General features: G+C 38.2%; 1 long non-coding RNA gene and 1 pseudogene across 1 annotated transcript; both read left to right on the forward strand.

Moving 5' to 3' along the window:
• The first annotated feature begins 33,206 nt into the window (after positions 1-33,206).
• On the forward strand, positions 33,207-33,630 carry LOC115898182 (annotated as a pseudogene).
• Positions 33,631-89,004: 55,374 nt separating this feature from the next.
• LOC104665041 lies at positions 89,005-234,630 on the forward strand. Its single transcript, XR_748353.1, has 4 exons — positions 89,005-89,083; positions 233,357-233,492; positions 234,336-234,384; positions 234,534-234,630. It is a non-coding gene; the product is annotated as an uncharacterized LOC104665041 (long non-coding RNA).
• Positions 234,631-288,358: the final 53,728 nt, after the last annotated feature.

Consider the following 288,358-nt stretch of genomic DNA (forward strand, 5'->3'; position numbering starts at 1 on the left):
GACATACTTACCAAATGAAACTCTAAGAGGTGTGTAGCAAATTAATACGAGCCATAGTCAAACCAAAAGAAGGATTTTTTTTTTTAATAAAAGAAACCTGCACTGCTGATTTTATTGACTGACTCGATTTCAGTGTTTTAATCAATTTTAACAAAGTTAACTGAAGACAGGTTAATTGATATATAGTATTTAAAACTTCAAAAATAAGCCGCAGATGTTCACAAATATTTTTTATTAGGTGATTTGCTGTTGATTTACCATTTAAGTAAAAACATCTATTCTTTTTTTCTAACTTAAGCTACGGGGATCTGAATTTCCTTCCCTTTAGCTTTCTCAGTCAAGATTTGGGAACAGAAATTCCAAAATGCTTAGAAATGGGTGGGAAGATGGTAGGTTTAGAAGTCTGAGGAAGGAAATTACAAGCCGATGCTGATTGACTTTTAAAAGGCCTGGCACGTCCCAGTTTATATAATTACTCAGAGGAAGAACCTTTAGGACCGGGTGTCTCCAGATCACTTAAAGCATCGGCACCCACCACGCTCGGCTCATGGGCAGGGCCCCCGAGGCTGCCACCAACCCACGGAGCCTTGAGGAGCCGTGCTTTCCCGCTGTGGTCCAAGGAACTTCGGAAGTGCTCCCGCTTCCGGTTTCACGTATACCCGGGGTGCGTTGCCATACAGGTTTGTCCCGTTTTAATGCTTTGACCCATCTAAGATACGAGGACAGGAGACTGGAGAAGTAAAGGAAAGGCAATGGCCGAGGGGTAGGGCGGGGAACACAGTAGGAAGAGGACAGGCTCCCCCTTCACCTTCACCCCCAGTGTTGGCAACGGCTCAGGAATTCTCGGAGCTGAAGCTTCTTCAGAAAACAGTCAGCTTAATTAACATCCTGCCCTCGGGGAATCTAGAATAAACGGCGAGTAGTGGTTAGCTTTCCCCACCAGATGCAGGATCTAAAAGCAATGAGTGACGGTTGTCTGTGCAGCAGTCAGAGGAAAGAGTGACAGTTCCAGACGAGGGGCAGTCGGACTTCTCCGCAGTCTACCGCCAGCTTGGAGTGCAGATCTCCACCGACTGCGCCACAGACAGTCTCCGTGCCCAGCAGTCACAATATTTGCACTCCCCTTTCTTTCTGGCTTGCCAACCCCTCCCTTTCCTTCCTCCTCAACCCTCCCACCCCGCACCCGAGGGAGAGCCTGCCGTCCCGGGTCCAGCCCGCACCTCCGCGCATCTTCCGGTCCCCGGCGCAGGCCGCCCGCCGGGGCGCACACGCGTCCCCGCCTGCTCGCCCGCCCGCAAGGCCCGGGTTGCTGCGGCCGCGGGCGCAGGAGGCGGAGGCGCCGGCGCCGGGCTCCGCCGCAGCCCAGCCCAGCCCAGCCCCGCCCCGCCCCACCCTCTGGCCCTCCCCTCCGCTTAGCCGCGCTCTCCCGCCGAGCTCCGCCGCTGGCTCCGCGCTCTACCCGGCCCGCAAACCGCTGGTCACCGCGGCTCCCCGGCTGGGAAGGCTGCGCCGGCTCCCGCCAAAGGGGAGGCGCCACCCCGCCCCGGGGCGGTTGTCTTGCTGGGACTCCTGGGCTGGTCACAAAGCCCCTCTCCGTTGACCCGGCGGGCCTGGAGTCGGGTGTGCGGCGGCTCCCCACCCCTGCACTCAGCCGCCCGCCCCGCTCCTCCTCCTTCCCTCCCCGTCCCTCCTCCTCTCCCACCCCCCGAGGGCTCGCACACCCAGCGGGCGGGAAGGTGCCGCCCTCGGGGCGGACAAAGGGGCAGGCCGGGCAGGAGGGGCTGTAGCCGGCACGCGCGGCCGCGGGAGGGGCCCGCCTCGCCCCTGGCCGCCGACCTGACACCTGCTGGGCAGCCTGCGCGGCCTGGGGCGGAGGCCAGCGGGCGGCGGGATGGGAAGTGCCAGCGCTGGGGCGTGTGTTCGGGAGGGGGTCGCTGACAGGTCAGGCGGCTTGGGACCCACCCCACCAGGGCAATAGTGACCTGCTGCTTCGCTAGCGTCCCCTTTCAGGTCTTGACTGGACTTTAAAGATCCTTTAGAAAATTTATATTCTAGTTTTTATGTCAACGACTATACATCAGAATCACCCAAAGGGCTAGTTAAAACGCAGATGGCTGGACTCGTCCGCAGTTTCTGCTTCAATAGGCCAGGGGTGGGGCCCAGTCATTTGTATTTCTAACTTCTCAGGTGATGCTGCTGCTGAACCGGGTACCATACTAGGAGAATCACTGCTATGCCATTCATTCCCCACTGCCCGCTAACTGTAGAAGTGGAGAGAGGATCTCCCGCAGGGATCCCAAAGACACTGCTAGTGCTCTCGTTGCCAAAGTAGTTTTATCTCTTTTGAAGGTAAGCTCTGCGTTGAATACGGACTGGATCTTCTCGATGGAAGTTTGACCAGATGCTAGAGTGGAACCCTCACGCTGCTGGTGCTGGAGAAAGCAAATCTGTTTAGATAGATACCAGGCAGAGAAAACCACAGTCCAGTTTCCATTTCCCCTAAGGAGCGGGAACCAGGGCGATGGGTCTCACCACCCCAGCACAAATTCAAAAGAGAACCAAACAATTTCATTCCGACATAATGACAACTTCCCACCTTCTCTATATTTCGATCGAAATATTCTATCCTATGTTCTACATATTTCCGTTGTTTTATATTTTACTGAAGGACCTAAACTTTTAAAGCAGAGCAAAATAGCTAAATGATAGGCAGAGAGGAGATTTAAATAAAAGTTTAAAAAGCCACAAATTTACAATTGTTTTTAAAAAAGCATATCTATGTATTTAAAGGGAATATAAGGAATTGAATCATTGAAAATGCACTTGTCCTTTCAAATCTGTTTTTTTCAAAATTTTTTTGAAAATCTAATGTGAAATATATTTTGACATTCCAATCCAGTGAATTAGTTAAGGGAAAACTACCCAAAAAGAGGCACACTAAACTTTTCTTATCCCCAGTGGGCGGTGTTAATCATCTAGTTTGAGGCTTGTAGTCTTCATTGTTGAATACTTGGGTTCTCTCAAAGGGAAGAACGTTGGGGACTTGCATTCACTGTTTTTCAAGAGGAGATTAAACACAAAATCGATTTAATGGAGCATCTGTAATCTTAAATACGAGAAGTCAAGAGCTAAAGCTATAATAGAAAGGTTAGCTTTCCTCCATTGTTCACACAATCTAACTCATATTTTTGGAACTTAATTATCAATGAAAGCTACCACATCAATGCAATACAGTATAGGCAAATTACAAGAACCTTTTACTTCTCCCAACTGGGTTTAAATTGCAAATCTTAACACTGAACAGTGTGCTTTTGGCATTGAATATTCAATACAGGGAAATGTGTTTTAAGTGAACCACCCAAGGGCCCAGGAACATTTGCTTAATAATGATACTTTGCAATTCTATAGGGCCTTTCAGGCAAGGATCTCAAGTGGAATGCTCTTTAACTATACCCTGCATGGGAAACCTTGGGAATATTTTAAAGTGCTCACTTAAGGCCTATTGGAAGGAATCTTTTAGTATAGATTTCACAGTATGATTTTAAGAAATGAGGTACTGCAGAATTTTCAGTCTCGGGGGTATCATATTCATGGGGATTTGGTGGTTACTGAACATTTATTAGTTATTTTATGTGAAGGTTAAAATGTACATTTTCTCCAACTTTTTATTTTCAAAAAATTTAAACCTACAGAAAAGTTGAAATAATGGTACAATGTAACATTTAATTTCAAAGAACACCCATATTCCCTTCACTTAGGTTCATCAGCTTTTAACATTTTGTGACAATTGCTTAGATTTTCTCTCTAAGTAGATGGGTAGCTAGACAGACAGACATATACGGATCTACTATATCTGAATAGATAGGTAGATGTAGGATGTGATTGTTTGTTCATACACATATATAAACTTACTTATCTATTTCAAGTAAGTTATAAACATCACTGAACTTTATTCCTAAGTACTAAAGCATGCTTCTCCTGATAAAAGAGTATTCTACATAACCGTAAAGAATACATTCTTGTTGTTGAGTTTTTAAATGCATTCCAATGGTTTTATTTTATTTTTGTATTCAGAATATCCATAAATTTTATCAATGTTGTCTACAAACTTAGGAAATGAGATTTAAGCCAGAACTGGTATACAAAATTCTAAAATACTGTTGTGTTACCTAGGCATCTTGGGAATTTTAGAACCTGAGATTCTAATTAAGAAATTGCTGTATAACCGATTTCAAAAACAACTGAAGAAACAAAACCATTTGCACATGCTTACAGAACACAAACAGAATATTTACATTTCAATCCAAACAAAAAATTCTATTTTTACCTTAATATTTGATCTAAGTTATCCGAATAACGGTCTTAATTATCCACTTCATTTTGCTAGCTAGTGTAGACTTGACCAAAGTGAAAATAGCATTGGCAGTTATGTACTCTGAGAAGTGTGTGTTTACAATTTATATAATTTCGCCAAAACGGCCAATTAATTGGTATAATTATGAATGTCTAGACTTAGCTTTTATGGGTAGGTTAAAAAAGTAAAACCTCTCGTCTTTCCAATGGTGGCTTTCTGCTAGCTTTAATGATCCATATTTTTCCTTGATTGAATATTTTTGCATGCTTAATTTTAAAATATTCTCATATGTTTCAATAATATAGACATATTAATTAAAAGTAATTAGCCAAAGACTATCAAGTACATCTGCTTATCTCTTACAAGTCCTTGAATTATTACATAACTTAATGTGTGATTTGTCCCACTTTTGGAAATGTATATAATTATATATTTACCTCTGCAGTGTTAGTGTCTTATACTTAATATTCACTAATTAGCATTATTCTGTCTTCTTTAGAAAGCCAACTTCTAACCTCATGAAATTCCTGTAGCTTAAAATCATCTTACAAATAAATGTAGATGAATTTTGCAGTTTGTTAGGTGTGAAATTTATACAGCTTTATATAAAAATTAGTGGGAATATTAAATTTTATATATGTAATTACCTCCTTCGGTCAGAGTCACTGTTATTTTTATTCTTTTAAATGTAATTTAGGCCAGGCACAGTGCTTACGCCAGTAATTCCAACACTTTGGGAGGCTGAGGCGGGCGGATCATGAGGTCAAGAGATCGAGACCATTCTGGCCAACATGGTGAAACCCCGTCTCTACTAAAAATACAAAAATTAGCTGGGTGTGGTGGCATGAACCTGTAGTCCCAGCTATTCAGGAGGCTGAGGCAGGAGAATCACTTGAACTCGGAAGGTGGAGGTTGCAGTGAGCCAAGATCACGCCACTGCACTCCAGCCTAGGAGACAGAGCAAGACTCGGTCTCAAAAAAAGAAAATAAAAAATAAATAAATAAATGTAATTTAATGTTTTCTTTTATTCTTATGTAGTTCACTTTTTTTTTTTTTTTTTTGAGACAAGGTCTTGTTCTGTCACCCAGGCTGGAGTCCAGTGGTGTGAACACGGCTCACTGAAGGCTTGGACCTCCTGGCTCAAGCCACCCTCTCACCCCAGCCTCCCAAGTAGCTGAGATTACAGGTGTATGCCACCACACCTCACTAACTTTTGTGGTTTTTTGGGTAGAGACGGAATTTTGCCATGTTGCCCAGGCTGGTCTTGAACTCTTGGGCTCAAGCAATTCTCCTTCCTTGGCCTCTTAAAGTGCTGGGTGTGAGCCATTGTACTTGGCCTCATTAATCTTATTAAATAAGAACTGCAATATGAATTGATTTAATCAGAATTTAAGCATCAGAGATATATAATCTAAATTGTAATACATGGTTTTTGACAACTGCTAATGGTTATTGTCTATGTCCCTGAGAAATTTGTTATTACTGATCAACTGAAAGAAATTAAGAACGACAATATTTCTTTTTTTCTTTTTGCGATGGAGTCTCTGTCATTCAGGCTGGATTGCAGTGGCGCGACTCAGCTCACTGTAACCTCTGCCTCCCAAGTTCAAGTGATTCTCCTGCCTCAGCCTCCCGAGTAGCTGGGATTACAGGTGTGTGCCACCATGCCAAGCTCATTTTTGTGTATTTAGTAGAGACGGGGTTTCACCATGTTGGCCAGGCTGGTCTCAAACTCCTGACCTCATGATCTGCCCGCCTCAGCCTCCCAAAGTGCTGGGATTACAGGCATGAGCCACTGCGCCTGGCCGAGAACGAATTTTTTTTTTTTTTTATGAGACGGAGTCTTGCTCTGTCACCCAGGCTGGAGTGCAGTGGTATGACCTTGGCTCACTGCAAGGTCCGCCTCCCTGGTTCAGGCCATTCTCCTGCCTCAGCCTCCCGAGTAGCTGGGACTGCAGGTGCCCACCACCCCACCCAGCTAATTTTTTGTATTTTTAGTAGAGACGGGGGTTCACCATGATAGCCAGGATGGTCTCAATCTCCTGACCTCGTGATCTGCCCTCCTCACCTCCCAAAGTGCTGGGATTACAGGCGTGAGCCGCCACACCCGGCCTGAAAATATTTCTAAATAAAATTGCTGTATTTTTTCATACTTTAGGAGAAGCTATATGATATGAAATGACCACCAAATTATAAATTGGGAAAACTAGTTTCTACTTTTGATTCCTTAAATTTTCTGTATTAGGTTAGATGATATAACACTTAGTCTGGCTAAGTCTCAGTTTGCTTATTTATAAAATAGGGATATTACCACGCAGTCAACTCCAAAAGAGGACTCTGAGGACTCAATTAGATAATATATGTGACTTGTCCTATTTATGGAGCACCTCCTTTAGAGAAATGTAAGCAACAGATACCTGATTTCTAGACATTTACAGTTCCTGGGTAGGAGAACAAAAATGTAGGAAGGTATCACATATGGTAGAGAAGAGAATATGTATTACTAAACATATTTGTTACTTTGGGTCAATAGGGAGTTAAAACTAGGGGTCTTTGGTTTATTATGAAAATATACATGTAACAGATATTACATATTTTGGAGGCTAAAATTCTAACTTTTCAGATTTTTTGTTGAGTAAATCTAAGACAGACTTACAGCAGCCCTTATTATTTGAGATATGTACTAAAGCAATAGCATACAGTATATACCTAGTATGGCTAGAATAAAAAGGTAATACTAATAAGTCAGGGAAAAGCTGTTTGTTGGCATTTTGCATGGATTATCATGCAAGACGGTGTTCTGAGACCTAATCAGTTACTATGGCCTTGTATCAGTATCTTATGTACAAAAAAAGACAGCTGGCTTTTAAAAAATTTCTTTTTATTGAAGTAAATGGGACTCTGAGACTGTCACCCTCTTTTGTCTGTTGGGGATCAGGTCCTGCTCACTTTGGGGCACTGGCTCTACATCTGTCACTCCATTCACCAGTGAGTCTCAAAGTCAGGACACTACAGCTGTCCTGTTCTTTTCAACCTTTTCTGGGATGGAAGAGATGGGGTGACTTGCCAGCTGGTCAAGGCTTCATCACATATTCGGCAAGTCTGTACAAGCACTATCATGTAATTGTATTGTTCTCTCTTTTGTTTGTAAAGCAGAACTTTTCAGTTTAAAAGGTCACTGGAATGTTTATTTTACTATGTGTCCCTATTTAATTATTCTACTTTGAATTGTATTTGATAATAAAACAATAGTGACAAATTGTTAGCCATAATTTATGTTGGCCATGCACATGCGTGCATTTGCATAGCCCAAAGCAGTTAGTAAATGGAAGAGGACTGGAGGATCTAGTCAGGAGGTTCTGGTCAGATTTCCTTCCAAACAAGGAATTACTGTTAGCTTCCCAAATAGGGTGTGGACATAGGCAAAGAATCTTTTGTGTTTGAAAGTAGAACATTCTACTAATTCAGTATTAATAGCTTGAATCTTTCACAGAAACTTGAATGTACAGCAATCAAATGGTTTTTCAGTTGGTTGGTGACTGGGCTGATTCTGTCCAAACTCTGCATCTTTGAGTTGGAATTCGTGGAGATCAAAGTTCACCTGGGCTTTATCTTTTCTGGCTATTATGTTGAGAGTGTGTGTGTGTGTGTGTGTGTTTGTTTGAAAGACAAAAAAAAAAAAAAAAAAAAAAAAAAAATTGTCTTTAATCATTTCGATAGTCTTGGTGAAGAAGTACTAATTATAATTTCTAGCTCCAGAAATTGAGATCACTCCACAGGTGGATTTGGTGCAGTTTTCAATGAAACACACTTTAGAGCCACCAACCTGCAAACCAGATTCCTAGGAAGACCCCAAAACACGAATTATATTGGAGAAACATAACAATTTCAAAGATATTTTCCATTTGGAAATTCAAATTTATTTTCTACATTTAGACTATTTTTTCCAAAAGCCTGCTTAATTCAGGGTACTTCATAAAGAATGAAGAATATATGATTTCTACACACACACACACACACACAGAAAGTTAAGCAATTTAGCTGTAACTAATACCAAATAAAGCAGTGAGACTGGGCATGGTGACTCATGCCTGTAATCCCAGCACTTTGGGAGGCCAAGGCAGGCGGATCACAAGGTCAGGAGACTGACACCATCCTGGCTAACATGGTGAAACCCAGTCTCTACTAAAAATACAAAAAAAGTAGCCGGACGTGGTGGCATGTGACTCAGGAATACCTGAGACTGGGTAATTTATAAAGAAAAGAGGTTTAATTGGCTCACAGTTCTGCAGGCTGTATGGAATGTGTCACACTGTCATCTGTCTGCCTTCTGGGGAGGCTTCAAGGAGCTTTACTCATGGCAGGAGGTGAAGCAGGAACAGGCATGTCACATGGTCAGAGCAGGAGCAAGGGAGAGTTGGGGATGTGCTGCACACTTTAAACAACCAGATCTCATGAGAACTCACTCACCAAGAGTACCAGGCCGTGAGGAATTCGCCTCCATGACCCAAATGCCTCACAACAGGCCACACTTCCAATATTGGGGATTACATTTCAACATGAGATTTGGGGTGAGGACAAACCCAAACTGTATCACTACCCATATGGAGGCCACCACCTGCAAAGAGTTTGTCTTTCTGTGGACTCTAGTTCATCAAGGCTCCCTTGGACTCCTACCTTGCACTAGTGCCATAAAAAATAGGATTTTTATATTTCCATTTTTTATGTTTTTTGTTTCATTCGCTACTGGAATAAAGGTTTATTGGTTTTCTATTGTTGAGCAATAATTATCACAAATTTAAAAGATTAAAACAACCCACACTTATTATCTCAGTTTCTTTTTTTTTTTTTTTTTTTTGAGACATAGTCTTGCTCAGTTGCCCAGGCTGGAGTGCGGTGGCGTGATCTTGGCTCACTGCAAGCTCTGTCTCCTGGGTTCATGCCATTCTCCTGCCTCAGCCTCCTGAGTAGCTGGGACTACAGGCGCCCGCCACTACACCTGGCTAATATTTTTTGTATTTTTAGTAGAGACGGAGTTTCACCTTGTTAGCCAGGATGGTCTCAATCTCGGCCTCCGAAAGTGCTGGGATTACAGGTGTGAGCCACCACGCCCGGACTATTATCTCAGTTTCTATTCCAGCATGGCTTAGTTGCTGGAATGAACTCAACACATTGGCTGGGCTGGATGTGATTTCATACTGGATTGCACAGGATGAAATCAGCACATTGGCTGGGCTGCAACCTTATCTGGAGGTTTGATTGGGGAAGAATTCACTTCTAAGATCATCGCTCAGGTTGTTAGTAGAATTCATTTCCTTGCAACTGTAAGCTGAAGGCTCTGTATTTTTGCTCTCTGACAGCTAGAGGCTTCCCTCAGTTTCCAGAGGCTGCCAACAGTGCTGTGCCATGTGCTTGCTTACTTCATCAAGCCAATAAGAGAAGTATCTAGAGTGGGTTACCAAGATGGAATCTCATGTAATGCACTATAACTTCAGGAGTGAATCTCATCACCCTTGCCATATGCTCTAAGTTAGAAGCAATTGACAGATTATGCTCACACTTAAGACAAGATTATACAGGGACATACATATTAGGAGGAAGAAGTCATAGGGGCTACCCTAAATTCTGTCCACCACAGAAGGTCTTTTGTGCCCTTACACATTTTAACTGAACGTAGAAGTCCACAATAAAACTCTAAAAAGTCCAGTGTCTTTATGTGGTGGATATTACACCTTCCTATTGGATATACATATTAGGAACCTAGGAAAAAGGTAAAGACTCTTCAACAACACTAGATGACAGACCCAATTCAGCACTAAGAACTATCAGGGTTGAGCATTGCTTATAATACACCCAAAATAGGGTAGAAGAAGCATGGTCAAAACTTATGATAAGGCTGGCAAGAAGACATTCTAAGTGGTCATTCAGACAGAGAATAGATTGTGCATCTTTTATTAAGTTATGGATTTCAGTAATTTAAAACCCACAATGCTGATCTCACAATTAGATCATTCTAGTCAACAAAATAAAGGCAAAACAACTCCCAAAACTTTGTTGGTGCAGTCATTTCAAACAACAGAAAATGGACAAAAGAGACACCCTGACAAGAAAGACAATAAACACAGTCATAATCTGGTTCACTGGACAACTGTGATTATGGTTATTTGACTCAACAATTGTAATTATGGCTAGCTACAGTGATTACTGAACACACATTACTTGGTGGCAAGTTTGTGGTCTCTTCCCTTTGTATCAAAGGAAATACTCTACCACTGCAAAATTTTAGCTAAAGAAGAATTAATGATTTATCTCATACTGGATCGTAAAGAATGAAAAGAAGAAAAGAAAACCTTATTACATATCATAGAGCTAAGAAGGTTTTCCCTCCTCAGACTTCTATGCATTACATTTTTTCAAAATAGATATTATTTTTTTACCTTCTCTCCTTTTCATAACTACTAAAATCTGTATCTTTTTCATTGGTTACTTTAAAATTAAATGGTAAACTAACCTTACTAATTAAAATTACATATCAGCTGTCAAAGGGATACCATGTTATGGGATTGGATTTTTCATGTGTAATGTAATGGATAATGTAATTAAAAAAAAATGATTTTAGCCAGGCACAGTGGCTCACGCCTGTAATCCCAGCACTTTGAGAGGCCATGGCAGGTGAATCACCTGAGGTCAGAAGTTTGAGACCAGTTTGGCCAAACATGGTGAAACCCTGTCTCTACTAAAAACACAAAAAATTAGCTGGGAGTGGTGGTGGCTGCCTGTAATCCCAGCTACTCGGGAGGCTGAGGCAAAAGAATCACTTGAACCCAGGAGGTGGAGGTTGCAGTGAGTCTAGATCATGTCATTGCACTCCAGCCTGGGCGACAAGAGCAAAACTCTGTCTCAAAAAATAAAAATAACATAAAAAATAAAAACTTGGTTTTAATAAATTGTTATAAAAATTCAGAATGAGGCCAAAGTAAACAGGATTAAAAGCCCTGTAGTGTAAATGTCTTTTCTCATTTAATGACCTCAATATGCTGTCTTAGATTGTCAACTCTTAAAACAATCTACATTATTTCTTTGTATAATTCTATGTACCTATGAGAACTTGGTAGATTTATTTAGCAAGTAGTTTTTTCAGCATCCTTCCTTCATACCCTGCTCCATATACAGTAGACTCACTCTAATGTTATTTTTGGTGGTAAAATACTTAAATTGAATTTTTTCCCACTGTTCATCATAGGGAGAATAATTCTCTCCCAAACTTTTACTTCTAGAAACTAAAAGCCTTTTCTTACACTGAAGGTTCTTTCTTTTTTTTTTTTTTTTTTTTTTGAGACGGAGTCTTGCTCTGTCACCCAGGCTGGAGCGCAGTGGCCGAATCTCAGCTCACTGCAACCTCCGCCTCCAGGGTTCACGCCATTCTCCTGCCTCAGCCTCCCGAGTAGCTGGGACTACAGGCGCCCGCCACCACGCCCGGCTAGTTTTTTGTATTTTTTAGTAGAGACGGGGTTTCACCGTGTTAGCCAGGATAGTCTTGATCTCCTGACCTCGTGAGCCACCCGTCTCGGCCTCCCAAAGTGCTGGGATTACAGGCTTGAGCCACCGTGCCCGGCCTGAAGGTTCTTATATTTTGCTTTATCTTGATATGTCTAGGGTTTTTTTCTCTTTATATTCTTATTTCATATCTGAATCCCTACTTAAGTTTTTGATCAAAAATTATAACTATTTTGTAAGTATATATGGCACTATATTTTTAATGAGAAAATTGATTCTGCTATGTATCTTTAATGATGAAAACAGTCACTGATTGCAACAAAAACTTGATGCATTGAAGGAAAAAAAATCTATCAGAAAGAAAAAAATTAGCTAGAGCTTGTTTTTACCCAAACATATTTAGATTGTCTATATAGACTCTGAAAAATAGCCTGAAATGCTTTGTCTTCACTGCCAACTGGAGGCCACTGGGACAATATACCACTGTATAGCAAGTAGCCATAATGATCAAATTATATACATAATCTATCCAGTTAGATGTTAACTGCTGGTGGTAATAATTTTAAATTGCAGTTATAGTCACTATGCCTTTTTTTTTTATCAATGAAGACAAGTCTACTCCCATTAAGAAAACCTACCTCAATATAAACAGATTGAAGAAAATGTGAGTTAGGGATTTTTTGTTTCTCCCTCCACAGAAGGGAGAACTTCAAGAAAAAAGTACAAAGTAATAGATTATTTGATGTGCATAAATCTTTAGAAAAATTGAGAGGCATTTGCCAAATGTGTTATGCCATTTGGGGAAAAAGTAGCTATCAGTACATAGAAAACTAAACCAATGTAATATCAAGGAAATGAACAATTCCAGGAAAAACAAAAAGAAAAGTGAGAGAGAAAACATAATCAAAATATACCACTTGGCTCAGTAGTAAACAATTATTGTGTAGTCATAATGCAGTAAATACCAATTATTGATTTAAGTGAAAATTTTGATATACCTATATTGGATGAATGGGGAGATAAATGTGCTTTTTTTTTTGTAAGGTATAAGAAAGCTCAATCATTATCCATAACAGAAAACCAATGGGTTATACATATATATATATAGAGAGAGAGGGAGACTACCATATATAAATATATATGTACATATATAGTGCATGTATATATATACTTAATATATATTTATATATTGCATATACATATAACATTTATGTGTTAGTAATTAAGTACATATTTTTATATATAACATTTATATACTATATATATACAATAAACAAATATATATATATAAAATATTTACTTAATTACTAAAAGAAAGAACTAAAAGTGGTTGCCTTGGGCTGTGAGGTTTGGTGAGAGGTTGGGGGTTAAGAGAATTGGGAGTGGGATAGGGAGAACTTTTAATAGTACTTGATTTTTATACCATGTAGATGTATTACATAAGTAAAAATTAAAATTAAAACAATATCTTCCTTAGTAAACAAATATGTGGTTTGAGGAAACACTTTCAAATTATATTCGTTCACTCCCAGAAGCAATTAACACATACATGTATGATTTCTTTTTTGTTTTGGAATGAAATTTCGCTCTTGATGCCCAGGCTGGAGCTCAATGGCACGATCTCGGCTCACTGCAACCTCTGTCTCACAGGTTCAAGCGATTCTCCTGCCTCAGCCTCCTGAGTAGTTGGGATTACAGGTGCCTGCCATCATGCCCGGCTAATTTTTATATGTTTAGTAGAGATGGGGTTTCATCATATTCAGCAGGCTGGTCTTGAACTTCTGACCTAAGGTGATCCACCTACCTCGGCCTCCCAAAGTATTGGGATTATAGGTGTGAGCCACCATGCCTGGCGTATATGTATGATTTCTTAAAGACCATTTCTAATCAAAAATTTAAAAAACTTGTTCCTTTTCTTTTTTTTTAGACAGAGTCTCATTCTGTCACCAGGCTGGAGTGCAGTGGGGTGATCTCAGCTCACTGCAACTTCCGCCTTCCGGGTTCAAGTGATTCTCTTGCCTCAGCCTCCTGAGTAGCTGGGCCTACAGGCACTTTCCACCATGCCCAGCTAATTTTTGTATTTTTAGTAGTGACAGTGTTTCATCATGTTGGCCAGGATGGTCTCAATTTCTTGACCTCGTGATCCACCTGCCTCGGCCTCCCAAAGTGCTAGGATTACAGGCATGAGCCACCGGGCCTGGACAAAAATTGTTACTTTTGAGAATGTTAAAGTTCAGAAACCCAGTAAAATGGGCTCAGAGTTCCAATCAAACTATTTTTAAAAATCACCAAATAAACCCCAGGTTATAACAATGAAGGAAATAGTTTACATGTTTTGGTTTTTATTCCGTCTCTTTGATTTCTTAGTTGCAAAGTGCAATGCAGTCCACATTCTTAGGTTTGAATAAGTCTTATCGATCGTGTGATCTTGGGCCAGTAGCTTAACTTCTCTAAGCATCAATTTCTTCTCTAAAATTAATGATAAGGTAGTGTAGTTGTGAGAGTTAAATGAAATATATCAGCAAAATGTTAAGTACATCACAGGCTTTTCCTAAATGCTAACAACCATTACTCCTTCTTTCCTTTTTCCTTACTTTTTTTTCTTTCTAGAAAGCGAGTGTTGTCTTGCAACTTTATTAATATGCATTGTCTTCTACCACTGTGTAACTAGGTGCTCTTTAACAAGCCTCTTAGTTATCTCTAGCTACATCTATTTTTATAAACAAATAAATTATGAGCCATTATGCTGTTCAGCATAATGACAGAACTAAATTTATCAGAACAGAACTAAATTCTTAATAAGTATCCTAATTATATATTATGCAAGAATAGGTAACTAGTTTCTGATGTTCTGAGGAGGTAAATTGAATATTAATTAAATTATATAGCACTTTCATTTGTCAAGCTTAAATTGTGTGTGTGTGTGTGTGTATGTGTGTATAATTTGATAAAACCTTTGATGAAGATGGTATGTTATTATCATTTCCATTTGGCAGATTAAAAGACTGAGGTTTGAAGAAGGTGTATAATTTGTTATAGTCTATATAATTTGTCCTTAAAAAACATTTCATTCTGTTCTAGCATAGTGCATTCTTTGTCTCAATTCATTTTAACTTCATCATTTTGGCACTATCATAAATGCAGCTGAATAATCATAAAACATTGTTTCAAAACTTAAATACAGCCAGGTGTGGTGACTCATGCCTGTAATCCCAGCACTTTGGAAGGCTGAGGCAGGTGGATCACCTGAGGTCGAGAGTTCAAGACCAGCCTGGCCAACATGGAGACACCCCGTTTCTACTAAAAATTCAAAATCAGCCGGCCATGGTGGTGCATGCCTGTAATCCCAACAACTTGGGAGGATGAGGCAGGATAATTGCTTGAATCTGGGAGGTGGAGATTGTGGTGAGCCGAGATCGCACCACTGTACTCCAGTCTGGGCAACAAGAGTGAAACTCCATCTCAAAAAAAAAAAAAAAAAAAAAAAAAGGTTTTTTTTTTTTGGGACGGAGTCTTGCTCCAGACTGGAGTGCAGTGGCCGGCTCTCAGCTCACTGCAAGCTCCGCCTCTCGGGTTCACACCATTCTCCTGTCTCAGCCTCCCGAGTAGCTGGGACTACAGGCGCCCGCCTCATCGCCCGGCTAGTTTTTTGTATTTTTTAGTAGAGACGGGGTTTCACCGTATTAGCCAGGATGGTCTCGATCTCCTGACCTCATGATCCGCCCGTCTCGGCCTCCCAAAGTGCTGGGATTACAGGCTTGAGCCACCGCGCCCGGCCAAAAAAACACTTTAATATGTAGTCATTGATAACTTTTGCCCAAATGAGTCATATTTTTGAATCCTAAACAGTTGCAGTTTCGATTGCCTTGGTTGCTACAGGGTCACTATGACTTTCATTCATTGATTTGCTTTGATTGGTTTATTTGTTCATTTATTCAACAACAGACTGTTCATCATGCGATAGGCACACCGCCTGGTACTGAGTATCCAAACTTGAAAGGATACAGTCCTTGCCCTCAAGCAGTCCAGTGACGAGATCTATCCTTGTGCGTTAGTAACACCATGTGATTAAGGGCATAATATGTTAACAAGGCTCTCAGAAGAAAAGTTCCTGGGTGAGTTCAGGGAGAGTCAGGCCTGGTTTAAGCCATTACATCCTAGACTATCAAGGAGCGAAGGACCTCTCCTCTTAGGACTTGCCCTTCTCTCTCTGAGACCTGGCTGGAGGCAGATTGCATTGGCATGACTCTTTCTTTTTTGAGACTATGTTTTGCTCTGTTGCCCAGACTGTAGTGCAGTGGCGCGATCTTGGCTCACTGCAACTTCCGCCTCCCGGGTTCAAGCAATTCTCCTGCCTCAGCTTCCTGAGTAGCTGGTATTATAGGTGCTCGCCACCATGCCCGGCTAGTTTTTGTATTTTTTGTAGAGACGAGGTTTCCTCATTTTGGCCAGGCTAGTCAGGAACTCCTGACCTCAGGTGATCCACTCGCCTCAGCCTCCCAAAGTGCTAGGATCACAGGCATGAGCCACCGCATCCGGTTGGCATGACCCTTTTTTTTGAGACGGAGTCTCGCTCTGTCACCCAGGCTGGAGTGCAGTGGCCGGATCTCAGCTCACTGCAAGCTCCGCCTCCCGGGTTTACGCCATTCTCCTGCCTCAGCCTCCCCTGTAGCTGGGACTACAGGCGCCCGCCACCTCGCCCGGCTAGTTTTTTGTATTTTTTAGTAGAGACGGGGTTTCACTGTGTTAGCCAGGATGGTCTCGATCTCCTGACCTCGTGATCCGCCCATCTCGGCCTCCCAAAGTGCTGAGATTACAGGCTTGAGCCACCGCGCCTGGCCGGCATGACCCTTTTTTAAAAAACTTCTCCCGGAAAAGGGCAATATGTTTCCATGCAGTAGGCCTCTTGGAACCCGTCCTTGTTTTCAGGCTCTAGGGACAATATTCCAATCTCAATCTTAATAATTGGAGTTCCTAGTTGCTAGGGCAATTGCCTTGTTGGCTTTGGATGCCAGTTTTCAAGTGAGAAGCACCCCGGGGTTAATTTTCTGGAGTCCATTTCCTGGAGGCACTTGGCTAACATGACTGCAAATTCCATGCCCCATCTGCGACACCACACTACCTCTGGCCCCAGTTTCTTCACACTTGTATAAACAGGAGGAATATGGGATCTCCTTACTGATCCCATAATGGCTCTTCGTCAGCTTGTGTGTGCTGCCCCAGTCTGTCCACTATCCTTGTGAATTCCAGATACTAGAATGCCATGAAAAGTTATGGTGTGACCACATGGCTGATGATGTCCCTGACACGAAAAGTTTAAAGTGTAGTGTGCTGGCTGAGAGTGCAGCGGTTTGAGTGTTGGCTCTTGTTTGTAGTCATCTCTGACAAGTTATTTAACTGTAGTGTTCAGTTTCCTCATCTGTAAAAGAAAGATAAAATATAGTGGTAATCAATTTCATATAGTTGTTGTGATGATTAAGTAACAGAAACCATTATAAGTATCCAAAGCAGAATGTTTGGCATCTAAGTGCTCTGTACATGTTGGTCATTAATTTATGCAGAGAAGATAGCAGGCAGTGCACACCAGCACTTTTTCCACATCTTCTCTCTAGAGTGGTGTCCCTGAGGATTATGCTGTTTTTCCTCATGGCACGTCTCGCTTTGGTAGTCCTCTCACTTTCAGAAACTGCATCTGGAGATGGTGACTTACCTACTGTCTTTCCATTCTTGAAGCTACTGTGAGGTTTTCTAGGGAAGTCTAGAGAAGGTATTAACTGGGACATTGGGAACTTGTTAGATTTCACCCATCTGGTTTTGAACTGTCTAAAACTCCTTTCTTTTCTTTTTTTTTTTTTTTCAATTTGTACCTAGAAATTTGTTGTAGCACCAAAGGAAAATATACACAGAGAGCCGGGCATAGTGACTCATGCCTGTAATCCCAGCACTTTAGGAGGCTGAGGAGGGCAGATCACACGAGGCCAGGAGCTCTAGACCAGTCTGGCCAACACGGCAAAACCCCATCTCTACTAAAAATATACAAATTAGCCAGAGGCGGTGGTGCGCACCTGAAATCCCAGCTACTTGAGAGGTTGAGTCACAAGAATCACTTGAACCTGGCAGGCAGAGGTTGCAGTGAGCTGGGATTGCATCACTATACTCCAGCCTGGGTGACAGAAGGGGAAAAAAAAGGAAAAAAAAAGAAAATGTATACAGAGTCTCAAAAATTGTGAATAAGTTAGTAACATCATTTCCAAAAGTGTTCATTAAATGTTATTTTTAAGTAGTATGAAATACCTAATAATTAAGTGTGATAAATATTATTTTTCCACTAGGCACAGTGGATCATTCCTATAATCCCAGCACTTTGGGAGGTTGAGGCAGGCAGATCACTTGAGGCCAGCCTGGCCAACATGGTGAAACCCCGTCTCTACCAAAAATACAAAAATTAGCTGGGTCCACACCCAGGTGTCTTCCTGTAGTCCCAACTACTCGGTTAGTCTGAGGTGGGAGAATCCCTTGAGTCCAGGAGGCTGAGGTTACAGTGAGCTGAGATCACTACTGCATTCCAGCCTAGGGACAGAGCAAGACCGTGTCTCAAAAAAAAAAAAAGAAAAAAAAAATTATGTGTTTATATATATATACACACACACACACATAGTGATATATATATAAAATGATATATATGTTTTCTCTATTATGTAAACAAAGTAAGGGTTATTGAGACCCTAAAAGTACAAAAAGGAACTTATTAGTAAGAAAATACAATGTAGAATATTTTCGTTGAATAATGATGCATATCTTAGTCATAGACTCCATTAGAATCCCAATATTTTAACTCTAAAATTTCAGCTACAAATGATCATTTGATTACTTATGTTTTGACACTAGATACTTTATATTGTTCTAAGAATTTTTAAAACAAAGTTTGTCATGAGTGGTTAAAATAACTCTTGAAGAAAAAATATTTGATAGAAATTTGAAATATTTGTTTCCCGTGAAAGTACATCTGAGGTCTAAAGGATGTGTGTAAGGATGAGCCAAAGATGGTGTTTGGAGAATTACATAGAGGCTAAAACTATTCACCTTCTAGAACTCACTTGTTTGTGTTCTCCACTGGTTTGAAAGTTCTTTGAGGGTATGACAGTGTCTTATGCTTTTTTATTTTCTTCCTACCATACATTATCTTGCCTTGGACATGGAAAATACTAATTGAATATTCAAATGAATTGAATGAACATGATGAACTTGAGATCTGTAATGGCCTATAATTTAATTTTTAAATCAGAGTCTGAAAATTCTTATCCATATCACTTGTAACTTCTATCACTTCTGGTTAGGTTGTTGGATGAGGCTTTGAGCTAATTTGCAAAATTAGACGAGGTTTATCATGTTGTTTTAGAAAAATAACCTAATTAAACACTGGGATTGTCAACAAGATATGCTTGGTGAAATATTTTTATGGAGATATTTCTCTTTAAATAATAATTGTAAAATAGCAGTTTGGATGCACATATGGAATCATTTATGTAATGTAGACTGCTTCTAATTCTTTTGTTCCTTTCCAAACACTAACTATGGGACATAAAATAAAAAGACATTAATATTCCAAATACATAGTGTTTTTGGTTCTTTTTAAACCATGATTTTTTTTTTTTTTTTTTTTTAGTGGCTAGTGTAGCACTTGGAAAATCATATACACTTCAATCCCAGGAATAGTGGTATTGCCAAAGCAAAACATCTTCTATTTACATATAAATGTCCTCATTCAGCATGACTGAATACCTTTCTCATTTATAATGAAGTGGCAACAACCACAGCAATCAAATTCTAAGACATAGAGCCTAGATTAAAGTGACGGAGCATATCTCAGGATCGAAAAACAATCTTTCAAAAAATTTAGCCTGATCCCAACGTATAATCCTTCGTAAAGCTATTTTGAATTATTGCCAGATCCCTGGCCATGATTTTGCAATTCCAACCAAATACTTCATAAGACCTTTGGAGGAGAATCTTAGAAGTTCCTGCGTCAGTCAGTGACACAGAGGAAGTGTTGATCTATTTTCACTGTACCATCTATGTTTTGCTGAGAGACCAGTAGTTTTTATTTGTAAAGTGACCTGTTGAAGCCAATGAACATTGTGGTTTTGTATTAACCACAATATTGTCATTTCAAATGGAATGTACAAGTTTATCAAAATCTACTTTAAACTTTTTATGTTCTCAAAGCCACAGGAAGCCAATTTATGTGGCCAATTAAATAGCTGTTGACTTTGATTTTGATATTTTGTGCCATGCTCTTACCATTTAATTTGAAATATATATATTTTAATCAAAACATTAAAAAATGAGTAAAATTTATTCTGCAATTGCTCCTTTTAAAATTTAAAATAAGCATATTAATTTATTATTTAGTATTTGAATAAATATCATTTGAACATCAATCTCACTACCAGTTTAGAACAATCTTCTAAGTTATTTTGCTCATTTTAAATGTATTGTAAGAGATTAGAGCAAACTAGATTTCCGAGAGTTTGTAAAATAAAGGAAAACAAATTAGGCATTTCTTCAGAAATGTGACCTAAAGGACAGCTAAAGAAAAATTTTTAAAAAGGATTGTTTTGACTTCTATCCTTTCCTTGGACTTTCCTAATCAATTCTTTTGTGCATGTAATAGCTTTTTTGAACTCTAACTCATATACCATAATATTCACCAATTTAAAGTATACAATTCAGGCCAAACACTGGTGGCTCACACCTGTAATCCCAGCACTTTGGGAGGCTGAGGCGGGAGGATTGCTTAAGGCCAGGAGTTCAAGACTAGCCTGGGCAACATGGCGAAACCCTGTTTCTACGACAAATACAAAAATTAGCCAGGTGTGGTGGTACATGCCTGTAGTCCCAGCTATTTGGAAAGTTGAAGTGGGAGGAAGAATCACCTGAGCCCAGAGGTCAAGGCTGCAGTGAGCCATGATCACTCCACTGCACTCTAGCCTAGGTAACAGAGTGAGACCCTATCTCAGAATAAACAAATAAATAAATAAATAATATAAAGCATACAATTTGAAGGAAATAATGTATACAGTGGTCCATTTTCAAGACAAAGTGCCTTAAATCGGCTTAGGTCAGCAAACTACAGAAGAAACAAGATATACTAGGCCCCTGCTTAGATAACTAACTCCTGCTTGTTATCCCCATACCCCACAACCCATTAGTTGCCCTCACCCAAACCAAAGAAGTTTAGTCTAAGATGAAAGTTTACTAGCCTGCAAAATAGCTCAGTTTGTCTGTTCTTATCAGCCTGCCTAGCTACTTAGGTTGTAAGTCAAATACTTAAGAGCCCCTGAGCTGACTAGAATTGCAATGTATTGTGGGCTGCAACAAAATGCATCAGGACAACCTTAAAGAAAACACCTGGCCGGGTGCGGTGGCTCAAGCCTCTAATCCCAGCACTTTGGGAGGCCGAGACGGGCGGATCACGAGGTCAGGAGATCGAGACCATCCTGGCGAACACAGTGAAACCCTGTCTCTACTAAAAAATACAAAAAAACTAGCCGGGCGAGGTGGCGGGCGCCTGTAGTCCCAGCTACTCGGGAGGCTGAGGCAGGAGAATGGCGTGAACCCGGGAGGTGGAGCTTGCAGTGAGCTGAGATCCGGCCACTGCACTCCAGCCTGGGCAACAGAGCGAGACTCCGTCTCAAAAAAAAAGAAAAAAACACCTAAAGCCCCTACGCAACAACCAGTCGGCGACATCCGGGAAGATTGTAACCCCATATACTCAGTCTATGAGGAACTAGGGGAGGGACGTGTGTACTAGGGGATACGTTGCTTGTTGAAACTGTGCAGGGTGTGCCTGCCCATCAGACACCTGATCTGGCAAGACTGTCATTATAAGTATCACTTTCGCTGTTCTCTGGTTCTCTGAGTCTATTCTTTGGGTTTGGACAGATGAGTTTGTTCTCACACAATTCAGTGTTTGTAAATGTATCACAGGGTTGTACTACCATTATCACAATCAATTTTAGAACATTTTAAAATCTCCCTCAAAAAACCCATACTCTTTAGCTACCACCATGCAAACTCCTCATCTTCCCATCTCCACCAGCCCAAAGCAATCAATACATAAGTCTTTTTTTTTTTTTTTTTTTTTTGAGACGGAGTCTCACTCTGTCGCCCAGGCTGGAGTGCAGTGGCTGGATCTCAGCTCACTGCAAGCTCCGCCTCCCGGGTTCTCGCCATTCTCCTGCCTCAGCTTCCCGAGTAGCTGGGACTACAGGCGCCCGCCACCTCGCCCGGCTAGATTTTTGTATTTTTTAGTAGAGACGGGGTTTCACCGGGTTAGCCAGGATGGTCTCGATCTCCTGACCTCGTGATCCGCCCGTCTCGGCCTCCCAAAGTTCTGGGATTAGAGGCTTGAGCCACCGCGCCCGGCCATAAGTCTTTTTTAAAAAATGTCTTGCCGTGTCACAAAATCAAGCCTGTCATTTGTTGCAGAGCCAACAATAAATGAATGGAACTGAATACAACCTCCTAATAAGTGCATGCATGTCAGACATGAGATATAAAATATGCTTTATATCCTATGCCCTAAGCTACTAGATTTGCCTTTTCTGGACATTTCAAATAAATGGAATCATATAATATGTGGCATTTGTGACAGGCTCCTTTCACTTAGTATAACATTTCAAAGTTTATCTATGTTGTATAATGTATCAGTACTTTGTCTCCTTTAATGAATGAATAATATTGTTAATATTACTTCCATTAATAATATTAATATGGATATATGAAAGTTTGCTTATCCATGCATCAGTTGATGGGCATTTGGGTTGTTTACACCTCTTTTTTTTTTTTAATTTTATTAAAAAAATTTTTAAGGCTAGTTAAGTGATGCAGTGGGAGTGGAGAAGGAACAAAGAAATCTGTGACTGGGGCCAGGTGCAGTGGCTCAGGCCTGTAATCCCAACACTTTGGAAGGCTGAAGCAGGTGGATCACAAGGCCAGGAGTTCGAGACCAGCCTGGCCAACATGGTGAAACATTGTATCTACTAAAAATACAAAAATTAGCCGGGTGTGGTGGTGCACACCTGTAATCCCAGCTACTCAGGAGGCTGAGGCAGAATAAGCACTTGAACCCAGGAGAAGGAGGTTGCAGTGAGCAGAGATCCTGCACCACTGCACTCCAGCCTGGGCAACAGAGTGAGACTCCGTCTAAGAAAAAAAAAAAAACAGAAATCTGTGACTGGTTGTAATCAATTTGTTATAAAACCACTGCACTCAGACCAAAACTTTTGGTTATTTTAACCAAAAAGAATGACATACGAAGAGCATTGAATCGGAACCTAAGTTTTCTAACCCAAGTCCATCTTCTTTCATTTCAACAAGTTATCAGAATTTTATTTGTCCAAAATGTAATGTTTGAAAATTATTATTTTTCTTTTTGTTGTTTCTTGTGCATATAGCATAATGCCTGGCACATCGGTGAGAATCAGCTATTTTATTTCGGTGTGTCATTCGTAATTCTGCTATGAACATTTAGATACAAGGTTTTTTGAGGACAAATGTTTTCATTTCATTTGAGTATATCCCAAGGCCTCTTTTCCAGATGCTGAACAAACAGCTTCCACAAACGCAGACTAACACACTTGTGTAAGTTCTGAGAACTATCCCCTTTAGCCCATGCCTCCAAACTTAGGCAAGTTAAGTCAAAATTCTACTCAACCTTCCAGGCCCAAGTCATTCATTCATGCATTCACTCCATAAATATTTTATTTATTTATTTATTTATTTATTTATTTATTTATTTGATAGGGTCTGCCTCTTTCATCACGTCTGGAGTGCAGTGGTGCCAACAGAGCTCACTGTAGCCTTGACCTTCTGGGCTCAAGCAAACCTCTCTTCTCAGCCTGTTGCATAGATAGGACTCCAGGTGTGTGCCACCATGCCTGGCTAATTTTTTAAAAAATTTTTGTAGAGGCAGGTCTCACCATGTTGCCCAGGCTGGTCTAACACTTCTAGGCTTGCCAGGTGCGGTGGCTCATGCCTGTAATCCCAGCACTTTGGGAGGCCGAGGCAGACAGATCGCCTGAGAGGTTGGGAGTTCAAGACCAGTCTGACCAACATGGAGAAACCCTGTCTCTCTTTAAAAAATACAAAATTAGCCAGGCAAGGTGGTGCATGCCTGTAATCCCAGCTACTCAGGAGGCTGAGGCAGGAGAATCGCTTGAACCCAGGAGGCGGAGGTTGCAGTGACTCGAGATTGTGCCATTGCACTCCAGCCTGGGTAACAAGAGAGAAACTCTATTTCAAAAATAAATAAATAAATAAATAAATAAATAAACTCCTGACCGGGCGCGGTGGCTCATGCCTGTAATCCCAGCACTTTGGGAGGCCGAGGCAGGTTGATCACGATGTCAAGAGATCGAGACCATCTTGGCCAACGTGGTGAAACCCCGTCTCTACTAAAAATACAAAAAATTAGCCGGTGTGGTGGTGGGCGCCTGTCCTCCCAGCTACTCGGGAGGCTGAGGCAGGAAAATCACTTGAACCAGGCACGTGGAGGTTGCAGTGAGCCAAGACTATGCCACTGCACCCCAGCATGGTGACAGAACGAGACTCCGTCTCAAAAAAAAAAAAAAAAAAAAACTCCTGGGCTCAAGCGTCCTCCCACCTTGGCCTCTTAAAGGTGTGAGCCACCATGCCCGGCCTCAACAAATATGTATTGATTCTCACCTACGTGCCAGGAACTATGTTATGTGCACAGGGAACAACAACAAAAAGAAAAATATTAATTACCAGATGGTACATTTTGGGCAAATAAAATTCTGACAACTTGGCCGGGTGCGGTGGCTCAAGCCTGTAATCCCAGCACTTTGGGAGGCCGAGACGGGCGGATCATGAGGTCAGGAGATCAAGACCATCCTGGCTAACCCGGTGAAACCCCATCTCTACTAAAAAATACAAAAAAACTAGCCGGGCGAAGTGGCGGGCGCCTGTAGGCCCAGCTACTCAGGAGGCTGAGGCAGGAGAATGGCGTAAACCCGGGAGGTGGAGCTTGCAGTGAGCTGAGATCCGGCCACTGCACTCCAGCCTGGGCGACAGAGCGAGACTCCGTCTCAAAAAAAAAAAAAAAAAAATTCTGACAACTTGTTGAAATGAAAGAGGATGGAGTTGGATTAGAAAATTTAGGTTCCAATTCTATGCTGTCAGTGTGTCACACTTTTGTTATATAACATTGGGCAACTGACGGAATTCTTCAAATGTTTTCTAATCTGTGAAATATATATAATATTTTCTACCTAATGAAGCTGTGAGAATTCAGCTTAATATGAGATCTGAAAACATTCTGCAGTGTATAACAAGGTATAATTATTACTCTTTTAAATATTTTAATATATTTTAACAATATATTAATATTATTCTTTTAAATATTCTATTCCCTATAATACAGAATAGGGTTGTGGTTAAGAAGATCTGACTATCTGGACTGGGTCTTGGCTCTTCCACTTACTGACAAAGATGTTATGAGAATAACATGAATTAATACACGTAAAATATTTCGAATAATGCCTGGCAGTTAATAATCACCCAGTATTTAATATTAATTATATTATTGTTATTATAATTAACATAATTAAGTGTTATTATTTATGAGGTAGGTTTATACAGAATAATCTCTTTAAAAATTTTTTTGAAATTTGTTTTTGTTTTGTTTGTTTGTTTTTTTAGACGGAGTTTCACTCTTGTTGCTCAGGCTGGAGTGAAATGGTGCAATCTTGGCTCGCCACAACCTCCACCTCCCGGGTTCAAGCAATTCTCCTGCCTCAGCCTCCCAACTAGCTGGGATTATAGGCATGTGCCACCATGCCCAGCTTATTTTGTATTTTTAATAGAGACAGGGTTTCTCCATGTTGTTCAGGCTGGTCTTGAACTCCATGTTGTTCAGGCTGGTCTTGACCTCAGGTGATCCACCTGCCTCAGCCTCCCAAAGTGCTGGGATTACAGACGTGAGCCACCATGCCCTGCCCCAGCTCTCTAAATTAAGTGATAAAGTAGATACTGTGTATGAATTGTGCACTTACAGGATCTTAGAAATATTTCATACTTCCAAGGATTTTTTATTATACTTTAAGTTCTAGGGTACATGTGCACAACGTGCAGGTTTGTTATATAGGTACACATGTGCCATGTTAGTTTGCTGCACCCATTCACTCGTCATTTCCATTGAGTATTTCTCCTAATGCCATCCCTCCCCCAGGCTCCCACCCCACGACAGGCCCCAGCGTGTGACGTTCCCCTCCCTGTGTCCAAGTGTTCACATTGTTCAATTCCCACCTATGAGTGAGAACATGCAGTATTTGGTTTTCTGTCCTTGTGATAGTTTCCTCAAACTGATGGTTTCCATCTTCATCCATGTTCCTGCAAAGGACATGAACTCATCCTTTTTTATGGCTGCATAGTATTCCATGGCATATACGTGCCATATTTTCTTTCTTTTATTTTTCTTTTTTTGTTGTTTGAGGCAGAGTTTTGCTCTTGTTGCCCAGGCTGGAGTGCAATGGTGCAATCTCTGCTCACTGCAACCTCTGCCTCCCAGGGTCAAGCAATTCTCCTGCCTCAGCCTCCTCAGTAGTGGGGATTACAGGCATGCACCACCACGCCCAACTAATTTTTGTGTTTTCAGTAGAGATGGAGTTTCTCCATGTTGGTCAGGCTGGCCTTGAACTCCCGACCTCAGGTGATCTGCCTCTCTCGGCCTCCCAGAGTGCTGGGATTACAGGCGTGAGCTACTGCACCTGGTCCATGTGCCACATTTTCTTAATCCAGTCTATCATTGATGGACATTTGGGTTGGTTCCAAGTCTTTGCTGTTGTGAATAGTGCTGCAATAAACATACGTGTGCATGTGTCTTTATAGTAGAATGATTTATAATCCTTTGGGTATATACCCAGTAATGGGATCCCTGGGTCAAATGTTATTTCCAGTTCTAGATCCTTGAGGAATTGCCACACTGTCTTCCACAGTGATTGAACTAATTTACACTCCCACCAACAGTGTAAAAGTGTTCCTATTTCTCCACCTCCTCTCCAGCACCTGTTGTTTCCTAACATTTTAATGATTGCCATTCTAACTGGTGGGAGCTAGTATCTCATTGTGGTTTTGATTTGCATTTTTCTGATGACCAGTGATGATGAACATTTTTTCATGTGTCCGTTGGCTGCATAAATGTCTTCTTTTGAGAATTGTCTGTTCATATCCTTTGCCCACTTTTTGATGGGGTTGTTTGTTTTTTTTCTTGAAAATTTGTTTAAGTTCTTTATAGATTCTGGATATTAGCCCTTTGTCAGATGGGTAGATTTCTAAATTTTTCTCCCATTCTGTAGGTTGCCTGTTTACTCTGATGGTAGTTTCTTTTGCTGGCCAGTAGCGGCTTTAGTTTAACTAGATCCCATTTGTCTATTTTGGCTTTTGTTGCCATTGCTTTTGGTGTTTTAGTCATGAAGTCCTTGCCTATGCCTATGTCCTGAATGGCATTGCCTAGGTTTTCTTCTAGGGTTTTTATGGTTTTAGGTCTAACATTTAAGTCTTTAACCATCTTGAATTAATTTTTGTATAACATGTAAGGAAGGGATCCAGCTTCAGCTTTCTACATGTGGCTAGTGAGCTTTCCCAACACCATTTATTAAATAGGGAATCCTTTCCCCATTTCTTGTTTTTGTCAGGTTTGTCAAAGATCAGATGGTTATAGATGTTTGGTGTTATTTCTGAGGCCTCTCTTCTGTTCCATTGCTCTATAAATATTTTTGATACCAGTACCATGCTGTTTTGGTTACTGTAGCCTTGTAGTATAGTTTGAAGTCAGGTAGCATGATGCCTCCAGCTTTGTTCTTTTGGTTTAGGATTGTCTTGGCAATGCGGGCTCTTTTTTGGCTCCATATGAACTTCAAAGTATTTTTTTCCAATTCTGTGAAGAAAGTATTTGGTAGCTTGATGGGGGTGGCATTGAATCTATAAATTACCTTGGGCAGTATAAGTATTATTTATGAGGTAGGCTTATACAGAATAATCTCTTTTACATTTCTATTTTTTTTCACAAACCCCTCTCTGCTTAAAAAATTCATAGTATGCTTCTTCTCAGTAACTAGAAGCAGATTTCATAAGTAAATAAATTCTATACACATACAAAAATTTCTAGTTGATAAGAGGGCTCAAAGACTTGCCATGTCACAAAATCAAGGCTGTCATTTGTTGTAAAGCCAACAAGTGAGTGGGGCTGAATATAACCTATTAATCAGTGCATGCATGTCAAACATAAGATATAAAATATGCTTTACATCTTCACAAACTACTTTCTGGAAAAATGTGGAGGTCATTGTAAAAATCCTAAGATTGACTATTTAACTCTGTCAACTTACCAAATGTTAGGAATTTTCAGATGAAATTCAAATCTCTTCAATATGTGAGACATTGATAACATGTTATTCCCTTTGTTTCTTGGTTTCATTTAATAAACTGTGTATTTAATTGCTCATTTAATAAACTGTGTATTTAATTGCTCAAGATGACACAAATTCACTTATTACTATTACTGAAACTTATAAGCATTCATGGATGGCTAACTGAATTGTTTTTTATTAAGCATGGTTTGGATACCACCACGGATGTGTGAACTTTGCTCCATTTGACAAGGATGAGCTGTATCCCTTATCTTTTTATCTATATCTTCACAGATACATGACATTCATTCTCATGATAAAAATCTTTCTGTTTAAGGAATATATATTAAAGATAAGCTGATATAGCAAACAGATGTTAAATATAATTGCTTAAATAAAGCAAAAGTTTCTTTTTCTCATTGTATCCGGAGAATGGTCCAGGGCAGCTTGACTCCCTGATATCAAAGACTCAGGTACCTTCCATCAGCTTGCACAACCATCCCCTAGGGCACTGTTGCCATATGCATGGCAAAGTGAGATTGCCAACTCATTTCCTTCAAGTGAAAAAGGAAGAAAGAACAGGAGGAAACATACCCTGTGTCCTCAACTCAGGCCAAGTAGTAGAATTGATTACTTCTCATGTTCTATAGCAACAAGTAACCACAAAGGATGCTGGGAAATGTGATCTACCCTGGTAGTCATATGCCCAGGACAAGAAGGAAAATAGATTTTGGTAGAAAGCCAGCAGTTTCCATCAAATATATTATTTTGTTGATTTGGAGAATTATGTCTCCAAGATAAATAATTTGTGATTTCAATAAGGGTTTTCTTTCACTGATTCATAGCAATTTAAACCTGCTTTCATATTGTGTTCGTATTCCTATTACATTGTGCTATGAGGAAAACAAAATTCATGCTTGGGAGGGAAGTACTCACTGATTTGCACTGTTTTCTTGCACAAAGCAAGATAGCCCAAGAATCTTTTGAATGAAGAATACATTTTTCTCAGGGTCCAAAGATGAATACTCATGATTTGGGGATATCAAATAAGCTAAAATAAATGCACTTGAAAAGTGTAAAGCTTTCTATAAATGCAAGATTTTTATTTTTATGTATTTATGTTTTTTTTTGAGACGGAGTCTCACTCTGTCCCCCAGCCTGGAGTGCAGTGGCAGGATCTCGGCTCACTGCAAGCTCCACCTCCCAGGCTCACGCTATTCTCCTGCCTCAGCCTCCTGAGTAGCTGAGACTACAGGCGCCTGCCACCACGCCCGGCTAATTTTTTGTAATTTTAGTAGAGATGGGGTTTCACCGTGTTAGCCAGGATGGTCTCGATCTCCTGACCTCGTGATCCGCCCACCTCGGCTTCCCAAAGTACTGGGATTACAGGCATGAGCCACTGCACCCGGCCTAAATGCAAGATTTTAATTGTTACAGTATTATTATCACTTAAGTGTTAGCAGTCCATTCTTTATAGGATATTATGTGTATTGGCTCAACAAGGAATTGGCCTTTTACAGACTCTTTGTTCTCTACTTTCCAGTTTACGTTTTCAGCCTATCCTAGAGAGTTCAAAGTGTGATCTGCTAAGCTGACTAAAATATGATGATAATTATTACATACTTTGTCACAGAAATGAATAATATAGTAAAACTGTATGTTTTCATTATCATGATCTACACAGTTATACATTTTAAGCTTCTTGTCTGGAACTTACCAGATTTCCTGTCTTGCTAACATACTAGTTTCCCACAAGTTAAGTTAATTTCTTAGAATTTATTCTTACTCTTTTAGAAAAAGCTACATTAATCCCAGGCGTGGTGGCTCATGCCTGTAATCTCAGCACTTTGGGAGGCCGCCTTGGGTGGATTGCTTGAGGCCAGGAATTGGAGCTGGCTAACATGGCAAAACGTTGTCTCTACTAAAAATACAAAAATTAGCCAGGCATGGTGGTGCATGCTGTAATCCCAGCTACTCAGGAGGCTGAGGAAGAAGAATGGCTTGAACCCAAGTGGTGGAGGTTGCAGTGAACTGAGATCGAACCACTGCATTCCAGCCTGGGCAACAGAGTAACACTGTCTCAAAAAAAAAAAAAAAAAAAAAAAAAAAAAAAAGAAGAAGAAGAAGAAGAAAAACTACATTAAAATTTACATTTGTTTATTGTGGTACTGGCTTTTCCATCCAAGATTCTCAAAAATGTTCGAAATATTCTTTGGAGAAATTACCCTTATTTATTTAGTTTTTCAAGGATTCTATAAATAAGTGTCTTGACAAAATGAGCTTGTTTGTCCCATAGAGGTGTGCCTGCTTTGGTTGGTGAGAAGACACCTGCAAATATATTATCTCTTCTCAGGAAAAGAAAAAAAAAAAAGAACCAACTTATTTTTTTCTCATAATATGCTCTGTTATTATCGTTAAATTGGTGTGATTGTTGTCAAACAATAATTATTTCTTATAGCTGCCTATGATTTTTATTTTTGCACCATTTATGTGGAATTTTCCACCCATCTTCAGGGGGAAAAAACGAGCGGAAGAAGAGCTTTACAGTAATAATAATACTATAAGGATGTCCAAAAAAATAAGATAATATGCCGGGCGAGGTGGCTCACGCCTGTAATCCCAGCACTGTGGGAGGCCGAGGCGGGCGGATCACAAGATCAGGAGATTGAGACCATCCTGGCTAACACGGTGAAACCCCGTCTCTATAAAGATACAAAAAATTAGCCTGTAGTCCCAGCTACTCAGGAGGCTGAGGCAGGAGAATGGCGTGAACCCGGGAGGCGGAGCTTACAGTGAGCGGAGATCTCGCCACTGCATTCAAGCCTGTGAGACCAGCGAGACTCCGTCTCAAAAAAAAAAAAAAAAAAAAGATATTACGAGAGTGGACTAATTTTTTAAAATTAGATAATCCTTGTGTACCAGAAGCTATAAAGCATAAAGAAGAAATTCTTGCCTTCAAAGAGCTACAGTCTAATTTTAGAAAAATTAGACCATACTGAAGAGATGCATAGAGTTAGTCTTGTGCAGAACACATGACTTGTAGAAAGTACTTACTCTGATTCACCCAAACATTAGCCTAGATCTTACTTTGGTTAATTTTATACACCACTCCTATTGTTTTAAGAATGTTTGTCCTCTACACATGTCTCTTCTTCCAAAAACAAACCCATTTGGGGATTATGGCAATCTTTGTTCCTGATTAAAATTTCTCTGTCCTGTTGCTTTGTATTTTACCTTTCACAGTAGCTTAATCCATATTCTATGGTTTTGTGATTAACCCTGGGTATGGAATCTTAGTGTCGGTTTCATATGAGCCTCATTGGAACATAACACATGTCTCTTTGTTTCATTTACAATTTCTGCAATAGCATTGATTTACCTTGCCTTTAATTTTGTTCACTGAGCAAAGAATTTTCTTTTGAGTTTTTGCTTTCTTTCTTTCTTTAATTGGTTAGCTCTGGTAGGTGATTTTGTAGATTTTTTGAGGGGGGGTATTCAAAGCACTGATCAGTAATTCATAAAGCTGATTTCTTTTTTCTACAGTTGAAGTAAGCAGTGACATTTGGCAATCCACAAATGCTAGCCCTACTGTCCGCAGTGTTAAGATAACTGATTAGTTCCGCAGCCCTGCTCAACACCTCCCAGCATGCACCTATAATGGGCCATAAACTTGAAAGCCCCCAGGCCTCTTTCCTTGCTTCTGGGTGAGGTTTGCAGTGTGGAGGAGGGGCGCCAAGCCCAGTAAGAATGAGTGGGAAACACTGACAGAATCACAGGGCGAATGGGAAAAAAAGAACTTAAGAGGATTATAACAAGAAAGGAAGCATTTGGAGTCCTGGGAGGTGATGCCAGTCAGGATCTCTGAATTGCTAAGAAAAGAGAAATTTTCCCCTTCCTTATGTAGGCCTGGGGAAGGGAATTTCTTTTTCCCTCTCCTATCCCTTTCCATCTTTCTTCACAGGTGGTGATAGTCCTACCTTTAGGGAGGAAAGGGACCAGGCCAACCTTCCCAGAGAAGGAAGCTCTGTTGAAAGAGTGGCTTTAACTTTACATGTTCATGGAGTAGGAAGGAGCAATCCAAAGACACATGTTTCTGCTGGACAAGCTGATGACATCTGAAAACCTCAGGCCAACCTGACTCTGAGTGGAATGTAGAAAATGGCTATTCAACGGTGACTATTCAATTTAGGGAGTTCTAAGAAGGGCTTTTCCACAAAAAGCCTTAGACCTTCCGAAGGAAGGTCAGGCAATATGAACCATTTAAATGAATATTTTAATCTTGAAGTGTGTTTTAATCATATTAGAGTATATAAGTCTTTTTTTCATGAACATGTTGCAAATATTCAGTACTAGAGATTACTGTAGTTCTGAATTTTTAAAGAATATTACTAGATCCGTTACTAGCCACATAATTTTTTTCGCATGAGCCTATTTCTGGTGCTTATACTTTAACAGATTTGCAAAGATATTCAAAGTTCTGAATATACGGAATTGCTGATTGCAGAGGTGAGAACTCTGTTCTTTTTTTTTTTTTTTTTTTGAGATGGAGTCTCGCTCTGTTGCCCAGACTGGAGTGCAGTGGCATGATCTTGGCTCACTGCGATCTCTGAAGCCCGAGTTCAAGCAATTCTCCTGCCTCACCCTTCTGAGTAGCTGGGATTACAGGCGCCTGCCACTGCACCCAGCTAATTTTTGTATTTTTAGTAGAGATGGGGTTTCGCCATCTTGGCTAGGCTACTTTTGAACTTCTGACCTTGTGATCCACCTGCCTCGGCCTCCCAAAGTGCTGGGATGACGGGCGTGAGCCAGCGCGTCCAGCCTATTCTTTATCTTTTTTTTTTTAAACAGGATAAATTTGCCTATAATTTGTTTAAGAATAGTGTCAAAATCTACTTCCTTTTTCCTTCTTTTCGGGTTCAAGATGTGGAAGTGAGGATGTGGTGGGCCCTCTGGTGTGAAATTCCGGATTTCTGTGGGTCTTCCAGTAGGAGCTGTGATCAACTGGGCTGACAACACAGGAGCCAAAAACCTGTATATCATCTCCGTGAAGAGGATCAAGGGATGGCTGAACAGACTTCCCGCTGCTAGTGTGGGTGACATGGGGATGGCTACAGTCAAGAAAGGCAAACCAGAGCTCAGATAAAAGGTGCATCCAGCAGTAGTCATTTGACAATGAAAGCCCTACCGGAGAAAAGATGGTGTGTTTCTTTCTTTTGAAGATAATGCAGGGGTCATAGTGAGCAATAAAGGCCAGATGAAAGGTTCTGCCATTACAGGACCAGTAGCAAAGGAGTGTGCAGACTTGTGGTCCCTGGACTATGTCCAATGCTGGCAGCATTGTGTGATTCTCCAGTATATTTGTAAAAACAAAACAAACAAGCAAAAAAAACTTTAAACCCATTAAAAAGTATTTGTTCACAGAAAAAAAAAAAAAGAGTAGTGTCAAAACACTTTAACAGAAGCCAATTTGTAAATACTTATGGTATTTTAATGTCCTACAAAATTATTTTTGAGGGACTGAGGCAACAGTGAACAGGTAATTGTTAAAACTTCACTATTCATTCAAAAGCAGGAGATCTCTGGGGCCAGAATGGAGGGGAATCCATGAGAAGCCTATAGCTAAAATAATCCACAGGGAAAAAAACCTTATCTGGAGTCCTAACACCAACAGACATGTTTGTCTATGTGGCATGACCATTTCTCTGAGTTTTTTAGCCAAAAGAAGAGTATGTATTTAAGAAAGTGCTCTAGGTGATGATTAAATGATTGTGAGTCCGGTGACTACTTTAAGCAGTAAAAGTGGCCAAGGAAGACATATTTCTTCCTTCATATTCTGTTTCTTTTCAGTGCTCAGGAACCCTGGTCAAAGGAACACCACTAGAGAACACTGAAGGAGGTATGTCAGGTGGTTCTGCTTTTCCATAGGGACCCTACGATGAATGCCTAGAGAGGGTATTGACATGGCAACCTGATGCCAGCACATCTGTCCACAACTGGTGAGTCTCACACCCTTCAGTTACAGTGAGAGATGTACGATCTGGTAAAAACCAAGTCTTCAAGTTAAATCTCTCTCTCTCTCTGTCTCTTTCTCTCTTTTTGGAGATGGAGTCATGCTCTGTCACCCAGGCTGGAGTGCAGTGGCCCTATCTCGGCTCACTGCAAGCTCCACCTCTCAGGTTCATGCCATTCTCCTTCCTCAGCCTCCTGAGTAGCTGGGACTACAGGCACCGGCCACCATGCCCAGAGAATTTTTTGTGTTTTTAGTGGAGACGGGGTTTCACCGTGTTAGCCAGGATGGTCTTGATCTCCTGACCTCGTGATCCGCCTGCCTTGGCCTCCCAAAGTGCTGGGATTACAGGCGTGAGCCACCACACCCGGCCTCTCTCTCTCTTTTTTTTTTTTTTTTTTGAGATGAAGTCTCATTCTGTTGTCCAGGCTGGAGTGCAATGGTGCAATCTTGGCTCACTGCAACCTCCGTCTCCTGGGTTCAAGTGATTCTCCTGCCTCAGCCTCCCAAGTAGCTGGGATTTCAGGCACCTGCCACCATGCCTGGCTAATTTTTGTATTTTTAGTAGAGAAGGGGTTTCACCATGTTGGCCAGGCTGGTCTCCAACTACTGACCTCAAGTGATCCACCTGCCTTGGCCTCACAAAGTGCTGAGACTACAGGCATAAGCCACCGTGCCCGACCTGGTTAATTCTCTTAAGAGCAGCATTCAAAGTGCATTCTTATTGTGTCCTGGCTCTGAATCGACATGGTCAGGATGGAGGCAAACCTTGATGCAGAGCCCGCAGAATTATTAAACAGGACAGACTCCTATGGGTGAACATACAGGAAGCGTATCCACAGAAGGGCTAATGAAATCTTATTGAACAGTCACCTAGCAAACTGCTGGCTCATTTTTAATGGTCTGTTCTATCCCTTTATGCTGATTTGCTTGGAGGTAATAAGGCATAATAGTGTTGATTTAGAGAGGCTCTTGACTACAAATTCATCAGCTTACTGGAGGTAATTGTCAGAGGCAACATGGCATTGTTCAATGAATTACACCTGGTCAGCACCTAAGGCTGAATGTTGTAGCTAAGGTTTGAGATCAAACTAGGAGTTTCAGTTTTTCTAGGCTAAAATCTGGTGCCAGCCTCCTCCCTTTTTCTCATTTTATCTTAAATGATTTCCTCCTGGCTTATTCTGTTCTGGCCTCTTCCACCTTCTTTCTGTTACTTAAATAGGCCAAAATCCTTCGTCGCAAGTCCTTTGCTCCAGCTGTTTGCATTTCTCCTAGATTTTCCTGTGAGGGGCTTGCTCCCTCCGTCAATAAGCCTCAACTCTAATGTCACCTTCTCAGAGACATCTTAACGAAATTAGAGTACCATTTCTCCCATCTCTCACTTCAGCTATTATCAAATGCCCTTTTTTGTTTTCTTCATAGCATTTATCACTCTTTAGAGATTATTATCTTTCTTTTCTCTTTCTCTTTGAAGGCTTTTTTTTTTTTTTTTTTTTTTTTTTTTCTCAGACAGAATGCTCTGTTGCCTGGACTGGAGAGCAGTGACAAAATCTTGGCTCACTGCAACCTTTGTGTTAGGTCCAAATGCCAGAGTCTGGGTTCAGCCCATGCTGAAGTCAGATGGGAGTGGGTGGATGGGCAGAAAGAATACTTGGGGGGCCGTAGGCAGGTGAAATGTAGTTTCATTCAGCAGCTTTCTCATCAGTAGCTTACTCACATTAGCTCTCTTACACTGTCCACCTTTATCTCAGCTATTTGCTCCGGCTCTGCGGCTCCTGCCACCCCCATGCCTGCAGCTGCATGGCGGGCTTTCCCTTGCCTTTGGGATCAGCAGCTTAACTCTTTCTCTCCCTGGGTACCAGTGCAAACTGTGCTGTGGCTCCCCTCTGTCTGCAAGTTGGACATCTTTGGCTCTCTCTCTCTCTCTTTCTCTGGTTGCCAGCGCGCCTGCCATGTCAAGCCATGTTGAGCTGAGCTGAGCCCCAGGAGCCAAGCCAAGAGCCGCTGTAGAGCGTCAGCAGGACAGTTATACCTTTTACAGACAATAGTGGCTTAGAGCCAAGTATGAACTTACACAGACAGGTTACATAACAAGTGGAGGTGTGCACCTGTGCACCAGACTGACTGAGTCATGCAGGCCTGACGCCTGCCTTGGCCTATCCTTGACCAAAGCACATCCATGTACCTTACACTCCACCTCTTGGGTTCAAGCAATTCTGCTGCCTCAGCCTTCCGAGTAGCTGGTATTACAGGTACACACCACCATGCTCTGGCTAATTTTTGTGTTTTTAGTAGAGACAGAGTTTTGTCATGTTGGCCAGGCTCGTCTCAAACTACCGGGCTCACGTGATCCATCCACCTCGGCCTCCCAAAGTATTGGGATTACAGGTGTGAGATATGGTTTATGGTATAAATATTTAGAAGCAAACAGAGGAGAAAATCTTCAGAACCCCGGACTATGTGAAGAATTCTTAGACATGACACCAATATTATAATTCTATAAAAGAAAATAAATAAATTGGGCTTCTTTAATACTAAAAACTTTTGCTCAATGGAAGATCCTGTTAAGAAGATGAAAATACAAGCTACAGATTGAAGGAAAACATTTGTCAACCACTTCCAAACCATATATGTGATAAAGAACTCTCAAAACTCAGCAGTAGTCCGGGCATGGTGGCTCACGCCTGTAATCCCAGCACTTTGGGAGGCCTGATGGCATTTTCTATTTGAATTTTAAGTTCCATTTTAAGGTTAAGAGAACTGGACTTTACTTAACACTGTGTCCCATGGACTCAACACGGGACCTGGCTCTTAGAACAAACTTGATAAATATTTGTTCACTGAATGAATAAAAAACATTCCTGGGCACGGTTGCTCACGCCTGTAATCCCAGCACTTTGGGAGGCAGAGGTGGGTGGATCACCTGAGGTCAGGAGTTTGAGACCAGCCTGGCCAACATGATGAAACCCTGTCTTTACTAAAAATACAAAAATTAGATGGGAGTGGTGGCGCATGCCTGTAGTCCCAGCTACTCAGGAGGCTGAGGCAGGAGAATCACTTGAGCCCAGGAGGCAGAGGTTGCAGTGAGCTCAGATCGTGCCACTGCACTACAGCCTTGCCAACAGAGTGAGACTCCATCTCCAAAACAACAGCAACAACAACAACAACAACAACATTCCCATCCATAGTAACCTTTTAAAGCTCTGGGCCAGCAGCCCATCTTTGCTTTCGTCAGTTGCCACACGGAATCGTGTATGTTCAAGCCACCCATTTTCCTGACCAACCTAAACTTAATCAAATATGTTAACAGCTTCAGATGTCCCTTCAGATGGCGGTCACAAGCCCAGCCCTGAGTTCTGCAGGTCCCCATGCAAATCAGGAGAGACAGCCTTGCAGCCGGCCCTGAAATCTGGGATCTGGAATCTTTTGCTCCCAAATGACCTTGAGACTCTGCACAGATCTCAGGTTACCATTTTGCTCTCCCCTATTAGTCCTAGTTTTTAGGACTATGCCACTGCTTGTTTTCTAACACCCTCCTTCTCTCCAGTCTGGGAACTGAAGGCCTGCCCTTGGCAAGGATCCTGTTCCACATGGACAAAAATGTCTAAATGACAACCATCTGCCATCTACTGGCTCTCTTTCCTTTCCAGCTTTCTCTGCCTACCCCCCCACCCCCAACCAAGTTAATTACTGCTTGACAATCCAGAAAGTCCTGGAAGGCTGGGGAAGGCAATGCCATTACACCTCCCTGATCAGGATCGCTTGCCTTTGGAAGAAAGAAAAAACATAGTGGATAGTTAGTACCTTCAGCAAGGCTTGAAATTCTTGCTTTGCTGTTAGAGTAAGCATTTTTGCATTTTACGTGTTTTATTTCAAATGCAGCATTGGTATGATCAGATAAGTTGACACTGGCATTTCTGATTTTCCATTTTCCTCTTTCTCTCTCTCTCTCTCTTTTTTTTTTTTTTTTGCTTTTTATTGATATTTGTACTTTAAGAATCTAAATATAGGGATTCTGGTACCCTTCTTAAAATCCAACTTTTCTTGATACCATGTCTTGTTTCAAGTATGTAAACAAGCTATTGTGTTCTCCGGTGCCAACTGGTAAGAAGGAAGAGAGGGAAGTTTAGCTTTGTATTCTCCTGGCTCCTCCCCAGTGGGTTGCTAGGCAGGCCACAGCTCTTGCTGTGAGGACTTCCGCAGCTACAGCTCCCTGGTATCTCCTCTCCCTCTCGCCCAGTCAGGCCTAGGAGTGGTAATAGTACCCCACTGTTGCTACCCCTAGGGTGCTTCACCTTTCTTGGTTTCTCTTTTCTCTTCCTGCACCTTTGTAAATGGTCCCTTTATTAAGCTTTATCCAATTATCTGTTGGAGGGTGTCATTTGTTTCTAATGAGACCTTAAGTATATGGGATATGAATTAGGGTAAAAGCATTAGTCCATGAGATATGGTATATGGTATAAATGTTTAGAAGAAAACATAGGAGAAAATCTTCAGAACCCCGGACTATGTGAAGAATTCTTAGACATGACACCAATATTATAATTCTATAAAAGAAAATAAATAAATTGGGCTTCTTCAATACTAAAAACTTTTGCTCAATGAAAGATCCTGTTAAGAAGATGAAAATACAAGCTACAGATTGAAGGAAAACATTTGTCAACCACTTCCAAACCATATATGTGATAAAGAACTCTCAAAACTCAGTAGTAGTCCGGGCACGGTGACTCACACCTGTAATCCCAACACTTTGGGAGGCTGAGGCAGGTGGATCATGAGGTCAGGAGATTGAGACCATCCTGGCTAACACGGTGAAACTCTGTCTCTACTAAAAATACAAAAAATTAGCCGGTCGCAGTGGTGGGCACCTGTAGTCCCAGCTACTCGGGAGGCTGAGGCAGGAGAATGGCATGAACTCGGGAGGTGGAGCTTGCAGTGAGCCAAGATAGCACCACTGCACTCCAGCCTGGGTGACAGAGCGAGACTGCATCTCACAAAAAAAAAAAAAAAAAAAAAAAAAAATTCTTAAAAAGAAGTGATAACACCAAATGCTGGCAAGAATGCAGAGAAATTGGATCCCTTATACATTACTGGTGGGAATGCAAAATGGTACAACCACTTGAAAATAGTTTGGCCATCTCTTAAAAATTTAATCACATTTTACCATACAACTCAGCAATGATACTCCTGAGCATTCAACCCAAAGAAAAGAAAACTTATAGACACCAAAATGTATACGCAAATGTTTATAGCAGCTTTATTTGTAATAGCCAAAGATTAGAAACAACCCAGATCCCCTTCCATGGGTGAATGAATGATCAAACTGTGTGGCATCCATACCATGAAATACTACTCAGCAACAAAAAGGAATCAACTATTATTACACATGTAACAAGGTGGATGCATCTCAAGGCAATTATGCTGAGTGAAAAAAAGGTTATAAACAGAAGGTAACATACTGTATTATTCTATTTGTATTACATTCTCCAAATGACAAATTTATAGAGATGGAGAACAGAGTAGTGGTTGCCAGAGGATAGAGATGGTCTCTGGGAGGCAGATGGATGAGTATAACTATAAAATGGAACCATTAGGGATCTTCACAGTAATGAAACAGATCTGTACCCTTATCACATCTACATGTAATAAAAGTGTCTGAATCACACACATATGCACATACACACAAGTGCCTGTCAACATTGGTGAAATCTGAGTAAGACTGTACTTGTACCAACATCATTTTCTTGGTCTTGATAATGTATTAGTTATGTAAGATGTTATTTTTGAAGGTGAAAACGGGTGAAATATACATGGGACTTCTTTGTATTATTTTGGCAACTTCTTGTGATTCTGTAATTATTTGAAAATAAAATTGGCCCCACATTGGGACCATTAACTTGGGAAATATGTTGTTTTATTCTTTAGCATGGGAGAAGGGGGAAGATGAGGGTACTGCCACAAGAATTTTGCTGTTAGCTATATGTCATTGCTAAGCTCTGTCATTAATTGTTAAATTGACAAACGGCCTAAAATCATGATCCCATTATTCCAACAGGAATATTTTATTTTCAATTGTTGTTTAATGTAAAAACATAAACTTTCCTTAAAAATGGGTTTTCCATATACTGTTTTCTTGTGGAAGTATTTCCAGGAAAGAATATCAAATCCATAGAAAGTTTTCTCATTGTACAAATATAAAAATACAAAATGCTAGCAATTTGCTCCTTAAGAATGCTCAAACTTGTGCAGAGACTTTACACATCTTCAGGGAGCCCTGGGTACACTTACAGAGACTTTCTAAAGAGGTATCATCATTCAGTGATGACCAAAAACTGCAGTAACTCCAAACACACTCTGCACGAAGAGAACACAAGAAGAAACACTGATGGAGGCAGTGTGGCATTTCAGGAGGCTGTGGCAGCTGTGAACTTTGCCTAACCAGGGTGATGAGCTTTTCTCTTTGGTTACAGACACAGAGAACTTGGCTTTCAAGTCAGAGCACTGACTAGGGTTTGGACAACAAGGGAGAAGGTGGACAACATCAAACATCTCATTAATTCAAATAAACATGGAGACAGCCTGATTTTATTCAATCTCAAAATTATATACTTCCTGAAAGGCTGACATAATATTTCCAAATAGATCTACATCAAAAACTAGATTTAAAATATGTGATAGTGTTCCAGACATTTGTATATGTTGCTGTCATTATGTTAACAGTTCCTTGACAATTTTTATAAAGACCTCAAAAATTTTTCTAAAAATTGTTCCCAAAGCTTGAAGTGCATGCTTTGCCTGTACTACCACCTTCAGGAAGACTTCTGTAGTGCCTGGCACTAATGTACTTTCAAAAGGACACTAAATATTTCCCTTGCAATCTCTTCTTTTTCTTCTAGAGACACGTAAATTCCTCTTTTTTTATATACCCACGTTTTGACCCACTCAAGTTATAAACATTTTTTTAAAAAATAAATAAATGAAATTCGAGACTCAATAAAGACTTGCTATATTCTAATTTTACAGATTAAAGACATTTTATGGCATAATAGTGTTGTGGGACTTTTTCCTTAGTTCAGCTAAAGACAGGGTTCCTTATCACATGGCCACGAAAAATTAGGCTCACAGACAATTTGAAGCATGAGGAAGGCAGGGTTTATTGGGTGAAATGGAAGAAAAGGTGAAACAGAGACTCTTAGCAAAGCGAGAGAGTGTGTTTCCTGCCAGTGGGCTTCCCGCCTCACAGATTGAATCCTAGGTTCCACCCAGGAAGAGGAGGGGCCAAGCTCCTCCCGCTGCAAACGCGCGGGAACTTCTGTGGCTCCATCCCAGTGCGCACTCCTCCCAGTGCACTGGCCGTTTGGAGTTTTGCCAGGGAGCGCTTTCCACCTGCCTGTCTCAATACAAAGAATATGTGGATTTGGATTCAGGGACACCGTTATCACCTATGTGACTTTAGGTAAGTTACAAACACAGCGAGCCTCAGTTTTTGTACTAGTAAAACCTATTATGGCACAGGTTTGCTGGACGGATGAATGAGGTCGTGACCGTTGAAGTGATTTGTAATGTACTTACATTAGGACTGGAGTTAGTAGGCTAACTCAGAGGCCACAGTTAGTGGTACTGACAGAGATTGCATTTAGGTCTTCCCAAAGGTGGTTCCGTTCTTTATTCTTTGATGTTTTCCATATTTAATGTTGTTACTCATCTTTTAGCATGTTCTAAAGTGGGTCTGAGGACAGTGAGTAACATGACACAAAGAGTACCAGGGCGAGATTATGTCTGTCACAGATGAAAATACTCTATTTATGTATCATAGTAATCTATTCATTGGTTTATGGACCCAAAATTCTCCAGGGGGACTCACAAATCCCCATAATGTTTCTATGTGCCAGATTTTTCATTTCGAACTCTGATTTAGTTGACAGATGTGTAAAAATCACATGTAGCCAAATGACTCTTCAGTCAGCACTAAGCTCATAATGCTGAAGACTGGTTATTCCTGCTAAGATTCACTGGACCCTCTGCTCAGACTATGTTTTTCAAATCTCATATTAGAGCTTAATGTTATTTTATTTTAATGCCAATGCTCTGCTCCCCAATGCCATATCTTTAAAATATTGTGCCCCATTCTAATACAAACACTGACTTACATGGAGAGCTCTCTTTTGAGGAAGTCGAAGTAGATCAGTAACTAAATTCAGTTCCTTAAAGGTGTTATAGTAAAACTCAGAGAGTCACACAGAAGTCAGATTGGGAGAAAGTTTCTTTCTTTCTTTTTTTTTTTTTTTTGAGACGGAGTCTCGCTCTGTTGCCCAGGCTGGAGTGCAGTGGCGTGAACTCAGCTCACTGCAAACTCTGCCTCCTGGGTTCACGCCATTCTCCTGCCTCAGCCTCCTGAGTAGCTGGGACTACAGGGGCCCGCCACCATGCTGGGCTAATTTTTTGTTATTTTTAGTAGAGACGGGGTTTCACTGAGTTGGCCAGGATGGTCTTGATCTCCTGACCTTGTGATCTGCCTGCCTCGGTCTCCCAAAGTGCTGGGATTACAGGCATGAGCCACTGCGCCTGGCCTGAAAGTTTCTTAGAATAATAAATTTTAAAATCTTAAAAGATAATAATTAGTTGGATGGTAAATATTGAGTCTCAACTTCATCATGTCTCTAATAAAGAAGCTGGTATATGGAGGTAAGTTGACTTGCCCCAAATCTGCTGAGAGTAACTGGTAGAGCTAGAATTTGCATCCACGTGTCTTCTGGTTACTCCAGTTTGAGTGCTCTTTTGGCACTTTTACTATCCTTTACATAAAACTATTAATTGTGTATTGGTAGGACAGTTTCAGTAAGCACAGAAAGGATATTAATGGCAGTGCTATATCAAGAAGTGGACAAATTCCTGTGTTTTGTTTTAGATTTTGTGATGATGATAGTAGTCCTTAAGTAGGATAGCTATGTGATAGAAAAAAACTTTACAAATTTTGCTGCATCTTTTTTTTTTTTTTTTTGCTCTTTGTGTTATTTCAGAGTATTTTCCCCACCCTCTTTTTCTCTTCAACTGGGGAAAACAAACCCAAAATATGATTCTACATGAAAAATTTCATTAGTTTGATTTTTTTCTTAGAAATTCTGTTATACTTCTTAATATATGACAGCTTTTAAAAATGACTTTATTTCTTTAAAAAGAAAAAAATGGGTTTCAATTTGCAGTGCAGGCAAGGTATATCAAAATATGTGCTAGGATATGTATCAGGAAAGTCTAGCCTGAAATAGAGTAGACCTGTGATATTTATAAATATTTACAAATGAATCTTTTAGTCACTCCCTGAATTTCTAAATAGTGCTTTGGCTGCCAAAAAAAAAATAAAAATAAAAATAAAGATCTAGTACTTCCAAACGTCATGTAGAGAATGTAAATGGTGTAATTCTAGAGGAAGACAACAGAGAAGAGTGGGGACTATGGTTCACTGGAAAGTGCATGACCTATCTTAAGGGACCATTCATAATCAACTTTAGTCCTGTGATGTCATAGGAGAATGCAATTTCAGTATTAAGTGTTCCTGATTTTGTTTTTTGAGAAATTTGAAGTATTGCTTTTTTTTTCTTTAATGGTGACAACTAATTTCAATTAAAAAACATCCAGGCCAAATTAAATACATCTGTCATTGTATCTGGCCTGTGGGTCTTTAGCTTTTGACCTCTGATCTAAAGCATTTAATTCCTTCCTATAAAATTTAGTTGTGACAAGTAGAGTGCAGCAAAGCTGAATTAAAAGCAGATGCTGGACGGTCAGCCACACTCAGCCCTTAACACTGCTCTTTATAACTACATGATTCAAATTCAGGATTTAGAAAAATAATACGTTCCTTTAAGCTATGGTCTCAAGATCTCTGATGGAAACTGCATGATATCCTTACAGCCAATATTTCCTGTATTTGAAAGCTCATTGATTTGGAAAGTTCTCTGTGGTCCTTTTTGTTCTTGTTCTAAAAAACCCAAAAAACCAAAACAAACTAACCCAGGGGATTAATCATGATAGGTAGAAGGCCTTAAATGATAAGGTCTTACACTGAGAGCAGTTCCTGCCAACTTCCTCAATACACGTGGCTGGTTTGATCAAGATAAAACCATGATATTGAAAGAGTTTTGATATTTTCTTTCATTAACACTTTTTAAATCCAAATACTCTATTTACAATTTTGTATTTTGCAAAGATGAAACCAATGTCTCAAGAATGAATGATTAAAAAATGAAAAAGGCAATTACTATAATACAATTTAGCATTAAGAGAAAGAAACCACTCTTCTAGAGTATTCTGCATTGTGTGTGTATATATATATATATTTCAGTCTAGGGTTGTTGCTCTTATTAGTAACAGTTTGATGCAAAAACTCATTAAGGATACTAAAAACTGCTCTTATGTTAAATTCAACCGTCTTTATTGGATTTATCACTTTAAAATAGCTGTTCTCAAATTTTATCATCTATGTAGTACTAGTCTTCAATGATGACTACCAACAACTCTTCCTAACCCTGTACATTCATGGTGCCCCTTCCATCAAAAAGTAGAGTCTTGTTTCCCTTTCCTTGAATCTGGTCAGGTCACATGACTTGCTTTGATCAACAGAAAGCAGCAGAAGAGTCCCTGAGTCAGTTCTGGGACTAGCCGTGAAGAGACCTGGCAATTTTCATGTCTATGATCTTGGAAATTGGCTTCCATGTGAAGAAGCACAGAGTAGACTACTGAATGGGGAGGGACCAGAGGAGAGAGAGAGTTTCCCCATGGAAGAGGACTTTGGTGCCCCATTGATGGTCAGCACCAAGTGCCAGACCATGAGTGAGACCCTCTTGGATAATTCAGTCCAGTAGAGCTCCCAGCTGAATGCAGCCATTTAAGTGAAGTCAGCTGATATCACAGTGGAGCACAAGTCCAGCCAATCCACAGAATTGCAAGAAAAAAAAAACAGTCATTATTTTGAGCCATTACATTTTGGAATGGTTGTTTATGCAGTGGTAAATAACTGACATGACCTGCTTGTTACTAATGCTGAGATCTTGGCATCTCTTGCAGAGATTCTGACTCAATAGGTTTGGATGAGGCTTGGGAATCTGCTAGTTTAACAAGGTCCTGGAATAATTCAATGCCAGGTAGTATTTTCAGAACCATACTCAGGACCATTACTCTGAAGTACTCCCAGGGATTATTCAAGAAATTTATTGTCAAGTATGAAGAAAATACTAGAATTTCTGTTTCTATATTTCTTTGGTCTAAAAAAATGTAAATAAATTGTGCTTGACTGTGATTGACATCCTGTATATTAGGTGCTCATGTGATTTTTTTGGGCATGTTATCCTTGAAATAGAAGGGACCATCTAATGTAAAGAGGAGTGGACATTCTCTCCTTTCATTCCTTTCGGAACCACCTAGCTTACATGTGTCTATCCTAAGTGAATCTATGGATTATACTATAGAATATATTATATTATAGAATCTTCCCAGTGTTTAGTAATAAGATGGGGGGTTGACCATGAAAATCTCTTATGCCTTACTTACAGTTCAGTGGTCACTTTGAGACAAAACATTTGGAATTGTCAAATTTAAAGACACATAGTTCACATTGCTTTCACAAAATACAAGTTTCTAAGTAGGCTGACCTTTCTGTGATAAGTAACTGTGAGTAGAATGCTACCTAGTAGAAAATTAACATAGGCACGTACACACACATACTTGCTCATTTCCTTTGTACCCACAAAATAGCATCAGTTTTCACAGTAAGTGAGAATGTTTCTTTTCTTTTCTTTTTTTGTTGAGGAGCGTTTAAAAATAAATGATGGGAAATGTTTCCATTGTTATATGATTTTGCAGAAAATGATGTGTTACATAAGAAATTGCTTATTTTGGCACACTTCAAAAATTTGGAAACAGAACTTAAAAATCTTTTTTCATATCTTCCAAGTTAAGAATTTTTATGTGTTTGAACACATTTATGATTAGTTTTTCAACAATGATTGGACATTAGAAAAAATGGAAATTTATTGGCTGAATTTTACCAAAAATCATATTTGGTTGAGGGATTAAAATATGAGCATAATGGTCAGGCAGGTGGCCCCCACCTGTAATCTCAACACTTTGGGAGGCTGAAGTGGGAGGATCCCATGAGCCCACGAGTTTGAGACCAGCCTGAGCAATATAGGGAGATCCTGTCTCTCTGAAAAATTTTAAAAATTAGCCCCACATCAGGGCATACACCTGTGGTCTGAGCTACTTGGGAGGCTGAGGTAGCAGGATGGCTTGAGCCTGGAGGTCGAGGCTGTAGTGAGCAGTGATTGCGCCACTGCACTACAGTCTGGGCGAGACCCTGTCTCAAAAAAAAAAAAAAAAAAAAAAGTGCATCGTGAGAAAGAACAGTCAAATGATGCAGTTCTTCCGTTTGGGATTTATATATATTTATGAGAAATCGTTTTCACCTATCTTTAAAAAGTCATAGCAAAAGAAACTGAACTTAGAAGCAGACCTTCAAATCCTTCAGATTATGAGACTGATGCGCTGCCCACTGCGCTAAGAGGGCCTCTGCAGACCTTCAAATCCTGTCACACGGTGTTAAACCAAAATTTGTGAAACTATTCAAACATATTATTGTATTAATTTAATTAATATTGTATTTTTAATGAGAGTTCTTTTTATTTTTTATTTTTTGAGACAAAGTCTTCCTCTGTCACCCAGACTGGAGTGCAGTGGTGTGATCTCGGCTCACTGCAACCTCCGCCTCCTTGGATCAAGTGATTCTCCTGCCTCGGCCTCCCAAGCAGCGGGGATTACAGGTGCCTGTCACCACACCTGGCAAATTTTTGTGTTTTTAGTAGAGATGAGGTTTCATCATGTTGGCCAGGCTGGTCTTGAACTTCTAACCTCAGGCAATCTGCCCACCCCAGCCTCCCAAAGTGCTGGGATTATAGGTGTGTGGCAGCGTGCCTGGCTGAGAGTTGTGTTTTTAAAAATACTATCACCTAATAAAATTCTGTATGCTTTATTATTTTATTTGGTAAATTTTCTTTTTTATTTTAGATATACCTAATATGACAGCACATATATATAATTTTATTATTTATTTATTTATTTTTGAGACAGAGTTTTACTCTTGTTGCCCAGGCTGGAGTGCAATGGCACTATCTTGGCTCACTGCAACCTCCGCCTCCCGGGTTCAAGCAATTCTCCTGTCTCAGCCTCCCGAGTAGCTGGAATTACAGGCATGCGGCACCATGCCTGGCTAATTTTTGTATTCTTGATAGAGATGGGATTTCTCCATGTCAGTCAGGCTGGTCTCGAACTCCTGACCTCAGGTGATCCACCTGCCTTGGCCTCCCAAGTTGCTGGGATTACAGGTGTGAGCCACCATGCCCAGCCTATGATTTTAAAATGAATAAATATACAACTACTTGCAGTTCATACTTGGACATTTTTTACTGATGGAGTGTATTATCTAAAAACTTGGGAGACCAAAATTCTAGAATATCAAGAATTTTTTTTTTTTTTTTTTTTTTTTGAGACAGGGTCTCACTCTGTTGCCCAGTCCTGAGTGGAGTGGTGCAATCACAGCTCACTGCAGCCTCAACGTCCCAAGCTCAAGTGGTCTTCTTGCCTCAGCCACCTGAGTAGCTGGAACTACTACAGGCATGCACCATGACACCAGGCTGATTTTTAATTTTTTGGTAGAGACAGTTTCACCATGTTGCCCAAGCTGGTTTTGAACTCTGAAGTTCAGGCCTTCCTCCCGCCTTGGTCTCCTAAAGTGCTGAGATTACAGGCGTGAACTACTGTGCCTGTCTCAAGGACCTTTTAGAGTATCTTCCATGTTTGTCACTCTGTGGGAAATAATGTATTTCTGATTGCCCATTGGTGACCCGGCTTTAGAGCAGGAACATAGTGTTTCAGGCCTTTTTTGGATGAGAGAATGGGGTCCTGGCTTAGATCCATCTTTTGGCAGATCACTTGCAGTTGGTGTTGTTAGAGTCTACTCTAAAATAACATAATTATACATATATGGTGCCTTATGAGAATTCTATTTAGCATATACTACAAAGGACAGCACATTTCTGAATAGATTATCTTTTTCTTATATATTCTAGAATTGACATTTAGCTCTCTATCTTGAAAATAAACCATCCTGACAAAATTACTTTTTTAAAAATTCTACTTTTTAATTTTTTTTTTTTTTTTTTTTTGGCCTGATGCTGTGAGAAACATTAGCAAGGAGAAACTAAACTTCATTCAGCAGAGGTTCCTGGTCATTTTAGCCCTCAGGAGGGGAACCCACTATTTTTCTCATTCTTGCTCTCTGGGAAAGCAGACGGATCATTTTAGTGCAGGCACTTCTCAGCTGTATGGTGTGTGGTGAGTGCATCATTAAACAGGGGCACATGCTTGTAGGCAAAAGTACATTTCAGTAAGTGGATTGAAACCTCGCTGGATTGTGCTGCAGCAATTTAAACCTCTTATTCCATTTTACTATTGGAGAATTCACGATAAGCAACTTGTATAAAGAAGAATACTACAGAAAAACATGCTCTGTGGTAAGCACTTGAGGTGGCGACGTAGTCTCAAAGCGCAAACCTTCTTTCTTTTAATTTATCAGGTTCCCTTGATATTATAGATGTTATAAGATTGGACGCCACAAATGCTAAACCAACATGGATGAAATATGTGTTATCTTCATAGTAGAAGGTGTAATATAAATAAAAGGAAACACCTTTAGGAAATACTTTCCATTCACACTTTAGTCCTTTGGTGATTGTCTATAATATATTTAAATGAGTGCTGTAGTTCACCCAGTATATATCTGACAATGTAGTTGCTCACATTTTTATCATTTTATCAACTGGATGTGTTAAATTATTATTCATTACTTAAAAACACCCTCCCTCCACCTCTGGCCTTTTAAGACTCTCTAAGAATGGCATATAATCCTGGGAACATTTTTATTACATTTGTTTGTGGAGGGGCCTAGTGGGTGAAGGTAAAAATTTGGGACATTTCTTCAAAGAAGAAAGGGACAGAGACACTAAGGGGGTGATCAGAGTTTGAGGAGAAAAAAGGAAAAAGATTCATGTGACAGGATAAGGGAAGAGAACCTGAGGGATTTCAGAAAAGGAGAAAGGAGATGAGGGATAGAGGAGAAAGGGTTTTTTAAAAGATTCCCTCCCTCAGGTCCTCGCTTCCAAGACAACAAAGAAAAGAAGGAACAATGGTGGTGCGCAAAAAGGCCATGACCATATGTAGCCTATTTGCTGCACAAATTGAGCCCAATGCATGACCAGCGACAAGGCTATTAACAAGTTCGTCATTCGAAACATAGTAGAGGTTACAGCTGTCAGGGACATTTCTAAAGTGAGCATCTGCCGGGCGCGGTGGCTCACGCCTGTGATCCCAGCACTTTGGGAGGCTGAGGCGGGCAGATCACGAGGACCGGAGATTGAGACCATCCTCGCTAACACGGTGAAACCCCGTCTCTACTAAAAATACAAAAAAATTGGCCGGGCGTGGTGGTGGGCTCCTGTAGTCCCAGCTACTCGGGAGGCTGAGGTAGGAGAATGGCCTGAACCCGGGAGGCGGAGCTTGCAGTGAGCAAAGATCGCGCCACTGCACTCCAGCCTGGGCGACAGAGTGAGATTCCGTCTCAAAAATAAATAAATAAAAATAAATAAATAAACAAATAAAGTGAGCATCTTTGACAGCAAAGTGCTTCCCAAGCTGTGTGGGAAGTTACTTTGTCCTGTGAGTTGTGCCATTCACAGCAAGGTAGTCAGGAATCGATCTTGTGAAGCCTGCAAGGACCGAACACCTTCACCCCAGTTTAGACCTGCGAGTGCTGCCCCATGACCCCCACCAAAGCCCACGTAAGGAGCTGAGTCCTTAAGGACTGAAGAAAAATTATCCTCTGGAGAAAAAGAAAATGGGAATTGTACCTAAAAGAAAAAAAAATTGGTTACGTTGTCCATTATGTAACTCCTCTTTTAGCCTTCCAACAAAGCCTCATGTAGAATTCAGTTGTTCAATGCTTTTGGAGTGTTTATATTTGTTTCTGATTCTGAATGTATGTGTGAGGCTAGTTTTAAAGTGTCAAGGGGTTTGAAAGAGCAGAAATCTTTTAGAGTTTTGGTTAACATAAGCAGTGGAGTACTAAGAAGCAGAATGTGGTTGGGTTGGGTGAGTTGCTTTGGTAGAAAGGAATATCTTATGATGGATAACATTTAGAGCTTTTCATGCATGGTGGTAATAAAGAACAGACTGATTTTTACATACTTCTATTGTTTTAAAATTTGCGACTCATGTGTCTCCTTGTTGCAGGTGCCCAGGCTGAGTGCTTCCACTATCCACCTTGATCTGTCATTGGAAAACAGCCAACAGTTTTAATTTAAAATAAGCCAGGCACGGTGGCTCATGCCTATAATCCCAGCACTTTGGGAGGCTGAGATAGGAGAATCACTTGAATCTGCGAGTTCGATAGCAGCCTAGGCAACATAGTGAGACCCAGTATCTCCAAAAAAAAAAAAAAAAAAAATAATACATCTGGGTGCAGTGGTGTGCACCTGTAGTCCCAGCTATGCAGGAGGCTGAGGCAGGAAGATGCTTGAGCCCAGGATATCGAGGCTGCAGTGAGCCATGATCATGCCACTGTGCTCCAGCCTGGGTGGCAGAGTGAGACTCTGTCTCAAAAAATAATCTCAAAATAAAAATAAATAAATAAATAAATAAAAATAAAATAAGGCATATGTGTGGCAACTTCCATCAGAAGCTTGTCACTCTCTTTTTCCAGCTGTTCTCTACCAACTTAGAAGACATTGCAGGTATGTAAGTGTACGATGAACTTGAAAATTCCTGGTGACTTTGGTCTTAATTTGTAGCCATCCTTTCTGTACTCAAATCTGAGGCATCCTCTAAAACTGGGAATATAGAGAATGACATTTCTGTCTTCCTTTTTTTTTTTTTTTGCAGATGGAGTCTCACTCTGTCACCCAGACTGGAGTGCAATGGTGCAATCTCAGCTCACTACAACCTCCACCTCCCTGGTTCAAGTGATTCTCCTGCCTCAGCCTTCCGAGTACTTGGGACTACAGGCACGCGCCACCATGCCTGGCTAATTTTTTGTGTTTTTATTAGAGACAGGATTTCACCATGTTGGCCAGGCTGGTCTGACCTCAGGGGATCCTCCTGCCTCAGCCTCTCAAAGTGCTGGGATTACAGGTGTGAGCCACCACGTCCCACCTTCTGTCCTCCTTTTGGTAGCTGAAATTCCTCTGTACTATTTCTGATCCTGTGTAAATAGGTTGGAATAGGATTCTGCTTTTTCAGTTTTCATCCTTTCTTTCTCATCGTCCTCCTCTTTTTTCTTTCTCTCATTTTGTGTCTACCTGTCCTTTTTGCTGGCTCTTATTTCCATATCCATAACAGTGAATTGTTAGAGAATAGGGTGAATACAATGGGACATACAGCACCTGGTGGTAAATATCCTGCTGCCTTTCTTCTTCACAGCTAGTCAAACTCAAGTTTAATAAGTTTCTATCAGTTATGTTTTCTCAGGGCAATCAAAAGGGAGAGTTAGAGAAAAGGGAGAACACATAGGAAAATGCATAAGCAAAGACACTACTATGAAAATAACGAGGCTGAGCGTGGTGAGTCACACCTGTAATACCAGCATTTTGGGAGGCCGAGGCGGGTGGATCACAAGGTCATGAGATTGAGAACACCCTGATAAACATGGTGAAACCCTGTCTCTACTAAAAATACAAAAATTAGCCAGGCATGGTGGCATGTGCCTGTAGTCTCAGCTACAAGGGAGGCTGAGGCAGGAAAATTACTTGAACCCATGAGGCGGAGGTTGCAGTGAGCCGAGATTGCACCTATTGTACTCCAGCCTGGGCAACAAGAGCAAAACTCCGTCTCAAACAACAACAACAACAACAACAAAAAAATAAAATGAAGGCCTTAAAAGTTGTCAGTCATTTGTTTCTAGTTGGCTGTCTTCTCTTTGTGCCTATGCTTGTGGAATACTTACAATGGGATTAGAAGCCTTAGTTGTTTGCTTGTTTTGATGGAACTTAGACTTCCACCCTGTAGTAGGTAACTGTTGAATTGCTAAAGCTGGAGTTCTGCTAATACTTGTGTTGCTACATCTACAATATTTTAAGGAGGGGGAGAGAGCTAGTGACAGCACAAACACAAATTCCTTACACGGACTCTTAGGTCATTTGTGCCTTGCTTCCTTCTCCATACCTTTTTGGTCACTGCTGGAGAGTCCTTGGTCATTGGTTGTACACCTTTGCTCTTCTGATAAAATTTCAGAGTTAGTATATGGGCAGTTTCAGGGGGGTATGGATGGTGGCCTGAAGCTGGTGCCCAGGCTGCCAAGACATGGCACACCCTCTTTCCTTCTTCCTCCAAACTTTGGCTGTGCTGTTTTTGACCACATGTGAACTACTGAACCACAGCTGGAACAGAGATCATCAAACTCTTTCTGTAAAGGACCAGATAGTAAATGTATCAGGTTTTGTAGGCAAGATACTCCTTTTGCAATTATCCAGCTTTGCTGTTGAAGTGCAAAAGCAGCCATAGATGTAAACCAATGGGTGTGGCTATGTTCAAATGACATTTATTTATGAACACTGAAATCTGAATTTCATATACGTTTTATATATCACAAAATATTATTCCTCTTGATTTTTTCCTCAACTGTTTACAAATACAGAAACTGTTTATAGCTTGTAGGCTGTACAAAAGCAAGAGTGTAGACTGGATTTAGTCTGAGAGCTGTGGTTTGCTGATCAGGAATGAGAACATTGTCCTTTGTTATGTTACCGTGCACTACAAGTTTAGTGGCTTAACACGACAGCCATTTACTTATTTAGCTTGCTATTTGCTTGTTGGCAATTTGGGTGGGCTCAACTGGGTGGGTTTTGACTAGGTTCAGTCATGTAACTGTGGTCAGCTGTTGGTCAGCTAGTTGACTCTGTTTCTGTTGGTTAGGGCAACAAAGGTGACTGGGCCATGTGTCTCTCATCATTCAGCAGGCTAACCTGTGCTCGTTCACATGCTGGTTCTAGGATTAGCCAACACAGCAAACTCCCATGTATGAGCACTTTTTGAGGTTCTGCTGGTGTCATTTTGCAATTGTCTCATTGTTTGAAGCAAGTCACCTGGTCTAGTCCAGAGTGTGGGGAAGAACTAAGCTTATGGATACAGGCAGGCATGAATGATTACGGTCTCTTACTGCCATGTCTTATCTTAGAAGGCCTCTAGTGTTGATGATTTATATCCTTTCTGCATTCATAATGTATTTCCTCCCAAGACCCCCTAAATCTCACCCAATCACAGCATCATATTCAATGTCCAGGATCTCTTGTTTGATAATTATGTTTGGGAGTGACTTTTTGGATGTAGATCCTCTTGATCCAGCTGCATTAAAAAGACAAGTTATGCAGTGAGAAGACAAACACATGATAACTGCAGTAGACACTGCTATTGGAAGGAGGGAAAATGGGAAACACATAGCAATCACTATGAAATTCTGAAACCCAGCCAGGCATAGATTTTCAGATCCTTATATTTCAAGGATCTGAAAATTTTCCTTGGAGAAAATTTTTGGAGAAAATTTTGGAAAAAATTCCAAGGAGAAAGTTTTCCTTGATTGGGATAAGATTCCACTTCTGGCAACTGCTTCTCCAGTGTCTTATTTTCTACTGCTCTCTGGAAGTAGTACTGTGTAGTCCATTGGGCATCACCGTTTTTGACTCTGTCCTCTGAAATGTCATTCCTTTTTAATAAGAAATGGCCTCTGTATGCAGCTGAATACCTTCCTCAACCTTCATTCCTGTAGAATGCTGGGAGCCCAGAAGCCTCTTTTTGTTTCAAGCTGATGTGAATATTTCAGTCCAAGCTGGTGGTGCTTTTGTTGGCACAATTGACTTCAGTGTTTTCAGAACTTCCTACAAGGCAGATTCAGGTTCACACCATACCCCAGAAGCCACATCTATAATTTTTATTGAGAGAGACTTTTTGAGACTTTTTACTTTGGTGTGTCAGCCTGCTGGGGTAAACAGTCTTTAAAAATCTTAAAAGCCATTTTTGTCTGAGTGTCTACTATGTGTAATCTTAAATTTTTCAGAGTTTTTAACAAAGGGACTTACAGTCACACTATGATTTGATCTTTACCCTGAAGCCATTTCTTATTTTGACAATTTTTTACTGACAGGGAAGATTGGAGATAAGGAACAATTTATTTTTTTACCAGCATGTTCCAGCCCCTCTTTATTTCTCCTAAGTTCTGCTTATAAACAGAATTTTTTAAAGCTCATCTCTCCTTTCTAGTACTTTATCATAGGCAGCTAAAAGAAGCCAATTAACAAGTTTAACTTTCTGTGAGGCTGTCGCCATTAATTAAATCCAAAAGTTCATTAGTTACCATAGGTAACATTTTACCAATTGTTCCACAACTACCAATCTCAAATAACTATTTTTCTAGGCTGTCATAGTAGTTTCTTTGCTACTTTTGCAGCCTCTGCTAACAGTGTGCTTACCATTTTTCAAGGCTTCATAGTTGCTTTGTTGCTTTTCCAGCTTCTACCAGCCACATCATTCCAAAGCCAAAATGTAACGTTTTTGGTTTCTGTTGCAGAAATGCCCCACTTCTAGGTACCAATGTCTTTCTGAATTATCTATGTCGCAAACAAGGCATTCCCAAATTTAGTGGCTTAAAACAATCATTTGTGTACGTGGGTTGGAAAATTTGGGCTGGGCTAATTACGGAGGAACTTTTGCTGGTCTTAACGTGGAGACCAGGCCACATATCTTTCATTATTAAGCCAGCTAGTCTGGGCTTGTTTCCACAATGGGAGTGGCAGGGATTCCAAGATCAGTCAGAGAAGAGAAACTCCAAAGAACAAATACTTCTCAAGTCTCTACTTGTGTTACATTTACTTTTGTCACATTGGCCAAAGCAGGTTACATGGCTAAGTCTAGATCAGCGTGAGTGTGGGAGGGAGTTACTCCCAGGCTTACATTGAAGGAGGTAATGGGTTCAGAGAAGGGTGAACAAAGTTGGCACCATTATTGCAACAATCTACTGGGCTTATGTTAAATAGAATAGACTACTATCTGACACATAGAAAGCCTATCAAACTTGCAGAGGAATTGCATCAGCAAAAGGGCTGCCAGCTTGCAGAAAAAACAAACAAAAAACAAACAAAAAACATGAAGTTTGCTCAAATTGCAAATTTTTTTTTTTTTTTTTTTTTTTTTTTTTTTTTTTTTGAGACGGAGTCTCGCTCTGCCGCCCAGGCTGGAGTGCAGTGGCCGGATCTCAGCTCACTGCAAGCTCCGCCTCCCGGGTCTACGCCATTCTCCTGCCTCAGCCTCCCGAGTAGCTGGGACTACAGGCGCCCGCCACCTCGCCCGGCTAGTTTTTTTTTTTTTTTTTTTTTTTAGTAGAGACGGGGTTTCACCGTGTTATCCGGGATGGTCTCGATCTTCTGACCTCGTGATCCGCCCGTCTCGGCCTCCCAAAGTGCTGGGATTACAGGCTTGAGCCACCGCGCCCGGCCCAAATTGCAAATTTAAAGTGATTGATTATGCAGCTAGCTGATGCAAACATCACAAATTCAAGTAATGACTTAAAATTTGGTAAATAGGATTTACCAAGTATCAGTACTACATACGTTTGTGCATGTGATTTTTGGAGGCTGAGCTATCAAAAATGCAAGCGGATGGATGGAAAGAAAAATACTTCTGAGATTAGGCAAACACAGTGAAAAATAACAATGGATACTATCTAACATTTATGGTGTATTGATCATGTGACAGACACTATGCTAGTAGCTTTTCATGGATTACGACATTATCTCTTTTAAAAATAGAAAAATTAGTATTAACTAAGATGATTAAAAATAATATTTTTGCTTTTTACATCTAGGAAACATGACCTGCTTAGTATAATGTAAAAACTTTTTACATTGTAATGCTGCTAAGGATTAGTGAAAGCATTGCTGGTTTAAAGTTGGAGTTTAATAGAAAAATGTAGGCATCTAGTCATGCCTGTAATCCCAGCACTTTGGGAGGTTGAGGCAGGAGTATTACTTGAGGCCAGGAGTTGAAGACCAGCCTGGGCACCATAATGAGACCCCATGTCTAGAAAAATAATAATAAAAAAATTATCTGGGCATGGTGGCATTCAACTGTAGTCCTAGCTACTCAGGAGACTGAGGCAGGAGAATGGCTTAAGCCCAGGAGTTTAAGGCTATAGTGAGCTATGATCATGCTGCTGCACTCCAGCCTTGGTGAGAGAGTGAAGCCCTAAGTCTGAACAAAAAAGTATAGGGTATTTTGAGGTTTATTGGTCATTTGCCCACTTTCCCAGTTGAATAAACACTACTGTTTAGGGCAGCTTTCATCTTTGTAATGAAGCCAACTCAAACTGAAGCTTCTTCCTTTACTAAGTAAAACATTTTAGTATAATAATTGGCTCTTGTGAAGAGAGAGCGTATTATGATTCCTTTTGTATATTTCTCATCCATTCTTTATTGATTCCAAACAAAAGAAAAAAAGTGAAATTTTTCTAGGACAAAATATTTACTTCTCATAATTAAGGCAAATTATAAGGATTCACAGGAAATTAGCAAAGAAATGACAGTAGTTAGACTTGAGGAGAAGAGTGGTTAAAGGTGTTTTTCTTTGGAGTCTTAGGTTAAAGTGAAGAGTAAACATGAAAGAATGAACCAAACCTAGGGGTACATCAATATTTTCTCCAGATGGATAGAAAGTAATCATGTTAAAGCTTTCTGAAACACACACACACACACACTCACAAACAGAATTAAGAATGACAAATGGATGGATGGAGGTGAAAAAAGATTCTGTAAAGACATAAAATGTTAACCAAACTTTATTTTTATATTGAAATTCACTATTTTGGAAGAGATACCTTCCTCCATGAAAGAAACAGGATTTGAGAAAACACATTTACAAAGTACCTCAGATGTTTAAGTTTGTGACTGTAAAGTATAATTTTAAATTGGCAAAAGTAAATTAGGAACTTTGGCAGTTAAGACAGTACCTTAATTTAGACTGACAGATATACATGCCAGGCTGAACAAACGGAAAGTTCTTGAACCCTTACAGAAAAAGTAAATATATTAAAAATATTTAGTATTGACAATGTATTTTAATGTAGTGGAAAGATTAATAAATTCACTAAATTATATAATGCTTAATTTTTTAACCTTGATTTTTCTCCTTTTCTGTAAGAATATTTGTTCCTGTTACATGATTTGCAGAAATTTGTCTATTTTTTACTTTTTATCTTGAAAAATTTCAAATCTACAAAAAAGTAATAGAAGACTTTACAGTGTAGGGTAATGAACACCTGTGTACACTTCACCACGTTCCCCAATTGTTAATATTTTCTCACATTTGCTTTATCTCTCCATGAGTATGTACACATCATCTATCTAACTAATCTATTTATCGTGATGAATTATTTGAGAATAAATTGCCCCTAAATACATATATGTTTCCTTATAGTCTTTCCTGGAGCAACAGTCTCATGATCAAATTCAGGAAATTTAGCATTATTAGTACAACACAAATTACATAATATATAGTTCATATTTTTTTCAATTGTCCCAAGAATGCCCTTTAGAGAAAAACAAACAAAACAAAAGAAAACCTTTTCCAATCCCAGAATTGATTCAGTATTCCATATTGTGCTTAGTCTCTTTAGTCTTAAATCTGAACCAGCTCATCAGTCCTTTTGTTGTTCACGACATTTTGAAAATAACAAGCCAATTGTTTTGTGTTTGATCGTTTGTGTTTGATTGTGTCTTCGTGATTAGAATCAGGGTGTGCATTTTTGTTAGAGTACTATATATGTAGTGGTGCGTTCATTTCCGATTATCCTATCAAGTGCCATGCGATGCCAGTTTATCCCGTTACGGGTGATGCTAACTTCCTTAAGGAGGTGTTTGCTATTGTCTCTACTTTAAAGATATTATTCCCTTTGGTAGTTAATACATAAACCAAGAGGAGGTACTTGGATCCTGTTCCCAACTAACTTTTACTCAGAGATTATGGCATTTATTGATGATTTTAGCCTAAATCAGCGATCACTGTGTTAGCTGCCAAATGTTGATTCTTAAAAATTAGATCAAGCAGAAATTCTTACCAGTGATTATTTTTAAAAGCATATAAGAGGCTATTGTTGTAGGGAATTAATACATCTGTAGACAACCAGAAGGGCAAAATGTTATTACAGGTAATTAATCTGGAAAAGCAAAAGAAAAGAATAACCCCACTGAAGAACAAAGCTATTGCAAAGAATACTCTGAATTTTTCATCAAGCGGCAAGATGGTAATAAGTTAGGTCTATGAAGTGAAATGTGTGCATCAACCATTTTCCCCTGCATAATCGCCACCTGCTTTGCATTTATACACAATCATGCACCGTAATAATCAGGAAAATGTTTGGACTGTACAAAAAAATCCAGCTTGGTACCAAATATAATAGAAGAGAAAAATGAAAACAAGGAAACTAGGTAAGACCTTTAAGATTAGAAAATGTTTATGTAAAATTTCTAAAGCAATTGATAAAATTATACTACTTATATTAGTTTTCTCTCTCCATTTCTGGCTAATTTTATTAATATACTATAGCTTCAGATTATTCTCAGTTGCATCTAGTGAATTTAAAAAAGAACAACCTGCAATAAAGCATTTATCATGTCTTGCTGAATAAAATGTATATTTTGTGCAACTTGAGATTGAAAGCTTTCTAAACCTCTCAGAGTTTTAAATCAGACAACCCCCCACTTCTTGCAGGCACAGTTGCTTATTTGTCACTTTGAGTTTGATTTATCTCAAGTAGGAGCTAAAACCGTATTAAAATCTTCTGTTAAGCATGTAAAACTCTACATATATACAGCCAGTCAGTTAAACATCTCTAATGAAAGACAGCTGAATTCTTATTGCAAACAAAAATAGGTTAGAAAGAGATTTGTTTCTGTGAAGGATGCTATGAAAAGTATGAGAACCAGGTGTCTTCTCTTTACAAAATGGTGCTGATATATAAGGCAATGAAAATATTTTTAATGATTTTTTTTAAAAAAGCACATAAAGTAACCAGTGAATCTGTGTATTCAGCTATTGATCAATTTAGTGATGGGCTGAAAAGTCAGTGAATTAACTAGTGTCCTCTGCCTTATTCATTATATCATTATGTCATATTTTTCCTTTTTGTTTGCATTTAAATGAGAACAACTCAGAATATAAAGTTGTATAATATTGATAGTTTTATAAGAATTGTTTCTCATAGAGTATTTTTTCCTCAGATTAATTAGAATCTATTAATAGAATAATTGTTCCTAGGATAGAACAATAGAATAACTATGTATTCTGTTAATAGAATAAATTATTGATAGAATAATTGTTCCTCATAGATTAATTTTTGAGACTTTGTGGCCTCGTGACATTTTTGGTTTGTTCATCTATATTTTTAATTTAAAAACTAAATTGTATTGATAACTTTAAAATATTATGACTATGAAGTTTTAGCTCTAAAAATATGTAACCAAAGACAATGGCCCATATACACTAAAGTCAATGTAAGATATCTAGCTAGAGATCTTGTAAATTTTTGTTCATATATATACCGTAATGTACATGAAAGGAAACAAAGGTAATAATTGATGACTTTGTGTTAAGAAACTTAAGCCTAAATTAAGGCAATGTTTGATTATAGTTTCGTCTTCAGAATTCTGTCTGGTTTACCTGATTATGGTGATATACTGAAATTCATGAATTCATTAATTTATGCAGAACATTTATTTAGTGCCTGACACATAGAAAGTGTTCAATGAATGCTCATTACAGTGTTTTATTTATACACGGACATCCACACATGCATACTGCTGATATGGATTCCTCATAGAATAAGAGATTTGAACTTTGCTTTTAGAATATGTGCTGTGTGATTTCAAATTTGTCTCATTCATTTAATAAAGAATTGAGGGTCTTTCATGAGCCAGGCAGTGTCAGACTCCAGCAATATATCTGTGGAGAAGATAGGTGGATTCTCTGCCTTCAGGGAGCTTATATTTTTTGTAGAAGAGACAGAAAAAAAATGAGTGAACAGGTAAAGAAAACAGCTATATATTTCGATAAGTGCCATGAAGGATAAGTGCCCAGGCCTTAAAAATTAAGTGTGTGTGTGCATGCCTGTGTATGTCTGTGTATGAATGCATGTTTTCTATATGTGGCAAAGGAGGGCTGAGGGATGGGTATTTGTGTATATGATATTGTAAATTGGGTGGTAAAGGATGTCCTCTCCTAGAGACAATAATGTATACCTGAAGAATGAGAAGAAACTAACCATGTAAAAAGGTATGGAATGTCATGCCAAAATAATGATCAGGATTTAATATGACTCTTATGATACTTTCAGATTTGAAAGCAACCAAATAACTCATCCCCTTCTTCTGAAGCCCCAAAGCTTAAATTACTTGGCAACGTTGCACTAGCCAGGACCAGACCAAGGCATGACTGTCACTCCTTAAAACACAGTAAATTAAATATGTAGAGCATCAAAGCAGAAAATTATCATGTGGTGGCATTAAAGGAATGGAGTCGGAGGCTTAGAAATACAGATCTCTTGCGTCTTCACATTTTCTATTTCATCTAAACTCAGTGAAGAGTTTAAAATTGAATACAGGTAAGTTGGATAAAAAACTGTAATTCTGAGTCATCAACAACATATCTGAAAGGAACAACACAGCTAACTCTGGCAGCTCCTATTTTGCAGATTAGAAATTAACTGTTATGTTGTCAGGATGAAATGGTACGTTTTATTATTGAAAAGGCAGCTCTATTAGCTTCTTTGGGCCACAAGGGCCCATTTATTTAATTACTTCTTCCAGGACACTAAGTGGATCCCTAGTGACCAGGCCAAATTATTGTGACTTCAAAAGTGAGTGATGTATGCAATTTGACTGGTAGTAGGTTTCCTTTACTTTTCTTTCGTTTATTTATTAATAAATTTAAAAAAATGAAATTGGGGAATCTGGTGTCTTCACCTCTGATGAAAATGACAGAAGCTGGTTTGATTCATTTTAATAATATCATAGATACAGAAGGGAAAAGTAAGATAATGCCCGTAAATAAGAAACACAAGACTTGTTTTAGATTTTTTTTTTTTAAAGCTTAAAACCTAATAAAGATTTTCAATGAGAAGGTTTAAGATCAGAAAAGGAAAAGTAGGCTAAAATTATTGCTTTTTATAATAAAACATGAAGAATAAATGAATTCTTAAATTAACCATGTGAGAATGTAAATGTAAGTATTGTTTTATAAAAATGTTTTATTTAATATATTAACAAAGTTAAGGTAATGCTAAAATCTCAATAGAATCAATAATAAGAAAGGACAAAATAAAAGTTAGACATCTCACAATATAAATATAGGTCATGGGTAAATGTCAAAGCAGAAAAATATCTATATCTTGATGATATTTAATTGGACCATCAGATAGCCTTTCAAGCCAACATTCTTTCAGATTCTTTATGGGTGTGGTTGGTATTTAAGTTTGCTAACGTACCATCGAGCAGTTCTTACTGATGGGTTATGAATTTCATCCTTTAATTTTCCATTCTTAATTTAGCATACTATAAAGCAGTGACAATTCTAAACCTTTAAAATGAGTTTTTGTTGCTACTCACTTTTGTTGCTTGGGATAAAAATATACAGTATTATATAATTTCTTTTTTCAGAGAAATGAAATCCTTTTCAGACATTATTAATTTTCAGAACTTTCCTGTAAGGTAGTGGAAAGATATTTATCACTACTGTTACTGAATGAATGGAAAAACCTTTGTATAATCTGAGAACCAATCTCTTTAAGATGAATTAATAAGTCAGTAGGCATAAGGGAATAAGGGAGAACAGAATTTGTGTTTTTTTTTTTTTTTTTTTGAGACGTGTCTCCCTCTGTCGCCCAGGCTGGAGTGCAGTGGCCGGATCTCAGCTCACTGCAAGCTCCGCCTCCCAGGTTTACACCATTCTCCTGCCTCAGCCTCCCGAGTAGCTGGGACTACAGGCGCCTGCCACCTCGCCTAGCTAGTTTTTTGTATTTTTTTAGTAGAGACGGGGTTTCACCGTGTTAGCCAGGATGGTCTCGATCTCCTGACCTTGTGATCCGCCTGTCTTGGCCTCCCAAAGTGCTGGGATTACAGGCTTGAGCCACAGCGCCCGGCCTATGTTTTTTAACTTTTAATTTTTGAGACAGGATCTCAGTTTGTGGCCCAGGCTGGAGTGCAGTGAGTTGAGTATAATGGCTATTAACAGGTATGATCATGGTTCACTGTGGCCTCAACCTCATGGTCTCAAGTGATCCTTCTGCTTCAGCCTCCTGAGCAGTGGGACTACAGGCACATCTTGCACTTGGCTAGAAATTCCATGTATTGACTCTTGGGATCTGGTGTTTTCCTTTGAAACCTTGCCTTGTTGATTTTAGTTATGTGGCAAATTGGCATGATTTGTCCTTCATTAAATCATAATATATGATAATTTAGGTAGCCATCTGAATTCTGTTGGATTTTCTTTTTTCTAGCCCTCTTTCTCAATAATGGAAGGAAGGTAATAGGCAGTATTGCTTATGATTAAGAGCCCTTGTTTTGGAAACAGGCTCTGGCTGAAAATTTGATTCTGCAACTTATTAACAACATGATTTTAGGAAGAATACTTAATCTGCCTAATCGGTAAAAAAAGAAGAGAGATATGCATTCACATCATATCTATATCATCATTTTTATGTAGATAAAACCAAACATTGACTATAATGTACCTACAGTACAGTGCCTAACACATTGAAAATGTCCAGTAAATATCAATTTGTATTATACAGAGAAGGTAGAAAATTGTTTGTGTTATTGTTTTATAGATTATAATTTCCTCCAGCAATATAATTTAAATGTTAAATTATTTAAGTATGTGTTTTACTGTTACTTTCAGATTTAAAGAAATTTTTCTGTTTCTCTTTTTACTTAGTGCAGATCTGGAGGGTTTCATCTGTGTGAAAAAAACCTTTGGGCTCCTATTACTATATTCAAAGAATCTAAGCTTTGGTATTGGAACTAGTGTTTGTTTTTTCATTATCATAACATAATTAATATTTTAACTACTTAGTATTTGTGAAAGTATCCAAATTTTATTTTTATTTATTTATTTGTGATAAAGTCTTACTCTGTCACCCAGGCTGTAGTGCAGTGGCATGAAAATGGCTGACTGCAGCCTCGACCTCCTGAGCTCAAGCAATCCCCTGCTTCAGCCTCCCAAGTGGCTGAAACTACAGGTTCACGCCACTGCTAATTTTTAAATTTTTTGTAGAGACAGCATCTCACTCTGCTGCCCATGTTGGTCTTGAACTCCTGAGCTCAAGAGATTCTCCCACCTTGGCATCCCAAAGAGCTAGGGTTACAGGCATAAGCCACTGTGCCCAGCCAGTATCCACATTTTAGAATGATGTATTCTAACTGCTACTTGATAGGCCTCAACTAAAAAATAAAATTATGATTTAAATAAAATGTGTTGCAACTTTGATTAAGTATTTTAAATATTGAAGTCAAACAGAAAGCTCTAGTCTAAGTGACTAAAATTGATATGTCATCTCGAATACCCATATTTGAGGAGATTTTTTTTGTTTTGTTTTATGTTGTGTGCAAAATACAATCCTGTCCCCAAAATATATTAATATTCTACTTATAATAATAAATGTAACCGAAAAGCAGAACCAATTTTCACCTTCCACTGACTATTGACTACAAACTCAGTATGTATTTGTTGAGTTGATTTAATATCATGCCTTTGTAAATGAATGCCCTTATTTTATGGATACTAGTCTTTAGTGCCCTGTTCAAATCATTATATGGATTCCAGCAAGACACTTCACTGATTTGTTTCTTTAAAATACATCTTATTTATCTTGTAAATAATTTAGATTTGATTGGTGGTTGGGTGTGTGGGAGTGTGACTGTCAGGAGGCGACCTCTTTGGGGACATAACATTGAAGCTGAGCTCTGAAAATTGAGAAGGAATTAATTAGCCCAAGAAGGAGGAAAAGAGCAATTCAGGCAGAGAGAATAGCATGTGCAATGACTCCAGTGCAGGAAAAGCTTGGCATATTCAAGGATATGGATGAAGGCCAGGAGTGTTGGAGTCCTTGACCAGGCTAACTCGTGAACCTGGCTGGTCAATGACAAGCTATTTGCCTGTGCTTTGAAAAGCCATGATTTGGCTTATGTGCAGTTCTGCTTGGCTTCCAAGTATACAACCCTTCCCCTGCCAATTTGCATAGGCCCTATTTCACAACATTGGACTCAGGAATTTCTGCTCTTAAGAGATTTCTTATTAGAATCTGACTGGCGCATGAGCCACAGCAGAATAACTTTGTCTCCCTAATGAAAACTTCCACTACTGCTACATTTTCTATTTAGCAGTAGAAGAATTTGAGCACAGAATAAAAAGTAACCAGAACTATGAAGAAGCCATTGATCCTGGTCTAGGCTTCCTTTCTTTTGCATAGAGAAGGACAAAAATAATTTCTCTTCAGGACAGCAGCTCAGCTTTAGAGGCAATAGATGTTAAATTCCGTTTTTTGCTGTTTTCTAAAATATTGACAACCAACCAGCCACAGCCTTAAACAGAGGCACAAATGGTCTAGGGTCTGAGCATATGCGTGAAATAAAATGCTGAACGGTGGAAGTCACACATGTCCCCAATGGGAAGTTAGAACTATTATAGAACATTCATCTCCTTCATGATAAAGAAATGCAGCTCCAGCCGGGCGCAGTGGCTCACGCCTGTAATCCCAGCACTTTGGGAGGCCGAGGCAGGCAGATCACGAGGTCAGGAATCGAGACCATCCTGGCTAACATGGTGAAACCCCGTCTCTATTAAAAATACAAAAATTAGCCGGGCGCAGTGGCGGGCGCCTGTAGTCCCAGCTACTCGGGAGGTTGAGGCAGGAGAATGGCGTGAACCCGGGAGGTGGAGCTTGCAGTGAGCCGAGATCGCGCCACTGCACTGCAGCCTGGGCGACAGAGCGGGACTCCGTCAAAAAGAGAGAGAGAGAAAGAAAAAAGAGAGAAAGAAAGAAAAAAATGCAACTCCAAACCAAAACCCAAGGACTTTCACGGGAGTTAGTCATAGATCATAGAATAAGAATTCCAGAAAAAGCTCAAAGATAATGAAATCAAATCCTCTCATTTTATGGATAGGCAGTCCCAAACAGGTTAAATGACTCTATCTATGGATGGAGATTAAATGACTTGCCTAGTGTCACACACCTAGTCAGAGGTAAGCTGGGCTCAGAACCAAGTACCCTAACTTCCAATTCAGTGTCTTTTCCATTAAGCCTTACTGGCCCCTAAATAACCAGATTTTTATACCAATAGTAAAAAGAAAAAAAATTATTGAAAACAAAATGATTCATAAGGTTATATCTAATCTGGGATACTTCATAAAAAACTGCTCATTTTGAATACCTGAAATGCAATTTATAGACACAGGTGTCAGTTTTTAAATTGTGAAAATACTGGCACAGGCTAATATAAGTATTTTCTCATAAAATAGAGAAATATGTATATTCTGTGACCATATCTATTTCTTTCTTACTCTCTTTTGCCCTCTGCCCCCACCCTGTTCCTTCTATGCATCTTTCAACTCATTAATTTTCTCTTTCCTTATAGAGGGAATCAAATTCTGGCATAGCTTATCCTGTGGTGGATCTTAACCTCTTTCCTTTTTTTTTTTTTTTTTTTTTTTTTTTTTAAGACAGAGTCTCGCTCTGTTGCCCAGGCTCGAGTGCAGTGGCGCAATCTGGACTCACTGCAAGCTCCACCTCCCGGGTTCATGCCATTCTCCTGCCTCAGCCTCCTGAGTAACTGGGACTACAGGCGCCCACCACCACGCCCGGCTAATTTTTTGTATTTTTAGTAGAGACAGGGCTTCACCATGTTAGCCAGGATGGTCTCGATTCCTGACCTCGTGATCCGCCCGCCTCGGCCTCCCAAAGTGCTAGGATTACGTGCGTGAGCCACCACGCCCAGCCGCCATTAGGTAAGTTTAGCAAACAAACATAAATTTGAGATCAAGGAAGGAAATTGAAACTGGAGATCTTTGTTTTATTTGACAATCCATCTTTAGTCAGATTTATTTGTATGGTGTGGCCATTACGTGTGCAGTTTAAAGGAAGGGAAGGCATTATTCACTTCCCAATTGAATTTGATAGGAAGATCTACCCGTTTGTCTCCAACTACCTGGAAGATATGTCTTGGGCACAGTAGAACAGTTGAGGGAATTTGCTTCAAAGTTAACTTTGAATTTCTTCATTCTGTTGCTTCCGTCCAGGGCAGATTGTTTAAAAGAAGTGAAACAAACACACCAGGAAAATGCTCATGAATATAATATTAATTATATTTTATAATATGGCATGGAAAATTTAGACTTCAGATAAATGCAAATCTTTACACATCTCAGTGTCTTCAGCATATTTTATGCAAATAGTTGTTAAGAATAAAAATTCTAATTTCAAATGAAGAAAATTCATGACATGCATCTTGGGTTGCGGTTTAATCACTGTATACCCAGGAAGGTATCGACAGTTGTCCCGTGGAAGCTATTAAAGTTGCTGTCCAAGGTTAAATGAAATTGCAGTTTATCAGAGCAGCATTGAGAAAATAAGGGAATCTGTTCATGGCTCTTGATTAATGCCAAGCGTGATCAACACAAGGGGGTTCATTAAGCTATACATCATGTGGGTAATTTAACATGTCATTGTGCCTGCTGTCTGCTTTGACTGTGCACAGCCCGGAGTCTCAAAGTTGTATCTCTTATGCCACTAAGTTCTACATAGAAGCATCCCTCTTACTCCTTTTGCTATATATTTTCCATTATGCTGACGTACTTTTTTCAGACACATTAGGCATTTCATATAAATTATTTAATGTTTGGGGGCAAAAAATGTATCTTGACTCTTTAGTGGGTTTTCCCCCACACTATATAAAATAAAACTTATCAGGAAACTCTTCCCCTTTTGAATTATTCTTTTCCCCTAATTTTATATATATATGTGTCTTAATCTAACATGACATGGACAAAAAATATCAAAATTCTTAATCCATGTTAATTTTTAATACTCTTAGTTATTAATACTCTTATTAAACTATAACTTTCACAGTACATATTCATAAGAAATGTTTTCTCATCGTTCTCTCTTCAGTGGTTTTCTCATTACTATCTGCTTCTATAGTATCCATTTTTAAAGTTGATAGGGTTTGGGCAAATATTAATTGCAAAACTGGGACTTGAAGTAGATTATTCATCATTTTATCATGTATTGGAATGCCATTTAAACATAATTGTTATTGCAAACATTTCCATGTCATTTGGAAAAATATACCAGACATAATAAATGATGAAATGCTTGGTGTTTCTGCTTCATTTATTTATTTTTCTATTACTTTGATTTTTCTGGGCATAATCAAGCCTTTTTCTTAAAACATAAGAGCTATGATTTTGACTTCTAGTTTTATTTAATTTTTTAATTAATTTGCTTCACAAAATTAAATTTGCTAATATTATTACTATTGAATAAAATTTGACAACTTATTAAGAAAATAAAATATTTCTATGTATAAGACTAAAGAGCTATAATTTATCATTTCATGTTATTTATTTATTTGTTATCTAATACATGGAATTCAATATAATCATGCTTTATCACTCTCGCTTAAAAGTAGGCTCTCCTAGTCACAGAAGATTTATGAGATGCAATGAACTAGAGGCCAAGATCTCAGCCATAAAGTCAGTGGTTGTTGCAAGGGAGGACATGACAAGAAAAATACGACCACGTTGCATGCAACTTTAAAATAAAAATTTTGGCTACAGGAATCTAGTGAGTAGGTTCCATGTTGTGCTTCTTTTAGATTCTTGAGAGTACACGTGCCAATCAGTAATCTGGCCAGAGCTCTAAATCTTCCTTAAATGTCCCACTATGACAGCTATATATTGTTGACCATGGCTTGGAATATTCCAGTATTGGAATTTATATGTCTAATGTCTTATTACATTGGAAGCATTAAGTATTCTCTTAAAAATGAACTCCCATATGATATTGTAATGTTTTAAAGAAGAACAACAACAAAAAACTCAGGGTAATATTTTACAGAATCGGAATACACATGTGAAAGAAACGACCATCACTGATGTACAAAATACTGTGCTATGTTGTTGGGAGTGATAACCTGATTGGCATCTACCATTCTTGGGAGGAGATTAGAATGCCATTTAAGAGCTGATGATACCAGGTGCCAGCTTTTAGAGGCACACCTGAATAATGGAATGCTATTTTAATTTCAGTCTTTTTGTTTTGTGGGTTGTGAATGCACTATCTACAAGACTCTCAAAATAAATTGTTTAATGATTTAAACTGGGTGTTTAAAATGTATTTTAATTAGGTCCAAGATCAAATTAGAATGATGTCTAGTGAACAACAAACATTTTCAAAAGTGACACAACATAAAGCGTTTTCTTTGCTGGTATGTAAAGTAGGAAGGATGCATTTTACTTGTCAGCTTTCTGTTATAACTCCCAACCATTTATTCTAACTATATGATAGGTCTCCCCTGAAAAATACTGCAAAGGTTATTCACTTGGTCAAGGTCCTCTCCTTGAATACATTTTTTAAAAAAGGTACTATATTGTTTTCTGTCACCATTAATTACTAAGGGTTTATTTACAAGACAATAATTAATTATTCCTCTGGGAAACTCAAGAGTCAACATGAATCAAAGCAGGCTTGATAAGGAACATAGAAGTCTCAGATAATTAAGCAGGGCACTGGAGACCAATTGTTTATAGAATGATTTTGCTGCAGCTAATTGACACTAATTATTTAATCTGATTTTCTTCTTCCTAGTTATTCTTCTACAGTCACTGCTTTCTGCTAACGATGCACAGGAAAGGTGCTCTGTGCTTTTCATTCAGTGTGGCCAGCCTTCCCTATAGAAAATCGATATTGATATTGATAATTGACATTTTCCAACATGTTACAGAGTGTTATAGAAAACAAACCACAGAAGACATCCACAAATTATCAATAGTAAAATACATATCCAGCAATAACTTGTATCTTAAACTATTTTTTTTTTTTTGAGAAGGAATCTTGCAGTCACCCAGGCTGGAATGCAGTGGCATGATCTTAGCTCACTGCAACTTCGAACTCCTGGGCTCAGGCAGTCCAGGCAGTCCTCCCACCTCAGCCTCCCAAGTAGCTGGGATTACAGGCGCAAGGCACCATGCCTGGCAGTAAATTGTGTTGATGGTCATCGTCTCCAGTTTTCACTCTGAATTAAGTTTAATTCATTTTAAAAGTGTGTATGAATGAATGTGTACAATGTGTCAAAATGCAATGAACTCAGAGTTTCCATAGTATTTTTTATGCATGAGATGAGGTAAGGACTGTAGCATTGTTAACAGGAGAAATGCAAGTTTATGCAGCTGCCTGCATAAAAAGAAATATTCCGATGAAGCATATGGTAAAACTTAGGGGAAAAAAAAATCACATGCAATCATGCTACTCTCCATATAGGATCTATGGTGATGGTTAAATGAAAACTTGGGAAATATGCTCATTAATTAAAAAGTATGCAGTCTGATTTGTACTTTATGGTACCAAGTGTCTCTGTGGTTTCTGCTTGTGAGCTGCTCCCTCCTCTGAATATATCTGTTCTGTGACAACATTCACTGTTAAGATAATTGAAGATGGGTATTAATTTATTGGTGTGTTGTTTTGATTTATTAGCTTTTTAACCCTCCATCATATTCAAGCTAGCTATGCAAGATTCGGGCTCTAAGTAAACTTTTAACTAAAACATTAGTAAAAATAGAATCTCTGCACCCTTTGTAGTACTGTGAAGAATAATAGGTTTACCTTTTTGTCCCTGTCATCGACCTCACTCTTTCTGTGAACATACTCCTCTCCTTGGCAATGTCCTAAACTAGCCTGTGTTAGTAGTCTCTTTTCTAAATTGCTGTCTCCTCTTTCTTTTCTTTCTCTGCCATTAAAAGTTATTTTTATAATTAATTCCTCAATCTCTCATTCTCTATTTTCTGTAGGGACAGATAACTAAGGGGTCACTTGATTGATTTTTATGTATTCATTTCCCTACATTATTGCCAATTCTAGATTTTATTAACATTTTGTTCACCGTAGAGTGCCCCAAAGAACTTAGTGTAGTGAGATGATTTAGACATGAAAAGAAGTATTTCAGAATATTGTAAGAAATACAAATGGCAAATTGCAGAGTTCAGAATGGAAGGACATTCACCCAGCCTGGGAGATGGAGGGGATCAGTTAAAGCATCCTAGAAAGTCGAGGAGTAGTTAGTCTCCTCTGCTTGCATCAGAGTATTTAATGTCCATGATTAAAATCCATCCCCAAGCTAAGTAGCTAATAAGCTAAAGAGATGTAAGTGGTTCTCTTTTAGAGACACTGCGAGATATAATAATTGCCCTTATTTTATACCAGCCATTGTTCTAAATGCTTTAAGTGCTTAAATAATCTTAACAATCACATGAACACAAAATGTTGTGTATTTGCTTATTGATCCCCTTTTTACACATGAGGAAGCTGAGGCACCAAGATGAAATAACCTGTCCAAGATCACGTAACTGTTTAATACGATGAAACTGGTATTCAAGCTCAGGTGGTCTGGCCCAAAAGCTGATTTCTTAAACCTGGCATCTGAAGGAGACTTGGTGACATTTTTATTCCAATATCTTTGATATTATAGCTCTAAATTCTGGCTTCTCATTAGAATCACTTGGCGGGATTTTAAAAATAAAACGTGATCTCTGGGGAAATGCCTGTGGCCAAGGCATGGGTACTTTCAAAGGCGCTCCTGGTGACGTTAAAGTGCAGTCAAGGCTGCTAAGGCTTACTCTAACCCTTCAAACAGGAGGTCCCCTCTACCTGGCTCCTCTCCATACCCTTCACCCATAGTTTCTAAAGGTTGTAAAAGCAGGTCAAGAATACTGCCAAAAGCAGTTTCTTAGGTGCTGATTCCCCGCGTCACCCTTAGTGAGCCAAACGCTGCACATTCCAGTCTTGATATTTGTGAATAGATCAAAACTGGCATGAAGGTTGTCCTGGGACCGACTCAGGTTGGAGTCTTCCTGGATGATTAGTCCAATTTAGCATTGGTGGAATTTTATTTTATTTATTCATTTTTTTTGAGACAGAGTCTCACTCTGTCATCTTTACTGGAGTGCAGTGACGCAATATCAGCTCATTGCAACCTCTGCCTCTTGTGTTCAAGCAATTATCGTGCCTCAGCCTCCTGAGGTAGCTGGGCTTACAGACGTGTGCCACCATGCCCGGCTAATTTCTGTAATTTTAGTAGAGATGGGGTTTTGCCATGTTGGCCAGGCTGGTCTCGAACTCCCAGCCTCAAGCGATCCACCTGCTTCGGCCTCCCAAAGTGCTGGGATTACAGGCATGAGCCATCGCACCCTGCCTCATGGGTGTAATATTAACAACCTGATGTCCTGGGATCCCTGGGCCTTTCTCTTTTCATACCCCTCCATTCTCCAGTGCATCCCAACCTTTTAATGTGCAAAAGTACTTTGCGAGTCTTTGGAGAAACCTTGAAATAAGAAGACCTTTCTAGGTAGATAAATTTAAGCATAATCTTACAACTTGATTATTAATTGTAAAGGGCTTTTTAAAAAACAAAACCACAAACCATTATCACACCTAATACAATTTTTAAAATTATTAATATGATTATCAAATTGTATAAAAAATATCTTAGAGTTAGCTTATTAGAATCAGGATCCAAATAAGGTTTATGCATTGCATTTGGTCCATGTGGTTCTGATGTCTCTTTTGATACATATCAGCCCCCTCCCTCTTATCATGCTATTTATTTGTTGACGAAACTGTGGGGCTATTTCTCCTATAGAATTACCCATGTTTTATATTTGGCTGCTTATAATCTCCTGACATTTAGCATATTCTCTATTCTCTGTATTTTCTGTAACTTGCCAATGAGATCTAGGCCCTTGGTTACTATGGATTTTGATTTTTTGCAAGCATTCTTTGTAAGTGTGTGTATTTTCTACTGTATCACAGCAAGAGGTACATAATGCCTGGTTATCTTGCTTTTAGTGAATAAGATTTATCAGTGAGTTCAAGTTTTGCCAGTCTGAAACCTCCATTGTCAAGTTCCCCATCAACCTTTTACCTGATGGCTTCAGCTGCCATTGGACAGTTGCAAGATCAATTATTTCATCCAGGATTATAAAATGGTTATATTCTAATTCAGTCATTCCTTCTGCACTTATTAGCTAGATTTCTTTTATAAAGGAGAGCTTTTACTCATCAACTATTTAATTGATCTGAATCAGTTTGTTAAGAAAATGTTTAAAATGGTGGATTTTTTGCCTACCAATTTTCAGAGTAATGAATTTGATGTTCTGTTAACTTTTAAAGATAACTCAAATTCTTTTGGTAGCATTTTTACAGCTTTTGGTGCATTGCAGCCATTATTGTTTTCCATATTGACATTGGCCCATTTTCAGCTGGGGGATCATTTTCAAGTTGACTGCTATGTGTTTTTGATATAACTCTAGTAGACTTCGAGAGTATCCTTGCTTTCAGTCACAACAAGATATCATAGGCACATACTGTGTAATACCAGCCCTGGAATCAGCCCTAGTTCCTTTTTATTGGGAAGTGGTGTTTAAAGATCACAGTCTGGGCCTTAGGGGTGCTCATTGCTACTGGTTGTATATCATTGCTTCTAATCTTTTTAATAGACAGATATGATATGTTTTTAGGAAAGAGAGAAATAAATTACAAATGTTTATTATTTTCAATCCAAATATAAAATTGAAGTTTTTAAACCGATTTTTAAAAAAAATGTATGATTGTATTTTTTCTTGTAACAGAAAATGTTTCCTAATAACATTGACATAACCCAAAATCACTTATTTGCTTTATTCTTTTTTCTCTCTCCTTCCATATGTATATATGTGTGTGTGTATATATACATACCTACCTATAATATTTCTTACTGGTTTTTTTTTTTTGAGACAGAGTTTCGCTCTTTTTGCCCAGGCTGGAGTGCAATGGCGAGATCTCAGCTCACCGCAACCTCCGCCTCCCAGGTTCAAGCGATTCTCCTGCCTCAGCCTCCCTAATAGTTGGGATTACAGGCATGTGCCACTACGCCCGGCTAATTTTGTATTTTTAGTAGAAACGGGGTTTTTCCATGTTGGTCAGGCTGATCTTGAACTCCTGACCTCAGATGATCTGCCCGCCTCGGCCTCCCAAAGTGCTGGGATTACAGACATGAGCCACTGCTCCTGGCCACCTATAATATTTCTAGCAGCTCTTAGTAAGGAGCTCTTCAACTGAATGCAGTTCAATATTTTATTGTGGTTCCTTTTGTCTTTTTGATATATACTACTAGAAATGTGTCATCATTTACTTTGTTTTAAAGTCACTTGAAATAATTAATATGACTATGTTATCATAATAATGTATAGCTAGATTCATTTGTTTCAGTATGTTTTTGATTTTAAATGACTCCCTTTTCAAAAAGTTTATTTTAAATTCTGTAAAAGAATTACGTATTTCCCAAGTCAAAACCATAAAAATAATTTAGAGAGCTCTAACTTCCACTTTAGTGCTCTTCTTTTCTTTCTATTCTCATGTAGGTAACCATTTTTATTAGTTTCTTGGGTTATCCTTCCACAGTTGCAGCAAGCACAAATACACATACATATACGTGCACACACACACACAGCCACCCAAGTGCGTGAATGTCTTTTCCTTTTCTTACATAAAGGTAGTCAGTAATACATACACTCTTCTGTCCCTTGTTTATTTCACCTAATGATATACCCTGGAAGCTCCCTCCACCACAGAATTTAGAAGCCTTCCTTGTCACTTTTCATAGCCACAAAGCACCCCATAGTACGGGTGGCCACAATAGGCTGCTGTGTTTCCTTCTAGTTCTTTGCAATTCCAACATGATCGTTTAAGTTCAGTTATTTTAGTTTCAGAAGAATCCTACCTACTATTTCCTGTCCAAACTTCCCCCCACCACACACACATAAAGCTTCAGCATTTGGCAGTGCTTAGAGTAGGCATTTAATAAATTTTGAGTAAGTGGAATACATACAGCAATGAAGTTTCCTTCATTTCACTCAAAGAGAGTCCCTGAAGTTAAGACTCACATTTTTTCTTCCTTGAGCAGTCCCTGATTTTTCAGTCTTGATGATCTTACATTAATTATATCTTTACCTGCTTTTAATCTGGCTTCATTCTGAATCTAACTTCTCTCTGAGCACCCTTCCCTACTAGGATTACCCATATGATCCCACCCCACCCCACCAGATGCCTGGATGATAACAGATTTCAGGATACAGAGATATTTCTTTTTTTTTCTTTTTTCTCCCTTAGTCTAGTGATTTTCATTTATGATGATATAATTGTTAGAGATATTTCTAATCTGAACTTCCTTTTTATTTATTTATTTTTATTTATTTATTTTTTCAATTTAATTTTACAAGTTTATTACAGCTCATATCTGGAGCTGATTAAAGTGTCAACATTTTAAAATTACTCAAGATAATTAACCAGAAAAGATGATTATGGTCTCTAAAACTATTGAACAAACTGATGCTATTTAACATTGTTCACAGCCATTTAATTTGAATTACAAATTTTAGATTCTGGTAAGTAGGCCATAACTTCTTTGAACTTTCTTTTTTTTTTTTTTTTTTTTTTTTTTTTTTTTTTTTTTTTTTTTTGAGACGGAGTCTTGCTCTGTCGCCCGGGCTGGAGTGCAGTGGCCGGATGCCAGCTCACCGCAAGCTCCGCCTCCCGGGTTCACGCCATTCTCCTGCCTCAGCCTCCGGAGTAGCTGGGACTACAGGCGCCCGCCACCTCGCCCGGCTAGTTTTTTTTTTTTGTATTTTTTTAGTAGAGACGGGGTTTCACCATGTTAGCCAGGTCTCGATCTGCTGACCTCGTGATCCGCCCGTCTCGGCCTCCCAAAGTGCTGGGATTACAGGCTTGAGCCACCGCGCCCGGCTGAACTTTCTTTTACTTCTTTAGAATTGCCTCTCTCAGGAACTAATTTCTTCTCAGTTATAGCATGGGACTATCTAAAAAAACAAAACAAAACAAAACAACCCTATAGTTTGTTATTTAATTATACTCTACTTTATTCCAGAGAAGATTCTAGACACTTAACTGTGACTACATTATAATTCTTTAGTGGCCAGCCAAAATATTGGAGGAGGGTTTTAAATTATGGGCACACAAACTCATACATATACAACTGGTAAACCTATCAGAAACGTTTTTATATTGAAACAATTGCTGAAGTACTGTATGTGTGTCATTACTTAATTAAAAAATTGTATTCAGTAGTATAAACAATCACGTGTGTGACTTCTGAAATTTTATATGTCTCTAATTTAAGGCATGTAATTCCTAAGGCTAATGAGAAGCTCCTGCAGGCCGTCTTTGTCTTATCATAATGAGTCATACACTTAAATTTTGGAATTTGATTTATCTCGGAAGACTAAACTTTAAATTCTTCAGTGGACTTTTAAAAGGCACTTTTGAGAGTAATTTAAGCTTATTTATTTATTTATTTATTTATTTATTTATTTTTGTTTTAAAAAAGCTGCTTTGTGGTAGACACATCGACGTTTAAGTTGAAGATACATTTATTTTCCTGTAAGGGAATTAAGAGAACACCAATGGCTGGGCGCAGTGGCTCACGCATGTAATCCCAGCACTTTGGGAAGCTGAGGTGGGTGGATTACTTGAGGCCAGTTCAAGACCATCATAGCCAACACAGCAAAACCCATCTCTACTAAAAATATAAAAATTAGCCAGGCGTGGTGGCACACACCTGTAATCCCAGCTACTGAGGCAGGAGAATCACTTGAACCTGGAAGGGAGAGGCTGCAGTCAGTTGAGATGATGCCACTGCATTCCAGCCTGGGCGACAGAGCAAGACTCCATTTCCCAAAAAACAAAAAAAAAGAAAAAAAAGGAAGAGAAAAAAACACCAATGTGAGAATAATTACTCACACTTTCTTCCTCCTAAGATTTTTATTATAAATATAAATGTAATAAATGTTAAGATTATAAAATGTAGATCATACATGAAGTAAAAAGAAAATCTCTAAACAACTGTGATAAACACTATTAATATTTTTATGTATTTCTAGGATTTTTCTAAATATAAATTATAAATTTATATAATTCAAAATATGGTGGAAATTGTATTACATATAGTTTTTTATATCTTATTTTTCTTTACTTGTCATTATGCTTAAACATTTTTAAACCATATCATCAAAAATTCCTTAGAATGCTAATATAGCATTCTATTACACAGAAGTTGTAAAATTTCTGTAATCATTCAGTTGTCTCACAATTATAATATTTTCCACGTGTAAAGATATAAATCACTGTTCACATTTAGAAAAATTTTCTCAGATTCTATTCTAAGAAGAGAAATTACTAAGCAGCAATTGACTCAGTGTTTTGTCTGTCAACCTCATGCTTACAAAGATGGTCAAGTAAATCAGGAAATATAGGAGATATAACTTTTGCCTTAATTTCAATCATGACACATAGGCTGCCTGTCAAGAACAGTTGATGTCAGGCTGGGTGCGGTGGCTCACATCTGTAATCTCAGCACTTTGGGAGGCTGAGACGGGCAGATGACTTAAGGTCAGGAATTCCAGACCAGCTTGGCCGGCATGATGAAACCCCATCTCTGTTAAAAATACAAAAAAAAAAGTTGGATGACAACAGATTTGTCGTGGTGGTACATGCTTGTAATCCCAGCTGCTCGTGAGGCTGAGGCACGAGAATTGCTTGAACCTGGGAGGCAGAGGTTGCAGTGAGCTGAGATTGCACCATTGCACCCCAGCCTGGGTAATAGACCAAGATTCTGTCTCAAAAAAGAAACAGTTGATGTCAGGATGTCAGTTAATAAGAGCATTCCCTCAGCATAAGCAGATTTGCGTCCTGGCTGGTCTCAGATGGCTCAGCATGGAGTAGTGCTAAGACAATGGGTAGAAGACAGAATTCTAGTTCTAGTCTTGGCTTGTTAATTATCTATTTGCATGATCTCAGCAACACTAACATCTCTGCTTCTTGGTTGCCAGGCCTATAAAATGAAGGCAGTGCATTACATTTACTAAAATTACTGTTTTTTTTTTTTTTTTTTTTTTTTTTTTTTTTTTTTTTGTAAAGACAAGGTTTCACCATGTTGCCCAGGCTTGTCTCAAACTCCTAGACTCAAACGATCCACCTGCCTTGGCCTCCCAAAATGTTAGGATTACAGGCATGAGCCACCACACCCAGCCTAAGATTCCTTGTAGTCCCCAAATCCTCTGATTTTATGTTTAGAAGTTTAAGGTGACCCATGCAGTTTCAAAGGCTATTGCCTAAAGATGTGGCTGATTGGATTCTTGCCATCAACATTCCATGAAAGTCATGCTTTATTTGTAAATGAGGTGAGCACAGTTTTACTTGTTCTAGGTGAGTGCTGAGATTACAGATATGAACCACCGCACCCAGCCTGACATCAACTGTTCTTGACAGGCAGCCTATGTGTCATGATTGAAATTAAGGCACAAGTTATATCTCCTATATTTCCTGATTTACTTGACCATATTTGTAAGCATGAGGGTGACATGATAGTCCTAGCTGTTCTAGTTCACACAGTTTATATTGAGGAAGTACCATGTTACCTGGAAGACTTGTCTGGCAGCTGCCTCCCATTCTATGGCAAGCTCTTTCAATTCTGTATATTGCAGTCTTCAAGAGAAGTTCTAGAGACAATTATCTGGAAGCTTTTGCTCACTAATAACCTAACCCTTCCATCTGCTATACAAGGAGATATGCAAATCATGCAATGTTAGTTCTCCACTAATGCCCACTCATCAACCATTTGTCACCCATCCAATAGATAAAGACAAATCTATAAATCAAAATGGGCCAGGTGCTGTGGCTCATGCCTGTAATCCCAACACTTTGGGAAGTAGAAGCAGGAGGAGGATTTCTTGAGCTCAGGAGTTCGAGACCAGCCTGGTCAACATAGTGAGACTCTGTCTTTACAAAAAAAAAAAAAAAAAAAAATTTAGCTGTGCATAGTGGTGTACACCTGTCGTCCCAGCTACTTGGGAGAGTGAGGTGGGAGGATTGCTTGAGCCTGGGAGATGGAGGCTGTAGTGAGCCATGCTCATACCACTACACTCCAGCCTGAGCAACAGAGGGAGACCCTATGTTGAAAAGAGAAAAAATGAATAGTAAAAGAAGGTCAAAATGTCTTTTGGAGCACAAGATGCAGGAATGTATTATTAATTTTCCATTGATCTTCAGCCTAAAGTAAAGGTAGGTTTACAGAACAGCAGTTGTAGCCAATCTATCATGTGACTATAATATGGGGGAACTGCCAAAATCTCATGTGACATCAAGAGGAGTATTCACGGGGATATATGCACTCACCCTCAAATGGAAAGAGATGGCCACTCACAGAAAGATCTCATAGAAAAGTTTGTTATATTGCTGTGGTTCTAAAATTTTAGCATGCATCAGAACCAACTGTTAAAACACAGATTGCAAGCCGGGTCACTTGAGCCCAGGAGTTCAAGACCAGGTTGGGCCAATATGACAAAACCCCATCTTTACCAAAAAAATATAAAAATGAACTACAAGCACGTGCTTGTAGTCCCAGCTGTGGGGTGGGGAGCTGAGGCAGGAGGATCGCTTGAGCTTGGAAGGCAAAGATTGCAGTGAGTCGAGATTGCACCACTACACTCCAGCCTGGGCAACAGTGAGACTCCGTTTTACACACACACACACACACACACACACACACACACACACACACACACACAGAGAGAGAGAGAGAGAGAGCCAGAGCCAGACAGACAGAGAGAGAGAGAGAGAGAGAGAGAGAGAGAGAGAAATTGCGGAGCCCCTATCCCCAGAGTTTTTTGTGTCAGTAGATCTAAGCTTGACCAGAAGAATTTGCATTTCTATCAAGTTCCCAGATGATGCAGGGATGACAATAGATATTCTAGAGAGATTAACCCGGGGACAGTCAAAGTAGTGAAACCAAGAATGTGGATGCTAGAGCATAAGAATTGAAGGTAGTCCTCCCAGAATTTGGCTGTCAGAGATGAAGTAGCTAAGCCTAAGAAGCCACCTGGATAAGAGGCTAAACTGACAACAGCAACAAGCTCTTTACAGAACAACAATCTACAGGTCAGTGATACGTTAAACTAGTCAAACATCAGATCTTTTAATTGACACCTCTCTTAGCTAGTAATGTTATCTCTGGTTTTCTCTTACCGTATAAATAATAGTGATAGATTACTAATAAAGTAGAATATTGTTGAATATTGGCTCACAGGAACCATCTCTTTTTCTTGCATTTTTTCCAGATAAGGATTTTTTTCACATTTAAATGATCTGCATCTTGAAGTATCTGCCATTTATAAAGGGAGTTCAATATACCACAGCATCCAGGAATATGAGTGGGAGGAACTCTATTTCATAGTTACTTTCTCCTGGAGGCACTCCCTTTTGTCCAAGTTTCAGCCAGGGAATTAATGGGGAGCAAACCAAGATCGATTTTAATTGATTGTTCAGGTTTTTAAATAATTTGCATTATTCCCTAATACTTGACAGAATAACCACAGTACTTGAGTCTTATACCCTGTAATTTTAACTCTAATTCTTAAACCTTTTTACTGTACGGCAACTTTTGCATCTACAAACAGCACACCACCCTCATAGTGTGTCAGAGGAAATAGGGGAGCAGAATAAAGGGGGAAATGTGACAAAAACATACTTATATTTGTGTACTCACACACACAGACATACACACACAAACACACACACACTCTAGCTGCCATGGTTCCCATTACTGGTATTAGAATGTTGTGTAGGGAATAAAATTTTGCAAATATTAAATTGATGCACTTTAATTTCTTCTTAAATCGTGTTTGCAGACTTCTACCTCCAAAATTATGTCATAAGGTTAGTTGACCCAAAGCAGGAGAGAGCAGCATTGGCAATGGTCTTTAAAATCAGGTTTGGATGCTAGAGTACACTGGTAATCGCTTTAGCAAATGGTTAGCAAATGTGGCAGATGCCATTGGTTGTCTACCCAACAGTAATTCTCTGCTTCTAATCTTGCTAACAGAATCCAGACTGTGGGGCATTCATTGTGCCCAGCCTTTTGAGTGGCTAAGTAATTCAAATGACTAAAAATGCTTATAGAGACTGTATAAATTAGTGGTTCTCCATTTTGATGATATATTACATTCAACTGAGGAGCCTAAAAATACTGAAATCAGGGATCTGCTCCCATAAATTCTGAGTTAATTAATCTAGAGTGAGACAACGCATTGATATTTGTAAAAGCTCAAAACTAGCTATGATGCGAATCATTGGTTTTAATTCTTGAAATCATCACATTTTAAAACAAATTGGTCTATTCTCAGTTCTCTCTTCACTTCCAGTTATGAGAATATTTAAAGACAAAATAATGAACAATATGGCTACGACATTGGAAAACTGCCAACATCTCATTTAATACCAAGAGCAGTAATTACATGGCCAACTACGTTGCATTAGTGAAACTAAATTTCCTCTGTACCTCTGAGTCATAGTCTGAGAAAACATGTGGACTGCCTAAATAATATCCATTTTTGAGTCCTGTCATTGGTAAGATATTTTTCATACGCACTCATTAAATACTTATAACATTACAAAAATGTGGAATTAGTATCCATTCCCATTTTGTAGATGAGAATATTGAGGCATGACAGGAATATAGTTAGTGGGATCAACTCAGATTTCTTGGGCTCCAGAGTTCATAATCTTTCCACTTTACTGTTACTGCTTTTCAAAAGCTGCCTCTTTTCACCCCTTTCCCAGTATCAGATCCTCTGCTTATATAGGGCAAAGCCAGAGTTGGAATTTGGCATTTCTGTCTAATGCTTCAGCTCTTAAATTTAAGATTCAGTATAGTCATGAGACAGTTCTATTGGATTACTTTTTGGGACCGAGACTGTGTCTATCAGTCCAAGTCCTCAGGGCCAAACCCTTCAGCTCCTGGGAGCATTCCAGTGCCTCCAATCCTAGGGGAATGATAGCAATTCCCGTGAGCTTCTTGGTGTTCATTTTTAGAAACTGTTTTTCTTTTCTGGAAGTACTTGCCGTGAATCATCAAGAATCAAATTCATCAGTACATTGTGTCTCAGTCACTTTGGGATGTAAATGATCAGGATTGGCCATCACGTCCAGCAGGCTGACTGGATAAAAATCAGATTTTTTTTTTTTTTTTTGAGACGGGATTTCGCTCTTGTTGCCCATGCTGGAGTGCAATGGCGTGACCTTGGCTCACCGCAACCTCTGCCTCCTGGGTTCAAGCTATTCTCCTGCCTCAGCCTCCTGAGCAGCTGGGATTATGGGCATGTGCCACCACGCCCAGCTAATTTTGTATTTTTAGTAGAAACGGGGTTTCTCCATGTTGGTCAGGCTGGTGTTGAACTCCTGACCTCAGGCGATCCACCTCCCAAAGTGCTGGGATTATAGGCGTGAGCCACTGCTCCCGGCCCAGATTTCAATTTTAACAAAACATTTCTAACGGTTAATGTGCCTTAGAAGAGGGACTGTGATGTTCCAGAACAAAATTTAGTTTCATGTCTGAATTTTCTCTTTTGACCTACTAGTGACTGAAAATGCCCTAGACGATTTGTTATTGTTAGTATTTTGCTTAGCTGTCAACAAAATCTTCTTTACCTGTAATCAGTGGGTATTTCTTGGGGAAAAAAATCTCAAGCCAATATTAACTGACTTGATTTATTCTGTTTCTGATGTTTCTCTTACTTTACTCATTTTTCAGTTCATTGCATCTAAGCTGTTGAATTCTATTAAGAAGGCCTATTTTCCAAATGACCAAAGCAGTTGTAAAAAAATATTACTGTTAACTTTCTGAATAATATAGTACCTCAATTCATGTCCATTTGCACTCACTGAACATGCTGGGGTTTTTTTTTTTGGGTAAATATGACAGAGGTATATTGATCTCTTAAGTGCCTAATCAAACTCTGTTAATACTGCTAGCCATAAACTACCTAGCAGAATGGCATAGCTTGGAAATGTTTGCATGTATGAGTCAAACTTAAATAAAATAATTTATCACAAGACTACTTCTCTGGACTTACTGGGAGTGCATACTAGATTTTTTTGTACAGTGTTATTAATCTACATGTTGGCTTTGTCTAATTCTATGTAAAGTATGCTGATTTATTAGAATGCTCACTCTACAGTAAACTGATAATTGGATGCTCTTGAAAGAATGAGTTTCATTGATCTAGTCAATGACCACAGATATTACTGAAGTAAACCTCTTAACAGTGTTTGGGCGTATTTTGGCCATGATCAATGTTTCTGAATCTTCCCTTGTATTTTTTTGTTTTCTTTTGTTTTATTTGGCACTATCTGCATTGATTTAAATCTGCAGCAAATTTAATGTGCTAAATTCATCTTGACACAAAGTTTCATTACTTTTCTGGAGATGTGAACTTTTCTTTGTTTATTATAGATTAAAAATCTTCCCTGACAGTCTTTGAAAATAATCTGTTTGTACTTATGTCAATATGCATCAGCGGTTGACAGTAAGTAAAGTGAAAAATTAAAGATATTGCCTTTAAAATAATAGAATTACATTTCTTTTCCTTTTGTTTTTAAAGCCATTGCAAGGATCTACCTTGGTGCCCTCTAAAGAAATTCTGAATTTTCTGAGAACAAGAGGTCAGGTCCAATATGTGGAAGTCTTTTCTGTATGTCTGTGAGTGGAAAGTGAGAACTGATATGCCAAGGGATGAGTAATGAGCCTCATCTTGACGCAGAATCCCCAAAAACCAACTTTTACTGAAGAGCGTGCAGGCAGCTTTATAACCCATTTGACAACATTAAACCCAAAAGAAGAAAATCCACTGGTTCTAAACTATGTGCAGATTGCTTATCAGTCCTCTGACATATACATAATGAAAAGATGTAAAATATACAGGTTCATGACATTTTGTTAGAATTACAAGACAAAGAGGGAAAACCCTCACAGTATGAATATGCATGCCATACTTTCTGGTTAGAGTAGAAGCCATTTGAGAATGTTTGATTTTTTGTTCCCCATTTTAATGTTTAGGAAGTTACAATTTTCTCTAGATATAAAGCAAATAAGGGTCACCATGTTTATTTGATTGATTTTCTTTGAAAAAATAATATAAAAAGCTATATACATGCATATGGTAATAAGTTCAAAAGGTAGCAAAGGGATTTGAGGCAAAAAGTAAGCCTCCTCCCTCCTAAAAATATTAGGTAATAGGCTACCTAAGATCTTCCTGAAGACAGCCAGCTACCTGTTTCTTGCATATCCTGCCAGAGACACGTTCAATGCATTCACAAATATATATGTATGTAAATATGTGTGTGTGTGTATATATATATATTACACACCTGCATTCAACACATACACATACACAAATGATAGCATGTTGCACAGTGTCTTCTACTTTGATGTTTTCATTTAATAATGCTTTTTGAAGAGTTTTTTTATATCGTTGCACACAGAGTTTTTCCATGCCTTTTTTTTTCCTTGAGACGGAATTTCGCTCTTGTTGCCCAGGCTGGAGTGCAATGGTGCAATCTTGGCTCACCACAACCTCCGTCTCCCGGGTTCAAGCGGTTCTCCTGCCTCAGCCTCCTGAGTAGCTGGGATTACAGGCATACACCACCACACCCAGCTAATTTTGTATTTTTAGTAGAGATGGGGTTTCTCCATGTTGGTCAGGCTGGACTCGAACTCCCTGACCTCAGGTGATCCACCCACCTTGGCCTCCCAAAGTTCTGAGATTACAGGCATGAGCCACCATGCCCGGCCTGTTCCACGCTTTTAAAAAACTGCATAATATTTTATCAATGTAGCATAATCTATTTAAGCAGTCCTCCGTTGATGGACATTTAGGTCATTTCCAATTCCTTGTTATATTGAATACTGTTTTAGTGAATATCAGTTTACATAGATTATTTCTTACATATGCAAGGATATCTTTAGGATATACACATATGTGGAATTGTTGGGTTTAAGAATATGTTTAATTAAAATTTTGACAAGCTTTGCCAGTGTGATATTTGGGCATTTAACAATCAGTGTGGCACAGGCTCCAGTCCATCAGAATGGATGCTGACTGTAGACAGCTGGTAAAGGCTGCATGTCAGATGAGAATATTGTCAAACTGCCCTTCAAAGATGTAACTGATTGTTCTCCTTTAAATAAGTGATGAGGACAGGTACTATAGTTTTCCATTACTATTCCTATTTATAGAATTAGCTAACTCTCAATGGTTTTTAAATAGTCATTATTACCAATAAAATGTTACCTGAGACCACTGGTGAATTGTAGTCATAAAGGTGCTATATTTAGACTGCCTGTTAAATATATTAAATATGTTATTCATTACAAAGAAAAATTAAATATTGTCTATCAACATTAACATCACATAGAGCTCCTTCCTGATGTAGCTGAAAAAGTGACCAGAGCAGGGGGCTTATCTGCCTCTTTTTTTGGAAGGTAAACTTCATAGGGGCAGAAACTTGTTTTGTTCTTTTTCCCCGCAATAATATCTTCAACATCTAGAAAAATGGCTGGTAGTGGTTTAACCAAATATTTCCTTGCTGAATACATATATAAATATTGAACTGAAATATAAAGTCTTCTCTACAAGGACAAGGAAAATTGTAAATATTTATATAGCCACACTTACTTTTCTTGTTACATCTATTTTCTGTTTCCTAACATTTGGAGATTGGCCACTTGTTTATTATTATTATTAGAGATGGAGGTCTTGGTCTGTTAAACAGGTTGGAGTATAGCAACACAATCACGGCTCTCTGCAGTGTCAGTCACCTGGGCTCAAGGAATCCTCCTGCCTCAGCCTCTCAAATAGCTGGGGCTACAGGCATGCACCACCCTGCCTGGCTAATTTTAAATTTTTATTTGCAGAGATGGGATCTCACGATGTTGCCCAGGCTGGTCTTGAACACCTGAGCTCAAGAAATTCTCCCACCTTGGTTTTCCAAAGTGCTGGGATTACAGATGTGAGTCACTGTGCCCAGCCATGGAGACTGGCCACTTATTAAAGATGTATCCTGAAGTCAAAATTGTTAAAACAAAGCCTAGATTTCATTAGGAAGAAATCCTTGAGGAAGAGTGTCTATGTTTGAATATTCTTAAGCCATGGTTATTGCTGAAATTTGTACATTTTATAATATGGTAATTGTATTTAGCTAGCTGATGTCTTTTGTTTTGGAGGGCTGGGGTGTAGATACTTGTGAATGTAGAATTTAGCACCTGAAGTAGTAATTATGTGTACTTAGAAATTACAGGGTAGGAACTGGAAATTGGAATGGAAAAAGCAGGTTATGGAAAATAATATGCAATATATAGATTTATGTGTTAAGTACTGTGGGGACACATAGCAAAAAATGCTTGTGATACCTTAAAACAAAGTTGCTAACTTTCTTAATTCTCTCCCGCCTCCCTGCCACCTCCAATTCATGAGAAACAATGAGGCAAAGTCATGAAACAAGATGATGGTTCAAAAACACCACAATATCAACACTGAATTCAATGCAGTCTCATAAATTGAGACTGTCTGGGAAATGCTTGATGTAGGAATATGGTTTCACGTCTAATGCAAAGTCTTCACAACAAACTGCATTATTTGGACTATTTTTAAAACTTTTCTCCCATGGAAATATAATTCTATATTATAAACACGGGAACTTGAGATGACTGAAAAAACAACACAGAATTTCAGATAAACAAGGACTAGCTAAATGTACTAGGTGAGACTATATAGGAACCTTAAAAGGGTATGAATGCTACATTTTTTTTTTTTTTTGAAATGGAGTCTTGCTCTATCACCCAGGCTGTAGTGCAGTGGCACCATCTCTGGTCACTGCAAGCTCCGCCTCCCGGGTTCACGCCATTCTCCTGCCTCAGCCTCCTGAGTAGCTGTGACTATGGGCACCCGCCACCGTGCCCGGCAAATTTTTTTGTATTTTTAATAGAGACGGGGTTTCACCATGTTGGCCAGGCTGGTCTCGAACTCCTGGCCTCAAGTGATCTTCACACCTTGGCCTCCCAAAGTGCTGGGATTATGAGGCATGAGCCACCACACCTGGCCTTGCATGCTACATAATTGTTAGGAAAGGCTCTCACTGTAAGCTTCATGAGGAGTGGGTTTCTTTGGTTCACCATCATATTCTTGCACCTAGCACCCTGTGCACAGTAGGTACTAACCAAATATTTGTTGAATGAATTCGTGAATGAAAAGGAAGAATGTTCTTTGTCAGGCTATCATAGGGGAATCTCAGCAAAAGCAACAAGTGGTCAGCATTTGTTAAAATGTTGAACTTCATAAAGGAAAGGGATAAAGTGTGATTTATTAAATAATGCCCGTGATATCCAGCCCGTATTCCATTAAGCCCCAGGCTAAAGGGTGAACAGTTAATTTCATAGCTGTACTAAATAGTTATATCGCATATCAGTCAAGGTGATATATGCCTCTAAATCCCTCGGAAAGCACCCAAGGGCAAAGGCCAGAAATCATTATAAGCTTGACTAGGAAAACCACTAATAAAGTGGGTCATGGAACTTTTTTTTTTAATGCCAAGAAAATAATGTAATAATGGGATTGTGTCTTTCCTCATTTCCTTTGAAAATGCTTTTAGTATTAGGATCTATTCAATCAAAGGATTTAGGAATATTCTAACAATGAAAGGTTCTGCGTTTTACATTCAGTACTTATTAAAGTGGATACCTGCTGAGTTGTATTATCAGATTAACATCTCTATGAATCAAAAATAGAGAGAGGGAAGTTTATTGGACTTTGTAAAGATATTTACGTTAGGAAGACTGACAATTACTAAAGTTTTATTTGAGGGTAGTAAATGGGAAGATTTTCTATGTGAAAATTGAATGTAGATAATAATAATGGAAGAATGTTTAATAGATAAGGCTTTAGAATTTTACAAAGAGCTTTCAGTTATAATATGCAATTAAGCATATTGGAAAAGCTATTGAAAATAAAGCATAGTTCCACATTGTTAAAGAAATGAGGCCTGGAAGCAATATTCACAATTAACATCGGGTTAGTTCATCATCCTCTGATTTATAGTGATTTAACAATGTAGCATGGCACACATTTTTCAAAATCCAATTGCTAATCTATTTCAGGTCAAAATGAATTGGAACACGATTAGAACTTCATCTTGGTGTTCTGACCTGAAATGAAAATGCATGTACCAGTGCTGTCAAGTTTGCATTACTTCTGGGTACTACATCATGTTTCTAGGATGGTTTTTCATCATCACAGCAACTGCACGTCGCTGTCTTATCCCTTTTCATTCCTGGAAGAGGTGGAATTCCCTTTGAAATAAAAGGAAGTTCTGCATGTGAGACAAATGTGGAGGCTCATTGTGGAGGTGGTAGAATAAACAGTGGTTGGGATGAACATAGACACTATTTCAATCCTTTGTATGTTTCTTTTCTTCTATCCCAAAACTTCCTAGTGAAGTACTTTTCTGTAACTCTCCCTCACTCACCTACAAAGTGATGTGGTAAAACAAACTTTCACCTTTTAATCAAGAAAGATATCAGTTAAGAGGTGATTTAGCAATTTCCAAGGAATCTCTGATTTTTGCAAAACGTGTTGGGGAAGGGATTGAATTCTTCAATGTTTCCTTTGGGACCACGCAATAAAGATGCAGCCGTGTTAATTGGTGAACAAAGCTGATTGACTGGGATTGCCTTGGATTACTGCATTCAAATTTGGCTTAATTCTCCCCAACTTAAGGTTACTGGCTTATGCAATGTTAAATTGTGAAGACTAAACGAATAGAGACAGACTTAACAATTCATCCCCAAATGCTTTTCTACATATTTTTAATGATATCCATGTGTACTCCCTTAATAAGCAAGATAGACACTCAAATATTTCTTCTCAGAGCTTCTGGGCAAATGCAACCTGCTTTAAGAAAACTCTGTTTGTGAAAATCCAAATTTAACCTTTTTTTAAAAAAAACAAAATAATCATCCCCTTGAAAGCCTGTGAGAAACCGAAGGGTAGTTATATCCATTTGCTTAGTTCTGAAGGAGTTTCTATATATTAAATGTTTAATGGTCCTCTGAAGGGGGAGCAGTTTGTTTTAGCTAAGGGCCTGTAGCCACAAACAGATATGTGAATTTTCTACATAACTGTGGAATCTAGCACTTCTTGTAGAGCAGCATTGGTAGTTTTGGGGGAATGATGGTTATAAGAATTTGAGAATGAGCTAGAAATAGATTTGCTGGGAAAATATGGGCCAAAAGGGATTCTCCAGACCTTGATACTACATAACAACAGACTCATAGTAGTACTTCTTCGATGAAATGAGACAAATCTTAAGAGCACTGGAGGCTGAAAAGGTGACTCTCTGTGGACCATTTTACTTTTCTCTTACAGGAGTCAGTGAAGCAAGTTCATGAGACTCGGAGGCAAGGACACCAAACCAGGAGTTTTAGCTCCTACCCATGGTACTCGTAAGTGATTAAAGAGCTGCAGCTTCACAAGAGACAGCAAGGGCAAGGGTAGGGCCATAAGATTTCATAAGTCTTGAAAGCAGGGAAAAGGCAGCTTGCCCCTGCTTTTACTGGAAACAGCAAGATTCCAAGTCAGGAATTCCAAACTGTCAGAGGAAGGAGTGGGTCATAGTTTTGTGGGGCCTGAAACTTATACAACTTTCAGAATACAAAATAAGGTGTAGTGTAGGGCCCTCCAAGAAATCTGTGTTAAAGAAAGGTCCTGAATCTTATGATATGATCTATAACAGATCTTTATCCCTTGCTGTGTAAAGCAAAACATACATCACTCTTTTTTTCTATTGACACCTTGATATAACATCACTCTTGAGTAGTAGTAATAATAATAGTTTATTGAGCTCTTATTATGTGCTGAGCTCTATGTTAGAACCTTCCTGCATTAGTTTGCTAGGACTGTTGTAACCCAATGCCACAAATTGGGTGGCTTAAAACAACCAAAATTTATTTTCTGAGCTCTGGAGGCTTAAAGACCAAAACGAGCGCATCAACAGAGCCAATTTCCTTCCAAAATCTCTAGGGGAGGATGCTTCTTTGCCTCTTTGGTTTTCTGGTAGCCCCTGGCATTCCTTGGCTTGTGGCACCATCATTTCAATCTTTGCCTCCATCTTCACATGATGTTTGTCCCTGTGTGTGTTTTCTTTTATTATAAGGACACCAGTCATTTTGGATTAGGGCCTACTCTAATTCAGAATGATCTCATCTTATTTTGTTTACATCTGCAAAGATTCTATGTTCCCAAATCAGGTCACATTCACAGGGACTAGGAGTTAGGACCTCAACATACATTTTGGGAAGAGGGGACCACAATTGAACCTATTGCACTTACAGATGACTCCTTTAGTCTTCACACTAATCCTGAGAGGAAGTTGCTATTATTACTCCTTTTTACAGTTGAAGAAACTGAGAGAAATGCCTGAGGTCACTAAGTTAGATGCTTTAGTGCTGAGATTCCATAGTTCCAACCTAAGCCTGATGCCTCCTGTGCCCACATATTTAATTCTGATAGAAGTGAATTAATCAATTTCTGTCTGAAAAAAGACCGTAATTATAGCTAGAGTTTTCTTTTTTATTTTATTTTATTTTTTTATGTGTTTGTTTTTTATTTTTTATTTTATTTATTTATTTATTTATTTTTATTTATTTTTTATTATACTTTAAGTTCTAGGGTACATGTGCATAACATGCAGGTTTGTTACATATGTATACTTGTGCCATGTTGGTGTGCTGCACCCATCAACTCGTCAGCACCCATCAATTCATCATTCATATCATGTATAACTCCCAATACAATCCCTCCCCCCTCCCCCCTCCCCATGATAGGCCCCAGTGTGTGATGTTCCCCTTCCCAAGTCCAAGTGATCTCATTGTTCAGTTCCCACCTATGAGTGAGAACATGCGGTGTTTGGTTTTCTCTTCTTGTGATAGTTTGCTAAGAATGATGGTTTCTAGCTGCATCCATGTCCCTACAAAGGACGCAAACTCATCCTTTTTTATGGCTGCGTAGTATTCCATGGTGTATGTGTGCCACATTTTCTTAATCCAGTCTGTCACAGATGGACATTTGGGTTGGTTCCAAGTCTTTGCTATTGTGAATAGTGCCGCAATAAACATACGTGTGCATGTGTCTTTATAGCAGCATGTTTTATAATCCTTTGGGTATGTACCCAGTAATACCCTTTATTACTCTCTCTTGCCCAATTGCCCTGGCCAGAACTTCCAATACTATGTTGAATAGGAGTGGTGAGAGAGGGCATCCTTGTCTTGTGCCTGTTTTCAAAGGGAATTTTTCCAGTTTTTGCCCATTCAGTATGATATTAGCTGTGGGTTTGTCATAAATAGCTCTTATTATTTTGAGATACAGTCCATCAATACCGAATTTATTGAGCGTTTTTAGCATGAAGGGGTGTTGAATTTTGTCAAAAGCCTTTTCTGCATCTATTGAGATAATCATGTGATTTTTGTTGTTGGTTCTGTTTATGTGATGGATTATGTTTATTGATTTTCATATGTTGAACCTGCCTTGCATCCCAGGCATGAAGCCCACTTGATCATGGTGGATAAGCTTTTTGATGTGCTGCTAGATTCAGTTTGCTAGTACTTTCTCGAGGATTTTTGCATTGATGTTTATCAGGGATATTGGTCTAAAATTATCTTTTTTTGTTGTGTCTCTGTCAGACTTTGGTATCAGGATGATGTTGGCCTCATAAAATGAGTTAGAGAGGATTCCCTCTTTTTCTATTGATTGGAATAGTTTCAGAAGGAATGGTACCAGCTCCTCCTTGTACCTCTGGTAGAATTCAGCTGTGAATCCATCTGGTCCTGGACTTTTTTTGATTGGTAGGCTATTGATTATTGCCTCAATTTCAGAGCCTGCTATTGGTCTATTCAGGGATTCAACTTCTTCCTGGTTTAGTCTTGGAAGAGTGTAAATGTCCAGGAAATTATCCATTTCTTCTAGATTTTCTAGTTGATTTGCATAGAGGTGTTTATAGTATTCTCTGAGGGTAGTTTGTATTTCTGTGGGGTCGGTGGTGATATCCCCTTTATCATTTTTTATTGCATCTATTTGATTCCTCTCTCTTTTCTTCTTTATTAGTCTTGTTAGCGGTCTGTCAATTTTGTTGATCTTTTCAAAAAACCAATTCCTGGATTCATTGATTTTTTGGAGGGTTTTTTGTGTCTCTATCTCCTTCAGTTCTGCTCTGATCTTAGTTATTTCTTGCCTTCTGCTAGCTTTTGAATGTGTTTGCTCTTGCTTCTCCAGTTCTTTTAATTGTGATGTTAGAGTGTCAATTTTAGATCTTTCCTGCTTTCTCTTGTGGGCATTTAGTGCTATACATTTCCCTCTACACACTGCTTTAAATGTGTCCCAGAGATTCTGGTATGTTGTATCTTTGTTCTCATTGGTTTCAAAGAACATCTTTATTTCTGCCTTCATTTCGTTATGTACCCAGTAGTCATTCAGGAGCAGGTTGTTCAGTTTCCATGTAGTTGAGCGGTTTTGATTGAGTTTCTTGGTCCTGAGTTCTAGTTTGATTGCACTGTGGTCTGAGAGACAGTTTTTTTGTGATTTCTGTTCTTTTACATTTGCTAAGGAGTGCTTTACTTCCAATTATGTGGTCAATTTTGGAATAAGTGCGATGTGGTGCTGAGAGGAATGTATATTCTGTTGATTTGGGTTGGAGAGTTCTATAAATGTCTATTAGGTCCGCTTGGTGCAGAGATGAGTTCAATTCCTGGATATCCTTGTTAACTTTCTGTCTCATTGATCTGTCTAATGTTGACAGTGGAGTGTTGAAGTCTCCCATTATTATTGTATGGGAGTCTAAGTCTCTTTGTAAGTCTCTAAGGACTTGCTTTATGAATCTGGGTGCTCCTGTATTGGGTGCATATATATTTAGGATAGTTAGCTCTTCCTGTTGAATTGATCCCTTTACCATTATGTAATGTCCTTCTTTGTCTCTTTTGATCTTTGATGGTTTAAAGTCTGTTTTATCAGAGACTAGGATTGCAACCCCTGCTTTTTTTTGTTCTCCATTTGCTTGGTAGATCTTCCTCCATCCCTTTATTTTGAGCCTATGTATGTCTCTGCATGTGAAATGGATCTCCTGAATATAGCAGACTGATGGGTCTTGACTCTTTATCCAGTTTGCCAGTCTGTGTCTTTTAATTGGAGCATTTCGTCCATTTAAATTTAAGGTTATTTTGCTCGTTAGTTGATGCAGTGTCTTCCTAGCCTCGATGGTCTTTACATTTTGGCATGTTTTTGCAATGGCTGGTACCGGTTGTTCCTTTCCATGTTTAGGGCTTCCTTCAGGGTCTCTTGTAAGGCAGGCCTGGTGGTGACAAAATCTCTAAGCATTTGCTTATCTGTAAAGGATTTTATTTCTCCTTCACTTATGAAACTTAGTTTGGCTGGATATGAAATTCTGGGTTTAAAATTCTTTTCTTTAAGAATGTTGAATATTGGCCCCCACTCTCTTCTGGCTTGTAGAGTTTCTGCCGAGAGATCTGCTGTTAGTCTGATGGCTTCCCTTTGTGGTAACCCGACCTTTCTCTCTGGCTGCCCTTAAGATTTTTTCCTTCATTTCAACTTTGGTGAATCTGGCAATTATGTGTCTTGGAGTTGCCCTCTTCTGGAGGAGTATCTTTGTGGCATTCTCTGTATTTCCTGAATTTGAATGTTGGCCTGCCCTACTAGGTTGGGGAAGTTCTCCTGGATGATATCCTGAAGAGTGTTTTCCAACTTGGTTCCATTTTCCCCCTCACTTTCAGGCACCCCAATCAGATGTAGATTTGGTCTTTTTACATAATCCCATACTTCTTGCAGGCTTTGTTCATTTCTTTTTCTTCTTTTTTCTTTTGGTTTCTCTTCTCGCTTCATTTCATTCATTTGATCCTCAATCGCTGATACTCTTTCTTTCTTTCTTTTTTTTTTTTTTTTTTTTTTTTTTGAGACGGAGTCTCGCTCTGCCGCCCAGGCTGGAGTGCAGTGGCCGGATCTCAGCTCACTGCAAGTTCCGCCTCCTGGGTTTAAGCCATTCTCCTGCCTCAGCCTCCCGAGTAGCTGGGACTACAGGCGCCCGCCACGTCGCCCGGCTAGTTTTTTGTATTTTTTTAGTAGAGACGGGGTTTCACCGTGTTAGCCAGGATGGTCTCGATCTCCTGATCCGCCCGTCTCGGCCTCCCAAAGTGCTGGGATTACAGGCTTGAGCCACCGCGCCCGGCCGCTGATACTCTTTCTTCCAGTTGATCAAGTCGGTTACTGAAGCTTGTGCATTTGTCACGTATTTCTCGTGTCATGGTTTTCATCTCTGTCATTTCGTTTATGACCTTCTCTGCATTAATTAGTCTAGCTGTCAATTCTTCCACTCTTTTTTCAAGATTTTTAGTTTCTTTGCGCTGGGTCCGTAATTCCTCCTTTAGCTCTGAGAAGTTTGATGGACTGAAGCCTTCTTCTCTCATCTCGTCAAAGTCATTCTCTGACCAGCTTTGATCTGTTGGTGGCTATGAGCTGCGCTCCTTTGCAGGGGGAGACGCACTCTTATTTTTTGAATTTCCAGCTTTTCTGCCCTGCTTTTTCCCCATCTTTGTGGTTTTATCTGTCTCTGGTCTTTGATGATGGTGACGTACTGATGGGGTTTTGGTATAGGTGTCCTTCCTGTTTGATAGTTTTCCTTCTGACAGTCAGGACCCTCAGCTGTAGGTCTGTTGTAGATTGCTTGAGGTCCACTCCAGACCCTGTTTGCCTGGGTATCAGCAGCAGAGGTTGCAGAAGATAGAATATTGCTGAACAGCAAGTGTAACTGTCTGATTCTTACTTTGGAAGGTTCCTCTCAGGGGTGTACTCCACCCTGTGAGGTGTGGGGTGTCAGACTGCCCCTAGTGGGGGATGTCTCCCAGTTAGGCTACTCAGGGGTCAGGGACCCACTTGAGCAGGCAGTCTGTCCCTTCTCAGATCTCAACCTCCGTGTTGGGAGATCCACTGCTCTCTTCAAAGCTGTCAGAGTTGTTTGCGTCTGCAGAGGTTCTGCTGCTTTTTTGTTGTTGTTGTTTAGCTGTGCCCTGTCCCCAGAGGTGGAGTCTACAGAGACAGGCAGGTTTCCTTGAGCTGCTGTGAGCTCCACCCCGTTCGAGTTTCCCAGCGGCTTTGTTTACCTACTTAAGCCTCAGCAATGGCGGGCGCCCCTCCCCCAGCCTCGCTGCTGCCTTGCGGTTAGATCGCCGCAGACTGCTGTGTTAGCAATGAGGGAGGCTCCGTGGGTGTGGGACCCTCCCGGTCAGGTGTGGGATATATTCTTCTGGTGTGCCCGTTTGCTTAAAGCACAGTATTGGGGTGGGAGTTACCCGATTTTCCAGGTGTTGTGTGTCTCAGTTCCCCTGGCTAGGAAAAGGGATTCCCTTCCCCCTTGCGCTTCCCAGGTGAGGCGATGCCTCGCCCTGCTTCAGCTCTCGCTGGTCCAGCTGCAGCAGCTGACCAGCACTGATTGTCCGGCACTCCCTAGTCAGATGACCCCAGTACCTCAGTTGAAAATGCAGAAATCACCGGTCTTCTGTGTTGCTCCCGCTGGGAGTTGGAGACTGGAGCTCTTCCTATTTGGCCATCTTGCTCCGCCCCCCTAGAGTTGTCTTTAATGGGAATCTAGACAAGGAATTCACCCATTTCTTAATTCTTTGAGATGTTCATGAATGACTTTAAGGACATCATTCCTTAAAACTTGTTTGGCAGTGATATTTAAAGATGCTATTCTAGAGTGTTTGGGGACATACTCAGGTCATTCTAAGAATCTTTTTCATCTCCTATTTAAAGCTACCAAAAATTTTCCTGGCTTAGATTTCTTATATGCAAAGACTTTTAAAAAACTGTGTATAATTGGAATCAGAACAACACAGCTAGAATTTTAAAAAATGCCCAATGGTCATGAGTTGGTACCTTGCATTTTGGGAGTAGAGGAGTAATTGCTTTATTTATTATAGAAATATCTCTCATGATTTATCTATGTTATAAAAAAACAGAGATGGTTTGATGAGTTCAGAATTAAAATGTCTCACTGCCAGAAATTGTTGAGATCTTTGGAGGATTATACACCTTTATATGCTGGGCAATAAAGGAATTCCTTGCAAGAGAAATGTCAAGTATATAGTGAAAGGGAAAATTTAGTTCTTGACCAAACCACAAGTTACTTAACACCCTGTAGACCTTAGTTTCTTTCTTTCTTTCTTTCTTTCTTTCTTTCTTTCTTTCTTTCTTTCTTTCTTTCTTTCTTTCTTTCTTTCTTTCTTTCTTTCTTTCTTTCTTTCTTTCTTTCTTTCTTTCTTTCTTTTTTTTTTTTATCATACTTTAAGTTCTAGGGTACATGTGCACAATGTGCAGGTTTGTTACAGAGGTATACATATGCTATCTTGGTTTGCTGCACCCATCAACTCATCATTTACATTAGGCATTTCTTCTAATGCTATTCCTCCCCCGGCTCCCTAGCCCCCCGACAGGCCCCGGTGTGTGATGTTCCTTGCCCTGTGTCCAAGTGATCTCATTGTTCAATTCCCACCTATGAGTGAGAACATGCAGTGTTTGGTTTTCTGTCCTTGTGATAGTTTGCTGAGAATGATGGTTTCCAGCTTCATCCGTGTCCATACAAAGGACATGAACTCATCCTTTCTTATGGCTGCATAGTATTCCATGGTGCATATGTGCTACATTTTCTTAATCCATTCTATCATTGATGGACATTTGGATAGTTAGCTCTTCCTGTTGAATTGATCCCTTTACCATTATGTAATGGCCTTCTTTGTCTCTTTTGGTCTTTGTTGGTTTAAAGTCTGTTTTATCAGAGACTAGGATTGCGACCCCTGCTTTTTTTTGTTTTCCATTTGCTTGGTAGATCTTCCTCCATGCCTTTATTTTGAGCCCTATGTGCCTCTTTCACGTGAGATGGGTCTCCTGAATATAGCACATTGATGGGTCTTGACTGTATCAAATTTGCCAGTCTGTATCTTTTAATTGGGGCATTTAGCCCATTTACATTTAAGGTTAATATTGTTATGTGTGAATTTGATCCCATCATTATGATGTTAGCTGGTTATTTTGCCTATTAATTGATGCAGTTTCTTCCTAGCATTGATGGTCTTTACAATTTGGCGTGTTTTTGCAGTGGCTGGTACCAGTTGTTTCTTTTCATGTTTAGTGCTTCCTTCAGGAGCCCTTGTAAGGCAGGCCTGGTGGTGACAAAATCTCTAAGCATTTGCTTGTCTGTAAAGGATTTTATTTCTCCGTCACTTAGGAAGCTTAGTTTGGCTGGATATGAAACTCTGGGTTGAAAATTCTTTTCTTTAAGAATATTGAATGTTGGCCCCCACTCTCCTCTGGCTTGTAGGGTTTCTGCTGAGAGATGTGCTCGCTGTTAGTCTGATGGGCTTCCCTTTGTGGGTAACTCAACCTTTCTCTCTGGCTGTCTTTAACACTTTTTCCTTCATTTCTTCCTTGGTGAATCTGACAATTATGTGTCTTGGGGTTGCTCTTCTCGAGGAGTATCTTTGTGGCGTTCTCTGTGTTTCCTGAATTTGAATGTTGGCCTGCCTTGCTATGTTGGGGAAGTTCTCCTGGATAATATCCTGAAGAGTGTTTTCCAACTTGGTTACATTCTTCCCATCACTTTCAGGTACACCAATCAAACGTAGATTTGGTCTTTTCACATAGTCCCATATTTCTTGGAGGTTCTGTTCATTTCTTTTTAATTTCTTTTCTCTAACCTTGTTTTCTTGCTTTATTTCATTAATTTGGTCAGACCTTAGTTTCTTGTTTATAAAATATGGAAATGGGCAGGGTTCTTAAGGTATTTTTCTATGTCAAGTTATTACTCTAAAATTTTCCCACACAATGTTGGGATTTAAAAAATATTGACTACAATTAGCCATAAAAGCAAATAAAAAATTTAGAATAAACACCCACCATCATTCTATTTTGCAAATTGTTTTTTCGTGATAGAAATTTTTGCTTAATAATATATTTTATGTCAGTCCATGATGAATGGACGTGTCAGGTTTCTATGGCTTTGTTTCCTTTCTCTTCCAAACATGTAGTATAGATCAGGGGTCCCCAACCCCTGGCACTGGCACCAGTCTGTGGTTAGGAACCGAGACACACAACAGGAGGTGAGTGGTGGTGAGTGAGCATTACCGCTTGAGCTCCATCTCCTGTCAGATCAGCAGTGGCATTAGATTCTCATAAGGGCACAAACTCTATTGTGAACTGCACATGTGAGGGATCTAGGTTGTGCACTCCTTATGAGAATCTAATTAATGCCTGATGACTTGAGGTGGAAGAGTTTCATTCCCAATCATCCCTCCTCTACCCACATCTGTGGAAAAATTGTCCATGAAACCATTCCCTGAAGCCAGGAAAGTTGGGGGCCACTGGTATAGATTATTTGTTGCAGTATTTCAGATCTAGAAACTCTAATGGAATTGAAGTCGGTTCTCTGATCTACTGGTCCCACCCAGTACCTGGCCTGTGGGCTTTAACCATCACACTATCATGTCCTACCCTCTTAGGGAGGTACTTGCTGGTGGTATTCTGTGTAGTTAGTATAGAACTCAGCAAAATGTCAGAGAAGGGGTGCAAATCCTTTGGTTCACAATGCATGAAGATGAAGGTGGAAAACTAGGAAAGCAGGTTCTCACCCCATAGTAGTGAGAACTTCTGATGAAGACACGCCCACTGGCAGGCACTGCATGGTACTGAGAGCACTCATCAATGCCACCACAGTGACAGAACTTAGTCCTGTGTAGACCTCCCAGGTAAGCTCTCCCAGGAAGGCCCTCTCAGTAGCCTCTTATCCTCCAAAATCATATACTACCTTCTAGCTTCTCCCTATATCAGACTGTGGGAGGACAGAGGATCTGACCATTTAAAAACAGACAAACCAACAAAACAACATCTAAAACATTCCTAAGACTGCATTATGGTACCTATTCTCATCTCCCTTATGTAAGTAAATGAACAGATGTAAAACTCAATCTCTTAACCTCTGTAAACTGACATTAATAATTCAGCCTTTTATTGACTATTTTTTTCTGCTGGCCAAGAAGCTGCCTAGGGCCCTAAAAGGCAATGAATTAAAATATAAAAGATATTGTTGCCCATTCATTTAATAAAGTCTATCCATTCATTCATTTTCCCAATCAATGAATATTTATTGAATGACCATTTTATGTGAGTCATAATTCTAAGCCCTGGGTATATGATGCAGAGGAGCAAATCTAAAAGAAATATCCCTTGCCTTCAGGGGGCTTATAGTCTCATTTGTTAAAAACAAGTCTAATTTGACAATGTGTAATGGAAAGTTAAATTATAATTAATATTTTCCAGCATTTATTTTTATTTGTAGTTTTAGCATTCATTAGATTTTGAAGGTATATCACATATTTGTCTTTCTGTCTATTTTATCTTTAATTTTGTATTTGTGACTGATGGGCATTTTTTAGATTGCTGGCTCCTTGAGAACAGGAAGTTTTTTCTATCTTTTCTACAGGTCTTATTACAACAAATGCATCTTAATCAGCACTTGTTAATTATTTTGTCATTAAAATTCACACAATTTTAACCTTGGAAGAGGCTTTAGAGATCATCTAATTTAATCTTTGAATTATATAGGTGAGACAATGGAGGCTCTAAGGGGAATAAAGCTTTTTTTATAAATTACTAGAAAGACCTATAATTATTAACATTGTCGCCAGGTTCATGTAGTTAGTTTGGTCAAAACAGGCTAGAATCTAATTCTTCTGAATTATTTAATAAAATATTTCACTCAGTAACTATTTATTGAATAAAATGCAGTTTAAAGAGCTTTGATCTCAGACAAATGTCTCAAATTTAATGTTATATCCTTCCTGCACAATCTTTGCCAATTTCTTCATTTCTCTGAGCCTTAGTTATGTCACAGGTGAACTGGGGATAAAAATAATACATTCCTTTGACAATTATTTGAGGATTAAATAAGATAAGATATGTAAAATACATATGGATGGCCTGTTTGCACCATGGCTGCCAAATATGTATGGAAGTCAGGAAAAGGTGAACAGGGCCTGAGGTAAACTCAGCATATTCTCCAGCTCTCTTCGAGACACAGCTGGAAATAGTACTTCCATCTTCAAACTCAGAAGACTCATCTGGTTCTTGCACAATTCACAGGGAGGAGGCAGTCTAACTTGATACTATAGGAACTGAAGTGGCTAATTTGAACATTAAAAATAAGTATTTAACTTTTTGTTGTTGCTGTTCTCCAGGAGGGTGAGTTGAGTCCTGCTGATTACAGTATGATTATTCCTTAATCTTGTATTGGTGATTTATTCAAGTGCTTTCCGCCATATGTGAAAGATCATATTCCTATCCTCCATCTGAGCAAAAAGTAAATGTAAAGAGCATTACTTAAAACTATGATGGCTGGGTGTGGTGACTCACACCTGTAATCCCAGCACTTTGGGAGGCTGAGGCAGGCGGATCACAAGGTCGGGAGATTGAGGCCATCCTGGCCAACATAGTGAAACCTCATATCTACTAAAAATACAAAAAATTAGCTGGGCGTGGTGCCACATGCCCTGTAATCTCAGCTACTTGGAAGGCTGAGGCAGGAGAATAGCTTGAACCCAGGAGGTGGAGGTTGCAGTGAGCCGAGATGATGCCATTGCACTCCAGCCTGGGCAATAGAACGAGACTCCTTCTCAAAAAACAAAAACAAAAACAAAACCATGACAAGATAACATTATCAATTTTTTCTTTTCACTGAAAGCTGTAATTATCTTATACCTTTAATCTCTGTAATTGTTTACTGTCTTTGAAATAAACAGTATTTGGGGAAGAGAAACATAGAAGCCTTTATGTTTAACAGCACCTGATTACCTAGGCCTTTTGGTAGTGGCGTTTTGGCTGTGAGGAATAGGAGAGAGAAGTAGCTACTTGCCAAATGAAATAATGATTTTTATTTCATCATCCTTTTCTATACTGATCACCTAACCACAACAATGACTATTTGTGAGAGGGATGATATTATAAAAATATAAATAAAATCATATATGCCTAAATAAATAGGGTATATTCATGTAATGGGATACAAAATGATTTGAGACCTACCTACCTATCTGAAATACTAAACAAACTATTAACTTGCATAAATTTCTAAATCAAAATGTTGAATAAAAAATTTAAGTGAGATTATTATTAATATAAAGGTTTAAGTGCTACTATTCCTTAATGAATATACTTTAGGAAAAATATCTATTTTAAAAATATGGGTGGGAAAGATGTTCAACTTCATGACAGCAATTCCCATGGGGAATGAATGAAATTGTGTTAAACAGAGGGACAAAGGAGGCTTCAATAGACTTTTTTTTGGCATTAAAAAATGCAACAAAAGTACTTTAACATGCAATTGAAAGTAGAACTTCCTGTGATAATGAAAATATTCTGTCTCTATGTTGTCCATTCAGGTAGCACTAGGCCACAAATAGCTACTGAGCACTTCAAACATGGCTGGTGTGACTGAGAAACTGAATTTTAAATTGTATTTCATTTTAATTAATTTGCATTTTAAATTAATTTAAATTTTAATGTGACTAGTGGCTACCACATTGGGCAGTCCAGCGTTAGACTACAGAGAACATTTTAAACCTTCCATTTGACTTCACTTAGGGAAGATCCCATCACATTGTTCTTTCATTATGAATGTGACTATAAATATTTAAAGAAAACTAAACAATCTCTTGATAACATCCTTTAGTATGGCAAAGGGCAACTGAAAGTTATTGGGGTATTGGGGGAGGGTGGAAAAAGAATTACATTTGTGAAGTGGAATGAGTAGAAAGGTCACCATCCAGTTCCATTGGGTGTCTATAGAAAAGAAAGAATCAAAAGCACTTCAGGTACTCATGGGGGGTACTTCGGATTTGGTAACAGATTTGATAACTGAAGACTTAATTTCCCTAGTGACTCAGCTGATACAGGAGGTTTTATCTTTTTCAGAAAATTAAGAGTAAATTGACTGGCTCAATAGACTTACTGACTCCAGTTAGATAAGTATTTGCTGTGTTTATTAAGTTGTTTATGTAGTATAATAATACAAGTGATTTAATAAAGATAAGACTTCAGATAAATGTCAACACACTTCCCACTCTGCAGCTGGTCCATTTTAAGCAGTTAAAATAAATTAAAAGATAAAACACCACTCACAAAAAAATTGATCATTGTCCAAGGGAAACATTTAAAATTGAAAGAAATCTTTCACTTTCAGTACACAAAGGCATATGCATATGTGTGGGAAATGAACCTCTCTGTAATCCAGCGATTCTTTACCTAGAAGGAAAGGACAAGGAGTTATGTGTTGTAGGTGTTTGCTGTAATGAGATTCAATTTAAAAGTACTTACGGTTTGTAGACAAGTATTAATGACCAGTGTTATTTATAGCACAAGTAATGGAGATCGTTGAATGAGACAAAATAATTACTATTAATTTTGTTATTTATCTGTCTTTATGTACATCAAGACATAGCTAGTGAAAGCTTACTAAAAGCTGTAAAATGGAGATGCTGTTGCTGAAATTTAAATAACATAAAGTGGATCTGAATTTTGCCCGACCTTCTCTGTTTACATCATTTTGGGAAAAGAAGTTTTGTTTTTACTTGTAGTTTCTCTAGAACATCATCTAAAATTTAAAAATACAGTAAAAAGCGTGATAATAGAGAAAGAAGATATATCTTCATGGTGGTTAAATCATTGTTTCAGTGGAGTTATCTTCCAGATTAGGGGTGATGAGGCTTCTTTCCTCTGTTCTCACAAAGCACTCAGGGAAAATTTTTACCATTTCATTATGCCCCTCATATATTTTTTCCATCTAAGGAAAAAACTTCTATCACAGTTGTTGGCATATGGAACTTGCTTAAAAGAATATTTACAGCGCTGTTCAGTTTAGAAGTGATAGCCCAGAGGGCCCATGGTGAGCTCTTGGTGAATTCGGAGTAACTGCACTTCCTTACAGGACACGAAGGCTGCTTTCACATAATAGGAAATATTGTATGAGCACATAAAGCATGATGCTAATGATTCTAAGTTTTTGGTTTGATCAAAAAACATTATTTACCATACATGGTTCTGGATTAGTCTTCTGTCTTTTTGAAAATTGTGTGGAATATTGGTAAGTGTTGTACAAGCTGTTTTTCAAATGCTTGACACACACTGACATTGGACATTTGTCATTTCAAGGGCCTGGGATGAGATGTCGACCTGTTCTGTGAACTGAAAAGTTGGCCTTTGTAACTAGGTATGGTAGACTATTTAATGGGCACACATTTCTCCAATCATTGTATGCAGGCCCCTGTGCAATATGACTTTGCTGTTCCTTCCATCCAGAAGTGGAGTCTATTTCTTTAGACCTAGACGCTGGGCTAATCATGTGACTTGTTTGACAAAGAGCATGTGCCAGATGTGATGTTGTGTGAGTTCTGGAGGCTGGGACTTAACAAAATTTTCACTACGAATGCCTTTGCATTCGTAGAATGCTACCCTGAGACCTCCATGTGACGAAACTTGTGCTTACTGGAGGATGAAAAGCCATTAGGTGAACTGAGGCTTCCCAACTGACAGCCAACACCAAGTATCAGACAAGTGAGTGAGACTACCTTGGACCCTGCAGCCCATCTGATCCTCCAGCTGAGTGTAACCACATGAGTGAGCTCCAGCAAAGCCCAGAGAAGACTTTTTGTTTTAATCCACCAAATTTTGTAGTAGTTTGTTATGCAGCAAAGGGTAACTGAGACACTGAGGGTACAACTTTTGTTCTGATTCTTAAGTGAGAGTTTAGTGATGGCCTATAGAAAAATAAAGAAAAAGGATGCATTGTTAATTTCTAGATTCTTTTGGGTTTTGGAAGGATCTTAATTCCCTGATTTTAAGAGTGACATGTAACTTAGTAGGTAGGGAATGACAGATGTTTTCATTAGTACAGTGTTTAAATGTAAAAGGTAAATTACATGATTAATGTTCATACATTATTACTAACTTGTCCATTCTGTTCATGCACGTTCATTTTGTACAACATATTTTTCATGGTAGAAATTAAAATTATTTTCTTCAGGAGTTATAAGAATTAAATCAGTTGATGATTGACAAGAACAGTGGTTGAGATTTCCAGAGATTCTATATATGGGAATGACTCATCCAAATTTACAACGTATTGTTCATTGTGTATATTTGTTAACCTCAGGAAAGTAAGTGTTTATGAAATGCTTGAAATAAATATATACCCACACATACTTATTATTTTACTGTGGTTGTTTTGGTTGTGGTGGTTGTTCAGATTGCTCTGGGTCTCTAAGCAAAATTTAAAGGTTTTTCTTTTTTTTTTTTTTAAGTAAAAAAATTTAGAAAAAAAAAAAGCTGGAGGAAAGAGGAGAAGTAGTAGCAAAAATCATTCCTTAGTGCATGTTGCTACGGGACTGCAACCTAAAGAAAGGTTAAAAGTTGACTGGTGAACCTTAAGCAGTTTTAAAATATGCTCATATTAATCAATGCTTCTCCAAATATCATATCAGTACAAAATTTCAACAGCAAGAGTAAGCACCTTTTTACCAAGTTGTAGGCAACTGAAAATGCTTCTCAATAAAACATTTTCCAATCTCAGCTCAGAGAAATAATAATCTTATAAAAATATAGTGCTTAGAAGGTTGGAAGAAAGAGCAGAAGATTGCAAAACTAGGCACAAGAAGTCCACCAGCTGTTAGAAAGTTCAAAAAGTCAATAAATGAAGCTAAATACTAGTCTTCTAAAGTCATTTTTCAGGTAAGATAAATAGGGTCTTTTTCACCTTAAATTCTCATTTGACAGTATCCCAGCACATGTCTTGGCTATTAATACACTTGGGTAGCCTCAGGGAGACTTTCAAAAAGTGGTTCTTAAGACAGTGATATTGTTGTCTCCAGACTCATGAGTCATTTGGACACAAACATTGAATTTAAGAAGTAGTCACTTCCTCACCGTTGAGGAGCTGGTAGAAAACACATGATTATTGTATTGAAGATTCAATAAACATTCTTTCATTTTCAAAGTAGATTCTCACAACACTGTTCTGAAACCTTTCATGACTGGGTCTTTGGTGAGAAACGAATAACATGTCTTAAATTTGTCCCTAGACTCATGGCTCTGACCATCTCTAAATACCCCTCCCCAAATAAAGACAGTGAGTTACAATAGGGAGCGGCCACGGATGCTTGTCATGAATTTCTTCCAGCTAATAGGAAATAGACCTTGTTAACTTTTTTTTTTTCCACATAAAGTTTTCTGTGGCATTGGAGCTATTTTAATGGGAATTTGTTGCTAGGAGAATTCTAGGATCACTTTTTAAAAGATGGATGTCTGATGTTTGCATTTTTAAAAATGACTGAAATGTTCTTCAGTCTTGGTTTAGTTACAGAAGGTTAGTTTAGATTGAGGTAGACGGCATATTTTTAAAACACGGAAACCTAATCCTGTGTGTCTGTGCGTGCGTGTGTGCGTGCGTGCGTGTGTGTGTGTGTGTGTGTATGTGTATGAATACACAGAGTAAGCTTTAAAGAACTGGCTCCTCCGTATTAAACATTAAGTTTGTTACAATGATATGCACTATGTATCAACTATATGTAAGGTACTATGCCGAAGGTAGCCAAGGGAGAATAGTCTTGACTCCTAAGGATCTTTTGATGTAGTGAATTTATGTTATATGTTCTTGTCTTCTACATTAAGTTATTTGGATCCTAACAATAATGCCCCTTATTTGGAGATATATATACTTTTTGAATAGTCACTAACTATAGAAGCGACCTGGAAACATGGAAATGCTTATATCTGTAACCAGTTCACAGGCAGTTGATGCTTAGCTTCTTTTGGCACAAAAAAAGAAGTTAGTGTACAAATCAATATTTAATGAAGGAACAAAAAAAATACAATATCCTGTTAAAATAGTATGTAATTTCTGCATGTTGCTTATAAATGATTTTTCATTTATGGCAGTGTAAGTAAGAGGAGAGCCGTTTTTAAAAATCTTTTGAAACAAATAGGAGAAAACTATGTCAGATCTCTAATACTGCCATTAAGAAAAAAAAAAAAAAACATTTTGGCACAGAACTCTGGCATTTTAATCAGTTTTTTATTTCCTATTGTAATGACTCCTGTGTCAATGAGTTTTGTGGTAGCTGGTTAAGTGACTCAAGAAATAGTTTTGTGGTAATATAACAGTTTTGTTCAAACTATAATATGCAAAATGTGCTAGGCAATGTCCAATTAAATGAAATATACTTTACGGGTGAAAAGACTCGTGTAATATCCTAAGGTGCCTTAGACAGATTTATGACAGTCAATTTATAGGCAGGCACAATATTATCCAATTAGCAACCTTGGCTTTATGAATCAATTGCATTATGTATTTTTAGATTTCAACATCTCTTGTGGTCAATCATCTTTCAACATTGAGTACTCAAATGCAATTTCAAAATGAGGGAGCCAGAATCATTGAATGACATAGATGCTTGGCCAGTTGTTTTATGATGCTGGTTATTGAGAAAGCTAATAGTTCTCTGTTGATAGCAATCATGTATCTCTAACAATACTATCATCAAATTAAATGCTGCAGAAGTTAGCTGGTATGTTTAAAATATTATTAGGGAATATATATTATCAGTGAATATATATAATACATATATACAACAAATATGTATTATGTATACTAGCTATATAAAAGTAAAATAAAATAAAATTTAATTTTTTATTAATCATCTCATAGTAGGGTTTTCCAAGTATTTATTGTATTTGGTGAAGGAAAGAATGGATTTATTTAATAGAATGGTGGGGCAGGCCCACATGTCATTCAGTCCAAAATAATTGTGCACATTTCTTTTTTAAAAAATAAACTACTAAGAAGAAAGTTAATATAGAGGGAAGATGCAACAAAGACCTCTATAGAGAACAGCCCACTGTCACTTCACCAACAACTGTTAACATTCACTTACTGAATATTCAGCTTGTCTGTTGACTAGTATGTTTAGAACTCAATCCCTTGTTGAATGGCTTTGCAATTGTTTGAGTTCTCTCTCTCCCTCTCTCTCTTACTGGCTCTTTCTCTCTGCCTCACACTCCCTCTTTATAAATTCTTAGAATTAACCAGTAAAACACTTAGCTTGTTGTTTTAGGCAATACTGCTTAATGTTATGCCCTTCATAATTGATAGAACTGTTTTGTACACTTTTATTTTATATCTACATCTATATCTACATATTTATATCTGTATAGTACCTATATCTACATAGATATACATTTTCAACATTTCAAGCACTTTTTAAAATCTAAAGACTTATTCTTTTATGTTTGGTTTTAAGGGATTTAACTTAAGGTGGGCTAAAGATTTGGAGACACTTTCCTAGTAGAGAGCTTATAAGAATGCTGGATAAATTTTTTAAAATAATAATTTAAGTGCATGGCTTGATTCAGTGGAAAGTAAAAGTCCTTGGAAGCCAGGAAGAAAGATAAGTTAAGGATGCTAAAAATGGAGCCAGCATTGAAACCAGTCTGCCCTGACATATCAGTCGATCTCTGCAGGCATGGGAGCTGGGACTACATTTGTAGGAAGACAAGAGGCAACATCTGAGGACAGAACAATGAGAGTTTGGTTGCAGACTGGTGAAGGAACACCAAAAAGGTGTTCAGAGAGTAACCTGTAACTGTTTCTCCCAGGGGGAGAACATAGAGACACTTGCCTATATTGATCCTGGCCTTAGGTAAAGAGTTAAAAAGAAAGTCTCCTTTTAGAATTGATTCTCACAAGCCCATCCTCCTAAGACTTTAGGGTCAGAGTTTATACTATTACACTACTGTAGGGGGAAAAAAGATAAAAACTCAGGCTTTATTTGTAGTTTGAAGGGATCCAGGCTGAGAGGGCCTGTTTCTCCTGGAAGAGACAAATACGAATACATTTTGGAGCTGCACAATTTAAATCCAAACCATAATATTTCCCATAAATAAAGTTCCAGGAAATATGAGCTCATAATCACAAGCATGTAACAAAACAAACCACTATGCACGAGAGTCTGCATTAAAAAATAATAAATAGGCCAGGTGTGGTGGCTCACACCTGTAATCCCAGCACTTTGGGAGGCCAAGGCAGGAAGATCACCTGAGGTCAGGAGTTCCAGACCAGCCTGGCCAATATGGTGAAACCTTGTCTCTACTAAAAAAAAATACAAAAATTATCCAGGCATGGTGGCGGCCACCTGTAGTTCCAGCTACTCAGGAGGCTGAGGCAGGAGAGTCACTTGAACCCAAGTGACAGAGGTTGCAGTGAGCCGAGATCTCACTGTGGCACTCTAGCACGGGCAACAGAGTGAGACTCTGTCTAAAATAATAATAATAATAATAATAATGATGATAAATAAAAACTACAGAATGAGACCCATAGGAAGTGTAGATTTTGGAATTAGCAGAAACAAAAGATTAGTACATTAAAAATAATAAAAGACTCTCAAGGTATGATGAAGAAATAAAAGAAAAATAATCAGACACTTTTGAAAAAGAGCACAGTAGAACTTCTAAAAATAAAAACTAAAAATTGAGACTAGAAAAGTACAGTTGTGTTAAACATCAGATTAGACACAGCAGAAGATAACATTATTGAACTGAAATCTCAATCTTAATAAATTACCAAGAGTGATGGGCAAACGAGAGGTTAAGAGACATAGAGGGAGTGGAAGGCTTAATCTAGATCTAATCAGAGGTCTATGAGAGAGGAGAGGAAAATGAGGAATAAACAATATTCCAAGAGATAATGGCTATGACAATAAGACACATCAATCTTTAAATTTAGGAAGTCCAAACATATCCCAGAAAGATACATAATAAGAAATCTAACCCTAGGCACTATAAACCCTGATAAAAAACAAAGAATAATATATAAAGTACATAAAGAACACTCACAAATTGATCAGAAAAATACAAATTACAAAAGGAAAGTGGCAAAAGAAATACGTTTTTTATGGAATAGAAAGAGGATTAGCTAATAAACATATAAAAACATGCTTAATATTATCAGAAACCAGGAAAATACAAATAAAAGCAACAATGACATCATTTAACACTCACCAGATTGGAAACATACTGAACATCATTTTATTTTATTTTATTGGTTTGTTTTTTTAAGACAGTGTCTTGCTCTGTCACCCAGGCTGGAGTGCAGTGGCACTATCTGGGCTTATTGCAGCCTCTGCCTCACAGGTTCAAGTGAGTCTCCTGCCTCAGCGTCCCGAGTAGCTGGGACTACAGGCACCACCATGCCTGGCTCATTTTTGTATTTTTTAAGTAGAGTCAGGGTTTCAGCATGTTGACCAGGCTGGTCTTGAACTCCTGACCTCAAGTGATCTGCCTGCCTTGACCTCCCTAAGTGCTGGGATTACAGGTGTGAGCCACTGTGACTGGTCTTTTTTAAATTTATTTTTATTTTTTTGAGACAGGATCTTGCTCTGTCTCCCAGGCTGGAGCACAGTGGCATGATCATGCTCACTGCAGCCTCAGCTAATTATTTTTAATTATTTGTGGAGACAGGGTCTCCCGAAGTCGCCCAGGATGACCTCAAACTCCTGGGCTCAAGCAGTCCTCCTGTCTTGGCCTCAAAAAGTGTTGAGATTATAGACATGAGCCATTGTGCCTACCGCCAAATATTTTTTAATATTAAATGCTGGCAGGTATGTATATGTCTTAGACTGCTTGTGTTGCCATAACAAAATATCTCTATGGCTGCAAGGCTTAAACAGCAGAATTTTTTTTTTCCTCACAGTTCTGAAGGCTAGAAATCCAAGATCGAGGTGCCAGCATGGACAGTCACTGGTAAGGCCTCTCTTTCCGGCTTGCAGACAACCACCTTCTTGCTGTGTCCTCACATGGCTCTCTTCTCATAAGGGCACTAACCCCACAATAAGGTCCCCATCCTCATAAACTCATTTAAACCTAATTACCCCACAAAGTCTCCATCTCCAAATACCATTGCATTAGGGGCTAGGGCTTCAACACTTGAATTCGGGGTCGGGGGGCACACAATTCAGTCCATAGCAGTGTAGTAGTGGGAACTATCACACAATGCTGGTGGAAGTATAAATTGGTATAATCATTTTGGAAAGCTATTTGGCTCCTGTGCCAGTTACTCTCTATTTACACCTAATCTCTACCTGTCAGATTCATTCTCTGACCTGCTTTTTCCTGCTGTAGGCTCTGGGAGGTGGATGCTGAGGACTGCCATCAGCTGGACTGCTTTGCTTCTGGTTGGTCTTGGCTAATGGAACGCAATGGCAGGAGACCAGAGGACAGAAGAGAGTGTGAAGTATGTTTTCCTTCATCTGACCATGTCTGTCTTTCTTCACTTACATCTTTTGCTAATGGCCCCTTTCTTCAAAGGTCCAGCTCTCACTGAGTTTCAGCAACAATCTTTCTTTTCTTTGGAATTACTGCCACTAGACCTGAATTACCACCACTAGACCTGAATTACCACCTTCAGGCCTAGCGGTGATAATGCCTTCCCATATTTTCCCATTAGGTTTATCGACATCTCTCGTAGTAATTTAACCCTGCCTATGCCTCTGTTTCCTACCAAGAACCTGCCTGATTATCCTAGTAAAGGTGAGGTATTATGACCCGGCATCCTAGGCGTCTACCCTAGAGAAAGTCTTGCAGATATGTTTAGGAGTCCTACAGAAATATGTCCTTGGCAACACAATCCATGATCACAAAAAAAGGGGAACTGCCTGAATGTACATTCATAATAGGATGGGACAAGTCATTATCATAAAATAACACAATGGAACATTGGAAAGTGGTAAAAGAATGGGTGAGCTGATAAGGATATATTTAATATATCCAGAGTGACAAGGATATATTTAATAAAATGTCAAGTGAAAAAAAGCGTAAGTGAAAAAAATCATACATAGCATGATTCTAAAACTAAACATTATACTGTTAAGGATTATACACAAGGGTAAGAAGCATGTAAGAAAGAGCAAAGGCAGGATAGAGGTTGCCTCTGGTTTGAGAGGAAGAAGGCTGAGATCCAGGACATCACAGAGGTGTCTTCAAGCATCCTGGTAATGCTCTTTGTTTGGCTGGTGGTAGGAACATGGCTGCTCTATTGTTCTTAACTGAACATATACGTAATGTATGTTCTTTTTTGGTGTGTGATTTTTTTTCTTAAAATGTAAATTAAAATTTAGTAGCTGAAGAATACTCAAAAAGGGGTGGCATTTTAAGTAAAATTTTATGTGGTAGGCTAAAGAATAACCCGTCAAAGATATCCAGGCCCTAATTCTCCAAAACCTGTGACTGTGTTGCCTTACATGACAAAAGGGACTTGGCTGATGACATGGTTTGGCTGTGTCCCCATCCAAATCTCATCTTGAATTCCCATGTGTTGTGGGAGGGACCTGGCAGGAGGTAATTAAATCATGGGGACAGATCTTTCCCATGCTGTTCTCATGGTAGTGAGTAAGTCTCATGAGATATAATGGTATTATAAGGTGGAGTTTCTCTGCCCAAGCTCACTTTTTGCCTGCTGTCATCCATGTTAGATGTGACTTGCTCCTCCTTGCCTTTCACCATGATTGTGAGGCCTCCCTAGCCATATGGAACTGTAAGTTCATTAAACCTCCTTTTCTTCCTAGTCTCAGATCTGTCTTTATCAGCAGCATGAAAACAGACTAATACAGCTGGTTTGATTAAGTTAAAGATTTTGCAATGGGGAGATTATCCTGGATTATCTGGGTGGGTAATCACAAGCGTCCTTATAAATGGGAAGCAGGGGATTAAAGGCAGAAGGAGATTGGATGATGGGTGCAGAGGCTGAAGTGCTAAGTGTTCAAGAAGGTAGAAGAGGCCATGAGCCAAGGAATGTAGGCAGCCTTTAGCTGGAAAAGCTAAGGAAATAAATTCTCCCCTGGAAACTCCATAAAGAATGCAGCACTACTGATACTTTGAATTTAACCCTCATTTCAGATTTCTGACTTCCAGAACAGTAAGATAATACATTTGTATTATTGAAACCACTAAGGGTTTGGAAATTTATTACAGCAGCAATAGAAAACTAAGACATGGTGGTTTGATGAGTTGGTTTCAGGAAATTTTGTTTTTTAATGGATCTTAGGGGATAGTAAAAAAGAAATGATTTTAAGTGGAGGTCTGTCACTAGTCTGAACCATCAGAAAACAGGGAAAGAAATGTGCACTTGGATTGAAAATTGAACTCTGTTTAGAATGTTGCATTTACAAAGTATAACTGATTCCTCTAACTCATTTGCAGACCAAAGTCTTTCTATCTTGTGCATTCAGAATACATAGCTTGAATTTTAGGACTGTGCCATTGTGATATACACTTAGGTTGACAATCCCAGAGTTAGAATCTAGAACTTACTGCTTAATGACAGTGTGTGATGTTTTTTCTGAAAATCAAAATGTACTAAATTGTTGACCATAACTGCAGGCTTAGGTACTTTGGTGCTTAAAATACCTGCCCAAAGTAATTGTAGCAAGGGCTAATTGGGAAAGCTAAGCTGACAATTATGGTTTTGCACCTGATTTTTAAAAGTATATTCCTATGAGACAGAATATGACAAAAATGCAAAAATGAATAAAAGGGAAAGAGTTGAAAATACAAGGACTTGTGGTTCAGTCTCTGACCCGGGATGCTGTCACCCAACAGTTTTAGTAAGTGTTCCCTGATTTAATCCCTTATGCATCTTATGTCTTTTCTATAAGATATAAGAGGATGGACCACACTAGGACACCTGTCTGGAAAATTCTATACGTTGATGTAGAAACATATGTTACACTGTTTTTACCAGCTGCTGCTCAGGGGGAGGTCACAATATGTGAACTCGACTGCTGGCTTCACACATCCTCAATTAAGATTCTCAGTGGTGAAGGTTGGTGAGTAAAAAGAAATATCTTTCCCAATAAATGTAATTCCAGAATTTGATATTGTGAGAAAAATACCATGTAGCCTTATTTGCTCATAGTATTTTCTAAATATTTATTGTTCATATAGGTTTTGAACTGGGAATACTTTATATGAAAATCTGAGTGTTAAGAGAATTAGGTTATCTCAAGATACAAATAATTTGTACTCTCAAATGTAAGTTATTATAAGCATGAAAAATGTGGTTGAAAATAAAATGTTCTATTCTTGCTAACACGGTGAAACCCCGTCTCTACTAAAAATACAGAAAATTAGCCAGGTGTGGTGGCGGGCGCCCATAGTCCCAGCTACTCTGGAGGCTGAGGCAGGAGAATGGCATGAGCCCAGGAAGCGGAGCTTACAGTGAGTGGAGATCACGCCACTCCACTCCAGCCTTGATGACAGAGCAAGACTCCATCTAAAAAAATAAATAAATAAAAAAAAAAGCTAATTTTGATTTTTTTTTTTTAGAGATGGGGTCTTGCTCTGTCGCCCAGGCTGGAGTGCAGTGGCATGATCATGGCTCACTGCAGCCTCATGCTCCCGGGCTCAAGTTATTCTCCTGCCTCAGCCTCCAGAGTAGCTGGGACTACAGGTGGGCACAACTTGGCCCAGGTAATTTTTTTAATTAAAAAAATGTTTTTTTTTTTGAAGAGACGTTGTCTCACTGTGGTGCCCAGGCTAGTCTCAGACACCTGGGCTCAAGTAATCCTCCCACCTCATTCTTCCGAAGTGCTGGGATGACAGGTGTGAGCCACCACGCTTGGCTTAAACACTAATTTTGAAAATCAGTATTTCAAATACCAGAATTTGGATTGTTCAGGTAGAATTATTTTTGCATCTTCACAGGGTGTCAAATACAATGTCTGAACCGTCGTCGTAAGCATTCAGTACTTGCTGAGTGCAGGTAGTCACTATGACCACAGTTACTTGTTTTAATTCTGAGTTCTCTTTAATACTCAGCAGTAGCTGGCATATGGGAGTTGCCAGGATGTTTCTTTAGGAAGCCCTGGGAAAACAAGAGTGGAAATATAAATGGGAGAATAGCAGGATATTTCTTACTGCTCCACTTCTTCACATGTAACTATTCTATATCAAGCCACGATAGGTTAGAAAGGGAATGTTACTTAGACCATCAAATGAGTATGTGTGAGATTACTGCAAGAACAGACCTTATGTGCCAAAATAACAAGTGTGTGCTAAAATAGTAATGCAGATAAAATTTGAGCTAATTCCTAGCTCATTTTATCTAAGACTAGGCACAATTCTCAAATACCGAAGAACTTGTAATGTGAAGTAGTACATTCTAGTTAAAACCTGTTAGGGTTCTAGCAAGTAGCTATATGCACAGTCATTGGTACAATCCTCTGTAGCAAAATAACATTATCTATCACCTTAAAAATATGATCCAGGCTGTGGAGTCTACCATTCCTTGTATGAGTATCTTAATGTTCACATGAATATAATATTAATGTGTAAAAGTTAGGCAATTTCAAGAACAAGAGAAAAATAAAATAGAAGATGAAGGTGCTATTATTTTCTTTTTGATATTTAAAGATGTTCTTAAGATGAGAACACGTGGACACACGTGGGGGAACAAAACACACTGGGGCCTGTCAGAGGGTGGAGGGGGAGGAGGAAGAATAGCTAATGGATGCTGGGCTTAACATGTAGGCGATGGGTTGATCTGTGTAGCCAACCACCATGACACACATTTACCTATGTCACAAACCTGCACATCCTGTACATGGACCCCTGAACTTAAAATAAAAGTTGAAGAAAAGAAAAACATAATGAGAAACCACTACACACCTACCAGATTGTCTAAAATAAAGAGTACAGTAATGAATGCTAAAATAAATAATAAAAATTAAAAAAAAAGATCTCTGAGGGACTCCTGAAGAGAAAAGCTGTGGCCACATCATAGCAGACCACCTTCTTGCTGCCCTATTTAATGTGGTCTTAGCGTCTATGAAATTATAAAATTGAGCCATAAAAAAGTAATTTTCCAGAAGGTTAGTCAATTTATGAGCATGATTTTTCTATTATGCAATAACAAAAATGTGCATGCCACAAATTAACATTGATCACACATAATTTCCTTGACCAATGGCAAATTTGCCAGATGATCTAGAACATAGTTAGATCTAGTTCTTATGCTATTATTGTATGGCTGGGTGCCCGAGTCAGGAACAGAAGTGGGGAATTTGGGAATATGTAGGTGTCCACGGGAGAGGGGCATGGCCTGCTTTTGTATTAGTGATGTGTGTTTGTTGAGAAATAGCAGTAGAATATATTCCAGCTCTTCCCAGCTTGCCCTTGATCTACTGGACTCCAGGCACCTCATAATAAAGTTTCATTTAACATGCAGATGTGTGAGTCTTATAGTCTGTGCAGTTTTATAATATGGTTTAACAAAACTATAAGGGGTCACCTAACCTTCATGTGAATAATTAACTCATAAAGATTAGCATTAAAACATCTTAAATTCAAAAAATTAAGAGACTACCCAGCAATCTTTTTCTTGGAGGCAATCTCTACTTATCTTTTTCATTGTCCTGTTGTCCAGATATGAGTTTCTTTTTGTCTAGCAGCAATTTCTCTATGGTTCATTTTAGAATAATAATTTCTTTACTTATTTGAATGACTATCATCAGAATCCCTGGCCAGAATGATCCTCAAAAACTCTAGATATTCAAAAACAGCCTTCAAGTCACCCTGGAGCCACTTCTTAAAAGTGCTTAACCTCACCTTGCCCGACTCCTTTTTCATCGTTTTAGCTAGTCTGCTGTCTCTTCTTTGAATGCGGTTGGTTTCTGCAGTTTTTTCAGTGTGCTATCCAAAACAGGATACTTTCTTCCCTTTGACTAATGGGGAGGAGAGAAGAAGAATTATGTTTCAGCCTTGTCTACTTTTCTCGTATTGATTTGTGCTGGTATCATATCGACTTTTATCACAATAGCACTGAATTGCTGATTCATATTCGGTGTGGCCAACCACTAGTTCTCTCTGTTTTTTTTGTTCATACTTGCTGTTCCCCATCACGTATTCATGGTGCCTGATAATTTTTTCAGAGTATATTGCTTTGTATTTATCTCATTAAATATTTTATAGCTGTTCCTAATAAGTGTTAATGTCTTCTTACAGCAAAATATGAACATGTTGTATAAAGCACTATTATCTCTTTGAGTCTTTAGCATACTGATTTGAACACATAGCTGATTTTGCATAGCTCTTCTCCAAAGCCACATATTATCTGATTATATGTATAAGTAAGCTATCACTATTCATTTCATAGCATGTTATGTACATGTAGAGATTGCATAGTAGATGCTGAGTAAATATTTATTGATAGTTAATGACCACAGGCTGTTGTACATAGAAACCATTCCAAGTTCTTGCAGGAAACACTGATTTTTTAAAAAGCATGCTTTGGCCTGTCTTTCCTGTTTACATTTAAACAATAAGGATGAAAAACTACAAGCCAGAGGGCTTCTGTTGTTCTCAGTGAATAACTGAGATGGTGTTTTGGTGGCATGCTCACAAGGTTTGTGGAAATTAACTTCACACCAGGAACTCTGTATTGAAATAGATTGTTTAAGAATAATTCTTCTCTTTGAGAAGGGTGAGGGATTAATCTGCAGAAATGTTCATGCTAGAGCTGTGCATGTGTTGAAATTTGTCAGGGAGAAGATAAATGGGCCCTCCTTGAAAAGTAAATCGCACCATGGCTAATCCCTTGGGAAAGCTGGAGAATTGTTATGGTAGCAAAAGCAACCTCGAAAAAGGAGGCACCATCACTGTTTACTTAGAAAGGAGAAAGATGGGGAGAAAACTTGATGGTTAAAGGAAATGAAGGTGTGCATAACTTTGAAAATATGTTTATTCAAATATATATATGAGATGTAAGTATGACTGCACTGGGATTTTTATTTTTGGGAAATCATTTATGTGCTTTAAATTAAGTGCTGCACTTAGTATGGATAGGAACAATATGTAACAGTAGTGTGTCTGGGCACTGACCAATCAGAAGAGACATCAGGAGAGGTGCCTGAGCCGGGTCTTGAAGATGCCCTGCCCAGTGCCAGGTGTTAACCTTTTAGTGCTGACACAAAAGAAGCAGTTGAAAGGCCGCTTACAAAACTCAAAGTAGTGTCTATCCCTAAAATGTATGGGAGATATTAATATTTTAACAAATAGTATGGCTATTCTGGAGTATAACATCTAAATATCAGCTATCTTCCTAATATAAAAATATTTACTAATTTCACTGAAAAAATAACATAAAATTTTTCAAAGAGATGATATATACTAAAGAAGAAGTCATATCTTTAGTGTTGCCAGATTTAGCATAACAAAACAAATAAAACAAAAAAGCTAAAAAGACCAAAAAAGCAAAATGCCCAGTTAAATTTGGATATCAGAGAAACAATGAACAGCTGTGATGTTTAAAAAGTATTAATATGTCCCAAGAAATATTTGGGACATACTTATACTAAAATATTATTCATTATTTATATGATATTCAGGTTTAATTGGGAATTTTGTACTTTATCTGGCAACCCTAAATAGAATGCATTTAGCAGGAAGTGTATCAATAGTCTCCTGAAAGTGCTAAACGAAAGGGAAGAGAAAGCTATGTTCAGGGAACCCAGCACACTGAGATCACCTGAGCATACTTGACAGGCAGCTGCTCTGGAATTCCAATGTTGTGGCAAGAAATGTTAACTGCAGAATTATAGAACCCTGGCATAGAAAGGTTGCATATAATGAGATGTTTTTGAAATTACACTAAGAGGATCTAAGGTGCCACTGGCATTTAAAAGAGTTGCATTTTCCAACTAGGAAATGCCAATCCAGTAATTATCGAATAGCATCCATCAAGTGCCTGTCTACATGGGCCACTGTGTAAGGTGTTTTACAAAGTGAGAAAAGAGACATGGCAGATAGCCCTTGTCAGCCTGTAGTCTAGGCATCTGCACTGAAATGGAATCATGAAGGGGATAACCAAAAAAAATGTTGATTAAAGATTCATAATCTCTTTCATTTCCCTAAACAGAGAAAACTTAGCTTGATTTATAGGATAGGGTTTTGTAAATCGTTTTAAAACGCAGTTTTAGTACATCCAAGTGTTGATACAATTATTTAGTAGGCTCAGAAATATATGCCATAAAACAGAATTTCTCAACCCAAGCACTGTTGACGTGTTGTACTGGATAATTCTCCCTTGTGCAGAAGGCTATCCTGTGTGTTGCAGTATTGCAGCAGCATTCCTGGTCTCTTCCTGGTGTGTGCCAGTTGCACACTCTCTGCCAGTCATCCTAATCAAAACTGCCTTTGGATATTGCCAAATGTATCCTGGGGATGGGGGGCAAAATTGCCCAGAGTTGAGAACTACTCATTTAAGCAACTGCTGGAGAGAGATTCCTAGTAACGCAGGTGGGGGAAAGGTTTCTTCAGACTCACAAATGTGCCCATAATTCAGCTAGTTTCAAATATCTGCTATTTCCAGAAAACCTTCATATTTAATCACCACCTGGTCCCATCCCAGAGATTCTGATTTAATTCATCTGGAATAGGGCATAGGCAACTGGATGTTTTAAAAGGCTCCAAGTAATTCACTCTTTAGAGTGGTGGTTCTCAAACCTTAGGAAGCATCAGAATCACCTGGATGGCTTGTAAACACAGACCTCTGGTTCTTGATTCCTGGAGTGGGGCCTGAGAATTTGCATTTCTCATAAGTGCACAGCTACTGCTTACGTTGCTGGTCTTTGGATCACACTTTGAGAACCACTAGTTTAGAGACACACTCCTGACCTCTCTCTGCCCCTTCATTTCCATTTTTTCCAAGAAAGGAGATATGGCTGACAGGGACACATGGAATTGATGAACTATAGATGCATACCTATATGGTTTCCTCCCTGCCAAGCACCCATTTTTGAATATTCCCTTCTACAGGCTGAGCACATTCACCTGTTATCTGCAGTGCAGTAAAGTCGTCTGCCCCTGTGCTAGTACCTGGTAACGGGCCTGGCCAAATTCTAGACTGCAATATAGGAATCCAGCTGTGCTCATACATCTTAGCACTGTTCCTCAGTGATGGATCAGTAATGAAGCTGACAGTTTGAAAAGAGATTCTCCATCTGCCTGTCTCCTTTTTTGTCTTTTAATTTGTTCTGACCTTGGATGGGAAATGGGAATAACTGATTGGAGCCCTTGTCCTACTAGTCATATTTTAATTCAGTGACTTGGGCTGCTATTTTCTCCAGAATTGGAGAGGAAAGGTGAGGACGAGGGGGCACACATATAACCCTTTCTCTGATGTCTACACATAACTCTTGATAAATACATATAATTGTTGGAAACAAAATTAAAGTGCCTAAAATGTGGGGAAGCAAAAATCTTGGGCTTTCATCTCGTGGCAATATTAAGTTTTTAAATGTTCATTAAGATAGAAAGTAAAAACAAAGAATACCTTTAAGAATTTCCTAGAATAATCCACCAGTATTAAGGCTGACTTTTCTTTATCTTACCCTCCGCTGAACCACATCCGTGAAACTCACTTTCTTAGTTAAGGCAGCTGGAATTCTGAGGCTCACACTTGTGTCCATAACTCACTGTCTTGGTACTGTGCCTCATATTTTTGTTTCTCCACTATACTTTGCCTTGTGATAGTATAATTCCAATTAATCAGGTTAAAAGTTGGCCTAGAAGAGGGTCATAGGAGCCCACTGATATTTGTTCATAGAACACTGCAGCAGTCTTTAAGGGAATTGCCTGCTAAAGTGCTATAGATATTAGACCGACACATAAATATTCATATATTCATTGATGATGGATTGCATGAATAGAATAATGGACAAAGGTGGTTAGGAGAGCTAGTCTATTAGAAAAATTTAAAATACAACCCTTCTGTCCTACAAGTAGAACATGAAAATTGCTGTGCTAAGGCTGTTTCTCATTCTCTACCTTGTCATTCTATGCAAATTCTAGAAGACCCAAGGGGATACCAACTCTTCCTCTCCACAAGGGCCACCAATTCTGTTTAAATTCTCTTCCTCCAGGAGAGATCCCTTACAGTGACTCCTAAGGTACGAACAGCAGAGTTTGAAAAATGTTTGAGTATATGTAAAGCATTCTGTGATTGAATTGTAGCTCCCATAAAATGAACTCTCTGAGCTGTGCTTTCCCCTAGTCTGAGTGATGTATACATTTATTTATAAATACAGAATAATCATGGCCAGTGATAGCAAATTGTCTAACTCCTGGATTTTTATTTATATGAGTATTTCCTTCTTTTGCCTGTATTTAATCATACCACTTAAGTCTTTCTAGAAGTTTCCCTGGACTTCCAAATGGCTAAATAAACCTATCTTACTATCAGAAGGAAACTCAAGAAGTGATTCAACCCAAATTCTACTTCTAGGCAAGATCCTCCTTCAATTTTCAACAAAAAATGGTCTGTTCTCCAAGTTCTGCCAGATCCCGTATCCCCTGACAAGCTAACTTTTATTAGTTGAATGTAGCACTGAATCACCCTTGTTGTCAGGTCTCTTTCTTCTGGCTAGTTTGTGGTGTTTAAACCCATTTCCTCCGACTCATGGTGCTCAACTGCTTGGCTGCTCCAGTACAGATGCCTTCCACTTTTTGTGCCTCACTGGCAAAGCCACCTGTTGCTTGTTTCCTGGAATATGTAATCTGCCATTTTTCACAGTTGACTGTACTAGTCTGGGTTCTCTAGAGAAACAGAAGCAATAGGAGATACACACGCACACACACACGCACACCCCAGTTGAGAGAGAGAGATTGATTTATTGTAAAGAATTGGCTTGATGGGAGGCCGAGACGGGCGGATCACGAGGTCAGGAGATCGAGACCATCCTGGCTAACACAGTGAAACCCCGTCTCTACTAAGAAATGCAAAAAAACTAGCCGGGCGAGGTGGCGGGCGCCTGTAGTCCCAGCTACTCGGGAGGCTGAGGCAGGAGAATGGCGTAAACCCGGGAGGCGGAGCTTGCAGTGAGCTGAGATCCGGCCACTGCACTCCAGCCTGGGCGACAGAGCGAGACTCCGTCTCAAAAAAAAAAAAAAAAAAAAAAAAAAGAATTGGCTTGGCAGGGCACAATGACTCAGCACTTTTGGAGGCCGAGGTGGGCGGATCGCTTGAGCTCAGGTGCTTGAGACCAGCCTGGGCAACATGGCAAAACCCCATCTTAACAAAAAATACGAAAATCAGCCAGGCATGATGGAGTGCACCTGTAGTCTTAGCTACTCAGGAGGCTGAAGTGGGAGGATCACTTGAGTGTGGGAGGTCGAAGGTTCAATGAGCCTTGATCACACCTCTGCACTCCAGCCTGGGCAACAGAGTGAGACACTGTCTCCATAACCAAACAAACAAAAAAGAATTGGCTTGTGTGAGGAGGCTGAGAAGTCCCTAGATCTGCAGTCAGCAAGCTGGAGACCCAGGAGAGCCCATAGTATAATTCCAGTTCAAGTCCAAAGGCCTAAGAAGCAGGAGATACAATAATAGAAGTTTCAGTCAAGTCTGAGTCTGAAGGCTGGAAGACAGGTGGAGAGAAAGAATTCTTTAGTACTCAGGCTCTTATTCTATTCAGTCCCCTAAGGGACTGAATGAGGCCCACCCACACTGGGGAGGGCAATCTGCTTTACTTAGTCTACCAATTCACATGTAAATGGCATCCTGAAACACCTTCACAGACTCACCCAGAAATAATGTTTCACCAAATATGTGGGCATCCCATAGTCTAGTCAAGTTGACACATTAAAATTAACTATCACCATGACACATTTTAATCCTTAAATCAGCATGCTCTTCTCTAAAACCTTTCTAATAATCTCCATGATCCTTGTAAGATATTAAAACTAACACTGGCCACAGCATGTAATGACAGCTGGACCTGGCTCAGAAGTAGGAAAGATTGCTTTCCAGCCTTGAAAAGGTAGCAAGATCCCTATTAACACAACCTGCCAGCAGAGTGTGATGAAGTTGTGAACATGGAGAGAAAAACAGTCCTTGCTCCCTGTCCCAGCCTACCATAGAAATTGTCCATTAGTCTTCTTTCAAATCTCTACAAACATGAGTATTTCCCTTTAAATCTAGAGGGCCCCAAGAGACCTCTATGTTTCAGAACTGGACCTAGGATTTGATTTGGGTGTTATTGATGATAACAGCAGTGATACCACAGCTGGTCTTTATTAAATGCCTCCTGAATGCTAGGCATTCTACAGAACTATCTCAGGGCCTCTGTCATGCTGCATAGTTGATATTTAATATGCCACTCTCATAGATGAGAAAAGGGACTCAGACAGGTAAGTAACTTACCTTGGGCAAATGATGGTTCTAGGGTTCACATCCAGTTCACCTTCGAAGTCTGTTCTATTTTTCCTGCTTGCACAGTCCCAGACTTGGCCAAGTAGGGGCAAATTCATTAAGTGATCTAGGTTTAGCTGGTACTGTCAAAACAATCTGGATTACATGGGTTATGATGACGGGTCATATTAGATTTTGGGGAGCTACTCCAAACTCCAGCCTAGCATCCTAACTGAAGATTTAGTTTCCAGGGCTAAAAATGTCAAATTGATCTTGGCATCATCTGTACCATCTGACAAAGTGTCTTACACATAATAGGCAATCAAAAGATATTACCTGATTGGTTGACAGATTCATTGAGAGGCTGGTGCAAGCCTGATGTAATGATACTAACTTAACTCCTCTGATTCTGCTGAGAATCAGAAACATCTCCTGATGTTTCATCATCTCTGGGAATTTGCATGATATTGGGGATATTTAGATTTTGGTTCTGACACTGCTAACCTTAGGCTAGTTATTTAACTCTAAACCTTGATTCCCTCCATTTTAAAGAAACAGCTGGAACTGTATGTGTCTCTTTCACCACAAACACTCTCCTGTTAGATGACATAGTGAGGCTCTAACAATTGATTTAGAGTTTGTAAGTTACATGGTGACCATGGTGAAGAAGACAAAGCCAGCATCTCCAGCCACCCACTCCTGGCAGGAGCTTATGTCATTTTAAAATTGGGTTAAGACAGGCTGGGCACAGTGGCTCACACCTGTAATCCCAGCACTTTGGGAGGCCAAGGCAGGAGGATCATTTGAGATCAGGAGTTTGAGACTAGCATGGCCAACATGAGATCCATCTGTACCAAAAATACAAAAAATTAACTGGTCATGGTGGCACATGCCTGTGGTCCCAGCTACTCAGGAGGCTAAGGTGGGAGGATCACTTGAGCTCGGGAGGTGGAGGTTGCAGTGAGCCAGGATTGTGCTGCTGCACTCCAGCCTGGGTGACAGAGCCAGACCTTGTCTCAAAAAATAAAATAAAATAAATAAAATCTGGTTAAGACTGGTCATAGACCATCAACATGCTGGCAGATGAGGATTTAAAGAGGATGTTGTTAGGCCAGAGCTGGAAGTAAAGGTGACAGCAGATCAACTCGGGACTGTGCTCCATCGGGCAGACGAGAAGGGCATTGTTTCTGCTTCAAAGAATCCAGTTGCTATCTCCACAGATTCCTGCCTTGCGGATTCCACGAGGCCTCTGTTAACTGCTATGGCAGCTTCTTCAAGAAGGGTCTTGACATAGCTCTTCAAGTCCCATCTGGGTCCATTTTCATGCAGTAGGCGGCGTGCCCACTGGGCGGGAGCACAGGCAAACAGACCTGTGTTTACCCTCTGCCTCCAGTGCTCTCTAGCACTGAGATCCAGTTCTTTATTGGAATAATGAGAACAATAATAATAATAGTTTCTTCCACCTAGAGTTATTTTGAGGATAAAATGAGATGATAAATTGTATGTAGATGATAAATCATATGCTTGGCTTAACAGCAAGCCTATAATAATGGGTAGCTATTATTATTCAGTGCTGTGGGATATTCACTACTGGTGCTGCTACCAGAAACAGAGGTTGCACTGAGTGAGGACTCATGACATGGATTCTTCCTTGTCCCTCCAGCCCTTCGGTGCATTGACCTATTTGAAAACTGATGCTGAATTCATGAAGTGGGAGGCATCCTATGAGATTAGAGTTTAGGATCTCAACATCAGAGTTATTTTTTTTCCCATTTTCAATGCAGTCAGTAAAGTTTTATATACCTACTTTATGCAAACTACTATATTGGGCATAAAAAATCAAAGAGGAAGATACAGACTGTGCCATTAAAGAGGTTATGGATTATTTAGTTAGTGAATTACTTCTTAAATGAGCACTTGAGTCTAGATGCGGTGGGTTAAATTGTGTCCCTCCCTAAAAAAATGCATTCTAGCCTCAGGATGTGACTTTATTTGGCAATAACATCTTTGCAAATTTAACCAGATTATGATGACATTATTAAGATGGTACCTAATCCAATAAGACTGGTGTCCTGATTAAAGGGGGGAAATTTGAACAGACACTCACATAGGAAGAATGCCATGTAAAGATGAAGGATTGGAGTGATGCATGTTAGAAGCCACGGAAAACCAAAGCTTACCAGCAAACCACCTGAAACCAGGAAGAGGCAAGTGGCAGGGTTTAGATGGAGAATGGCCCTGCCAACACCTTGATTTCAGACTTCCAGTCTCTAAACTGGGAGGCAATAACATTCTGTTTTTTAGGCCACCTGGTATGTGGTACTTTGTTATGGCAGCCCTAGGAATTTAATACTCTAGGCTGAGGGATAGATATGACTAGTGAAAATAAAATTATATGTGTGCATTGATTATGATATACACAAAGGGAGAGAGAGAGATACCCGCAATGGAGCATTACTGAGATCTGGTGAATGAGGAGAGAAAAGAACTTATACGTGATGTGACATATAAGCTTGGTCTTCTAGTGGCCTTTGCATTAAACCTAAAATGAATGTTGATTTACCATTTCACCTCTGTTTTAGGGTCCCCAAAATGCTCTGGCCAAGAATAGTGTGGTAAGGTGCACAATGAAAATCAGAAGTGACACTTGAGCCACTTAAAAACATTCAAAGCATGAATACATTTTCTATTGTTTTATACACATTTAAGATTTTCAAGTTGTCTGATATTCTCCATTTAGTAAGCTCTGAAGTTGGTCTAAGTTTGGTCGGAACACTTGCATATTTATATTTTCTGGATTTACGTGTCAGGTGACAAAAGGAAGACCACATGAAATCCCTGGACTCCTGCGCCCACCCAGAGATTAACCTGGAGAGGTCAGGAGCTATTTTCTCTCCATAGACTTCAGTGGCCTTGATGTCTGAGTTTTCAGAGACAGGATAAGCCCACATATTATTTTTAAACAAATTTCTTACAACTCAGAAGCTTTCATATCTTACTTTCTTGGTAAGAGTCAAGTTTATTATCCACGTCCATGCAGACACAGCTGACTACACAAACTGATCTAGGACAAAAAGTAAGAAACATGGGGCCATAGGATTCTGGGTAAATGTGCTTTCTAACAAAAACTATCATATTTACAGAAAAGTATACAACGTGATGAGAGTCTTCTGCCTTTAGGATTAGTTGACTTTAAAAATTAATTTAACTATGACATGTGACAAGAATTTTATACATCATTGCAAAATTCAAAAAGGCACTTTGGAGTGGAAATATTGATTACAGCATATTTTTGATAGAGATAATGGACTTTATTTAAAACACATTCTACCATTTTCTCCTGTGTTTTTCTTTGAGTCCACAGAGGAAAGTTACTACACAAATTCAGGTTATTTTTATTGACGGTTATGTTATAGTGAAGCTAGATGAATAGAGTTTAAAGTTAAGTATTGTTGGGTATTTCCAGGCCACTTGGCACCTCAAACAGGTAAGCACTTTTTCTCAAAGAAAAGCATGTTGTATTGATCTTGCTTTGCTCCAGCATTTGACAATTATATGCAATTTTAAGCGTCTCTTTAGAATTCTCAGTTTTTTGAGGCCAATTTCTATTCAGGTTTTTATGGCTAATCTCTTAGTCATTCCAAGTATTTCAACTCTCATATGTTTCTTTGGTGTGCATTTTTTCATTTGTTTCTTTAAGCTCATTTCTTAGATCACTGAGGGTGTGTGTTATTTCTTTTATATCACAAGGCTTTGTCCACAGGGTAGACTCAACTCATGTTACTATGATGGAAATAAAACCTGGAAACTTCATAGTGTGGCTCTCTCTGCCAAGGGGAAAGGGTCTTTCCTTCCTTTCTTTGTCTGACACTGCTACAAAAATCCTTGATCTTCATTCTCATGAGATCTATAAATGGCTTACTTTCTATTTTACCCTCTCTTCTCTCCTAAGAAATATGTTTTTCACCATTTTTATTTCTTGCCTTATCATAGAAGTAGAGAAGTGCTTGACTCTTTGTGGAGCCCCATCCAGCCTGCCATGCTAATGAGGTCATTTTCCCTTATTAGCATGTGGGCAGGGAACTAAGGAGGAGAGGATAGAAAGGAGGACTAAAAGAAGAAGTTGTATATGTAGTCTGCTCAGTATTTTGAATGTTCAAATAATATTTTCCAAGGAAACAGACAATGAGACTGACAGAACGGGATCCTAGTCTCGGCTATGCCATTTCCTCACTGGTAACCGTAAGTTAGTTGCTTAACATTTTGGAGCTTTAGCGTCCTCATGTGTAAAATGGGAATAATAGAACACCCTGCTTACCTTGTTGGGTATGCTAATACAAATGCAAGGTAGAATTAATTTTAGGCCAGTAAAGCTATCACGAACCAGGCTTCAAGAAGGTCAACATATATATATATTTGTAAGTTCATTTCATTTTGCTTTGTTTATTCCTTCAAACTTCTGCCCGAGGTCAGCATCACTCACCCTTCATTGAGGCTTCCTGAACTATGGAAGGGTCTGTTCCTCCCGGGAGAAGAAAGACAATGCAGGATTAAACAGATACCTACTTTAACAGCAAGTCTATACTCATGAAATGATTTGGTAGAATATACTGAAACTATTTAAATTAATTGTATTATGAAGTTTCACCAAATGTAGAAAATATTTCCTGGCGGGGAGGGGTGGTACCTCTGTAGTTTCCTGAGGAAGTCTATGCTGTGGAGTGTCCTCTGAGGAGAGGGCACATATGTAGCAACTATTAGGTTGAGCCATATGAAATCATACCATTTGCCACTTTTGACTCCTGAAATGACAATTTTACATAGCTCAATCTCATACATCTTCTAATGCTACCACAGTCTTCTGTGGGTTATAGAGTCATAGCATGGCCCCAGAGCTCTGCAGTCATAATGAGAGTAAAATTCTGCTGAAAACTTGTAGCTGTTAACAAAAAATTTTTTCTTCTTTCTCATTTGCAAAGCTGCCATATGTCTTTCTTTAATTTAAAAACAAAGAACATGAAGCGTAGCTGCCACATGTCTGGCAGAAATCTGTTTATGCCTGGAATCTGCAAATATCAAGATGCCTCTTTACACTGACTGGCAAAAACTGCAAAAGTAAAATATGTAAACAAAAAAGAACTCCATGCCTAGGCGAGTGCACACTCCAAAGAGTATTAATTTGCATAATAAATAGTTCAATATTCAGGAGATTATAAAATAGCAATTACTACGGAGTTGCTATATTAAGGCTTCTAACAAATAAAGACATTCAAAATGCAATAGTTTGCCTTTACAAAGAACTTCTCCTAACATCTGTATTTTGAAGCAAAATCTTATTTATTTTTTAAAGGGGTTTTAAATACTTTGCACATTTCTTTAGAAAAGAAGCAGAAATATCATAGCCAAAAAAATAATAGTGATAAATAATCTATGGTTAAAAAAAGAAAATAAGCCATTAATGGATTTTTTTTTTCCAGTTAAAAAATGTTATTGCAGGGGAGAGTGTGTTTCACCATCTGACAAGAGATTAGGAGACCAGTGGAGAGGTGTAGAATCAGGCTGTGTCAGTAGCGGGTGGTACACTGGCAGGGGTAGGCACAGAAGTCATTGCATGTGAATAAACCATCGTCTACTTATGCTAATGGTAAAGCAGATTTTCAAAAACACCATCTGTGGCTTTTAAAATGAATCAGGTGTTTCAGGTATTGTATATGCAAGCGCAGTTTCTACTTTCTTGACATGCTGTAAGCATTTAACATTGGAAAAGAAATAGAGCTTTTGACGGTAGTGTATTTTTGCAATGAATATCATAATTTAAATGCTCTTACATGGAACTTCTTGATTTCTCAGTAACATTGGACTTAGAAATTTTTATGTATATGTTGCATTAACCACTTAACTAAATGTGCATCGATACTCTAAGCCTTTTAAAAAAACCTTTGTTTCCTGCCAGAAAGAAAATGCTGTGATATGCAGAGAAGTTTCTATGTATACCTGTTTATCTCAGAAAACCTATTAAAATTAAGCCTTTGGAAATGGAATAATTGTTAGGCTAGTGGTTTCCCCAACAAGGATGGGAACTGGAAGGATGAGAAACAAGAAGACCGAGAAAGCTAACAGTGGAAGACCCAGAAAACCAACATTCAATGAGCACCTTTAGGGCACTGGAAACTGTGCTGGAAAGTGGGACATTCAGTAACACAGTGCTGGGCTTACATTACACCAAAGAATTGTAGACATCACAATAGCTCCAGGATTTAAAACGCCCAGGGTACCTACCATCCAAAGGGACAATTTATCTATTGGTGTGTGGAAGAAGCCTGCTCTGATTAAGACTCCATAATTATCAACTCCTTCTTATAAGGAGAGGCAATTCCAATAAAATTTTATTTTTTATATTTAATAATCTCTAACAATATTTTTGAAGTATTTAAATTGTTTTGTTAAATTGAATATTGCTAATACTTTCAATAAAAACTATCCAGATGGCTCTAATGCTTAGAGCCTCATAATGGCAGGCCATTTTTTAAGTTAAAAATGTCAGTGTATATTTTCATTGTTGCAGAGACATATAATATAATCAATGAATGAAAGACTTTCAAATATTAAACACTTATTACGGTAAGATAAAATTGTATGCAAAAAGAGGAGTGGAAACACAATTTCAACAGGAAGAAAGAATCATGTAAAATTGGGAACTGTTTAAAATAATTAGTTGAATCTGGTTTTCAGTGATCCATTGGTAGATGTGAAATCACTATGGCATTTATGTTCCACTGAATTCATTGAAAAGAGTGATAATGTTGTATTTTAAAATGCCAATATTACATTCTTTACAACTATTCTCACTTATGATTAATTTAATATGTCAGCTTGAAATGTATGAGAGGGTACCTAGTTTTTCAAATTCATAGTCATTTTTGTCCCTCCTCCTTTTATGAGTAGCCTCAGAAAAGATGCCTCTTGAAGGCTAAGATTTCAAAGAAGTTTAAACTTCAGGTTATCTTCTTTTGACTACTCAAAAAGATTTTTTTTAATTTTTAGTACATTGCAAGGTGGATAAAGATATACATGATGTCTTTACCCATTTCCATCACCGACCTCTATGCTTGTTCTGCATTTGCTTATTGTACTTCAAGTCAAAGAGAGTGTCTAGCTCTATAATGGCATTTTCCAAGGATTTGATAATGATTTTTCAAAATTAGGCTGAACTATTCATCTGTTTATAGCCTGAAAAACCTTTTTGTTCCTTATGAAAACTTGCCTGCTTGGAAGCTCAGCTCATGGCATTAAATCTTTCTTTTAGATGTTTATGAATGAAATTCCAGGCTTGTGGTACATTGTGTCCTTCTGCTGTCATGTGTCCTGGCTTCCTCTTGGTGACTGGGTGTCTCCTATTCTTTTTTTAAACTAGACTAGGCTTTTCCTCCATTGTCACATGGGAAAAAACTCAGAGATGTCACTGCTGTTGTTATAGTTTCCTTATCCTTCCAGGCATCTCTTAAGGTCTTAGCCACTGTCAGTAGAATCATCTTGAAGTGATCACGTTTACTCCATATTACAAGATAACCAACACTTGGCCTTTATGTCCCTTGCAACTCTTTTTTTTTATCTTAAAAAAAAATAGAGACAGTGTCTCACTATGTTGGGCAGGCTGGTCTCAAACTCCTGACCTCAAATGATCCTCTTGTCTCAGCTTCCCAAAGAGCTATGAAGGGCATGTTAGGTCGGGCATGAGCCACCACGGCTGACCCCTCACAAGTCTTGATATTTCCAAATCTTCATGCTATATCCCATTTGCCAACATTTCCCACTTTGTCCCTTAAAATTACCATAGTTACTAGATCGATAAAAATGAAATAAAAATGTAAAGCTGTCAACTCCATAAATGTTGTTAGATCTGATCTAACCTAGTCAGAATTATAATTCTGCTTTATTGCTAAGAGAAGTATAAGATGCCCTCACAAAAAAGTCTTTTGATCTCCTTGAATCATCATATAATCAGATTCTTACTCTGTGAAATAAACTTCATTAATTATGTTAGCAAGTTTAGCACATCTCCTGCCTTGTTTAGAAACTCCTGGGTTATGAATATGAGGATGATGTGATAGCATAATGCCAAAGAACGTGAAACATGAAGAAGGCAATGATATATCAAACACAAGTTTTCAATTAGCCCTGCTAAGAAGCTATGCTTCCCTTGCTTTCCACCACAAAGTAATGTCTGAGTAGATGTGGTGTAGACAGAACCGGAAGTGAGAATAGTGGCTGATGTTCCACTGGAATGCACTGGTATCCTGTACTAGGAATTAAAATAATGAAATAATTTTGCAGCCATTGGTGAGCAACCACTAGCTCAGCACCAAGTGCACTCACCACCACCTCTTTGCCTGAGCTGCCTCAGCATCTCCCGGAACCCCTAAAACAAGCCTAGATCTGGGAATTAACAAAGTGATCCCAGGCAAGGCTGTAGGTCTCATGGATCCTGCTCTAGCATCTCAACCAGCACGTGTTCTGATCCGTCAGTACCTAGACCATCTAGTTGCCCAATATTTTAAATATATCCCTGGTTAAGAGTATCGTTTTAGACTCTCAAACTTAATTTTTGGCCCTTTGCCTTGTCCTTTCTTTGCAGAACTGTTGGGCCCAATTTTTCACAGTTTGAGAATAGAAATAAACCCAGGGTTGATAGCATCTATTTGATTTATGCACATTTTAGTGCATTTGTTACTTGTTTCTTGGTTCTGTGTTTTATGATGGTGGTGTCACTGTTTCCCTACACCATAATTTCCTGGTGCACTTCACTGCTCCTTCATCACACAAGAAACTGTAAGGGTCAGTGATCTTCGGCGCCACCACTTCCATTTCCTCATTACAAAAATTGACCTCCTTTCTGTTGTTTGAAAGGGCTCAGGCCACTGTCATTCAGATTTCAGGACTGTTGAACAGTAATAACAGTATAGGAGGAACAGGCAACCAGCGCAGCAGCTGGGCATTGTGCTCTCTTCCTGGAATCCATTTTGGATCTCTTAGTGTAGCCAGCAGGCACTGCTTGCAGCCTTTCCCCAGCGTTATGTTTTGTAGTAATTCCCTACTTGTCATTAAATCATTTAGCTGCATTAAAGCATTGTACTCTACTCTGAATATTCGCCAAGGTTCTTGTGCTTTCTAGGCAATTTTGTGTTTATAACTCACGTCACTCAACTCAGTATGTACAACTAGCATCACAGAAAAATAAACTGGTCAGTAATTCCTGTTAAACTACCCACAGCCTTCTCATCATCTATGAATTTGGTGAGTGTGTGTGTGTGTGTGTGTGGAAGGAGGACAAGTGTGAAAACAGTTCAAACATGAAAAATAAAAGTACTATGAAAAAGAAAAATCAGACCTCTCATCTTTTCCTATACGGTGATTCCCCTATTCGTTCTTTTATTTCACATCTACGGTAATCCCACAAAATACTGTACTGTTTTCTGAGTGCCTGGTTGTTCTTTGAATAGGAATTTTATACGTTGAAGTAGGATGTTGGAATACAAAATTATCACTATTAACTTAATAACAATAAGCTCCACGTGTTAAGCAAAAATTTCTTTTTTAAATAAGTTAATTTAAAGTTCTGGATACATGTGCAGGATGTGCAGGTTTGTTCCACAGGTAAACATGTGCCATGGTGGTTTGCTGCACCTATCAACCCATCACCTAGGTATTAAGCCACACATGCCTTAGCTATTTATACTGATGCTCTTCCTCCCCCTGCCCCTTTTTCAGGCCCCAGTGTGTGTTGTTCTCCTCCCGTTCTCATTGTTCAGCTCCCACTTATAAGTGAGAACATGCAGTGTTTAGTTTTCTGTTCCTGTGTTAGTGTGCTGAGGATGATGGTTTTCAGTTCCATCCATGTCCCTGCAAAGGACGTGATCTCATTCCTTTTAATGGATGCATAGTATTCCACAGTGTATATGTATGATATTTTCTTTATCCAGTGTATCATTGATAGGCATTTGGGTTGATTCCATGTCTTTGCTGTTGTGAATAGTGCTGCAATAAACATGTGCATGCACGTATCTTTATAGTAGAATGATTTGTATTCCTTTGGGCATATACCCAGTAATGGGATTGCTGGGTCAAATGGTATTTCTGGTTCTAGGTCTTTGAGGAATCACCACATTGTCTTCCTCAATGGTTGAACTAATTTACATTCTCACCAACAGTGTGAAAGTGTTCCTATTTCTCCACAGCTTTGCCAGCATCTGTTGTTTCTTGACTTTTTAAAAATTTCCGTTGTGACTGGCATGAGATGGTATCTCATTGTGGCTTTGATTTGCATTTCTGTAATGATCAGTGGAATTGAGCTTTTTTTCTTGTTTGTTGGCTGCATAAATACCTTCTTTTGAGAACTATCTGTTCATATTCCTTGCCCATTTTTTGATGGGGTTGTTTGTTTTCTTGTAAATTTGTTTAAACTTCTTGTAGATTCTGGATATTAGCCCTTTGTGAGATGGATAGATTGCAAAAATTTTCTCCCATTCTGTAGGTTGCCTGTTCACTCTGATGATAGTTTCTTTTGCTGTGCAGAAGCTCTTTAGTATAATTAGATCCCATTTGTCAATTTTGGCTTTTGTTGCCATTGCTTTTGGTGTTTTAGTCATGAAGTCTTTACTCATACCTATGTCCTGAATGGTATTGCCTGGGTTTTCTTCTAGGGTTTTTATGGGTTTAGGTCTTAGGTTTAAGTCTTTAATCCATCTTGAGTTAATTTTTGTATAAGGTGTAAGGAAGTGGTCCAGTTTCAGTTTTCTGCATATGGCTAGCCAGTTTTCCCAACACCATTTATTAAATAAGGAATCCTTTCCCCATTTCTTGTTTTTGTCAGGTTTGTCAAAGATCAGATGGTTGTCAATGTATGGTGTTATTTCTGAGGCATCTGTTCTGTTCCATTGGTCTATATACCTGTTTTGGTACCAGTACCATGCTGTTTTGGTTACTGTAGCCTTATAGTATAGTTTGAAGTCAGGTAGCATGATGCCTACAGCTTTGTTCTTTTGCTTAGGATTGTCTTGGCTATACGGGCTCTTTTTTTGGTTCTATATGAAATTTAAAGTTGTTTTTTCTAATTCTGTGAAGAAAGTCAGTGGTAGCTTGATGGGGACAGTATTAATTCTATAATTACTTTGGGCAGTATGGCCATACTCATGATATTGATTCTTTCTATCCATGATCATGGAATGTTTTTCTATTTGTTTGTGTCCTCTCTTATTTTCTTGAGCAGTAGTTTATAGTTGTCCTTGAAGAGGTCCTTCACATCCTTGTAAGTTGTATTTCTAGGTATTTTATTTTCGTTGTAGCAATTGTGAATGGGAGTTTACTCATGATTTGGCTCTCTGTTTCTCTATTATTGGTGTATAGGAATGCTTGTCATTTTTGCACTTGATTTTGTATCCTGAGATTTTGCTGAAGTTGCTTATCAGCTTAAGGAGATTTTGGGCTGAGACGATGGGGTTTTCTAAATATACAATCATGTCTTCTGCAAACAGAGACAATTTGATTTCCTCTCTTGCTATTTGAATACCCTTTCTTTCTTTCTCTTGACTGATTCCCCTGGCCAGAACTTCTAATACTGTGTTGAATAGGAGTGGTGAGAGAGGGCATCCTTGTCTTGTGCCGGTTTTCAAAGGGAATCCTTCCAGATTTGCCCATGCAGTATGATAATGACTGTGTTTATCAAAAATAGCTCTTATTACTTTGAGATACGTTCCATCAATACCTAGTTTATTGAGAGTTTTTAGCATGAAGGGGTGTTGAATTTTATCGAAGGCCTTTTCTGCATCTGTTGAGATAATCATGTGGTTTTTGTTGTTGGTTCTGTTTATGTGATGCATTACGTTTATTGATTTGCGTATGTTGAACCACCCTTGCATCCCGGGGATGAAGCTGACTTGATCGTAGCGGATAAGCTTTTTGGTGTGCTGCTGGATTTGGTTTGCCAGTATTTTATTAAGGATTTTCACATTGATGTCCATCAGGGATATTGGCCTGAAATTCTCTTTTTTGATGTGTCTCTGCCTGGTTTTGATATCAGGAAGATGCTGGCCTCATAAAATGAGTTAGGGACAAGTCCCCCTTTTTCTATTGTTTGGAATAGTTTTAGAAGGAATGGCGCCAGCTCCTCTTTGTACCTTTGCTAGAATTCAGCTGTGAATCTGTCTGGTCCTGGGCTTTTTTTGGTTGGTAGGCTATTAATTACTGCCTCAGTTTCAGAACTTGTTATCAGTTTATTAAGGTACTCAACTTCTTCCAGGTTAATCTTGGGAGGGTGTATGAGTCCAGGAATTCATCCATTTCTTCTAGATTTTCTAGTTTACTTGCATAGCGGTGTTTATAGTATTCTCTGATGGTAGTTTGTGTTTCTGTGGGATCAGCGGTGATAGCCAATTTATCATTTTTTACTGTGTCTATTTGATTCTTCTCTCTTTTCTTCTTTATTAGTCTGGCTAGTGGTCTATTTTGTTAATCTTTTCAAAGAAAAAAAAAAACCAGCTCCTGGATTCATTGTTTTTTTGAAGGGTTTTTCATGTCTCTATCTCCAGTTCTGCCCTGATCTTAGTTACTTCTTGTCTTCTGTTAGCTTTTGAATTTGTTTGCTTTTGTTTCTCTAGTTCTTTTAATTATGATGTTAGGGTATTGATTTTAGATCTTTCCTGCTTTCTCTCATGGGCATTTAGTGCTATAAATTTCCCTCTAAGCACTGCTGTAGCTGTGTCCCAGAGATTCTGGTACATTGTCTCTTTGTTCTCATTGGTTTCAAATAACTTCTTAATTTCTGTCTTAATTTCGTTATTTACCCAAGAGTCATTCAGCAGCAAGTTGTTCAGTTTCCACATAGTCGTGTGGTTTTGAGTGAGTTTCTTAATCCTGAGTTCTAATTTGATTGCACTGTGGCCTGAGAGACAGTTTATGATTCCAGTTATTTTGCATATGCTGAGGAGTGTTTTATTTCCAATCATGTAACCAGTTTTAGAGTGAGTGCCATGTGGCACCAAGAAGAATGTATATTTTGTTGATTTGGGGTAGAGAGTTCTTGTAGATATCTATCAGGTCCACTTGGTCCAGAGCTGAGTTCAAGTCCTGAATATCCTTGTTAATTTTCTGTCTCTTTGATCTGTCTAATATTGACAGTGTGGTGTTAAATTCTCCCACTATTATTGTGTGGGCATCTAAGTCTCTTTTTAGGTCTCCAAGAGCTTGCTTTATGAATCTGGGTGCTCCTGTATTGGGTGTATGTATATTTAGGATAGTTAGTTCTTCTTGTTGAATTGATCCCTTTACCATCATGCAATGGCCCTCTTTGTCTTTTTTTTTTTTTTTTTTTTTAATCTTTGTTGGTTTAAAGTCTGATTTATCAGAAACTAGGATTGCAACCCCTGCTTTTTTTGACTTTCCATTTGCTTGGTAAATATTCCTCCATCCGTTTATTTTGAGCCCATGTGTGTCTTTGCATATAAGATGGGTCTTAATGATTTTATTTCTCCTTTGCTTATGAAACTTAGTTTGGCTGGATATGAAATTCTGGGTTGAAAATTCTTTTCTTTAAGAATGTTGAATATTGGCCCCCACTCTCTTGTGGCTTGTAGGGTTTCTGCCAAGAGATATGCTGTTAGTCTAATGGGCTTCCCTTTGTGGGTAACCCAACCTTTCTCTCTGGCTGCCCTTAACATTTTTTCCTTCATTTCAACCTTGGTGAATCTGATGATTATGTGCTTTGGGCCGCTCTTCTTGAGGAGTATCTTTGTGATGTTCACTGTATTTGCTGAATTTGAATGTTGGCCTGTCTTGCTAGTTTCTCAAAAGAAGACATTTATGGGGCCAACACACGTATGAAAAAAAGCTCATCATCACTGGTCATTAGAGAAATGCAAATCAAAACCACAATGAGATACCATCTCATGCCAGTTAGAATGGCAATCATTAAAAAGTTAGGAAACAACAAATGCTGGAGAGGAGAAATAGGAACACTTTTGTGCTGTTGATGGGAGTGTACATTAGTTCAACCGTTGTGGAAGACAGTGTGGTGATACGTCAAGGATCTAGAACCAGAAATACCATTTGACTCAGCAACCTCATTACTGGATATATACCCAAAGGTTTATAAATCATTATACTGTAAAGACACATGCACACGTATGTTTATTGCAACACTGTTCACAATAGCAAAGACTTGAAACCAAAACAAATGCCCACCAATGATAAACTGGATAAAGGAAATGTGGCACATATATACCTTGGAATACTATGCAGTCATAAAAAAGGATGGGTTCATGTCCTTTGCAGGGACATGGATGACACTGGAAACCATCGTTCTCAGCAAGCTAACACAGGAACAGCAAACCAAACACTGCATGTTCTCACTCATAAGTGGGAGCTGAACAATAAGAACACATGGACACAGGGAGGGGAATATCACACACTGGGGCCTGTTGTGGGTGGGGGCCTAGGGGAGGGATAGCATTAGGAGAAATACATAATGTAGATGACAGGTTGATGGGTGCAGCAAACCACCATGGCATGTGTATACCTATGTAACAAACCTGCACATACTGTATATGTATCCCAGAACTTAAAGTATTAAAAAAAAAAAAAAAAACTGCTTGTGTTAAAGTGCATGAGAGCTCAGCTTAGGCAATTCTGAGCACCATTAGCATCTCTTATTTGAAATGGGACTTTAGAATAACAAAAATATAATAATTTTGCTAAATAAAAAAGTTAATTATGCAACCTGAGGAGAGAAATAAGGAGCAAGCAGGTATAACGCAGGCCCAGGAGGAGACAGGCACATGTGCAAATTCAACACAAGCCTCTAGGTGATTAAGGAAGAAAAATAGTGGTCACACATTTCATATTTCTAGGAGGGCAATTTCTTTTATTAAGAGAATTCAGTACTTCTTTATATCCAGATTTTGTACTTGGCCTAACTCTAGCCAAGGATTTAGAAATAGCTTATTCTGTCGTCAGAATCATGTAAGTTTTCACCACCTGATGTGTGCAGTTGGTGGAATTTCCTGAGGAAGGCTTTTTAACTGAAGGTAAGTGAGGCAGGTCAACCTCCACATTTTAGTCATAGATGTTATCATTACCAGTGGCAGCAAACAAAGCTACATTGAGCTCCGGCCATGCCAGTCAGAAGCTGATGGAAGCAGAAAAAGGAACTCCCCGTAGATCTTGCTCCTGTAATGCCATTCCTTAAAAGATAAGAGAATTCTCTGAGAGAAGGGAGTCTTACTGATTTTTAGGGGAGGTGTTGTTCCGACTCAATCTGAACATTTTGATTGCTTGGTCTTTTGGATTAGACATATCCACCATAATTTATTTATAATAAAAACTTGTACATTAATGTGAATTCATTTTAGATAAAATTTTCTGCCATGGTTTTGGCCCTAAAACTTGTTACTGGGTGTTAACCAATTACACGACTTTGTAAAAAAATTACGAAGATCAAAGTTGTTGTAAATTTATATTTTTCATTGTGTCCTAAATGACTTGTAGGAGGAGCAGTGGAAGGGAATTGCCTGAACAAAGATGGAAATATTGAGGTTCCAAAAATGAAGAAAAGAACTGCATTAAACTAAAGGTATTTTACAAGCGGAAAAACAGATTTATTTATTTTGTTCCTGCTGGGCATTCCCAAAAATCTGAAGCAATACAAAGAAATACCTTGGGTTATGTTATCAATTATCTTGACATAGCAACTTTCATCTAGAGCTTAAAATGCAATACAGAGAATATACTTTTACTTTCTAATTCCATCAGATGGAAAGAGTACCCCACCCCAAAGCCACAGAAAAGAGAAAACTGTCTTGTTTTTGATGTGCCACTATAAAAAGAATAATCCATCCCCCTACCTTGTTTTATGACTGCTAACATCTTCCTTGCCCAAGGAGGATGCTGTTCACAGGAGAGAAGTTAGTCAGTTTGCTTTCCTACTTACATAATGACAGAAGTTCTTCATTTTTGCTAGTTCTGTCCGAAGTGTAATTATTGTTGTAAAACAATGATTCCCAAGGCTTTGTTAATCTGTAAATTAATTTGACAGGACAAAAGGCCTTATGCCACCCCATTCTTAGTTACCAACATTAAAATAGAATGAGGGGAACAATAATACCATCTCTGATGACTCTTACTCATAAATGAGATGATTTCTATTTTTTGCCCATCATTATGCCAAAATTAATAGTACAATGACTATTATAAAAGACTGCCTAGAGCCAAATCAGACTATAAGCACCATTGTTCCAAAATAAATATTTCCCATTTGTAGGTTCAACCTCCACGTCTCTGGCACTCTATAACTTTTGTAAGAAAGCAATGCTACTTTTTTTTTTTTTTTTTTTTTAATTTGAAACGGAGTCTCACTCTGTCGCCAGGTTGAAGTGCAGTGACTTGATCTCGGCTCACTACATCCTCCGCCTCCCGGGTTCAAGCAATTCTCCTGCCTCAGCCTTGAAAGTAGGACTAGGACTACAGGCGCCTGCCACCATGCCCAGCTAGTTTTTGTATTTTTAGTAGAGACAGGATTTCACCATGTTGACCAGGATGATCTTGATCTCTTGACCTTGTGATCCACCTGCATTGGCCTCCAAAAGTGCTGGGATTACAGGTGCAAGCCACCGCGCCTGGTGGTAATGCCACTTTAAATAAATGAAAGCATTCCCTCCTCCTTCCCCCCACAGACAAACAAGCAAAAACCAAATGGATTGATCCAAGCATAAATACAATTAGAGGGTCTTTGGGGAAAAAAATGAAACAGTGATATTTACATAGAGAAGGGAAAATGAGCAAATGAAGGGACTATTCATAAGTGATTTTTTGGGTGTGCCTGCCTTGTATTATCTCATTTAATTATCCCACCAAACTTAAGTTTCAAACAAGAAACCAAAGGTTAGCACTATTAAGAACATTGCCTAACAAAGTGGCACTTAAGCCCAGTTTTATCTAAACATAATTGCTGTCTTCCTTTCACTCTTGTGTAGTATCTCTGGGATAAGGAGGCTGGAAATAGGCAGAAAATACAAGATTATCACAAAAAAGATATTTTTAAAATGATGATGGGAAACGAAAACAAAACAAACAAACAAAAAAATCCTTCTTTTCCCACCTTTCTGGAGAAAAATGGGCAAGAATCCCAAGAGTTTATCCTTATGGAGACGATGAGCAGTTTATCCAATAATTTTCAAATTTGTTAATTTGCTTCCTTCATCATGCAAAAACAGACAAAACCAAACTTAGCCTGTCTAATGGTGAGCTGGAGAAAATAAGTAAAATCGGTTCTTTTCTTAGCCTAATTGAGGTCATGATGCACAGGCAGGAGTCATGATAAGAAGGACTTCGAGGAATGTTGAAATCAGATAGCCACACACTTTGGGAACACCCACACGGCCCAGCCACAGTGGATGGAGGCTCCGTGACCTGGCAGGTACCCTATCTTGATATAGCTTCATCTGGTAACTTGGTCAACATCCGCTGTCCCTATACCTCATTTTTTTTCAACTTTATTCTTCCTCACTGATTTGTTAGTCACAGAAATGTTGCACAAATTTATGAGATGTCTGTAAGTGCTTTGAGCTTCTTAGAAGAAGTAAATTTAAAAAGTGGCATCTTATGATAGAACTCTACTTTGGGAAAATGTGAGCAAGAAAAATGAATGTGTAAAGATGATAACTATGAGGTCTTGGGAAGTCCCTACCTTGCTTTTATATTTGAATAATAATTAGAGCAATTTCACTATTCAAGAGAATACAGCAAAACATATCTGGGGTTTGGATTCAAAGTGTCATGAAAAATGCAAATAAGAAATCTATTACACAAACAGGTCAAAAACAACCAACGGTTTTTCTCTTGTGAAACCACCATTTAGAATATGTCTGTTTTAATGTTTTGTCCTGAAGGAACGAAGTATTTTGGGGACACGTTGGAAGATTCAAAAAGTGGGAAAGGTCTTCTAGGAATTACTTCTATTAGAGGAGAAATGATTTCAAGGTTAATGGCTTCTCAACATATTACTGGGAGCTAAGAACGATCACAGCTGACATTTACTGCAGGCCTACACGTTGTTCCAGGTATTTTGTTAAACATTTTAAATACAATATGTAATTCAATCTTCATAACAGCTCTACAAGTTAGATTCTGTTATTATCTCCATTTTGGAAAGGAAGAATTGAGGCGTGGGTAGCTCACTAATTTGTCGAAGCCATACAGTAGGTAGTGAAGGTGGTGGTCGTATTTAACCTGAGATCTGCCTACGTCTGGCCGCTCTTAAACACTATGCTACAATTTTCATTCTTCGGGTAGCTTAATGGTAAATGGGAAAGGCTGGGCTTTGCGTGTCTTTTGCTTCACGTGCCTCCCTTTGTTTCTTCTTTCCCCAGAAATATTTCTCTAGGGTGAAGGGGAATAATAATACTGCCTCTGATGGGTCATTTTCATGAATGAGGTGGTTTTAATATTTTGTCAATCATTAATCTATGGTACATCATTTATCAATAGCACAATGACTGTTACACAAAACTGCCAAGAGCTGAGCCAGACTTAAAGCACCACTGTTCCAAAATAAAATTTTTCCATTAATAGATTCAACTTCCACTCCATCAACTCACTCTCATAGGCCACTGGGAAAATGTCCAGTTGATATCTGGGCAAGTCTGAGCTACTGGGCAATTCAGTGATACTGCTTTCCACTCTAAGATTTGAGAGGAGAAATATGGACATCACGTAGTTTTACTGCTGATAAAACTGGATTGGGGAATTTGGCTTGGACTAAGTCAAAATAGGCTTCCTAATACTCTCCTTTTATCACCACCCAAAACAAACTGACCAGCAAATCAATAAACAAACAAAGGCACTGGGAAATGTAGGGCTTTGGTGCACAAAATTCAAATGTCCATTCTTTCAGAATATACTGTCTTTATTTTTATACGCTGTCCTCCTTTTCATCCTATCCCAAAGGAGAGACTGGTTACTCGATTGGGACAGTTGAAAAGAGGCTCAGTTGCATGCAGGTGGTCTACACTCTTTTTGCCTCCTTTATTTAGGGCTTGCCAGCTTGTAGACTGGCCCCATTCTCTTGTCTTTTGCTTGGTAAACCTACTGAGGCAGGTGAGTCCAACCCTTGTTCTCCAATCTCACTTTAATGCTAATATAGCTGATATTTTTACCCCTGACTGTTTTGTTTATTTTCCAAATGACTCACAACTTGAAGAGAAGAAACCAACAGAGTGAGTACTTGGCTCTGTCTTCAAAAACTTCAGTAACCTCTAGAATACACCAAGTCTGTGTTCCATTGGATAGAAGAGAAGCCAGAGTTATCAGTAATGGGAATGTTTCATGTTTCACAGAGTTGGCCTTATATCAGACTGTATAACCCAAGACCAGTCAAAACTAATATTTACTCCACATGTTGGTTCCCTCTTGAAAATACTCTCTCCTGATATCCCAGGAGAATTATAGATAAGGCCCATCACCTCAATCCGATGGCTTTCAATCTCCAAAGAAAAACAGATTGATTTTGTTAAGCGCTAATTTCCAAGCACCTCACAAAATCTGTTTTACTATATCTTTTACTTCTCTAACCCTTTATCTTTTCTTTCATCATTACTTGCATGTGTATTTTGAGTGTGGTAACCAGATAGATTTAGAAAAAAAAATCTTGGTCTGGAAGCTGTGACAGGCCACACTGTAATACAGCTGGCAGCATGGTGTTCCCAATTCACCACAAAGAATATATGAACTCTTTGTACCTGACACTTTACACAATATGCTCCCTGGCTTTAAGAAAACATTATTTCATGTTCTTACTCTAATCAGTCTTGTCTGCCAGCCTCGAGAACTGAGAGGTTCATTGTTATATGCAGCTGTCATTTGTTCCATCTCCAGGCTCTCTCTGCCTTCAATATCTTTGTGGTATTTAGTGAAAGTAATTTTCAGTTGGAAATCTTCTGCCCTTTCAGTAAGTGCAAGTATAGTACTTCATCAATGGCCAAAGAATCCCGAGCTATCTGGGATGTATCAGGACAGCTGATAAAACCTCACGGAGCAACCTATGATAGTACATCCCATCATAAATTTTTTAAAAAAGGCAGAAAGGGCCTTTGTCAGTGTTTATCTGAAGCGCTTTTATTCTTTGCCCTTGATTTCCTCTTCAGAAAATTGATGCGCCCTTAAATTGAAGCAAGAGGCTTGACAGGTGATGGTTAGTGTGATAACTGCTCAGATTTCATCAGCCAGTGTTTTTCTGGTGGTGCAATTGTCGGAACTTTCAGCTAGATTACCTGTCATCCACTACATCAGATAAAAGAGGTAGGGTTGAAAGATGCAGTTTTGCCACTGCACCTTATAGCAAATGAAAAGTGCAGGTGTGGTAACAGTAGTGAGGAAGAAGCACAATTATTTTCTAATCAGGCTATTTCTTTAAGAAAGTTGGTGCCCAAATTGGGAACTACTGGGCAAAACTATTGCTAAATTTGCATTGTTTAATTTATGAGGAATACATGAAAAGAATAGTCACACAGTAGTGCTATGAGCTCCCCTTCCAAATCCATTTTATTTGTTCCACATATTGAAACAGTAGCAGTTTATTTTTAGACACAAAAAAAGTGTTCCTATTTTGGATACATCTCAATATGCTGATGTTGAGCCTGTATTTTGATCTGCTATTAAACTGTTTGAAACCATGAAGGGAGGCGTTATTCTAGAGAAAGTTTTACAGACAAACTTTTTAGTTAAAAAATTGAAAATAGCACATTTTGGAAGAATTGTACTTTGTAAGAGTAATTGTGTAACTTTTTTTCTTTTAAACGCAACATGGGGTGATAAATCAGGTCAGAAAAACTCTAACAATAAAAATGTGGGGTTTTTTTATTTTGGTTTGGTTTGGTTTTTGTAGAGACAGGGTCTTGCTATGTTGCCCAGGTTAGTCTCAAACTCCTGGGCCCAAGTCATCCTCTTGCCTTGGCCTTCCAAAGTTTTGGGGTTATAGGCATAAGCCGCCACACTCAGCCTAAAAATGTGTTTTTATTTGTGAGGTTATACTGTGCACTATTCCCTAAACTTCAGATTTAAAAATGATCAAATTTCATCATCTTCAATCTGTCACTTGCTCAGAATAGAAAAAGGTATTTGAATGTAGCTGTCACATGACAATTGGAAATTGGTTTCCTCTGAAAAAGAAAGAGTACTTTTCTTCTTGATAGGATAGAAGAGAGTTATATACTTTGTTACCACATTAGATAAAGCCCTTTAGAATTTTCACTAGAAAATACTTATTTTCAGAGTTTTCTACAATTACCCAGGATCATTTATTTTCCAGGGTGAAATATAGCATTCAAATCTGGCTGTCATATAAGGAACAATTGTTCCTTATTGAGGCAAAAAAATGATTTTTCATAGCACAGTCACACACACGTTTAGATCTTCTCATTTTAATTAAATATACATACTCAGGGTAAATCTCAATAACAAATTGTCAACTTAATATGAGCAGTTGATGCTTAGTTACTAAGCCATTTCTAAAACTTTTCCCTTTCCTTTGTCTTTTTCATTTGGAGATAGTTTGCTATAGCAGAAAGAAGGCTAAGCTAGGGAGGCAGCATAAGCATAATGGTCAAGGATTTGGGTGTTACTGAGAGAAGAATCTAAGATCATGTGCATCAAATTGGACATATTGTTTACCCCAAGGAGAGTGCTTTGGGGAAGGAGAGAGGGAGATTATTAACTTTTTCATTATACACTTCTGTACTGTTAGACTTGAATTACTTTTGTAACTAAACGCAGTATAATCAAATTTAAAAGTTTAAAAATATATATAGTCTTAGGAATTGATATCCTAGGGTTTAAATCTTGGCTCCTCTACTCATTCATTGTGCCATTTGGGTCTCGTAATTTTTCTTCTTTGAGCCTCGGTTTTCTCATCTGCAAAATGGGAGTAATAATACCCAGGTTATGAAATTGTTAGGAGGATTAAGTTGCATAATCCATTTTAAATACTCTGAACATAGAAAGTACCCAATAAATACTAGCTTTTTGGAATAAGGAGACCTGTGTATCTGTCACAAACTAGATACAAGATGCATTCCTTGGGTAAAAAATTTTGAACTTTTATGAGCCGACTTTCTTCTCCCCATAAAATGGATAAATTAGAAGTGATGGCATCTGAGGCGCATTCTATTTCAAACATTTTGTATTCCACATAAAATTTAATTGGAGAGGTGCATGTGTGTTGATTTCATAGAAAGAGACTTATGTTGTGATCTTGGTCTACCATGTATCTATTTCTTCACTTAGCAAAGATCCCTACCTTCATGTTTTCAAAGTGTGAAGCCTTTAACTATTTAAAAAACTTAAAGTGCACCCTCCACACTGTGAAATCTTGCCTGACTTCTCCAGCATATAAGAAAACCCTCCTCTTTCAAACTGAAGCATTTCTAATTCTGCCTTTGGCCTTGTGAGGTCATCTGGGTCAACCTATCATTACAGCTCATACAATTATATTGATGGAGAGTGGACTATATTTTGAGCTAGAGCATTCCATGATCTATTAGCAAAACATATTAGAGAGATTTTTCTTACATTGAGTTGAAATCCAGCTTTCTGTAACTTTTACTGACTTGTCCTAGATTGTATAACAGCATTCAAATCTAGCTGTCATACAGATTGGTGTCCCCAAAGCTGTACAGAATCCATCCTTTCTTTCTTCCATGAGATAGCCTGCCAAATATTTTAAATTTGCTTCATGTCCTCTTTATGCTTATTGTTTCCCAGGTTCCACTGAGACTGAAATAAGTAATACGTGGCTCTTCAACATTCCTCCAAAGTCACAACTGCAGACATTTGGTCTTTCTTCTTTACACACCTTGAGGTAGTCTTAAAATATATCATCCACAATCACAGTTCTGCTCCAGAGAGTCTGTGACAAGTGTCGAATACATTGAGACTATTATATCTCACTCCCTGAGCACCATATTTCCATCTAAGAGTATTGTGTGTTAAGTTTGTTTGATTTTGCTAGCATTCTCTGGATCTCCCAGCATATAAATCTTATTTTTAAAAAAAGAAGAAAAGAAGATGCTTTGGCCTAACTTGGTTTTAGTAAGCTTATTCTGGCTCTTGTTAATCATCATTTTGTGTGTCTGTGGTTGGGGGATGGGGGACAACCATCTCTTTAACAATTCCTTTTAAAATATTTCCATGCTGGAGAATTTGGACATTAATAGGCAAAAATAAATAAACCTTGACCTAATAGATCATGGACTTAAATGTAAGATGCAAAACAATAAAGCTCTAAAAAAAAAAAAAAGGACAAAATCTTTGAGACCTAGGTCTAGACTAAGAGTACTTAGATTTGACCCCAGAAGTGTAGTCCATAAGAGGAAAAAATGCCAAATTGGACCTTATCCAAATTAAAGACTTTTGCTCTGTGGCAGTCCCTATGAGGAGAATGAAAAGACAAGCCACAGACTGAGAGAAAACATTTGCCACACATTTGACAAAGGGCTTCTGTCTAAAATATATAAAGAACTCTCTAAATTCAACAGCAGAAAAAGACACAAGGCAATTAGAAAATGGACAAAAGACATGAAGAGGCATTTCACTGAAGTGGATATAGAGATGAAAAATAAGCAAATTGAAAGGTTTTCAAAATATTTAGTTATTAAGGAAATGCAAAGTAAAATGATCACAATGAAATGTTCCCATACCACTATGAGAATAACTAATATAAAATACAGTGACAACCCCAAAAGCTGGCAGTGATGTGGGGAACCAGATCACTCATACATTGCTAGTGGAAATGTAAAATGATAGTTACTTTAGAAAAAGAGTATGGCAGTTTTGTTAAAAAAAAAAAAAAAAAAAAAAAAAAAAACTAAAAAACACGAAAGAAGTGCTTATCATATGATCCAGCAATTGCACTTTGGTGTATTTATCCCAGAAAAAGGAAAGCTTATGTTCACATTAAAACCTATATGTGAATATTTATAGCAGTTTTATTTGTTATTTAGCTAAAATCTAGAGGCAACCTAAATATCCTTCAAAGGATGAATAGTTAAACAATGTGTGGTATATAAATACCATGAAATACTACTCGGTAATGAAAAGGAATGAACTATTGATGCAGCTTCCCTTGAAGTGTGATATAGCTATGTCACTGTGTTTGGACCAATGGGATAAAAACATATATGTTTTCAAAGGCCTTTTGGTCATCCTGCTGGCTGGAATGTGAATGTTATGGATGGAGCGCCAGCCAACTTCTTGGACCACATAGTATAGGCCATGTGTAGAGAATGGTGGAGCTACAAATAGGAGAAGCCTGGTACCCTGATGATTGTGGAAATATCATACCAGCCCTAGACTAGTTACCCCTGGATCTCTTTTAATTAAAAGTGAAATAAGCAATAAGTGAAAGTCATCTTTATTTGGAGTTTTCTGTCACATGTAGGTGAATCCAAACCTAGAAAATGCAAGATGCACATCCAAGCAGTGGAAGGAAAGACAGTGTGACTGGGGAATAGTGGCAATGAGAGAGAGAGAGAGTTGTATAGAATGAAGTCAAAGAGACGGCTGAACCAGGGTAGAGAGTAGGGTTGTATTCAACATGTAAGGGAAAGCTGTCTTAGTCTGTTCAGTCTGCTATAACAAAACTCCATAAACTGGGTAGCTTGTAAACAACAGAAATTTGCTTCTCACAGTTTTGCAGGCTGAATTGTACGAGATCAAGTACTCACGGATTGAGCAAGAGCCTATTTCTTGGTTCACAGAAGACATCTTCTGGTTGAGTCCTCACATGGCAGAAGGGGCAAATAAGCTCCTGAGATCTATTTTAAAAGGTCAATAATCCCATTCACTTAACCTCCCAGGAGGCCCTACCTCCTAATACCATCACCTTGAAAGCTAGGATTTTAACATATGAATTTTGTGGGAATACAAACATTCAGACTATAACAAAAGCTACTGGGACATTTTGAGTGGGAGAGTACACAGTCTGATTTACATTTTAAACGTTTGCTTTGTTTGCTGCAATGTGGCAAGAGTGAACCATGGACCCTAGTTCTAAGGCTGTTGAAGTATTCTAGGGAAGATACAGTGAAGTGCATAGAGTTCATAATTTTTACAGGCAGTGTTGGCAGGACTGTTTCAGGGTTAGATTAGAGTGATATAGTACTAAAGAAGAAGAAGAACTAAAATAACTCTTGGACGTGGGATTTGGCAAGTGAATGGATAATGATGGGCAAAAATTCTGTTTTGTCTGGGTTAAGTTTGAATGAAGTCTTTTGGCCTCCTTTTAGAGAGGTTAAGTTGGCAGTCACATATATAAAGCTGGAGCTCAGGGAGAGGTCAGCCTGAACCTAGAGATTAGGAGCCATGGGACATAACACTGGACGAACCCGCTATGGGATCACAGGCAAGGAGAAGGAAAAAGGACCCAGAGCACAACCTGGAGGCACAGAAGCAAAATGGTGAGTCCCTTAGAGGTAGGGGTATAAGAGGATCAGGGAAACCTTCCTGCAGAAAGGTCTATCAGAGACGTGAAGAGTGGGTGTGACTGTGTCAGGCAAATGGGGATGGGGTGTTAATAAAATGTTCCAGGCAGAAAGAACAGCACAGACAAGAGCTCAAAAGCATTCAAGGAACTGAAAGAAGTTCATTCATGATGAGGAAGACGGTTAAGAAGTGTGGGAGTTTTGGTCAGAGTGGCGGCTGTTGAAGTCAAAGAAAAAGATGAAGGGATGAGCAGGAGTCAGATTTTGGAGAGGATAGTAAAGAAGTTGAATATCATCCTGAGGGTAAAGGGGAGCCATTAAATGTTTAGGCAGTGGTGTGACTTAATCCTAAGAAGCTAAGGTAATAGACATGGGCTCTGGAGGCAGACTGCATGGGTTGAAATTTGAGATCCATCACTTTCTGTGCTGGAAACTCGAGAAGTTGCAAAGATACTTGGTGCCTTAGTTTCCTTATTTGTGAAATGGGAGTCATAACAGGATCTATTTTATAGGATTGTTGTGGAGTTTAAGTGGATGTAAAGTGCTTGGAACAGGCCCAGTAAAGTTATTTACTATTTTCAGATTTGAGTAGCTAGAGGGAAAAGTGAGGCAGCTGTCATATGAAAAATTTAAGATCTCAATACAAGTAAATAAACACATGGGCAATTATAAAGATTAGTATTCTTGTGACAACAGTTTGAACCTCTGATTTTTGCTTTCTTCATTATTTAAGAAATGAATACATTAAAAAAATTATCAATCTAAAGCTAGTATTGTTACAAACTGCTTTGTAGCTCTTTGTTTTGTTTTCTACGTAATTTAGGAGACTAATGCATTTAAAAGAATTATTAGTTTGTGTTTTGAGGTATGCAATGTTTAAAGACATAATTTTATGACAGTAACCCAAAGGGGTGGTGACAGAGCTGTCAATAAAACAGAGTTTTTATATGTTATTGAAGTTAAGCTGCACAAATTCAAATTGGAGTGTTATAACATTAGGATGTTAAATGTAATCCCCATGGCAACCATAAAGAAAAAATAGTTTATCGTATACATGAAGGGAAATGAGAAAAGGAATCTAAACATTTCACTATAAAAAGCCAACTAAACACAAAAGACAGTAATGCAGCAAATGAGGGACCAAGAAAAACTGAAGGCCATATGGCATATAGAAAACAGATATCAAAATGACAGAAATAAGTCCTTCCTTACCAGTAATTACTTTAAATGTGAACAGATGAAACTCTCCAACCAAAAGATAAAGATTGGCAGAACGTAAAAACACACAATCTAACTATAAGCTCTCTATAAGAAACACACTTTAGGTCCAAAGATACAAATCGATTGAAAGTGAATGTACGGAAAAAGATACCCCATCAAATAATAGCCAAAAGACAACAGATATGGCTATATTAATATAAGACAAAATAAATTTTAAGTCAAATAAAGGTTGCAAAAGACAAAGAAAAATGTTGTATATTAATGAGAGGAGATACAGCAAGAAGATATAACAATTATAAACATTTGCTCCTAATGTCATGCTCCTAATGACAGACTATCAAAATATATGAAGTAAAAACTAACATAATTGAAGTAAAAAATGGGCAACTGTACAATAATAATTGGAGACTTCAATATGTCCTTTCAATAATAGATAGAACAACCAGATAGAAGATAAGTAAGAAAATAGAGGACTTAATGAAATAAACCAACTAGATTTAACAGACATGAACAGAACACTGTCTCCAACAACAGCATACACATTCACCTCAAATGAACATGGGACATTTTTCAGGATAGACCATATGCTAGGTAACAAATAAAGTCTTAATGGATTTTAAAAGATAGAGATCATGCAAAATATCTTCTCCAACCCCAATGAGATGAAATTAGAAATCAGTAAGAGAAATAAAACTAGAAAATTCACAAATTTGTGGAAATTAAACAACACACTCAAACAACCGTTGGGTCAAAGAAGAACACAGAAGGAAATTAGCCTGTAATCCCAGCACTTTGGGAGGTTGAGACGGGCGGATCACGAGGTCAGGAGATCGAGACCATCCTGGCTAACCCGGTGAAACCCCGTCTCTACTAAAAAATACAAAAAATTAGCCGGGCGAGGTGGCGGGTGCCTGTAGTCCCAGCTACTCGGGAGGCTGAGGCAGGAGAATGGCGTGAAACCATGAGGCGGAGCTTGCAGTGAGCCGAGATCCGGCCACTGCACTCCAGCCTGGGCAACAGAGCGAGACTCCACCTCAAAAAAAAAAAAAAAAAAAAAAAGAAAAGAATTAGAGATAAATGAAAAGGAAATCACAACATATCAATATTTATGGGACTCAACAAAAGCAATGCTAAGGGGGAACCTTCTGACTATAAGCACTTACATTAAATGCACACACACACACACACACACACACACACAATATTTCAAATCAGCAACCTAACTTTATAACTTAAGGAACTAGGAAAAGAACAACAAACTAAACACAAAGCTAGCAGAAAGCAGGATATAATAAAGATTAGAACAGAAATAAATGAAACAGTCAATAGAAACACAATAGAGAAAATCGGTGAAACCAAAAGTTGTTTTTCTGAAAAAGTTAACACAATTTACAAACCTTTTGCTAGATGGATGAAAAAAAGTTAGAAGACACAAGCTATTAAAATCAGAAGTGAAAATGCAGACTTTGCTAACAATTCTAGAGAAGTAAAAAGGATTATAAGAGAGTATTATAAATAATTGCACACCGACAAATTGGATAACCTACATGAGATGGTACATTTCTAGAAACACAAAGTCTACCAACTTTAAATAGGAAGAGTTAGAAAATCTGAATAGACCTATAACTGGTAAGATGATTGAATCAGTAATCAAAAATCTCCCAAAAAAGAAAAGCCTTGTACCCGATGGTTTAATGAGGAAATTCTACCAAACATTTGAATAACTAGTATTAATCCTTCTCAAACTTTTCCAAAAAAATGGAAGGGGGACACTTTCTAACTAATTCTATGAGGTCTGCATTACTCTGATACCAAAGACAGACAAGAACACTATAAGAAAAAAGAACCACGGACGAATATCCCTTAGGAACATTGATCTAAAAAGCCTCAACAATATACTGGCAAGCCAAATTTAGCAGCATATTAAAATGATTATGCACCATGACCAAGTAGAATTTATTCCAGAAATGCGAGGATGGTTCACGAAAACCAAGCAGTGTAGTACACCACATTGATTAAATGAAGAAACAAAATCACATGATCTTTTTAAAGGCAAAAATCAACACCCTTTTATGATAAAAATGCTCAACAAACTGGGAATAGAAATAAACTACCTCAACATGATAAAAGCTATGTGTAAAAAACCCACAGCAAACATTACTCTCAATGGTGAAAGACCGAAAGCTTTTCCTCTAAAATTAGGACCAAGACAACGATGCCCATGTTGATCACTCTATGCCGCATAGTGCTGGATGTTCTAGCCAGAACCGTCAGGCAAGAAAAAGAATAAAAGACATCAAAAATGGAAAGGAAATGCAAATCATAACTGCAATGAGATACCATCTCACACCCATTAAGATGGCTACTAGAAAAAAAACCATAATGTGTTGGAAAGGATGTGGAGAAACTGAAATCTGTGTGCACCATAGGTCAGAATGTAAAATGGTACAGCTGTTGAGGAAAACAGGATGGCAATTTTTCAAAAAATAAAAATAGAATTACCATATGATAAAGCAATTCTACTTCTGTGTATATATTCAAAAGAAATGAAAGCAATATCTTAAAGATATTTGTGCAGCCATGTTCATTGAAAGCAATATCTTAAAGATGTTTGTGCAGCCATGTTCATAACAGCATTATTAACATAGCTAAAACATGGAAGCAACCAAAATGTCCATCAATGGATGAATGAATAAGAAAAATGTGATATATACAAACAATGGAATATTATTTAGCCTTAAAAAGGAAGGAAATTCTGCAATATGCTACCACATGGATAAACTTTTAGGACATTATGCTAATGAAATAAGCCAGTCACAAGAAGACAAATACTGTATGATTTCACTTATATGAGATAAGGTTATACTCAAGTTCATAGAGACAGAGAGTACAAAGGTGGTTTCCAGGGGCTTGGGGGAGGAAGGAATGGGGAGTTATTATTTAATGGGTATAGAGCTTAAATTTTACAAGAAAAAATGGTTATGGAGATGGATGGTGTTGATGGTTGCACAACATTATGAATGTGTTTAGTATCACTGAACTGGACACACATGAAAATGATTAACTTTGTTCAGTTTTCTGTTATGTTAATTTTATCACAATTTTTTAAAATGGGGGTAAAAGTGAGGCAGCTGTTATAAGATCCAAATGAGCCAGAATAATGGTCTAATTGGAGATGGTAACAGTAGGTACTAGTAAAAGTGAATGGTTCAGGGTGCAGTGGCTCATGCCTGTAAACCCAACACCTAGGGAGGCACAGGCAAGAGGATAGCTTGAGCCCAGGAGTTCAAGGCCAGCCTAGGCAACAAAGCAAGACCCTGTTTTCCACAAAAAGGAAAAAAGTGAATGGTTTCCAGAGATGTTTAGAAATGAATATTGGTAGCCCTTTGTGATTGGATAAGCATGGATTAGAAAGAGAAGTTGAAGATTGGGCGCAGTGGCTCATGCCTGTAATCCCACCACTTTAGGAGGCCGAGCGGGTGAATCACATGAAGTCAGGAGTTTGAGACCAGCCTGACCAACATGGAGAAACCCCGTCTCTACTAAAAAAAAAAAATACAAAATTAGCCGGGCGTGGTGGCGCATGCCTGTAATCTGAGCTACTCAGGAGGCTGAGGCAGGAGAATTGCTTGAACCTGGGAGGTGGAGGTTGCGGTGAGCTGAGATTGTGCCATTGCACTCCAGCCTGGGCAACGAGAGCGAAACTCCGTCTCAAAAAAAAAAAAAAAAGAAAAGAAAAAGAAAGAGAAGTTGAGGGTGACACCCAGATTTATGGCTGGGGCAACTGGCAAGAGTAACTTATCAGTTTCTGAGAAAGGAAACTAGAGGAGGAGGTTTAGAGGATAAGTTCAGATTTGGAGTTGAAGTGCCTTTAAATCATCAGAGTGGAAATATCTGAAGGTAGATATACAGGTCTGGAGTCCAGGAGACAGCTCTGGGGTAGAGTTTTACTTGTGAACCATTTGGATAGGGGCTTCGTATTATGGGTGGAAAATGAATTCACAACAGTGGACAAGGCTGTCCAAGAAGAATGAGAGAAGAAAAGTGGCCCAAACCCACTTGATCTCAGGCCAAGTTCTTTCATGCTAGATGTTGGTGTGCTGGCAGTTTGCAGAACACAGGGTAAATCTAGTGTTGCTCCTTGCAAGATCAGCTTTACTTGATGGAAGAACTTAAAATATTTTTGGTTCTATCATTCAACAAGTATTTACTGGGTACCTAATTTGTACCAGGCAACTCTTTCCTTCGTAAGTTTACATTCTAGTAGGGATAAACAAAATAATTTGGTATACTATACAGTATATTACAAGGTGAAATGTGCCTTGAGAAAAGATAAAGCAAAGAAAATGGATGAAGGATGCCAGATCAAGGCGTGAGGGCAGCCTGTGATTTTAAATGAGAGCAGGAAAGTGCTCTTTGTAGCTTGAAGGGGTAAGGCAGTCACAGAGCTATTGGCAGAAAGGACGTTCTAGGCAGAAGGAACAACAAATGCAAATGTTCTACAACAGCAGTCTGTCCAGAGTGTTGGAGGAACAGCCAGAAAGCCAGTGTGGGTGGGAAAAACAGTATTTAGGAGGAAGAATAGTAAAAGAGGTCAGAAAAGTGATAAGAAGCCAGTCCATGCAGAGCCACGTTGACTATTACAAGAATACTTACAGTCTGTAAAAATTGGGTGCCATTGTAAGGCAGAGAGTGGTGGAGGGATGGGGATTAACCAGAGAAGAAACGTGAGCTGACATCCTTTATAACAAGATTAATCTAGCTGTATATGTACACCATTGCCTACACCACTCTGGCTAACTGGGTAGTCCTGAGTCAGTCAACATGACCAGTTCATTACTACTACAAACAGCATTTGAGAAATCCAACACACTAAGGCTTTTATAACCAAGGAATCTCACAGAATGTATGTCACTCCCCTGTCATCCCCATCAGAACTGGTGCTGGCACCCACTACTGGGGAGACTTGAGGACAGAACACATCACTAGATCCCTTGCAGACTTTCCCCAGCACCAGCATGGAGTATGGCAGCCCCACTGGGTGGCTAGACTTAGAGGAGCAGCAGCATTTACAGTAATCAGCTCTCAGAGACTCCTAATCCTAGGAGAAGGGGGAGTGTACCACATCAATGGAACACCCCATGGGACAAAAAGATCTGGATGGCAGACCTTGAGTCCCAGATATTTCTGCTGGTGGGAAGTTTCTTTTAGCAGAGGCACAGTTGCAGTGTTGGACTCAGTGGGAAAACTCTGCAGCTTTACCCCAATAGTCAGGCAGCCCTTGTGCTCACGAAGGGTCTTGGAGAAGAGGACTTCTTTTCCCCATTGTTCACCACTGCAGACACAGCTGGGGCTTCTTCCATGGGAGCTCAGCATAGGTGCACATACACACAGCCTTTCTGGAACACTGCAGGATTTCAGATTGCATCCCCACAGGAGGAACACCCTCCAGGTTCAGACTTGCACAAGAGATAGAGTCACGATTCCTCTCTATTTGGAACATCAACATTCCTGCAGTTGAAAAGAGGTGCTCGTCTGATCTGAATAACCGGAACACTGGGTCAGGAGTGTGTCTGGAAGGTGGATCACTTTCCTGCTGGACTGATGGGAGAGCTGATGTGGCTACCACCCTTCCCTTCTGATAAGACCTCAATGTGTTTCACTGAGAGCCCCCCAGCCATCTCTGTCAAAGCTGAGACCTCAGCTCACCATTGTGTACTGCATTTACCCACTTGCTTTAGACACAACGGATTTCTATCCAGGGACACCTCTCCTACTGGCCTGAAGCCTGAACTACTCAACCCAGCAAACAAAATACTGGGGAAAAAAATCTAAAAAGTACACATCATAGGGGAACAAGGTAAGCTTCTAGAGACTTCTGCTATTCCAACCCCACAGAAGTCAGTGAACTTTCTCACAAACTGAGGACATTGCTACTACAACCAGCATCTGAGAAAGCCGTCATACAATGACTTGCTATAGTCAAGGAACTTATACAGAGTCTTCACCCCTGAAAGCACCAAGAATTAAATTAGATTACAATAACCTATGAGTATTAGTAAAGTCATATTGTTAAGGGGGGAAAAGGCAATTAAATAAACACAGTCAAATAAAAAATAAATTCAAGAATAATTAGAAGAAATAGTCTACCCAAATGAGAAGGAACCAGAAAACATGAATAATTCTGGTAATATGACAAAAAGGGTTATATAACATTCCTAAAAGATCACCCTTGCTCTCCAGCAATGAATCCTGGCACAAGACAAGGATGCCCCTTCTCACCACTTCTATTCAACATAGTATCAGAAATTCTGTCCAGGGCAATCAGGCAAGGAGGAGAGGAAGTCAAATTGTCTCTGTTTGCAGATGACTTGATTCTATATTTATAAAACCCCATCATCTCAGCCCCAAACCCCTTAAGCTGATAAGTAACTTCAGCAAAGTCTCTGGATACAAAATCAACATGCAAAAATCACAAGCATTCCTATACACCAACAACAGAGGAGCAGAGAGCTAAATCATGAATGAATTCCCATTCACAATTGCTGCAAAGAGAATAAAATACCTAGGAATACAGCTACAAGGGATGTGAAGGACCTCTTCAAGGAGAACTACAAACCACTACTCAAGGAAATAAGAGAAGACACAAACAAATGGAAAAACACCCCATGCTCATGGATAGGAAGAATCAATAATGTGTAAATAGCCATTCTGCCTAAAGTAGTTAGTAGATTCAACGCTATTCCCATCAAATTTCCATTGGCATTCTTCACAGAATTAAAAAAATATACTTAAAATTTCATGTGGAGCCAGAAAAGAGGCCGAAGGGCCAAGACGATCTAAGCAAAAAGAACAAAGCTGGAGGCATCAAGCTACCTGACTTCATACTATACTATAAGGCTATGGCAACCAAAACAACATGGCACTGGTACCAAAACAGACATATAGACCAATGGAACAGAACAGAGATCTCAGAAATAACACCACACATCTACAACCATCTGATCTTTGACAAACCCTACAAAAACAAGCAATGGGGAAAGGATTCCCTATTTAATAAATGGTGCTGGGAAAACTGGCTAGCCATATGCAGAAAACTGAAACTGAACCCCTTCCTTACACTTTATGCAAAAATTAACTCAAGATGGATTAAAGACTTAAATGTAAAACCGAAAACCATAAAAAGCCTAGAAGGAAACCTAGGCAATACCATTAAGGACATAGGCATGGGTAAAGACTTCATGACAAAAATGCCAAAAGCAATTGCAACAAAAGCCAAAATTGACACATGGGATTCAATTAAACCAAAGAGTTTCTGCTCAGCAAAAGAAACAATCATCAGAGTGAACAGGCAACCTACGGAATGGGAGAAGATTTTTCAATCTACCCATCTGACAAAGGGCTAATATCCAGAATCTACAAGGAACTTAAACAAATTTGCAAGAAAAAAACAACCCCATCAAAAGGTGGGCAAAGGATATGAACAGATACTTCTCAAAAGAAGACACTTATGTGCCCAATAAACATATGAAAAAGAGCTTAACATCACTGGTCATTAGAGAAATGCAAATCAAAATCACAATGAGATAGCATCTCACACCAGTCAGAGAGACAATTATTAAAAAACCAAGAAACAATAGATGCTGGCGTGGCTGTGGAGAAATAGAAATGCTTTTACACTGTTGGTAGGAATGTAAATTATTTCAACCATTGTGAAAGGCAGTGTGGTGATTCCTCAAGGATCTAGAATCAGAAATACCATTTGACCCAGCAATCCCATTACTGGGCATATACCCAAAGGAATATAAATCATTCTACTATAAAGACACATGTACAAGTATGTTTATTGCAGCACTATTTACAATACCAAAGACATGGAACCAACCCAAATCCATGAATGATAGGCTGGATAAAGAAAATATACATATACACCATGGAATACTATGCAGCCATAAAAAGGAATGAGATCATGTCCTTTGCAAGGACATGGATAAAGCTGGAAGCCATCATCCTCAGCAAACTAACACAGGGACAGAAAACCAAACACCGCATGTTGTCACTCATAAATGGGAGTTGAACAATGAGAACACATGGGCACAAGGAGGGGAACAACACACACCTGGGCCAGTCGGGGGGTGGGGGGCAAGGGGAGGGAGAGCATTAGGGCAAATACCTAATGTATGCAGGGCTTAAAACCTAGATGACGGGTTGATAGATGCAGCAAACCACCATGGCACACATATACCTATGTAACAAACCTACATGTTCTGCACTTGTATCCTGGAACTTAAAGTAAAATAAATAAATAAATAAATAAATAAATAAATAAATCAGTAAAGAAATAAAATTTAAAATACATGAAAAATGCTCATCATCACTAATCATGTGAGAAATGCAAATTAAAACTGATGAAATACCAAAAAAAAAAAAAAAAAAAAATTACTCCTAGACCTAAGAAATGAGATAGACAGGAACAACACAATAATAGTGGGGGACTTCAACACCCCACTGACAGCACTAGACTGATCATCTAGAAAGAAAGTCAACAACAACAACAAAAATGGACTTGAACTACATTCTAGAACAAATGGACCTAACAGATATTTACAGAACATTTCACCTGAGAACTGCAAATATACATTCTTCTCATCAACACATGGAATGTGCTCCAAGACAGACCATATGATAGGCCATAAAACCAGTCTCAGTAAATTTTTAAAAAATCAAAATTATATCAAGTATTTTCTCAGACCACAATGAAATAAAACTAAAAATCAACTTCAAAAGGAATCCCTAAAACTATACAAATACATGGAAATTAACTAATCTGCTCCTGAATGATTTTGGGGTTAACAATTAAATCAAGATGGAAATTTAAAAATTATTTGGAATGCATAATAGTGAAAGAAATTATCAAAATCTCTGTGATAAAGCAAAAGCACTGCTAAGAGGAAACTTTATAGCACTTATGCCTCTATCAAAAAGTCTGAAAGATCATAAACTGACAACCTTATGTCACACCTCAAAGTACGAGGGAAACAAAAAGAAACTACACCTAAAGCTAGCAGAAGAAAGTAACAGATCAGAGCAGAACTGGATGAATTTGAAACAAAAATTACAAAAGATTAATAAAACAAAAAGTTGGTTCTTTGAAAAGATAAGCAAAAATTTTAGCCCATTAGCTAGATTAACCAAGAAAAAAAAGAGAGGAGGCCGGGTGTGGTGGCTCACACCTGTAATGCCAGCACTTTGGGAGGCGAGGTGGGCGGATCACAAGGTCAGGAGATGGAGACCATCCTGGCTAACATAGTGAAGCCCTGTCTCTACTAAAAATACAAAAAATTACCCAGGCGTGGTAGTGGGCATCTGTAGTCACAGTTACTCAGGAGGCTGAGACAGGAAAATGGTATGAACTCAGGAGGTAGAGCTTGCAGTGAGCCAAGATCGTGCCACTGCACTCTAGCCTGGGTGACAGAGCGAGACTCCATCTCAAAAAAAAAAAAAAAAAAAAAGAAAGAAAAGAAAAAAAGAGAGGTGATTTCAGCAAGCTCAATTAGAAATGAAACTCAAGACATTACAACTGACACCACAGAAATACAAAAGATCACTGGAAATTACTATGATTATCTCTATGTACACAGACTAGAGAATCTAGAGGAAACGGATAAATTCCTGGAAAATACAACCTTCCTAGATTAAATCAGGAAGAAATAGAAACCCTGAACAGACCAATAACAAGCAGTAAGATTGAATTTGTAATTTAAAAAATTGCCATCAAGGAAAAAAAATCCCAAGGCCAGAGGGACTCACAGCTGCATTCTACCAGACATTCAAAGAAGAATTGATACTAATCCTACTGAAACTATTCCAAAAGATTGAGACAGAGGGAATCCTCCCTAACTCACTCTGTGAAGCCAGTATCACCCTAATACCAAAACCAGGAAAGGACATAATAAAAAAAGAACACTACAGATCAATATACCTGATGAACATAGATGTAAAAATCCTCAACAAAATACTAGCTAACCAAATCCAACAGTATATCAAAAAGTTAATACACTATGATCAAGTTGATTTCATTCAGGAATGCAGGGATGGTTTAACATACGCAAGACAATAAATGTGATATATGACGTAAACAGAATTAAAAACAAAAACCATATGATCACCTCAAAAGATGAAGAAAATGCATTTAATAAGCATCTAACATCCCTTTATGATAAAAGCCCTCAACAAATTAGGCATTAAAGGGACTTATGTCAAAATAATAAAAGCCATATATGACAAACCCACAGCCAACATAGTACTGAATGGGGAAAATTAAAAGCTGTCCCCTTGAGAACTAGAACAAGACAAGAATGCCAACTTTCACCACTTCTATTCAACATAGCGTTGGAAGTCCTAGCCAGAGCAATCAGGCAAGAGGAGAAAATAAAGGGCATCCAGATTGAAGATGGGGAAGTCAAACTGTCACTGTTCATTGATGACATGATTGTATACCTAGAAAATCCTAAAGGCTCCCCCAAAAACTCCTAGTTTTGAAAAACAAATTCAGTAAAGTCTTTGGTTACAAAATCAGTGTACACAAATTAGTAGTACTGCTAGACACTAACAACGACCAAACTGAGAAACAAATCAAGCATTCAATCCCTTTTACAACAGCTGCAAAAAAAACAAAACCAAACAAAACAAAAAACCTGGGAATATACCTAACCAAGGAGGTGAAAGATCTCTACAAGTTTAACTACAAAACACTGATGAAAGAAATCATAGATGACACAAGCAAATCAAAAATCAAAATACATCCCACGTTCATGGATTAGAAGAATCAATATCATGAAAATGATCAGAGTGCTCCAAAACAATCTACAGAGTCAATGCAATTCCTATCAAAATACCAACATAAATTTTCACAGAATTAAAAAAAATCCTAAAATTCTTATGGAACCAAAAAAGAGCCTGAAGAGACAAAGCAATCTTAAGCAAAAAGAACAAATCTGAAGACATCACATTTCCAGACTTCAAATTATATTACAAGGCTATAGTTACTGAAACAGTATGATACTGGTATAAAAGTAGACATAGACCAATGGAACAGAATATAGAAACCAGAAATAAAGTCAAATACTTACAACCAAAGACTTACAATCTTTCTGACAAAGCATACGAAAACATATATTGGGGACACCTATCTAATAAATGGTGCTGGGAAAACTGGATAGCCACATGTAGCAGAATAAAACTGGATCCCTATCTTTCACCTTATACAAAAATCAACTCAAGAGGGATCAAAGACTTAAATCTGAGGCCTGAAATCATAAAAATTCTAAAAGATAACCTAGGAAAAAACCTTCTAGACATTGGCTTGGCCAAAGAATCCATGATTAAAACCCCAAAAGCAAATATAACTAAAACAAACAAATAAATGGAACCTGATTAAATTTAAAAGTTTCTATACTGCAAAAGAAATAATCATCAGAATAAGCAGACAACCCACAGAATGGGAGAAAATATTTGTAAACTATGCATCCAAGAAAGGACTAATATTCAGAATCTACAAGAAACTCACATAAATCAGCAAGAAAAAAATTCAATAATCACATCAAAAAGCGGGCAAGTGACGTTAATAGACAGTTTTCCAAAGAAAATATACAAATCGGCCAACAAACATAGGAAAAAATGCTCAACATCACTAATCATCCTTATCTTTCACCTTATACAAAATTCAAGAACATGCGAATTAAAACCACTTTACTCCTGCAAGAATGGCCATTACTAAAAAGTCAAAAAACAATAGATGTTGGCATGGGTGGGATGACAAGGGAAAACTTATACATTGCTGGTGGGAATGTAAGTTGTTAGTACAAACCATATGGAAAACAGCATGGAGATTTTTTAAAGAACTAAAAGTAGATTTATCATTTGATTCAGCAATCCCACTACTGGTTATCTATCCAAAGAAAAAGAAGTCATTATATGAAAAGGACACCTGCATGCCTTTGTTTATTGCAGAACAGTTCACATTTGCAAAGATATGGAACCAACCTAACTGCTTGTCAACCAATGAGTGGATAAAGACAATGTGGTATGCATACACTATGGAATACTACTCAGTCATAAAAAAGAAGAAAAGAATCTCTTTTGCAGCAACTTGGATGGAGCTGGAGGCTATTGTTCCTTTTCTTTTTCTTTTTTCTTTCTTTTTTTTTTTTTTTTTTTCTTTTTTGAGATGGGATTTCACTCTCTTTGCCCAGGCTAAAGTACATAACCTCACTGCAACTGAGTTCAAGTGATTCTCCTGCCTCAGCCTTTCAAGTAGCTGGGATTACAGGCGCATGCCACCATACCTGGCTAATTTTGTATTTTTTAGTAGAGACAGGGTTTCATCATGTTGGCCAGGCTGGTCTCGAACTCCTGACCTCAGGTGATCCACTGGCCTTGGTCTCCCAAAGTGCTGGGATAACAGGCATGAGCCATTACACTCGGCCTGGAGGCTACTGTTCTGTGGTCTATGCAAAGTAACACAGGAATGAAAAACCAAATACTATATGTTCTCATATAAGTGGGAGCTAAGCTACGGGTGCACAAAGGCATACAGAACGATATAATGGACTTTGGAGACTCAGAAGGTGGAGGGTGAGAGGGAAGTAAGGGATAAAAACTACGTATTGGGTACAATGTACACTACTCGGCTGAAAGGTGCACCAAAATCTCAGACTTCACTACTATATAATTCATCCATATAACCAAAAGCCAAAAGCCACGTGTACCCCTAAAGCTATTGAAAATAAATAATAACAATCCTTCCAAATACTATTACATTGACTTGAGAATAGCTCCATAAAAAGTGCATACTTTAGGAAAAAAATACTATGTATTTTAAAAAGTAATACATTCATGTAGTAAAGATTTTGATAATACAAAAGGAACACAGCAAAAGCATATCTCCTTTCCATTCCCATCTTCCAGTTCCTCTTCCCAGAGATAACACTCTCATCACTTTCGCATTTCCATCTACATATAATATCCTCTCCCCAACCTTTAAATTATAATTAGCACATTATTCTGTACCTCATTTCTTTGGAAGCGTTACAGTTTATGCGGGTCTTAACAGACAAATCAAGATTTGCTGGATGAGATAGGCAGGCAGAGCAAGGAGCATGTGCAAAGGTGTGGAGGGAACAGCAATGCTCCCGTATTAAAGACGGGGTAGTTCTGAGTGGCTGGAGCATGGGGTGATTAAAGAAAAGGCAGGAAAGTTCTGTCTAGTTACCTCCAAAGTGAATGTATAAACCAATGAAGCAGAAAGTCTGCAGACCCACACCATGTAAGAAATTGCTCATTTGTTAAAGGTGAGGCTTCAAATTCGTGTCAGGGAAAAGATGGATTATTCAGTAAGTAATGTTAGGGCAATGTTAAGGCTCTCTGAAAAGAAGTTTAATCCTTTCTCCACATCACACATCAAAAAGTTCAAAGATTTCAAAATGAAGCCATAACAATAGAGAGTACAACATGGGAGAATCCCTTTATAACTTTCGAGTAAAAAGGCTTTTTAAATTATGACTGAAGTCCAAACATTATAATAGGAAATTAAGGTAAATGTATGGAAAAATAACTTTTAAAACTTCTGAGTTGAAACAAAATCAACACACAAATTCAGAGAAAAACAAAAAACTAGGAAAATTATTTCATGTCAACCAAATAGCTAATTGCTCTAATGTGTAAAGAAATTCTACAACATAGTTTAAAACTAAAATAAAAAAGAATTTGAATAGAGTTTATAGAAATAAACTCTTAAACATATGAAAAAGTACATAACCTCACTCAATATAAAAGTAAATTAAAACCACATCAAGATACCATCATTTTAAAAAGTTTGTAATCAAAATTCCAGATTTTCCCAAACAGAAATTTATTAGCATTTTGTTTCCAAGATGGTGGGAGGCCAGGTGCCCTGGCTCATGCCTGCGATCTCTGCTCTTTGGGAGGCTGAGGTGGAAGGATTACTTGAGCCCAGACTCATCTCTACAAAAAAAATAGAAATAAATTAGCCAGGCGTAGTGGTGCACACCTGTATTCCCAGCTACTCTGGAGGTTGAGGTGGGAGGATTGCTTAAGCTCAGGAGGTGGAGGCTTCAGTGAGGTCGTGTTCATGCCGCTTCAGTCCAGCCTGGGCAACAAAGCTGGACCTTGTCTCAAAAAAAAAAAAAAAAAAAAAAAAAAAGGCCAGGCACGGTGGCTCACGCCTGTAATCCCAGCACTTTGGGAGGCCGAGGTTGGTGAATCACGAGGTCAGGAGATGGAGACCATCCTGGTTAACACAGTGAAACTGCGTCTCTACCAAAAATACAAAAAATCAGCCAGGCGTGGTGGCGGGCGCCTGTAAGTCCCAGCTACTCAGGAGGCTGAGGCAGGAGAATGGCGTGAATCTGGGAGGCGGAGCTTGCAGTGAGCCGCAGAGATAGCGCCACTGCACTCCAGCCCGGGCGACAGAGCGAGACTCCGACTCAAAAAAAAAAAAAAAAAAAAAAAAAAGAAAAGAAAAGAAAAAGAAAAGACTGGAAAACAGGTAATTTAATATATTGCTGATAGTAGTGTAAATTAATGCATCTATGGAAGAAAGTTTAACATTATCTTTCAAAATGACTAATGCCTATGTTCTTTGACCGAGCAATCCCACTTACGGAGATTTTTTCTACAGATAAATTTGCACATATGTAAAGTAACATATGTTCATGGTTATCGACTGTAGCATTATTTTTTGTAGGAAAAGATTGGCATCAACCCAAATGTCCACCAACAGTGGTGTATCTATGTGATGGAATAACATGTAATAGAATTTTAAAAAATGAAATGAACTCTCCGTGTATCAACATGGCTAAAGTTCTAAGGTACATGCCATGAAAAAAAGCAATGTACTGAACAGTGTGCATAATGCACTGTCGCTTCAAGGGAGAAAATAGAAGTGCATATTCTGTCTTGCACAAGGAAACTGGAATTATACAAAGAAACTAATAAAAATTGTACTGTGAAAGGCTGTGGGAACTGACAAATGGGAACAGTAGTAGAAGCAAGTGCTCTCACCATACCTGTTTTAATGTTTGATGTTTGAATTATGAAGATGTATTAACTATCTAATAATTTTTTTAAAAGTATTTGCCTGTATCTTTGCACTACTTCAGTGATTAGCCATTCATTAATTGCAAGCAGTGGGGTTTGCACTGGCTTATTTTTCCTCTTGCCTGTGGCTTTTGTTTGTAAGATTTGATCCATGAGTAAAATCACTACGCAAGCCTTGCCCGTAGCATTCACCATGTGTTGAAATACGGGGGAGAACTGACAATCACAGGGGAATGGTATTTTTTATGTATTCTCTACCCTGTGGTCAAAGAGGTGGCCTGATACCTGCTAGGAGTGGAGGGAAAGTCCAGAACATAGAAATACTTCAGTTCTCATTCAAGGTCAGAATGCATTTGCTTTAAAGATGGAGCTAAGTATTCCTGGAACAAACACAGGGAAATAACATGGGAAGAGGATTAAAACGGAAAAAGAAGTGACTTGAAGGAAATGAGATGGGAGAATGAGATGCCAAAATTAGCACCTACGTGCAAAGGGGCAGGTAGACAGGATCCAGTGTTGTACAAGGAAACTCCTCTACTGAAGGATAACCAGGAAGGGAAGGGAGGAGACTCATTATCAGGGAAATGTGAATAACAAGAGACTGTTCAAACTGATTTAACTAAGGGTCATAACTAAGAAATATCCCAAAGATCCTCAAGAGTAAAACTAAAACATTAGAGTTGCATATTGAGATCTCTTTGATAGTCAAGGAAGCCAAACCTGAAGTTGTGAAGAGAACAATCTAGGGTCACACAGAAACCGTGTCTGACACTTCTAGCCTGGCATTTTTTTTTTTCTTGCTTGTTTATTTTCATGCAGCATCTCTTGTTAATGCTCAATTTGATTTAGTTTCAAGACTCTCATTTTAACATGAATAATCACTGTTGACTCTTGCCAGAAAACAGGAGAGTGGGAAAGAAAGCGAGTGACAGAAAAAGATATATAGAGAGATGTTAAATCTTATAAATGAAAGTACATTGATAACAGCAACTAGCAGACATACATATGAACCAAACAAGCAAAAAATGTCATTCCTGCTGTAAGTGGGCCCAACCAAGCTGTTCTGAGCAGTGAAGGTCAAAAGTTCCATGACCACAGCTCTGCATCTCTCTCAGTACAAGGCTTTTTGTTAAATGGTGGCAAAGCATTTTTAAAAATCATCCTTTCTTAACCATCTATAAACCATAAAAAAAGAAATTTTTCCCCTTAGGGCCTTTAGCCATATTATGTTTTCTTGCAGATATCTCATAAAAAACTCCCCCAGAATAGCCCTCAGTATGTTCTTTTTAAGGCACAGTTCTTCCCCTAAATTGTTATTTAATCAGTAAACATTCTTATTCTTCACATAAGTTTTTCTCTGTGGTGGGCTAGGAAGTGCTTGAATTTTTACTCTAGAAAATTGTTTTCTCAGTTAGTATAAAAATATGTTCTTTATTTCAGTTCCTGGACCCACATCACATAAATGTTCACATAAAAAAATTCACAGCTTTTAAATGTGACTTAGTAATAAAGTTGAGTCTCTGTTAACACTGACCAATTCCAAAGAGTTGTAACACAGATCATTCTGCTCATTTTTGCCTTAGTCTCAAGGAGGGAGAAAAAAAAGCAAAAAAGGAGGCTACTCTCCATAGGAAGAAAGGGAATCCTAATTTTCTATTCAATAAAATATGTAACATTCCATATTTTTTAACTTCCAAGTACCTCCAGTAATCAAGGGTGTTTACAGGTGATGATCAGGGCGTTAAGGCAGAATTTTGCTCTTCCTGGCCTGGAAGAAGATGAAGCTCTAAGGTAACACAGAAATTCAAAAGAAAAAACAGAAAACAACTCTCTACTCTTTTGGAAATGTAGATGATCAGATAAATACATTAATAACTAAAGCTCTAATTTTTTACTCATATTCTGATTTAAAATTTAGTCCTTTCCAAGTTTGTGCTGTCTCTCGATTTTGTTTTGTTTTCACAGGCTTACCAAAAAAATTGGTTGTGATCACTGTAGACCGACCCTCCATAAACCATTTTTCTATGGGAAACTGTAATAAGGGTTGTGGACTTTCACTGTCTCTGATGACACAAAATTACCTTTTAAAAAATTACCAGAAGAAAACATACAACTAAGACTTTCTCCCTGTTGATCTGTTAGGATTTATCTTTTCTGCTTCCTAAGCTTGATGGTAGCTGCCTAGTTCTCTAAATTAAGTGATAACGTAGATACCATGTGTGAATCGTGCACTTACGGAATCTTAGAAATGTTTCATACTTCCAAGGATTTTGGTTTTTAAAAAATTTAAAACATGAGACAGTCTGTGCCAGGAGCTATTGGGTAAATAGCTCTTTCTGTGTTTGGCTTGATCCTCTCTGCCCACGACATTCCTCCACACCCTTCGCCCTTTACATCCTCACATTCCCATGGTGTGTGTCTATGACAAGCCTCTGAGAGTCTGGGAATCACGGTGTTTACGGGTAGAGCAAGAAGGCCAGGGAAGGAGTAATAATTTGAAATAGATCAGGATTTCAGAGATCTACTTACCAGAGCCAGGTGTGGTAGTGCACAGCTATGTTATCCCAGTTACGTGGGAGGCCAAAGTAGGAGGGTCCCTTTAGTCCAGGAATTTGAGGCAGCAGTGTGCTGTGTTCATGCCTGTGAATAGCCACTGCACTCCAGCCTGGGCAACATAGCAAGACCTCACCTCTTAAAAGAGTCTATTTGCTAACATGCCACTAATTCTGCAAGATTTATAATAATAGCTACCATTTATTATGAGTCTATGACAAGTCAAATATTCACAAGACATTTAATCCTCAGAATAACCCTGTGAAGTTGGTACTCCTTTTCTATTTTACACATGTGGGAAATGGGGTTCATATTGCCTAGGAAAACTCTCCAAACAAAAACAAACAAACAAAAAGCAAGCTAGTTGGAATCAGAGTTAGGATTTCAGCCTGTGTTTACCAGAGTCGAAACTCCTGCTCTTTCTGCTGTTAGCCTACTTATGATCTAAAGCCTAACTAAGGTTTCTTGAATTCTAAAGAGATTCTCATGGTCCCATGCTTCTATTTCAGGTTAACATGGAAATCTCTTCCTTGAGTGCTTTCAAAAAAGGTTAAATTTTACAAGATACACTTTAGTGCTGTATATGCTTTACCTTATCCTATTAAAATAATTAATATTAGGAATAGGAGGTTGAATAGAAACCAGAGTATTCCATTAGCTGGAATATCATACTTCTCAATAACTATGTATAAATGAAAGTTCATTCTTCCATTCATTATCACTCGTCCACCATCCATCTATGTGTCCATCCATCTATGTGTCCATCCATGTATCCATCCATCCATCCATCTATCCATCCATCCATCCATTCATCCATCCATCCATCCATCCATCCATCCATCCATCCATCCATTTAACAAATTGAGAACTACTGTGGACCAGTTGCTATTCTAGGCCCATAGAAATGGAGGTAAAAAGAGGCTGGGTGTGGTGGCTCATGCCTGTAATCCCAGCACTTTGGGAGGCTGAGGCAGGTGGATCACTTGAGGTCAGGAGTTTGAGACCAGCCTGGTCAACATGGTGAAACCCCGTCTCTATTAAAAATACAAAAATTAGCTAGGCGTGGTGGCACATGCCTTTAATCACAGCTACTTGAGAAGCTGAGGCAGGAGAATTGCTTAAAACTGAGAGACGGAGGTTGCAGTGAGTCGACACTACTCTACTGCACTCTAGCCTGGGTGACAAAGTGAGACTCCATCTAAAAAAAATAAAAAATAATAATAAAAAAGAAATGGAGGTAAAAAGTCAGAGCTTTCTTTTGCTCTCAAAGATTATATTCTGGATCAGCACTGTTCAGCAGAACTTTCTGTGAGACAAAAGTGTTTTATATCTGTGCTATTGAGAAAAACTGGGTAATGGAATTTGTAATTGTAGTTAATTTTTGTTTTAATTAATTTAAACTTAAGTAACAACATGTCATTACTGTACTGGACATCACAGTTCTAGAAGATTTAAGGAGCCGAGAAGATAGATAATAAACAAATTAAATGTTTAGTTTTAATTTTATGGACATATATTATTTTACATATTTATGGGGTACATGTGAGGATTTTCTTCATGCATAGACTGTGTAATGATCAAATCAGGCTATTTGCAGTATCTATCACCTCAAGTATCTATCATTTCTATGGACTGATAACATTTTAAGTCCTTGAAATACACAATATATTGTTGCTAACTGTGGTCACTCTATTCTTCTGTGGAACATTAGAACTTATTTCTTCTCTAACTGTAAGTTTGTATGCTAACTCTTGAGTGAAAATAAGGAGTTAGACATGCCAAGAGCAAAGGAAGAACATTCTAGGCCTAGAGAAGTATGTCAAAAGCTCTAAGAAGAGAAAGACTTTGGTGTGTTCACGTTTCAGAGAGTGAATCAATGTTGGTTAGATTGCAGTGAGCAGGGAGGTAATGGTCATACAATGCTGTTGGAAGGTAGGAGAGGCCAGATAATGCGGAGTTCTTTCGGTTGTAGTAAAGGGTCTGGATTTAATTATAATTGAAATCTCAATCTATAGATAACCTTTTAAGAATTGCATTGTCCTATAAAATACTGGTATCCAAAGTTGAATTAGTTAATGATGAAGTGGGTGATAATATGGAGCTTTACTCTTTTTAAAAGCTTTATCTACAATTTAGTTCAGAACATGCCCTATATTAAAGAACTAGTGGTGGTTGTGATATTGTCTTGAAGATTCAAAGATATGTATTTTCGAGATATTAGCATTGAAGATGGCAAACAACCTACTAACATAGAATATCCAAAGAGAGAGTGAGCAAATCAGGGCATTTCATTTTAAGCCTTCTGTGAAAATAATTTTTACTATCTCTCAGGGCTGATTTGCTTTGGAATACAGATGGGAAAACTCTTTTCTAGATGTGGCATGGTTTGTTATCCTCTGAAAATATGACTATACAATTGGTCTACAGCCAGTTTTTAGTGGAAAAGTCATGACATCAGAATGCTCATGAGTCACAGCCGAGAGTCCTAGACTTCCTTATTAATTCTGAAATGGTTCTTTAATGAGACTGGGTTTAAAATATATTACTGTTTTTGAATTTACCAGAGGATCTGAGCTACTGGTGCAAATCAATTCAACATAGTACCTCTTGGGGTCACAAATCACTTGGGCCAGCTCATGAAAAGGAGGGTCATGGTAACCTAGTCTCCAGAGAAACTACATTACCTACCATCACTCTTGCCGGAAAAAGCATAATTTATACTTTTAACATAATTGGTTGAAAAATAATGCAAACAAATTATGTAGCATAAAATGGTGGGAAAAAAATTGATAGTTACCAGAATAAGCAAATTGCTAAATTATGTAGACAATCTAGATTACTAAAGCCCCACAACCTGCTTTATTGTAGAATTTGAAGTCATCAGCTTATAATATTGAACATCTACTTCAAACACAGAGTTTTAAGACTTACAAATTTCTATTTTTAAATGATGTAAACTTTTCAATATTCATAAGGTAGTAATTATTGTTTTGTGTTACTATTTTAAAAATACAAGTAACAAAAATGCAAGACTAAACTATCAAAAAATACTTAAAGTTTCAAGTTTGTATTTAGCAAAATTCTTTTCTTATAATAGAGGGTCATTTTGTACATGAAGTGCAAGGGAGAATGAAAAGATACAGAAAGAGAGAAAGGCAGAAAGAGAGAGAGAGAGAGAGAGAGAGAGAGAGAAATCCTTTTTCACCCTTACCAAATTAGCTTGTGTTTATAAAGATGTCAAACTTCCATTTTACCCAATAAAACATTTTTGATGTGGTAATGATGTTTCCCTGGTGAATTTGCATAAAACTAAAATGATTTTTAAAATCCAGCTTTGTAAACTAATGTGGAACTAGGATTGTTTTAAACCTTTAAACCAAAAGCAGGGCATGGTTTTTGTCTTAAATTTAGAATAAATTGAAAGCATACATTGATGTTCTTTGTTTCAAATACATTTTGGAACCCAGCAGACCACATTCAACCTAGTTAAATTATCTGAATGGATTTGGGGAAAAGAGAAAGGAGCCTGTTCATTTTAATATACCTTCAGAAATATTTTACTTCTTGATGATGACAGCAGCTCTTGCTGACAACTATTAATACATTATAAACACCCCATCAGAGTTATATAAAAACATGTCAGTTTTAAAGAGAACATCTTTGACAGCAAATTTTCTGATTGTGAAACAGCTGTGCCTTCAGTACAATGCATTAAGTAGTTTATTCCTTTTAGATAGTTAAATTGTGCATGAAATGTTGCTGGCGCAAGGGCTCCAAATCTGGCCTGATTAGCGAACATCTGTTACATTGGAAAAATTCATGTCTACCCTAATTAGCTGTCAGGCTGATGTACATCAGGCCTGATGGTGAGGGATCCTGTGCTGTTTAAGTCAAACAGGTTCCTCTCCTCTCCTGTCACCTGCCCTTTCAAATCTCTTCCTTTCATGGGTTGCTGTAATTAGAGATGGTTGGACACACAATGGAGCAGGCTACGGTCAGTTATAGTCCCATCTGTGCAATATTTTTATTCCCACCAAACTTGGGAACCGATATATGAAGTAGCTCAACAGCAGCAAGGCTGTTAGACCTGTTAGGACTATGACATTTCTTAATCTTGGCTCAAGATCTTTCTCTGAGTCTTAGGATCCTGGAGTCGTCATCTTGTGGTGACTGAAGGGTAATCTATAGCTTCTGAGGAATTGATCTTTATTTCATTTGTTTTAAATAGGGATAGCACTCAGCTGATTTCGAAATGTTGCAGTGTTCTCTAGAATGACATGTTACTGTAAGATCAGGTATTCAAAAGAAAAAGAAGTTCAGTGTTCTGCAGTGTCCAGGCAACTGACTATAGACAGCTATAGGAGGCAGTTGACACCAAAAGATCTGATTTTATTGGGTTTATTAGTCCTGTGCACACAAGGTTTTCCAATGTAGATAAAAACTTTCTTTGACTTGTGGATGGGTACCTATCATAACTTTTTACCTTTTCAGCAAACTGGAATGTGCAGTTTGATGCTTGAGGTGGTTAAATCTTCATTTGTTCAGTAACAGCCTTTCATGAAAGAGCTAGAGGGCCTGGGGCCAAATTCAGACTCAACCTGAAAGATTAAGAATATGTAAGATTACAACATTAGGTTTTATTAGAGTGTGATTTGACCAAGGAAGAATGAAAAATCAGCCTTTTTCTGACTTTGTATCATCATTTCAAGATAATTCAAGTACAGGATTATTATTCCCAAGCATACATGAGGTATAATTACAATGTACGCAAAATTTAGTAATTGAGGACATGCTTTATGAAATGCTTGATGCATGAAGTTATAAACAAGGAAACTCATTTACCCAGAGCATTCAGGATTTTTAGGTGAACTCAAGCAGGATCGCGTTTGGAATTTTGAATGCTCTTGTTACAGCACTCCAGTGAAACTGGACTTGAGCTTTCTAACCTAAGCGAGGTTCTTTCCTCCCTCCTGTTTCTTCCTTCCTTCTTATGCTTTTCCTTTCACCTCGAAGTACTTTCTCTATCTATCCAAAGCTTACCTAATGAAACATTTAAGTAGGATCTCAAACATCAAATATTCCATACCACTATCAACTTGATTTAAAGGAAAGGGCAAAGTTTATCAAAACCATTGCATTCTGTACTATGGTTTCGCATGAATTATCTACCCCTTCTACCAACCATGGTGTTTTCATTTCTTTTAAGGTACTTGCCTTTTATACACTTTTATTTAAATATTTGTTTGCTATAGTATACCTCTTATCTTTTATACTAGACTGTAAGCTCTTTGAAGAGAGAGATAATGATTATATATATATACACACATACATATATCTCTATGGATATATCTATATCTATATCTATATATCTCCCACATAAAGCATAGTCCATAACAGGGGCTCAATAAATGTTTGTTGAGTAAATATAATTTGACTCAGATCAGAGCTATTGAAACATAGTGATATGCCTCCAGGGGAATGTGACCATTTTGACTAAGCTCTAGTTAATTACAGGGCCCCATGGCCATCACCAGCTGCCCAAAGACAGCCACCATAGGCTAGTTGCGGGCCACTAGAGTCTGGTTTAGAGATGTAAGGTATCTTGCAGGTATGAGGTGCTCTTGGGAATGTTCACTAGCATTCCACTAAAGGAAAGAATGGCCTAACTCCTCTCCACAGAGCCAGCAAGCGTTCCTGAAGCATTTGGAATTGTCTGATTTCCCCAGATGAATGATCCCTGAGGGACACCACGGATCCTGCTGGTCTAGGACTGGCTCCAGCCTTTTCTGGATCTGCATTTGCTGTGCAACCCTGCTTGGTGGCTGAGAGATGCTCTGGAGCTGTCTAGGCTGTGAGTCTGACTTTCTCCCCACTTACCTCTCTGCTTTCCTACGACATTCTCTATGGTCTTCCACACTGGTTTCTAGGTTTATCGAGAATGAAGAATATAGAAAATTCTTCATTCTTAATTTTCTCCTTAATTTTGTGGATGTAACAGAAACTAAGCAATTTACATTTTTTAAAACACATGCAAAACCTTCAAATTTTGTTCATTCTAGCTTGAAAACTACTTTGTAATAATTGACCAAGAGACAATGAATTGCAATGTGATTTCATCCCAGCTTGAAAAATACCTTTTGAGGGATTTTTTTTCTTTTTGATGATAATAGTAAAAGTTTCCTGAATTTTATGGCACATTTTCTTTTCTTTCTTTTTCTTTTTTTTTTTTTTTTTTTTTTTTGAGACGGAGTCACCCTCTGTCGCCCGGGCTGGAGTGCGGTGGCCGGATCTCAGCTCACTGTAAGCTCCGCCTCCCAGGTTTACGCCATTCTCCTGCCTCAGCCTCCCCAGTAGCTGGGACTACAGGCGCCCGCCACCTCGCCCGGCTAGTTTTTTGTACTTTTTTTTAGTAGAGACGGGGTTTCACCATGTTAGCCAGGATGGTCTCGATCTCCTGACCTCGTGATCCGCCCGCCTCGGCCTCCCAAAGTGCTGGGATTACAGGCTTGAGCCACTGCGCCCGGCTATGGCACATTTTCAAATGTTTTAATACAGATCCCCTCATCTGAATGTAGCAGCTATTTTTCATTTTTATCCATAGAAAACAACACAAACATAGAAACTCTTGGATGCTTACAAGGTTAGATTATCTGATCATCATCATCATCATTCACAATAAAAACAACTACAATCATAATAACCAATGATTTTTATTTAAACATCCAGTATATGCTATTTCTAATGCAATATTTTTACTACTCACAAACATTTCTGTAAGATTTTATTATCTCCATTTTACAGATGACAAAACTTGGACTCAGATTACGTGATTTGCCTTTGGCTACACAGCTAATAAATATCAGAGCCAAAATTCAACCCATATTTTACCCCAAAGTGGTTGCACAACTGCCATTCGAGAAACTTTTTTTTATATTTTTAAGTGCTTATGATTTTTAAATAAATATCATTATTTCATTGTCTTCTTAAAATACTTTGAGGACTAAAAGACTTCTATTTGGCTAAATGGCGTTGCTCCCGAAGGGGTGCTACAATTTTTATGCATTTTGCCTGCTTGATGGTAGCAAGTGCAATTGAGTAGTTTTACAAGAATTTGCATCATCTTTTACTCATGTTATTATATTTGATGGGGCGAGTCTAATTAATGTAAATATGTAGTTCAACCCAAACTAGTAAAGACTCTGAATCCTCCTCTCTGGGAAACTTTATCTTTAAAATCCAAGTCTCTGAGGTGTGAATTCCATTAAATTCTAATTTCTCTATGAGGAATTAGGACTATAATAGTGACTTTGAAATACTTTTGATGATTCTAACACTATATGCTTTATGGTTAATACAGTTGCTATGTGTGATTTTGACTAACTTAATAAATACATTTGAAAGGCTTTTTCTGCAGTTAATAAAGAGTGATACAACAAAAATATTTACTATGCACTATGCCAGCAACTAAATTAACCAGTAATAATTGTTTTCGGTGGTACCAATCAAAGGCTGAGAAAAAAAAATCCCTCAGGTCATTATATTTATCAAAATTAACTATGGTTTCTGCCCATCCTCTTGTGTAGCACTCCTTTAAACATCCTGAGTCACACACACACACACACACACACACACACAAACACTCTTAAACACAGACACATACACACACGGGGGTATGAGGAGCTAATTCTTCTCAGTGTTTGTTTCTCTGGAAGCGATTTTGCAAACTTTTGAGTGTTTTGTACTGGTGAGATAGCAAATCTCTTATTGCTATTCCTAGCCTATAATTTACTCTCAAGACCGCTGATGCCATCCTTCCATGGAATCGTCCCCGTCATGTTGTGGATGGCAACAGAAGGTCACTCCCTTCTTGTAGTGACTTGTTCTTGAGTCTGTCAGAGAACAGTTAGAAAATGCATACATTTCTTTAGAACACAGTTGCACACAGGCCACCTAAAACCAGAGAGAGAATTATTACATCCTTCTGCAAGCTTCACGTTACAGAAAATGTAAACCCTTCTAAAAGGACTCTGCCTCTCCCACAGAGGCTAACCCCTCTACTTTCAGTCAAGTAATGGACTTGTTTCTGAAGAGCCAACATGGCCAACCTTGGGCCATAGTCCCCTGGACAATGCCCTCATTGCTCAGGGATGACACACATCGAGTAATTTAGATGACACTCTCTGCGACACCAACAGTAGGGAACTGCTTGCTGATGTTCCTTAAGATGGTCATGAGAAGAGGCAGCCGGTAAAACTCTTCCCCGGAATTGCTACTGTTGTTTGATACAAAGTAGCAGTAAGTAAAGTATGTGAGGGAAGTACCTCTTGACAGAATGAAGCACCGTGTTAGCAATGATTTGAGAGGGCATCTCAAGAAGAATCCTAGAGTCATGTGTCACCACAATACATTAGGTCCCATTGTTACAGACAAATCTGAATGCTACACGTCAACTCTGAATTCCCTTGTAAGAAATTATTTTCTGTAGACTGGAAGGAGTCAAAGATGAGCCCTGTGATACAGTAAAAGCTGTTACAAAATGGAGTTGCTATTTTCACAGTAGGCCTTTTCACTAATAAAAATCTTCATAATAAAACTGTTTCCTCTTTACTATGAGTATCTCCCATACATGCATGTCTGATGCTCTTTCTTTGCTGGTATGGAAAGCATGGTGTCTGAACTCAAGCAAGACAAGGACATTCACGAGGATAAATATCCAGCCTTGTTCTTAAGCCAAAATAATGTCCGTTCACTCAAAACAGGAAGACCGGCTCTTGTAGATATAGGCCTAAAATAACTCTCTCAGTCAGCCAATATAGAGATGAAAATTAAACTTAGATTTTCTGACACTCTATTCTTGTTCTCTCACCACAAGATCCTCCCAGTTCACTGAGAAATCATTAGGTTTACACTATTAGCCAATTCTCCTCAAGGCCTGACAAATTTATAGCTTCTTCAAACATGGGAACCAAAGCAGAAGTTATCAATTATTTTCAGGGTGTCTAACTTTTAGCTGGGAATACATTGATATAGACATGTGATGGCATCTGTAATTCTAACCAGTCCTCAGGAGAATATCCACAGATGCCTTTTTGGAGCCTCTCTAAGATAATAAAATAGGCTCTGGTCAGACACACTGTACCTCACACTGTATAACAGCTTTCAACATAAATCTGGAGCATGATTTACATTTGAAAGCACCAGATCAATATTTGAGGAGGGATTATTTTTTATCAACTTGGCTCTAATTCTCTGAAATATAAAGTTGTTTTTTAAATGTCAAGACCAACTACACCCACACTGGCATGAAATGGCTTTGTCAAAAAAGTTGAAAAAAATTAAACGTAAATTTTGTGTTGACATAATCCAGGTTAAGTCTAAAAAAGAAAAATACTTACTTTTGTAAAATGAGAGGCTATTTTATCACTCAGAGAATGTCACATCAATTGTAAAGCCATCAGCCCCAAGGTTTGGTGGTGATTGCTTCATATTTACTGTTAGTCCAGCAATGGGGATGGTACTTTTACAGTCTTTGGACAGACTAGTGAGTGTGACATTTAAAGTGTTGATTTTTGCAGCACTTATGTTAATTGTTGTAATTTTCCTGATGAACCACCATTCTGGTTTCCTGATGCAGCCAAGATAGTTTTACATTTTCTATGCAGGGCCTCTTTGCCATTTGGTCTGTGTAGTGTCAGCTTCGAGTGCTACTGAAAGCAGACAAAATTGCAAGCAAATTGCATCAGATTGCCAACATTGTGAAAAGGTAAATTGCTTGCAAATCTATTTAAACCACTGCCCTATTTTCATCAGCTTCAGTACTTGGTATTCATGATTGCTTAATTGGCGACCTTTCCTATTGTGTAGTGCTTTATGGTGTAATGGAAAGCGATCTTTACCAAACCAATTACCCTTTTTTTCTCAGCACTACATTATTGCTGTGATTGCAACTGCCAGTCCTTTGTAAATGAACTTTCTGATTTCAATGATGTTTTTAAAATGTAAGATAGAAAAAAGTGGCATTCATATTGTGCGATGTTCTATTTTGAAGCCTCTTTGTAGTCACCATTGTCTGGGAAAATGGACTGAAGGGTTACACAGTACCTACAAATATCCATGTAACTATTATTAATATTATTATAATGTCCTCCTTTGTACTGCAGCTCAATTAGGAAAGGATAGGAGAAATATTTTGTCACCCTGTCAAGTGCACAGGAAGTGCATTTGAGGCTTCTTTTTTGACACATACATTATCTCTAGTAATAAGATTCGTTTTAAGGAGTGGTGATGAAGATACAAAATCAATTTAAATAAAATTCACATTGCTAGTTTTATGGTCACTCAACATTTAAAAGGGAGCTTTAAATGACTCAAATATTCAGCTTCGGAATAAAAGCTTAATTTTAAAAGAGAGAGTTGTGAGCATACTAAGAAATAGTGAATTTTTAAGATCTTAGGTTCTGAATATAGATGCCAAAACACAGCAAAACATGACTATTCTATAGTTCAAAGCTAAAAATATGTAAATACATATATGTAGCCTGAATTGGAACAGAACTAAGACAGCTTTTAAAAAAAAATTCCCCTAATAAGATTCTATAAAATCAGCATCCACATGAATTCTCATAAAAATGGGGCATAGTACGACATTGAATCCTGTTTACCTATTTTTGTGTGATTTAGCAAATTATATCATTACTCATAAGTGTATGTACAGAAAGGGAACGACAAGTAATTTAGTCATTCTCTAATACTGTAAGTGGAGATGGATGCATCTTTCTACCCCCTACAGTTAGAAACTCTATTGTATGTGGGATATTTTGCAAAGATTTCTTTTACTCTCTTCTCTTATTTAATTAGGAAAAAAATGGAGTTCAGAAAAGGCTTACCAATGATGATCAGGTGATTGTTGATTTTAGTACCTTTGATGTAACGTAATGATTTATTTACAGCACAGCAACTTATTCTTTGAAAGCAAAGAAATGTGTTTATTATCTGCTGCTTATAAAAGTGTTCACAACAACCAATTTCATGGTGATATTGAGGTCTAATACAGTTATGACTTTGTATTGGCAATGTATATTCTTTTGGAACAATTAGACACCTAATTCAATTGTTTAACTTTTAGTATAGTCATGTATTTACAGGTGGAAGGATGACGTTTGTTCAGGTGTTTGCTAAAACATGGGATTTTAAAAACAAGTGTCCTGTCAATTTGGAGCAGGACCCAGAAGAGCTCTCACCTTGTAGAGGGACTTTATACTAAATAATTTTTGTAGTAAGACTTTTAAGAGAATTTTACTTTTCTGGAGGGCAGGGGAGATCTGTGATGGGAGAAACCTCAAGGGTTGGCAGGAACTGCAGTTATTACTGTCAGCGTTACTGACAGAGGCTGGTCGTGAACTCTCACTCTCATCATTCATCTTTTCATCTTTGTAGGTCACTACTGAGCCCTGTGATGGTGACACAGACAATAATAACTACAGCATACATAGTCAGGGCTTACAACATGCCAGGCACTATGCTAAGCCCTCTAACTAGTGTTTCTCATGTAAAATCCTTCCAACATTCCTATTAGGACAATAATATTATTCCCATTTTATAGATGAGGCAACTGAGGCTGAGGAGGTTTTGAGGCTAACACAGGGTCATGCAGCTGATATGAAACTGGAATATGACCCTGGGCAGCCAGGCTCTAGAGCCCTGTGTTCTGCCACCTAAAGAACTCTGTTTCCCAGTTCCAAATTTCTCATTCTTAGGCTAAGAAAGAAAGCCGATTGGCTAACAAACACATAGAATCTAAATATATGATTTTCAAGACTATTTTAAGTAGTTATTAAGAAAATAGAGAAAGTGTGGCCAGGAGTCATTTGATCTTTTATTTTATTTTATTTATTTATTTATTTATTTATTTATTTATTTATTTATTTATTTTTGAGATGGAGTATCCCTCTGTCGCCCAGGCTGGAGTGCAGTGGCACGATCTCTGCTCACTGCAAGCTCCCCCTCCCTGGTTCATGCCATTCTCCTGCCTCAGTCTCTCGACTAGCTTGGACTACAGGCGCCCACCACTAGGCCCAGCTAATTTTTTTGTATTTTTAGTAGAGACGGGGGCTCATCATGTTAGCCAGGATGGTCTCGATCTCCTGACCTTGTGATCTGCCCACCTCGGCCTCCCAAAGTGCTGGGATTACAGGCGTGAGCCACCGCACCCAGAGAGTCATTTGATCTTTTATGCTTTTCATCTCTTTAGATTTGGTGTAGTTTTGGCATTGATATTTATGTTTTATATGTAAAACTCTTGGAAACTCAGATGTTCAAATCAGCTTCTGCATGCATGAGGATGAATTCCTGTATATGCCAACTATCACAAAGAGTCCTATAGCTGAACTCTTTCTCCTTCCTTTGGGAAGAGACACTCGTGAATGCTGTCAGCATGGTAAATATCCAGTCCATCTTATCACCTCTGCTAAATAATGTACTCTGGTGTTTGTTATTTGAGTTTGTTGATGGGTGGAACCATTTCGTTTTAGTTCAAAGCTCTTTCAAAGTAGTGGCAATAAGAATAGTTGTCAGATTTCTTCCTGTGAAAGAGGTAAAGAGGGTGGGGACTGGAATGAGAGTGAGAGAGTAGGGGTTTGTTCCATTTCAAGGGATCTACAAGTAAATGACAGCACAAATGAAATATTTTTTTGAGATTGCACATGAGGCATTTGTTGCACTGACTTAAGTGAAAGCCAAGGTGTTTTGCTTGGTATCCCAATGCTCATACTGCCATGAGCAACCAGTGCAGCCTTGAGCACACTCCTTCATGTTTTCAATGGGAGTTAGCTCCATGCTCTCATCTCAGCAGGTCATACATAAGGTCCAATAACCAAAATGTTAGGAAAACTTAGAAAAAAGCAAGAAGCTGGAGAGCCCCTTTTATTCCCCTTTACTCAGACTCATATACCAATTTCTGGATTTACCCCAAAGATTAATTCAGGGGTGGGGGATGGTAGGGGGGAATTCTAGGCAAAGAATCACTTATGTAAAAATTCATTACATAATTTATGGCCAGACGCTGTGGCTCATGCCTGTATCCCCAGCACTTTGGGAGGCCGAGATGGGAGGATTGCTTGAGTCCAGGAGTTAGAGACCAGCTTGAGCAACATGGTGAAATCCCATCTCTGCAAAAAAAAAAAAAAAATTAGCCAGTCATGGTGGTGTGCACGTGTAGTCCCAGCTTCTCCAGAGGCTGAGGTAAGAGAATTAACTAAGCCTAGGGAGGTCAAGGCTGCAGTGAGCTGTGATCACGACACTGCACTCCAGGCTGAGCGATGGAGTAAGACCCTGTCTCAAGAAAAAAAATTATCACCACATTTTTATTTAGCAAACTCCCTGCACAGATTTAATATACTATTTCATTTATGGACAAAAAAACTGTACTTAAAGTTTTCAGACTTCCCACTATTTCAGGAAATTACCTCTGTGTTGTTTCTTCTTTGTTGTAATACTGCTACTGCAATTCCTTGCTCTCCTGCAGGGTGCGGACCTGTCAGGATCATTTATTCTCTCAAATAATGTCTTCTTCATAATCAGCAGCATCCATTTACCCCAAACAGATGGAAGTTAAAGAACAACAAACAAGATTGACCATACAGGTATTACTGACCCCTCATGGATATTAAATTATTAAATTAAAAACTTTTATGATCCAACACATTTTTACCATTGATAATAATGATGGATGCTTACAAAGCAGAAGTTCTCTGAGCTTTCTTGGCCTTAATTCCTTCTCTACATGAAAGTAAACTGTGAAACCCTTCCACATACACAAAAATAGCTAATCTCTTATTTCCAATTTATGATTTTTATTTTTTTACTGTGGTATAGCCCTAGAAAGATCATATAATTTAAGAGCAAATGGAAGTGGTATGCTATAAAGGAGACATAAAATTTGTGGAATAGGATTTAAAATTTTGAGATAGTTAGTTCATTAGCTCTGTGTATTTTAGGGAGACTGTAACTACCTGATATACTAGCAATAGTAATAAACAACATCTAACATATGTTTAGGGTTTACTATGAGCCAGGCACAGCAACAACTCTGAGATAGATACTATTAACACTTCTGTTTAATAAATGAGGAATATGGGATCTTGAGATTAAGCAAAATTTTCATGATCAGAAAGTTTGTGTGTGGCAGATCTGGGATTCTGATTCAGATATCCTGGAAGTCATTGCTGACTTCCAATTTACAAAGAAGGAAGAGGAGAAGGAGGAAAAGAAATGAAAGGAAGCAGAGAAGAAAGAAAGGGAGGGAGGGAGGAAAGGGCGAGAGAAAAAGAAAGAGAGAAGACATTTCAGAAATTAAGAAAGCCAACAAAGGGCTGTATTATCTTATTAAGAAGCTCCCAAATCCCTAAATATGCACAATAGAATTTAGAGTTCTCCCTAGGTTTCTGGGTAGTCACTTCTTAATGTACATACCTGGCCTTGGAATTAGTATCATTCCCATCTTTACAATTTTTTTTTCAGTTGGTTTTTCATAGCCAATGCAGAATTGCATTAACCTTATATTGCTGGCAAATATTCTTGTCGATTGTATAACAGTGTAGGAGATGATATCACAGTGTAGGGAAACTTCCACCTTCATGATACCAACAAGAGGCTATTGATAGAGAGCCCTACATAGAAATGCCTTCCTTCTCCCTCCCATGGTAGAATTTTCAAGGGCTCATCTTAGGTTAGCTGAACAGCAGACAAAGAAATGGTAAGACTGAGAAGAGAGAAGTGTTCAAATCCAGAGAGATGAATCCTGCTATGGACTCACTGTGTTTCCCCAAAATTCATATGTTGAAGCTTAATGGCCAGTGTGATAGTACCAAGAAGTGGTACCTTAGGAGGTGATTAAGTCTCTGCCCTCATGAGAGGGATTAGTGACCTTATAAAAGGGCTGGAGGGAAATACCTTCCTCCCTACTGCCCTTCCACCTTCCTTCACGTGATGACATAGCATTTGTCACCTCCTGAGGACACAGCAACAAGGCACCACCTCTTAGAAGCAGAGAGATTGGTCCTTGCCAGACACTAAATCTGCCAGTTCCTTGGTCTTGGGCCTCCCAGCCTTCAGAACCATGAGGAAATTTCTGTTCTATATAAGTTACCCAGTCTCAGGTGTGTTGTTACACAGCAGCACAAACAATCTAAGACCTCAAGATGAATATAACCCACTACTTCTGCCTAGACCTGCCTGAGTGACCTGGTACCCATTCTATTTAGTGTGTTAGTATGTAAAAGGATCTTAAGGGAGCGAAATTTCTGAGAGCCCCACCACTCAGGTTTAGCTATTTGGGAAGGCATTCCTAAACCAGAATGGATAATTACTTTTCTTGCTCCCAGGAAATGAATGATAGTTTCTCGGCAAGGAGAACCTTCATTCCTGGAGGCCCAGGTGAAGTGATCCGTTCTGTTACTGAATAAACATTTGCCCAGCACTTTCTGTGTGTCAAAATACTGTGGCAACACAGAACTAGCGGTCCTAGCTTCTCCCAGCGAGCCTCAAAGTGTGATGGTACACATTGACATAAGCCACAAGAGAGACTTATTTTAGAATGCAGTACTATTTAGAAGAAGACATTTTCTTTTAATTAAGTAAGTCAATTTGAGAAAAATCAACGTTTAAATGGCAATGAGGAAAGAAGAACAAATAAGGAAAACAAGAATAGAGTTTTACATTAGATGGAGACTTGCTTAACTTAAAATAGTCCATTTAAGAAGTGTGCCAATACATTTATAACATTACATTTCATGTGCTGATATTTATTTCTACTTATTATTTTAATAGATGTAAGGGAGATTTCCTAATAATGGTGTCTTTTAAAGAATAGAGTTGTCATTGGTCCCTAAACTGCATTTTGACGTTCAGTGAATATTTAATCTAAATTTTAACTGGCCTCTGTTTTAAATAATTGACAGTTTAGATTGTTTTTGTTTTTTTCAAAAGGATTGAGAATTTCTGACTTATGATGTCCTCCTAAGATAAAGAGCTGAATGGTTTCATTATTTTAGAACGAAATAATCTTAGTATATGTAAATGTGAGTTAGACTTCCACAGCACTTTTTCTAAGTTATATTGTATGTAGTCTTCGTGAAGTATTGGGTTTTTGAATGCTTACTGACATTTTTTAAAATATCTATTTTAGGAATATCTTACCAACTTTCAGCATTTTAATGAGCAACTCATTATTTGAACAAAGCATTTCTGTAATGAACCCAGTAGCCAGGAGTAATGAACCCTGCAGTCTCTGGAACCCTGAGCACCGCATAACTCATGGGTCTGGCTACCATGAGATTGAGCATGAAATTTCACATCAAAGACCTCCACGCTTGAGGAGTAGAGATGCACGGGGGTGGTATGACCAGGGTGAAAGAGCATGCACAAAGCAGGCTGAGTTCTTCCCAGTGTGTTGGGAGACCAGATGGAGTTTCTGCAGGGGAGGAACCTTTGCAGTCACTGCTTGCTCTGGAAATAACAAGCTCCTGCAGTCAGAGCTGCAATAATAGAGGAGTGATCACTGAAACACCAGCCTCAAAAGTCCTAGAGCACCTTGTAGTAGTCGGCCTGTACCTTGAGGCTGGGCCAGATTCATAGGCATACAACCTGTACTGTTGCACAGAGTCCTTTGCCTAAAGGGATTCCATGCTTGGTTTAATGTTCTACAGTCATTGTTCTGCAATTTTAATAAATGTTGTAGAAGAGGCCCCTCGTTTTCATTATGTAACTGGTCCTAGCAAGAGATTTATTTTTAATTATGGCCATTTCATTCTAAGAAAGTCACTGACAAGACCCAGGATGCAGAAATGTCTGGAAATTGTCAAAGAGGAGACTCTTGAGGAAACCAGGAATAGTTATTAAGCAAAAATATAACTTGCAATCAACATATAATGCTTTATGGCTATCTTGATCTGGTAAAACTAGAAAGTATAGTCCAGGCTGGGCGCGGTGGCTCAAGCCTGTAATCCCAGCACTTTGGGAGGCCGAGGCGGTTGGATCACGAGGTCAGGAGATCAAGACCATCCTGGCGAGCACTGTGAAACCCCATCTCTACTGAAAATACAAAAAGTTTAGCCAGGCGTGGTGGCGGGCGCCTGTAGTCCCAGCTACTTGGGAGGCTGAGGCAGGAGAATGGCATGAACCTGGGGTGTGGAGCTTGCAGTGAGCGGAGATTGTGCACTCCAGCCTGGGCAATAGAGTGAGACTCCATCTCAGAAAAAAAAAAAAAAGAAAGTATCGTCCAGAGAAGGAAGAAGAATTCTATACCTCTGTTATTAGAGTCTTCAACTTGTAAGAATGGCAAAGGACTCCTACATATCAATGGCATTTAATCATGACCCATGCAAAGAAATACATTTTATTCATGACCATGTATACACAAATATACACAGACATATGTATTTATACATATATGTGTATATGTGTGTGTATATATATGTGTGTACATTCACACAGTTTCATGAGCTTACCTTTACCATATGGTATGCATTCTGAGGTTTTCTCTTCTTTTCTCTTTTATTAAAAAGAAGTGTGTGTGTGTGTGTGTGTGTGTGTGTCCTATTTGCCTAAAACTCTGTTATGTAGTGTGGGATTGCATTAGATAACCCAACTTTTTTTAGCTCTATGATTACAATTTTCAAGGGCGAAAAATTGCAAGTGATGCCACAGGTGGCTTGAGAATGTGCCCGAGCAATTGGATGGGGGGTTCCTATACTCTTATCATCAGCCTCCACTCCTCATTCAGTTCCCCGCTGAAGAGCTGTGGGCCTGCAGTGAACAGACTTTGAAAGTGACTCAACTCAGCAACTGAATCTTAAACTTTGATCCATGGACTACCGGTGAGCAATGAGAGTTAGGAATGAAACGAAAGAGTCTATGTCTTTCTTAAATTATGCTCACCCTTATCCTCACAGAATGAACTCCACGAGGAGAGGGGCTATGTCTGTCCAATTCCCTGCTTTCTCTATCGTGTGCACAGTACCTAGCACACAAGAGGTGCTCAGGTAATACTGAGTGAATGAATGAATGACTTTTTAAGATATGTCTAAGTAAAATGTGGGGAAAGTGGGGAGAGATTTATAAAAAGTCTCAAATTGTTAACAGGTACGAATTTTAAGATTCATCCCTCACCAGGTTGATAGTAGTACCACATATATTTATAGTAAAATTGGACATTGTCATCTCCATTTTATAGATAAGAACACCGGGTCCCTGTGAAATTTAATGCTGTTGGAGTTACCTAACAATTTATAGGCAGGAATGTTGATTGAAAGCTATTGAATTTCTGACTTGCTTATTGGTAAATTCTAGAAGGAAGCTCCATGAGGACATCCCAATGTTCAACGAATGAATGGGGTGCATCAAATGACTTTGTCGAGCCCTTTAAAACATTGGCATTTTGTTGAGTGGTGTAATTGTTAAAAAGAAACTTGTGCTGTTGTGCCAATCACTGGCCTCTATGGGCTCACCAATTTCACTCCTGAATATGACAGCCTCACTTTTAGTAGCAATTTGTTTCATAATATTGTGGTGTGATGGAAAGCAAATAAGAAAGAAACAGGCCATAGGAATTTTTTTCCCTTAATGGAATTACTACTCAGAAAAAAATGGTAGTTTGGTTGGGCAAGTCCTTATCATACCAAGTGAGCTCTTCAAAATGTTATGTTCCATTTGTATCACTAACTGTATTTTTAAGATGACAAGAGATGAATGAAATATAAAGCTTATGGTTACACAGGATACTCATCTTCATGCACAACTTCAGCATTAATGTAACCTTTAAAATGTAACCTTTAAAAAGCGCGGTAGTTATCAGCAGCATGACCCATATCAAAATGGAACTGCCTGTCAAGCCTTGCTCATTTGATGCATGAAAGTTCTGTATTTTCCCTCATAGGTGTACGTTACAGTACCTTTATGTTAGCCCGCACAGCATGCCAATGTGGAATTTCCATAATTGTGAATTCTGCACTGAGGGTGTAACCACCAGCATCTATCTATTTAGGTGGCCCAGAATACCCAGATGTTTTGAAATAGTCATTCCCTTAAAATGAAATAGAACACCCTCGCAACTAGTATGCACATCTTTAAACTAAGTTTGAGCACGTGTATTCTCTTTTAATATGATTCAGGATTGTTAAAAACATACTCAGAACCTACTTTTAAATTTCTCAGGTACAGTTTACTTGACTTAATGCACATGCTGTACAAAAGCTAGTTAACTCCTTTTGAAATGGCAAGCAATATTTTGTATCATAAACCCCAAAATAAAAATTGATTCAGGGCACTGAAAACACATCATAATAGCAAAACACTCTAAGCACGGAGGGTAAGAGGAAAAGCTGCTTTGCACTACTGGATAAAGTCATTTAATTACATGAAATTGCCAATTCTCAGCCATTTTTGGCCTACAAAAATGGCAGTTTTGTAGAGCTCAATCTTTATTTCTCGACACCTGTTGCTCATTCTGTCTTTATGATCTCCCAAGAAAGTCGGGGCTCCCCTGAGTATAAAGAAAGCAGGAATAAAAAAATTCCAAATGGTTTTCACTTGGCCTTCACAGGAAGGCAAAATGCTTCAATAGATATTTAGTGGGCCAGTTTCAGTCCTTTAGTTATTCTTGAAAAAGGTGAAAAAGCCCCCTGAAAAAAATTACCAACAATTTATTCCACCAAATATTTTTACCTTCTAGAAAAGTGCCCCAAAATAATAAAGATTATGTGCAAATTTATCTATGAAAATGTTAGTAGATTATAATATTAAAGATTTAAGTACAACATAAAAAACTAATTATAGAAGCTTGGCTAAATAGAGTATAGCCCTTCCATAATAAAAAACAAAATAGGGAAAGTATTTATCAAGTAAGAAAGGTATTCATGAAAGAGTATTTTTTAAAAAAGGATGCAAAATAGCTTCACATTATTGTATCTCATAAAAAATCAGTATAGATACATGCAAACTTAGATACATTTAAATATATATAAACAGAATTCATAACAAGACCTGAATTGTATTCACTGTTGTCAGTGATTATTTCGGAGTATGAGCTTAAGGTTATGAATGCCTTTGGGCTTTTATTTAGCTGTACTTTCTATAATAAACATGTATTATTTATGAGATAAGAAAAAATAAAATAAAATATTACCAAGAATATTTAGTTAGAATTTATCAATCCACTCATTTTTTTTTTTTTTTTAAGATCTGACTCCTAAATTAAGATGATTTCTGAGTATTTGCATCAGGAAGCATGATTAGCACAGACAAAATCCCATGGAACGTTATGCATGTGAGATATCGGTAACTTTTCTTGAAGTTCCAAGAGAATCTGAATCAGTGAGAGAATAAAAGACAAGGGGTGTAGAGAACTGGTAAGCAAACCTCTGGGAGGGGACTTACAGCAAATTAATGAATTTAAATAATTTTCTACATACCCCGTGCCTCTTCAGGTTACCCATTTGGGTTGTTTACCTTATACCAGTGAGTAGCAATTAGGCTGCTAAAGAAGGCAAACAAACTTGATTAGTAAACAGGAAACATTTTACATGAGAGGAAATTAAGTGGGGTTGGTTATTTGACCTTAATTTAGGAAATACTTCAGACAAACTTGTTTTCTATCTCTTGTCACAGAGAGAATGCTTTAAATGGCCAAGGGCAGAGTAAAATATTAGAGCTTCATTCTGAAGAGATGATATATATATACATATGTAAAATTGATAAAATAATGATTTCATAGGACAAATGGACATGACAGAACAAGTGAATGGAAATAGGATTTTATGCGAAAGTTAGTAAACATACTGAAATATCTCTTCAGACGAAAATAAAAATAGGCTCCAATAAAATTACATATCATGTGTAGTGCAGTGGCTGACACAAATTGAGAACACATGTAGTTCTCAGTATACATTTGTGGGTTGGATTTTTTTAAAAAGAATGAATGAATTGATATAACTTCACGTCATCAACTTAGACCATGGACCAGATCTCTGCAATTTATACACAGTAGCACTGAGTTAAATTAAACTGATATGGTTACATGCTACATAGCAAAACGATTAAATTCTGTGATTGGGTAGCCAGTTATATTCACTGTCATATGCCAATTTAGCTCTTCAATAGTTATTTCTTCTACGAAGCTTTATATATTTAATTCAGAAGTTTAAAAATGAAACTTATGTATACTCTGTAGCATACATAAATATATAATGTAAAAGCAAAAAGTCACAAAGTCACAGTAAAGGAGAAAGCATTATTCTAGAATGTTAACCACAAAATACGTAGTTTTCTTTAATATAACATAAATTGGTTCTAATATTTTTCATGAAGCTAGATTAAAAAAAAGGGGAGAGTAACTCATTACAATTTGGCTGGGCAAGTAAAAACACCTATGTATTCTTTTTACCAAAGTGAAAAGTTTGGAAGTTAAAGAAGTATTATATTTACTTTTATTTCCTATATATGCACAGATTTTCTGATACCAGTATTTCATGATGAGTATACAACTCATTTGATATCTACACAACCTAAAGCATTGTTGAGGTGGCAATGTCATCTGCAAAAATCAATCCTCATGTATCAAAGGAAACTGAAGCAAGTCCAATGATTAACATGCCTGAGAGTTATATCAGAACAAAAGTACTGGTTGCCTAGCCATCACTTTGGAATGATAACGTAAAATGCCGATGTTCAATTATTTGAAATTGAGCACTTGCAAAACAAAGACTGATTCTCCAGGCCTCACAAATCTAAAGGTAATAGATACCCATATTGTTGTGCCATCCATTTTATGATGATTAGTTTTTTTCCAAATGATGGTAGATATTGAAATGTTAAGTGACATGTTTGACATATGCCCAAGCGTATTATTGGCAAACTTGTGCTAATAAAAAAAGAAAAATAGCTAAGAATTCATAATATAATTAATTGCTATTTTATAAATCAGATGCATTCATTCAATAAATGTTTACTGAATTCATGCCATGTGCCAGGCACTGTTTTAAGTGCTAGACAATTATTACAATAGTCCACTTTTATCCACAGTTTTGCTCTCCACAGTTTCAGTTACCCATGGTACACTGTAAGATATTTTGAGAGAGAGAAAGAGACAACATTCACATAAGTTTTCTTATAGTACGCTGTTGTAATTGTTCTATTTTAAGTTGCTGTTGTTAATCTCTTTCTGTGCCTAACTTAAGCTTTATCAAAGGTATGTATGTATAGGAAAAAATAGTATATATGGTGTTCAGTACTATCTGAGGTTTCAGGTGTCTCTTAAACCAAACTTCAAAATATGAAATTTACTAGTTCAGCTGGTTTTCAAAACAAGAATAAATTTGGAAAGCAAGCCTCTTGATTTTATCTTAATTTTCTTCAGAAGTATCAAGTGGCTTACATCAGCTTATAGATCACTGGTATTGTATGATAGTAAGATATATGTGATAGAATTTGATATCCTCAACATATCTTAGTTATTGCCTGGAAACTAAATTCAAGTTCACTCACAGGTAGAATAGTTTGTAATATTCTAGAGAACAAGAGAAGTAAATAACTCTGCAAAGGTAAAAAAAAAAAAAAAAAAGTGAAAAATGAATTTCTCTTCCAGATTTTGCTTTCAGGGATCCTTGCTGCCACTAGGAGATTTCTACTGTCTCTCTCTCTTTTTTTTTTTTTTTTTTTTTTTGTCTGGAGAAGGGAGTGGGGACAGGAATAGATAATAAAATAAAAGTCTACATGCAGTGTGGGAAACACAGACCTTAGCCTGGGGTGTGAGAGTGGACACTAACAAAGTCTGACACATCTTTCAGAACTCTCCATCAGATGAAAAGTGTAAAATAACAGCGCTGGCTAAGCCCAATTCTAAATCCGTAAAAGGAAAAGATAAAAACTTAAAAGGACACAAAGACCATAGCCCCACTTGTTCGCACTAGTGTGTTTAGGGTTTCTCCTGCATGTTCCTTGATACCTGTAAAGAAGTCAAAGTTCAGTGATCAAATACCACATTCACATTATTTTCTTACTTGCTTTTCAGAAGCAATCCATGTTGGCTCTGTTTGTCTTTGTCTTGTCTTCCAGAATATTTCTTCCCTGGAGAGTCTTTGCTCCTGCGAGGCAATATCCAGCTGGTTTTTCTCTGGCTTGGATAGTGGGGAAGGCATACAACTGTGTCGTGCTCATCTTGGAGGTTTCTTGTCATCCTATTTGTTTTATTTAGGTCTTAACATGACTCAGCAACCTCACTTTTTAGCTCCAGGATATTTTATAACATCTTCATTGTGTATTAAAATGGATCCAAATCAATATGTAGAGCAGTATATAGATCAAGATATTTATATCTACCTGGAAGGACACCAGCTAAGTATCAGGATTTCCATCTTAAGAAAGAAAATTATTTGGAGCAGTCAGAGAGACCTCCCTGAAATCACTGATTAACATATTTGATCATATTATAATATTTACATCTAGATAATTTTTTCATTGCGCTCGTTTTGAAATCCTTCCAATTTGACACAAGAGATCTGGCAAATTAGACACTATTTTAAACACATAATATGTGAATTAGTTAATTCTTACAAGCCTAAAGGATAGGTGCTGTTATTATCACCATTTTACATTGGACAACACCCTGGCACAGCAAAGCTAAGTAACTTGTCCAAAGTCAAACCACTGCTATGAGGGGGAACTAAGAGTTGAATGGAATCATCATGGCTCCACAGCGTGAGTACTCAATCACTTCATTCACTCTTCCAAAAATCAAGGGTCTGTTATCTTTATCTAGAACAAACACAACAAAATTATTGTAGAGAAAAAAAGGAGAGTTACAAAATTTTTGAGTGAGAAAAGTTAATCTGTCCAGATAGAATGAAAACATGTGGGGAACGTATAAATATAGCAAACCTGCAGGAAGATGATGGCACAATGATTCTTGCCTGGGCTAGCACAGCCATGTCCTCACTGCCTCTTTGCACCCAGTTGCTTAATGGACCCATCTAGCATCCACACTTTTGCCAGAGTTAACATGCCAGAAGCAGTCATACTAAACTCCTGCTAGGCAGGCACATGTGGGCAGGTGCATGTGCACGCGTGTGCACACACACACAGGCTCCCTGTTGCTTATGTCCTGTGAGATATATGGGTTGACCTTGGCTTCAATTCTAGTTACTCCTCTACCATCCTTTTTTTCACTGGTCTCCCTAATTGTTTAGTATCTCAGGACTTTGGCACGTGCTCTCACAACTCTATATCCTTCTTTGCTCATGGTCTTCCCAACGACAAGAATGCCTTTCCTCCCCACTCTGCCTGGGACCCCTTGGAAAATTTCTGATCATCCCTCAAGGTCTAAGGCAGGGGTGTTCTAAGTCAGGGGTTTCCAATCTTTTGGCTTCTCTGGGCCACATTGGAAGAGGAAGAATTGTCTTGGGCCACACATAAAATACATGAATACTAATGATAGTTGATGAGCTAAAAAAAAAAATCGCAAAAAGTTTACAAATTTTTGTTGGGCCACATTCAAAGTTGTCCTGGGCTGCATGCAAGTCTATGGGCTGCAGGTTGGACAAGCTTGGTCTAAGTAAAATGTTATGCTCTCTTTGGTACTTTTCTTGAACAACTCCTTTTTCTCCGTGGCGGTTTTGATCCCGCTCAATTATGTTTCCACAGCATCACACACTTTTATTGAAACATTTATCCGAATGTATAATTCTTGACATGTCTCTTACTCCCACGAGATTCAGCCTTAACTGCTTCGTCTGTATCCCCAGGGTCTATCAGAGCCTGGCACCGATGAGTATTTCAGTAAATAGTTTCAAATTATATTTGCTGCTATTCCATATGATTTTATGGATATTTATTATCTCCTGGCAAAATAAAGCATCAGGGTCCATGTGTGGGTGTTTCATAGGGGAAGAAAAAAGCCTCTTTTAAACATCTTGACCCTTAATGAAATAGTGTTTTCTTTTACAAGAAGTTAGAGAAGGTCTTTGTCACCTACTTCTTAACAACGTGAATCTTTCTAAGATTGATATGTTCTAGTTTTTTACAAACAAGGTAACTTCGGAAATCAAATCTAGGAGTTGCGACTTTCTCCCCAATAGGAGAGAATAACTATATTGTTCTCCACAGACTCCTTTAAGTTAGTTTTAATTCATGTGTAATATGGCCACATGAGTGGGTCAGTGATTCCACAGAGTTCTTCTCCCCAACTGTTCCAAATCACTTTCTTTATTAAGATGGTATCTGATACCTAGCTAGTTTTACTTCCCTCCAAGTAGCCACATAGCACAAAATTATCTTATTATATGCCATTGGTCAACTAAGAGTAAGGAAAATGTGTTCCTGGAGCCGTTTCATTATTTTTATCCAGTGTCTGTATCTGCTAGAGCTTTAGACATCAAGTGCCATGGATAGAAGTGGGTCTTTTATCAACCCAGGGGATGCTTTCTCTGTATCTGAGCTGTTGGCAGATACAGCCCCATTCTAGCGGGATCCACACACAACATACATTTCCCCCAAGCAACTGTTTTCATGTTTTTCCTCTGTTCCTGTTGAGCAAATGCCACACCAAATAACCCTCTCCACTGGCATACGGTGAGCCCAGAACCTCTTGTGGGCTTGGAAGGGTAAGCTCCATAGACTTTCTCTCCAATGTGTCAAGTCAGGGCACACGCAGCCCCAGTTACAAGATAAATGGTGGTGTGGGAACAAGTCAGCTGAGCCAACAACTGCCCGAGCGCCACAGTCAGTGTCTTTTCTGTAATTATTGCATTTAATACAGCTAGTTACTTGCACAAAAGAGCTTCCGGATACAGCAATTTCCACTGGGGGCTGTTTAGGAATGTACAGGCCCATCATTTAGCCCTGATATTGTTGGGTTGTCAGAATTGATCATAGCTCTTGACGGAACACCTCTAGCTTTTTTTAATGGAGTGCCTCAGAGTGACATTTCACATTGTTTAAGTAGGAGTGATCTGTTAGTTTATATTTTATCTAAAACTGCAGATCAGATGACCTCCCTCAGGGTCTAAATACATGAATCCTTTTCGCATGTTATAATTAATAGTGGAGCCGGGAGAGAAATTCATAAGAAGAGGCCGAAGAAACTGGGCAGAGCAACTTGTCAAAAAGAAGGAAATTCCACTACAGATTAGCTTATTTTTAAGCATGTCAAGCTCTACATACAAACATGATCTATTGCTTCCTTGTAATGTCTGTTTGGGCCCACATGCTCCGGGCAGTGTCAGAGACTGCTGTAAATTTTGTCTGAGTCAGGGCAATTCTGATTGATCTCTGAGTGTAAAATCGATAAGAAGACACTGTCATTTTCTTAAAGGATGAGCTAGAAAAGGAAAATAAATTAAGACTCCACTGAATGTCTATCTCCAGCGCTCATTAATTCAGTGTGGTCTGTACTTTGTTAATGTTATGGCCACAGCTTTAATCTTCCAGGTGCTCTTCCTGTGGCTCCTTGCCAGGGGCCCTTTCTTATGTTATGTATATTTCATCTGAAAGTGGGCAGGGGGATAAAAGGGCTGCCCTCCTTTCTCCCTTAGCTCCTGATTAATCCATTTTATTATTTTAGAGAAATACATCACCATGGATACTGATTAACTTTAAAATGTACAGAGCCATCCTCTCTCTCTCTCTCGTTCCCTCTGTCTGTCTCCTTCTCTCCACTGTCCCCCCTTCATCAGGAGATGTATTCATTTGTCTTGAATAGTTTGAACAAATAATAAGTCCAAGCATTTTGCCTTGTATAATAAACTCTATGAAGATCAATTCTCTCTCTGCCTTTCTCCCCACTCCCGCCTCTCTCTTTTCTACACCCCCTGCCCCATCTCTCTCCTTTTTCATCAGGAGATATACTCATTTGTCTTCAATAGTTTGGGCAAATAATAACTACCACACCTTTTGCCTTATGCAATCCACTTCATGAAGGTTAACTTTCTTCTGTCTCTGTCACTCTTCCTTTGTGGCTCCCTTACCTCTTCTCCTTCCTTCCCCTCCTTCCCTTCTTCACCTCCCCATTTCCATCTCCCTCTCAGTCATCTCCCTCTATCCTTCTGTTTCTCATCTAAGGCTTTTTTACCAGACATTTAAAGAATTGTGTTTGTAGACTTCAACAGCTTTAAAATTTCTTGTACATCAAGAGTTTTCCCAGAATGCTTCCATTTTGTGGTTGTGTGTTGTGTTTTCTCCCATAGGCTCCCAAACGTGTCCTCCAGTTTCAGGTTTTGCATTTTGCCCCTCAGGAGAAGAAGACAAAGAAGGTGGAATGTTCCCTGCCTTATTTGTATTCTATGTTAAATATCAACATTATAACAATCTATGTTTCTGTCTGCTGCAGAAACTAAGCATCTAGTTTTGTCTAAAACTCTGTCTGGCTTCTGTGAGTGGAGGTGGGGAATCAAGTGTTCTTTAGATATTGCTCATTTCAAACACATTCTAAACATCCTGCTCAAAAGTCATAGCTCCAATAACTGTACATGGAAATCCATCAGTCGAAGGTTGGTTCCAGAAGCTTTTTGTTTGTGAAAACTTACAGAGATAATGCAAAATTTTGTTATGTTTTTCAAAACTGCAAAGTCTAAAAAGAAGGGACTGTTAAAAAAATCTGGATCTATGTGCTTCAAAGGCATTAAATTCATATTCATGAAGGGTGTTTGCTTTCTTTAACAAAGCCTAGCACATGCCAATTAATTATTTCTCAGGGAAAGGTCACTTAAGGGACTAAGTCTGTATCTCCATCTTCCCAACTGAGCATACTAAATGAATAGATTTGCAAATTTAATCTAGAAGCGACATACATTTGGCCTTGAAATTATTTGTCGTATTTATCTTCTTTAGAACATTAGTCTTTACTTGTTATGGAGATCATGAAATAATGAAATAACATTTTGAAATTCATAAATAATATGCAATTATTTTAAGATGAAATTTGAGAGGAAAATGTGTACTAAGGTAATATACTTACTATTTATTCCCCCCATTGCCACCATCCATATAGTGCCACCATAATTCTTTACCAAGGAGACTGCTCTTAGAGAGCTTAGAGGCATCAACTGGAAGTGATCACTTGTATTTTTTTAAATTTTTGTTTCTTAGACCTAAAAATGTAAGATATTTTTCTTGAAGATTGTTTATGAAGTTGGACCAAAATAAGAAGTTTGATGAGACAGTTAAATGATTATTTTGTGTCTGTGTGGAAGTCCAGAGTTTGCTGAGGGGCACCCTCACTCAAGTATGCATTCACTCCTGCTTGCTGTGTGCCTGACACTCTGTCTTATGTACTAGAAAACTAAGGGAATGAATGGGAAACCCTTCTAGCCTATTTCTTCATGTAAACATTAGAGATGACACCTACCTCACAGGGTTACTATGAGGATTACATGAAAAAAAGAGGTATATGAAACAACTAACATATAGTAGGGTTTTAATAGTAATAGTTTCTCTTCCCTTCATTTATTGACTGGGTGGCCTTAGGCAAATCATTTATTGAAGAACTTCAGTTTTCTTATCTATAAAAATGAGATAATTTTTACCGTGCGGAATTGTGAAAATGAGTAATAATGCGTTTTTGTGGCAATCCATGATACATATAATCCACTTAAATATTATTATTATTATTATTATTATTATTAAGACAGAGTCTCACTCTGTTGCCCAGGCTATAATGCACTAGTGCAATCTCAGCTCACTGCAACCTCTGCCTCCTGGGTTCAAGCGATTCTCCTGCCTCTGCATCCTGAGTAGCTAGGACTATAGGTGTGTGCCATCCTGCCTGGCTTATTTTTTGTAGAGATGGGGTTTTGCCATGTTGGCCAGGCTGGTCTTGAACTCTTGACTTCAGATGATCTGCTGGGATTACAGTGCTGGGATTACAGGTGTGAGCCACTATACCTATAGGACATCCAGGTGGAGATTTATGTTAGGGTGTTGAAAACACAAAATTGTGGTAACTCAAAAATTTTAGAACTTTAAATACATAAAACAAATATTTGGAATATATTATATTCACAAATAACTATGAGTAGAAATGAGATGAATTTAGAAATGGCTAAGACATCTTTTGCAAGGCTGTTTTCAGATCATTACTGATATTTCTGCATTCACAGCTTATGTATTAGCTGGACTTGCATAATTGAATAAGGCTTTGGTAGAAAGTAGGCCCCTTGGAATTTTGGCATAGACATTGTAGAGAAAAAGTTACTTGCAATGTAAATGGTGGCCAATGTAAATGATATGTCTTTCATACCACAGACATCAGAGACTTCCTTTTGGCCAGAAAACTCAAAGAGATGAGGAGTGTGAAAAGTCTATTAGTTCAAACACAGTACCTGAACTACACTAAAATTTCTCAATGCCATTGACAGACTTAGGAAAGGATTACTTTTCTAAATATCTATCTAAAATTTAAATATACATTTACTTTGACTCAGCAATAATTCTTTTAGAAATTTAGCCAGAGAAGATAATTCCACAAGTGTACATAGATGTACAAACAGGGTTATTTACTGCAGTCTTGCTTAAGGAAAAAATCTAATTGCTTTTCCGTAAGTGATTAAAAATAAGTTATGATTTGTCAATGCAATTGAATCTTATGCATATGTTTGAAATGTTTATTGTGCTTTATAATTCTTGATATCTGGGACATATTCTTGAGATTATATGGAAGAATGATCACTAAAATATAAACCACAGTTATCTCCTATGGATGGAGTTTCAGTTGATAACCTCTGTGATTCTTTGCATTGTTTGAATTTTCACAATGATTATTCTTACTTTTCATAATCAGAAAAAAATGTTTATTATTTTTGGAGAAAAAGGTGTACCTCTGTATTTGTTGGTTGGGTGGTTTTAATCCAGGTCAGTGGAAATGTGAAATGATTTTTCTTTGGGATTCTGGGATATATCTTCTAATTGCCTTTTCAGATTCTAGCCCAGCATGTTAGCTTATTTTTCTCTCTACCTTTTCTACTGACAGACAAATCTGAGAAACGTGAGCTTTCTTCAGTTCCTTTGCCTCTTGATCTGGAGATTTCATTTCATACTTATCCTATTAATTACATGGGTTTAGCATGATTATTTGTTAGCCAGGCTTGAATTGTCACTCTGATTGACCCTACCTGGGCTCTGATCAAGAAAGGGGAAAGAGACTGGGTGTGGTGGCTCACGCCTATAATTCCAGCCCTTTCGGAGGCCGAGGGAAGTGGATCACAAGGTCAAGAGATTGAGACCATCCTGGCCAACACGGTGAAACCCATCTCTACTAAAATTACAAAAGTTAGCTGGGAGTGGTGGCATGCACCTGTAGTCCCAGCTACTCAGGAGGCTGAGGCAGGAGAATCACTTGAACCTGGGAGATGGAGGTTGCAGTGAGCCAAGATTGTGCCACTGCACACCAGCCTGGCAACAGAGCAAGACTCCATTTCCAAAAGAAAAAAAAGAAAGAAAGAAGGGGAGAAGACAGGGAATTCACACATTTTTAGTGAAATAGCAATCATACGTATCATACATTTGTAGATTTGGAACTTCTTACTTGGTTGCTTATGTGGGGATCCTGTTCTGCCTTAGTCTGCTCAGGCTGCCATAACAATATACTGTAGACTGGGTGGTTTACCCAACAGGAATTTATGTTTCTGGAGACTGAAAGTCCAAGATAGAGGTGCTAGTGGAGCCAGTGTCTGCTAAGGCATGTCTCCCTGGGTTACAGGTGGCTGCCTTCCTCACTATGTCCTCATACCAGCTTTATTTTCTGGGGTGTGGGTAGAGAGAGAGAAAAAAAAGTAATCAGACTCTCTGTGGTGTCTTATTATAAGGGCACTAATCCCATCCCATCATGTGGGTTCTACCCTCAAGAACTCATTTAAGCTTAATTACCTCCCAAATGCCCCATCTTTAAATACCATCACATCGTGTGTTTGGGCTTCAACATATGAATTTGGTGTGGGTGGAGGGGCATAATTCAATCCATAGCAGCTTGTCAAACCCGAAAAGGTAAGACTGAGCCTGCTAGACTGTCAAAGGACCTGAAGGCTTTGAGGAACACTCAAAATGATTACTTTTGTGAACTGCGTACGGCCATAGGGAGACTGTATGTGGAAATACAGTCCATTCATGTTATTCACAATAATTATGTTCTATAAAAGTCACTACAAACACTGAATTAGCAAATACTGAACCATTGCTCCTAGGAGAAATATTAGATTAAATTCCTTTGAGTCTCTGGCCACAGGATTTTCATCAATCTATCAATATATAACTTTGTTTTATGTGTGTTTCTGTTTAAAGGCACCTTATTTAATATATACATATTAATTGACATTGAACCCACAGCCAACAGCACTATAACTCATGCCTTAATGAAGTGTATGTCACACACATGTTTTCTCTGTAAGACCTATGACAGCCTTCATGAGCTTAGAACAGTAGAAGTGACTTCAGCATTACACCAGAGTGGTCATTTTAAACAATGAAATAACTAACAAAGATGTAAAACATGTGGTGTAACTTTTGAAGTCAGGACTTGTTCTTCTTTTTCACGATTTGTTCTTAAGAATTATTAATTTAGAAAAACTAAACAACTTGTCTTGGTTCCATGTTCTTCAGGCCATTGCTATATTCCCTACCCACTAAAGGGAGAAGCACATCCCATTTGGGCAATGAACTTCAGTGCCTTGGCACCTCTTGTGTGCAGTTTCATTAAACATGGCAGCAACAGTCCCTAGCGGAGCAGTGTTTTTGCTTCTTTGGACCCAATAATGTGTAAATTCTGCCACAGAGAACCATGCACTGAGTCTAAACACTCATATTTTGAAAATCTATTTTATTCCCCAAGTTCCCTATCATTTCTAAATGTTTATAGTATTATTATCTTCTCATATTTGTCTTCTATCTTCTAGGTTACTATTTATCATTTACCCCTACCCTGGATTTTAGACAGTAAAATAAACATTTGAGGCATGTGCTGAAAGTAAGATTTTACCAGACAAACAAGGAGAAGAGTTTTTATTTTCAATTGCTTTTTGAAGTTTGTTTTGATCTGAATCAAAGAAGCAAGAAAGAGCTTGGTGTGTCCAGGGATCATAAGGGGATTGAAGTGACTAGGGCAGTGATTCTCAAGTGCTTTCCTTCATAGCACCCCAGAACTGTGGGTGGCACTCTTTAAGGGATAAAAAGATATATGGTGACATTAAACAAATCAGCAATAATCATAATCCAACTGGTACTCCTGTATAGAATATTTCCCAGCATATATAAAAGTGCCCACAGTTATCTCACCACACAAGGGGTTCCTCTTCAGCAATGTGGTTATGTTGGAGTAGTGTAGTTTACTTCCCTGATGAGGTGTACTCACGAGGCTTGTAAACCTCACTTTAGGGTACACTTGCTTTAGCCTCTTACTGGACACCCCACATCCTCCCAGCTGAGCATTCCATCTGACAGGCCATGGCAAAACACAGTGCACATTCTATTGTAACAAAAATTAAGTTTGCACATTTGTCAAAATGGGGTGGCATACCTTGCAGACGCTTGGCAGGATGCCTGTGGGGAATCACTAGGCTCCAGGAGAGGGATTGTATGAGGAAATAGAGTAGATGTGGGGGAAAGGGCAACAGCAGCAATAAAGATGACATCCAGGATGTACTGAAGGCTAATATTGATAAATCTTTATTTACAGTATTTCTAATCCTCACAACTACAACAAGCAAACTTGTTGTTATTAGTTTCTTTTTCAGAGGAGGAAAACAAGGCTACAAAGGTTAAGTAACTTGTATGCAGCTATTCAACTAATAAGAAACAGAACAGGAATCAAACTCAAATTTATCTAATTCTAGAATCCAGGCTTTTCCCCATGAGGTCTCTAAAATTAGGTGATACCAGATCAAAAGTATCCTCATATGTTATCACACTGGGATGTTTAAATACTAAAATCATATTTCCTAAAGTGTGTCCTGTGGGATAGTAATTCTTCAGGATGGGAAATGTTGTCACTCTAAATTAAGGGCTCTGGATCCCACGTAGGTTTATAAAATGCTGGATTTCACTAGCCATGCACACGCTCAGGGTGCCCATCTCTTGAGCAATAGTTTGCATTTATGAAACCACTGTTTGGTGTTGGGGTGTATTCTGGTGCCACGAAATAGAACTTCTCTAAGTGTGATGCTAAACTCACCCATTCAGAGATTGAACTCGTGACCTTAATCTCATTATCAACGCCATTCTAGACCCATGCTATAGCTTCTTAACCAATCACAGTGATACAGCTATACTTCAAGGATACATAGCAAATTCCTTCAGAAGCATGTTTTGTTCTGCTTTGCTTTTTTAAAAATCTCTTGTTAAGCCAATTTATTCTAGGATGTTTAAAATTGCTTAAATAATTTTACCTATGCATTTGAATGTATAATTAAATATATGTGTATGTGTACCTATATATATAGAATAAGTTCCCAATTTTATTTTTAAATATGTGTATTTATACATGTATATAATCATGTAGGAAAAAAAGGTTGGAAGAACTATAACAGAAGATGAGCATTGAATATATCTCTAGTGGTAAGATTACTGGTGATTTTAATTTTCTTTTTTATACTTCGCTACATTTTCTAAATTTTCAATAAGACTATATATTATTTTTATAAGGAGAAAAAATGTAAATTTCCAATATGTGTTCCCATTACTTGATTTTAATAATTGTTATATCATTTTTTTGTGTTTCAGTATACCTGGCTTATGTCCCTTTTGTATATTTTATTAATGGACTAAAATCCTTGTCTGACTTTCATAACTAAATCTGCTTCTCAATGCTGAGAAGAAAAACTAAGATTTGCCTTGAGACCAAGTGAGTGAGTAATCATCATTATGAGTAGGAACTCTTTGGAGTTGTATTTGTTTGTGTGTTTTGTGTGTGTGTGTATGTGTTTTGACTTCATGATGGGGTTTGAATGAGCAGAAATACAAAACACAGGTTAGCTCAAGCAAGAGATGGAAGGGAAAATATAGAAAGAAGAGGATGGGGAATGAAGCCAGAAATGGGTAAAACACAGACAAAAGCTAGGAAAGAGGTGAAGAGTAACAGCCAGTTAATGTAAGGGTTATACATTTCAGAGCATGCTATGGAAATCTCAAATTCCTAGAGGCTAACTGCAGCATATTTCTAATAGAAACTGAGACTATCCTTTCTCTTCCATGTTATTTATATTTTTCTTTGTTGTTAGTCTCCATGATCCTTTTTACATTAAGTTTCAGCCTCTGTGGCTGTTAGCAAGAACAGCAGGCTACTGCTTTAGACAATTACAGTCCTGTAACATAAGTAAATAAGTTTGAATCATGTTACTTTCAAAGAATTATACTTTCAGGATACATTGGTTGGCTTTATCTATTTGATTCCCACAAATATTAAAAGGAAACAAAATAAGTAGTCATATTTCTAGAATTGTGGAAATTTACTAGTTTTGGTTTATGCAGATTTGTGTAACCTACATTTTTTTGGTGGTGGTGGTTCTTTTCTCCTTTTGGGGAGACTTGTACACCTGGAATGTGGAGTTTATGTGAACCTGAAACTTGGCCCAAAACCCCTAAAATTACCTAGGCTTTCATTGCTTTCACTAAAAACTGTGAAACTACTTTGCTTCTGCACATGATCAGCCTGCTCATCATGTGCAGAATTATTTCCCATTATTTTTGTTTACATGCATAAGTGCTTCCCCAATTTTGGGGTATGAAAAGATAAGTCCTTTAGACTGAGAAATGTTGATTTCTGTCTTTGTTAGTTATTAAATACAGGAAAAGTTAAATAGTCATATTTGCAGCGTATTTTCCTCAGGGAATTTTGAAAAAAAAAACAAAAAAGAAGTACCTCTATCTTTTGAGAAACAAGTTGCACTTTGTCCTGGCCAAGAGACAAGTCTTCCAAACAAAGGGGAAAAACAGCTACAGTGTTTAATGTTGTTTGGATTCTACATGAAGGCAGAAGTATGATCACCCAGACTTGTTTCATGACAAAATTCAGTTCAACAAACACACACTGAGGGCTTGGTAATGTGTATGTCGCTGTGGTCGTGCTAGAAATTCAAAAACAAAGCCAACATGACCAAGTCCTGCAGGAGCCAAGTATTGTGGAGAAGACAGATGCATACACATGTAAGTTAAGAAAATTAAGTTATCTGAGCTGATTTGGAATATAACACAGATGAAAGAGCAACCGAGTCTTCCATTAGGGACTTCTCCAGTTATTACCAACCAACCAGACATGTAAAACTGCGTGGCTTAATTTTTTTCCATCTCTCTGAACTTTTTGTGGTATGTTCTAAAACTTCAAACAAATTAAGGATCTTTATAAGTGTCTTTGAGGGTTAATTGTTGAAGTATATTCTCCACACTGGAGACACCCTAGAATATCAGTTTGCAAGTGTTTTAAACTGAGTCCCTTTTCCAAAAAAATTTTTTTACATGAAAAGTCAAAATACAAAATACAAAACAGATAAAGGCAGTGCTAATCCAGCTTGTACCTCCCTCCTCTCCTCATGCTTCCATGGCATAGCTCTAGGATCAGGCTCAGCAGGAGGCATTTTGAACCCCATTGCCCTAGAAATCACAAAATATTTATGCACTTCATTTTTCTATTCTATGCCAATTTCATAGCAATTCTAATTTTTAACATTTTATATTTTGTATATGTGTTTCTATACTTATATGCATATTTGCTACTTTAAGCTTATTTTATGTTAGAATATAACATCTTGAGCACAAGAGTCCAGAGGTTCAGCCAGGCATGGGGGGTCATGCCTGTAATCCCAGCACTTTGGGAGGAGGCTGAGGTGGGCAGATCACCTGAGGTCAGGAGTTCGAGATCAGCCTGACCAACATGGAGAAACACCATCTCTACTAAAAATACAAAATTAGCTGGGCATGGTGGCACATGCCTGTAATCCCAGCTACTCGGGAGGCTGAGGCAGAAGAATCGTTTGAACCTGGGAGGCGGAGGTTGCGGTGAGCTGAGATCATGGCATTGCACTCCAGCCTGGGTGACAAGAGCGAAACTCCGTCTTAAAAAAAAAAAAAAGAAAGAAAGAGTCCAGAGGTTTAGTGTCACTTGTTTTGAACAACAGACCACTTAACATAACTAAAGGGGCCTCTCAATGCTTTGATTTGGATAGAAATCTTAAAAAGTAAATCGCATTCCCTAATTACATATTTTAAAGAATTTATGAGAAAAAGTATGTAGTTGCTATTTTCATCAAAATGGTGATATTACTATTATTAAGAAATCAGTTATTCTGAGGCTGTTTATGGTTTACAGATGACTCTGGTCTTTAATAGATGTCCCTTCCATTGGTTGCTATTTGGAAATATTATGCCCAATATCACTTTTAAAGTTATCAAGGGATAACTTCATATTCATTGGAGAAAAGGGTCACTCGTATGGGGGAGGCACCAGCCCTACCCCCTGTAAACTCTCCCCTCAAACCCAAACCTTCCACACTGAGTCTGCTCAGACTTAGATTCCATGATTAGAGTTTCATTCTTTGTGACTCTTAAATGTTTTATCCCCTATGAAAATATATGGATATCTAGGAGAGAATGTTCGTGAGATGGTAATCCACTTTTTATTGGGACTGATTTTTTTTAGAAACGTTCATAAGATTTTGACCAAATGGTGAATAGAGACATCACAAAGCACACTATACCTACGAAGTGGATTTAATATGTCAGAGAAGAGGAAAACAGCAGAGACGACAATACATGGTACAGGTTCTACTTATACTCTGCAAGCTGTGTTCACATGAAGCTCTTTGTTTGAACTGTATCATTGAAATACCAGCCAGATGGCTTCAGAGTGTTCTTCTCTACACTGGGATTTCTCAATTTGGGCACCAATGCTGGACTTTGAATAATTCTTTGTTGTGGGGTTGTCCTGTGAATTGCAGGATGTTTATCAGCATTTCTGGCCTTTACCCACTAGATGCCAGTAGCATATGCCCCATGCTCCCAGTTGTGACAACCAAAAATATCTCCAGGCTTTGCCAAATGTCTCCTGGGGGGTAACTATCACCCCTGATTGAGAAGCACTGGTCTAAGTTAATCTGTTTTTCTCTTCCTCCCTAGGGGTTGAGGTCTCATCAGCATTTCTCCAAGATCATATTGAGCAGCTGCGTATTTACTTTAAACCATTGTCTCCTCATCTCTAGCCTACTCTTCAGTTCTCAATCAGTATGATGACTCTTTTAGTCCCCAAATTTTATAGCTACCCATCACACCTAACCATTGTTACTAAGCTTAATCTTTGCAACATAACTGAAGTCAAGAAGAGAGGATTTCTCAGCCAGGTAGGAAATTGAGCACAGACACTATGCTCAGTCCTTTGACCATAGTAATTCATCAGTTTTCAACTGGTCTCCCAGATGATATAGTGGCCATCAAAATCCAGTTTTCCACTTCATCCAACAACTCATAATTTTGTGTTTGTGAGTATTTGTTAACAAAATAACCTAATATGGTAAAAATAATTAGTTCTCCTTTGAAGATTAAGTGTTAGTATCTGATTTTAAATAAGTTGTTTCATTTATGGTGTTGAGTTCAGGATAACTATGATACAATGACATCACAACAATTATATTTAGCACATCTAGATTCTGCTCAGAGGACAGCACAAACCCACAGGTAGCACTATGCTGATAAAAGTACCAAATCATAGTGCTCTGGGGTCTAAACAGGGCCATACAGGATCTTAATGCAAACAGACTCAGGCTTCACTTGTCAGGGGAAACCCTAAATTATGGTAGAGAAGGCAACAGAAGGTTAAAGCAGAAGCAATGCTGTAGAGAAAGCATGGGAGCCAAGGTGAAGGCACAGGCAGATCTGGGTCATGAAGTCAGAGCCAGGAAGAACAGAAAGAGGCAAAGGAGTATAATAAAAACAGTTTAAGGCAAATTATTCTGCCTTAATATAGAGAACAATGCAAGAATCATGCAATCCCTTTTCCATGTACGCTGGCTACACAGTATACAGTAAAACCTGAAGGCTTACCAGTGCACAGTGCACAGTAGGACAAGATTATACTTTAAATCCTGGACTATTAACTCATTTCCTCTAGATAAAATTCCCAGCCTATCCACAAGATTATAATTGTATGCTAATATTTGTTTCTAGGTCCCTTATTATATACTAAATCATGGCTCTACAAAAAGCACAAGATGAACTCAAAGTAGATTTAATTATGTATTTTTGCTACATTTTTGGCACTTTAAGAATACACTTGATAGGATGCCTTTAGCTGTAATTCACTTGGTCATATGAATGTTAGAAAGTTTCCAGAATACCCTATTTTTGAAAAGATATACAAATACTTGCAAATTACACATTCAACAAAGGTCTAATATCTAGAATCTACAAGGAACTTAAACAATTAAATTAGCAAAAAACCAAATAATCTATTAAAAAAATGGCCAAAATCTGATCGTGAGGTCAGGAGATCAAGACCATCCTGGCTAACACAGTGAAACCCCATCTCTACTAAAAATACAAAAAATTAGCTGGGTGTGTTGTGGTCCCAGCTACTCAGGAGGCTGAGGCAGGAAAATCCCTTGAACCGAAGAGGCGGAGGTTGCAGTGAGCTGAGCTCACACCACTGCACTTGAGCCTGGGAGACGGAGTGAGACTTGGTCTCAAAAAAAAAAAAAAAAAAAAAAAAGGGCAAAAGACATGAACAGACACTTCTCAAAAGAAGATATACAAGCAGCCAGCAAACATATGGAAAAATGCTCAAGATCACTAATCATCAGAGAAATGCAAATCAAAACCACAATGAAATACCATTGAACACCAGTCAGAATAGCTATTATTAAACAGTCAAAAAAACAACATATGTTGGCAAAGCTGTGGAAAAGGCAATACTTATGCATTGTTGGTATGTAGAAACAGAAACAGATATGAATGAGGGATCATTCGTATCCCAAAACTCAGCACACACAATAGATGTATTTAACAATCCTGCACATGTACCCCCTGAATCTAAAACAAAAGTTGAAAGAAAAGATATACAAACATTAGTCAAAGTTATTGGCAAATACAATATAAGATAATGTGATTCTCATTATCTATTGCATAATAATTTAAAAATTTGTCAATTTTGAAATAATGAATTTAAACTTTTTAAAGATTGGTGAATACATTTAATATTTTAAAAATTCAAGGAATATTATTGGTTAATAATATATCATAGTAGTATGTAATGCTATCAGTCAACAATGGCACATCATCATTCACATAGGACAGTATTATACTTTTCATGTCTTCTAACTATGCACAAGGAAAACAAAAATTGGTTGAATCAATTAGAAGAGATAACTCATGTAAAAATGGTTAGCATGGTACTTGAAATAAGCAGGTACTCAATGGTAACTCTGGGTGAAAAACTGGAGCAGGGAAGTTGTCTCAAGATATCCGGTGTAATTGAGCCAGGGAAAGAATACAGGATTCCTGTCTTTTTTTGATATGTTGGGCCTAGGAAAGGAGGCTTTACGTGACATAATTTTTCTCTTTATAGTATTTATTAACATGATGATTATCTATTAGATGATATTAGTTATGTCTTAATCATAGTGAAGCCTTAACTACTATGAACTCTGATCAATTTACTTCATATCTCTGAATTTTCTCATCAGTGTAGTGGATTTACTACCACTTACCTCATAAGACTGTTCTTGGAGTTAAAGGAAAAAATGTATGCATAATGTCTAAGTATTTTACATTAAGAGAATCTAAGTATTTTGAGCAATATTTCAGGCCATGATTAAAGAAGTTTCTTTCAGAAAGGTGTCTCTATGATATATTCTAACTTGAGAATTTGGTTCATATATTTAACTTTTCTGATTAGACATTTTTAATGGCTACATCCTTAAAACTATATTAAAAGGATTTTTACTCTATTTTCTATAAGCTTTCTCATTGTTTGGCAGAGAGCATTATTTTACACTATCTCTTAAAAGATCCAAATGAGAATAGATATGGCTTCTGAAAGTCTTGGGTATTTTTAATCTTCTAAGTCTTCAACCAATTGTCATTTCATTAAAGTGCCCTGCCGGGATGTTCTTTCACATACCATCATTAAGATGAATTGTAGCTCTGCACTATAATACACATATTACAAGCTCAGTTCACATGTGCTGAAATTATAACTACAGACAAGGTTCCATTTCCCGGAGAGGAGTGCAGCATCACAGCTGCTGTTTCAGGCAGCTTTGCTGTCAGTTTCAAGTTAGAAAACACCTTTCTTAGTGATAAGATTGCAGCCCAAAATAGGAATTAAAAAATCGTTTCTGTGACAGAAGACAAGTGCTAAAGTGAATATCAAAGATTACTTTATAATTTATTTAATGCGGTAAAATATACATAACATAAATATCTAGCACTTTCACCATTTGTAACCATGTGGACAATTCAGTGGCATCAAATACATTCACCATGTTGTATAACCATCGCCACTATTTTTATTCAAAACTTTTTCATTATTCCCAACATAAACTCTGTCCCTATTAACTGGTAAGGTCCCATTTTCACTTACCCCCAGTCCCTGGTAACTTATATTTTACTTTCTTTGCCTATTCTAGGTACTCCATATAAGTGGAATCATTCAATATTTGTTCTTCTACATCTGTCTTATTTCCTTAAACCTAGTATCTTCAAGGTTCATCCATGTTGTAGCATATATCAAAATTTCATTACTATTTATAACTTAATCTAGTGTATTAGCCTGTTCTCATGCTGCTAATAAAGACATAGCTGAGGTTGGGTAATTTAAAAAGGAAAAGGGTTTAATGGACTCTCAGTTCCACATGGCTGTAGAGGCTTCACAATCATGGTAGAAGGAAAAGGAGAAGCAAAGGCATGTCGTACATAGTGGCAAGCAAGAGAGCTTGTGCAGGTGAACTCCCATTTATAAAACCATCAGATCTCTTGCAACTTACTATCACAAGAACAGCACTGGAAAGACCCACCCCTGTGATTCAATTACCTAGCACTGGGTCCCTCCCACAACACGTGGGGATTATTACAATTCAAGGCGAGATTTGGCTGGGAGCATAAGGCCAAACCGTATCATCTAGTGAATGTATATCCCACATGTTGCCGATTCACTCATCTGTTGATGAATACTTGGGTTGTTTCTACCTCCTAGATATTGTAAATAATGCTACTATAAACATTGGCATATAGATATCTGTTGGTGTCTCTGCTTTCAATTCTTTTGCATATATGCCTAGGAGTAGAATTGTTGGGTCATATGGTAGTTCTCTATCTTGGATGTCTAAGACACCATCTACTTGTTTTTCACGGTAGCTGTACCATTTTACATTCTCACCAGCAATGCACAAGGGTTCCAGTTACTGCACATCCTTACCAGTACTTGTTATTTTCTGTTTGTTTGTTTGTTTTCTAAAATTATTATTATAGTCATCATAGTAGATATGGAGTGGTATTTCATCATGGTTTTGATTTACATTTTCCTAGTGACTAATGATATTGAATATATTTTCATGTGCTTATTAGACATTTGTATACCTTCTTTAGAAAATGTCCATTGAAGTTCTTTGCTCACTTTTGAATTGGTTTGCTATTTTTGTTGCTGTTGAGTTGTAGAGGTTCTTTATATATCAGATATTAATGCCAATATGTGATTTGCAAATACATTCTCCCATTCTTTAGGTGATCTTTTTGCTTTTTTGATAGTGTCCTTTGATGTTCAAAAATTCTTAATTTTAAGTCCAATATATCCATTTTTTCTTTTATTTCCTATGCCTTTGGTGTCATATGAAAGCTTACTGTTTAAAATTTCAAATAGAACTTTATCATTTATTTCCAGTAATTATTTTTACAACTTTCCTGTCTTCTGTTATCTGTTGCCATCTGCCGAGACCAGCTCTGTCAGGGAGACCCTAACCCAGTGGTGCTAGAGGAATTAAAGATACACACACAGAAATATAGAGGTGTGAAGTGGGAAATCAGGGGTCTCACAGCCTTCAGAGCTAAGAGGCCTGAACAGAGATTTACCCTTGTATGTATTAACAGCAAACCAATCATTCATTATTTCTATAGATACACGATTAACTAAAAGTATCCCTTATGGGAAATGAAGGGATGGGTCGAATTAGGAATAGGTTGGGGTAGTTAATTGCAGCAGGAGCATGTCCCTAAGGCACAGATCGCTCATACTATTGTTTTTGGCTTAAGAATGCCTTTAAGCGGTTTTCTGCCCTGCATGGGCCAGGTGTTCCTTGCCCTCATTCCTGTAAACCCACAACCTTCCAGTTTGGATGTTAAGACCATTATGAACCTGTTACAGTGCTGCAAAGATTTTGTTTATGGCCAGTTTTGGGGCTAGTTTATGGTCAGATTTTGGGGGGCCTGCTCCCAACACCATCAAATATGTTATCTGAGTTTACAGGGTGCCATAAGTGAAGCTTAATCCCTTTTTACAGCCAACATGATTCTCAAAATCACATACAATTGGTTCAGTCTGTTGACTACTCCTTCAGCAGCTGCATATAACCTCATCCTTTCTACTCTGTAACACAGGAGGGGACAAGACAAAGTATTCCATGGTATTCACTATCCAGGCACATAAGTCAGACTGACTTTGCTGTTGCATCATACTCACATTCTAAGCACAACTGTGCTGGAGGTACTTGTGTTCAACCTTGCCTTTTATTTCTTTATTTCCAGAGATCAGCTTTATTTAATTAGGGTGCAGCCAACAGAACACAAAACCCTAAAATCAGGCCTAAAAATCACTCTCCCACTGTTGCCTGTAAAGTCATTGTTAAAATAAGGCTGATCTCAAAATATAAAAGTATTCAATATTAGCTGGTCCTCAAATTCTTCTTTTATTTGGTCATATTTTGGGTCTAACAGTGTGAATAGTGAGAAAGAATGTACATGATGGGGAAAAAGGCAATGAAAACGCCAACCTTAGAGGTATATGGGGACCTAAGAGACCAGAGAGGTCAGTGCCAGGCTGAGTCACAGAAAAAATGGCCCAATAGGCTTTTATGACCATGGAAGACCAGGTCCATCAACCAGCTGGTCCTCTTTTTGGGGATCCTTATCAACCTCTGTCTCTAAACAGCTTCTGAATAGTAAATGCCTTGGAGTTTAGGCAGTGACTTAATCCAAAACAGAGATTATAAAAAGCAAGGCACCATGTGAACATTAGTAAGTCAACACTTCCACACCCATTGCTTATTTACTGACTGTAAACACTAGTAAACATCTCCAGGATGTGTCTTGGCTACGCTTTTAATTATTTTTTTCTAGTAAAAGCAGTCAGACACAAGCAAGACATACAGTTAAAAACACAGTAAGTGTGACTATCTCAGCAATTGTGTGGCAGTAAAATGGTTTAAAGACCTCTTAAGACCTTCAGGAGGAAACAAAGAAATATCACTCAGCACAGTCATATTAGAGATATGCAGAATAAGCTTTCTGGAAAAATTTATAATTAAGACCAAAGAAAAAAAATTTTGGCTGGGTGCAGTGGCTCACGCCTATAATCCCGGCACTTTGGGAGGCCGAGACGGGTGGATCATGAGGTCAGGAGATCGAGACCATCCTGGCTAACACGGTGAAACCCCATCTCTACTAAAAATACAAAAAAGTACCCAGGCGTGGTGGTGGGCGCCTGTAGTCCCAGCTACTTGGGAGGCTGAGGCAGGAGAATGGCATGAACCCAGGAGGCGGAGCTTGCAGTGAGCTGAGATCTGGCCACTGCACTTCAGCCCAGGCGACAGAGTGAGACTCTGTCTCAAAAAAAAAAAAAATTTACTGAAATTGAATGGGCATATAGAGCATAAACAAATCATGTATCCTTTTCCACCAGGTTAACAACTGCGGTGTAAATCAGCTTCACAGACTCTCTCGACTGCTTCTGGGAGGCCTCATGCATGACCCATCTGCTCACCTCCGACAGTACAGGCTTCTGTACGTCTGTCCTATCCTCTAGAGTAGGAGTTAGCAAAATTTTTAAGTCAATAATCACATGGTAAACACTATAGACTTTAAGAACCAAGAGGCAAAATCTAGGATACTATGTAATGACATATAACCTCTCTATGTGTAACCATCTAAAACAATAAAAACCATTCTTAGCCAGATTTGGTCTGTGAGCCACACTTTGCTCACCTCGGTGTTGGAGGACTGATCAATACTAGGCTCCACATTGTGAAATGGTAGCAATAGCAGGTGATTAGCAATTAGGGTGAATTTTTCCCCTTGGGGGTTCTCCATTGACACAGAATGCAAGTCATTGGGCTGGGCGAGGTGGCTCACTCCTGTAATCCCAGCATTTTGGGAGGCCGAGATGGGCATATCATGAGGTCAGGAGATCGAGAACATCCTGGCCAACATGGTGAAACCCTGTCTCTACTAAAAATACAAAAATTAGCTGGGTGTGGTAGTGCATGCCTGTAATCCCAGCTACTCAGGAGACTGAGGCAGGAGAATTGCTTGAACCCGGGAGGTGGAGGTTACAGTGAGCCGAGATTGCACCACTGCAATCCAGCCTGGCGACAGAGAAAGACTCTGTCTCAATAAAAAAAAGGATTACAAATCACTGTGTCCTCAGAGGTGCTGGATCATAAGTACATGCCAAAACCATTAAAAGTTTCCTTTCCATCAAGGTCCAGGTGGCGAGTCATGGTTTGTATCTCATTATTGATGTCTAAAGTTGCATAATAAAGACTTTTCAGAAATGACGAATAGTTTCCTCCAGATTTTGGGAAGTCTGAAGGTTCCCCTTGCCATCCTGGCCTTATAAGAGTATTAAGAAGTAGAATATGACCCTCTTGTTACTGTGATGTTGCTAGTGACCAAAAAGCAGCCCAGGCAGGTTATGAGAATGAATGAGATAATGTCTGTGAAGTGCTTTGAGCTTTTGAGAAGAAATTTTCTTTTTAATTAGAAAGTAATGCTGTATTATTACAGTTATTATGATTATCACCATTATTAAAGGTAGTTCTAGGAGACAGAGCCTCTACAATAAGAAAATTTGTAAAGAAAGTCAAGTAACTCATAAAAGAAGTGGTCCATGCACGAATTATGAGCTTCCATTTTATAATTACAGTGTACTGGGTGGTTTTGCAGGTACTAGTTCGTTATTCATCCAGAAGAAGTATTCTTTGCATGTATAACAGCTCCCAAAAGATGCCCAATATATGTCAAACGCAAAAGGAACAGAAGAAAGCTCTGTGTGACCACTGACTTGTAAACTTGAAATTTAATTGCTTATTAAGAATTGTCTTTAAATTTGCACAAAACATAGTAAAATTTTGGCAATGAAGAACTTTTGTTAAGAAAAGAAAAAAATGGAAATGTGAGTTTTACATGTATGAACAAAGGAATAACCAGATAAACCATATATTCATTTACTCTCCCATTATATTGAACATTGATAATGCTTTTACTTAAGTGCTATTCATTTCAAAATGTAAGAGTTCATTATTATCCACTCTGGCTCCCAAATGCTCATTTTATTTTGCTACATCTCTGGTCCCATAGAGGCTAGAATGGTAAGGAATGAAAACGAAGGATAAAGAAGAATCAAAAAGCCAAGAGAAGGGTTTAAGGAATTATTGTTTGGGACCAAATGGCCAATGGGAGCCTAGGAGGGAATGCCCAGCAGCCGGTCTCCTCCCTTCACCATTGGACTCTTCAAACTCTGCTATTAGCCCTTTCTGAATATGGAACTTAAACTGTGGCTTAATCCAGAGATCTGAAACTGGAAGACAAAATACATCATTGAGAACATCAGAATCTACTGTCTGCCTGCTCCCTGGGCCACGTAATATGTCTCCAGACCTTCTTTGTGTAGGAAAGGTTAGTTATTTGCCATTTTCACACTCTGTGGACAGCCAGTCCTAATTTCTGTAACTTGCCCTCTAACCCATCCCAACATGCAGCCTTTCAAATTCTGTTTTTAAGCTGTTCTTTCTGAATCTGCAATTGGGTAACCATGTTCACTTGCACAGAGTCATTAACAGAAGAATAGACATTTTTTAAGCCTGTGGTTGGCAAACATTTTTACAAAGACAAATTCAGAGAATAAAAATAAATGGACCCCATTTTTCCCATCCAAAATAAACACAGACTCATTAAGTCCTAGAAGAAAAAATTTATATACATTCTACAAATTATATTGGTGACCTTATTAAATAAATGAAAGTCAATGAGAAAATTGGCAGAGCCTTTTAGACAATAAAACGTTAAAAAGCCAAGCATGTTTGAAGAGAAATCAGAAATTACATTTTAATCTTTCAACCCTTATATTTGTCAAGTGCCTTAGAGTTCAAAAATGATGTTCACATGTCCCCTTTCATTTGATATTTGCAACACATCATGTGCATATTATTATCCTTTCTGTTTTCCAGCTAAAGGAACTAAGGTTCAGAGAGGCAAACTGATCTTTGTGAGATCATATAGCCAATTTGTGGCAAAGCTTTGGATAAAATTTGTTTGTTCCATTATTAACTTCATACATAAAGTGCTATTTTAGGATAAGAGTTTAGTTGCTATAACAAAGGTCCAAACAAGAGAAAAGTTTATTGCTCTCTAATTCAATTGTCTGTAAAGAGTCTGAGCATAAACAGTCCAAGGCTGTTTTACTATGTGGAGGATCCAGGTTCTGTCTACCTAATTGATCTGCAGCTCATGGCTTCTATCTCATGGGCTAACCCAATGGCCAGAGTTTCCATTTTCATATTTTCATCCTAGCTAGTGAGAAGGGGAGGAGAAAGGGAAGAAGGGCTCTCTGCTTCACTCTAAGAGTATAATCTAGAAGTGGTACACATCTCTTCTGTTTCCATTAGCCAGAACTTGAAAACACCTACTGGTAAGTAGCCTTGTCCTCAGGTAAAACGGGATTCTATTGACAAAGGACAAGGTATGAAACACATACTGGGGGACAATAGCAATCTTTGTCATTTTGAGCACCTATTGCATGTCAAGAATTAGCTAAGGTGTTGGAATAGAGAAAGGAAGAAAATGTGATTACCTTCCCCTCAATTTAAGCCAGTCTGAGCTTTCCTCCTCTGGTTGGAAAAGTCCCTCATTCTCAGGTAGGCAGGATGGTTGGAACCAGGCATCCCAAGTGTGCTAGGCTGAACCATAACCACCAAATATGTCCACATCCAAATACCAAGGTTCTATGAAAGTTGCCTTATATGGCAAAAAAGGATTTTGTAGTTTCGATTTAACTAAAGATCTTGAGATAGAAAAATTATACTGAATTATCCGAGTGGGTCCAATATAATCACAATGGTCCTTTTAAGAGAGAGGCAGGATATCAAAGTGAGTAGTAGAAGGCGGTGTGACCATGGAAATAGAGATTGTCATGATGTGCCACAATCCAAGAAATGCCAGCAGCCTCTAGAAACTGAACTGACCAAGGAATCAATTCTCCCCTGGATCTTCTGTAAGGAATCAGGCCTGCCAGCATCTTGATTTTAGCCCTATAAGACTCATTTTTGACATCTGACTTTCAGAACTGTAAGAGAATAAATTTATGTTGTTTTAAGTCACTAAGTATGTGGTAATGTGTGACAGCAGCAATAAGCAGAAACAAATCCATCAGGTGAATAATGAGACCAAATGCCACAACTTCTCAGAAAAGCCAGATGCCAGGACTCAACTTTATGTATGGTGACATGACCTCTGGCACCACCCAGCTAGAAGACAAACATCTAGTTTCTTTATATATCATGTTGAACCCCTGGGAGCCTTTTTCCTCTTGAACCCTTTGCTTTGAAATTAGATCCTCAGAGGAAGCTTCAAAATGAGTGACTAGAGGGACCTGGCACTCACCTCCTCCACAAAGAAGAACCAAACAGTAAGTATGTAACCATACCTAGAATAGAGCTTCTGAAAGAGAAATGAATTCAGCAAGGAAGTGAGAGGAAACCTCTGAGACAAAGGAGGAGAAGGAAGCAAAGCAGTCTGCCTGGCTAGGAGGAACTCCCTATTGCAGGGAAAATTTGAGAAATGTCCAGTGATCCACATTCCTACTGCACACTCCTGCAACCTCAGCCATGGGAGAGCCCCTTGACCCTCACAGGCCTTGTGACTACTACAGGGAGCTTGCTAGAGACTATGCAGAGGCATTGTTCCAGAGAGAGAAAGTTTGTGCTGGGTTCCACATAACCACTGAGACCCAAGCAGCTGCAGCATGGTGCAATTTTGAGAGCCCAGCCCACAACAGATTATATCCCGCCCTTGGGCCCAATAACTCCACATCCCTGGAGCCCGGCTGACATCCCCCAACATTCACCCAGAAAGCTACAGTATCACGATGCCAGCCAGACCCAGCAGTGTAATTGAGTCTCCAGCATTCTAGCCCATGCAGTGTCCTACATCCAAGGGAGTAGGTGGTGCAACACACCAGGGAGAATACCACCAAGACAAAGGGAGTCAAAGCATGTGCTCACCAGAACCTGAGAGCCACCTGCCTAGGCCACTGACAGTGACAGGAGCCTGTGCACTTCAATGGCAGGACTGTTGAAAACATGCATACACCTTTAGAGGGTCTGGGGACTGGCCCACCTGGGCACTGTCCCAAGGCCTAAGGAAAGGTCCACTCTGCCTCCTGCAGCCAGTGCCTGCTTGCACCACCCAGGAGTCTGAAGACAGCTCTATTCTGCTCACTTCCACCACTGACAGTGCTTGAGTGTGCTGGCCAAAGGCTTCAGGATTGATCCATTCCATCTGACACTGCTGGCACCCACACACATTGTAGAGGATCTGGGGATTGATCTGCCCAGCATGCTGTTATTGGCACCCACTTACACCATTCAGGGGCCTGAGGACAGGTCTGTCCTACCCACTGCTGCCACTGCTGGTTCCTCATCCAGGGGCCTGGGGATCAACCCCTGTCTATCTACCATGACTATGCCCATGCACATCTTCTGGGAGTTTTGAGTATGGGTCCAACTGCCCACCACCACTGCCCAAACATGCTGAAAGTGGTCTGGGGATAAGCCCACACAGCCTATCACAGTTGCCACTAATACCTGTCAGTTTGTCCCACCTAGAGAACTGGAGACTGGCCCACTCAGTCCACTATCACCAAGATGGCACCCAAATGTGCCACTCAGGAACCCAAAGATTGGCTTGTTATGGCTATTGCCACTGCCAACACCAAACATGTCTTCTGAGGGTGCAAGAAGCCCCCTGCTTACCTCACCCTCTGCTACGGCCAGCACCCAAACAAGTTACCTAGAGGCCAAAGGACTGGCCCACCAGTACCTGCTTCTTCTGGTGCCTGCATATGTCACTCTGGGGCCTGAGAACTGGCATACCTGGCCCACCACAGGTGCCTGAGGATCAGCCTGCCTGGTGTTTCCATCCTGAGCAAAGCCTCATCACAGCCTCCAATAACAAGAGCAGCCTAAGTCACTAAGGAACACACAGACACCACTGATGCTGATTAATAGCCAAAGAAATCATACAGAGATCATACTATTGTACCCACCCAGAATCAAAGCCAAGCACCCTACCCAACCAACATGATAGTACATCTACTTTAGTAGGAGAAAATCTTTTCTTACTAAAGCCAAATCATTAAATTGGAAGAAGTCACTGTTACATCAGATGCGGAGATATCAATGTAATATCAGCAAAATATAAGAAACATGAAAAAGCAGACATGACACCTCCAAGGAAGCACAACGATTATCTAGTAACATATCTCAATTTAAATAAAATCTTTGAAATATCTGAAAAAGAATTCAAAGTGATGATATTGAAGAAATTCAGTGAAATACAAGAGAACACAGATAAACAATACAAATAAATCAGGAAAACAATTCAGTATATTAATGAGAAGTTTAACAAAAAGAGAGATAAAGAAGCAAACAAAAAATACAGAACTAAAGACTTCAATGAATGAAACAAAAAATACAATGGAGAGCTACAACAATAGACTAGATCAATCAGATGAAAGCATTTCTGAACTTGAAGACAGGTCTTTTGAAATAATTCAGTCATACAAGGAAGAGAGAAGGAAAGAAGGAAGGAAGGAAGGAAGGAAGGAAGAAGGAAGGAAGGAAGGAAGGAAGGAAGGAAGGAAGGAAGGAAGGAAGGAAGGAAGGAAGGAAGGAAGGAAGGAAAGAGAGAGAGAGAAAGAAAGAAAGAAAGAAAGAAAGAAAGAAAGAAAGAAAGAAAGAAAGAAAGAAAGAAAGAAAGAAAGAAAGAAAGAAAGAAAGAAAGAAAGAAAGAAAGAAAGGAAAAGAAAAGAAAAGGAAAGAAAAGAAAAGAAAAAAGAAAAGAAAAGAAAAGGAAGGAAGGAGAAAAAGAAAGAAAGAAGAAAGAAAGAAAAAGAAAGAAAGAAAAAAAGAAAGAAAGAAAGGAAATGAGGAAGAAGAAAACCTACATGACAAAAGAGAAACCAAAAAAGCAACCAAATATTTGAAATCTGAGAATTCCAGAAGGAGAAAAGATAGGCAAGGACATAGGAAATCTATTTAATGAAACAATAACTGAAAACTTCCAAAGTCTTGGAAGGAGATAGACATTCAGATACAGGAAGCCAAAAGATCCCCAAATAGATTCAACTCAAAAAGTCTTCTCCAAGGCACATTATAGTCAAACTGTCAAAAGTCAAAGACAACGAATTCTAAAAGCAGCAAGGGAAAAACATCAAGTTATATATAAGGGAATTCCCATCAGACTAACAGTGGATTTCTCAGTGGAAATTTTACCGGCCAGGAGAGAATGAGAGAATATATTCAAAGTCCTAAAATAAGAAAAAAATCTGCCCACCAAGAATACTCTTCCTAGAAAAGCTGTCCTTTAAAAATGAAGGAGAAATGAAGTATTTACCAGACAAGCAAAAACTGAAGTAATTCATCACCATTAGACTAGCCATACTTGAAATGCTTAAGGGAATCCTACATCTGGAAGTGAAAGAACAATATCTACTATCACAAAAACACTAAGTATAAAACTCACTGGTACGGTAGTTACACAAAAGAGAAAAAGGCAAAAGTTGCCACTATAAAAACACCCACCAAATTGCAAAGGTAAACAATAAAAGAGAAAGAAACAAACAAAGGTTATACAAAACAATCAGAGAACAATTAACCAAATGACAGCAGTAAGTCCTTACCTATCAATAACAACCTTGAATGTAAATGGTTTAAATTCCCAAATTGCAAGATACAGACTGGCTGAATGGAGCAAAAGAAAGACTCAACTATTTACTGCCTACAAGAAACTCACTTCACCTATAAAGACACATATAGACTAAAAGTGAAGGGCTGAAAAATATATTTTATGCAGATGGAAACCAAAAACAGGCAGCAGTATATAAGTTATACTTTTATCAAAAAACATAAATAGGGACAAAGAAGGTCATTATATAATAAGAAAGGGATCAATTCAGCAAGAGGATATAACAATTCTAAGTGTATATGCATACAATACCAGAGCACCCAGATACATAAAGCAAATATTATTACAGCTAAGGAGATAGATTTCAATGCAATAATAGCTGGCTTCTTCAACACTCCACTTTTAGCACTGGAAAATCATCTAGACAGAAAATCAGCAATGAAACAATGATTTAATATGCACTACAGACCAAATGGACCTAACAGACATTTACAGAACATTTCATCTAACAGTTAGTTGCAGACTATACATTCTTCTTATCAGCCCATGGAACATTCTCCATAATGGATCATATATTAGGTCAAAAGACAAATAACAAAATTTATTTAAAATTTGAATTTGTTAAGTATCTCCTCAGACCACATTGGAATAAAACTAAAAATCAGTAATGACAAGCTTTAGAAACTGAACAAGTACATGGAAATTAAACAACAGGCTCCTGAATGACCATTGGGTCAATGAAGAAATTAAGAAGGAAATTTAAAAACATCTTAAAACAAATAAAAATGGAAACACAATATACAAAACCCATAAGATACAGCAAAAGTAGGGCTGAAAAGGAAGTTTATAACAATAAGCACCTACCTGGAAAAGTTTCAAATAAACAACCTAACAATGCTTCCCAAGGAACTAGAAAAACAAGAAAAAAACAAACCCAGAATTAATAGTAGGAAAATAATAATAAAAATTGGAGTAGAAATTAACAAAATAGAGACTAAAAAAATTACAAAGGGTCAGTGAAACAAAAAGTTGTTTTTTTTAAAAGATGATATTACTAGACTAACCAAGAAAAAGAGAAGACACAAATTAATAAAATCAGAAATGAAAAAGAGATATTACAACTGATATCACAGAAATACAAATGATCGGCCGGGCGCGGTGGCTCAAGCCTGTAATCCCAGCACTTTGGGAGGCCGAGACGGGCGGATCACGAGGTCAGGAGATCGAGACCATCCTAGCTAACACTGTGAAACCCCGTCTCTACTAAAAAATACAAAAAACTAGCCGGGCGAGGTGGCGGGCGCCTGTAGTCGCAGCTACTCGAGAGGCTGAGGCAGGAGAATGGCGTGAACCCGGGAGGCGGAACTTGCAGTGAGCTGAGATCTGGCCACTGCACTCCAGCCCGGGCGACAGAGCGAGACTCTGTCTCAAAAAAAAAAAAAGAAATACAAATGATCGTTAGAGACAATTATGAAGAACTATACACTAACAAATTGGAAAATTTAGAGAAAATGGATAAATTATTGAACACATACAACCTACCAAGATTGAACCAGGAAGAAACATGAACAGAACAATAATGAGTAGTAAGATTGAATCAGTTATAAAAAGTCTCCCAAGAAAGAAAAGTCCAAGACTGGATGGCTTTATTGCTGAATTTTACCAAACTTATAAAGAAGAACTGATACAAATTATTCTCAAGCAATTTCCAAAAACGTGAAAAAAAGGGAGTGTTGGAGTGTTGAAGAACCCAGCTATTAATGTATTGAAATCTATCTCTCTCCTTAGCTGTAATATTTGCTTTATGTATCTGGGTGCTCTGGTATTGTATGCATATACACTTAGAAGTGTTATATCCTCTTGCTGAATTAATCCCTTTCTTATTATATAATGACCTTCTTTGTCCCTATTTATGTTTTTTGCCTTATATAACTTATATACTGCTGCCTCCTTTTGGTTTCCATTCTATGAGGACAGCATTATGCTGATACCAAAATTAGAGGACACACACACAAAAAAAGAAAACTAAAAGCCAATATACCTAATGAACATAGATGCAAAAATTCTCAACAAAATACTAATAAACCAAATGCAACAGCATATCAGAAAGATATTGCATCATGATCCAGTGGGATTCATTCCAGAGATGCAAGGATGATTCAACATACACAAATCAATAAATGTGATAAATAACATCAAAGGAATGAATAGCAAAAACATATGTTATGGTTTGGATATTTGTCCCCTTCAAATCTCATGTTGAAATGTGATTCTCTCCAACACTGGGAATCACATGGTGGAAGGTAATTGGATCATGGGGGTAGATCTTTCATGAGTGGGTTAGCACCACCCTTTAGCACCACCCCTGTGGTGATAAGTGAATTCTCACTTAGTTCACTCAAGGTCTGGTTGTTTAAGAGTCTGAGACCTCTTCCTTCTCTCTCTCTTGCTCACGTTCTTGTCATGTGACACGCTACTTCTGCTCCACCTTTTGCCGTGAGTGAAAGCTCCCTCAGGCCACACCAGAAGGTGGGCAGATGCTGGTGCCATGGTTCCTGTATAGCCTGCAGAATCATAAGCCAATTAAAACTCTTTTCTTTATAAATTACCCTGCCTCAGATATTTCTTTAGAGCAATGCAGAAACAGAATAATACACCACATGATCATCTCCATAGATGCAGAAAAAGCATTTGATAAATTCAACTTCTTTTCATGATAAAAACTCTTAACAAATTAGACATACAAGAAACATAACTCAATATAATAAAAGCCATATATGACAAGCCCACCACTAACGTTATACTTAATGAGGAGAAGCTGAAAGCCTTTCCTCCAAGAACTGAAACAAAACAAGGATGACTACTTTTACCACTCTTATTCAACATAGTACTAGAAGTCCAAGCCAGAATAATCAGACAATAGTAAAAACATTAAAGGCATCCCAATTGGAAAAGAGAAAGTCAAATTGTCCTTCTTTGTAGATAACATAATCTTATATATAGAAAAACCTAAAGACTCCACCCAAAAACTCTAAAGCAAATTCAGTAATGTTGATAAGCAAATTCAGTAATTTTGCAGGATATGAAATCAGCATATAAAAATCAGTAGTGTTTTCACATACTAATAGTAAAGCAGCTGAAAAAGAAATCAAGAACATAATCCAATTTACAATAGCTGCCAAAAAAAAAAAAAATTAGGAATAAATTTAACCAATGGAGATGTACAGGGTGAAAGCCCTAAACAGGAAAAACATTGATAAAAGACACTGAAGACTAGCCAGGTGCAATGGCTGATGCCTGTAATCCCAGAACTTTTGGAGGCTAAGGTAGGAGGACTGTTGGAGGCCAGGAGTTTGGGACCAACCTGGGCAATATAGCAAGATCCCATCTTTATAAAACAAAAACAAAAACAAGGAACCAAGTGTGGTGGTGCATGCCTGTAGTTCCAGCTACTCAGAAGGCTGGCCCACCTTGGGCCCAATAGGTTGAGCCTATAGTAAACTGTGTTTGTGCCACTGCAACTCCAGCCTAGGCAGCAGAGCAAGACTCTGTCTCAAAGAAATTGAAGAGGACACAAACAAATGGAAAAACATCCCATACTCATAGAACAGAAGAATTATTATGATCAAAATGACCATACTACCCAAAGCAATGTACACATTCAATTTCTGTCAAAATTCCAATGACATTCTTCACATAAATAGAAAAAAAAATTCTAAAATTTGCATGAAAACACAAAATACTCCGAATAACCAAAGCAATACTGAGCAAAGAGATCAAAGCTGGAGGCATCACACTACCTAACTTCACAATATATTACAAAGATATAGTAACCAAGACAGCATGGTGTTGGTATAAAAACAGACACACAGACCAGTGGAACGGCATAGAAAACCTAGAAATAAATCCATGTATTTACAGCTGACTGATTTTGACAAAGTTGCCAAGAACATACATTGGGAAAGAGCCGGTGTCTTCAATAAATGGTGCTGGGAAAATGGTACTGGATATCCATATGCAGAAGAATGAAACTAGACCCTTATCTGTCATCATATAAAATAATCAATTCAAAATGGATTAAAGACTGAAACATAAGAGCTGAAACTATAAAACTGTATTTTATTAGAATAAAACATAGGGGAGATATTTCAGGACATTAGTCTAGGCAAAGATTTCATGGCTAAGACTTCAAAAGCACAGGCAACACAAACGAAAATTGACAAGTGATACTACATTACACTGAAAGCCTTCCGCGTGGCAAAGGAAACAATCAACAGAGCGAAGTGACAACCTGTAGAATGGGAGAAAATATTTGCAAACTATTCTTCTGACAAAGGACTAATACCCAAAATATAAGAGGAACTCAAACAACTCAATAGCAATAATAATGATAATAATAATGATCTGATTTTAAAATAGGCAAAATCCCTGAATAGACACCTCTCAAAAGAAGACATACAAATGACCAACAGGTATATGAAAAAATACTCAACATCATTAATCATCAAGAAAATGCAAATCAAATCTACAATGAGATATCATCTCACCTGAGGATGGCTACAATCAAAAGACAAAAAAGAACAAATGTTGGTGAGGATATGAAGAAAAGAGAACTCTTACACACTGTTTGTGGGAATGTCAGTACAGACATTATGGAAAACAGTATGGAGATTCTCAAAATAACTATGAATAGAACTACAATATGATTGAGCAATCTCACTACTGCATATTTATCCAAAGGAAAAACAAATCAGTATAGGAAATACCTGCACCCCATGTTTATTGCAATAGTATTCACAATATCTAAGATATGGAATCAACCAAAGTTTCTGTCAATGCATAAAGAAAATGTGGTATATATATACACTTTGGAATACTACTGAGCTATGAAAAATATTGAAATCCTGTCATTTGCAGTGACATGGATGGAAATGGAGGTCATTATGTTGAGTGAAGTAAGCCAGCCACAGAAAGACAAATACTGCAAGTTTTCACTCATGTGTGGGAGCTGAAAAGCTTGATCTCATAGAGACAGAAAATAGAATGACAGATACCAGAAGGTGGGAAGGGTTGAGGGGGAGGATGAAGAGAGATTGGTTCATGGGTAACTCACAGAGTTAGATGGCAGAAATAACTTGTAGTGTTTAATAGCACAGTAGAGTGACTATAGTTGAAAATAATTTATTGCATATTTCAAAATGTCTAGAAGATTTAAAATGTGCCCATCAAGAAGAAATGCTTAATATTTAAGGTGATGGATATCCTAAATATCCTGATTTGATCATTGCACATTGTATGCATGTATCAAAATATCATATGTACTCCATAAATATGTACAATTATGTATCCATTTAAAAGTATTTTAAAAATTTAATAAATATATCTAATTAAAAATCCTTTCAAGTTAAAATAAAAGTAAATCATGAGCCTTATTGAAAAGCCAGGCGAGCCACATGTGGCCTAGAAATCACAGCTTCCTCTCATACTTGGGTTAAGTCTTCTGTGGATGTTCCTTTTTTTTGCATTTCAATTGCTTCATACTAAAAAGGGAAGCGTTCATTACAAGACTGCACTGTCTAGTTGCGCCTTGCTTTCAGAGGTGGGTAGCCCTGTGATTTATTTTTTTGGAAAGGTTTAACTCAAATATTTTTAAAAAAAGAAAAAAGAAACCATAGAGGAAGATCAGCAAAGTATTCTATTATCTGTTACTATTTATTACTGCACTATTACTGTTACTATTTATCAGTGAGTAGATCTGAATTGTTGTGGTCCTTGGCCACTGTCACAAGTAACATTCCACTGTAGTCCTCCTCCCTCTCATTTGAAGATGTTGAAGTATGAGTCAGGAATGGCCACAGGCTCTGTCGGAAGCTAAGGTGAATGAACAGAGGTGTGGCTCAAATATTTCTAACGTGAATTGCTTTAGGCTGAATGGATTCATGCCCTGAACTTGCACATGACGCACTGAATAAACCCAGGGAGAAGCTGAGAGTTCACTTGTCCTTTTGGAGAGAGGCTAGAGTCAGATGCTTCATCTGGAGATACCAGTCAGCTCTTCTTGGTTGTCAATTCCTAAGGAAAGAGAGATATAAAGGATATATCTGTTGTGTAGCAGATATTTAAGAGGATAGTCAATTCACTTTGCGATTGGATTTGGCTCAGGTTAAATACATTCTGAAGGCAATATTAGCATTATGTTTTGGAATGAACAACAATTTTTTATAGATATTGATCTCATATCATCACTGTGATAACTCCATGATCTTAGTATCATCATTCTGACTTACAGATGAAGTACCTGAGACCAGAAAGATTATGTAGCTTGTCTAAGTTTACTCAGTTTCATCAGGTAGAATCCAGACCTGAACTCAAGTCTTCAAACTTCAAAATTTCACGTCTTTTCACTAAAACATAAAGCCTCTGTAGTAACATTAAATGTGAGGGCATTGGTAAAGGAATATTAATATACTGTTGGCGCTGCAGAGACTCAGTGATTAATTTAGCTCTGCATGTACCTGTGGAGGTAAAGCTCAGGAGACCTGTGGAGGTCTTTGGATAGGCTGTCTTCAGATATGCCATCAGTGCAAGAGCAATGCCGACTCTGCGTAATTTCTCTAATTGTCTTTCTCCTGCCATTTCAGTGCATCCATTAGCATACATCAGAGACTATAGGACTTCCCCAGGAACCTTTATGACAGTTGTCTATAAACTCAAGGAGTCAAGTAAATTCCCCCAAGTAAATGCTACTGTAACCAACACGTCCAAGGCTTCTTGAAGCTGTGTTGTTCTTTCTTCCCTTATCTTGATACTGCTGCCTGCTTCTCACCATTTAGATCCACAGAGTGGTCTGGCCAGCAGCCCTGACTAAAGGACTCACCCTAACCCAGGTACTCCCCATGTCATTACCGTTTAACTTTTCTTCAGAAGTATTAATATTTTCTGTAACCTTTGTATTTGTTTTCAAGTTTATATATTCCCTCTCTCTTCACTAGAACATAATCTCTCTGAAAGCAGGCTCCTTATCTATATTATTCACTGTTATATCCCCAAAGACCAGAATCCTGCCAGGTATGGGAACAGATTCTCAATAAATTATTTGTTGAGTGAATGTATATAGTGACACTTAGATGAATGCTTCCAAGCCCTGCACTGAAAAAGAATCTAGATTTTTCTCATGATGAATCTTCCCAAACATTTCTGGAACCCTCCAGTGGCCCTTACAAATGCTTGTGAATCCTTATAATCTTTGCTACTACCAAGGGAATGAAAACCCAGGTGCCCATCTCAAAGCTGGACTTCATGTCTGGCTGTTGCTGTGTTGGTTTTGAGCTGGAAATTCAGTACTTCTGGCACTATCTTGATTTTCATGGCTTGTGCTAACTCAGTGGTCCCTTTTAAAGTGAGAAAGTGGACACAATTTCTTTCTGTGTTACAATCAGTGAAGGATTCCCCATAGCAAAGTTGCCAGGGATCCTAAGTGTTACTGACCTTCCATTTCATATAAAAGCTGAATTTTTATATGAAATTCATCTTGGTCAAGATGAATTCCAAAATCTAGAATTATCCAGAGGTTTTCTTGCTCAAGGTCATCAAGCTCGTATCCCACTTAGGTATGTTGGAAAATAATGATTAGTCCCACACCTAAGTAAAACCTTACATTTAATACCACAGGTGGTCTAAATATTACTGTAGCATAAAGATGTATGCAGTTCCAGTGATGTTGTTACAAAATTATCACAGATGCTTCCTGGTGCTGCACCTCATGGGCTCTTATCTCAGCTGAGATCCTCTGCTGGACACTTGAGTACTAGCCCTTAACACAAGGTATAGACACTGAAATGTAATTTTTACACCCACTCACTGGTTTCATATGTGGTAACTTTATCTCTTGTTGTATGTTTTCAGCTCTTTTGAGTAAAGGAACCAAGTCTTATGGGTTTTTTGTTTGTTTTTGTTTGTTTTTGTTTTTTTGAGACAGTCTCACTCTATCGCCAGGCTGGAGTGCAGTGACGCGATCTTGGCTCACTGCAACCTCTGCCTCCTGGGTTCAAGTGATTATCCTGCCTCAGCCTCCTGAGTAACTGGGACTACAGACATGCACCACCATGCCCAGCTAATTTTTGTATTTTTAGTAGAGATGGAGTTTCGCCATATTGGCCAGGATGGTCTTGATCTCTTGACTTCGTGATCTGCCTGTCTCGGCCTCCCAAAGTGCTGGGATCACAGATGTGAGCCACTGTGCCCGGCCCAAATCTTATGTTTTATTCTGTGTTTCTAGTGCCCGCATATATAGAAGCTGGATCATCAAATATTGAATGGCATTTGATGATTCATGCACTTGCATATTATGGTTAAGAAGCTCTAACTAGATAAATCTGCAGTTGTATAACCTGCTTCAGTTATATTCATACTTATCATTGAAGGACATTACATTCATGAAATGTTTAGGAGATGTATTAAGTTAATCAATTTAATCGTAGGCCAGATTAGAAGAGACAAGAAGGTAGCTGAAGATTTATTGCTCATCAACCTTGGCAAGGCTAAAACCATGCCTGGACATGCTGATTCTCCTTTGCCTTCCTCTCTCTACAAACTTAAGTCTCTTTTATTCTTATTAAAATGTAACTCTCTTTCTTCCAACCATTTCAACCACTACTAACCCCCACTCCCAGCCTTTCACATCATCCCTGACCAAAGTCTTTCTGGATTTTTGGAGTCACTCAGGATTCTAAGGAACTTGTTCAGAAAGAAACTTTTTCTTTCACATACATGGCTTCTGTTTTCCACACAAGCAGGACTGACACTGAGTCAACCTTATGTGTGCTGAGCTGTTCCTCACAACAACATGTCATGCTCATTCTTATGTGGGATAGTATTTCATTGAACAAATAAACTACAATTCATTTATTTAGTCTAGTCTATTCATTCTGTACCACATGCATTTATTCAAGTTTTGCTGTGAACAGTCTTCTACATGTCTGTTAAACTTATGCTTGCAGTGTTGGTTGTAGAACTAGGAACTGATTAGTGTGTTTTAAGATTGTAAAAAGAAGACTTGCAGACTTGAAGAAGAAAAGTTTATTTGCAAAGTAGTGCAAAGGACTCAGATTCCAGAAGGCTCAAAAAAAAAAAAAAAAATGTAAAACTAAGCAAACTGAAAAAATCAGCATAATTTCCAAGTTTACATTAGTTGATTTGTCAATTCATGGTGGGAAAAGATAAACATTTCTATATGATTATTTTGTCTGCGAAGATCATGGCCTATCTTCAGATATCAGCATCACAAAATCAGCAATATAGCTATTTTTACAGGGCAGGCAAGGGCTCCAGGAAATGTTCAAGGTTTCATTTATTTTGAAGCCCAGAACTACACAGGTGTTCCTATTATTCCTGCTGTATCTCTGGGTGAAAAGTATTTTGTTTTCTCTGTGTCATGTGATACATATTGTTTATTCATTACATTAGCAGGACGAAATGTTAGTTATGCTTTTACAGGAATATACAGGCATACCTTGGAGATACTGAGAGTGGTTCCAGACCATCACAATAAAGTGAAGCTCACAATAAAGTGAGTCACACAGATTTTTTAGTTTCCCAGTACATGTTGTTTACACTATACTGTTGTCTATTAAGTATGCTATAGCATTGTCTAAAAAAAAAATACCTTAATTTAAAAATATTTTATTACTAAAAAATGCTAATGATCATCTGAGCCTTCAGAAGGTCATAAGCTTTTTGCTGATGAAGGATCTTGCATAAATGTTGATGGCTGCTGACAGATTAAGTGGTAGTTGCTGAAGGTTGGGGTGGCTGGGGCAATTTTTTAAAATAAGACAACATTAAAGTCTGCCACATCGATGGATTTTTCCTTTTCATGAAATGTTTACCTGTAGCATGTAATGGTGTTTAATAGCATTTGACTTAGAGTAGGACTTCTTTCAAAATTGAAGTCAATCCTCTCCAACCCTGCTACTACTTAATCAACCAAGTTTACGTAATAATCTAAATATTTCGTTGTTGTTTCAACAACATTCACAGCATCTTACAGGAGTAGATTCCAGCTCAAGAAACCTCTTTCTTTCTGCATTTATAAGAAGCAACTGCTCATTCTTTCAAGTTTTATCATGAAATTAAAGCAATTCAGTCACATCTTCAGCCTCCACTTCTCATTCCAGTTCTCTTGCTATTTCCACCACATGTGCAGAGACTTCCTCTGCTGAAGTCTTAAACTCCTCAAATTCATCCATGATGGAATCAACTTCTTCCAAACTCCTGTGAATGTTGATATTCTGACCTCCTTCCATAACTCATGTTCTTAAAGGCATCTAGAATGGTGACTCCTTTTCAAGTTTTCAATTTACTTTGCCCAGATCCATCAGAGGAATCACTATGTTACGGCAGCTTACAAAACGGAGTTTTCACATAATAAGCCCAAGTTACTCCTTGGCTCCTGAAATGCAGGACATACTCTGTATTCACAGGCATGAAAGCAATATGAATCTCCTTGTACATCTTCATCAGAGCTCTTGGGTGAGAAGGAGCATTGTCAATGAGCAGTAATGTTTTCAAAGGAATCTTTTTTTCTGAGCAGTAGGTCTCAACAGTGGGCTTAAAATATTATGTAAACCATGCTGCAAACTGATGTGCTGTCGTCCAGGCTTTGTTGTTCCATTTATAGAGGTCAGACAAAGTAGATTTAGCATAGTTCTTAAGGGCCCCAGGATTCTTGGAATGATAAATGAGCATTGGCTTCAATTTAAAGTCACCAGTTACATTAGCCCCTCACTAAAGAGTCAGCCTGTCCTTTGAAGCTTTGAAGCCACATTCTGACTTCTCTCTAGCTATGAAATCCTCCCAGATGGCATCTTCTTCCAAGAGGGGTATTTTGTCTACATTAAAAATCTGTTGTTTAGTGTAGCTACCTTCTTCAAATATCTTAGCTTTATCTTCTGGATAACTTGCTGCAGCTTCCACATCAGCACTTGCTACTTCACCTTGCACTTTTTTGTTATGGAGATGACTCTTTTCTTTAATCCTCATAAACCAACTCATGCTAGTTTCAAACTTATTTTCTGCAACTCTCTCACCTCTCTCAGCCTTTGTAGAATTGAAGAGAGTTAGGATCTTGCTCTGGGTTAGCCTTTAGCTTAAAATAATGCTGTGGCTGGTTTGACTCAAACTTTCTCCATATCAGAATAAGGCTGTATTGCTTTCTATCATTTGTGCTTTCACCGGAGTGGCACTTTTAATTTTCTTCAAGAACTTTTTACACATTACATATATGTATCAAAATATCACATGTGCCTTAAAAATACATAAAACTATGATATATCAATTTTTAAAACAATTTTTTAAAGAAAGGAAAAAAGTAACCTTTCATCTGCATTCACAATTTGGCTACTTGGCGCCAGAGGCCTAGCCTTCAGTTTGTCTTGACTTTTGACATACCTCCCTTGCTAAGCTTAATAATTTTTAGCTTTTGATTTAAAGTGAGAGACGTACAATTCTTTCTTTCACTTGGACACTTAGAGGCCACTGTAGGGTTATTACTGGCTTAATTTCATTATTGTTGTGTCTCAGGAAATAGGGAGGCCCAAGTAGAGGCAGAAAGATGGGAGAATGACTCCTCAGTGGAGCAGTCAGAATACATATAATATTCATCAATTAAGTTTACAGACTCATAAGAGAATGGTTTGCGGTACCCCAAAAGTATTATAATACTAACATTGAAGATCACTGATCACAGATCACTGTAACAAACATAACAATAACAAAAAAGTTTGAAATGTGAGAATTAACAAGATGTGACCCGGAGACATGAAATGAGCTCATGTTGTGAAAAAGGCACCATGTATCTACTCAATACAGGATTGTCACAAGGTTTCAATTTGTAGAAAATGCAGTAACTGAGAATTGAAATAAAACAAAGCACAATAAAATAAGATATGCCTGTATACTTTCAGTTTAGTTGATACTGCCAAATAGTTGATCAGCATGGTTGTATTGATCTACAGTGCCATTAGACGTGTGTAAGTTACTTTCAGTTGCTTCGCATCCTTACTACACTTTTTGTTGCCTGTATTTCAAGTTTAGCCATTCTAGTAAACATGTAGAGGTGTCTTCTTGCAGTTTGTATTTGCATTTCTCTGTTTTCCTGTGGGTACTTGGTTATCTTTTGTTTCATACCACTCGGTTGTATCCATTTTCATGTTGGCTTATTTACTTTTGATTGTCATTTCACAGCAGTACTTTATATTCTGGGTAAAAATCCTTTGTCTGATATACGTGGTACAAATAATTTCTCCCACTCTGTTGCTTGCTTTTTTTCTCCCATAATGGTGTCTTCAGATGAACAGAAGTTTTTAATTTTAATGTAATCCAACTTACTCTTTTTTTCTTTTATGGCTGGTGTTTATGAAATCTTTGCCTATTTCAAGGTCATGACATATGATCCTAAGTATTCTCCTAAAAGCTTTATTTTTTTACCTTTCACATTTAGATCTACAATCCAAATAGAATTGAATTTCATGGATTGTGTGAGATAAAAAGTTCAACACTTATTTGTTTTCAAATGGATATCCAATTGACCTAGCACCATTTATTGAAAAAAAATAATTGTTATCCTTTCCCCAATGCACTGCAGTGTCAGCTTTGTCAGACATCAGGTGTCATGTGTTTGGGTCTGTTTCTGAATTCTAATTTGTTCCCCATTGGTTTATTGTCTATTCTTACACTCATACCAGTCTGTTAGTCATTATTAAATATGGTAGTTCAGGTTCTAAAGTTATGTTATTCTTCAAAATTGCTATTCTTACCCCTTTACATGTTGCATACATTTTAGAATCAGCTTTATCAAATTACAAACACACAAACACATACACATACTGCTGGGATAGTGATTAGGACTACAGTGAAACTATAGATCCATCAGAGGAGAATTGACATCTTTATATGATTCAGTCTTCATGCCAATTCATCAGTGTGGCATATGCCTCCATTTATGTAGATATTCTTTAATTTATCACAATAATATTTTGCGGTATTTAGTGTGGAATATCCTTAGTATGTTTTGCTACCAAGTGCTCTATATATTTTATTCTTTTGTAGATGATATTTTTAGTATTTTATCTTTTATTTTTTTGGTTGATTTATAGGAATACAATTGATTTTTATATAGTGCCCTTTTACTAGTGGCCTTGCCAAATTTCTTGTTTGATTCCGATAGGTTGTAGCTCTTTTGGACTTTATACAGATGATAATGTCATATTCAGCTAATAACAGATTTATTTCTTCCTTTCTGTGGGCAGGACAATGAAAGATAACCACCAATTAAAAATTGAATCTAATTCTCTTCTTCCTGCCTTTCTTCCATTGATCTTTCTTCCTTTGATCTACTAGTGGCCTTTATACTTGATTGACCAATAGAATATGGCAAAGGTGAAGTCGGGCCAATTTGGGGGATAGGCATTACTAGAACTGGCAGCTTTTACGTTGCCCTATTGGATCCCTGAACTGCCACATAAAACATAAAGTATTCATACCCTTTCTCCTACTAATTCCACTTTTGTATGACTCAAACATAAAAAAAATAAAAATAGAAAACACAGACAAAACGTCATGCACAAAATTGTTGTTGACTATAGTGCAAAACTATATGTAGCCTAATTGACTAATAAATGGTTACATAATTTAAAATAAAATAAAATAAAATAAAATGAAACTATTCTGAGACCTTCATTCTGTAAGGAATCCCAAGCCATGGTGAGGCCAGCTTAAGACATGCTGGTCAACAGTCCCAGCAGAGCCCAACATTTCAGCTATCCTTGCCAAGGTACCAGGCATGTGAGTGGGGCCATCTCGTATCCTGCAAATCTGCCCATCTTCTAGCTAAATACTATTGAGTGGCTTTGGTTGATGCCGTGTGGAATAGAAGAATAAACCAGCCAAGGACTGTCTAAATTTCTGACCCACAAAAATTATGATATATAGTAAAAATGCTGTTGTTTTAAGTCATTAGGTTTGGGCATAATTTTCTGTAAAGCAATATATTTAATTTCATGAAATGTTGACCAGAAGTGGTGGCAGTAGCCAGACTTATACTTTTCCTGAACACAGAGGGAAAGAATTCAATATTTTCCCATAATTATGATGGCACTATTGGCCTTTCTTCCTTTTTCGTAAATAGTGATGCATTCCAGATCAAGAGGTTTTCTTTATATTCTCAGAAAATAGTGATGCATTCCAGATCAAGAGGTTTTCTTTATATTCTCAGAAAATAGTGATGCATTCCAGATCAAGAGGTTTTCTTTATATTCTCAGAAAATAGTGATGCATTCCAGATCAAGAGGTTTTCTTTATATTCTCAGAAAATAGTGATGCATTCCAGATCAAGAGGTTTTCTTTATATTCTCAGAAAATAGTGATGCATTCCAGATCAAGAGGTTTTCTTTATATTCTCAGAAAATAGTGATGCATTCCAGATCAAGAGGTTTTCTTTATATTCTCAGAAAATAGTGATGCATTCCAGATCAAGAGGTTTTCTTTATATTCTCAGAAAATAGTGATGCATTCCAGATCAAGAGGTTTTCTTTATATTCTCAGAAAATAGTGATGCATTCCAGATCAAGAGGTTTTCTTTATATTCTCAGAAAATAGTGATGCATTCCAGATCAAGAGGTTTTCTTTATATTCTCAGAAAATAGTGATGCATTCCAGATCAAGAGGTTTTCTTTATATTCTCAGAAAATAGTGATGCATTCCAGATCAAGAGGTTTTCTTTATATTCTCAGAAAATAGTGATGCATTCCAGATCAAGAGGTTTTCTTTATATTCTCAGATATTGCTAAGAATTGTCATGAGTAGGTTTTTAAATTTTTTAATAAGAAAATGATTTTCATTTATTATGTTAATATGAATTACATTGATCTGTGAGTGTTATATCAACCTTGCATTCCTGAAATAAACCCGATTTGTTGTGTTTTTATCCTTTTATAATACTGTAAGAGTCCTTTTGATCATATTAGTTTAGAATTTTTGTATACATTTTTTTACTGAGATTGGCCTTCAATTTTTATTTTCCAAAATGCCTTTATGGATTTGATATACAACTAATTTTAGCCTTATAGAGTTCAATAGAGTTATTAATTTTTTAATATTTAGAAAATTTTGTGTAATAATTTTTGTTATTGAGCATTGCTTGTTTAAAAAATTTGTTGCAAAAACCATCTAGACCTCAGCTTACAAGAGTGAAACTCCATCTCAAAAAAAAAGACGAATTTACATTTTTCTCCTATACAACTCTAAAACTCACCTCTTTCATGAGTCATTCATAGCAAGCATTTATTTAACTCTGATTACAGTAACAAACTCACAAATTTCTTGGGACTTATATGCAATTTTGATTAATTTATATTTAATAAAACTGATTTGTCATTCTTAGTAATAATAAACTGAAGTACTTATATGTGCCAGGCATCAAAAAAAGGTTAAATCATTTTCCCAATATCATATAATACATAATTGTTGACCAAGAATCAAATGTGGTTTGATTTTAATCCAAAGCCTGTGCTCTTGACCGTGATGCTGTGATTCTTCACAGAGCAAGTCTGCCTTCTTGTTTAATTCTTGCAAGAAGCAAAGATTAATCTGCTCAAAACCACATGAAAGATGGTCATTTAATTTATAATCTAAAGTTTAATTGTAAACTTCTTGTCAGATTTTTTTTGCTACTTCTCAAACCGCAGCTATAGAACAAACCCAATTAATGCTGACTCCCTAAGCCACAGGCTAATATATCTGACCACACTGACTCTGCAAGACCATGACGGGAGACTGCTTAAATGTTGTCCCCGAGTGAATATCTTAACATTTATTGCATCTTTCATTTTTTTAACAAAAATGAAGGAGTTTGTGACTGTGTTGGTAAGTTATTTAGAGTGAAAATATACCATATACTACTATAAATAAATCTACTTATTAAATAGAAACGCATGTCACAGAACTGCACTGATAGCTGCTGTTTCCTTACATAATTGAGGGTGTGCCTTCCCCTAATCATGACCAAGGCTCCCTTTATAGTCCTTCACGTTCACCTTGGCTGATAGGTTGAAATAAAGCTGGGACCCTTGCATCAAGAGTCTGATCACAGTTTTTCTTTATGGGTTTCTTCATTTTACATCCAGGTTATCATCTCCTGTGGGATGTATTGGTCTTCAATAATCTGCTTAGTCAGAAGTCTGAAGTAACTTAATTTATAACAGCAACAAAAATCTTCCACTATCTTTCTCCCTGAATCAACAGGGTTTCCCCATTATGACATAAACCTACCCACCATCACCAAATGCTATGTAACATTTTGAGCTATAGCATTTGCCTCTAAATAGTCGTTTTTAAATCAGATCAGATGGCATTATGCATCTCACATGGTGCTGAAAAATAACATTCTCTGGCTTTACATAGTGTTGGCTATTGCATTATAAATTCCCACAATATAGGAGGATGGTGACAGAAGTATCAAGTTCCACCCATTCTTTACTATCTAGAGAATACTTTATGTTTCCTCTTCATTTATAATGGAATTTTTAATCATTGTATCACTCAAATGTGGCAAGTATTGATTTGGTATCTAAAATACTTCATTATTCTGGAATGCTTTTTCTGCTTCAAGAGAATCCACAAAGTTGCTACATTTTCTCTTAAGACGGAATGGAATAGAAATTTAATAGAAGTGTTGATTGACACAGATGTGTTTCTTTTTCTTTACAGTTTTCCATCAAAAATTGGGAATCATGCCCTTTCATACAACATAGTTGTGGTAAGTAGAAGTAAAAGTGTTTGCTCATGATTAAGAATTGATCCCTCACTTTTTAAGAGAAAATGAGTAGTTACATTTACATTAAAGAGCCAAGCTTTTCATTTTTGAATAATGGTTCAATTCAAACTCCTTTGATTTGGATATTTGAGACACAATTTGTTGAAGTGAAAGAACACTGGGACAGAAGCAAAAAATACCTGAGATGGAGACTCACCTCTTACCATCAACCTAGTGTTGACTTTGGGTAAACTACTTAATCTCTTTAGCCTCTGCATCCTTACTTGTGAAATGAGAGGTTTAAATTACAGTTTCCTTCCAGCTATAAGAGTCCATATCATTATTTATTATACAGAAGTAATTTTCATTAAACATCTTAGAATTTAGATTTCTATCTTTTAAACATTTTATTTTATAACACCAGAAATTAAGAAATGTTATGCCTAATATCCCACTAACAATGTCCTTTGCTGGATTGGCAAGTACAACATGGCTATATGTTATACTAAATACGCTATATGCTGTTGCTAAAGCTATAGCAATTCTGCTATGGTGCCTCTTAAAATTCTGCCCTAGACTAATATGTTATATCTTCTAATTAAACCTTAACAATGAGCATACAATCAAGAATCATTAAACATGTACTCAACAAATACAAGTTTAGCTATTTATTGAATAAAGTATACCTGTGAAGTCAATATGACCTAGATTGTAGTCAAATATGAATCTACCTATCTATCATCTCTCTCTCTCTCTCTCTCTCTCTCTCTCTCTCTCTCTCTCTCTCTCTCTCTCTCTCTCTCTCTCTCTCTCTCTATCATGTCTGGGTATATATTTAGTCAAGTTATTTTTAAATTTTATTTTTAGTTATTATGGGTACATAATAGTTGTACATATTTCTGGGGTGTGTGTGATGTTTGGATACAGGCATACAAAGTGTAATGATCAAATCAGGGGGATTGTGGTATCCATCACCTCAAACATGTATCATTTATTTGTGTTAGCATTCCAATTCTGCTATTTCATTTCTCTAAGACGTATGATAAGTTACTGTTAGCTATAGTCACCCTATTGTGCTATCAAATGCTAGATTTTATTCATTCTATCTAACTGTATTTTTGTAGTCATTAACCATCTCTACCTTATGCCCCATATTTTTGTATCCATTAATTATTCAAGTTTGTTGTATTGTTTTTCAGTAAAAATTATAGAGGATATTGGTATTCGATTTACCTATAACCTGGGACAAAATTGACCCCACTGATTTTTTTTGCTTCCTAAGTCCATCTTTTCTCTGGGGATAGTGGAAAGATCAGGATCATTAGAGAACCTAGGGTGCGATATCAGCTCTCCAGTACCAAACACAGTTCATTAACCCCTCAGAACCTCAGGTGTCTTGGGGCATAATTCATGTCTCCTGGCCCATCTCACAGGATTATCAGGAGGATGAATGAGATAAGTGAGTGCATTCTGTAAACTGTGAAGTGCTAAATAAATGCAAGGTAATGCAATACTAATAGTGAAGTCTTCACTCAAGCTATTAGTTCATTAGCACACACTCAGCAAATGGTTTTGAGTACCTGGTATGTGGCACAGGCACTGTTTTACACATTGGTAATCAGCAGTCAAAAAGGCAGATAAAACTGTCTTAGGGCAGTAGGAAAAAGGCAGTAAAAAGGTAAATAAAAGGTTTCAAATAATCGTCATTCATGAGAAAATTAAAATAAGATGCTTTCAGAATTGAGGAACAATTATAAATGGTCCTCTCTGTGAGGAGTGATTTTCAAGCTAAGACCTGGACTAAAAGATGGTGTGAGTCAAATCCCTCAGGGAAGAGCATTCCCTTGGAAGGGAAGAATAAGTACAAGGACCCTAAGGCAGGAAGCAGTTTCATGTTTGAAGAACACAAATAATCTCTGTGGCTGATGTATTGAGTGAGGGTAAAGGTGAGGTGAGATAATTTAAATGAAGTAGAATTTGCATTCCCCAGAAAACGACAGAATGTTCTAGAATTTTGGTATAGTGTAGACTAAAGATGTTTTTCACATGAAATGGTGCAGCTGCTCTGTCTTAAAAGGATTCAGAGTAAATCCTGGGGGCCAACTGCTCTATACAGGTTAATAAAAACTTCATGACACCTACATGCTATTTCCTGAAGACTTGTTTTGGGGAAGTTGGACTTCAAAGGAGAAATCATAACCAACATGTTTTCATCATTAGGTGAAAGCCAGTTTCTTTTGTGAGAGTACCATAGAAGAAGCTTCAAATTTTCTGCCCATCAAGTTTGTCAGACAGTATTTCTGTTCAGGAGCAGGTAAACTACCCAGTGTCTAAAGCTACTCCCATTATGCCTACATGCCCATAGCAATTTTTTTTCTTCAACAATAGGTGTCACTAAGAGGTAGTTGGGGAACACTAAGACCGACTTGCTTCAAAAGGATCTCAAATCATTCAGTCTATCAACCACAAGGGCACCCTATTCCCTCCTTCCCCACCTCCTGCCCAGCCCTGACTTCAGCCTGTTTTCAAGAAAGGCAATATAGCAGCAGCCGTTTTTCTGTTTTGTTTTGCTGTCTTTGCCTCAGACTCCCTGCCCTAGCCTAGGAGAAGCAGTGTCCCAAACCCTGCCATGACCAATATGCAGGCGCTTTTCACTTAACTTTAAGTCAAATTCCAATGATTCAGCAATGTGAAAACAAGCATCAAAGGGAGAAACAGTGTGGGAGAGCAGCAAAAGCACTGGATTGGCAGGCAAGGAGACAGAGTTCAGCTTTAGATGTGCCTACTTCCGGAGCCTCAGTTCCCTTGTGTGTACAATCAGGACGAAAATATTTCCCTGTTATTCTGGCAAGGTTCTAAAGGGAATTAAGTAGCTGTTATCTGCAGAAAGCGCTTTGTGAACCTAGGCTGCTATATAAAAATGGAGGGGGGAGAAATGGAGTAGTTCCGAATTGGCAAGTTTGTTTTCGTTGACTACCAGGTATGGGAAGGGCACTGAAGAAGCAAGACAGGGGCTGAGAATTTGAAAAATATGCCCTTTTCCATGAAGACACTAGAATTTATGCTAGGGAGCAGAGATCATGTATTAAGGGGCTACTGTATGGCACAGCTCTGGGAGGCACTGTTTGCACTGTAGTCTACGCATACATTTGAAAGGGTTAAGTAAGAACATAAGTCCACTCAATTAAAGGATAGGCAGTAAGTGATGGAGGAGCTCAGTGGCTGGAGACGTTGAAGAAAGGTGAAAATAAGGGATGAGACTTCAGCTACTAGGTAGAAAAGAAAACCTGATGGAAACAAGAATAGACACAAAAGATCTCCAGTAAATTTAAGAACATGAGACTAATTGGGTGTCCTTTCAGTAAGGGTATGAGAAAGTGGTGTGACTTTTTTGTTCTTTTCCAAAGTGGTTTTTTTTTTTTAAATATGGGAATAGTTTGGGGACTTTAAAAAATAATATTATGGCACCTGTCTATTCTTTCTCAATTCAAATGAAACTCAGTATCTGTTCTAAAGCACTAGGAAAAGCCAAGAGGAGAATGAAGTGCCCGACAGCTAAAACCTTTGTGTTCTTATCTTTTTACAGTATAATTTTTATTGACCCATGATCTGTTAACTTCTGTTCCTCATTCAACATAAAAAGATGATGACACAAATGTCTTTCAAAGCCTTTATATATGTTCAAATGCAGAAAAGGCCCTGTGGTTGCTGTCAAGCTAAGGGATTCAATATCCCTGAGAACATCCATTCCAGTAACACTGGCCACTCAGAATGTGTTTGTGTCTGTGAGAGCACACACATGTGCATGCATGTAAATTCTGTGTCTAAAATACTACAGTCCATGAAAACTGTCTTACTCTTCAATAAAATTCACACATTTAGGGCTTCACAAGGTCCAGTATTTCTTAACATTGTAAGACAAAGGAAGTTGAATTAAAGAATTTAGTTCATGGATTAATTAAATTTGTAATTTCAAAATTACAATTTGCATCTGAGTGTTAACTGTATTTGAGTAAATAAATGAGCAAAAAAGACTTAAGCATTTCTGTGAAATTGGGTCAATCAAGACAAATTTTTACTGTGATTCACTTTTTTGTCCCTCTTTTACTGTATAGCCTTTGATTTTTTAAAATGGTCCCATGTTTTATTGTTGACATTTTATTTCAATATCTGATTTGAAAACAGCAGACAGAGCCCCTGTGAATTTTAAAGAGATATCTGCTTTCTTTCATCACAGCTGCTCAGCCTTGGTGGATTGGCTGGGATTTTTTTTTTTTTTTTTTTTTTTTTTTTATTGTATTACTTGTGAGAAGAGAAGGAGACAATGCGAACCAATATTCTGATGATAAAGATTTGGCAATCGAGTCATGTCATCATGTCTCTTTTCTCTTCCTCATCGGAGTTTTTTGCAAAAGCAGAAACAGTGACTTTTTTCAACACCTGCATCTTTAACAACCAGAGCAGTGTAATTACCTTTCTTGAATATTCTATAGAATTGTCAAACAGCAATTTTCTTTTACAAGGGTGGCTTTTAAATAATGTCGTTTACATACAGAGTTTAACATCTCTTAAAGTGAAAATCTAATTATAAGAAACTAAAATTTACTGCATGTTTATAATTTGATCCTTATGAAATTGCTAATCACGGCACCTTTAACATATATTATGAAGCAGAAAAAGTACATATAGTCAGATTAAACTAAATATTTTAGAGTTTCTTGAATATATGTTAATTTCTATCACTATTACTGTTATTAACACTATTTGGTATTTTATTGCATTGCTCTTGAATTCAACAATTTGTGGAGAGAGGTGGCTCACAATGACATGTTTTCTCAAGATCATCTGATGTCATCGTTTCCTCTTTGTTAATGAAAAGTATCAATATTTAAAAAGAACTGTCATTGTAGTTTATGTATAGACAATAAATGGCAAGTCAAGCAAGCTGAGATAATTCTTCCAATGGACACATTAGATAATAATGCCAATACTAAATAATATTAGAATTTAGGTAATGTACTGCCATTTGATAAAGTGGTTCGTGTCCAGATTGTATACACACTTATCAACTTTGGCATCTGACTTTATAATTTTTGAAGTACAGATGGGATTGTCAACAACTGGAAGGAGTGATACTTCAGTATTTTACTACAAGGTGAATGTTAAAGTGAAAATTTTAACGTATCCCCACATTATTTCATTCTGGAACAAGCTCTAAATTAATGTTATGAAATGTTATGAGCACACCTATAAACCTATCGCTTACAAAAAGATTAAAGAGTGTCTTTTATAATCTTCAAATTGTCACTCTAGCAATTCCTCTGTTGCCCCACACTATTCTCAGAATGTCGACTCGGCTACATTTTCCTTCTGTGCTTCTGGTCAGAATTTCTGTTCTCTATGCCAATTTATGCCCAAGGAGTCTAAATCTTTTGTATCTTTTTTCTAAGCATGTTCCCCACGGAAAAGATAATCAGCCTGAAGTCTAATGTACAACCTTCTCAGGCGCTTTCTCAAAAGCACACTCTATCATTCTTTAAAAAAAATTACAAATTAAAAAAAGAATTTTAATAGAGTCTTATACGGCATTGTTTTGAATTTCCATCAACTGTCTAGATAACCAGTATTTGTTTATATAGCTCTATTCTATAGACATATAACTGTCATATAAAATAATTTTTAGACTGTTTATATCTTGGTCATATACAATATGATTTTTGTGCCTGAAATCTTAAGTATGTCAGGTGGAAGAATCACCAAGTCCAAAATGCTAGAAATGTATTCTTTATGATATGATACTCAGTTTAAACCTTGCCATTTCCTGTTTGGAAAATAACACTTGAAAAAGAAAGTGGTACTCCAAATATTCCACCTATTCATAAGTGATCTCAACAGCCATATTTTATTGTGTAAAACATGTTACAATTCTTATTTCCCTCCTGTATTTCTAGGCCCTCCATAAAATATACATGTATGATGGTAGATATGTGTGTATCTGGGTTGCGTGTATTTCACATGCAAATACCAGAAAGCAAAAAAAGTAGCACGTTCATTCAACTTCTATGTGGACATAATGTTACCAAAGTGAAAAGGCAATTCTCTCTCTCTCTCTCTTTTTTTAACTTTGCTTTCTCTAGCAACCACTTTAGATTTTATAGGGTTTCTCTCATACTATCTTAACTGGATTAAAGAGTAAGAACAAGTTTTCTCCATTACAAAATTCTCATTTAATCCTTATCCACACTTAATTTATCAAATTAAATCAGACAAGATTGATGCCAGGGCTTTTCAAGCCGGACATCGTGTGTAAAATCGGCAGACAAGGGTTTGTAAAGGGTGCCCATCGTGACTTGTCATAGCCTCTTGCCTCAGCTGCCCTCGCCTCGATCCAGGCGGGGTCAGGATGCTTCTTGGTGTTCCACTGTGGGCTCGGCGGGGAAACAGAGCAGCTACACAGCCTCCAGCAGAGTTACTTATTACACCCTCGCCTCCTTCACCTGCCCCAGCCATTCAAAATAACACCACACCATAAAATATTCATGAACCGCGCCATGCTGCAGCCAGGGCTCGCTACTGCAGGTGGCTGTTACATCAGTAATTGCTCAATACTTCCCTCCACAGCGTAAAATTGTTTTCATTATGTGTCATGAACACAGAGCCAAGCAAAGCCCTCTTGAGTGGTTTCCCAAGGGCTGGAGGGAGGTGGTACTTAACTTAAACAGGCGCTTTTTGGCTTAGATTTAAAAAAATAAATAAATAAAAAATAAAGGGAGAAGCCAGTGAAAGCTCATCATTAACTCTCCTTCTAAGTGCAACAAAAAGCAGAAGCTCATGCAAAACTCTCATAAAGATTATCCTAAATGTCTCAGTTACTAGGAAGAGCTTTAGGGGTTTTAGCGGGTCTTACGATACTTCAAGCTGCAGAGAAGAGAATAACTTTCCACCTGACTGAAGTTCCCATGGAGTGCAGAGCTCTGGGATAAGCAGGTTTCAGCAATAAACTCCTGCATTGTGAAGCAATAATGCCCAGCCAGGTCCCCACATTTTGATTCAAGGGTGTCTTTTTCTTTCCCCCCTGTGGAGGACTAATCACAGCTCCACTTTGTTTAATTGCAGCAAAGAGAGAAATGTGTTTAAGAAGTCATTCTGGACCCCTTTAAATGAATGCTGGGGTTCTTCAAGGACAACAAACAGGATGCATAATAAATAAGCTTTAATTTTCAGATCAAAATAGGCAAAGTTAAAGATTTTTAGTGACTGATCTGGGAGAGATGCTGCTGTAAAGAGACCAGAAACTGGGGGGAAAAGGGCGGGGAAAGCAACAAGTGGGATTACAGTCTTGGTTTTTATATAGCACAAGCTGTTTTTGCATGGTGGGAGGATCCTTACAGGAATAAAATCTTTACGGAATTGGGAGCTAGTTGATTTCCCCTAGCATTTTGATTCTGATTCAGAAAGAAGAAAAAAGGAAGGACGGGAAAGAGAAAGAAAAAAATGTCCTTCTTGTAAACTATGTTAAACCTCAGTAATTGACAGATTCGCCTCCCCTCATTTTCAAGCTCAGGCCCAGTTGGGTGCAATATGTGCGGGAGATGGCCTCAGGGTCATGAACTCCCAGGGTTGGGAGGAAAACCATTTATCCATCACATGCTTTCTTTCTGAGTTTGACAAAACTAAGCCCCAGACCAAATGATTGGGAAGCACCCCTTTTCATCTATTTAAAATCTGTTTATTTCTTACCACTCTGGCCTAAGCATCTTCTTAAAGGAAAGTTAACTATTTCCCTCTTGTAAGATGAGTATTTGCTGATCCTTATCACTTTGTTTAGAAAATGTTTACCATAGATGTTACGGCAAAATTTTCCAGTACTGTAGCTATCTGAAACGGTATTATCAAACTTGAAAATGTGTAATACAAATCGCCTATTTCAAAACCATGATCTACAAATGTCTATAGTTTGTCTTTTTCTTTCCTGAAAGGAGTCTTTTTTTTTTTTTTTAATCAACCCCTCTAGAGAGAAAGTATTAAAATTTTTTTAAAAAAATGTATGGCACAGTTCTGATACTATTTTTTTTAGTAACATACTATCCATTGATAACAAATTGACCCTAGATAACTGTCAGTCCCATAAATTGAGGAAGGCAATGGGCATAAAACCACTCACGAGCATCTGCTGCAGGGGGGTTTTCCTCTGGGTTAAATGGAAGATGTGAGGTTATTTAACATCCTGCAAAAACAATGTAGAATGATTGTGTGTGTTTGCGTGTGTGTGTGTGTGTGTGTGTGTGTGTGTGTGTGTGTGTGTGTCTGCCATATACATATGTATCCTGAATGATGGATTTCCTTTGCATCTGGTAACTATAGACTTTTCTTCCCCTGAATACACCAAATGACTGTTTCAAAATGAAAATCACTATGTGTTTGAATGTTGTATTATGCCTAGTCCCTTTTTGAGTGAAAGGCGGCTTTAAAAAGTAAGGTATATCATTGCCAAAAAGGGGCTAAATAGTATTGTCAGCATTTTGAGAAGGAATAGGTCCTTTTTCGCCTTCCTTCTCAAACTCTTTTCTGGACAGCTGTTAGTGACTTAGCGAACTTTTCATATGGATATGTATGTTAATGGCAGGCAATGAACTGGAGATGGAGAGGCCCAAACACAGGCCCAACTCTTCAGTGCACATCAAAAGCCTTTACAAAAGGAGCAGTAAAAGAGGCAGCGATGGCGGAGCCTTCACTTTTGTACCCTGAATTAGTTCTGCAAGCAATGAAACTGATCTTTTCTCCTTGCCAGAAAAGTCTGCTGATTTTTGTGAGTGCTCATTAGCACAAGAGGCATTTGTGAAGATAATTGACTGACGCTGATACTGCTGGCTGTCACAACAGTGCCAGCCAGCAGTGTATGTGCATTTTAATAGTTGTATTTTTTTTCTTTCTTAGACTTCATGGTTTCTAAAAGATACTAGTTTTCCAAAGGTTTACACTCTTCTTTGAAGCAGAAGGTTTTAAAATCTTTGCTTTGAAAACTGACAACCAACCTTACTTTTTAAAATATCATATTTCTATGTAGTACCTGGTATGGATGTATAATGTAAAAGGTATCTATTCAATGCATGCAACTGGACAGAAATTACGCAGTTGTAGATCCAAATTATTTTGATATCAGAAGGACATTCAGGAAATAGTGTGTACCATCCAGTTCCTGGAATACAAGCTATCATCCTGTAGAAATAGCAAATAAGGCAATATTCCACTTTGTCATAAGCAACTACAAATAAATTTCATACATTTTCAAACTTTTTTTTAGTTTTCTTTTTTGTAGACATGTTCATAAAATTAGAAAATTAGGGGGGAAAGGGAAGTATTTTTGGAAATTCTAACTTAATAATGCTTTGACATGAGGTGGATCTTTTACATGATGGTGCCACCCAGAATGGGACTCCGAAGTATCAAAGCGTAGATGTCAGAGGACAATTGAGTCTCTGTGCTCACAGTGTCAAGGAATTCTGCAGGGAACACGATGTCAACGTTCTTTTTCACTTGAGTTTTTGCTGCCAATTCACAACATATCATAGAAACCTGTGTTACTTGGTTGACATATGCCTTCTTTCTTTTCTAAAGGAACTTCTAAAACATTTACTTTAATTAATTATGCATTTATCAGTTCTTTGTGTTGAAGAGAATATCTGGGAATTTATGTGTCATTGCAGCAAAATACAGACTTCATAAGTGTCTTGTCCCAAATGAATGGTATATAATAGCAATATGTTAAATCTTCTGTAATCTATATGTGTATTAAGCTGTTTAAGGACTCTGTACATTGAATATGCTCAGAATAGTATTTTTCTAAAGCACTTCAGAAACCTGCCTAGTTATAACATGTGACAGAGAGAGTATTTTCTTTGAGGGAAAAATAAGTTATTTTCTCAAGTTAAGGATGACAGAATAAGTTGAGTGAGGGTGAGAGTTACTTCTGTGCTATCACCACTTTTGAATGAAAATGAGTTGTCTACTTTGCCCTCTGATATATCTATTCCTGGCAGCTCAGCTCACTGATAAACTAGTTTGCTCTGAAGGGGCTCCAGGGGAGGGTAAAAAGGTTGGTGATTTCACTGAACATGCTTTTGAATCTGCTGCTAGATGTGCTTTTTAGAAATAGGCACTTGATTTCTCAGAATGTAGCTATTGTGTCAACATTTTCTGAAAAACTAGCCATTGAATCCTCGATGTTTTACCTTTGTGGGGTTGTATATGTTCACAGCACAGACAAGTACAAGTTAAAGTATTTTAGAAAAAGAATTGAAATTCTCTTGCCATTCTTTTTCACCACTTGGCTTTCCTTGCATGATACTCTGATAAGAGGGAAGCCAGCTAGCCATCCTTCAAAGGATGAAGGGTGGGATGTATGTATGAATGGGTGTGTCTGGGGGGCGGCACTTTTCCCCTTCTGTGTTAACCACTGCAAAGAGGATGTTAGAATGATGCATCAACATTTTCTTTACCCAACTATCATATAAAATCACATTTGTGAAAAAGTAGCTCAGTGAATAGTAATCCACATGTGATGAAGAGGATGACATGTGAAAAGGACTGAGTTTGAAAACAGTTAGGAAATAGGAAAAACAGATAACAAATAGAAAAATAGGAGAAAATACCCACATCCCACGTTATTAGGCTTCTCCCTGCAGCCATAACTGAACTCATGTGGGGAAATGTAGTGGTCTCTGTCTTTTAACGAACAAGGAAGGTCATCAATTCTCTCTTGAAGGTCCAATGTTGGAACAAGAGGTAATAGAATTGCAATAACTTAGAGGCTTATCAAGCAATTCATCCCTCAAATATTTTATACAATGTTCTGGGCATTATTTGAAGCACTGGGATAAAATAAGTCTCTTTCTTCACAAAATTACATTCAAAAGGGGACATGGAAGTAGAAACAGATATTCCTATGTGTCAGGTAGCAATGAATGGTATTGAGAATAGTAACAAAGCCTAAGTAGGTTGATAGTATTGGGGCTGCTATTTGACGGTGGTGCAGGAGGGTCTCTCTAAAGAAAAGACACTTGAGTAGAGACTGAAAGAAGGGGGGAAGTAAACCATGTGAATATCTGAAGAGAGAACATTCTAGGACAAGTGGAGAAGCACAAGGACAAGTGGAGAAGTGCAAGGACAAGTGGAGAAGTGCAAGAACGAATGTCCAGAGGAGTATGCTTGAAGGACGCCAGAAGTAGTAGGGTGGGCATAAGACTTTCCAAGTCATGCTAAACTGAGCTGTCTCCAACATAATTCAATGCATGCTGGGGTGGCATTATCGTCTTACTTTTTTTAAACCCACACAACGTAAGTGGCCCAGTCATTGGTGGAAACCATCATCATACAAATGTATTTTAGACCAACGAGATCCAGGGTCTATAATCAAATCACATATGCTGGAGGAATATGATGAAGCCTTGTAATCTTTTAATATTGAACATACAACTTGTAATCTTTTAATATTGAATATACAACTTTCACTGCTGATTGTCTACATGAGTTTGTGTTTATCATCTATTTCAATTGGTTTTTATTCATTTAATAGATAAAATGTGTTTGTACTAGAGTATCTTCATATATTTTTGAAGAAAGAAGAGGCTGACCAATTAAGAGGAGTGAAATTTGGAGGAAATTACTAACCTGATAATTAGAACACTGATAAAATAAAAATTGGAGTCTCTAAGAACACATGAGTAAACAATGTAATTGGAAATGATTTTAAGCAGTGAATATATTCTAGGGAAGATATTAGCTTGACAAATTCATATAATTCAAATCCTAAGAAAAATACACAAAGAGACCTTACTATGTAATGCAGGATTTGGAAACCCACAGCCTAGGGCAGTAGGGCAAAAACAGTGATGGAAAAATCCACAGCTTGTCTTAAAGCTGCAGCCTGTCATAATTCAGTGAGGGCCAGAGGACCCAGTGATGCAGGGTCTTCAGATTTTTCAAGAGGAGCCAGAAATCTGCGTTAATTTTTATGTGAACTCATTCTATTTTTAACTGTTGGCAATTAATTTAGAAACACACATATAAGCCAGGCACAGGGGCTCACGCCTATAATCCCAGCACTTTGGGAGGCTGAGGTGGGTGTCTCACTTGAGGTTAGGAGTTTGAAACCAGCGTGGCCAACCTGGTGAAACTCTGCCTCTACTAAAAATACAAGAAAAAATTAGCTGGCACGGTGGCAGGCACCTGCAATCCCAGCTCCTCTGGAGACTGAAGCAGGAGAATCACTTGAACCCATGAGGCCGAGGTCGCAGTAAGCCCAGATTGCACTACTGCACTGCAGCCTTGGTGACAGAGTGAGATCCTGTCTCAAAAACAAACAAACAAAAAACATATAAAGCATACCTACGGGCTGAATTCTGCCTGCTGCCATACAGTTTGCAACTTATGATTTAAAGAAGACTTAAAGATTAAATTCTTTTCAATAAAATTCTATAATGAAAAGTCCTCAATTTTTCATTTTTTATAGACAAATATTTTTATATGGAATATTATTGTATTAGTTCATTTTAATGTAGTGTTTCCATGTTTCACGGTGTGCTACTTGCCTGTTTAAACACTTTTGTGATTTCAAGCACAAATTTGGGTGCACCCATTTTGGTGCACAATTTTGGGGCTCCCATCTCCCAAGAAGTATACACTGTACCCTATTTGTAGTCTTTTATCCCTTGCCTGCCTCCCACCCCTCCCCCAAAATCCCCAAAGTCTGTTATATCATTCTTACGCCTTTGTGTCCTCATAACTTAGCTCGCACATATCAGTGAGAACATATGATGTTTGGTTTTCCATTTCTGAGTTACTTCACTTAGAGTAATAGTCTCCAATCTCATCCAGGTAGCTGTGAATGTTGTTAATTCATTTCTTTTTATGGTTGAGTAGTATTCCACACACCACAGTTTCTTTATCCACTAGTTGATTGATGGGCATATGGATTGGTTCCACTTTTTTTTTTTTTTTTTTTTTTTTTTTTTGAGATGGAGTCTTGCTCTGTCACCCAGGCTGGAGTGAAGTGACACGATCTCAGCTCACTGCAACCTCCACCTCCTGGGTTCAAGCAATTCTCCCACCTCGGCCTCCCGAGTAGCTGGGATTATAGGCACCCACCGTCATGCCCAGCTAATTTTTGTAGAGACAGAGTTTCACCATATTGGCCAGCCTGGGCTCGAACTCCTGACGTCAGGTGATTAGCATGCCTTGGCCTCACAAAGTGCTGGGATTACAGATGTGAGCCACTGTGCCTGGCTGGTTCCACGATTTTGCAATTGCAAATCGTGCTGCTATAAACATGCATGTGCAAGTATCGTTTTTGTATAATGACTTCTTTTCCTCTGGGTAGATACCCAGTAGTGGGATTGCTGGATCAAAGGGTAGTTCCACTTTTAGCTCTTTAAGACATCTCCACACTGTTTTCCATAGTGGCTGTACTAGTTTACATTGCCATCGGCAGTGTAGAAGTGTTCCCTGATTACCACATCCATGCCAACATCTACTGTTTTCTGCTTCTTTGATTACGGCCATTCTTATAGGAGTAAGGTGGTATTGCATTATGGTTTTGATTCGCATTTCTGTGATCATTAGTGATACTGAGCATTTTTCCATGTTTCTTGTCCATTTGTGTATCTTCTTTTGAGAATTATCTATTCATATCCTTAGCCCACTTTTTGATGGGATTGTTTACGTTTTTCTTGTTGATTTGTTTGAGTTCATTGTGGATTCTGGATATTAGTCTTTTGTCAGATGTACAGATTTTGAAGACTTTTTCCTACTCTGTGGGTTGTCTGTTTACTCTGCTGACTGTTCATTTTGCTGTGCAAAAAGCTTTTTAGTTTAATTAAGTCCCAGCTACTTATCCTTGTTTTTATTGCATTTGCCTTTGGGTTCTTGGTCATGAAATCCTTGCCTAAGTCAATGTCTAGAAGGGTTTTTCCAGTGTTATCTTCTAGAATGTGTATAGCTTGAGGTCTTAGATTTAAGTCTTCAATCCATCTTGAGTTGATTTTTGTGTAAGGTGAGAGATGAGGATCCAGTTTCATTCCCCTACATGTGGCTAACCAGTTATCCCAGCACCATTTGTTGAAAAGGGTGTCTTTTCCCCACTTTATGTTTCTGCTGCCTTGTCGAAGATTAGCTGGCTGTAAGTATTTGAGTTTACTTCTGGGTTCTCTATTCTGTCCCATTGGTCTATGTGCCTATTTTTATACCAGTACCATGCAGTTTTGGTGACTATGGACTTAGAGCAAAGCTTGAAATCAGGTAGTGTGATGCCTCCAGATTTGTTCTTTTTGCTTAGTCTTGCTTTGCGGGCTCTTTTTTGGTTCCATATGAATTTTAGAATTTTTTTTTCAAATTCTGTGAAGAATAATGGTATTTTGATGGCGATTTAGTTGAATCTGTAGATTGCTTTTGGCAGTATGGTCATTTTCACAATATTGATTCTACCCATCCATGAGCATGGGATATGTTTCCATTTGTTTGTGTCATCTATGATTTCTTTCAGCAGTGTTTTGTAGTTTTCCTTGTAGAAGTCTTTCTCCTCCTTGGTTAGGTATATTCTTAAGTTACGTTTTGTTTTGTTTTTTTGCAGCTATTGTAAAAGTTGAGTTCTTGATTTGATTCTCTGTTTGGTCACTGTTGGTGCATAGGAGAGCTACTGATTTGTGTACATTAATCTTGTATCTGGAAACTTTGCTGAGTTCTTTATGCAGTTCTAGGAGCTTTCTAGAGGAGTCTTTGGGGTTTTTGAGGTAAAGGATCATATCATCAGCAGTGACAGTTTGACTTCCTCTTTACCAATTTGGATGCCCTTTATTTCTTTCTCTTGTCTGATTGCTCTGACTAGGACTTCCAGTACTATGCTGAAGAGGAGTGGTGAGAGTGGGCATCCTTGTCTTTTTCCCATTCTCAGAGGGAATGCTTTCAACTTTTCCCCATTCAGTATTATGTTGGCTGTGCTCTTGTCGTAGATAGCTTTTATTACATTGATGAATGTCCCTCATACACCGATTTTGCTGAGAGTTTTAATCATAAAGGGATGCTGGATTTTGTCAAATGCTTTTTCTGCATTTACTGAGATGATCATATGATTTTTGTTTTTAATTCTGTTTAAGTGGGACATCACATTTATTGACTTGTGTGTATTAAGCCATCCCTGCATCCCTGGTATGAAACCCACTTGATCATGGTGAATTATCTTTTTGATATGTTGTTGGATTTGGTTAGCTAGCATTTAGTTAAGGATTTTAGCATCTATGCTCACCAGGGATATCAGTCTATAGTTTTCTTCTTTGGTTATGTCCTTTCCTGGTTTTGGTATTAGGGTGATGCTGGCTTCATAGAATGAGTTAGGGAGGCTTCCCTCTTTCTTTATCTTGTGAAATAATGTCAATAGGATTGGTACCAATTCTTCTTTGAATGTCTGGTAGAATTCTGCTGTGAATCCATCTGGTCCTGGGCTTTTTTTGTTGTTGGTAATTTTTAAATTACCATTTCAATCTTGCTGCTTGTTATCTAATTCTTCTGGGTATCTAATTCTTCCTGATTTAAGCTAGGAGGGTTGTATTTTTCAGATATTTGTCCATCTTTACTTGGTTTTCAAGTTTATTTGTATAAAAGTATTTATAGTAGCCTTGCATGATCTTTTGTGTTTCTGTGGTGTCAGTTGTAATATCTCCCGTTTTGTTTCTTATTGAGTTTAATAAGATTTTCTCTCTTCTTTTCTTGATGAATCTTGCTAATGGTCTATCAATTTTATGTCTCTTTTCAAAGAACCAGATTTTTGTTTCATTTACCTTTGTTTTTTTGTTGTCATTGTTTCAATTTCATTTAGCTCTGTTATAATCTTGGTTATTTCCTTTCTTCTGCTGGGTTTGGGTTTGGTTTGTTTTTGTTTCTCTAGTTCCTTGAGGTGTGACCTTAGAACATGTTTGTGCTCTTTCAGTCTTTTTGATGTAGGCATTTAGGGCTATGAACTTTCCTCTTAGCACTGCCTTTGCTGTACCCCAGAGGATTTGATAGATTGTGTCATTATTGTCACTCAGTTTGAAGAATTTTTTAATTTCCATTTTGATTTCGTTTTTGACCCAATGATCATTCAGGAGCAGGTTATTTAATTTCCATGTATTTGCATGGTTTTGAAGGTTCCTTTTGAAATTGATTTCCAGTTTTACTCCACTGAAGGAGTGCTTGATATAATTTCAATTTTCTTAAATTTATTGAGGCTTGTTTTGTGGCTTATCATATGGTCTATCTTGGAGGAAGTTCCATGCACTGTTGAATAGAATGTGTATTTTGTGGTTGCTGGATGGAATGTTCTGTATATATCTGTTAAGTCAATTTATTCCAAGGTGTAGTTTAAACCCATTGGTTCTTTGTTGACTTTCTGTTTTGATGACCTGTCTACTGTGGTCAGTGGAGCATTGAAGTCCCCCACTACCATTGTGTTGCTGTCTATGTCATTTCTTAGGTCTATAAGTAATCATTTTATAAATTTGGAAGCTCCAGTGTTGGCTGCATATATGTTTAGGATTGTAATATTTTCCTGTTGGACAAGGCATTTTACCATTATGTAATGTCCCTCTTTGTCTTTTTTAACTGCTGCTGCTTTACAGTTTGTTTTGTCTGACATAAGAATAGCTACTCCTGCTTGTTTTTGGCGTCCATTTGCATGAAATTCCTTTTCCCACTCCTTAAGTTTATGTGAGTCCTTATGTGTTAGGTGAGTCTCTTGAAGGCAGCAGTTAGTTGCTTGGTGAATTCTTATCCATTCTGCAGTTCTGCATCTTTTAAATGGAGCATTTAGGCCATTTACGTTCAATGTTAGTATTCAGAGGTGAGGTACCATTCCCTTCATCATGCTATTTGTTTTTTGTTTTTGCTTTTTAAATTGTGTTTTTGTTTTATAGGTCCTGTGAGATTTATGCTTTAAAGGATTTCTGTTTTGATGTGTTTCCAGGATTTGTTTCAAGATTTAGAACTCCTTTTAGTAGTCCTTGTAGTGGTGGCTCGGTAGTGGTAAATTCTCTCAGCATTTGTTTGTCTGAAAAAGACTGTATCTTTCCTTCATATATGATGTTTAGTTTTGCTAGATACAAAATTCTTAGCTGATAATTGTTTTATTTGACGAGGCTGAAGATAGGGTCCCAATCCCTTCTAGCTTGTAGGGTTTCTGCTGAGAAATCTGCTGTTAATTGGATAGGTTTTCCCTTATAGGTTACCTGGTACTTTTGTCTCACAGCTCATAAGATTCTTTCCTCCATCTTAACTTTAGATAACCTGATGACAATGTGCCTAGGCAATTATCTTTTTGCAATGAATTTCCCAGGTGTTCTTTGTGTTTCTTGTATTTGGATGTCTAGGTCTCTAGCAAGGCTAGGAAAATTTTCCTGGATTATTCCCCCAAATATGTTTTCCAAACATTTAGATTTATCTTCTTCCTCAGAACACTGATTATTCTTAGGTTTGGTCGTTTAACATAATCCCAGACTTCTTGAAGGCTTTGTTCATATTTTCTTCTTCTTTTTTTTTTTTGGTTTTTGTTGGATTGGGTTAATTTGAAGACCTTGTCTTTGGTGATTGATTGATTGATTGATCCAGGCAAAGAAAATCTCTGAAGCAATGCCTTATTATTTCTACAATATTTAGGATTAAAAGAGTGTAGTTTTATATAGAGGAGAGATATGGATTGGAGCAAATCCCTTATATGTAGAAATCATTGCTTGTTCCTGCAGCTCTTAGATAAGGGAGAAAGGAGGTTTGTACCTAGAGGTACATCACCACTATGCGAGGACTTTGCCATTTACTAAGCAATAGACACATTCAGACCCTTCAGTGATTTCTCTGCTCTAAAGTCTTCCAAGCACCCAATAGTCTTTCTACAAAAGATAAGAGAGTCCGGGGACATAGTTCATATTCAAAGAGCTGGGATAATATGGAGAAATCCTAAGGATAATTTTTTAAGGTATGCTTGGCTTGACTTATATTCTTTTGCCTGTGAGAACCTCTACTGATACAAACAGGGCTGAGGTAGAGTAGGAAAACTCTTGCTACAGTTTTATGACTAAATATTTTAGGACTGAAATGGGAAGCAGTTTAATTTTACCAACCTCTTTTAATGAATTAAAAGACAGTCACTATTTCAAAAAACAAATTTTACCTTCAATCGACTTCACACTTCAATAAAGGAAAGTGATTGTTTCTTTACTTTTAAAGAATACATATGGGGAGGAGAGAATTAAACTTTTTTGCAATGACTTAACTGGAACACCCACCTTCAGACAGCATTATGACATTTCTACTTAATGGTATAGTACTTCTGTAACACAGCAATTCTCACATTTTAGGAAACTTCTTGAGTGCAGGCTGTGTGGGATTCATCTTTGTGTGTCCCAAACAACCTGGCACTGTGTCTTCTTGCTTACTGGAGAAATTCAATAAATAATTGTTGAATGGGTGACTGAATGAATAAGCCAATGAATGGAATTAACACTACATTGTTATTCTCATCTATTCCATCAATCTATATGCCATCACATTCATTTTTCTCTAAGACGATTTCCTTCTTGAGAAATGCAAGCATCTAAGAAGTGTCTAAGAAACAGGTAGAGTACTTGAAGATATGAGCTTATCTGTTGTTGTTGTTGTTGTTATTGTTGTTGTTTTGGCTTAACAAGCACACTGCACCTTAATGAGAGGAGTGCCAGAATATTTACCTCTAATGTTTTGGAAAGCAAATGTACCTGATACTGCACTCACCATTTGTGCAAATGTATGCATGCAAATTTAGAAAAGTATAACTTCGTTAAATTAAATCTATTTTGTCCCAATCAAATGATTGAGGTAATAAAGGGGCAAAGAAAGATAATCCTGAATTTTAATGGCTAAAACCTGTGAGTAGAGCATTATCTTGCTGCTGCTGTTATAAGGACCAGTAATTGCCATAGTCTAGACACAGGAACAGATGCAAAGTAGAGCTTTATTATATCAGACATTTGCCCTACTACGATACAGTCTAATTACCCAGAAAATACATTTCTCCATGAGTTATTAATTTGATTCCAAATAGGCCAACTGTTGTATTTTACGGAACTTTATCAAATGACAACATGGAGCACTCAATTTAAGCATAGTTTCTCTTCAATGCCAGTGCTGTTGAAAAAGCAAATGAAATCCTCAAAGATTGAAATTAGATAAACTTTTCAAATAAGTTGGATATTTGCTTGGCAATATCATTAGAATTATGGTCATGATTATTACCTGCCTGCCTTTCTAAGTTGTCAAATTTACCACTTCAAGTCTGCTCTGTCTGCACAGGTCTTCTTTAAAAGTAAAGAAACAGTCACTTTCCTTTACTGAAGTGTGAAGCTTATTGAAGACAAAATTTGTTTTTTGAAATAGTGGCTGTCTATTGTGGTTGATAAAGTTAAACCCCTTCCCATTTCAGTCCTAAAGATTTTTTTAAACTTTCCTAAGCATTAAATGTGAATGGTTTTCTGAAGGAAATGTGACCTGTATAACCAGTTCTCTTTCCCTGATTTTTTAAGGTCCATTAGAAGTGAGTAATTCTGTGTGTCTGTAACTTTATGCCAGTATTTTTAAGAATTTCAATTCAATTTTTTCCCCTGCCGGCAGTGAATTTTAAAAGTCTTAAACATGCCCAAACATCTCAGGGGATTTAAAGAAAATTATAATAGTAACTAGTTTCTCCCCCCGCCAAAAAAAAAAAAAATAGAGCACACTACTGAAATTATTTAAATTGACTGAGACTTTTAAGCAAGTAAACACATTTTAACTAGGTTTTTTCGCAATCTCTCCATTCATGCCAACTATAGAAATTAGCCTTCACTCTTCCTTCACTTACACATGGATACACACACTTGCATGGACACAAGAAAAATTTCTTTTCTCCTGTCAGCATTCCTCCCCAACAATGGTTAGATTAGTGGCATGAAGGCAGCCGCAGAGAAAGGACATTCAGGCCAGAAGGCTCCCCACAGGCACAGCTGGTAGGGGTTAATGGTGGCTGAACCTCCCAGCCAGGGCCTTTTCTCTATTGTGTGTTCGACTCCTGGGAAGGAGGGACACTTGTGACAGCCTCTGGGGTGCAGCGGATCAGAGGTAGAGCAACTGGGTCACAGAGGAGTGTTCCAGGGGAAGGCGAGTTTAGGAAAAACGCACTCTGAAATCCAAATTGTGGTGTTTCTAACTGTACACAACTGCTGTGGGAAAATGCAAAGCGTTTAGCAACATGGCTTATAAGCTTCTAATTCACATCTTCATATAGGAGCCTTACAGGAACAATTGGGCAGGGACTTTGAATCATTCCTATTGGAAAGTGATTGAAATCTGAGTGAAAACTACACATGTATGGCTAATGTATGTTATTAAAGTTTGTGTGCTAATGTCTAGGAGGTATATTTTCCACATGGCATAAAGACTAGAGTGCAGACACAATGGTCAGAGGGGGAAAAGCTAGGGGCGTCCTGATGAATAGGAGGTTGAAATTTAAGTAGAAATTGATTATTATGTGTACATGTCCAGATAAAGTAGGTGGGCTTTAACACGCACCATCGAATGAAGAGAGACATGGAAGTGGACCCGGATTTCTGAATTACCTTTCAATGCAAAAACAAGACAAAGCAACAACAACGGTAACGCTGAAACTGTTCTAGACATCTGATCTCTTAAATGGATTTTTATAGTTAACTGAATAAATAAGGTTTCATAGGGAGGACATGTCTTTTACAAAGAGACCAGGTTTCTTGAAGAAAGAGAGCTTTATAACTTCAAGGGGTACTTATCTGTTAGTATCACAGAGGTGGGTTTTGTTACAAGACATGATCCTATGGCTCAGGGCGGCTGAACTGAGGGTCCTCCATAAATATTTGTTAAATAAATAAAGATCCCACAGCCACAAAAATTGGCTCTGCTTTTCATTTTTAGCTTAAAATGTCTACTTGTTTAGAAATGAGAATAAGGCCCAAGGAGGTTGCTTTTTATACCGGTGAAGTGAATTTGTTTCTTTTCAAAATAGCTACACATCTCTACCAAAGGGTGCTAAAACAATTCACTTCCAAATTAACATTGGCCTAATTTCTTTTCAATAAACCCAACCTTAAGAGCTGTCTAATGGGAGACCCGGTTTTGGCCACATCGAGGCACTGAATCCTGGAAGCATCTTTATTCTAAAGCTTTTGGCTTTGTTTATCTAATTTGAAATTTTAATGTCAGTTGACTAAAATTTGCCCTCTGCTTGAGTTTGTTTTGACTTACTACTCTGGGAAAAGGAAATAGGGGGAGTGAGAACAAATTAGGGCCCTTGGATTTTACCTGCAGCATAAACATTTAATACTTCCTCCCTTAAGTCACAATGGTTTTTTTGGGAAACAACACAGCCCAATGAGCTCATTAAAGTTGTTCTCTTTAGGTTGTAGCAGGGGAGGGAAAGCAAATGAGTCAAAGCCCGGGGTGTTACAACAGCACTTTGAGGCCAATTGAAGAGGGCTGGGCTTTGCTGCACCTTGGTGTGTCTTCTTGGAAGGGACTGATATTCTGAGTACACAGACCTTCTAGGGACTCCTAGCCGTGAGCAATCGAGGATGACCATCTTATTATCAAGTACCATGATGAATGCCTGGAACCTGCTAGGGGATTTATACTCACGAGCTCATTTGGCATAGTTGGAGTTCAATTGGCAGACTAGACTGACATAACAATTGTAATATGCCAAAATAGGCTTCTGTGGGCTGTGCTAGTACAGGTCAGTGCTAGTTACAAAATTCACAGGTGTAGAACACCAGGCATTATTTTATTCACAAATATTCATTTTATTCCTGCCATTTCATTATCAGCTTTGAAGATTATTCCAACATGTGATTTTTTAAATATACAGAAGGCAAAACACAGAAGTTTTCCTAGTTCCACAGTAAGTCAGAGGGAAGACCAGAGTGCATTCCTGAACACACCCATGCTCCACCAGAAAAAACTCCTTCTCTAGAAGACACTTCATTTTCTTTTCTTTCATCTTTCTTTATTTGGAGGTAAGAGATGTGGCCAACAAAAATGATCAGAGAATGGGACGTTTTTATTGTCACTCTAATGACTACCACATGAGGAACCTGAAGGGTTAAAGTCCATTTTCTTTCTTTAAAAGTTCTGTATTTGTGTGCGTGTGTCTATACTGTTACATTTCTTTTTCATTTGCAAGAGGAAAAACAAGTCACACCTGGATAAAGACTTTTCATTCCTGCCAAGTTTCAGCTCACATTGCATTTTTATGGCTGTGTTATTATAAATCCCTCCAAATAAAGCTAATACAACCTCCTCCTCATGGAGCTTGCAGGTGCTGGCGTAATAAGATACATTTGCATTCCCTGCTTGTTTGAATAAAAGAGAAGGTGAGATAGGGGAGTTTGTTGACCTCATAGCCCTGGTATGTGTATTTGGTGTACAAAGATACAAAGAAATATTAAATTAAGAACTCAGAAAGAATTGACTCAAATGACAGCCTCACACATTATGGAGTTTTTACATTTAATAAACTCCTGATCTCCCTGGGAGCAATTGATTTTAAGCAATTGATTCAAATAGTTTGTTGTCACATTTTAAAAAATGTAGGTAATTCCATTTTCAAAAACAAATTTAACAGAAGATGCTGTTTACACAATCACTGTGCTGTTCTTAAACCGCTCACTCCAAGATCGTGTGATACAACTACACAGGACATGCTAGGGAAAGGGTTAAGCTTTTCTGACTTTCAGATACAATGAAATTATGACAGGAAGAAAATTGTGCCATTTTAGCATGAAAATGCTTGTACAAATACTGTCGTTCCTTCCTTCTTACTTTCTTTATAATGCCTCAGCGATAGCTAAGATGACAGACATTTGACAGGTATCTGTAAGCATACGGCCCAGGCAGCTCATTAAAGTTTTTCTTTCTATGCATCAGCTTTCACAAAGGCAAAAACCCATTAGCATTGACTATTTTGCAGATTAGAAGAATTAAGGGCTTCAAACGTTGGCTTATACCAAGCAATGTCATTTGTGAAGTGATGTTTGCTTTATTATTTCCCTTTCTCTCCCTCTGAAACCAGACTGACATGACTTTAGCTCAACGTAGGGCGTAATGTTCAAACCAAAGGACTGGCTCATCGATGAAAAGAAACACATTCCCTTTTAGACATGACTGGAATGGCAAAAAGGGGAGACTTTACATGTACTATTTAGGCTCATTAGAGGACTGATTATGATAGTTCTCTGGTGTAATCTTTAATCGACTTTGACACTAGATTTGCCCCGTTACAAATCCTGTCATGCAAATTAAGTCATTTGTGTTGTTTGATATGGAAAGATCTGCTATGAAATGAAAGATTAGCTCACAGATGAGGCACGAGAGACCGCTGCCCTTGTGCTCTGTGCAACTGATTACAGGGATGACAGCGTCCATTTCCACACTGCTGTTAACATTTAGGAAAGGAGATTAAATTAACGTAGCTTTAGGTCTTCTTGCCTGAAGATATTCAAAATAGATGTTCATGTTTTCAGAGATATTATTCTTGGACCATACCAAACAGGTGCTTCGAAGGCAAGGCCCTCATGTCCAGTTATTTTAACCTGTTTTCCATCAAGTGGGCTTCTATTGTGTCGATTCATGGGTGAAATTCTTTTTCTATACAGGTGATTGGTGTTGACTGACTAATGGACAGCTTGACAAACCAGGTGAGAGCTCCGGTTGTCCCAGCAAACTATAATTTCATTTGAGCCCTCTACCCCCATTTGACCTTCTGTTTTAAATATTAGATGACCATACTCTCAGGTTTTTGGCCTGATAGTTTTAAAAATATGTAGTCATTTGCAAGCCTCAAGGAGAGCTTTCTTAAAAAAAAAAAAAAAAAAAGAAAGATTCACATGAAATCTGATAAATAAAAGGATACTACAAATATTCATGCTATGTGACTTTGGAAACTGGAATCTTGTCATTTCTATAAAGTGGTTTACCTTTGCCAGACATTTCTGGTCCTGAAAATGCAAGTAATTATTAGCAGAAGATAAGCAGAAAAGACTAGATTTAATTAAAACTGCTTTATCCACAAGTACATCTATCTTAGAATAGACTAGTTTGGGGTATTTTTCTCTTCACAGAGCTCTTCTGACTTGTAACAAGGAGTTCACCCTCTGTTGCTTTACTGCTTTAAAAAAATTGTATTATTTTATTATTGTATTGTTATTTGTTGTCGTTTTTTTACCCCAAATATTTTCATTCTGTAGTTGTCTGATTACAAGGATGGAGAACCTATAGATCCCGAGGGCCAACTGTACTTTAGGTTAAACCAAATCTTTGGGAATAGGAAAGTAGCTATATAAATGAAAAGTTCTTAAAAATAATTTCTTAAAACATTGTAATATTTAGTATGTTGCTTCACTGGTTTTTAAAAAGAAGTCATACCGCTTCTCGGTCTTTTGGCTAAGATCAAGTGTTAAAGTAAGTCATATGTTTACAATAGAAATTAAAAGTTACTAGGCATAATTTTGCTTCACTACCATAATCAGTCCTCTGATGACCCCAAATAGTGTATGTAGAGTCTTCCCTTTTTGCCATTCCAGTCATGTCTAAAACAATGGTGACACAATCAAGAAGCTCACACCAAATATAACCCAGTTGTCCTTCCCTTTGATTATTTCTTATTTATAATCTATGGCTTGCATCCATACAAAATATGATTATAGACTTGCCATTTAATGAAAGGTCAAATGCAATCCAACAGTCAACTGGCTGGAAAGCCTGTAGGTACTCTGCATCTCGGCACCAGATAAATATTCTGTGTAATGCGGGGGCTGTCATAGAGGGTGCCTTTGATTGAATACTAACGTAAATAGTCATTTAAAATCCCTTTTAAATGATCATAACACAAGTTAGAGTGGCCTCCAGCAGCTTCATCTGTGTGTCTTCTTTTGGAACATTTTTAATAGGCATGCTTTGTCTTTTGAATGAGTCACACACCTCTGTTTTGATTAACTTTGATCAAATTTGGGGATTTCATTTCCCTTGTAGCTAGGTAGAGAATTAGCCATTTAGATATCAGTAAAAGGAATTTTAATGAGTGAAATAACATGTCGATTTTCCTTGGCAATCCCCAGGAGAAAATTAATCCATAATAGAGTTTAACTAAAGAATTGAGAAAGTTTTCACAATTTCCCATGCTGACCTCACCAAGGTATAGCAAAATGTCCATAAAACTTTCATTCCATCTGTTATTCATAAGATACATAGGCATATTTTTAATAATGTGATTTTGAATAAAATTATGAAAGAATGGAAGGGCTAAAATAGATAAAGGACAAAAAATAAAAATATGAGTCTTGCATAATAAAAGAGGCTGAAAAATCTGTAAGGTAAGAATGGATTAAACACTGTTGCTTTATTACTATTACACTGACATTTATGTGACTGAGAGTTCCTGCAGTTTGTGCAGTGTTTCATAAGACATAATCCTTGCTATTAAGGTAGTACTTTAAATTTAATTTTATAGCACAGCAAGCTAAATTGTTGCCATTTCTCAGCCATTCCCTTCCCTTTGGGACCTAGACAAGCACGTGTATTGTTCCAGGCCACCGATGGACCAGTTAATGTATCAAAAGGCACACTGGTATTAATATTTCCAGACCATTTTCAGGGATTCTCAAACTTAAGCCCCAATCAGAAGCACCTGAAGGACTTGTTAAACCACAGAGTGCAGGGGTCCGACTGCAGACTTTCTTACTCAGCTGTAGTAGGAGAAAGTTTGCATTTCTAACTAGTTGGTTGATGTTGCTGATACTGGTCCAGAAACCACACTTTGAGGACTACCGAGATAGGGCGCAGAGTTTCCTGAGGGGTGTGAGGTTTTCACATGGGAAAATTCTTAAGTACTAGGAAGAAAAGGGAATTGAGTTACCAATTAACTTCCTTTAATGTTGCCTTTCTCTTTTCTCTTTTAATGTAGACAACAACCAACTTTAGTTTTCAGAATATATTTTTAAATGTTAAATTGAAATGCAAATTATTTTTCCATGAAGAAGAATATAATATCTAGGACATAATAAATCCTTACTATTTGTTAACTGTGTTTAGTTCTCAGGCTAAAGAAAATATTTATCGCCTAATGTTTCTGATATATAGAATTGTGTGCTGCAAATGGTTGAAAAGATTTTAGTTTTAACACCTAATTCCCATCATTCTGCGGCAAAATATATCTTGAGTTCTAATGGGCACCAGAACAACATCTGAAGATTGAATGAACCTTTGTAATAACACAGATCTACAAATCGCCTGTACAAAGTTGATCATTGTCAGGCCGTGTGAGTTCTCCAAAGGAAAAATGTAGAAGAGGAAGACAGACTTAGCTAAGAATTTTTATTCCAAGAATAGGAAGAAGAATAGGCGGGCGTTGGATGTGAATGGTGAATTCCCACCTCTGAAGATGAGGAGGGCATCGTGAGCAAGTCATAATCCTTATGAGAAGCCAATGTTTATCATCTTTGATCTTAGGATCTTGTTCATGGATTTCTCTCCCCAAACATTTATGCGCTTTGATCTAGGAGTACTGGAAATATTCCCAAGGGAATTAAGCAACTCAAAAGTTATATATGCCAATAATTTCCTTACAGAATGACCTACAGCAAAAGTCACATTCTCCAGAGAAGTAAAGAAAGAGAGAAGGAAAGTGAATATGCAGCACAGGAAGATAAAAAAATCAAAACGTTTTAACTGGTATTTTTATCACAAACATTTAGTGTGAAACGTATTTCTTACTATGTTTTATTGAAAACATTGCTAAATGTCATTTTGTTAATACAGAAGTTTAACTGTGCAAAACCATGTCTTTGATTTCACCCATCACTTCATGTCCAATTTACCCAGATTTCAATATTTCAAGATAAAAAATTCCAGTTCGGTGAGTAGGAATCCTCAAACCCTTGTTTCTGCTTTCCCACATGACCTGGGGTGGGTCACTTAGTTTTGATGGGCCTTAAGTCTCCTATTTGTAAAATGATGAGAGATATTAGGAATTTCTTAAGTCCTTTCCAGCTCTAAAATTCTTTAATTTTATGGTTTTGAAGTCAACAGTTTGGAGCCTCTTGTCTTATATTTATGTAGTCAAGAAAAGAGAAGTTGCCCTGCTAGTCAGTCACGTGAACCGGATTCAGGTTATTTCCTTTGTGGTAGTTGCAAATGAAGGATTGTTAGTAACAAATACAGTTTTTGTTTGTTTGTTTGTTTGTTTTAGCACCAGTTGATTAAAGCCACTTTTTTGGTTGTTCGAGTTACTTCCCCTTGAGATACTGACCACACTTAAGCAGCTCAAGACATTCTTCTGGCTCTGAGTCTTACCATACAGTAACCAAAGTGTTGTGCTCAAAAAGGACTTTAACACCAATGATTCATCATTTCAAACCTCCAGGAAAGATGATATTACAATGTTAAAAACAATGTATGAAGGCACTAGCAAATACATACAGCAATGAATAAATTCCAAAATAACAGAGTATGAAATATTATCAACGATTTATTTCTCAGCCATGTAAAACTTCCTAGAACATGTTGGAGTATCTGACCATTGAAGTACTATCAGAATGTTATAAAAGTTATCCCACAAAAAACAGATCAGGATCTTCAAAACTAACTGTTTACTACCCAAGTAACCTTAGAAGTCTTAGAAGGATATGGCTTTGAGCCACGTTGGAAACAAATATACTCAGATATTTATCTACAAAGGCAAAATGCATATGTTTGGAAAGTGAACATATCCCAGGGTACTAGAATAGAATAGACAAACAAAAGTGGCATGACTTAAATTTGCCCTGGACTTTAATATAAAATCTAAGGGGAAAAATTTGATATATTGTTTTTATTTCATTTTAGAATAATTCTATAATAATGATGATGATGGTTTGACAAGCACATGTTACAAAACATTTATGAGGCCTAGCAAATTGTTTCTGGAACATAGCAGTAAATATTTGTGTTATATTGGCAAAGTTTAAACTGTGAAGGTAATTTAGTCTACATGGCATTCAATGAACTGCACATTGGCACAGTTAGGGCTAGCTCGACCTTAGAATATATTGATTTTTTTGGGAAACATTTGGAAAAGATGTATGCAATTTATAAAGTTTAATTGAATTAAAATAGCATAATTTAGTCAAAATTCAGCTTAATAAATAAAAATAACCTAAATATTATTGATAGAAAGTTTTTAAACCTACAAAGAATTGATTAGTGAATACTGCAAATATTAAATACGAATAAGTTACAAATGTAAAATATTGTCAGCTAAACATTAAATAGCTCTCATTATGTGCAGTGTGTATGCCAAATTCTCTATTAACTAACATTATCTCAATCAATTCCGTTAACAATCCTTTGAAGTAGGAGCTATTACCCCATATTCAGATGAGAAAACTGAGTCTTATAGACTTGCCTCTCACCATACAACCAAAGTCATCCATCATTTGAACTCCATATCTGTCTGGTTTCAAGGCTCATAATCTTAACCACTTGTGCCCCTCAGTGAGCATGAAATAAACACTAATAAATGGAAATCATGGAAACAGGGATTCATAATAGCCATTTTTATTTGCTCAAGGGAATAGTATTATAAGATGTAATTGAATCATCTTTCATAAAGAAATGAGTAAATCTAAATAAAATCATGCACATAGTATGCCTCATTTGCTACACAAAATTAGCTTTCATGGTTACTGAATAAAGATGAATCCTTGTGGTAAAAAGTTGTACCTGATAGCAATTTCCAAATGCAACAGATCATACAAACTCTAGTTTATAGAAATGCAGGGCTTTACGAGTCCATATTTCCCATGTTTTGTTACTTAGTACTGGTAGTGATAAGTAGGTAAAGTTAAAAGTTACATTTAGTGAAAAATGCAGCTAGCAAATCCAGTAGCTGCTGTGCCTTTCAGACAAATGCATTTTTCTAAATGCATTTTTCTAAATGAGGTTTTGGAAGTGGCTTCATCTTCTCATATTAGCACATTCTGTTTTCATCTTATTTTATTATTTATTTTGTTGTTGTTGCAATGCATCAGAAATTGGTACAGTCTTATATGCAGTTACTTTATGCTCATAAATTATATTCCTTCTTGCTCCCTTTAATTCCTGGGAATCTGGCCTCCTCCTCCAAGCAAGAGGCAGTGGGGGGTTAGACATGAGCATCTTGCGTTAAAGTCTGCTTCAAATCTCTCCTGTAAACGTATGCCTCTTGGCCGGGTGACGTGGTTCACTCCTGCAATCACTTTGGGAGGCCGAGTGGGTGGATCACGGAGTCAAGAGATCGAGACCATCCTGGCCAACATGGTGAAACCCCATCTCTACTAAAAATACAAAAATTAGCGGGGCGTGGTGGTGCATGCCTGTAGTCCCAGCTACTCAGGAGGCTGAGGCAGGAGAATCTCTTGAACCCACAAGGCAGAGGTTGCAGCGAGCCAAGATCGCACCACTGCACTCCAGCCTGGTGACAGAGCGATATTCTGTCTCAAAAAAAAAAAAAAAAAAGCCTCTCCTACAAGAGATACTAAAAAGAGTATAGGGAAAAGGGGGTGGGTGAAGTGCCATCCCATTAGAATCGTCCAAGAAGGTAATGCAGAATTCTGAAATTATCGAAAGGGCACCAACATTTTGGTTCACAAAGAAAATAATGTGAAAAGAAGAATAAAGAATCAGAATCATTATATGCCCCCTTAAAAAAATATGACTCGCACTGTCTTTGTCACTTCTTTCCAGGGTAGCCTTCTGCCTTGTGACTTAGAGATTATTTGTTGAGAAATACAGGAGGCTTTTCATATGGGGTGACTCATTAATAATGAGAGCCAGTCCTGCTTCTGTTAGCCTCCTCGGCATTGCAAACCAGGTTGCTGTGGCTCTGACTGCTGCCACCTAATTCACAGGCCCACACATTGACCACCTCCACCCTACTGGAAGCATATCACCTATTGTCACCCCCTCACCAGCAATTCTTTATAGATTCCTCCCTAGGACTGAGCTGAAACTTTCTCAATTAAGCCTGATTAATTTCTGGAGACTCCCCTCTAATTTGGAAACTCCAGTTCTGTAGGTACAGTGCATTAAGTCTCCAAGGAAACCATGACAATTTGTGACTCTGTTTGGAGCTCAAGAACTAATTCTTACCTGCTTTAGTAATACTGACAGTGTCATGACAGCTTCAGGAGGCTGCCGTTTCCACAATGAGAGATTCTATAAATCGATTATTAATGAAGCACTGCCATATTTTATGTGACTGTACTTTTGAGGGAGCATGTTTATATTTAATTATTGAAATTTGAGCTGTGCAATGGCACAGCAGCACAAAAGTCAGCTATTATCTCCCCAAAATGGTTCAAAAATCAATCTTCATTCCAAAACCCATAATAAAAAAATAAAAAATAGCAATTTATTAAAAAATGAAAGACGTCCTGTGTCAGAAAAGCTATCATTAGTTGTGCTAAAACTAATATGTACATATTTTTTAAAGAGAGATGTGCATAATTATGCAAAAGAATTTTAAGCACTTAGTGAATGGAGGACCCACTGAATTGTCACTATCATTGGTAGTTTGACATTTGCCCTGCTTCTGCCTGTCACACTAACCAAGGAGGCAGCTGTTATTAGAGATGTGTATGAATAGTATTTAATAAAAATAAATAAATAAGTGAATAGCTACTTGTGTTACCATGTTCCCACCCTCTCTGGAGTGTTATCAACTTGTCCTATTGAAGTTTTGACCTCTTCTAGAGTCAAGAATTTTGCCTGTACAGCTGCTTCTGAAATTCTATGATCATGGAGGGGCAATACATAGAAAGTAAGAGTGGGATGACAAGAAAACCTTCCCAGTTGACAAGTAGTGGCCTTAGAATTCTTATATAAAAGAGACTGGGGTAGTAATCTGAATATGAAGTGGAATTCATGTAGCATTTTACATAGAGGTGCAAAATGGATGGGCCCTGCTCAAGTTCATGGAAGTCTAAATCTTCCCAACCTACTCACCCTGCTGTCACTGACTCTTCAGTGCTTGGTTCCTATGCTTTAGGAGAATGGCGGGGCCACTGAAGTCTTGTGAGTGGTGTGTGATGTGATCAGATCTGCATTTTGTAAAGATACTTCTGAGACAAAGCAGGAGGAGATGTACCACTGTTGCCCAAAAAAGAAAGGATAATGACTCGAACTCAGTTACTGCGGGAGGAAGAGTGGGCAAAGGCCACAACCCACAACTGTCATTTACTATAAGAGGCATTTTAAATGCTTTATTTTATTTACTCTTCAGAATAACACTGCATGATTGCATAATTGTGCCCATTCTGTAGAGTCTTAGAGATGTAAAGTTGGTGACACATAGTGACACAGTAACATAGTTCATGAGTGAGGGGTGACAGGGCTGCAATTTAACTGAGATATGCTTGAGTGTAAAGCCATAATGTTTCAGTTATAAGCCAGCACTAGGTAAGTAAGCAGTTGCTAGCATGTAATGGAGACGTAATCAAGGTTGAGTAAGGTTTTCTGCTTAGTTTATGGGTAGTTGATAATACTATTCAGAGACAGAGAGAAAAGAAGAAGAACAACAACAGATTTGGAAGGAAAGATAATAAATTTGTTCAGGAAAGAATCATGTTTAAGTCAGTGCAGAATATACAGAGGGATGTACCCAACAGAAGGTTGGAAGCTCAGGTCTGGAGATTCAGAAATTTAGAAATAATTAGAGGTTCTAAGAAAAACTGATGCCATGTAAGTTGATAAAACTGCCCGTAGATGTTAAAGAAAATAAGAAGAAAAGAGAACTGGGGCTAGAATCTTGAAAAAACCTAGAAAACATTAGGACCGACTGGGTGGTTTATAAGAAGTGTGACCCTGGATTTTCCCCTAGATCAATCAGAATTTCTAAGGTGGGGCCCAGGTATAGGCAAGTTATAAAAACTCCCCAATGATTCTATTGTGAAATACAGCCTGAAACCATGATCTGAGGAGTGGGCAAAGTGAAGGGAGAGTGATGCGAGGTCTGAGGACCACCAAGGAAGAACAGCAGCTTGTCATAAGCTGAAAGAGCTCTGGTAAAATGGGACCGCCAGAGAGGCTGCTTTCAGGAATTATCTTGGTGGAATCATAAAGATGGAAGGTAACCACCTGGGTAAATAACCAGAATAGAATTAGGGTGTGTGGCTTCTCCTCTCAAGGAGTTATGTGGTAAATCAAAGTAGAAATCTAAGAATATTCTTGATCTGTGGGAGTGGGATGGCTGGGAGAGACTTCATCCTGTTTACTGGCTGTGCAGAGCCATCCAGCTGTACACAGCTGGAAAGAAAAAGAACATAGAAGGGAGAAAAGACTATTGAGATCCTGGAAAAGGTGAGTGTGTGGAAACTGAATCAGGAGCATAAGTTGGTCTTGAAAAGAAAGAGGCATATTATATTCTTCCTTAGTTAGATCAAAATAAGTGAGGACAGATGGAGACCAATAAGAAAATGAAAGGAAGGTGAGTTCACAGTTTACACCTGATCATCATTGTTTTTCTGACATAGAAGCTTATTGGGTTCCTCTTCCCTAAAAAGGTACACCCAGAGATATCTCAGCACACCTCAGGTTGGTCTGGGTCCTGTCGTGGAGATTTGAGGCACCTCTTACTTAATGACTGTAGAATGTACAACTGAGGGCAAATCCCAGAAGTTAAGTTTTAAGGAAGTGAGGAACTTAAAACCAAGAAACCTAGGTAGAAATAGGAAACCAAGACATGGCACTGAAACAAACTGAGTAGCCAGGAGACCCAATTAAATAAGTTGTCAAAGCAGGCAGCAGGCAAAGGGCAGCCTAGCTGGAGAAATCCCGGGCAGGTGCCCGTAGCGGCTGCTTGTGTCATCCCTGCAGCTGCCTGCACACATTACAGGTACATTTCAACAGAATACAGAGGTTAAATCATTTCTGGAGTGTGACCAGAATGATGGCAAAGCTGTGGACTACTATCTCTCTCTCTCTCTTTTTTTTTTTTTTTTTTTTTTTTTTTGAGACAGAGTCTCGCTCTGTCACCCAGGCTTGAGTGCAGTGGCATGATCTCAGCTCATTGCAACCTCCACTTCCTGGGTTCAAGTGATTCTCCTGCCTCAGCCTCCTGAGTAACTGGGACTAGACAGACACACGCCACCATGCCTGGCTAATTTTTGTATTTTTAGTAAAGGCGAGGTTTCACCAGGTTGGTCAGGATGGTCTCAATCTCCTGACCTCGTGATCCACCCGCCTCAGCCTCCCAAAGTGCTGGGATTACAGGCATGAGCCACCGTGCCTGGCCATTACCATCTCTTTCATCAGTCACCAGGGCCCATTCCCTCCTATTTCATATTTTGCAATGTGACTTTACCATTCCTCCCTTTAAGACATGGAGTCTATTTCTCCTTCTGGATCTGGGCTAAACCTGTGACCTACTTTAACCAACAGAATGAGATAGAAGTTATGTATGACTTCTGAGCCGGGGCTTTGAAGCTTCTGTTTTTCATCCGTTGGGAATCTAGCTGCCATAGAAATAAACTCTGAATAGGGAGAGACCACAGAGGATGGGGGGAATTGTAGAAGAGAACTGAGGTGCCCCAGCCAACAACCAGCACCAAGACCCCTGATACGTGCACAAGGCCATCTTAGACACTCAAGTATCATTGAGCTGATCCAGACTTCCTCAGCCACAGCTTCTATAGGATAGGACATTCTTTTGTGTTTCTCTACATGGGTCTCATCATTTTTAGTGAATGTTGGACATTTTAAATACTATAATGTGGCAACTCTGAAAATGAAATTCTCCTTCCTCTCCTGAGTTTGTTGTTGTTGCTGTTTGTTATTGCTTTTGCTATTGCTGAAAGTTTGTTGTGTGACTTTCTTGAAGTAACTCTGCAAAGTCTGTATATTCTTTGTTAGGTGCGGCCGCTGAAGTCTCTGCTCAGTCAGCTTAGTGGTCAGCTGATGATTGGGCAGTGATTTCCCTCAGTGCTTGGAACCAGGAAGTCTCCCTTATCTCCTATATTTTATGTGAGTTTTGGGGCATCCCTTAAACATTTAGGCAGGCAGTTGACAACTCTACCTTCACCTTCACTTACTCATACTTTGCTGCTGGGGACATAAACTTCTACAGCCAGTCTGGAAAAGAGTTTGGCAGTTTTGGAAAAATCTGAACATATACTTACCATTCAACCAAACAGTAACACTCCTGGGCATTTATCCCAGAGAAATGTAAACTTCTGTCCACACAAAAATATGTACATGAATGTTCATAGCAGCTTTATCTACAATTGCCAAAAACTGAAAACAATCCACTGTTCTTCAGTGGGTGAATAGTTAGGCACTCTGATACATCCATATCATGGAACATTAGTTCACAACAAAAACAAACAAACAATTGACACATGCAACTACTTAGAAGGATCTCAAGGGAATTATACTGGGTGAAAGAAACCAACCTTGAAAGCTTACCTACCTTATTATTCCATTTATACAACAATTTCAAAATGACGTTAAAGAGATATAGAACAGATTCGTGGTTGCCAGTGGTTGGGGATGAGATGGGGGACTTAGGAAGAAGGGTGAGGAGAGGAATGGGTATGATTCTAAAGGGGTAACAAGAAGGATCTTTGTGATTATAGAACAGTTCCTTGATTGTGATGATGGCTACCTGATCCTATGCAGATGCTGAAATTGCATGAAATTGCACACATACTCACACACACTCAAATGAGTGCATGTAAACCTGGTAAAATTTGAATTCTGTCTGTTGATTTTACCAACACCAATTTGCTCGTTTTGATATTATACCAGAGTTATGCAAGATGTTATATAAGATGATACCTTGAGGGTAAACTGCATGGAAAATAGATGGGATCTCTCTGCAATGGTTTTTGCAACTTTTTGTTAATCTATAATTATTTCAAAATATAAAGTTAAAAATAATAACTGTATTTTAAAAACAACTTTGTTGTTAAAGACAATAACTTCGTAAATGTGCTTTCTTTTTGACTTAAGGTTTGCTGTTAGCGAGGAGATGAAGGTTTAAGAAAGGTTTGATGCCAACATCGCTTTGCTTTTGCTATAGGGTATCTCATTGTTTAAACTTTGTCGTGAATTATTCAATTGGCAAAAAGGCTAAAATTAAGATCTCAGTCTGGTTGTTTGAGACTTATGAGTTTTTCAACTTCTGATGAACTTTAAATATTTACATTTTTAAAAAGGTTTTCCATGTATTCTACTTGCAAAAGTGTTTATTTCAAAATAAGGTGTTAAATATATGGAAGTAAATATTTTTTAGAGTTATTATTTGATGATTTGGGGTGGCAAGTATGTGGGTGTTTGCTATAGCATCCTTTACACATCTCGATATTAATGTTTCAAAACCCAACAGCCATTGCAACAAAAAGGCCCTGGACCAGAAGCTTGACTCCCAAACCAGCAGGTTTGAGAGTCCATCCAAAGAGATTCTGGTATGAGGTCCTCTAAATCTGGAATTTAAAAAGTGTCCTGCATGGATTTGGATAAGCAGCTCAGTTTGGAAACTCCTAGACTAGAGGATGCTGAAGTCCCTCTTCTACATATAAAATAACAAGAGACCCTAGAATCAATTTGTAAGACTTGATTTTGACTCTTACAGATTTTCTCAGGAAGAAATTTTCTATTCTTCTGGGGTGGAGTATGAGCAACCCATCCACCCTTAATTTGTTGATTTCTCCTGGTCATGTGCGTGACTTGCCATGACTTATTTTCCCTTGGTGCACTTACTACTTCCTAGGAACCGATGTACTGTAATCCTTATCTGTGTTTCTTTGCTTATTTTCATCGTTAAGGAGTGGACTCCTGGGTGAGTCTTTGGAATTCATTAGTTCATGTTTCGATGATTAAACACTTGCATTTCATGACCCAATTCACATCTCTTACTAGGAAGAAAATATATTCTAATTCAAGAGTCTTCACTAATTCTTCAGCTTACTCTAGCAGGCAATGATATTGAATTCTTTCAGATATTGATTGTGTAATTCTAAAGGACTCTTGAGTTGGAGCTACTGGTTGTTTGATTTGGAACATGGTTGTTTGGATAATGACTTCAGAGGCAGTGGAGAGAGGCCATGACCTGGTCTACTCTTTATTGGAAGATGACTCAGAGGCTTGTCTTCAGCAATTACAGAAGCCCATAGTGCTCACCTTTTATACTTCACAACCAAGTCTTCCTTCCTCTTTTATTTTATAAGCCCAATATTTGTGCCATTTTGGCTTTCAACTGCCTACCAGTTAATCTTGGTAAGGTCTCAACCTTATCAAGGTGATATCTGCCTATGTTGAATGCATGACTCCATCCAGGGATGTCTGCATGATAACGGGAGGCTGTTGTGGACTGCTTCCAGGATACGGAGGGAGAGAGAGTAACTGCCTTGATTACCACTGCCTCCTTTCTCATTTTTTGCTCTCTTCCTGGGAGGTCAGGGATGTTTGAGCCATGGTAACCCCTAGGAAGTGGCCTCTAACATTCTTATATTTATTACTTTGAGAAAAGTGAATACATTTACAGGAGGTATTCTTTCAGAAATATTGAGAATAACTGAACCCATAGCATAGAACAAGAATTATATTCATGTTCTATACTGTTAATAAAACTGCAATTTTATTCAACAAGCTACAAAAGCAATTCATTAGAATATCCTATAATAGGTTGAAGAATGTAATAGAAATTCCTTAACAGTGTGGGTTAGAGAAAAGACTTCATTCAAATTCATTCCAGAATCCTCTTTTATCCCATTTTGCAAATCATGCTCGTTATCTTCCGTGCATCCAGTGCCATTCTTGTTCCATTACAGTCAATTGGAATGCCATTTTCTGGTCTCTGCTCCCTAACTTGAACCTTAAAAATAACTCACAAGTGTGTACCAAGTACTTCTCATGGATGGTCTCATGTAACCCTTACACAACACAAATGCAGTTTTTTATACATTTAATTTATACTTGCATACATTTTATAGATGTTGAGGTACAGAACAGTAAGTAATTTACTCAAAGTAACAGAGCTAGAAGAGAAGGCAAGCACTTCATCAGAGTTTTCAATACAAGGGGTGAAAGCTATATAGAGGTACAAATGCTTTGTAATATTGTCATAAGAATGTTCTAACCCTCCACTCTGTAAACTGAGATGTTCAATCATTTTATTAATCAGTATTATCTGTAGTGATAAACATCTGGAAGCAGCAGTGGTAGCTATATTCATTCCGATTGCTGCTATAACAAATCACTATAAACTTAGTGACTTATCTCAACACAAATTTATTATCTTACAGTTCTGGTGGTCAGAAGTCCAAGCTGAGTTTCACTGGGCCAAAATCAAGGTATCAGCAGGGCCCATTCCCTTCGGAGGCTCTGGGATAGAATCAATTTCCTTGCCTTTTCAGCTCCTAGAAGTCTCCTGCATTTCTCGGCTTGTGCTCCTGCCTCCATCTTCAAAACCAATAGCACGGCATCAAATTTGTGTCTCTGTTCTCTTTCCTTGTCACATCTCCTTCTCTGACTCTCCTGTTGCTCTCTTTTCCTTAGAAGGGTCCTTGTTATTATATTGGACCCACCCAGATAATCCAGGATAGTCTCCCTGTCTCAATATCATTAAATCGAATCTACAAAGTCTCTTTTGTCATATAAACTAACATATTCACAGATTATAGGAATTAGAAAGTGTGATCCTGTGGGGGCAGGGGGCATTATTTTCCCTACCACAGTATCATTAAAAAACAAAAAAACTAGTTTTTGTTTGTTTGTTTGTTTTGTTTTGTTTTGTTTGACTTTGTCTCACTCTGTCGCCTGGGCTAGAGTGCAGTGGCACAATCTGGGCTCACTGCAACCTCTGCCTCCTGGGTTTAAGGCATTCTCCTGCCTCAGCCTCCTGAGTACCTGGGATTACAGGCATGCACCACCACGCTCGGCTAATTTTTGTATTTTTAGTAGAGACGGGGTTTCACCATGTTGGCCAGGATGGTCTTGATCTCCTGACCTCGTGATCCACCTGCCTCAGCCTCCCAAAGTGCTGGGATTACAGGCGTGAGCCACCACACCTGATCAGAAAACCTAGCTTTAATGTTACAAGATCTGGTTTCAAAACCTTCCTCTAACACTTATTTTGGTATTACCTTGGGTGAGCTATTTAACATCACATCTCCATTTTATCCATCTAGGTGTGTCCTTGTGGTCAAAGTGAGACTACTTTGGTGCACCAGGAACTGCTCCCTTACTGGTCAATGTCATAGCCCTCCGGGTGCCACCTCATCAACCATTCTCGTGTAAACAGACAGAATTTACCTTTTGCACTCATAATCTCATGATTGTTTATTTCACTTTCCTCCATTTCCTTGGATATTTGCTTGTTTTGACTTGTTTGACATGTGCAGCCGTGGTAGTGCTTAGATAATCAATGTTCCTACCTGCTATTCTTTCCTTATGATGTTTCATTCAGTTCCGACCATCAGGATCCAAAGTTGCAAGCTTGTTAAGTGATTACACTCATTTTCTTCATTTCCCATGGCAACATATTTCTAGCTTCTTTATAAAAACTAACTCAGTCATGTGGCAGGTTCAACTAGAGATTCCAGATGCAGTCATTTTCTCCACCATAAATTATCTCAGCCTTACTCAGAGTTTGACCCATAAAGTCGGCAGAAATTTTTTTTTTTTTTTTGTAACCTGTCCCATTATTGTGGCTTGGATAATAAAAAGATTGGAAAAGAAGCCCAGTGATTTTTATTCTTAATAGATAGACAGATAATATAGTTTTCTTCCTAGATTGAATATTTGCATAGCACGAAATAAATTTTTCCGTCCACTTTTTCTATATCTATTCCACTTCAGAGTACCACGTTAGATTTCCAAATGGTACAATAGGTGGAACTCTCATTTTCCTCATGTTCAGGTACTAATTTTAACATCCAATTCTCTTTGTAATTATTGAATTTTTATATATGAAGAAAAAACTGGCACTAAGTGTATGCGTTTAAAGGAAAATGGCTGACTCATAAATAGAATGATAATTTGACATTTATGAGGTGCCAGCTTTATCTATTAATGAGAATTCTGCAATTATCATTAAACTGTTTGTGAAATTTTAGAAAATGACAAAAAAAGGGTCACTAAATTTTACAATTAAAATTCAAGAACGGAAAAATCATTTTGTGTAAATAATTATTTAGATACATATTCCTTTGTATTGACAGAAGTACTGGCATTATTGTCTTTCACTCTCAAACCAAACACCCGGTTCAAATATCAAACTACCAAGCAATGAATATTTATGATGAAGACTACTGCATATAGTAGACACTCAATTATTTATGGAATGAGTGAAGTTTTGTAATCAGTTGAAAGATACTTTGAAAGGGAAGCAAAGAGATTGGATAACATTCACTTTTTTTTTTTTTTTTTTTTTTTTTTTTTTTTTTTGAGACGGAGTCTCGCTCTGTCGCCCAGGCTGGAGGGCAGTGGCGGCGATCTCCGCTCACTGCAAGTTCCGCTCCCGGGTTCACGCCATTCTCCTGCCTCAGCCTCCCCAGCAGCTGGGACTACAGGCACTCACCACCTTGCCCGGCTAATTTTTTGTATTTTTAGTAGAGACAGGGTTTCACCGTGTTAGCCAGGATGGTCTGGATCTCCTGACCTTGTGATCCGCCCACCTCGTCCTCCCAAAGTGCTGGGATTACAGGCGTGAGCCACCGTGCCTGGCCCAACATTAACTGGTTTTACATTATCTATGTTAGGGAAATACGGGACTTTGTAAAGGAAATGACATTAATGCCTTCCCATTTGTTCTGGTTCTTACTGCTGCCTAATAAAATGTCTGAAAACATAGTGGCTAAAAACAACAGTAAGTATTTATTTTGCTCAGAAATCTGCAGTTTGGGTAAGAAGAGCTCCTTCTTGCTCAACATGGTGTAAAGTGGATGGCTCTGCTAGTGGCCGAAAGACCTACGTTCCAGCGAGCTGCCTCACAAGGCTGGCAAGTTTGTGCTGGCTCTTGGCCCCGAGGTGGGCCTCACCCTGCAGACTGCCCATGGACCCTTGGGTCCTCCTCACAGCGTGGGAGCTGGGTTTGAACACACACAAAGTAGAAGCTCTAATTTCTTAAAGCCTGAGCCCGGAGACTCATGGAGTGTTGCTTCTTTTGTATTCTACTATTAAGAAGTCACAGAGCTCAGATTCCAAGGGAAAAGACATTCACCTTTAAAAGGAAGGAATTTCAGAGAATTTGCAGACATGTTTGAAAACAGCCACACCCTTGCATTAAAACAAAACCCCAAGCTTCTTTCCTCAGCCTCAAGGTCCTAGGGGTTGGTAAACCTCTTCTGTAAAAGCCATACTGTAAATGCTTTAGGCTTGATGGGTGAAAGGACAATCTCTGTTGTAACTACTCAACTCTGCTTTATTAGTGAGGAAACAACAATAGATGATACATGAAAAAATGAGCCTGTCTATGTTCCAGTAAAATTGTATTTGCCAAAGCATATGTCAGGCTAGATTTACCTCACAGTGCCAGCCTCTGCTGTACATGACGTGCTTCCTCTTACTTCTCTATTCTCTCCTCTGCTTACTACACTTCAATCACACAGCTTCATTTGAGCCCCTAAAACAAAAAAGTTTGTTTTCCCTTGGAGCCTGTGCACACCCTATTCCCAGTAGCACTTGCTTTAGCCTAAATGTTACTCTCTGAGTGAATTCTTAACTAACTGTCTTATAGACCTCCCCTTGCTGTTCTCTGTGACAATATTCTATTGCCTCACTAGCACCTTACATCTTATAATTAACATATTTATTCGGTTTCTTTAGCATTCCACCAATATTTGAGTGTCTACTGTGATCTAGAAGCAGTCTAGACACTAGGATGAAGTTGGCGATCATGGCTTACGAGACTCCTGTGCACATGAGACAAGCATTCTTTTGGGAAAACAGACAATAAACAAGGAGGCAAATAAACAAGAAAATATCTGCCTTTTTTTTCCCCCCTCTGTCACCCAGGCGGGAGTGCAGTGACACGATCACGGCTCACTGCAGCCTTGACCTCCTGGGCTCAAGCTATCCTCCCATGTCAGCCTTCTGATTATCTGGGACTATAGGCATGCACCATAACACTCAGCTAAGTTTTAAATTTTTTATTATTGCCGGGCACGGTGGCTCAAGCCTGTAATTCCAGCACTTTGGGAGGCCGAGACGGGCGGATCACGAGATCAGGAGATCGAGACCATCCTGGCTAACACGGTGAAAACCCGTCTCTACTAAAAAATACAAAAAAAAAAAAAAAAAAAACTAGCGGGACTAGGTGGCGGGCGCCTGTAGTCCCAGCTACTCGGGAGGCTGAGGCAGGAGAATGGCGCAAACCCGGGAGGCGGAGCTTGCAGTGAGCTGAGATCCGGCCACTGCACTCCAGCCTGGGCGACAGAGCGAGACTCCGTCTCAAAAAAAAAAAGATTTTTTTATTATTTGTAGAGACAGGGTCTCCCTGTGTTGCCCAGGCTGGCCTTGAACTCCTGAGCTGAAGTGATCCTCCTGCCTCAGCTTCCCAAAATGCTGAGATTACATGCATAAGCTATTGTGCCCTGTTGGAAATATTTGATACTGCTTAGTGCTAACAAGAAAATTACACAGTACTGTGTGAGATAGGTCAGGGAAGGCCTCTGCGGAGAAATGCCATTTGCTAAACACTAAACTATAGGGAACTAGCCAAGCAAAGATTTGGAAGAAGAGATTTTCACGCAAGGAGAAAAGCCCATGGGGCATGTGGGCTCAGGAGAGAACTTGGCAAGACTGAGGAAGCAGAGACAAGCTGGTAGAGCTGAAGCAAAGCATGTGAAGCGAAGGATGCTAAGGGGTGAGATCAGAAAGACAGGAGTTGCAGGGTTCTACAACTACAAGATAAGTTTAGGTTTTACTCTATTATGTGTCCGCATGCATTAATCTTCAACCACCATAAGGTGTGTGTGCATTGTGCTGGGCCTGTGTTAAGTCCTAAGATAGAGCAGTGAATGTGTGTGTCCCACTACACTACATGCTCCACAAGGGGCATGAATACATGGGAATATTATAATCTACATCATATCTATTTTAGGTTGGGCTGCAAATCAGTAGATCCGGAGATACCAGTTTTTGTGGAAGTAATTTCTTAGGAATGTCTCAAGGACCAGGAAGTTGTAGAAGGGAAGGAAGCCGTACAAAGGTGCAATATCAAGTAAAATCCTAGAAAGTCTAACTTAGGTTCAGCTCTACAGTGGTGATCTGGAGTCAGTTAGATTACACCTCAGAGTTGTTCCTATCCGGGACTGGGGAGCTGGGCGTTTATACTTCCACATTGGTCAGCCTCAAGGGATCGTCAGTTTTCAGGAAACTCTGCTTCTCTGCCACACAGGACATGATAGTAGTCTTCCTCTGACAAGGAGAGAAGATGCTGGCTGTGAAGAGTTGATGGGCACCCAATGGTGAGGACCCAGAAGCATATGGGTAGAGCCTGAGAACATCTCCTACAGTTTCATAAGGTTTTCCATGTAAGAAACATGTTAATATAAGAAGCAAGCTATATAAGCAAGTTCCATATAGGTAGCACGTTAATATAAGAAGCAAGTTAATGTAAGAAGCACGTCAAGAAAATGTCCTGTGCTCCAAACTGTGGGCTAGGTGGAATTGTTGCAAAGGGCCTCCAGCCAATAAGCTTTATCCTATGTAAATAATACTCGTGCTGATGTTCTATTTATTTTAAAAATTTATGTAGAGGCTACTGTGGTTGATAAAATACAAGTTCATTTACAAAGTGTTATTGAATTGATAACAGCGTATTGTTTTACTTTAGTAATTAGGGACACAAAGACACCACTATTATTATTATTTGGAAGACTCTGACATACTTTTGGCATTGCAAAGGTATTTTCAAGCTCACAAATATGGGAACCCTAAAGTAAATGTTCATAAATTCTTTATCACTAAAATATAACTTTTTTTTTCAGAACTGAGATGGGAAAAAGTGATATGAAAGAAGCAAGTAATTTTTTTAGAGTAAATGGTTATTCAAATTGGATGAAGCATGGTGGGAAATTTTCTTAGGTCTTGAGACAAGAGCCCTGGCTCTGAACAAGTCACACCCCCAATTTCTATGTATTTTTTGAATAACATATTATTTTCCTGCTTTGAGCCATGGATACTGGAAAAAGGCAGCTGTAAGATGTTTTAGCGAACATAATACACTGTCACTATAAAAAGTGTTTGCTGTTATAAAACATTGTTTCTCACTTCATTTCACATAATCATAACCCATTGGGCATCTCTGTCTTTGACCTTCAATAAATATCTGAGGACACAAAGAAAGCTACACATGATATAATGGATTTCTCTACTTCCAATTTGTTGAAGAAAAAAAACTTCTCTTAGGTTCTTTGATCCTCATTTCCATTTCTTTCTTTCTAGTGTGTTTACCCTTTTCAAGTACACACTATTTTTATGTTTGTATCCTAATTCTGTCAGGTTCAATGTAAATGATTATACAAGAGTGATATTTAACACATGATTTCTTAGCAACTGGCCAAATCACCAGCATTTTATGGGACTTTTCCTTTTCTTTGGGCATGACACTAGGAAGATCATTCCACAAATGTTTCAACTCACTCAAAATAAAAGCCAACTTACTCTCATTCCAAAACTCAGGCCCTTTTACTTTTGAACTGACTATGTTTTCCTTTTTCTGCAAATAATTTTGTTCTTTTAATGTCACAGATTTTGCTAACATATTTCTTACAGGCTTGATCAGTAGTTTTCAACCAGGGAAAATGTTGCCCTGCAGAAGACATCTGGTTATCACAGCTGGGGAGTTGGAGAGGATACTGGTATTTGCAAGGCAGAGGCCAGAGATGCTGCTAAGCATCCTGTAAAGCTTAGGACAGTCCCCCACAACAAACCATTATCCAGCCCCAAATGTCAATAGTGCCAAGATTGAGAAACCAGAGCTAGATTAAGGTCTTGCCTCCATGTTTTTGACTACATGGATGCTGGCAATAGTTTATAAGTTTTAGAAGCTCAGTATTTAAAATCAGTCCTTAGATTTCCACACAGTGAGGAGCAAATAAGATCAAAGCAAACCAGCAGAGCTTGGCTCCCTCACCCTTCTACCACATGGAGGTCAGATACCTGTCCTTGAGCTTATGAGAAGAAGCCTAAATACCAGGGTTCGGATGCTTAACGCCCTGTGTCACTAGCGGGGTCACAGTAAGGTGACTGAGCCTCTCATCACTTCTTCCAGTAGATGATTAATTATGAAGAAAGGTCTCTGCATGAACACAAAATTTCAGCTGTCTGCCAAAGTGAGTTGTCTGTGTTCAGGAAACATCTCTTTCAATTCAAGCTACCAGAAACTGATTATGCTTAACCTACATATGCTCTTTGCAGAGCCGGCCTTCCCAGGCAGATAAAAGCCATGAAATTTCATAAGCATTGTAGAGTGCTAAAAATTTGGATGGCAAATGCACAAATACTGCCATCAATATCCCCAGGCTTAGAGCTGCTATTAACATCAGGCGTACATACTATGACTTTATTTCCTAAACTACATAGATAGTGCTTAAATGTATGGATTTATTATCACATTTGGCATATTTTATTTATAGCATAAGAAAGGTGAAACATTCTGCAGCATTGCATGTTAAGATTAGGATTTATTGTCTAGGAATCCTTGAACAATTTTATCAAAAGCCCATTTCTAGGTGGTGTTTTTCTGCAATAAATCATACAGCAAGAATCTATCAGTGGACACTAGGAAGAGATAAATGAGTGTAGAGGAAAGAGGGTCATCACAGATTTTTTTCTGTATCATGACCTGTCATTGGCAGAAATCCATTTATTATGGTTCACAGATGATTTTTTTACCTACTCACTGTGTTTTCTGTTTGAGGTGTTAGCTAAGATAAAATGAAAACCGGGCAAAATGTAAGCTATCAAAATCCATGAAAACAGACATAACTTTAAGATCATGAGATACTAAAAGTATCCATTTTTTTCTCCTTTCATGTAACTGCAAATTTTTTTGAAATGTCTTTTTAAAATGTAAATATTTTAATTTTTAAAGTAACTGCTTCACTCAAGTAGGTTAGAATACAAGTAATAGAAAATTCTGTTGCAGACTAGAACTTTGGCCCAGAATGTTGTTTCACCAGAAAAGCAGAAAGGACATCTAATAGTTGTTGAGTAGGTGTCAAGCACCCCTCAGTGAGTTTTCTGTCCTCTTTTACATCCTTTCTCATTTAATCTGTAATCAGGACCCTATAATTTGGAACAAGACCGGGTACATGAAGAAATAAATGCTAAATGCCAGGCTAAATACAAGAATAATTTTTGTGAAGTTGTTACTACTATTATAATTGAATTTACAAGTTATATTTGATTGAAAGAATTCATTAAAATGTAGCATTTAAAGTTTCTTCTTTATAATATTTATTTTTGTACTACCTTTCCCTCTACAAGTAGTCTAGGCAAAGAAAAAACTTGTAAAATGAGTTTCTGTCTTCTTAAAATGACACACTAACAAATACACATTGAGTGAATGCTGTATTTCCACAAGAATTTTCAAAACAGGTTTTTTTTGGAAGAGGAGGCTTGCAGAGGAATGGGGTGGTACCCATCTCTGCACACGCTGGGATAGGGATCCATCAGCTTGAGATAATACATCCTGACACCCTAGAGAGTCACTCTCCCTCCACAGCCCTTCACAATAGAGCCCCAAATGGACACTTGCTTTAAACATAGTATGGATGAGCAATAGAGGAAATACAGATGGACAATTACTTTTCCAGTGTGTGACCCACAGCAGGTCCCAGCCCCTTTATTTCAAGAAATCCAGAGCAATTGATGTTCCCAACTTACCTCCTCCTTCCCAGGCAGGCGAGGACACCCCTCCATCTAGGAGCATGTAAGCCTGCACAACAACCCTTAATCCACAGAAAGGAGCCAATAGCAAAACTGAAGTGAATGCTCCCTTTCTCTAATTTGTCAAATACAGTCAGCCTGTCTACAGTACTTGATTGGGAGAAATTGCCATCAGTTTTTTTGGTCATGGTTAAAGCATAGGGGACTAGATGAGACAAGTAAGGTAATTGCCTCGGGTGCAAAATTTAAGGGGAAATGAGGAAGGTGCCCCAAAACTCAGTGATCAGAATAAATGATATTTTAATGATAGTTTTAAAACTTAAAATGACTGCAAAAACTTCATGATGAGGAAAATATCAAAATTTTAAATAAAAACAAGATTGATAGTACTGATTTTGTTGTTGTTGTTCTAGAGTGGCTCAGCATGGAACTAACTGCCCAGTACACACTGAAATAAGTGCAAGAGAAAGTTAAAGGGAGCCCATCGCTGTCTTTGTAACTCCAGTGGTTCTACTTGTTTATGCTGAACATCTTCTGGAAGCAGAAATTTATCATGTGTTGTCAATGCTGTGGAAATTGTGCTTGGGAGCAACACATTGGAGCTGATGGTGGTAGCTGACTCTCAGGATGTTGTCCTGGTCTGCCACTCACAGTTGTGTGACCTTGGCAAGTCATTTGACTTTTCTCATGTCATTTTCCTGATCCTTAAAAGGATGTTGGAGAAAAACAAACATTTTAAGATATTTCTGGAACGTGTCCGTATCAACAAGAGATTTGGATGGATTAAAATGGATGATTTGGCCATTGAATTGAGTATTTATTCAAGGTTAACCTGAATTATTAATTATTTTGTTTATTCTCCAGATAACATTTCATTAGGTCGCCTTTTACCTCTGTAATCTGAGTACCAGAGAGGCCCTGAAATCAACTCCAAGGGCTGGTGGTAAGTTCTATTTCACTCCCTGCCAAGTTTATATCTGTTTTGAGGATTCATAAAAGACTTAAGAGTTTATTAATCCTCTGCTTTTAATTAACATTTTGTTTGTTTTAGTTTTTTATTTGTTTGTTTTTGAGACAGGGTCTTACTCTGTTACCCGGGCTGGAGTGCGATGGCTTGATCACAGCTCACTGTTACCTCAAATTCCTGAGCTCAAGGGATCCTCCTGCCTCACCCTCCTAAGTAGCTGGGACTACAGGTGCATACCATTATCCCAGCTTATTTGGGTTCTTAAAATGTGTGATGTTACATGACTCACTCCTTTCCAGCTAAATAGTCCATTCCTGTGGGGATCCAGATAGAACTAAAACTGGATAATGGGGTCAGAGATGCTAGTTAATTTTGGAGTGAAGTCCATTAAAAAGAAGATTTATGAAGAAAGTGGTTTTGCATCACACAGTCATCTCAGAGTTTTCTAACTGGCTGTGTTAATCAGATTTTACCCTGATATTAGTAACTTGAAATTTCATTTAAATCCTTTGCCCAATAATTATTCCGTCTTTTCCTTTATAGAATCTTGAACACTCATTTTTGTTTAAATGTTAGCCAATATCTTGAAAGTACTGTGCCCAGTTTTTTTTGGTAATAATGGAGTATTTCATAAAGGAGTAATTATAAATCATAAATGACAGAAAGTAGAAATATTTTATTCTTTTTTATTTGAGCTAGGAAAATTTAAACCATCAGACCAAATAATCCCACTTAAGGCCTCTGTTGTTCTGAAATCATAAAGAAATTCTGATTGCGTGGTATGTGTAAGAGAGAAGGAGAGAGATCACACATGGGCGTGTAGAAATCTGAACTTAACTTTTCTCTTGCTTCTCCAGTGTCAACTGGTCCCCATCTACCTGCTCTGTAAACCTTATTATCAGCAAAGATGTATACAAAGTCTTCACTCTCCTCTGAAAAGCAAGTTAAGGATACTCTGGGGCTGATAGTACATGTGGTGTTTGACTGTAAGCCCAATGGGGAGAATTTAAATACTTAACCATTTAAAATAACTTAGATCAATTGTTATAAGGGGAGTGACTGATGGAAACAGAGGAGAGGACTGACTGGACTCTTAACCCATTGAAGGGTATAAATTAAATGCTGTCTTTGGTCATTTTAACTTAGTCCAGACATTGTACACAATTATTGTCTCAACAGGATAGAAGAATAAAAGGAGCTTGCTTCCTTTGCCACAGGTTTTTTTCTTACCTTCTCTGACATCTCTGAGGGTGGGGAGGGGGAAGGGAGAGAAAAACAGAGAGAGAGAGAGAGAGAGAGAGAGAGAGAGGAAGAGAGAGATGCATGTTACTTTATTAGTTTGGAGAATTAACCTGAAAAGGAATGTCAGTCACATGTTTGTTTAAAGCATCCCTGTGTTAATTGATCCAGAAATCTTCAGTGGGCAATACAACATTATGAACTTAGAGGCAGAAAAAAAAGTTCCCTTTGTTACCAGAGAAATGAAGTTGTATCTGGGGAGGTGACAATAACAAAAAAAAAAAAAGAAAAAAAAAAAAAAGCTTTTCAGAAATGATGGTTTGATCATTCTCACCTAAGAGTTGTTGTTAAGATAAACAAAATTACAAGCCAGAGAGATATTGACATTATCTTGTTGTATTTTCAGCTTTATGGGCTGCCTTCTTGGGCTGATGTTTAAAGGATTAGAATGAAGCTTAGCTTCTGCGTGTTTTCGAAACTTCCCACAGATCAGCCTCTGAGAAAAAATGCACTGGTGTATCATGTTTCTAACACTTAAAGATCTAATTGGGATATTGTTCTGTACATGCTGTTAGACACTGTAGTGACAAGAAGAATCCTAGCCCACATTGGCCAGAAGCCAATACATACCTTCTCCGAACAAAGTGCAGGATAATTAAAGAGCAACTACCGACAGAGCACCGCAGAGCCTGCACAAAAATAGCCATCAATAAAGTGCTGGAGAGCTAGCTCCTTGGGAATGCTGGGCGCTCCTTCCTACATTTATTTTGCTTTTCAAATACAGTTCATCAGGGCTATTTTTTTCCTCACTTATTGAGTATTTTATAAGAAGTTCTAAGTTTTTTTAAAAATTAAATATCTCCATCCATTATCTACGCAAAATTACCTGAAGAGCACCGTTAGGAGATTCAATGTATATTTCATGAAATTTAAGGGAACCAAGGCATTTAGAAGCTTCATTTCAATTACAAATGGAGAACTAAGAACTAAATAAAATGCACAGGGTATTTTTACATCAGTCACAATTCCTATTCAAACAACCTATTTAAATGTGCACAGGCCTTTCAGGCAGAGCCACTCAAATGCCCTTGCATAGCAGGTTCTGCAAGTAAATCAGAAAGGCGTTAGAATTGTATAAAACTGCAACATGACCCCGGTAGGCTCCATTACCTTTCCAGCATAACCATTTAAAAAATTGTTTTTCCATTCTTTTTTAAAAAAACAAAACAAAACAAAACAATTTTGTACAAATCATGAAGCACTGAGAACCTCTGAGTAGCTGGTTCTTACAGTGACCCTAAAGGATTTACACCAGAACTTTCCAACACCACTAAAGGGAACAATGCATATAAATCCCTTCCGCAGTGATGGGGAAATGGGATCCTTAGAAAGCTCCTTCTCTATTCAATGAAACCTGCCAATTTTTTACTCTTAAAATATGATTCCATCCACAGGGCAACTTCAAAATGGTTTCTCCACATTTCTTTAGATCCTGTGTAAATCAAGTGCTGTTCGGCAGATACCCTGTATAAATCATCCATATTTTAGCCCCTCTCTTTTTATAGAATGCATTTGCAAGATCAATTTTTGATTCTGCAGAGCTCCCTTTACCAGCTTAAACTAAAGATGGCTTGCTTTTTTATGTTGGTTTGCCTTTTTCTAAGTGACCCTCAGAAAACACAGTGATAGTCAAAGCTCCACACACAATTGTCTGGCAAGGTCAAATGGAGAGTTATAACAGACAGGCGTCTATTTATTTATACATGTTGCTGTGTGCTGAGGAGTTAGCCTCAACCCATTCAAGTTTTTAAATCATAGAACTTGCTTTCAAATCAACTTCTTCAGGACAGCTGAAGGATTCAAGTCAATAGATAGTTTGATGTTTTTTTTTTTTAATTAAATATCTATAGGGTCACTTAATGATATTGTTAGGACGCTTGATGCAGCCCCCAGGTAGAAGACTGTCTGAAAAGCATAAAGAATGAGCTGCTCTCCTTCTGCCACAGCCTCTGCTGATTTACAACCACTTTGTGTTTGATGTTGGACAGGATAATTTCATCAGTCTCCAACCCTTGTGATCACGTCCCAAAATGACTCGTCAGGTGAAGCCCCGGCAGAAGATTGCTTGTCACCTGTAGGAAGTAGCTGTCTGCTCTGAGTACTCTTTCCTCATAAATATAATCATCTGTTAGTTATTCATTGAGCTATACTTCATGGGCTCGATGGAGTGGTGAGGGCAAGAGACCAACTCTTCACTGGGAAAATGCTTAGAAACAATGTTGATGCTTGTTTTGTTTTGCTTTCTTCTCTTTCTCATCTCTTTCTCACACAGGAGGAAGAAATATGCATCTGTGTTCATTTTTGAAGGTTACTATGGAAAACATCCATTTAACTACATTTAAGAATTTTTTTTAATTTAAAAAAATTTTACAGTTGAGGAAATGAACTTAAAGATGGTGGGTAATTTGCCAAAGGTCATATAGCTCATCAGGTTTGCCTTCTTCTTTCATGAGAACTGTTGATGTTTTATTGAAACCCAATCAGTCTTTATAGTGTTCCTATGTGTTAAGGCTAAGCTCCAGGAATTCTCACTAATTTGTGAGGAAATGTTTACACCAATGGCTGGCTGAACTTTGTTGTTATGACTCATTTCCCACTGGTGAAGACACAATTTATTTATCCTGTTGGAATGGATGTGTCTATCTTATGCGTATCCCAGATTTGTTTTTGAGAGGCACACAACACATTTGATTTCAGTTTCACAGCTGGAGAGGAATTTGCCTCAAAATAAACTGTATCTTGAATCGCACCAAAATCTGATTTAGATAATATTTAGATAAGACTTTGAACTTTCAATTTTTGAGTTGATGCTGGAACAGGCGAAGACTTTGGGGGCTGTTCGGATAGAAGGAATGTATTTTGCATGTGAGAAGTACATAAATTTGGGGATATCGGGGTGGAATGTTATAGGCGGAATGTTTGTGTCCTCCCCAAATTCGTATGTTGAAATCCTAGCCCCCAGTCTGAGGATACTAGGAGGGTAGGGCCTCTGGGAGGTATGTCATGAGAATAGAGCCCTCATGAATGGTATTAATATTCTTATAAAAGAGACTCCGGAAAACTTCATGATCCCTTCTGCCATGTGAGGATGAGGACTCAATGAGGTGACTTCTGTCTATGAACTTGGAAGCAGGCACTCACCAGACACTAAATCTGCTGGCACCTTGACCGTGGACTTCCCAGCCTCCAGAACTTTGGGAAATAAATATCTGTTATTTATAAGCCACCCAGTCTTTGCTATTCATTTGCAGCAGCCTAACTAGTCTAAGAGGGTTAAGAAAGCAAAACCTATTATAGGTTTTGTTTGCTTTTTAAAGAATTTTTAATTGCATAAATAAATATATGTAAATAATAATGGCTACAAAGTATTTAAGGTATGCTGCATTTGTATCTTAAGCATTTTATGTATATTATCCACTTACCCTTCATTTATTTTCATGAGGTAAGTTCTAGCATCTTCATTTTCCAGGCAAAGAAATAACTTAGAGATGGTAACTTGACAAACGTCAAATGGTACATCATATCTGCATGATTTTCTTTATTTCTAACTAATTAGCAACAAACCATTATTTCAGTCAGGTGACACAGTTGCCTCTCTTACACTTTTAAGCTTAATCTAGAATGAAATAATTTACACTATGTATTTAGTCATCATGGTTAATCTAATACAATTCTCAGCTAGCTACTTCATTCATTCATTCATTAATCTAACATCTATTAAGCACTTTCTGTGTATCAGGCACTAGGGATACAGAGGTGAACAAAGTAAGTACAGCCCTTCCCCTTGGTGGGGTGGAGGGCTCACCTGAGTGTGCAAGTCATAATATAAATTATGCAAATGATTGTATGATCACTACCTATAAGGGCCCCAAAGAAGAAATCAAGGGGCAATGAGCATGTTTAGTCAGCGTGGCTGAAGCACATCTCCAGAGGATGGGCCTCTTACGTCGGGCCATTGAGGATGTCTATCTCCCCAAATGACACAGGGCCTCCCAGGGACCCAGCACACAGCAGATCCATTCACCCAATGGATTCATTGTCCCAAATCACTGCACGATTTCTCTTCTCCCTATCTTAGAATGATTTGGCAGAGAGGCTTCTGGGACCTCCACAGTGTACCTGCCTTGGTATCTTAGTAAGGGAGAAGAGCAGAGCTTGAGAGGGACAGTGAGCTTAGAGTTGTGCTCAGCAATCCCAACCTGGATGTTGAGGGTGGGTGGACATGAACTCAAGCTTTACTTGGATCAGTCAGTCTTTTCATCTTAGGGGCAGTAAATGGGACACAGGTACAGGAGATTCAGAGCAGTGGCCATGCTTGAAGTTAGGATTCTTAGTAGGTTTGAAGCAAGATATTAAACAGTCTGGTAGATCCCCATAAGTTCTCATACAGTTGATTCAGGGTTCTGAGAAGCATTCCAGGTCAAGGCACAGTCCCAGGAGTAGATCTGCAGAGTATTCAAGATATAGTCAGAATCTTATTAGTTGTCTTAAGATGGATTAGATCAGAGCCTGGGAAGGGACTAAGCATGCAGTTTAGAAGCTGCAGTGAGAAGACCTAAGCATGTCAGGTTCCAGAGCTATTATCTATTCCTGTGCTTAAAATAAACTGCCAATGCATGTAGGTTGATACTTCCACCCTGATGAGCTTGACCAGAACATTCTTTCCATCCCTGGTTTTGTATTAATAATCAAATTCCCAGAGTACAAATTTGCTTTCCAGATATCACCAAATACATCTTCATCAGGGACCCTAGTACTGCAGGCCCTTTGTTGGCACTTTGCCCAAACTCATCTACAAAAAAGTAAAAGGTGTCCGCTCCTCATCAGTGAGGCATCTTGATATTCTCTGGAGGAAGAAAGCCTTTTCTGCATAAAGCAATATAAGGCAAGGTATTAGTAGGTTTTCTGCTGCCATAATAGAATACCAGTTTTATTTGGCTCATGGTTCTGGAGGCTTGGGAAGTCCAAAAGCATAGCATCAGCAACTGACAGGGCCATCCCATGGAACAAGGGAAAGCAGGCACACGAGACAGGGAAAACGGGGCTGAACTCCCAAGATATCTAACCCATTCCCTCCACAGTGGCATTAACCCACCTATGAGGGCAGAGCCCTCAATACCTAATCACCTCTTGAAAATCCCACCTCTTCATTGTCACAATGGCAATTAAATTTCAACATGAATTCTGGAGGGAACATTCAAACCATAGCAGGTAATAAATGCAGTTAATAACTGTAATGAAGTAAAAGTGACATGTAACTTTATTAGCCAGGGTTCTCCAGAATCAACAGGGTGTGTGTATGTGCATGCCTGTGTGTGCGTATGTGTGTGTGAGAGAGAGGTTTATATTAAGAAATTTGCTCATTTGCTCACAGAATTGTAGGGCTTGCAAGTCCTATAGGTAACCTATAGTTTACTCCTGTTCATGTAACTCATACTTTCCAAATTCCCATTTTCATTTTTTTTTTCTTCTTAAAGCATGTTCTTGTTTTTCTTTTTCTTTTCTTTTCTTTTTTTTTTTGGCAAGAAGGGATCTTTCTCTTGGGCAGAAGACTTAACAAATAGCAAAGCAATGACATTTAGACATAGTAAGTTTTCAATAATTTTTTGTTAATATATAACAAATGCACATACTTTTGGAGTACATGTGATAATTTGATACGTTCATATAAAGCATAAAGATCAAATCAGGGTAATAGGGATATCCATTATCTTAAATATTTATCTCAATAATATTTAATTTAAA

Source organism: Rhinopithecus roxellana, chromosome 6 (genome assembly GCF_007565055.1).
Source record: "Rhinopithecus roxellana isolate Shanxi Qingling chromosome 6, ASM756505v1, whole genome shotgun sequence".
Classification (NCBI taxonomy): domain Eukaryota; kingdom Metazoa; phylum Chordata; class Mammalia; order Primates; family Cercopithecidae; genus Rhinopithecus; species Rhinopithecus roxellana.